This window comes from Tachysurus vachellii, chromosome 5 (genome assembly GCF_030014155.1).
Source record: "Tachysurus vachellii isolate PV-2020 chromosome 5, HZAU_Pvac_v1, whole genome shotgun sequence".
Taxonomy (NCBI): Eukaryota; Metazoa; Chordata; class Actinopteri; order Siluriformes; family Bagridae; genus Tachysurus; species Tachysurus vachellii.
Genome location: NC_083464.1, coordinates 27599503 through 27868092, shown reverse-complemented (window position 1 = coordinate 27868092; position 268590 = coordinate 27599503). Strand labels below are relative to the sequence as shown.

At 38.6% G+C, this 268590-nt stretch overlaps 13 protein-coding genes across 25 annotated transcripts; 6 read left to right on the top strand and 7 right to left on the bottom strand.

The window, feature by feature from the left end:
- Window positions 1-67277: 67277 nt before the first annotated feature.
- tgif1 (TGFB-induced factor homeobox 1) lies at window positions 67278-72482 on the bottom strand. The gene is made up of 3 exons (XM_060870935.1): window positions 72163-72482; window positions 70174-70403; window positions 67278-68916 (listed from the first exon to the last, which is right to left on the bottom strand). Exons 1-3 carry the CDS (start codon window positions 72176-72178, stop codon window positions 68425-68427), a joined length of 738 nt encoding a protein of 245 aa, XP_060726918.1. The 5' UTR covers window positions 72179-72482; the 3' UTR covers window positions 67278-68424.
- Window positions 72483-88402: 15920 nt separating this feature from the next.
- Window positions 88403-90533, bottom strand: LOC132846283 (uncharacterized). The gene has a single exon (XM_060870934.1). The coding sequence runs from the start codon at window positions 90319-90321 to the stop codon at window positions 89041-89043; it is 1281 nt and encodes a 426-aa protein (XP_060726917.1). The 5' UTR covers window positions 90322-90533; the 3' UTR covers window positions 88403-89040.
- A 6509-nt stretch (window positions 90534-97042) lies between these two features.
- LOC132846282 (sickle tail protein homolog) lies at window positions 97043-132223 on the top strand. Of its 3 annotated transcripts, XM_060870933.1 has the most exons (3): window positions 106989-107082; window positions 109921-110216; window positions 132041-132223. In XM_060870933.1, exons 1-3 carry the CDS (start codon window positions 107022-107024, stop codon window positions 132215-132217), a joined length of 534 nt encoding a protein of 177 aa, XP_060726916.1. In that variant the 5' UTR covers window positions 106989-107021; the 3' UTR covers window positions 132218-132223. The 3 variants fall into 3 exon arrangements, 1 of the variants encoding a protein (XP_060726916.1); XR_009648479.1 differs by lacking the exons at window positions 106989-107082; window positions 132041-132223 and adding an exon at window positions 97043-97245 and having other exon boundaries at window positions 109921-110054; XR_009648480.1 differs by lacking the exons at window positions 106989-107082; window positions 132041-132223 and adding an exon at window positions 100724-100756 and having other exon boundaries at window positions 109921-110037.
- On the top strand, window positions 114601-177898 carry si:ch211-285f17.1 (sickle tail protein). Of its 7 annotated transcripts, none has more exons than XR_009648477.1 (20): window positions 114601-114813; window positions 132917-133121; window positions 137594-137792; window positions 139794-139887; window positions 149860-150536; window positions 151863-151970; window positions 152977-153026; window positions 154693-154859; window positions 154971-155146; window positions 156942-157078; window positions 159443-159590; window positions 162384-162783; window positions 163310-163532; window positions 165472-165788; window positions 169272-169415; window positions 170842-170946; window positions 172027-172098; window positions 172330-173886; window positions 174990-175885; window positions 176063-176189. XR_009648477.1 is itself a non-coding variant. In XM_060870928.1 (20 exons), exons 2-20 carry the CDS (start codon window positions 133019-133021, stop codon window positions 176546-176548), a joined length of 5301 nt encoding a protein of 1766 aa, XP_060726911.1. In that variant the 5' UTR covers window positions 114602-114813; window positions 132917-133018; the 3' UTR covers window positions 176549-177898. The 7 variants fall into 7 exon arrangements, 5 of the variants coding, with proteins under 5 accessions (XP_060726911.1, XP_060726913.1, XP_060726912.1 ...); XM_060870928.1 differs by having other exon boundaries at window positions 114602-114813; window positions 174990-175127; window positions 176063-177898; XM_060870932.1 differs by having other exon boundaries at window positions 114603-114813; window positions 172330-172419; window positions 174990-175127; window positions 176063-177898.
- A 2815-nt stretch (window positions 177899-180713) lies between these two features.
- On the top strand, window positions 180714-182455 carry si:dkey-96n2.3 (uracil nucleotide/cysteinyl leukotriene receptor). Its single transcript, XM_060869343.1, has 2 exons — window positions 180714-180817; window positions 181362-182455. The coding sequence occupies exons 1-2, from the start codon at window positions 180791-180793 to the stop codon at window positions 182349-182351; spliced, it is 1017 nt and encodes a 338-aa protein (XP_060725326.1). The 5' UTR covers window positions 180714-180790; the 3' UTR covers window positions 182352-182455.
- Window positions 182456-187040: 4585 nt separating this feature from the next.
- On the top strand, window positions 187041-212130 carry nphp3 (nephronophthisis 3). 3 transcript variants are annotated; one of them, XM_060870923.1, is made up of 28 exons: window positions 187041-187170; window positions 191586-191969; window positions 192198-192323; window positions 192686-192836; window positions 193495-193647; window positions 194344-194477; window positions 194555-194715; window positions 194966-195140; window positions 195863-195937; window positions 196113-196268; window positions 196773-196876; window positions 197142-197256; window positions 197706-197849; window positions 197990-198087; window positions 202745-202847; window positions 202962-203044; window positions 203225-203363; window positions 204319-204483; window positions 205463-205557; window positions 205723-205845; window positions 206218-206407; window positions 206823-207064; window positions 207442-207517; window positions 207645-207772; window positions 209088-209328; window positions 210157-210282; window positions 210442-210557; window positions 210874-212130. In XM_060870923.1, exons 2-28 carry the CDS (start codon window positions 191646-191648, stop codon window positions 211040-211042), a joined length of 3912 nt encoding a protein of 1303 aa, XP_060726906.1. In that variant the 5' UTR covers window positions 187041-187170; window positions 191586-191645; the 3' UTR covers window positions 211043-212130. The 3 variants fall into 3 exon arrangements, with proteins under 3 accessions (XP_060726906.1, XP_060726905.1, XP_060726907.1); XM_060870922.1 differs by having other exon boundaries at window positions 202926-203044; XM_060870924.1 differs by lacking the exons at window positions 187041-187170; window positions 191586-191969; window positions 192198-192323; window positions 192686-192836 and having other exon boundaries at window positions 193500-193637; window positions 202926-203044.
- On the bottom strand, window positions 198827-201804 carry LOC132845352 (transketolase-like). Its single transcript, XM_060869310.1, is given in 2 exon segments — window positions 198827-200182; window positions 201760-201804. Coding segments are annotated over 2 exon segments (1401 nt in total).
- A 5-nt stretch (window positions 212131-212135) lies between the features above and the next one.
- Window positions 212136-219546, bottom strand: uba5 (ubiquitin-like modifier activating enzyme 5). Of its 2 annotated transcripts, none has more exons than XM_060870925.1 (12): window positions 219131-219546; window positions 218961-219006; window positions 218765-218854; window positions 217789-217898; window positions 217537-217623; window positions 217330-217414; window positions 216683-216787; window positions 216330-216457; window positions 214461-214596; window positions 214211-214292; window positions 213871-213977; window positions 212136-212632 (listed from the first exon to the last, which is right to left on the bottom strand). In XM_060870925.1, exons 1-12 carry the CDS (start codon window positions 219286-219288, stop codon window positions 212549-212551), a joined length of 1218 nt encoding a protein of 405 aa, XP_060726908.1. In that variant the 5' UTR covers window positions 219289-219546; the 3' UTR covers window positions 212136-212548. The 2 variants fall into 2 exon arrangements, with proteins under 2 accessions (XP_060726908.1, XP_060726909.1); XM_060870926.1 differs by having other exon boundaries at window positions 218770-218854; window positions 219131-219227.
- Window positions 219547-221383: 1837 nt separating this feature from the next.
- Window positions 221384-239279, top strand: sh3glb1a (SH3-domain GRB2-like endophilin B1a). The gene is made up of 9 exons (XM_060870921.1): window positions 221384-221561; window positions 226053-226194; window positions 227152-227280; window positions 229215-229348; window positions 230170-230262; window positions 236593-236682; window positions 236810-236910; window positions 237041-237263; window positions 238500-239279. Exons 1-9 carry the CDS (start codon window positions 221499-221501, stop codon window positions 238605-238607), a joined length of 1083 nt encoding a protein of 360 aa, XP_060726904.1. The 5' UTR covers window positions 221384-221498; the 3' UTR covers window positions 238608-239279.
- A 3193-nt stretch (window positions 239280-242472) lies between these two features.
- Window positions 242473-246093, bottom strand: nrros (negative regulator of reactive oxygen species). The gene is made up of 3 exons (XM_060870920.1): window positions 245913-246093; window positions 245094-245190; window positions 242473-244859 (listed from the first exon to the last, which is right to left on the bottom strand). Exons 2-3 carry the CDS (start codon window positions 245175-245177, stop codon window positions 242904-242906), a joined length of 2040 nt encoding a protein of 679 aa, XP_060726903.1. The 5' UTR covers window positions 245178-245190; window positions 245913-246093; the 3' UTR covers window positions 242473-242903.
- A 2089-nt stretch (window positions 246094-248182) lies between these two features.
- Window positions 248183-253315, bottom strand: fbxo45 (F-box protein 45). The gene is made up of 3 exons (XM_060870919.1): window positions 252839-253315; window positions 250108-250464; window positions 248183-249072 (listed from the first exon to the last, which is right to left on the bottom strand). Exons 1-3 carry the CDS (start codon window positions 253124-253126, stop codon window positions 248887-248889), a joined length of 831 nt encoding a protein of 276 aa, XP_060726902.1. The 5' UTR covers window positions 253127-253315; the 3' UTR covers window positions 248183-248886.
- A 2317-nt stretch (window positions 253316-255632) lies between these two features.
- rbis (ribosomal biogenesis factor) lies at window positions 255633-257117 on the bottom strand. The gene is made up of 4 exons (XM_060869342.1): window positions 257045-257117; window positions 256748-256864; window positions 256356-256472; window positions 255633-256167 (listed from the first exon to the last, which is right to left on the bottom strand). Exons 2-4 carry the CDS (start codon window positions 256856-256858, stop codon window positions 256099-256101), a joined length of 297 nt encoding a protein of 98 aa, XP_060725325.1. The 5' UTR covers window positions 256859-256864; window positions 257045-257117; the 3' UTR covers window positions 255633-256098.
- Window positions 257118-263222: 6105 nt separating this feature from the next.
- LOC132846274 (carbonic anhydrase-like) lies at window positions 263223-268171 on the top strand. Of its 2 annotated transcripts, none has more exons than XM_060870918.1 (7): window positions 263223-263408; window positions 264008-264205; window positions 265437-265555; window positions 265755-265847; window positions 265983-266049; window positions 266144-266295; window positions 266907-268171. In XM_060870918.1, the coding sequence occupies exons 1-7, from the start codon at window positions 263375-263377 to the stop codon at window positions 267021-267023; spliced, it is 780 nt and encodes a 259-aa protein (XP_060726901.1). In that variant the 5' UTR covers window positions 263223-263374; the 3' UTR covers window positions 267024-268171. The 2 variants fall into 2 exon arrangements, with proteins under 2 accessions (XP_060726901.1, XP_060726900.1); XM_060870917.1 differs by having other exon boundaries at window positions 263225-263408; window positions 265983-266045; window positions 266140-266295.
- The last annotated feature ends 419 nt before the right edge of the window (window positions 268172-268590 follow it).

Here is a 268590-nt window from a genome sequence, read left to right as displayed (position 1 = left end):
TACTAATAATGTTTTAGACTCCCTTCCCCCTCCCTGCAATGGCTACACCACAGCCAGTGACTCACACATACAGTACATCCTCTATAGATTGTGGCCAATGTGGCCTTTCCTTCTATAACCTAAACTTTTTTGCTGTATCTAAAATAGAACATTCTTCACCAGGTGGAAAAGAAGGTAAGAAACGGGTCTAACTATAGTTAAGACTAGAAAAGTTTGAAGGTGGATTCAAAAATCTGATGATAGTTTGCTAGCTAATTACCACTTGACCACATGAAGCCATAGTTAGTAGGTTTAAGTAAACATTAAGTTTATAAATGATTTTTCATGTTATCTTTTTGTGCCAAGTTGTATTGCTACATTTTGCTCCTTTTCGTATAGATGACAACAATTGCATTTTTCGCCACATGCAATAGTATTATAATTGAAGACGAAGAGCATAGTTCAGCTTCGAATCAGTAGCTATGAAATATAAAAGGGTGGGTGGAGGCTTGGCTCAAGTCACCTTACCCTCAGCTAGATTTGCAATGTCTATTCACCTCAGGCTTTAGCTCTGGCTGGGCTCTGTCTGACTGTCTATACTGCCTTGGAGTTCTGTTATTCAGTGGAGTTCTAGTGTCCTGTTAGACTATACCCTTGTGTATCATTCTGTTCCCTGTGATGTTGTTTAGCTCCAAATTAGTGTTTAATCTCTTCAGAATAACTGCATTTCTACCTATAAACCTATCTTTAGCTTTCTGGTTAACATGAAGCACAAATCTGATCCTACATTCGAATTTCTTTGTTTTTACATGTCATAATGAAGGATCTCTATTGTCATTCAATTGGCCAGACATTATCTAGTTGATTATCTAGTTCAATTGGCCAGCCATTTTATTGTGTACTTGCATGTAGATGTAGCATAGCATGAGACGTGGACTATTGTTTCTATTAAAAACTAGGATGTTCCTTTGTTGTTTACTAAGAAGAGCACACAATTTGACCATTTATATCTCTTTTACTTAATATCTCATCTCTCTCACACATTATTTCATTCTTTTCAAATTTGTCATGCTTTTCCATCCATACATATTTCATGGTCAATTTGTGCATATTACTGTATAAGCTGTCTCAACTTCCATCTGATGTAAGATCAAGTCTTCTTGTGCTGCTTTCTGCATAACAACTCTCATGCTTGTCATATCTGCTGTGGGTGAGAATGTCTCATCATAGTCTGTCCCTTGTTCCTGACTGTAGCCTTTTGCGACAAATCTTGCCTTGTACTTTTCAGATCCATTAATGTTTCTTTTAATTGTGTAAACCCATCTGCCTCCAACTGGTTGTTTTCCTGGTGGCAATTGAGTAAGTGTGAAGGTTTTGTTCTCCGCCATTCTTCCATTGCCTTGATTTTGTTGATGTTATGGCGTCCTGGTAGGTTATCAGCATATCACATACAGCTCTATAACAAAAGTCTATGCATGTTTGCAGTTTGTCCTCAATCTCAAAATCCTGTAAATGAGTTGGTCTCCTCGTCCGTGGTGGGCTCCTTTTAATTATAGTCTCTGATGGTTTTGATTTTGATTTTGATCATTTTCATCAACATTTTTCTCCTTTCCAATGATCTTAGGAGTTATGTCCACATATTCTGTGTGCAATTCAGATGTTTGTTTCTCTTTCTTTGGTTGTCCTAGTTGTGAACTTTTTCAGTGTTGGGGTAATACGCTAGGTAAGCTGGGCTGTTTTTGTCATAGCCGATGAAAACGCCCTGTTCACATCTGGAATCCAATTTGCCTTTCTCTTGTTTGTAAGCGAAACATGTTGATCCAAATTTCTGCATTTTGGAAACATCTGGCTTTTTGCCTTTGAATAACTTATATAACATAGTACCTGAGTAGTCATCTGTAAAAAATGTGTCCTTCTTTGCTCTGTATCTGTATTGGTCCGGCCAAGTCAGTGTGGCTCATTTCTAAGTGTTTCACTGTCTTTCTGTCTGGCTCCCTGTTTCTTGTCTGAGTAAATTTTCCTTGTGTACACACTTCACATAACTGATTTGGTCTGTTTATGTTTCCTTTTATATACATGCCTCTAACTACACCTTGTAACTTTTGTATATCTTCATAGTTACAATGTCCCAAAATCTCATACCAGGTTTGTAAATCGTGACACTTTGCATTGGTCAACATTCTTTTCAATAGTTGGCAAATAGTACAAGTTTCCACTTTCATGAAAGTCAATCCTGCTGCCATCTTTGGTAACCATGTGACTGTTCCCTCTTTTGAAGGTGATTGTTGCTCCTCCGTTTATTGCTCTTGCTACTGAGAAGATGTCATTTGGGTACCAAGGCATGTATAGTACGTCCCTCAGTTGTGCTCTGTGGTGTCGTCCAGCGCTGTCAAGGAAATAAACCACTGCTGTTCCTCTTTGTTGTGTCATTCCACTGCATTTTGTCCTGTCAGCTAGTTCCACTGAATGAGTCTCAGATTGAAAAGAGCTGTCAAAACTTTTGAACTTTTTGATGTTGTTTACAATATGAGATGTCGCTCCAGTATCTACCATTATCCTTTCTTCTTTACATTGTCTGGTGGTCTTCCATATTCTGAGTGTTCAGCTTTGAAGACATGGTCTTAGTCACTGTCTTGTTCATCTGCAACCTTTCTAGCACCATCTTTGTCTCCCTTTTTCTTGCACAGGAATTCTGCATGTGTGCTGTTTTTACAATGATTGCACCATATTCTTTTGTAGCATTTTCTTGCTTTGTGTCCTTTTATTCCACATTTATAGAATGTCACATTGATATCTTCATCTTTTCTGTCTTTAGTGTGTGACTTAAAAGGGCCTCGTCCTTGTCTTGTGTGTGCTTTCATCACATTGTCTGTAGATTCTGTGCTTTTCATTTTCTCCGCCTCCTTTCCGGCCATCACAGCAGCAGCTTCATGTCTTGTCAGTGATAGGCTTTTGTCATCTATCAGTCTTATTAACTCAGCATAGCAATCAGCACTTTTCCGTCTGTCTTCGGCTAGCTGTTCTGCATTAGCATCAGTGGGCTCATGCAAAATAGTCTGTTTTAGCTTTAGAGTATGTAAATAGTCTAGGAATCTTGTTTCCCAAAGGTCATATTTATCTTCGCATCCTTCAAACAAAAGCTGTGGTGCCAGACCTTCTGTCGTCCTAATTGTCATTTTGTAAACTCTTCGACTTTCACTATTGTGTTTTCTTCGTTAAGCTTAATAACGTGTAATACATCGGGTAACAGACTTACTCAAGAAATTCGCTTGTTTCCTCTCCTGGGCCCATAACCTGTTGAACTCGAGTACACAGGCGGCGTTTCCTGTCGCATCCTTACGGCCCAGACAAAGGGCTCTGATGCGGTGTTTGTAAACAAATCACCAGCGTTCAAGAACTCAAAGTCCGGTTTACGTTTAGCAACATAGGAACCGATATTTAGAAGCGTGTGTCTGTCGTACAGTAGGCAGGGCTAAGGACATGTAAGTAGTCTTTGCCACATAAAGTGCAACTGTGCATCCTGGTGCAAACAGTGCAGGACAAGACAAACAAGATAGACAAGACAGTGCAGAACAAAAGACAGTGCAGACACAAAGTTACAAGACAATACAAAAAGTACAAAAAAATGCAATACACAAAATACAATAAACAGTAACAGAAACAGCGCCGACCGACCAGTGTATTTACTGTATGTGAATACTGAATGTTCAAACTATTTCATGCAGTAACATTAGAATGAACAAAGTTTCTTAGCAGCAGGTCCTTGGGATAATATATAGAATTGTGCAAAAAACAGCAAATGACTGAAATATTGTATAGTATGTGCAACATGGCTGATATATTGTACAATATGTGCAAAAAAGGCTGAAATGTTGGACAGTTTGTGCAAAAACAGCAGAAAAGTGTGTAAAACAGCACGTAAACAGTTTGATGGATTGTAAGCAGCATGCAAACAGTATGATGTGTCAGTGTGTGTTTTGTGAGGGTCTATGCAGTCCATACAGATGATGTGTGTGTATGTTGTACTCAGTACAGTTCAGTTCAGTTATTGAGAAGTCTGATGGCTTGTGGGAAGAAACTATTACACAGTCTGGTCGTGAGGGCCTGAATGCTTCGGTACCTTTTTCCAGACGGCAGGAGGGTGAAGAGTGTGTATGAGGGGTGTGTGGGGTCATCTACAATGTTGTTGGCTTTGCGGATGCAGCGTGTGGTGTAAGTGTCCATGATAGAGGGAAGAGAGACCCCAATGATCTTCTCAGCTGTCCTCACTATCCGCTGCAGGGTTTTGCGATCCAAGATTGTACAGTTCCCAAACCAAAAACCAAAGCTGCTCAGGATGCTCTCAATGGTCCCTCTGTAGAACATGGTCAGGATGGGGGGAGGGAGATGTGCCTTTCTCAGCCTTTGTAGGAAATAGAGACGCTGCTGTGTTTTCTTGGTGATGGTGCTGGTGTTGAGGGACCACTCATAAACTTGAGTAATTATAAACTTAGTAAAAGTAACCAGACTCAGTGCTATCAGGCCTAGTCAGTCTGAGCTCTCTGATCAACAATGTGTGAGGAATTGAAAGTCAAAAGTTCAGCTGAAACAGGCCTCATGTTGGGAGTAGGACGAGACAGCTGAATCAGGCGTCCAGCTGGACGGACCTGCTGATTCTGAGATTGAGGGTCTAAGGGGAAAGGGGAACCTGACCTTTAGTAGAAATAGAGAAACTAAGGCTTAAAATATGCATGTGCAAGGCCAGTCTGGAAAGTGACAGACTGAGATCATAACAATGTTCAGTTCATACGTAGGTTTAGTAAGCTTAAGGAGTCAACATAGAACTCCACGTATATACAAAGCAACATTATAACAGCAAGGGCTTAGCAAAAACAGCAATACAACATAACCAATATAATCAAGAACTTTTATCATAATTCAAACTCATAAAGATAACATATAATCAATCAATTATATAATCAGTAGAAATCATATACAGTATAGAATAGCAAGAAATGAAATGAGGAAACTTACTCATTGTAGCTGTAAAAGAGGATTAATACACAAGACAACTGTGGTATGGAAGATTGAGTGGCAAATAACTCAAGAATAAGGAGTGACAAGAAGATCTCTGGAGCATATTTTTAACACGAAGCATATTTTTTAATAACAATGCAGAAGTAAGTCTGGAAAAACAACAGGAAAATTAAAAGGACAGACTTGTTTTTCTGAAAAATTAAAAGGGCAGACTTGTTTTTCTGGGAAATAAGGGGAAGTCACTTATTGATTCTGCAAAGTAAGGGGAATTTAGAAAGGAGGAATTACCTGAATCTATAGAAGGCACCTAGAGGTGCCAGGGTATATATTGAGGAGATTTCCTGGGGAGAGGGCTTGCTTGCTTTTTTGTGTTCGATCTTTTTTGGGTTGCAGGGGGATGCTCGCTTGGGTTTTTCATTTGATTACTTTTGACTTAGAATTTTTTCCTTGAGCTCAATGGAATTGTTGGTTGATTGGCTGCAATAAAGAAGTTTGCTCATTCTCATCCAGGTTTGGAGAGTCTTCTCATTGTTTTATTTGTATCAATTATAGTGTTAACAGGTAAAGTTTATTTTAAATAAATAGTTTAATAGTTAATTTAAATAGTTAATTTAATAGTAAATAGTTAATATTCAATATTCGGCTAAAAGTCTAAAAGTGCAGTTCACCCTGCAGTATGTGGACTTGCACCCTGCACTTGGAGGCGGGCTCTGAGTTCCGACCGTCCTATCATGTTTCATCGAAACAAGGTGTAAAAGCCCCTTTCAAGCTTGTCAGATGTGTGCCTATATAAGTTTGCAGGAAAAACCACTTTCCGAAGGAGCTAGAGGGCTGAGAATCACGGAATCGCATTTTTATCTCGTGAGAAGCATGTTTGTACATGCATGCAGGGATTCACTCAAAACACATGCTGATACTTAAGGTTTCATAAAAATGATCATTCCACACACAAATCATCAGTTTTAAGAGGTTTATTAACATTTTTACCAACATATTGGCCTTTAATATGAACTATCATATTTATACGGTGGCCGAGAAGTGCAAAACACATTAACAAATCCGAATACATATTAACAAATCCGAATACACATTAACAAATCCGAAAACAAATTAACAAATCCGAAAACACATTAACAAATCCGAAAACACTAACAAATCCGAAAACACATTAACAAATCTGAAAACAAATTAACAAATCCGAAAACACATTAACAAATCCGAAAACACATTAACAAATCCGAAAACAAATTAACAAATCCGAATACACATTAACAAATCCGAATACACATTAACAAATCCGAATACACATTAACAAATCCGAAAACACATTAACAAATCCGAAAACACATTAACAAATCCGAAAACAAATTAACAAATCCGAATACACATTAACAAATCCGAATACACATTAACAAATCCGAATACACATTAACAAATCCGAAAACACATTAACAAATCCGAAAACATATTAACAAATCCGAAAACAAATGAACAAATCCGAAAACAAATGAACAAATCCGAAAACACATTAACAAATCCAAAAACACAACGACAAGTCAGACAACCCGGAAAAGGTAGGTATCGTTTGTGAATGGAAACTTACCGATCATCGGACGAGACACCTGTCATTCAGCTGTATATCTTGAATGACAGGTGTCTTGTAGAATGATCAGTAAGTTTCCAATCACAAACTATACCTACCTTTTCCGGGTTGTCTGAAACGTTGCACGAAATACATTAACAAATCCGAAAACACAATGACAATTCAGACAACCAACGGAAAAGGTAGGTATAGTTTGTGATTGGAACACTTAACGATCATTGGACAAGACACCTGTCACTGAAGGTATACATGATGTTCAACAGTCTGCCGCAGGGAAAAGTTGGAATATGTGTGTAAAAGTGTACAAAATGTATTGTCCTTACTGTGGATCACTGTGGATTAATTCTGTTATTTTCTTTATAGTTAATCAGAGAACTTTAAATTACACATAAGATTCCATACCTGTATATCTTGAATGACAGGTGTCTTGTCCGATGATGCGTAAGTTTCCATTCACAAACGATACCTACCGTTTCCGGGTTGTCTGACTTGTCGTTGTGTTTTCGGATTTGTTAATGTGTTTTCGGATTTGTTAATTTGTTTTTGGATTTGTTAATGTGTTTTCGGATTTGTTAATGTGTTCTCGGATTTGTTAATGTGTTCTCAGATTTGTTGTTTTGCAGTTCTCTGCCACCATATATTTACCTTAAAATCATGTAGGGATTCAGTCAAAATACATGCTGATACCTAAGGTTTCATGAAAATGATCATTCCACACACAAATCATCAGTTTTAAGAGGTTTATTCACATTTTTATCTACATATTAGCCTTTAATATGAACTATTATATTTTATATTATTTACCTTAAAATAATTTAAAAAAAGCTTTTTTCCGTGATTTCTGACATAAACACAATGTGTCCTATCATGTTTCATCGAAACAAGGTGTAAAAGCCCTTTTCAAGCTTGTCAGATGTGTGCTTATATAAGGTTGCACGCAGAGGTGTCAAGTAATGAAGTACAAATACTTCGTTACTTTACTTAAGTAGAAATTTTGAGTATCTATACTTTAATAGAGTAGTTATTTTTTAGCGTACTTTTTACTTCTACTCCTTACATTTTCACGCAATTACTTGTACTTTCTACTCCTTACATTTTAAAAACAGCCTTGTTACTAATATTTCATTTCGGCTTGTCATCATTAAAAAACCTATCAAGATAAATCACGGCATCCAAAAAAATAAATAAATAAAAAATAAAAAATCGCGCCATCCGGATAGAGAGAATGTGATTGTGGTTGGATGAGAAGCATAAACATTGTACCATTCCTACAGCCTATTGGTTTGTACGCAATTGTTACGATCCCAGAAGGTGTTTAGGGGTATGGATGGGATGCAACAACATGAAATGATGAGGTTCGATTTTCTTTGGTGTGTATGTGGCAATCAACAACCAGGACAACAAAATAGAGGGCAAAACCTGTGTGTATTAATATACAAGTGGTTGTGACAAGTGAAAGAACAGCTAATATTTACAATATTTACAATATTTACAATACTTACAAAAACCAGGTAACAAAAGACACAAAGGGGAAAAGGGACACGAGCTGTGCCAAAACAAAGAAATAAGCAAAACAAAACCACTCTACCTTGAAATTAACCCTCTAACCTAAACTACAAAGGAAAAGTAATGAGACAGATCTTCGGCGTCGAACGACGCCCTAACTAACCTACACTACCTACCCAAACAAAACGTACAGAGGGTGGCACACGCTCCTAACCTAATGTGTCTAATACAGAAATGATTACCTACGTGTTGCACAATGTATGTCACGTGACGTACTTACCTGTCCACTTTCCCCAATATACACAATGTCACACACAGGGCGAATGAACACTAACATACATACGCAGAACGAGTGACTAACGAGTTGGGTTACATGAACAGTATGACATACAACGGAAAAACACAACGCAACGAACAAATCAGCACATGTTATCAAAGCAGGGTCAAGTTCAACCGGAACACGAGCAAACCCACTCCATGAATGAATGGTGAATTGACGAGTGACATCACATAGGGTAATCAGGATTGACAGAAAAGGTGTCCAATGGCAGGGATCTGAGGCGTCAGATAGCGGAGCAAAGAGAGAGAGCGGGAAAGAACAACAAAAAAAAACACAGAACCGACAAACACAGCACGTAACACCCCTCCCCTTAAGAACAAACAACTGTTTGCTTACAGTAACACAGACGTAACTAGTTATTAACACTACATTCTGGAGAGTGCATCGGCCACAATATTCTCTGCACCCAACTTGTGCTTAATTTCCAGGTTGTAGTTTTGAATGACCAGTGACCAGCGCATTAACCTCTGATTCTGATTATACATGCATGACAGAAAGACTAATGGGTTGTGATCCGTGAACACAGTGACAGGTAGAGATGATGAACCAACATAAACTTCAAAATATTGTAAAGCAAGTAGTAATGCCAAAGCTTCCTTTTCTGTGGTGGAGTAGTTAGATTGATGTTTGTTGAACTTACGGGAAAAATAACACACAGGATGATCAATGCCGTGCACATCCTCTTGGAGGAGAACGACACCTACAGTACACCAACAGCACTAACATCAACCTCTAACTGGAAAGGTAATGCAAAATTGGGTGCAGCAAGAACAGATGCATTACACAACAAACACTTAACCGTTTCAAATGCACTTTGACATTCATTTGACCAGACAAAAGGTTGTGACGGACCTAACAAACTAGTCAGTGGATAAGCAATAGTGGAAAAGTTTTTACAGAAGCTAAGGTAGTAACCGGCCATGCCCAGGAACCTACGCAGCTCACGCTGTGTGGTCGGAGCGGGAAACTGGGCAATGGCAATGACCTTCGCTTCGATAGGCCGTACTTAACCATGCCCCACCTCCTTACCAAGGTACGTCACAGTGGCTTGTCCAAACTCACACTTGGCTAAGTTTAGAGTTAATGAGGCTTTTGCAAGACGTTCAAACACAGTTTTTAATAGAGACATGTGTTCCGACCACTCTGATGAGTAAATTACCAAATCGTCCAAGTATGCATTACAATACGGAACATCTGCCAACACTAAATTAACAAGCCTCTGAAAGGTTGCAGGTGCGTTCCGAAGGCCGAAAGCCATTATTTTGTATTGTAGGAAGTTATCAGGGGTTACGAAAGCAGAGATATCGGATGCACGAGGGGTAAGAGGAACCTGCCAGTATCCCTTTAATAAATCTAGTTTACTCACAAAGTGAGCAGACCCTAAATTATCTATACAGTCCTCCATGCAAGGCAGTGGATGACAATCCGGCACTGTAACAGCATTTACATTCCGGTAATCATTGCAAAATGTTCCATCAGGTTAAGGTACTAACAGGCATGGGGAACTCCAAGCACTACAGCTCGGTTTAGCAAGACCATTTTATAGCAAGTATTCCACTTCGTTCTTCATGACGGACCTTTTTGTTACATTAATTCGGTACGGGTGTTGTTTAATGGGAGTTGCGTTTCCAACATTAATGTCATGCTGTAAAACTGTCATTTGTGTTGGAATGTCACCAAAGAGAGATGGAAAAGATCGAATTAATTCTACAATGTCCTGTCTCTGTACTTCGATTAGATTCAAGAAATGTGATGGCAAATCTTTCAATATTACAGAATTGTACAAACGTGCGCATTGCTGAGGGGCGCTGCGCAGCACAATACCATCTTCATCAGTTCCGTACACCAACACGGAGGATTCTGTAGAAGAGACCACAGCTACTGGAGACACAACAAGCTCTGCCACATTTTCTGTAATTGAGTCTGGTGTATTTCTTTCGTGATATTCCTTTAACATGTTAACATGACACAAACGAGATTGGCGTTCTCGGTCAGGAGTATGTATAATATAATTGGTTTCACTGATTTTCTCTACTACTTCATAAGGACCAGCAAATTGTGCCGACAAAGCTGAACCAGGAACAGGTAATAAAACCAGAACTGTGTCACCAGGTTTAAACGAATTTGAGTTTGGTGAAAACCGTTCCAGCGCGCCCTGGCTTTCGGGATGGTACGCGCTAGAAACGTTGTGAGAAATGGCAAGAGATTTCAACACCTGGGAAAACAACCTGGACAGAAAGACCTGGACAGAAAGTTAGTACCCTGATTGGTTTGTACGATTTTTGGTAGGCCAAACGTAGAAAAGAATTTTATTAAAGCTCTAATTACAACAGGCGCAGTAATTTTGCGCAGTGGAACTGCTTCAGGGAAACGGGTAGAAACGCACATCATGGTCAGTAACAATTGATTTCCCGATTTCGTTTTAGGCAACGGGCCCACGCAATCAACAATAACATGTTCAAAGGGCTCTCCAATAGCCGGAATGGGCAAGAGTGGAGCAGGTGGAATCACCTGATTTGGTTGCCCCACATACTGACAAGTATGACAGGAACAACAAAAATACGCCACATCTAATTTAAATCCAGGCCAAAAGAAATGTCTGAGTATCCTGTTATAAGTTTTAGTGATACCTAAATGCCCAGACCACTCGTGATCATGAGCTAAACTCAACACATGCTGTCGATAAGGAGTAGGAACTACAATCTGACATATAACATCCCACTCTTTATCAGAGGCTGTCTTCGGCCACCATTTACATATCAACAGATCATTTTCAACGACATACTCCGCATTTCGTTCTTTAATGGAAGGCTTTCCTAAAGAGTTGACAGCAGCAAAAGACTTAGCGAGCGTTTCATCCTCTTTCTGTAAAGCAATTATTTGTTCTCAGGTCACCGGCAATTTTAAAACATCAGCTGTAACATGTGAGCCAAATGACTTTACTCTCTGCCGCATCTAATCACCAACAACTGTCAAATGCACATCTGGTGCGAAAATCGGGGCAAGGAATGAATCAGCCAGGTTCACCACCTCGCCCGCTTTCCGGCGACGAGCGCGCGTTACCACGCAAGCCGGACACACGTCAGAGTATATGTTAGACAGGAGTTATCCAAAGCCTCTAACACAGGCATTACTTTACCCCCTGCCAGGTCATTATCTAAGATAAAGGTGACCCATTTCTAGTCCCTGCACTAGCACACTGGAACCGCAAAACGTCTCACCAGATAACGGCAGCACGTCTGCAACAACAAATGACTGTGCAGCACCCGTATCTCTAAGCATCTGGATTGGTTTTTGATCCTCAGGTTTGCCCGTTAAGGAAATTAACCCTTTCAGCAAGAACGGTTTATAACTAGGATCAGGAACTTCACACACAGCTTCGGACTTAAATGAATCCGCTACAGTGTTCACAAAACCAACATCTTTTGGCTGCTGTTTGCGTTTCAGCGCAATACAGTCGGCAATTACATGTCACTGTTTATGACAGTGAAAACATTCTCTTACGTCTTTAGGATGCAGGGAATTAGTTTTTGGAGTTAGGGACTGTGACTGGGCAGACGAGGTCTTTTCGGATCGTGCCGAAGAAAACACATTTTTGTGAGTTAACACAAACTCATCCGCCAACACTGCGGCTTGAGAGAGGGAGGTTTCCTTCTGTTCGTTCAGATAAACCACCACTCGCTCCGGCAGGCAATTTTTTAATTCCTCCAACAACATTAATTCCCGCAGTGAATTGAAATCACTAACTTTGCTAGCGACACACCACTTGTCAAAAAGAGTTCCCTTCTCTCTAGCAAACTCCACAAAAGTCAAATTAGACATTTTCCTATAATTTCAAAATTTTTGTCTATATGCTTCAGGCACTAGCTTGTTAGCATGCAGATTTCACTGTGTCATACTGTAAACTGTCTTCTAAGGACAGGGTAGAGCAGACTTCCTGAGCTTTTCCAATCAAACGACTGTACCAACAGAGACCACACATCTTTTGGCCAACGGAGAGAAAACGCAATGCGCTCAAATGCATTGAAATAAGAGTCCACCTCCGTCTCCCTAAAGTGAGGCACTAAAGCAATATGTTTGCTCACGTCAAAGGTAGCCGAGGACGATCCGAACACCGGGGAAACATTTGGATCTGGTGCGGGAGTCTGTTGCGCAGCTGAGCTGGCGGCAATCTTCACCACTTCCAGCTCAAGCTGCCGCAACTTTATTTGCTTCTCAGCCTATATTTCCAGTCTGCGTATTTCTAATCGCATATTAAACTCAGCCTGATGCACTTGGGCTTTTTCTTGGGCTTCTAGTTGTAACCGGGCCAGTGAAAAAGCGTGCGCAACGTCTCTAAGGTTAGAGGCTATAAATTTATTTGATCGCCCTCTCTGTCTCGATCGCTGGTCTCCAATTGTGTTGTGTTGTTTGTATTGTTTTGTTTGTGTGTAATAATATTGGTTGTACCTATAGTTGGACATGGGTAATTCAGGAATAAAATATCCTAAGCCAGACCACAAGGAAACTCCTCGTGACTGGATGAACCGTTGTGGTCTAGGTTGTTATACTACCCCCTGGCTAGATAATTTAGCAGGATGGACCGAATCACAACCTCACTTTTTGACATATCCTCGCGGTGGTATTTTTAAACCTGAATATTTGGCGTCTGCTTACATTAAAAAATATGACGGCTTCGGTGACTCTGATTAGGATTTTCAGTACATGACAGACGGTTATAAGAAATGGTTAGAAATGAAACTAATCTGGGATAAATATCACTCTATTCCAAACTCAAAAAAAATAAATAAATAAATCTCTGCCGAAGTTTGATCTCTGCCGAAGTTTGATCGCTAATCCTTTGTTCCTCACAACCTTCATGCATAATTGTAGATTTGAGGTGCAGAAGGTTCTTAAAGATCAGTTCACAGATCATGGCAATATGAAAGATAAAACTCTAGGGGAGAGAGTGCGCACCATGGAAGGCGATGGTATTTTAGAAAGTAGACAAGTAGTATGCCTCGCTGTGGCTGAAGGAAATGTATATAATGGTGACTCAACCGAGGGAGAGGCCGGGGAAGAGGAGGAAGTAATTCATACTCCCGAAGCCCTGGCGCCTGTTTTTATTGTGGTAGGAATGGGCATTGGATGAATGAATGTAGGAGAAGACTTAGAGAGATGGGAGATGTTCCCGTAGGTCCCCTTCCAGCACTGCCTCCCCAACCACCCCATGCTGCATCCATAGGGATGCCCACAGAGCGCAAACCCCGACCATGCTACATTGTACATATGAATCACATCAGGTAAATGAAATGTATTTTCTTGAGTTATGTGTAAATGGCACTGTATATTATTTCCTTTTTGATACAGGAGCTACAATGTTAGTAATGGGGAAGCAATATGAGGGTCCTCTCTCAGGGGGATTCGTTAGCTCTGTGGGAATAGAAGGAGTCACAAAAGAAACCGATTTCACCGATTTGTTTGTGTCAGAGTGTCCTTTTAATCTTTTGGGGAGGGATCTCATGAGCAGGCTACACGTTTCTATTAGCTTCTCTGGCTCTAAACTTGTCGTTTCTGTTCTTGAGTCTGCGCCGCTGTCACATTTATCTGATATGACGTTTAATGACTGTTTTCTCTCTACCACACAGAAATCACCATCTTCATCTTTTGCTTTACTAGACCCTCTACCGCCCTCATTGTTGGCTGATCATAAGAATGACATTCGTCTCATGCAGTGTACACCCTATGAGGCTAAGTTACAACATTTAGACCCTGTGTTTGTTAATCAATATCCTTTGTCTGAAGCTAAATTGCATGGCGTGGATGGAATTTTACAATCTCTTCTACAACAGGGAGTAGTTAAACCGTGTGTAAGTTCATACAACACTCCTGTTAATCCGGTCCTTAAACCAGATGGTTCCTGGCACTTCACACAAGATTTGAGGAAAATAAATGACATCTTCACCCCTGTGGCACCTGTTGTGCCAGATGTGGCCTCAATTCTCACCTCAATTCCATGTGAACATACTTTCTTTTATGTTATTGACTTATGTTCTGCCTTTTTCAGTGTTCCTGTTGAAGAGCAGACGCAGCCTCTCTTTGCCTTCACACACAGAGGGCGGCAGTATACGTGGACACGCCTACTACAAGGGTATATTGATTCTCAGGCAGTGTTGTATGGGATGCATTATGTGATCTTGTTCTCCCCACTGGTTCTGTTGTCTTACAGTATGCAAATGACCTCTTAGTCTCCGCAGCCTCTGAAAAAGTCTGTGAACATGCCTCCCTCTGCCTCCTGCACCATCTAGCTTCAAAAGGATTCAAGTTTTCAAAACCCAAGTTGCAGTTCTGTCTGCCCATGGTGAAGTATCTGGGGTTTGAACTCTCACAAGGCAGTAAAAAACTCTTTCAAGACCGTATACAGGTAATCCTCAATACACGGCATCCTGACACAAAACGCGCTCTCATGGCTTTCCTGGGACTGATAAACTACTGCCATCAATGGATACCTGACTGTTCTTACTATGACAAATGCCTCCGGTCCGCAATCTCCCATAAGTACCCAATGCAACGTCTGCTGACATGGACTCCTGAAATGCTCGAAGCGTATGAGGCTCTGCGGACGGCTCTATGTTCCGCTCCTGCTCTGGGGCTCCCGAACTATGTGAAAGAATTTCATCTCTATGCCTGTGAGCATGAGGGCACTGCCTCTGCTGTCTTGGCCCAGGAGAATGGGGGGGACGCATGAGACCATGTGCATTCCTGTCTAAAACACTTGACACTGTTGCCCAGGGCTTACCGACGTGTCTCCGGACTGTGGCCGCCTGTGCTGTGATGGTACAAGATGCTGAGAAAATTGCCCTGTCTCATCCCCTGATCTTACATTCACCACATCAGGTAAAACAGGTCCTTCAGAACTTACAAACTCAACATATGACGGCACAGAGGAGGTCAGGTTATGAAACTATCTTATGTTCAACCAGTAATCTAGAAATTAAAGCCACCTCCTCATTAGATACGTTAGGTCACGCTCTTGCACGTCTAATTAGAACTCAGGATGGCACACTGCACGACACTCCTCATGATTGCTGTGCTGAAATCATTCACTCTACTAGCATTCGCCCTGATTTAGAATCCACTCCATTAAATACAGGCGATTTGCTATTTGTTGATGGCTCTTGTTCAAAGCCACATGATGGTCACTTTCTGTGTGGATATTCTGTGTGTGCTCTGCCTGATGTTGTTGTTGAAGCTTACTCTTTACCTTTTATGTCTGCACAGGCAGCTGAACTTTTTGCTCTAACTCGCGCGTGTATTCTCTCTGAGGGTAAGGATGTAACAATTTACACTGATTCACGTTATGCTTTTGGTGTCGCCCATGATTTTGGACGAATTTGGCAAACACGTGGTTTTTGTCCGCGGCGGGGAAACTTATTTCCCACTCTTTACTGGTGCAGGACCTCATCACTGCCTGCCATCTCCCTCGTTCCTTAGCTATTGTCAAAACTAAAGCACACACATGTGATGATACTATTGAGGCCAGAGGCAACTCTCTGGCGGACCGGGTAGCTAAACAAGCGGCACAAGCTCAAGTGCCCTTTCCGTCACTTTCTACTCCTATTAACACCTCCTTTCTCTCCTCCACTCTCATTCCCGATTTAGATCTCCTGTCTGTACAATCTTATGCTACACCTAATGACTCCACCTACTGGCAAACGCAGAATTCGTACGTCGCCTCTGATGGCCTCTGGTACAGCTCTGATGGCCGTCTTTGTCTCCCGTCTCACTGCCTTCCCTTTCTCGTGCGCGAGTTTCACGGTGTTACACATCGCGTCCGAAGAGGGGTATGGGAAGATATGAATAAACTCTTTTGTGTGGCTAATTTAAAAGGTACAATAGACTCAATCTTATCTATATGTCTGACCTGTGCTCAAAATAATCCTACTAAAAGCACAGCTAAACATGAAAATCTTCCAATACCAACTGCACCATTTTCTGAATGGCAAATTGAGTTTACACATATGCCACCACAGGGGCCTTTCAAATATCTCCTGGTGATGGTAGATAAGATCTCAAGGTGGGTAGATGCTTTCCCCTGTCAGCGAGAAAATTCTAAGGTAACAAGTATTCTGGCCAAAGAAATCTTGCCGAGGTATGGTGTCCCACACGCTATTGACTCAGATAAAGGAACGCCATTTACTTCTAAAATAACACAAGATCTGTGTAAGTACCTGTCTCTGTCATGGCGCTTTCATATTCCTTATCATCCCCAATCCTCAGGGATAGTGGAAAGAACTAATCGAACAATTAAGGATAATTTGACTAAAGCTATGCAGGCGATGGGTAGCAAAAATTGGGTTGATTTGTTACCCGCTGTTCTAGCAGAGAAAGACGTCCATTTATCACCACACGAAATTATTTTTGGTCGTCCATTTCCCACACCCTTGAAGAAGGGTAAGCCAGCTATAGGTACAACTAATCTTGGTGTGCATATCGCTGAGTATTCCGCTGCCCTGATTGATACTTTATCAAAACACTATGAACAAATTTCAGCAGCTATACCTGTCATTTCTAAGGTGCCGACACATCCCTTTCAAGTGGGAGATATGATCCTAATTAAATCATTAAAACCTAAACCATTGGGCGAAAGTAAATATGATGGGCCAGCGGAAATAGTCGCAACCACGCACACAGGTGTACTAACTGATCTTTTTCCACAGTGGATCCATGCTACCAGGGTGAAGAGATGTCCTTCAGGGGTTCGACTCCACTGTGAATGTATAAAAGTATTCTCTGTGTAACACCATTTTCTTTATGTTACAGAGATACAGCCTTTTAACCCTTCCATGAGTTTTCTAGAAGGTGCTTTCAATCTCCTGGCTTCTCCCATCATCACTCTACGATGCTCAGCAGTGACCCCACAGACCCTTCTGTGCTGGTTCTTCGGACATCATTAAAGCTGCAGGAGGTGACAGAAAAGGCTGCAGAGAACTGAACGACTACTTCTAGTTGAGTACAGGACACACAACCAGTGACCAGTATGGTTGTCATCTTCCTCATCTTGATCATCTGCCTTGGGACAGGGTTACCCGTCCAAGAGCATCCTCATGACAACGAATTTTGAGAAGTGACTGAGGGTCTGGCCCAGGCCAGGGATGCAGTAATAATGATTACTCGCTTAGCCCAGCTTCCAGAGAAAGATAGATAATCATATATGAGTTGTTTATCCATTATAAGTTTATCATGGATAAAAGAGGGGAATTGTGAGAATAATTGTATAAAGCAATCTTTTCTGATAATGTTGCAGACTGTCTGTAATGAGCACATTGTTCTTTCTCTCTCACACACACACATACATTCTCCCCCCACACACACAAACACACTCTTGTCCCTTAATTCTCTTGTTCCCTAATTAGTCTTAAAACAGATGGCCCTGACATAATCATTCCATGTTACCAACCATGGGAACTAAGGGAAGTATAGGTTCACATCCCTATAAGATCTGACTTTATTGGGGTAACTGAGAGGTCACCTAAACACAGATGCACACACACATACCAACACACACACCCACTACACCCTCCCTCTTCTTGTACGACTATATATTCCTGCTTTTCCTAATAAACTTTGGAACTTCTCTTTGAAAGACTGACGCGTGTGTGTTTCATTGAGACTTCCCCAAGGCCTTGTGGAGAACAGAAATCGAGCAGAGGAACGAGAGGCTGAATTTAAGGTTATCCTGCCCAGGCGGCAGATGAAAGAGGGTTACCCTGTCCAGGCGACAGATGAGAAATTCCTTACATATATATATATATATATATATATATATATATATATATATATATATATATATGTGTGTGTATATATATATACACACACACACACACACACACCTACAGTTTTGATCTTAGGCTTTTCATTAAGTTATTTATTTCCACTATAACACTTGTGTTCCTGATATTATTGCATTTAATGAGGCCTCGTTGTATTTATTCTTACAATAGATTCCAGATGTGGTCAAGCTACAATTTTTTGACTAAAACTAGACTAAAATTAAAAGACTTTTAGTCGACTAAAACTTGACTAAGATACCTTGAGTTTTCTTTTGACTAAAACAACGAGACTTTTAGTCGACTAAAATGACGAGACTTTTAGTCGACTAAAATGACGAGACTTTTAGTCGACTAAAACTAAGACTAACAAAAAAGATATGTGAATGACTAAATATGACTAAAACTAACAAGGACATTTGGCACAAGACTAAGACTAAGACTAAATTAAATATAGGTGACAAAATTAACACTACTCAGTGCAGATAGATATTGCAAATGCAAAGGCCTCCCTCACTACATACTGGGAAACTGGATTCTCTGAGGCCCAGACAAAAGCCAAAAGCATTTGTGAAGAAATGAATATTGAGGCTGTTCTGAAAGAGAAGAGACTGAGAAACAGCAAGAGGCATTTTAGCTACAAGGCTCCTGATGAACCAGTGACTGATGCACTGAAAAACCTTGAAGTCAGCTTCTTCAACATTGTGGTCGACTCTGCTGTGATGAGAGATTTCAAACACTCAACTAGGTGAAAACCAAATATGGAGTGCTGCTGAACTTCAGCGCTGCCTCTCAGATATCCAGTGAATCTTTAAAGGCTCATTGCATGGAAGTTCAAAACACTCTAACCTTCAGAGATGACTGTGACATCAGTGGAATAAATCTGGCACACGAGATTCAGAATTTACCTGATCTGCCATCAGATATAATGACTGCCTTGGAGCTGCTTTCCTTTCTCTGTGAGAAACACCTGGAGGAACTCTATCCTAACCATTGGATAGCCCTAAGAATTGCAGTCACGCTACCAGTAAAAGTAGCATCGTCAGAGAGGAGCTTTTCAAATCTAAAGCTCATCAAAAGCTACCTGAGGTCTTCCATGTCACAGGAACGTTTAAGTGGACTGGCCATCATGAGCATAAATGATGATTTTTGCCTCAAGAAAGTGCAGAATAGGAATATTTTGATGGTAAGATTTTTAAGTCAAACATTCAAATGTTTACACACTTACATACTACACTTACAAGTGCAGTAACATGTAGTAAGATTGTATGACTGAAGTGCATTTGTGTAAATGACTGCATAACTAACTATGTGATATACTTTTTCAGTTTCTTCCAGACAGTCCAAATAGACTGGGGTGTCAAGTGTGGCAAATTTTTGGCGAATGTGTGGCAAATGGTTTACATGTCTCACGGGTCAGGTAGGAGGGCCCCTTAGCAAAATTTGCTTAGGGCCCCAGGGAGGTCAGGATCGGCTCTGATATCAGCACACATCTGACAAGCTTGAAAAGGGTTGTTTCACCTTGTTTCCATGAAACATGATAGGATTTGTGTTTATGTCAGAACTCTCGGGAAAAAGCTTTTTTACATTATTTTATGCTAAATAATATAAAATATAATATTTCATATTAAAGGCCAATATGTTGATAAAAAATATGATTTAAACTCGAAAATCTGATGATTTGTGTGTGGTATGATCATTTTCATGCAATCTTAGGTATCAGCATGTGTTTTGAGTGAATCCCTGCATCATGTACAAAAGTGCTTCTCAGGAGCTGAAAACGCGTTTCCCGCAGTCTCAGCGCTCTAGCGCCTTCCTTTAGTGGTTTTTCGTGCAACCTTATATAAGCACACATCTGACAAGCTTGAAAAGGGCTGTTTCACCTTGTTTCGATGAAACATGATAGGACACAGTGTGATTTTATGCTAAATAATATAAAATATAATAGTTCATATTTGTTACGAACTATGTTTGTGGGTTTGCTGTTTTGTTTGTTCTTGTTCTCTTTCTCTCTCTCTTTGCTCCACTATCTATCTTTTCAGATCCCTACCATTGGACATCTCCTGTCAATCTTCATTATCCTGTGTGACATCACCCGTCGATCCACCAATCAACCAGAATCAGAATCAGGATTAGAATCAGAAACAGAGACAGAAACAGAAGGAGAAAGAAGATGTGTGCTAATTTGTTAGAGGTCTCTATTGTTGTTCATTCGGGTTTTAGTATGTCAGACTGTTCTTGTATCCCAATTTGTTAGTTATTTTGTGTATGTGACTTGCGGGTCACTTTGTGTATGTGACTCGAGGGTCACTTTGTGTATGTGACTTGCGGGTCACTTTGTGTACGTGACTTGAGGGTCACTTTGTGTATGTGACTTGCGGGTCACTTTCTGTACGTGACTTGAGGGTCACTTTGTGTACGTGACTTGAGGGTCACTTTGTGTACGTGACTTGCGGGTCACTTTGTGTACGTGACTTGAGGGTCACTTTGTGTACGTGACTTGAGGGTCACTTTGTGTACGTGACTTGCGGGTCACTTTGTGTACGTGACTTGCGCATCACTATGTATGTGACTTGAGGGTCACTTTGTGTATGTGACTTGCGGGTCACTTTGTGTATGTGACTTGAGGGTCACTTTGTGTATGTGACTTGCAGGTCACTTTGTGTATGTGACTTGCGGGTCACTTTGTGTATGTGACTTGCGGGTCACTTTGTGTATGTGACTTGCGGGTCAATCATTCTGCATCTGGATGCTTGTGTTTCTTCATTCATTCATTCATCTTCTACCGCTTATCCGAACTACCTCGGGTCACGGGGAGCCTGTGCCAATCTCAGGCGTCATCGGGCATCAAGGCAGGATACACCCTGGACGGAGTGCCAACCCATCGCAGGGCACACACACACTCTCATTCACTCACGCAATCACACACTACGGACAATTTTCCAGAGATGCCAATCAACCTACCATGCATGTCTTTGGACCGGGGGAGGAAACCAGAGTACCCGGAGGAAACCCCCGAGGCACGGGGAGAACATGCAAACTCCACACACACAAGGTAGAGGCGGGAATCGAACCCCGACCCTGGAGGTGTGAGGCGAACGTGCTAACCACTAAGCCACCGTGCCCCCGCTTTATGGTTATGACTTTGTTTATTTTGGGGAAAACTGGACTTCACATGACATATATTGTGCAACACGTAGGTAAGCTTTTCTGTATTAGACACACTAGGTTAGGAGCACGTGCCACCCTCTGTACCTTTTGTTTGGATAGGAAGTATAGATTAGTGAGGGCGTCATCGACGCTGAAGATTTGTTTTATTACTTTCCTTTGTAGTTCAGGTTAGGGGGTTATGTTCAAGCTAGCGCAGTTTTGTTTTGTTTATTTCTTTGTCTTTTGTTATCTTGTTTCTGTAGATATTGTAGCGATTTTGGCTCGCAAAGCAAGATAAATATTTATAAGTAATTATAAAGTGTTATAGTGACTCCTAAATATTTTAACCTAAGCTGAAATTGACGGTAATGGAATTAAGGTTACACTTATTTGGTCTGTTCGTCCGGTGAACAGGCCTTATAACCTTTATTAATTCTATGAGGGTGCTATCTTCCCTTTTTCTTTATACCGTAATTTCAATCAAATTAACTTAATAGAGCATGTAGTTCAGACCAGATGTTGCAGGTACCTTACGTTTGTGAGCGATACTCAGAGACAATCACTTGTGGAACAAAAATATGGCGTTTAATGGAAGAGACAAACACAACATAAAACTAACTACACGAACAACAAAAGAAATAGAGAACACAAAGATGAAAATAAAACACACAAAAGGAATTGAAAGTGGGGAAAGGGAGGAAGAGACTGGAAAGGAAGAAATTAGAAAGGAAGGAAAGGAATGGCAAGCTTAGACTACAAAATTAATCACACCCTGACTGGGAAATCATCACAGAAACTTAAATTTACCTTACGATTCGATGTGAGATTCCTACTTGAAATACGCATCTAAATTGATCGGTAAAGGGAACGGTTACTTGCATTGGCTTGCTGCACAAGAGTCCGGATGCAACAGAGAAATCTCTGAAGAGTCAGTTAGGGTGGGGTCAGATGTTCTTCCAAGTTCTCCAAGATCAGAGCAGTTGTTGTTATTGGAAGTGAAGCTTGCTGGAAGTTCCTTGAAGGAAGATGGAGTCGTCTCCAAGCTGTTCCGAAAGTCTGACCACGGATTGGTGGTTTTTGTGACAATTTAAAGGTCCTGAACTCCACCCATCTTTGGGGAGATGGCCAATACTACGACCCGGATTTCGGAGGGAAAACTCTCTTTGTTTCAGGTGTCTGTGGGCGTGGTTTAGCTATCAAATTTTTAGATGACTTTAAAGTTTTTATCCAAGGTGTATTAAGATGGTATAGTGCCTTTCGTGCTCAAATGAAATACACCATTGATTGAAAAATGAGTAACTGATAATTTTGTGGTCATTTGGATACTAAACATGAAGGGGAATGATGGTATAAAGGCATCGGTACATTATATACACAGATCAGTAATCAAAGTGTAACTGATGTTATTGCGATATTGTGTTCTGATAAAGGAGAAAGAAACAAAAATTAAACACAAAAACAAAATGCATTTGCATTAGGGAAGGGAAAACATAATTTTGTATACATCCTGACATCGGACCTTAAAAGGACATACAGCCTTAGAACAGGTATACATTAACATACCAGGATCGGTACTCAAAGTATAACTGATGTTAATCCAGTGTTGTGTTCTGATACCTAAATAAAATACACCCTTTTCAGGAAAGTAAGGAGCAAGTAATTTTAAGTCAGGCAAGCCTTAACAGAAGAAGCACATTACAACAGGGTTATGTGTGTGTGTGCGTGAGTGTGTGTGTGTGTGTGTCTGGTTGTGGTCCCTATGAGTTCAATCAGAGAAACAGCGTGGTCTTATCTGGTCTTTGTGTAGGATCCCAGACCTCCTGGAGCCAGGTGTGTTTGACACTATGGAAAGTGGCCCTCAATAAAACCGTAAAACTGGGTTGCTCATTGGTTGGTTGAGGAGTAGATGCCGAAGTTTAGGGTGCCTAGGATATAAAATCTAAATGACTTGTACCAGACGCTACAATATAGTAAATATTATCACCTATGTCACCACCATTTGTATGATAATAGAGAAAGGTTTTACCCACTATTTGTTGTTTGTGTCGTTGATTGCCACATAAACACCAGAAATCTAACTTTATAATCATTTCATATTGTTACATCCCAACCATACCCCTAAACATCATTTGGGGTCGTAACAATATTAAAGGCCAATATGTTGATAAAAATATGATTTAAACTCGAAAATCTGACGATTTGTGTGTGGTATGATCATTTTCATGCAATCTTAGGTATCAGCATGTGTTTTGAGTGAATCCCTGCATGCATGTACAAAAGTGCTTCTCAGGAGCTGAAAACGTGTTTCCCGCAGTCTCAGCGCTCTAGCGCCTTCCTTTAGTGGTTTTTCGTGCAACCTTATATAAGCACACATCTGACAAGCTTGAAAAGGGCTGTTTCACCTTGTTTCCATGAAACATGATAGGACACAGTGTGTTTATGTCAGAAATCTTGGAAAAAAGCTTTTTTACGTTATTTTATGCTAAATAATATCAAATATAATAGTTCATATTAAAGGCCAGTATGTTGATAAAAATATGATTTAAACTCGAAAAACTCGAAAAAAGCTTTTTTACATTATTTTATGCTAAATAATATTGTTAACGTTTCATTTCTGACTTCCATGTGCAATATGTTGTTGTCATTCATCCATAAAAGAATAATCCCGATAACTTCTCAGTATTATTTATTTATTTGTTTTCATCTCAACGCACTGGCATAACATCAGTACACAAGTTTCTATATTCACTAAACTTATTTCAAAATAAAAGTTCCCATTGTTTACACATGCGCACAATGAACATTTTCGGCATACAACAGTCAGTATTATAATCTAAAATAAAATAATAAGCAACATAACATTGTAGGAGAAAACCGACTCCACCCTACATTGGCCCAGGCTAGCTCCTGCAATCTGACTATAAGTTTAAACAACAGTTCTAAGTAAAATTTCAGAGAAGAAATGATCAGCCAAACTCACGAAGACTGGATTCAGTTGAGGTAGGTTTATTGACAGTCGTATAGACAGCAATTAACCAGCTGGTACCAGGGATACAAGTTTGTCCAGTAGACGAGACTTGCACCGAAGCACTGCTGATTGCAATAAGTTTATATACAGTTCTGACATGCCCCCCTTTTTGCCATACCCCCTTCGTTATCCAATCATAATACCGCTCACGTACACAGTTTCACCCGCTTAGGAAATTACCATTATTTCCATATTGTAATGTTTTGCCCATACATTGGGTCAATATTTTGCCCACGCATTAGGCCCTCTAAATTCCCATTATTTCCCAACCAAGGGGCCCCGTCCCCATAGTCCTTGGACCTACGTCATCAGGCCATGGAGCTTATAAGTTGGTTTTATGTGTTTTTAGACTCATTCTCTTTTTCTATGGTCTTCTTCAACACAACTCAGCACAACACACTTGTTCATGGGTATGTATGGATTTTCTTGTACTCCAGCATTTTCTCTTCTATATGATTCAAAACCTGTTCTTCTACTGTTCAGTCTCTTTGGATGTGGTGTGCAGTAGTCATTGGTTTACTTATTAACCCAGTGGCCAGAGTATTTGTATATGCTTGCTGAGGCTCTATTTGTGGTGTGTTCTAGCTTCAATCTCCGCATGGGTAGCACACCTTTTGGATGAAACTGACCTCTCTACACCTTCACCTACTGCTGATCTTCTCACTGAGGTCATTACTCATTATATCCAGGATATGGAGAGTCGTGGTCGACCCAGCGACACATCTGCTGTTAAGGGGGTCGATGTCTCAACAGTTGCTACAGTTGTCACCAAGTCTACTCAGACTCTTCCAACTCCATCCACACGCACTCAGGCTACTCAAGCTCCATGGCGTGTTAACAAAAAGACTCAATATCCTCCTCGCTATGCTGTCAAACCATTTTATATTAAGAAGTGACTCCTTATGATTTTGCATCTCCCTATTAAACCCTTCTGCTCAGTTTTGGGCCTTAATATTGTGTGCGCGTGTCCTTTCTGCCTCTGTGTGTGTATGTGTGTGTGTTGGTTTCTGTGTATTCTTAGCCTATAGGGGTGGTTAATCGTTTACTACTTTTGATGACCTACGCCTAGGACCTGCTTGTTTCTAATGGCCTTGACTCTTGCTGTGTATTCTTCTCTCCTTCTCACCTTTCCCCTAGTCCGTGGTGTACTTTCCCCTAGTCCGTGGTGTGCTACAAAACCCTTTATGATGGGTGGCAAAGGGAAGCATGTCACATTTTATGCTAGCACAACATACATCATTCATGTTTAAACATTTGGTCCAGAGGTGAGCGAAAAAACCCTCTCATACTTGCCAATCGATAGGGAAAAATTCTCACCTTGTCAGCGTTTTGTGCTCGACAGTGTATTCATCACCTGGACTCTGTACACTAATGTATACATCCCGACATGCTATATGCGTTACATGTTATCATGTTACATTAATTATGCATTACACGTTATGTTGATTATAGATTACTGATAGATTACATTCATTATAGATTACTGATGTGCTCTAAACATTACATATACTATTAGTGGGCTATCTATCACTCTTTGTGTGTAGGTTCGTTCCGTTGTTCTCTGTCGCCCCTTAGAACGGTGTACTTCTGCCCCTGGTGGCTTTGCACCACGTAGAGAGGCTTGGTGGGGAACAGGGGAGAGGTTACTAGCACTTCACCCCGTTCCCTAGGTTGTCTTCCAGTCCTTGTGCTTGGCAAGGCTTCCAAGAGCTGTTCTACTTTTACAGGTAGGTTACCGCACAGTCTATCAGTCCCTGCACAAATCGTGACGGTTTCCATGTTCTTCCACATCGGTGTGTTCAAGGAAAGCCACTCTAGTTTTCCCACCTTGAGTCCATACGACACCTCTCGCATCAGGTGATATTTCGTGTACGTTAGCCAGATCTGGACTCCTTCCTCGTTCATGGGCCCGTACACCTGTTTCTCCCGTGCCTCTACCCACTTTCTGTCCATGGTGATGTAGTCTGCCTGTTGGGGAATCGGGTTGTCCCAGTGGGTCAAACTCCACTCTCCAAGTTCATCCATCAGGATGTCCTTGCTCTGTCCCGTATTCGTCATTTTCTCTCCACCCTTTTTCTGTTAATTACGGGACACAAAGAACACGGGGACAAACAACACATAACACCATTCTTGTTTCTAGATTATAAATAGTTCTACACAATGTGTTCTACTTGGTTTCTAACTTGAGGTGCTTTACATATATTTTATTTTATTGTTTTTCGTTTTTATGTATTTTTTATGTTACTTATTTTTTTGTTTTTTCCAGCTTAACATAACACATCATACTTATATTTTATTTACAGGAATTTTATATTGTCTGGGCAAACCTGTGCCTTTTTAGGGATGTCATATATCCCAAAGGTTTTCATTTCCATGTACTCTGGTTCAATATTTTCTACAATCTGCAGATTCTGTCCAAATATAGATTGTGTGGCATTAGAAATCATTTTACGAATCAAAGGTATCACACAGCAAGTAATCAGCATTAATATTAACAAGAATGTTGCTAGCACCGTCCCCATTCGTGTTAGAATAGCTCTCCAGCTTCCTGAAAACAGCCAGTACCACCAAGTTCCTCCGGTTACATCTGGTTTATGAGTGTTTCGTACATGCTCCATGCGCAGATCCTCCAATGCTTTGAGAGCAATGGTAAGGTTACCTCCTTCCCCTGTATGCATCGGAATTACTGAACAACATTCATCTCCGATCAGACTGCACACTCCGTCATCGGGTGCTCTCATTGTATCGATGGCAAGTCTGTTTTGTAATGCCATTACAGATACTGCATGTAATTGTCGCTCGATTCCTTGAAACGCTAGCATTGTGGCGTTTACAAATCGCTGTTGATTATACCATAATTAGTTGATCCACTCCGCGTTTTCCTTTAATTGTAACCATGGAAAAAACACTAAGAGGTTGTCCACAGCAGATTGTCCCTGTGCTCTGTACTCATCCGGGATGCCTACCGGAATTCCTGCCCAGTCAACATAAACAGATTTTTCCTCGTCATAGCTGAACCTTTTCCGTCTCCTTGGCAATCTAGTCGGCACAGGATTCGTGATTGGTCCTAGGGGAAGAGTCGGTACGGGATTCTCTATCTGTCCTATGGGCAGAACCCTTAGGGTCCCAATCAGGATTACTGGTACACAGATTCCTCCCCACTGCTCTGGAAGTCTTTACCGCAATGACTGTCCTTGTCCGCAATACCAGAATACATCTGCTATTGGCAGCGTTACCTTTTTCACCAGGTCGGAGATTGTCCAAATGTGCTTCGATATTTTTCCGTCCACCCCCACAGTTGCCACTCGTACATTTTTATTGGCCTCCCACACTTCCTCACAGTTCTTTATTTCTCCCAGCTTTTTATGGCCATATCCTTTGTAGCAGTGGGGAAACCGTAGATTGTGTGCTATTTTTATGTTTCCAGGTGGCTTGGAAGCTATCGATCTTGTTATTAGGGAGGCTATGCTCTCACAGCTTTCTTCGTACAGATGTTTATTGCCATATCTTATTGGCTTTTCTCCAGGCTTACATATTGGTCTTTTCACTGATGGAATAGCTGGGTCAAAGAAACGATTCAGACAGAACGGGACACATCCTTGGAATGTGCATGATGACATAAGTTCGCAGCTCCGCATCTGGCACGTCGCTAAATTTCCTGGAATTATAACCACCCTAACAGGTGAGTTCCTCCGAGCACATATTACACAGTCTGTTTTCACAGTTTCTTTGGCAGTAAACATTAGCCATTTTAGGTACAGATTCTCCGTTCCTTGGTTGACTTCTTCTATGTGTTCCAGTATTGTTTGCTTTGTTTCACGCTGTACCCGTGCTTGCTGGACACCTTCTGGGTTCTTCTCTTCCTGGCTCCTGCTGGTCATGTTATGGGCGTACAATTTTACCTTACTGCCTTTCATGCCTTCAGTTTTTATCTTCCATATTTGAGTACAGTCTATCTGGACCTTTGTTCGTTTTATGGTTCTCAGCAGTCCTGCTGCTATTATGAGTATAGCTGCTATTGCCATTGTTATTAATATTGCAGACATCGGGTTTACTCTTCTAGCCTCTCTTGGGGTCATTTTCAGTTGCTCTCTGGTGCCACTTGGGGCCATCTTCAGCTGCTCTTGGGTTCCCGTCTGTAGCTGCGTTCCTGCTGTCGAGTTCTTGCTCTTGTTCTGGATGCTGGTCCACCCCTTATGTCTTCAGGCACTATATTTTCTATCCCTTGATCTATGCTGTTCCTCCCAGCAAGTATCTGTTCCCACTCTGCCCTGTTAATGGTGGACAGTGTCTCAGCCTCAGGTGGTGTTGGGCTGTCAGCCAGTTCTTGCGTTCTCGCAGCCTGGGGTGGTTCAGGAATCTGTTCCACTTCGTGTCTTAGTGCATCTAGTGCCTGTTCTACTCCTACCCTCCAGCGATTCTCCTGTTGCGGGCTGATCGCTGTCTGGGAGGTTCCTTCCTCGGGCTGCCCCAGCCTGTCGTCTCCCGGGGCTCCTGCTGATGTTTCAGGTAGCACCTCTAGTGGTGCAGGACACGGATCAGATTGCTCCTCTGAAGGTGGCGCCCTTCCTTCTTGTGTCTCGTCAGGCTGTCTTTCTCCCGGTGGTGGGTCCTCCGCTGGTGTGTCTTCGTTTTCCTGTGTCTCAGGTGTCTCAGATGTTTCAGGTGTCTCAGGTGTCTCAGGTGCTGGGTCTTGCGGCTGTCTGGTGGATACTTCTGGGGCTGAGGGTGCAGTTGGGTCTCGAGCACGTGTGCAATGATTGAGGTGGTACAATCCAGCCTTACCTTCTACCTTTATGGCTGTTGGTGTGGCTAGTGTTACCTTGTATGGTCCTGTCCTTCTTACGTCGTTCCACTTCCTTTTGAAGGCTCTGATGTACACCCAATCTCCTGGTCCTACTTTTCGTAGTTCGTTGGGTAGTTCTATCGCTCTCGCTTCTGTTGCCCCTTTTACCTGTTGAAACAAAGTTCTGTGTATTTGGGTTAGATGTTTTACATAACTGGCCAGTTCTTCTTCTAATTGTTCGAGTGGGGGCCCTTTGTAGGGGCCTCTCAAGTACGGCACCGGCATGGGTCGACCCATAAGCATTTCGTGTGGTGTCAAGTGTGTGATGCGATTTGTCTGCATGCGCATGCTCATCAATGCCAATGGTAGTGCTTGTACCCATGTCAATTTGGTTTCTGCACAGATTTTAGCCAATTTTGTTTTTAGTGTCCCATTAGCCCTTTCCACCATACCCTGCGACTGCGGATGATATACACATCCAAACCTGTGTTTTATCCGCAAGGCCTGTGTCACTTTGCTGGCGACTTTGTTAAAAAAATGCATACCATTATCCGAACTGATCTTATCAGAAATTCCAAATCGAGGTATCACTTCTCTGCAAAGGAATTTCACTACCGTCTCAGCGTCAGCATGTGCTGTAGGATGGGCTTCCACCCACCTACTGAACCTGTCTACTACCACCAAAACATATCTTTTCCTTTCTTTCCTTTCAACCATGTCAATGAATTCAATCACTAAATGTCGGAATGGACCGTCTGGCTGTGGGATGTGCCCTATTGGAGTGGTGAAGTTTTTTCTGATATTACGTGTGGCGCATGTTTCACAGCTAGTTAATACATGATCGATTGTTGGGCCCACCATGTGACCACCATGTTCTTTTAAGCCTTTTCACTACCTCCCCCCCTTGCGCAATGGTCCAAACCATGCGCAGTATTGATCAGGGTTGTCAAAAGTGATATGGGGGCAACAAAGTGTCCATGTGGCCCTCGCCACAGGCCAGTTTGCCTGTGCTTGCGTGCTCCCATTTCCTCCCAGCGTGTAGTCTCATGGACTGATGCTGCATTCTGTGAGGCAGCTAAGGATGCTAAGTTGGTCTCTGGTGGAGGAGTGTCATGCGGGACAGTAACTGCTAGGATATCTACCCACTGCGATGCCACCTTTTTAGCGGCTTCATCCGCTGCCGCATTACCCTTGGACACGAATGTACCATCCGTTTTGTGTGCAGCACACTTTACAATAGCTAGTTTAGCTGGAAGTGTGATGGCACATAGTAGGTCTGAAATGGCCTGACCATGCGTGACCGGCGAGTCATCTGCCCTATGAAACCCGCGCTGGGCCCAGATTGGTCCGTATAAGTGACATACACCATAGGCATATGCTGAGTCAGTGTAAATTGTGCATGTTTGCCACTGGCCAAGATACATGCTGCTGTCAACGCTTTTAGTTCTGCTAATTGGGCTGAACAGGGCTGGCTCACAGGCAGGGCTTGGATGGTTTCAAAGGATGATAGGTCACGGCTGGGGGCCACGATCGCATAACCAGCTACATTCCCTTCCGTTCCCCTAAAACACGAACCGTCGACAAAATAAGTAAGAATTGAATGTGGCAGTGGCTGATTCTCGAGATCTTGTCGTGCTTTTAAATGCGCACTGGAGACAGCATGACAGTCATGTGGCTCTCCTTCTAAAGGGGTCATCATTCTGTCTGCTGGATTTACCGTACGACATCTCTGGATTGTCAATTCAGGTGCTGACAGAATTACGTCATACCCTGTCTTTCGTGCATGGGTAAGTACGAATGCTGGGCTAGTCAAGAGGGCATGTAGTGCATGGGTCGTATACAGGGTTGTGGGGTGACCCATAGTTATTGTGGATGCCTTTTGATAAGCAAAAGCGGCCGCTGCCAATCCTCTGTAACAAGGGGGCATTCCCTTTTCAACATTATCAAGTGTTGTACTAAAGTAAGCAATAGGCTGCTTCCCCTGGCCCTGTTGTTGAGTTAAAACTGCAGTTGCAAAGCCTTGTTTCTCAGAGACGTATAGGTGGAATGGTTTGCTATAATCTGGTCCAGCCAACGCTGGTGCAGAGCACAGATCACCTTTTAGCAGCACAAATGCTGCGAGGGCCTCTGAGGTCCAAGTAAGGGATGCTTTTTCATTTCTCTGATCGGCTGCATGTATCAGTGCACACAGAGGAGCCGTTTTTAACACAAAGTCACAGATCCATTGTCTACTATAGCCCACCATGCCTAGAAAAGAAAGCATTTGTTTCACTGTTTGGGGTTTTGGGGCGGTGCGTACCGCTTCCACATGAGCTGGTGTAGGAGACCTATCTGTTCCTTGTAACATCCTACCAAGGTATTCAACTTTCTCTTTACAATACTGCAATTTCTCTCGGCTGACTTTATGGCCATTTTCTGCAAGCATGTTAAGCACTGCTAGTGAGTCCGTCCTGCACTGCTCTCTGGTTGGGCTACATATCAACAAATCGTCAACAAACTGAATTAAAATGCTAGAAATGTCAATCGAGGCCAAGTCTTTTGCCAACACACGGTTGAAGATCGATGGGCTTTCACAATACCCTTGTGGGAGCCTCGTATACGTATACTGTTTACCTTCGTATGTGAACGCAAACAGATGTCTTGAATTTGGATGTAAGGGCACGCTGAAAAAGGCTGAACATAAATCTATTACTGTATACCACTTTGAGTCTTCTGGGATATTTGACAGGAGAGTGTGCGGATCGGGCACTACAGGTGTCTCCGCTTGTACTACTCTTTTGACTGCCCGTAGGTCGTGCACAAGCCTCCATTTGTCAGAGTTGGGCTTCTTGACAGGAAATATGGGGGTGTTGCAAGAGCTGTTAGTTGGAATTAGGACGCCTGCTTCAAGTAATCCTTGAATTGTAGGTCTAATTCCCTCTCTTGCTTGTACTGACAATGGGTATTGCCTTTGGTAAGGTAACCTAACATTGGGTTTAACCTGAATTTGGACTTGACCTGCTGATTTAACTAATCCTACATCAGTCTGATGTTTTGTCCACAGGATATCTGGCACACTTTCCAGCAATGATTCGTCTTCATTGGCTTCATCCTCTGTCCTGAGTGCTAGTGTATGCGATGACAACGGCATAACCCTCTCTATCCATGTGTGTGTAGCTACCACGCTATCTACTGCCATCTGTGTACTTGCCAACTGTGTACTTGCCATCTGGTGAGATGTGTATGTAAGAATTATGCGTTGGTTTCCACTCTCTGACCTGCGTTGCATCCCTAATCATTGATCCTAAATCTTTTGATTCAAATCCCTCTGCTACCATGAGAGAGACATGTGGGGCTGAGTTTGGAATGTGATGCCACGCTTCTAGCTCATCCTTCAGAATTATCATGGCGGCCACTCCTATTATCACATCTGTTGTCGTTATCTCGAACTGTTTTGTCTCCATCAATCCATTCCACAGTTGTCCATACTCTTCATTCTCGCTGTCATAGTCATAGTATAAGGTACAATGCAAGGGGCTCTTTGGTTCCTTGCAGTCTGGCCGCATGGCCTGTATCCACATTTTCCATTTCATGTAGGTCTGGTTTAGTCCAGATGTTTCAGGGGTGATGTATTCCAGCCAATACACTGTATCCTGTGTCCTTTTCTTGACCGTTTCTGTTAGTAAGTGTTGACCTGCCAACGTTTCATCTGGGAAAGTTACCCAGACTCCTGTTGGGCTGCCGTGTATTTTTGCTGCTAGTCTGCACAGTAAATCTCTTCCCAGTAAGTTCACTGGGGATTGGGGTGAGTATAAGAGTGGTGCCACTATCGTGGTGTCTTCAACTGTTAAGGTCTGAGGCTCCGTGAATTTCAATATCTGTGTTGTCCCTGAGAAGCCAGTAGTCTTTATCGAATTGCGTGAGAGGGGGAGTCCGGAGCCTTCCTGTCCTATACACGAGAAAGTGGCACCAGTGTCTATCATAAAGGGAACTGATTTCATCCCGTTAATAGACACCATAGTTGTTGGTTCCTGCCTTGGATGCAGTGTGGTGACGTACTGCATGTTCTCCCCCTCCGGCTTCTCTGGGCATCCTCAACTCCAATTCGCTGCAGGCCCTGTCCAGGGTCCTGCTTGTCCTGACCATTGGTTGGGACCAGATGCTGCCCCTTGCTGACCTCTGTGTTCTGGCTGTCCTGGTTGACTTTCCCATGGATTGACCTGACAGTTTCTCCTAGTGTGTCCTAGTTTTCCGCCACACCCCCAACATTCAAGTGCCTGTGTTCGTGGGTTGTTTCCACCAGCCTGGGGATTCCCGAACTGTCTTGGCCCTGGGCCTTGGGGCCATCTTTGCCATCGTCCTGGTCCTTGTCTTTGGCCCGGTCCCCTCATAGGACGGTTTTGCGGTGCCCCCTGTTGAGTGCCGAGGTGGACATGTATTGGGGCATAGCTGCTTGCGATATCATTTGTTGTTGAGCACTTGGGGGTATTTGTGCTGGAGGCAGCATAGGTTGTTGCACATATGTCTGTGTTGTTACTTGGGGTGCTTGGGTCGGTGTCATCTGGGTTACATTTGATGTAGCAGGTACCAGTACTGCTGCTTCAATCGTTGGGGTTTGCAGTGAAGCTTGTATCTTTCCTGATTTTTCTTTTTCTCTTCTTGCTTTGGTGAGCTCTCCCAGTTGAGTTTTGTATAGTTGTGTCATTAGTGCTTCAGTTGCATCTTTAGCTTCTCTCTACTTTTTCCTGTGTTGTTCTATGTGATGTACGAGATGAGCTTGGAATGTTTCCCAGGGTAGGGTATTCAGGCCGACCACATTTTCAAGTGCTTCTTGTACTGCCGCTGGCATGCATCTTTTTAGCATCATTTTGAATAAGCCTTGGTTTGTCTCGTTCAGGTTCCAGGCTGTACCCGTCTCTTCTAGCCATTTGGTCTGGAAGTTCTGGATGAATTTTAATGCATTTTCTTCTTCGCCCATTGTTGTGGCTTCCAGTTTACCTGGGTCCATCTTGGTGGGGTACATGTCACGTATTGCATCCCACACGCGATTTCTGTAGGCTCCAAAGGCTAAGTTGTCATCTCTTTCTGAATCCATCGTATTCTTCAGTCCCGCTTCGGACAATATTTCAGTCGCCCTACTTTTTGGGCCAGTATGGCCTTGATATCTCCGACTGCCAGCAGGAGGCCAGTTGTTTTTTCTTCAAACTTTGTCATCCATTTCTGCCCTCCCTGGCATATGTCTGGGAGTTGGTTTGCTAACCCAGTCATATCCATAAATGACAAGGGCACATAACGCACTTCTCCTCCCTTGGCTATTAAGGGACACTGGCTCACTTCCGGTTCTTCCATCACAGTCGCTGGTAGGTCTTCTTCTGTCCCATATCTTCGTGGCGCCCTTATCGGTCTTCCTGACTTTCTCTGTTGTGCACTCTCCGGCTTCTCTTGTTGACCTTTCCGGCGTCCACTACTGGGCCAGCTACTCTCCCAGCGTCTGCGATTCTCTTTCTTTTCCAGTTCGGTTAGGTTGTCATCTTCTCGTTGAATTGCTTCTTCTATTTGTCGCATTCTTTCTTCCATTTCTGCAGAACTTTTCTCCAGTGTCCTTTTAGCATATGCATCAATTTCCTCGGTGTGTTTCAATTGCTGTTCCAGTCGGTTGAGTGACTTTACCAGTTCTTCCTGCAGTTGTTGATCTTCCTTTCTTCTCAATGCTGTGGCTTCTGGCTCTATGTACAGTGTTCCCTTCACTCTTCTTTCAACAAGTCCATTTGTATTTCTTTCGTCATTGTTATCTGGTGTTGTCCTGATTCTGGTGTTTTCTTCTTCTGATATTTCTCTCGATGGAGAGAAATATCAGAAGAAGAAAACACCAGAATCAGGTGTTTTGGCGATGGTCCTTGTTCTGTGGAGTGTTCTTCATCTTTTGTGTTGTGTTGTTAGCTTGACATTCTTCTTCCATCTCGCTTTCCTCTGGTGCCGAGGGTGTGCTGGTGGAGAGACCTATTTCTTTCAGATAATTGTTGCTTTCTTCTCTTAATCCATCCAGCTGCAGCTTTCTTTTAGCTGTTATGGGTGCATCTTGATCTTCTGTTATACTGTCCAGATGACATGTTGATTCCACTCCGTCTTCGTCTCCGGACAGCTTAACTCTTCCAGTTATTGTTCCTTCAATTTTCGTCCATTTCCCATCGTTTTCTTGCACCACCATTTGTGTTACCCCTGGATATCGCTTTCTGTGTGTTTGCAGTCCACGATGTGTCGTATAGGGTGGGGGCTTTTCCTCACTGCACCCGTCTCCCTCTTGTCGTCTCTTTTCTTCCTCTTCTTCTTTCTGTATCACTTTCTGTATTTCTTCTTCTCTTTTCTCTATTTCTTTGCCTTCTTCTTCAAACCAGCTGAGTATTTCTAGCCTCTTTATCCTCTTTCCTCTCGTCTTATCATCTTCTTTCCCTACTTTCCAATGTCGCAACATTTCTTTCACTTCTTCACACCTTTTTAGCCTAAATGTCCCTTCCTTAGGCCATTGCAACACTCCCTGTGTCCTGTCATGCCATTTCATCATACACTTTTTAATGTACTTTTCATCTGTTTTGTGTTTAGCAATCACCACTTCCACCGGTGTTGGCTGACTTGTTGTTATTACTTTTCCCATGACGCACCCTTGTCGCGCTCCGTGGGCGCTGCTTCTTTCTCCTAAGTTCTGGTTGTGTCTTGACCAAACCAAATGTACGTTTATCTGCTTGACAGTTATCGCTGGTCTGACTGGTTTCTTCCTCCTATATACTTCTGATAATGTGTTTATCTTATCTATCAATGAAGATACTGCCAATCCTCTCTCCCAATTCACACTCCTTAACTCTACAGTAACTATTGCTGTAAGTCCTGAACAGTAGTTGTTTTGGATAGGTCGAGCTCGATCGAAATCTATTGCAGGCTCGTCTTCTTCACTGTCTGGATCCTTTATGAAATCAAACAAAGGGATGGTGGCCTTAGTAGCACTGGGATCCTCCACCAGTCTCCGTAATATTGGGCTCAGGAGTGTGGGTTCCCAAAGTTTTTTGAATGTTTGTGTCCAATCAATCTCAGGAAACTCAACCTGTAAATTCAGCAAGTTATTCCACTTAGTCAGATACCACAATTTAGCAGCAATTAATTCTTTCGACTGCCACCTTTCAACTCCACACTTATCTTTAAATGTGCGCTCGTCCCAAAAGTGTGTTCTTATGCCTTTCGTTTCTATAAGTATATCTTGTGGTGCCATCAACTATTTGACTTGTCCGACACAAGACTCTCAACCACCAGAGGGAGCCAACAGTACCACGTGAGAATTACTTTTACAGGGGCTTTTACTCTGCTCGTCCTTTAGATACTAGTTTTCTTCTGGTGTTTCACATTTCTACACTGCAGACAGTCATAAAACTCAGTAACTACCACTATGTAGCCACCTGGAAAATACTGGAGCTTAAATCTTCTAACACGTCGGCCTTCGACGTAATACTGGGTGATTATTAAGTCACGACCTGGATTGGTAAGGAGTAACAACACTAGTGGGCTGTCGGCCGATACCGTCAATATTCTTGGGGGAACCTGGCTCCTATATTCTTCCTCAAAACTCAAGAAACTTGGGTATAATGCTAGAACGGTGTACCACCATGTAGTCATACGTAAGGGACTTGATTATTCTATGTTCAATGTGGGTCCAGGTTTAACCCTACGTTTTGTTTTGGAATATTACCTTGGGGTTCTTCTTCTGGTTCAATGATGCTTTCAACGTATCTTATCACTAGTCTATATTGATTGTGGGATCTAATTAATCTGTATCTTATGAGGTGTAGCTTATCGCCTTCTAGTCTGTTCTCTGTTAAATCATAAGATGGGTTTTCTAACAACAGCTGCACAATTGGATGATTAGGAGCTACTGTGCGACAGATTTCTGAGGCTATGGTAACGTTATTGCCTTCTTCGATGCCTACACAGCAGGGAACCAACATGTGAAGCGTCATTCGGGGCTGTTTTTACTTTGTCTTAGTCCTATTAAATGTATTTTACAGTATTATATTCAACACGTATTTTTGTTTAATCTTTATATTATTTGCACTTTTTCTGCAATCTATTACTGGGGCTCTTTCAGGAGTCCCTTTACTGAGCACTTAAATGAGTGTTATACAGTGTTATGGGCCACTATATGCAAAATAAGGGCTATTTCTATGGCAACCAACAGAACTGACGATGCTCGGCGGGGGCACTAGTAATACACCAACAGTTATAAAAGCAGATAAGACAGTATTCCTACACTAACACACATTAGGAAATGCACTGGTAATACACCAACACCTACAAAAACAAATAAGACAATATGCCTTACAGTATTCGTCAACATACATTAGGAAACTCAATGCAGAGAAATCAGATTAGTCATACAAAATCACACAGCAGGGAAATCAGCTCTCTGTCATGGGAAATCACACACAGCAGGGAAACCAGCTTTTTGTCATAGAAAATCACAGAGAAACCAGCTTTTTGTCATAGAAAACCACACAGCAAGGAAATCAGCTTTTTGTCACAGAAAATCACACACAGCAAAGAAACCAGCTTTTTGTCATAGAAAATCACACACAGCAATCACACATGGTCATACAAATCCATTCTTATCACATATACATACACACAGTAATGTAGATCTGCTTTTGACACATAAGACCACACATACAGCAATGCAACTCAACTCCAGCTCCTTTTACACATAAAATCATACACAGCAATGGAATTCCACTTCAGCGCTTTTCTCGCGAGCCTTTTAACACAATATCTTCACACTGATCTGACCAAGCAGCCCTGTGCCCTTCACAGCGGTATCTCAGATCCTTCCGACCATGCAGCCCTGGGGCAGCTGTTTATACAGAGAAACAAGCACTCAAATTGCCATCTCGCTTGACAGCCCGCAATGAGCCTTTTTACTCACTCCTTTCTGCTCACCTTTGCTTTTTTCTTTCTCTGTATAAAGACAATGAATCTATTTTCTCCTCTATTCACCTTTGTGCTGCAACGTACCCCAGCGGTATCTCGGGAAACCTTAACTTACACTATCTGCCCGTTCAGACCTGTCCTTACTCATGGACAGCGGTAGCCACAGATTTAAACAATAACCTTTATGTGCACATACATTTATTACTCGCGGTCTCACATATACTTTTCTACCAATCAATGTTTGCAAACTTCACATAATCTCTCCCAAATCCAGTCTTTTATATCTTTCATGAAAATGAGCAGTAATTTTTGGTTTTACGAATCAATTACAACTTTTAGTAAAATCTTTTGGATCTAATTATCAAGGATTTCTTGTTAATAATCCTTTGGATTCTCTATAAGTCAATCAGACTTTAATAAGCCTTTTGGATCTTTATAAAATCAAACTTCTTACTAGGTTCTTTTTAGGAGAGTCACGGAACTGGTCCATCCCAAAAATGGGGCCACTCCGGCCGTACAGACCATAGCAGAAACAAGACTATAGCAGAAACTTTGATCTAACAGGCGTTCTGCTTACCTTTTCCTATGATGGCCAAAGTTGTCTGGTCTGGACAGCGGCGCTATGGCTCCCCACGTCCGGGGTTCGGGGTCCCCGTAGACTCTCCTGGCTGGCTCGCCAAAACAATGTAGGAGAAAACCGACTCCACCCTACATTGGCCCAGGCTAGCTCCTGCAATCTGACTATAAGTTTAAACAACAGTCCTAAGTAAAATTTCAGAGAAGAAATGATCAGCCAAACTCACGAAGACTGGATTCAGTTGAGGTAGGTTTATTGACAGTCGTATAGACAGCAATTAACCAGCTGGTACCAGGGATACAAGTTTGTCCAGTAGACGAGACTTGCACCGAAGCACTGCTGATTGCAATAAGTTTATATACAGTTCTGACATGCCCCCCTTTTTGCCATACCCCCTTCGTTATCCAATCATAATACCGCTCACGTACACAGTTTCACCCGCTTAGGAAATTACCATTATTTCCATATTGTAATGTTTTGCCCATACATTGGGTAAATATTTTGCCCACGCAAAAAGGATTTCTTATGGATTTTCTTGTACTCCAACATTTTCTCTTCTATATGATTCAAAACCTGTTCTTCTACTGTTCAGTCTCTTTGGATGTGGTGTGCAGTAGTCATTGGTTTACTTATTAACCCAGTGGCCAGAGTATTTGTATATGCTTGCTGAGGCTCTATTTGTGGTGTGTTCTAGCTTCAATCTCCGCATGGGTAGCACACCTTTTGGATGAAACTGACCTCTCTACACCTTCACCTACTGCTGATCTTCTCACTGAGGTCATTACTCATTATATCCAGGATATGGAGAGTCGTGGTCGACCCAGCGACACATCTGCTGTTAAGGGGGTCGATGTCTCAACACAGACTGCTACAGTTGTCACCAAGTCTACTCAGACTCTTCCAACTCCATCCACACGCACTCAGGCTACTCAAGCTCCATGGCGTGTTAACAAAAAGACTCAATATCCTCCTCGCTATGCTGTCAAACCATTTTATATTAAGAAGTGACTCCTTATGATTTTGCATCTCCCTATTAAACCCTTCTGCTCAGTTTTGGGCCTTAATATTGTGTGCGCGTGTCCTTTCTGCCTCTGTGTGTGTATGTGTGTGTGTGTTGGTTTCTGTGTATTCTTAGCCTATAGGGGTGGTTAATCGTTTACTACTTTTGATGACCTACGCCTAGGACCTGCTTGTTTCTAATGGCCTTGACTCTTGCTGTGTATTCTTCTCTCCTTCTCACCTTTCCCCTAGTCCGTGGTGTACTTTTGAATTATTTTATTAAAAAAAAATTCCCACAACATAATATAAATGATATGATTAATGAGAACATATAACTCAACACCCCCACTTGTTCTCATCATCTTAAGCCATGCACAATGTCATAACAAATATTTAGTTCCCAAACAGAAAACCTTTGAACTTCAGAATTGTAACTTTTGATACAGATTTTGTCAAAATGTCTGCCACCATGTTTTCTGTTGGACAGTACACAATATTTATTCTTCCCTCACTTACAGCATCACGGATAAAGTGATATTTTACATCAGTGTGCTTGGATCTAGATCTATTCACTGGATTTCTACTCCTCGTGGTGCAAGTGAAAACACTACTGTCCCTGCCATTTAGCAGTTGATTTAGGTACATGCTTTCCTGAGTAGTGTTTGCTAGACCAATGTATTCAGCTTCGCAGGCTGACAGTGCCACTGTCACCTGTTTCTTGGACTTGCATGAAATAGCAGGTCCTTGTTCTGTCAAGCTGAAACAGTATCCTGAAATGCTACGCCTATCTTCTACAGAAGATGCCCGGTCTGAATCACTGAATGCTATAAGACTTAAAGTCTTGTCTGTTTTCTTGAAACACAGCTCATAGTCAACCGTACCGTTTAGGTATCTCAGGACATGTTTAGCAGCTACTAAGTCATGTGAGTCAGGCTTTGCAAGGGTTTGTGACAGTTTACTGACTATCCAGCTAATGTCTGGTCTGGTACAGGTCATTGCATAAATCAAGTTTCCAACAAGTTCACGGTATTCTTTGGGGTTCTCAATCTGGTTGTTGTTTTCTTCCTCATTCCTATTGCACTCCACTTTTAACTCACTTGGGCTAGCTTTTGGTTTACAGTTTGACATTCCAAACCTTTCAAGCATTTTGAGAATGTACCTCTTCTGATTCATTTTAATCTCTCCATCTTTTTGTTCAAACTGAATGCCCAAAAAATAAGATATTTTCCTAGATCTTTCATGTTAAATGCACTAATCCTCACTGCTTGCTGCAATTATTAAATCATCTACCCATATGATCACTATGATTGTCTCATTTTCAATTTGCTTTCTATACACACAGTAATCAGACTGATTTCTCTTAAAGTTGTTTTGTTCCAAATGATCATTTAAAAGTTTGTACCAGTTTCTTCCAGACTGTTTTAGACCATACAGAGATTTCTTCAACTTGCATACTAACTTGTCCCCTGTGTTAGATGTCTCTTCAAAACCCTCTGGTTATTCTAAGTATACAGTATGTCTTCCTCTATTGGAGCATGTAGATAAGCTGTTTTTACGTCCATCTGATGAACAAAGAAGTTGTTCTGAGCAGCTATCTGCATTAATGCCCGTACCGAGGAGAGATTTGCTGTCGGAGCAAATGTATCGTGGTAGTCTATGTCTTCAGTTTGATAGTATCCCTTTGCAACGTACCTAGCCTTGAAGATTTTTCCTATTTTTGCATTTTCTTTAAGGGCATATACCCATCGTCCCCCTATTGTCTTTCTGCCCTCGGGTAGAGTTGTCAATTCAAATGTTTCATTTTCTTTAAGTGAGTCCATCTCTTCCTTCATAGCATGTTCCCATCCAGAAGCCTCAGGGGTCATAAGGGCCTCTCTGTATGTTTGGGGGACTCCACACACTGCCCTGTAGCAATAATCAACACTCACATTGGTTACATCATCTTTGGAGTATGTCAGGTAATCCTGTGGATACTTTGGGGGTCTCTTTTTTCTTTTCGAGTGGTAATGTTTTTGACTAGCAGTGGCTGTTTTCATCTAGGATCCGGTTCTCTGTGCTTTCCTTACTTTGTGGGGCATCACCACTGTTCTCACTATCCGGTATTCTTTCTCTGTAGCCTTGGATTTCGAAGTAATCTTCATCCGTTTGTGTCTGCTGTTCAGCACTATGTTTTGACACTTTTCCTGTCTGTGGATTGTATACCAGATAAGCTGGGCTATTTTTACTATATCCCACGAATATTCCCTTCTAACATCTAGAGTCCAATTTCTTATGATTGTGTTTGTACGCATAGCATTCTGATCCAAAAATCCACATCTTAGAAAGGTCTGGCTTTCTTCCTGTCAACATGAAGTATGGAGTATTCTTAATCCTGTCATTGTAGCATCTGTTTCGGATGTGAGTTGCAGTTTGGACAGCATAAGGCCACAGCACTTTTGGTAATCCCTTCTCTATTAGCAGACACCTTCCCATTTCAAAGATGCTTCGCCATCGTCTCTCAGCTGTACCATTTTGATGAGGAGAGTACGGAGATGATGTTTGATGTCTTATACCCTTTTCTCGTAAAAGTGACCGAAATGCATTGCCTGTGTATTCTGTGCCATTGTCTGAACTTATGCATTTGACTCTACCGTATGGTGCACTGTCTGCAAGGAACTTCTCTGTCGCCAGAGTAGCGTCACTCTTGTTTTTAAGGAAGTAAACAGATGCCGCTCCTGAAAAACCATCTGTGAATTAAATTGCATACTTATATCCATCTTGAGAAGTCGGTTCAAAGGGGCCTGCTAAGTCAGTGTGTACCAACTCTAAGGCCTCACCAGCTTTTGTGTCAGTTTTCCTATTTCTGCTGTTGATGAATTTTACTATAGTACAAGCATTACAGTCTAGTTTGGTATTACCTGTGATTTTCATTCCCTCTACCACTTCAGGTAATTTCAACACATCACTAACATTACAATGTCCCATGATCTCATGCCATGTTTTAACATCACAAGTTAGATTCACTTTGTCCCTGGACATCATATCAGTGACAGATGCATCAACACTTTGTTTGCTGTTATTTACCGTTTTCAGATAGTACAGTCTCTCATGCTCTTCCATGCCGAACACAGCTCCAACCTTGCTTATTAGTTCATTCTGTCGCTCCTGGAAGATCACCTTGGCCCCATCTGTTGTAGCAGCTTGAACAGATATGATGCTCTGTGGGTATGATGGTATGAATAAGGCCTTCTTTAAAGTAATCCTGACGCATTTCCCTTCCACGTCCAGCAGTAACACCTCTGCGTCGCCCCGCTTTAATGCCGCGTTGTTCATCCTGGCTCCATCCGCCAGCTCCATGTAGTGTGACTTTGGGTCGAAACTCTCATCAAATTTCGTGAAATCGTTCCTCTCTGTTAAGATGTGGGATGTTGCTCCACAATCTACCATTAGTCCATTTCTCATAATATTTTCTGGAAGAAATGTTTGACTGACTTTGAACACAAATGTTTGTTCTTTCTCATGTTCCTCTTGTTTTTCTGCAACCTAATGCAACCTCGCCCTTTCTCCGGCGGCATGTCTCATCACTGTGTGTGGAACTTTTATGGTAGCTGCACCACTTAGGTACGCCTTTTTTGGCGGCAATCGCGGACAATATGACCGTGGTTTCCACATTCATCGCAGGTCACGGATGCTATATGCACTTTCCTCACGTTGTCAGATTTGTGTTTTATCCTTAAAATTTTCTGTCTCTTCATAGCTTCTTATTTTGCTTTTGAACTGGGTGAAAGTCAATTCTTCACTACTTTGTGTCCAGTATGGATAGCAAAAGGTTTGTAGGAATCTGGTAAGCCATTTAGGATCATAGCTATTATCAGTCTGTCACTTATTACTTCTTTAGCGTTTCTTAGGGAAGTCACCGTTTTCTCAGCTCGGATAATGTAATCTGTTATCGTCTCGTTGGAGTCCTCCTTTAACGAAGTCAGTTCAGTGTATAGGGCGATAATTCTGGACTTACCCTGACTGGCGTAGTGACTTCGAAGTATTTGCAGGGCTTTCCTGCCGTCATCAGTCGCATCTCGCATCACCAGTGACAAGCTTTGGTCATCGAGAAACTGGTATGATCATTTTCGTGCAATCGTAGGTATCAGCATGTGTTTTTAGTGAATCCCTGCATGCATGTACTCAGCGCTCTAGCGCATTCCTTTAGTGGTTTTTCGTGCAACCTTATATCAGCACACATCTGACAAGCTTGAAAAGGGCTGTTTCACTTTGTTTCCACGAAAAATGATAGGACACAGTGTGTTTATGTCAGAAATCTCGGAAAAAAGTTTTTTTTACATCATTTTATGGTAAAAAATATAAAATACAATAGTTCAAAATAAAGGCCAATATGTTGATAAAAATATGATTTAAACACGAAAATAAGATGATTTATTTTGTGTGCTTTATTTAAAAGTGCTTCTCAGGAGCTGAAAACGCGTTTCCCACAGTCACAGCGGTCTAGCGCCTTATTGTAGTGGTTTTACGTGCAACCTTAACATAAATCTGACACACATCTGACATATCTAACATAAATCTGGCACACATCTGACACGCTTGATTCATTTTCGTGCAATCGTAGGTATCAGCATGTGTTTTGAGTGAATCCCTGCATGCATGTACAAAAGTGCTTCTCAGGAGCTGAAAACGCGTTTGCCGCAGTCTCAGCTCTCTAGCGCCTTCCTTTAGTGGTTTTTCGTGCAACCTTATATAAGCACACATCTGACAAGCTTGAAAAGTTCTGTTTCACCTTGTTTCCATGAAACATGATAGGACACAGTGTGTTTATGTCAGAAATCTCGGAAAAAAGCTTTTTTTACATCATTTTATTGTAAAAAATATAAAATATAATAGTTCATATTAAAGACCAATATGTTGATAAAAATATGACTTAAAATGGAAAATCTGATGATTTGTATGTGGTATGATCATTTTCGTGCAATCGTAGGTATCAGCATGTGTTTTGAGTGAATCCCTGCATGCATGTACAAAAGTGCTTCTCAGGAGCTGAAAACGCGTTTCCCGCAGTCTCAGTTCTCTGGCGCTTCCTTTCGTGGTTTTTCGTTCAACCTTATATCGGCACACATCTGACACGCTTGAAAAGGGCTGTTTCACCTTGTTTCCATGAAACATGATAGGACACAGTGTGTTTATGTCAGAAATCTCGGAAAAAAGTTTTTTTACATCATTTTATGGTAAAAAATATAAAATATAATAGTTCATATTAAAGACCAATATGTTGATAAAAATATGATTTAAAATGGAAAATCTGATGATTTGTGTGTGGTATGATCATTTTCTCGGAATCGTAGGTATCAGCATATGTTTTGTGTGAATCCCTGCATGCATGAACAAAAGTGCTTCTCAGGAGCTGAAAACGCGTTTGCCGCAGTCTCAGCGCTCTAGCGCCTTTCTTTAGTGGTTTTTCGTGCAACCTTATATAAGCACACATCTGACACGCTTGAAAAGGGCTGTTTCACCTTGTTTCCATGAAACATGATAGGACACAGTGTGTTTATGTCAGGAATCTCGGAAAAAAGTTTTTTTTACATCATTTTATGGTAAAAAATATAAAATATAATAGTTCATATTAAAGACCAATATGTTGATAAAAATATGACCTAAAATGGAAAATCTGATGATTTGTGTGTGGTATGATCATTTTCGTGCAATCGTAAGTATCAGCATATGTTTTGAGTGAATCCCTGCATGCATGTACAAAAGTGCTTCTCAGGAGCTGAAAACGCGTTTCCCGCAGTCACAGCGCTCTAGCGCCTTCCTTTAGTGGTTTTTCGTTCAACCTTATATCAGCACACATCTGACACGCTTGAAAAGGGCTGTTTCACCTTGTTTCCATGAAACATGATAGGACACAGTGTGTTTATGTCAGAAATCTCGGAAAAAAGTTTTTTTTACATCATTTTATGGTAAAAAATATAAAATATAATAGTTCATATTAAAGACCAATATGTTGATAAAATATGATTTAAACTGGAAAATCTGATGATTTGTGTGTGGTATGATCATTTTCGTGCAATCTTAGGTTTCAGCATATGTTTTGAGTGAATCCCTGCATGCATGTACAAAAGTGCTTCTCAGGAGCTGAAAACGCGTTTCCCGCATTCACAGCGCTCTAGCGCCTTCCTTTAGTGGTTTTTCGTTCAACCTTATATCAGCACACATCTGACACGCTTAAAAAGGGCTGTGTCACCTTGTTTCCATGAAACATGATAGGACACAGTGTGTTTATGTCAGAAATCTCGGAAAAAAGTTTTTTTTACATCATTTTATGGTAAAAAATATAAAATATAATAGTTCATGTTAAAGACCAATATGTTCATAAAATATGATTTAAACTGGAAAATCTGATGATTTGTGTGTGGTATGATCATGTTCGTGCAATCGTAAGTATCAGCATATCTTTTGAGTGAATCCCTGCATGCATGTACAAAAGTGCTTCTCAGGAGCTGAAAACGCGTTTCCCGCAGTCACAGCGCTCTAGCGCCTTCCTTTAGTGGTTTTTCGTTCAACCTTATATCAGCACACATCTGACACGCTTGAAAAGGGCTGTTTCACCTTTTTTCCATGAAACATGATAGGACACAGTGTGTTTATGTCAGAAACCTCGGAAAAAAGCTTTTTTTACATCATTTTATGGTAAAAAATATAAAATATAATAGTTCATGTTAAAGACCAATATGTTGATAAAATATGATTTAAACTGGAAAATCTGATGATTTGTGTGTGGTATGATCATTTTCGTGCAATCTTAGGTTTCAGCATATGTTTTGAGTGAATCCCTGCATGCATGAACAAAAGTGCTTCTCAGGAGCTGAAAACGCGTTTGCCGCAGTCTCAGCGCTCTAGTGCCTTCCTTTAGTGGTTTATCGTTCAACCTTATATCAGCACACATCTGACACGCTTGAGAAGGGCTGTTTCACCTTTTTTCCATGAAACATGATAAGACACAGTGTGTTTATGTCAGAAACCTCGGAAAAAAGCTTTTTTTACATCATTTTATGGTAAAAAATATAAAATATAATAGTTCATGTTAAAGACCAATATGTTGATAAAATATGATTTAAACTGGAAAATCTGATGATTTGTGTGTGGTATGATCATTTTCGTGCAATCTTAGGTTTCAGCATATGTTTTGAGTGAATCCCTGCATGCATGTACAAAAGTGCTTCTCAGGAGCTGAAAACGCGTTTCCCGCATTCACAGTGCTCTAGTGCCTTCCTTTAGTGGTTTTTCGTTCAACCTTATATCAGCACACATCTGACACGCTTGAAAAGGGCTGTTTCACTTTGTTTCCATGAAACATGATAGGACACAGTGTGTTTATGTCAGAAATCTCGGAAAAAAGTTTTTTTACATCATTTTATGGTAAAAAATATAAAATATAATAGTTCATATTAAAGACCAATATGTTGATAAAAATATGATCTAAAATGGAAAATCTGATGATTTGTGTGTGTTATGATCATTTTCGTGCAATCGTTAGTATCAGCATATCTTTTGAGTGAATCCCTGCATGCATGTACAAAAGTGATTCTCAGGAGATGAAAACGCGTTTCCCGCAGTCACAGCGCTCTAGCGCCTTCCTTTAGTGGTTTTTCGTTCAACCTTATATCAGCACACATCTGACACGCTTGAAAAGGGCTGTTTCACCTTGTTTCCATGAAACATGATAGGACACAGTGTGTTTATGTCAGAAACCTCGGAAAAAAGCTTTTTTTACATCATTTTATGGTAAAAAATATAAAATATAATAGTTCATGTTAAAGACCAATATGTTGATAAAATATGATTTAAACTGGAATATCTGATGATTTGTGTGTGGTATGATCATTTTCGTGCAATCTTAGATTTCAGCATATGTTTTGAGTGAATCCCTGCATGCATGAACAAAAGTGCTTCTCAGGAGCTGAAAACGCGTTTCCCGCAGTCTCAGCGCTCTAGTGCCTTCCTTTAGTGGTTTTTCGTTCAACCTTATATCAGCACACATCTGACACGCTTGAAAAGGGCTGTTTCACCTTTTTTCCATGAAACATGATAGGACACAGTGTGTTTATGTCAGAAACCTCGGAAAAAAGTTTTTTTTACATCATTTCATGGTAAAAAATATAAAATATAATAGTTCATGTTAAAGACCAATATGTTGATAAAATATGATTTAAACTGGAAAATCTGATGATTTGTGTGTGGTATGATCATTTTCGTGCAATCTTAGGTTTCAGCATATGTTTTGAGTGAATCCCTGCATGCATGAACAAAAGTGCTTCTCAGGAGCTGAAAACGCGTTTGCCGCAGTCTCAGCGCTCTAGTGCCTTCCTTTAGTGGTTTTTCGTTCAACCTTATATCAGCACACATCTGACACGCTTGAAAAGGGCTGTTTCACCTTTTTTCCATGAAACATGATAGGACACAGTGTGTTTATGTCAGAAATCTCGGAAAAAAGTTTTTTTACATCATTTTATGGTAAAAAATATAAAATATAATAGTTCATATTAAAGACCAATATGTTGATAAAAATATGATCTAAACTGGAAAATCTGATGATTTGTGTGTAGTATGATCATTTTCGTGCAATCGTAAGTATCAGCATATCTTTTGAGTGAATCCCTGCATGCATGTACAAAAGTGCTTCTCAGGAGCTGAAAACGCGTTTCCCGCAGTCACAGCGCTCTAGCGCCTTCCTTTAGTGGTTTTTCGTTCAACCTTATATCAGCACACATCTGACACGCTTGAAAAGGGCTGTTTCACTTTGTTTCCATGAAACATGATAGGACACAGTGTGTTTATGTCAGAAATCTCGGAAAAAAGTTTTTTTACATCATTTTATGGTAAAAAATATAAAATATAATAGTTCATATTAAAGACCAATATGTTGATAAAAATATGATCTAAAATGGAAAATCTGATGATTTGTGTGTGGTATGATCATTTTCGTGCAATCGTAAGTATCAGCATATCTTTTGAGTGAATCCCTGCATGCATGTACAAAAGTGCTTCTCAGGAGCTGAAAACGCGTTTCCCGTATTCACAGCGCTCTAGCGCCTTCCTTTAGTGGTTTTTCGTTCAACCTTATATCAGCACACATCTGACACGCTTGAAAAGGGCTGTTTCACCTTGTTTCCATGAAACATGATAGGACACAGTGTGTTTATGTCAGAAACCTCGGAAAAAAGCTTTTTTTACATCATTTTATGGTAAAAAATATAAAATATAATAGTTCATGTTAAAGACCAATATGTTGATAAAATATGATTTAAACTGGAAAATCTGATGATTTGTGTGTGGTATGATCATTTTCGTGCAATCTTAGATTTCAGCATATGTTTTGAGTGAATCCCTGCATGCATGAACAAAAGTGCTTCTCAGGAGCTGAAAACGCGTTTGCCGCAGTCTCAGCGCTCTAGTGCCTTCCTTTAGTGGTTTTTCGTTCAACCTTATATCAGCACACATCTGACATGCTTGAAAAGGGCTGTTTCACTTTGTTTCCATGAAACATGATAGGACACAGTGTGTTTATGTCAGAAACCTCGGAAAAAAGCTTTTTTTACATCATTTTATGGTAAAAAATATAAAATATAATAGTTCATATTAAAGACCAATATGTTGATAAAAATATGATCTAAAATGGAAAATCTGATGATTTGTGTGTGGTATGATCATTTTCGTGCAATCGTATGTATCAGCATATCTTTTGAGTGAATCCCTGCATGCATGTACAAAAGTGCTTCTCAGGAGCTGAAAACGCGTTTCCCGCATTCACAGCGCTCTAGCGCCTTCCTTTAGTGGTTTTTCGTTCAACCTTATATCAGCACACATCTGACACGCTTGAAAAGGGCTGTTTCACCTTGTTTCCATGAAACATGATAGGACACAGTGTGTTTATGTCAGAAACCTCGGAAAAAAGCTTTTTTTACATCATTTTATGGTAAAAAATATAAAATATAATAGTTCATATTAAAGACCAATATGTTGATAAAAATATGATCTAAAGTGGAAAATCTGATGATTTGTGTGTGGTATGATCATTTTCGTGCAATCGTAAGTATCAGCATATCTTTTGAGTGAATCCCTGCATGCATGTACAAAAGTGCTTCTCAGGAGCTGAAAACGCGTTTCCCGCAGTCACAGCGCTCTAGCGCCTTCCTTTAGTGGTTTTTCGTTCAACCTTATATCAGCACACATCTGACACGCTTGAAAAGGGCTGTTTCACCTTTTTTCCATGAAACATGATAGGACACAGTGTGTTTATGTCAGAAATCTCGGAAAAAAGTTTTTTTACATCATTTTATGGTAAAAAATATAAAATATAATAGTTCATATTAAAGACCAATATGTTGATAAAAATATGATCTAAAATGGAAAATCTGATGATTTGTGTGTGGTATGATCATTTTCGTGCAATCGTAAGTATCAGCATATCTTTTGAGTGAATCCCTGCATGCATGTACAAAAGTGCTTCTCAGGAGCTGAAAACGCGTTTCCCGCAGTCACAGCGCTCTAGCGCCTTCCTTTAGTGGTTTTTCGTTCAACCTTATATCAGCACACATCTGACACGCTTGAAAAGGGCTGTTTCACCTTGTTTCCATGAAACATGATAGGACACAGTGTGTTTATGTCAGAAACCTCGGAAAAAAGCTTTTTTTACATCATTTTATGGTAAAAAATATAAAATATAATAGTTCATGTTAAAGACCAATATGTTGATAAAATATGATTTAAACTGGAAAATCTGATGATTTGTGTGTGGTATGATCATTTTCGTGCAATCTTAGGTTTCAGCATATGTTTTGAGTGAATCCCTGCATGCATGAACAAAAGTGCTTCTCAGGAGCTGAAAACGCGTTTGCCGCAGTCTCAGCGCTCTAGTGCCTTCCTTTAGTGGTTTTTCGTTCAACCTTATATCAGCACACATCTGACACGCTTGAAAAGGGCTGTTTCACTTTGTTTCCATGAAACATGATAGGACACAGTGTGTTTATGTCAGAAATCTCGGAAAAAAGTTTTTTTTACATCATTTTATGGTAAAAAATATAAAATATAATAGTTCATATTAAAGACCAATATGTTGATAAAAATATGATCTAAAATGGAAAATCTGATGATTTGTGTGTGGTATGATCATTTTCGTGCAATCGTAAGTATCAGCATATCTTTTGAGTGAATCCCTGCATGCATGTACAAAAGTGCTTCTCAGGAGCTGAAAACGCGTTTCCCGCAGTCACAGCGCTCTAGCGCCTTCCTTTAGTGGTTTTTCGTTCAACCTTATATCAGCACACATCTGACACGCTTGAAAAGGGCTGTTTCACCTTGTTTCCATGAAACATGATAGGACACAGTGTGTTTATGTCAGAAACCTCGGAAAAAAGCTTTTTTTACATCATTTTATGGTAAAAAATATAAAATATAATAGTTCATATTAAAGACCAATATGTTGATAAAATATGATTTAAACTGGAAAATCTGATGATTTGTGTGTGGTATGATCATTTTCGTGCAATCTTAGGTTTCAGCATATGTTTTGTCTGAATCCCTGCATGCATGAACAAAAGTGCTTCTCAGGAGCTGAAAACGCGTTTGCCGCAGTCTCAGCGCTCTAGCGCCTTTCTTTAGTGGTTTTTCGTGCAACCTTATATCAGCACACATCTGACACGCTTGAAAAGGGCTGTTTCACCTTGTTTCCATGAAACATGATAGGACACAGTGTGTTTATGTCAGAAATCTCGGAAAAAAGTTTTTTTTACATCATTTTATGGTAAAAAATATAAAATATAATAGTTCATGTTAAAGACCAATATGTTGATAAAATATGATTTAAACTGGAAAATCTGATGATTTGTGTGTGGTATGATCATTTTCGTGCAATCGTAAGTATCAGCATATGTTTTGAGTGAATCCCTGCATGCATGTACAAAAGTGCTTCTCAGGAGCTGAAAACGCGTTTCCCGCAGTCACAGTGCTCTAGCGCCTTCCTTTAGTGGTTTTTCGTTCAACCTTATATCAGCACACATCTGACACGCTTGAAAAGGGCTGTTTCACCTTGTTTCCATGAAACATGATAGGACACAGTGTGTTTATGTCAGAAACCTCGGAAAAAAGCTTTTTTTACATCATTTTATGGTAAAAAATATAAAATATAATAGTTCATGTTAAAGACCAATATGTTGATAAAATATGATTTAAACTGGAAAATCTGATGATTTGTGTGTGGTATGATCATTTTCGTGCAATCTTAGGTTTCAGCATATGTTTTGAGTGAATCCCTGCATGCATGAACAAAAGTGCTTCTCAGGAGCTGAAAACGCGTTTGCCGCAGTCTCAGCGCTCTAGTGCCTTCCTTTAGTGGTTTTTCGTTCAACCTTATATCAGCACACATCTGACACGCTTGAAAAGGGCTGTTTCACCTTGTTTCCATGAAACATGATAGGACACAGTGTGTTTATGTCAGAAATCTCGGAAAAAAGTTTTTTTACATCATTTTATGGTAAAAAATATAAAATATAATAGTTCATATTAAAGACCAATATGTTGATAAAAATATGATCTAAACTGGAAAATCTGATGATTTGTGTGTGGTATGATCATTTTCGTGCAATCGTAAGTATCAGCATATGTTTTGAGTGAATCCCTGCATGCATGTACAAAAGTGCTTCTCAGGAGCTGAAAACGCGTTTCCCGCAGTCACAGCACTCTAGCGCCTTCCTTTAGTGGTTTTTCGTTCAACCTTATATCAGCACACATCTGACACGCTTGAAAAGGGCTGTTTCACCTTTTTTCCATGAAACATGATAGGACACAGTGTGTTTATGTCAGAAACCTCGGAAAAAAGCTTTTTTTACATCATTTTATGGTAAAAAATATAAAATATAATAGTTCATGTTAAAGACCAATATGTTGATAAAATATGATTTAAACTGGAAAATCTGATGATTTGTGTGTGGTATGATCATTTTCGTGCAATCTTAGGTTTCAGCATATGTTTTGAGTGAATCCCTGCATGCATGAACAAAAGTGCTTCTCAGGAGCTGAAAACGCGTTTGCCGCAGTCTCAGCGCTCTAGTGCCTTCCTTTAGTGGTTTTTCGTTCAACCTTATATCAGCACACATCTGACACGCTTGAAAAGGGCTGTTTCACCTTGTTTCCATGAAACATGATAGGACACAGTGTGTTTATGTCAGAAACCTCGGAAAAAAGCTTTTTTTACATCATTTTATGGTAAAAAATATAAAATATAATAGTTCATGTTAAAGACCAATATGTTGATAAAATATGATTTAAACTGGAAAATCTGATGATTTGTGTGTGGTATGATCATTTTCGTGCAATCTTAGGTTTCAGCATATGTTTTGAGTGAATCCCTGCATGCATGTACAAAAGTGCTTCTCAGGAGCTGAAAACGCGTTTGCCGCAGTCACAGCGCTCTAGTGCCTTCCTTTAGTGGTTTTTCGTTCAACCTTATATCAGCACACATCTGACACGCTTGAAAAGGGCTGTTTCACCTTGTTTCCATGAAACATGATAGGACACAGTGTGTTTATGTCAGAAATCTCGGAAAAAAGTTTTTTTTACATCATTTTATGGTAAAAAATATAAAATATAATAGTTCATATTAAAGACCAATATGTTGATAAAAATATGATCTAAAATGGAAAATCTGATGATTTGTGTGTGGTATGATCATTTTCGTGCAATCGTAAGTATCAGCATATGTTTTGAGTGAATCCCTGCATGCATGTACAAAAGTGCTTCTCAGGAGCTGAAAACGCGTTTCCCGCAGTCACAGCGCTCTAGCGCCTTCCTTTAGTGGTTTTTCGTTCAACCTTATATCAGCACACATCTGACACGCTTGAAAAGGGCTGTTTCACCTTGTTTCCATGAAACATGATAGGACACAGTGTGTTTATGTCAGAAACCTCGGAAAAAAGCTTTTTTTACATCATTTTATGGTAAAAAATATAAAATATAATAGTTCATGTTAAAGACCAATATGTTGATAAAATATGATTTAAACTGGAAAATCTGATGATTTGTGTGTGGTATGATCATTTTCGTGCAATCTTAGGTTTCAGCATATGTTTTGAGTGAATCCCTGCATGCATGAACAAAAGTGCTTCTCAGGAGCTGAAAACGCGTTTCCCCGCAGTCTCAGCGCTCTAGTGCCTTCCTTTAGTGGTTTTTCGTTCAACCTTATATCAGCACACATCTGACACGCTTGAAAAGGGCTGTTTCACCTTTTTTCCATGAAACATGATAGGACACAGTGTGTTTATGTCAGAAACCTCGGAAAAAAGCTTTTTTTACATCATTTTATGGTAAAAAATATAAAATATAATAGTTCATGTTAAAGACCAATATGTTGATAAAATATGATTTAAACTGGAAAATCTGATGATTTGTGTGTGGTATGATCATTTTCGTGCAATCTTAGGTTTCAGCATATGTTTTGAGTGAATCCCTGCATGCATGAACAAAAGTGCTTCTCAGGAGCTGAAAACGCGTTTGCCGCAGTCTCAGCGCTCTAGTGCCTTCCTTTAGTGGTTTTTCGTTCAACCTTATATCAGCACACATCTGACACGCTTGAAAAGGGCTGTTTCACCTTGTTTCCATGAAACATGATAGGACACAGTGTGTTTATGTCAGAAATCTCGGAAAAAAGTTTTTTTTACATCATTTTATGGTAAAAAATATAAAATATAATAGTTCATATTAAAGACCAATATGTTGATAAAAATATGATCTAAAATGGAAAATCTGATGATTTGTGTGTGGTATGATCATTTTCGTGCAATCTTAGGTTTCAGCATATGTTTTGAGTGAATCCCTGCATGCATGAACAAAAGTGCTTCTCAGGAGCTGAAAACGCGTTTCCCGCAGTCACAGCGCTCTAGCGCCTTCCTTTAGTGGTTTTTCGTTCAACCTTATATCAGCACACATCTGACACGCTTGAAAAGGGCTGTTTCACCTTTTTTCCATGAAACATGATAGGACACAGTGTGTTTATGTCAGAAACCTCGGAAAAAAGCTTTTTTTACATCATTTTATGGTAAAAAATATAAAATATAATAGTTCATGTTAAAGACCAATATGTTGATAAAATATGATTTAAACTGGAAAATCTGATGATTTGTGTGTGGTATGATCATTTTCGTGCAATCTTAGGTTTCAGCATATGTTTTGAGTGAATCCCTGCATGCATGAACAAAAGTGCTTCTCAGGAGCTGAAAACGCGTTTGCCGCAGTCTCAGCGCTCTAGTGCCTTTCTTTAGTGGTTTTTCGTGCAACCTTATATCAGCACACATCTGACACGCTTGAAAAGGGCTGTTTCACCTTGTTTCCATGAAACATGATAGGACACAGTGTGTTTATGTCAGAAATCTCGGAAAAAAGTTTTTTTTACATCATTTTATGGTAAAAAATATAAAATATAATAGTTCATATTAAAGACCAATATGTTGATAAAAATATGATCTAAAATGGAAAATCTGATGATTTGTGTGTGGTATGATCATTTTCGTGCAATCGTAAGTATCAGCATATGTTTTGAGTGAATCCCTGCATGCATGTACAAAAGTGCTTCTCAGGAGCTGAAAACGCGTTTCCCGCAGTCACAGCACTCTAGCGCCTTCCTTTAGTGGTTTTTCGTTCAACCTTATATCAGTACACATCTGACACGCTTGAAAAGGGCTGTTTCACCTTTTTTCCATGAAACATGATAGGACACAGTGTGTTTATGTCAGAAACCTCGGAAAAAAGCTTTTTTTACATCATTTTATGGTAAAAAATATAAAATATAATAGTTCATGTTAAAGACCAATATGTTGATAAAATATGATTTAAACTGGAAAATCTGATGATTTGTGTGTGGTATGATCATTTTCGTGCAATCTTAGGTTTCAGCATATGTTTTGAGTGAATCCCTGCATGCATGAACAAAAGTGCTTCTCAGGAGCTGAAAACGCGTTTGCCGCAGTCTCAGCGCTCTAGTGCCTTCCTTTAGTGGTTTTTCGTTCAACCTTATATCAGCACACATCTGACACGCTTGAAAAGGGCTGTTTCACCTTGTTTCCATGAAACATGATAGGACACAGTGTGTTTATGTCAGAAATCTCGGAAAAAAGTTTTTTTTACATCATTTTATGGTAAAAAATATAAAATATAATAGTTCATATTAAAGACCAATATGTTGATAAAAATATGATCTAAAATGGAAAATCTGATGATTTGTGTGTGGTATGATCATTTTCGTGCAATCGTAAGTATCAGCATATGTTTTGAGTGAATCCCTGCATGCATGTACAAAAGTGCTTCTCAGGAGCTGAAAACGCGTTTCCCGCAGTCACAGCGCTCTAGCGCCTTCCTTTAGTGGTTTTTCGTTCAACCTTATATCAGCACACATCTGACACGCTTGAAAAGGGCTGTTTCACCTTGTTTCCATGAAACATGATAGGACACAGTGTGTTTATGTCAGAAACCTCGGAAAAAAGCTTTTTTTACATCATTTTATGGTAAAAAATATAAAATATAATAGTTCATATTAAAGACCAATATGTTGATAAAAATATGATCTAAAATGGAAAATCTGATGATTTGTGTGTGGTATGATCATTTTCGTGCAATCTTAGGTTTCAGCATATGTTTTGAGTGAATCCCTGCATGCATGAACAAAAGTGCTTCTCAGGAGCTGAAAACGCGTTTGCCGCAGTCTCAGTGCTCTAGTGCCTTCCTTTAGTGGTTTTTCGTTCAACCTTATATCAGCACACATCTGACACGCTTGAAAAGGGCTGTTTCACCTTGTTTCCATGAAACATGATAGGACACAGTGTGTTTATGTCAGAAATCTCGGAAAAAAGCTTTTTTTACATCATTTTATGGTAAAAAATATAAAATATAATAGTTCATATTAAAGACCAATATGTTGATAAAAATATGATCTAAAATGGAAAATCTGATGATTTGTGTGTGGTATGATCATTTTCGTGCAATCTTAGGTTTCAGCATATGTTTTGTCTGAATCCCTGCATGCATGAACAAAAGTGCTTCTCAGGAGCTGAAAACGCGTTTGCCGCAGTTACAGCGCTCTAGCGCCTTCCTTTAGTGGTTTTTCGTGCAACATTATATCAGCACACATCTGACACGCTTGAAAAGGGCTGTTTCAACTTTTTTCCATGAAACATGATAGGACACAGTGTGTATATGTCAGAAACCTCGGAAAAAAGCTTTTTTACATTATTTTATGGTAAATGACATAAAATATAATAGTTCATATTAAAGGCCAATATGTAGATAAAAATATGATTTAAACACGAAAATCTGATGATTTGTGCGTGGTATGATCATTTTCATGCAATCTTAGGTATCAGCATATGTTTTGTGTGAATCCCTGCATGCATGAACAAAAGTGCTTCTCAGGAGCTGAAAACGCGTTTGCCGCAGTCTCAGCGCTCTAGCGCCTTTCTTTAGTGGTTTTTCGTGCAACCTTATATAAGCACACATCTGACACGCTTGAAAAGGGCTGTTTCACCTTGTTTCCATGAAACATGATAGGACACAGTGTGTTTATGTCAGAAATCTCGGAAAAAAGTTTTTTTTACATCATTTTATGGTAAAAAATATAAAATATAATAGTTCATATTAAAGACCAATATGTTGATAAAAATATGATCTAAAATGGAAAATCTGATGATTTGTGTGTGGTATGATCATTTTCGTGCAATCTTAGGTTTCAGCATATGTTTTGTCTGAATCCCTGCATGCATGTACAAAAGTGCTTCTCAGGAGCTGAAAACGCGTTTCCCGCAGTCACAGTGCTCTAGCGCCTTCCTTTAGTGGTTTTTCGTTCAACCTTATATCAGCACACATCTGACACGCTTGAAAAGGGCTGTTTCACCTTTTTTCCATGAAACATGATAGGACACAGTGTGTATATGTCAGAAACCTCGGAAAAAAGCTTTTTTACATTATTTTATGGTAAATGACATAAAATATAATAGTTCATATTAAAGGCCAATATGTAGATAAAAATATGATTTAAACACGAAAATCTGATGATTTGTGCGTGGTATGATCATTTTCATGCAATCTTAGGTATCAGCATATGTTTTGTGTGAATCCCTGCATGCATGAACAAAAGTGCTTCTCAGGAGCTGAAAACGCGTTTGCCGCAGTCTCAGCGCTCTAGCGCCTTTCTTTAGTGGTTTTTCGTGCAACCTTATATCAGCACACATCTGACACGCTTGAAAAGGGCTGTTTCACCTTTTTTCCATGAAACATGATAGGACACAGTGTGTTTATGTCAGAAACCTCGGAAAAAAGCTTTTTTTACATCATTTTATGGTTAAAAAATATAAAATATAATAGTTCATGTTAAAGACCAATATGTTGATAAAATATGATTTAAACTGGAAAATCTGATGATTTGTGTGTGGTATGATCATTTTCGTGCAATCTTAGGTTTCAGCATATGTTTTGTCTGAATCCCTGCATGCATGAACAAAAGTGCTTCTCAGGAGCTGAAAACGCGTTTGCCGCAGTTACAGCGCTCTAGCGCCTTCCTTTAGTGGTTTTTCGTTCAACCTTATATCAGCACACATCTGACACGCTTGAAAAGGGCTGTTTCACCTTTTTTCCATGAAACATGATAGGACACAGTGTGTTTATGTCAGAAATCTCGGAAAAAAGCTTTTTTACATTATTTTATGGTAAAAAATATAAAATATAATAGTTCAAAGTAAAGGCCAGTATGTTGATAAAAATATGATTTAAACTCGAAAAACTCGAAAGAAGCTTTTTTACATTATTTTATGCTAAATCATATTGTTAACGTTTCATTTCTGGCTTCCATGTATATGTTGTTGTCATTCATCCATAAAAGAATAATTCCGATTTCTTCTCAGTATTATTTATTTATTTGTTTGTTTTCATCTCAACACACTGGCATAACATCATACACGAGGGAGCAGCAATACTTTCTCTCGGTATAAAGTTTCTATATTCACTAAACTTATTTCAAAATAAAAGTTCCACTTGTTTACACATGCACACAATGAACTCTCGCACATTTTCGAAATACAACAGTCAGTATTATAATCTAAAATAAAATAATAAGCAACATAACATAATATAAATGATATGATTAATGAGAACATATAACTCAACACCCCCACTTGTTCTCATCATCTTACCCCATGCATGTCATCACAAATATTTAGTTCCCAAACAGAAAACCTTTGAACTTCAGAATTGTAACTTTTGATACAGATTTTGTCAAAATGTCTGCCACCGTGTTTTCTGTTGGACAGTACACAATATTTATTCTTCCGTCACTTATAGCATCACGGATAAAGTGATATTTTACATCAGTGTGCTTAGATCTAGATCTATTCACTGGATTTCTACTCATCGTGGTGCAAGTGAAAACACTACTGTCCCTGCCATTTAGCAGTTGATTTAGGTACATGATTTCCTGAGTAGTGTTTGCTAGACCAATGTATTCAGCTTCGCAGGCTGACAGTGCCACTGTCGCATGTTTCTTGGACTTCCATGAAATAGCAGGTCCTTGTTCTGTCAAGCTGAAACAGTATCCTGAAATTCTACGCCTATCTTCTACAGAAGATGCCCAGTGTGAATCACTGAATGCTATAAGACTTAAAGTCTTGTCTGTTTTCTTGAAACACAGCTCGTAGTCAACCGTACCTTTTAGGTATCTCAGGACATGTTTAGCAGCTACTAAGTCATGTGAGTCAGGCTTTGCAAGGGTTTGTGACAGTTTACTGACTATCCAGCTAATGTCTGGTCTGGTACAGGTCATTGCATAAATCCAGTTTCCAACAAGTTCACGGTATTCTTTGGGGTTCTCAATCTGGTTGTTGTTTTCTTCCTCATTCCTATTGCACTCCACTTTTAACTCACTTGGGCTAGCTTTTGGTTTACAGTTTGACATTCCAAACCTTTCAAGCATTTTGAGAATGTACCTCTTCTGATTCATTTTAATCTCTCCATCTTTTTGTTCAAACTGAATGCCCAAAAAATAAGATATTTTTCCTAGATCTTTCATGTTAAAGTTGGACTTCATTATTTCTTTAAAACTGTTGAGCTGATCCTCACTGCTTGCTGCAATTATTAAATCATCTACCCATATGATCACTATGATTGTCTCATTTTCAATTTGCTTTCTATACACACAGTAATCAGACTGATTTCTCTTAAAGTTGTTTTGTTCCAAATGATCATTTAAAAGTTTGTACCAGTTTCTTCCAGACTGTTTTAGACCATACAGAGATTTCTTCAACTTGCATACTAACTTGTCCCCTGTGTTAGATGTCTCTTCAAAACCCTCTGGTTGTTCTAAGTATACAGTATGTCTTCCTCTATTGGAGCATGTAGATAAGCTGTTTTTACGTCCATCTGACGAACAAAGAAGTTGTTCTGAGCAGCTATCTGCATTAATGCCCGTACCGAGGAGAGATTTGCTGTCGGAGCAAATGTATCGTGGTAGTCTATGTCTTCAGTTTGATAGTATCCCTTTGCAACGTACCTAGCCTTGAAGATTTTTCCTATTTCTGCATTTTCTTTAAGGGCATATACCCATCGTCCCCCTATTGTCTTTCTGCCCTCGGGTAGAGTTGTCAATTCAAATGTTCATCATGTAAGTGAGTCCATCTCTTCCTTCATAGCATGTTCCCATCCGGAAGCCTCAGGGGTCATAAGGGCCTCTCTGTAGGTTTGGGGGACTCCACACACTGCCCTGTAGCAATAATCAACACTCACATTGGTTACATCATCTTTGGAGTATGTCAGGTAATCCTGTAGATACCTTGGGGGTCTCTTTTTTCTTTTCGAGTGGTAATGTTTTTGACTAGCAGTGGCAGTTTTCATCTAGGATCCGGTTCTCTGTGCTTTCCTTACTTTGTGGGGCATCACCACTGTTCTCACTATCCGATATTCTTTCTCTGTAGCCTTGGATTTCGAAGTAATCTTCATCCGTTTGTGTCTGCTGTTCAGCACTATGTTTTGACATTTTTCCTGTCTGTGGATTGTATACCAGATATGCTGGGCTATTTTTACTATATCCCACGAATATTCCCTTCTCACATCTAGAGTCCAATTTCTTATGATTGTGTTTGTACACATAGCATTCTGATCCAAAAATCCACATCTTAGAAAGGTCTGGCTTTCTTCCTGTCAACATGAAGTATGGAGCATTCTTAATTCTGTCATTGTAGCATCTGTTTCGGATGTGAGTTGCAGTTTGGACAGCATAAGGCCACAGCACTTTTGGTAATCCCTTCTCTATTAGCAGACACCTTCCCATTTCAAAGATGGTTCGCCATCGTCTCTCAGCTGTACCATTTTGATGAGGAGAGTACGGAGATGATGTTTCATGTCTTTATACCCTTTTCTCGTAAAAGTGACCGAAATGCATTGCCTGTGTATTCTGTGCCATTGTCTGAACTTATGCATTTGACTCTACCGTATGGTGCACTGTCTGCAAGGAACTTCTCTGTCGCCAGAGTATGAGAATATCACTCTTGTTTTTAAGGAAGTAAACAGATGCCGCTCCTGAAAAATCATCTGTGAATTAAATTGCATACTTATATCCATCTTGAGAAGTCGGTTCAAAGGGGCCTGCTAAGTCAGTGTGAACCAACTCTAAGGCCTCACCAGCTTTTGTGTCAGTTTTCCTATTTCTGCTGTTGATGAATTTTACTATAGTACAAACATTACAGTCTAGTTTGGTATTACCTGTGATTTTCATTCCCTCTACCACTTCAGGTAATTTCAACACATCACTAACATTACAATGTCCCATGATCTCATGCCATGTTTTAACATCACAAGTTAGATTCACTTTGTCCCTGGACATCATATCAGTGACAGATGCATCAACACTTTGTTTGCTGTTATTTACCGTTTTCAGATAGTACAGTCTCTCATGCTCTTCCATGCCGGTATGAATAAGGCCTTCTTTAAAGTAATCCCGACGCATTTCCCTTCCACGTCCAGCAGTAACACCTCTGCGTCGCCCCGCTTTAATGCCGCGTTGTTCATCCTGGCTCCATCCGCCAGCTCCATGTAGTGTGACTTTGGGTCGAAACTCTCATCAAATTTCGTGAAATCGTTCCTCTCTGTTAAGATGTGGGATGTTGCTCCACAATCTACCATTAGTCCATTTCTCATAATATTTTCTGGAAGAAATGTTTGACTGACTTTGAACACAAATGTTTGTTCTTTCTCATGTTCCTCTTGTTTTTCTGCAACCTAAAGCAACCTCGCAACCTCGTCCTTTCTCCGGCGGCATGTCTCATCACTGTGTGTGGAACTTTTATGGTAGCTGCACCACTTAGGTACGCCTTTTTGGCGGCAATCGCGGACAATATGACCGTGGTTTCCACATCCATCGTAGGTCACGGATGCTATATGCACTTTCCTCACGTTGTCAGATTTGTGTTTTATCCTCAAAATTTTCTGTCTCTTCATAGCTTCTTATTTTGCTTTTGAACTGGGTGAAAGTCAATTCTTCACTACTTTGTGTTCAGTATGGATAGCAAAAGGTTTGTAGGAATCTGGTAAGCCCTTTAGGATCATAGCTATTATCAGTCCGTCACTTATTACTTCTTTAGGGTTTCTTAGGGAAGTCACCGTTTTCTCAGCTAGGATAATGTAATCTGTTATCGTCTCGTTGGAGTCCTCCTTTAACGAAATCAGTTCAGTGTATAGGGCGATAATTCTGGACTTACCCTGACTGGCGTAGTGACTTTGAAGTATTTGCAGGGCTTTCCCTATAATATTCATCAGTCGCATCTCGCATCACCAGTGACAAGTTTTTTTCTTCGAGAAACTGGATTAGTACAGCGTAGCATTCCTCATTCTTTTCCTCGTCTCTATCACCGGTAGACAGTATTGTTTCTTTTAAACTAATTATTTTCAGATGACCAAGAAATTTTACTTCCCATAGTTCGTAGTTATTTTCGTCTCCGTCAAAGACTAGCCTCTGCCATCTTGCTCCTGTAGCATTGTCACGCCTGGGCCCATAACCTGTTAACCATTTCTGACTTCCATGTCTATGTGCAGTACGTTGTTGTCATTCATCCATAAAAGAATAATCCCGATATCATCTCAGTATTATTTATTTATTTGTTTTCATCTCAACGCACTGGCATAACATCAGTACACGAGGGATTAGTCATAGAGGGATATGTCAGAAACCTTGGAAAAAAGCTTTTTTACATTATTTTATGGTGAAAAAATATAAAATATAATAGTTCAAAATAAAGGCCAATATGTTGATAAAAATATGATTTAAACACGAAAATCTGATGATTTATGTGTGGTATGATCATTTTCATGCAATCTTAGGTATCAGCATGTGTTTTGAGTGAATCCCTGCATGCATGTACAAAAGTGCTTCTCAGGAGCTGAAAACGCGTTTGCCGCAGTCTCAGCGCTCTAGCGCCTTCCTTTAGTGTTTTTTCGTGCAACCTTATATCAGCACACATCTGACAAGCTTGAAAAGGGCTGTTTCACCTTGTTTCCATGAAACATGATAGGACACAGTGTGTTTATGTCAGAAACCTCGGAAAAAAGCTTTTTTACATTATTTTATGGTAAATAACATGAAATATAATAGTTCATATTAAATGCCAATATGTTGATAAAAATATGATTTCAACTGGAAAATCTGATGATTTGTGTGTGGTATGATCATTTTCATGCAATCTTAGGTATCAGCATGTGTTATGACTAAATCCCTGCATGCATGTACAAAAGTGCTTCTCAGGAGCTGAAAACGCGTTTGCCGCAGTCTCAGCGCTCTAGCACCTTCCTTTAGTGGTTTTTCGTGCAACCTTATATAAGCACACAGCTGACAAGCTTGAAAAGGGCTGTTTCACCTTGTTTCCATGAAACATGATAGGACACAGGGATTGGGATGCAGGGATTCACTCAAAACACATGCTGATACCTAAGATTGCACGAAAATGATCATACCACACACAAATCATCAGATTTTCCAGTTTAAATCATATTTTATCAACATATTGGCCTTTAATATGAACTATTATATTTAAATATAATAGTTCATATTAAAGGCCAATATGTTGATAAACATATATTGATATATATAAATATGATATTTTTTACCATAAAATAATGTATAAAAGCTTTTTTCCGAGATTTCTGACATAAACACACTGTGTCCTATCAGGTTTCATGGAAACAGCCCTTTTCAAGCTCGTCAGATGTGTGCTTATATAAGGTTGCATGAAAAAACACTAAAGAAAGGCGCTAGAGCGCTTAGACTACGGTAAACGCGTTTTCAGCTCCTGAGAAGCACTTTTGTACATGCATGCAGGGATTCACTCAAAACACATGCTGATACCTAAGATTGCATGAAAATGATCATACCACGCACAAATCATCAGATTTTTGAGTTTAAATCATATTTTTATCAACATATTGGCCTTTAATATTAACTATTATATTTTATATTCATTCATTCATTCATCTTCTACCGCTTATCCGAACTACCTCGGGTCACGGGGAGCCTTTGCCTATCTCAGGTGTCATCGGGCATCAAGGCAGGATTTATATTTTATATTATTTACCATAAAATAATGTAAACTACGTTCCAAAATCCAGGGGAAAGCCTTCACTGAAGAGTGGAGGTTACTGCAATCCAAAGGGTGGGTGTTCTAAATTTATAATGGGATGTTCAACAAGCATATAAAGGTGTGATTGTTCAGGTGTCCACATACATAGAAGAATTGAACAGTTTTAGCAAAATTTCATTTACAAAACAGCACCTACATGATTGGCATTTCTTAGGAAAAACAGACAGAGATATTTCAGATGAATTCGTGAAGATTAATGTCTGCAAAATAGGTGATATTTACACTTATCAGCCCCACAATTAAATCCAGTTACCAGTAAAGTGAATAACTGATTATTTCATAACAATGGCATCACTGTAGGATGTTCCAGGTATGCAAGTCAAAAAGCATTTATTATCATTTCAACTATATATAACTGACGCAGTACATAGTGAAATGAAACAATGTTTCTCCCGGACCATAGAGCTACATAAAACTACACAGAGCTAAGGACTTAAAACAAGTTAGCCCCATAAAATGCATCGTGTGCAACCAAGTGCACACAGTACAAGACAAAAGACAATGAAAACAGATAATACAAAACACTACAGGACAAATTAACAAAATAGTGTTTTGTTAATTAAAGTGTAGACCAGTGTGCATAATATATAACCTTGAACCGCCACCTTATGGTGGTGGAGGGGTTTGCGTGCCTGAATGATCCTAGGAGCTATGTTGTCTGGGGCTTTCCGCCCCTGGTAGGGTCTCCCAAGGCAAACAGGTCCTGGGTGACGGGCCAGACAAATATATATATATATATATACAGATTGTACAAAAATACTGGATTAGGAACGAAGAGGGATTTGTACACATATATATTCAATCAGTATTCAAACAGTTTAATGTGGGTGATGCTGTGGACATGGATGTATACTGAGTGAGTGTTTAAGTGTGTTCTTGATTTAGTACAGTTCAATGCAGTTCACACAGATGAGTGTGTGTGTGTGTGTGTGTGTGTATGTGTGTGTGTGTGTGTGTGTTTGTGTTTGGTAACAATTCAGCTGTGGTTGTTCCGATGGCTTGTGGGAAGAAACTGTTGCACAGTCTGGTTTTAAGGCCCAGATGCTTTGGTAACTTTTTTCAGATTTCAGGAGGGTCAAACAGAGTGTGAGGGGTGCTGTTGGCTTGAGTGTGGTGTAAATGTCTGTGATAGAGGGAAAAGATACTTTGATGATCCTCTCATATGTCCTCACTATCCACTGCAGGCTTTCTTGGTGATGGATCTGGTGTTGTGTGACCAGGTGAAGTTGATGAACACCAAGGAATTTGGAGCTCTTGATGATCTCCATGAACGATCCGTCAACGTTCGGTGGATAACAATCTCTTTAGTTTTTTCAATGTTCAGAAACAGGATGTTGGCTGTTGCACCTCCTGTCATATGCTGACTCATCGTTCTTGCTGATGAGACCCACCACGATCATGTCATCTGCAAACTTGATGATGTGATACGAGCTTAAATCATACAGTTGGATTTTCCAGGTCTGCAGCAGTGTTTAGAACCTATTAAGAGTGGTTCAAGAAAGTGGTGCACATTTGTTAAGTTATTGGTGCCCAAGACTCATTCATGCATGTGGGGATCTAAGGCTTGCCACCTGGCCTGATTACACAGCTTATGTATCAAAATTGTTAGATAGAAAGGTATCAAACACATTGCATCATAGTTTGCTGTATATCCGGCTGAATATACTCAAGACAAGTCAGTGTGTTTAGGCTGACCCCTGTCCACTGGCACAAGCACCTACTACAATGGACCCATGAACATCAGACCTGGACTAAAGAACAATCAAACAAGGCTGTGTTCTTTTCTATCATATGCATGGCTTGGTACTGTGCATCACTTACCTCAGAAAGAGATGGGAACAGGATGCACAACAGTAAGAAAGTGATCTAGCAGAGGTGGCTCTGGCCTATGTTCTGCTGGGAAACCTTAGGTCCTGGCATTTTCTTCTGAGATGCCTTGGGTCCTGGTGGATATGTGCAGAGCAAGTAGTGGCAAGTAATGGCAGTGGCCTTTTTCAGAAGAATAGTGTGCCATGTCATACTGCAAATAGTGTTCAGGAACAGTTTAAGGAACATGAAAAAGAACTCAAGCTGTTAACTAAAAATTCCCTGGGTCTTAATCCGATTGGTGGGATGTGCTGGACAAACAAGTCTGATGCATGCAGGCCACACCTCACAAGTTACGACTTGAAGGATCTGCAGCTTGAAACCACAGCACACCTTCAGAGAACTTGTGAAGTCCAAGTCTCACTGAGTCAGCATTGTTTTCTTGGCACAAGGGGGACCTACACAATATTAGACAGGTGTATTTAATGTTAGGGCTGATCAGTGTGTATATTATTGGACTCTGCCTCTACTGCTCCTATGGATGTCTTTAGATTTGTTCAAGATAAGTATTTCAACTGTAATACAATTTCACTTAAGTGAAACATTTGTCATTATGACAAATAAATTCATGCAAACTGAATATGTGGCTAACATTGTTTTTTTTTTTTTTTTTTTATTTTGTCTTATTTATAATGTATCAAAAAAATTATATTTACAATATCAATGTTGCCTTAAGTAATTCTTGCTCAGGGCCTACTAGGGAGCTTTTACATTTGTGAAATTATTACGGTGCTTTATGTGATTTTATTTATTCTACAGCAAAGGGAAAGGTGTACCACTGTGACAATAGCACTCATGAATTTTATTTCCTGATGTTTAGGAAGGTCACTCACACAATTTCTGAATCAAAGAATAGTGTTATACCAAAAATAGTGTTTTGCATACCCTCGCTATTTGGAGTAATTCAGAGAACATTCTGATTGAAAACCTGTGTTTGTACAATTTTTCAACTCCAGCAAGGTCCAAGAACATTTTGTAGAAAACAAAACTTTATTTAAACATGTGACCCCTATTTGCCACAAACATTGCACAAAATAAGAGGACTCTCAGTTGTTAGACAACTTGTCTAACATGACTATGATGCATACTTTTGGAATTAATTCTATCTTCTTATATTTTGTAAATTACATGATGTAAAAGCATTGTCCTTCTGTGGGTAGTTATATCAACAATGAAATATAAAGGCACATGCAAATGCACGGAAATTATTTAGTGTTCATTCCTCAAGCTTGCTAGGGCACAACATGTGTGGAGAATGTGCAGATTGGGGCTTTTGGAGACGGCATGAAGCTGGTAGGCTTTTAGGTATATATGTGTTTTTATGTTGAGAGGAGGGGCACATTCACTGGCCATTTCTACACTGAGTGTTCTGAGAGAATCCAAGACTAATGTTATACTACATCTGAATATCCCTCAAGAGAAAAAGAAAAAAGGAACAACAAATTAACACATTACTAAAAAAAACAAAGATTTGTTTACACAAAGAAACAAAATAAAAAACTCAAGTAAAATTCTATATATATGACCTGGAACAGTAGTGATAACAGTAAATTAAAGAAACAGGGCAGTAGACAGATGATCTGCCGTATTGTGCAAAAAATATGAGTAGAAAAAACTGCATAACCATTCTCTCTCTACAAATGAGTCAGGGGTGAACGACGGGACCAAACCTCTGCAAAACTCAATGGAACACAACAGAGAAGATAAATGTCGCCCTACTCACAATCTACAGAATCTTTGTATATGTATTTTTGGTCACGTGTGCAAAAAAAAAAAAAAAAAAAAAAAAAATTATATATGTATACACACACACACACACACACACACACACACACACACACACACACACACACACACACACACACTTGTTTACAAAAATGAAAGACAAAAAAAATGTGGACTGCCATGGCCCCTTAAATTGTGTATTGTACTAACAAATTTTAACAGACTGGATTTACATTTAACAAAAATAGAAATGACAAGGACTCTATGACACTTTCTGTCACCATGTTGCATCCCCAATCTCCTTGAAAAAAGTACATGTCAATGGGGTTGGGGGCCAGGAATGAATGTTTGTGGAAAATATCTTTCCTCTAAAGATTTATCCGATTCTGGTATTTAAGCGAGCACTCGTTTAGCCTGAAGCTCCAACTCGGCAGCTCTCTTCAATGCCACATCGACAAGAAGCTGGAAGCCACTGAAGTCCTGTGCTGTCAGGTCAGGGGGGGTAGGTGGTGGGGTGTTGAATTCCGTGCCCAGTCCTGTTCCTGAGGGGTAGCTGAAGACTGCTAAGTCTGTGGTCCCATCAACCTTTGGACCTGTAGCTGTGATGGTAGTATGGCAAATGACAGAGGGACGGGCCAGAGTGGGTGAAAGTGGCATTGTGGGTGATGCAGTTTTTCTGGAAAAACTGGTGGAGATCATGATGTCTGGGCAAGCAGTTGAGCCAGGTTCATAGCTATCATGTTTAGGTGAGTGTAAGCGGTCACTCATGCTTTCAGGTGTCTTGCTGGCACGGCGTGAAATGGTAAACTGGTTTGGGTCTTTACCGTCCTTCCTTAGCATATCTGGCAAGAGTCTTCGACGGGCATTTATGAACCAGTTACACACCTGAAATGGTACACAACATGTTAGATTATATAGTTGAAAGTTTTCAGCCATTTAAGGTTTAAGGTCTAACAGAATATCGTCGCTGTCGGGCGGAAACCTCGTATGTCCAAATTTTGTCAATTTCATATTTTTTCACATATCGATGCTATTGGTCAGTCCCCACGTGGGTCTGCTATTTTTACAAATTATTAACCAATCTAAAGTCTTGAAAATAGCTTGAGCGCAAATCTCATAACTCCATTGGACACTTCAACTGTCCACCTCTTCCTCACTCGAGAGGAGAGCTTCGCGGCATATTTCTCCTCAAGAAGAGTCGCAACGAATCAACACGTCTTGAGGTAAATGTCTTCAAAACACTGGGCTCAAAGAAAAAAAATCTTGACCCCCGCTAGTTCTGGTGCTCGTCTGAGGACAGGAATTTAGCGCAAGACAATCCACTGCAACGCGGACTAAACCCTGTGCACTGCAGATAAGGTACAGAGTTTTTTTAATTTCCTGAAAAATAACGGTTTTGGAGATACGAGGATTCCGCCTGACAACGACGATATACAAAATGTGCTAAGAATTGTGAGATTTGGAAATTCTGTATTCCAAATATTTTTAATTGATTTCCAACTTCTCAGGTTTACCGTGGCACTTTAGTTAATCAAGTCATCTTTTTAATGTAAAGGATTAATTTTGTTTCCTTATAGTTTTAGTTTTTCAAAGTTGTCTATAATCAAGATATTAAACTTGACTTACCCTCTGTGTCTCCAAAAAAAAAAAGCCCAAATGATTATGCAACCATGCAAACTCTGATAACGTGTGTGTAATGTTATTGTCTCTATTGTTTTGCAGACAGCTGTCTGAGTGTGGGGGAATTCCTAATTACTAGTCCCTCTCAATCTCAATGAGGGGGGTGTGGGGAGATGGTAATGCCACAAATCTTTTCAAAACCCCTCCCCCTCAAACATGCATGAGTTAAGTTAAAACAGACTATTGCTAGCCTGTAAAGCATGATTACTGATCAAAACCACTGAAACTGTTGTAATTCCCCTACATACTGAACACACTTTAATCCTGTTTTATTTCAAGTTCTTCTTAAATTAATCTTAGCAGTCAAGTCAAAAGTAGAGAGCATTCATTTAAAAAGGAAATGTGTAGACTAAACTTCACTGATTCTTTTGTGCAAGATTAGTTTGTGCAATACACCAGCTGACAAAGATTTTTATTTTGTGTGAACTGGCTGCTAGACACTGCTTACAACAATTTATTTACCTGAAGTGTGGAAAGATGAGTCTCTTTTGATAGTAGTGCTTTTTCCTGTTCTGAAGGGTAGGCATTATACCGGTGTTCGTAAAGCCAATCTCTGAGAATCTGTACAGATTCTTTAGGCAGGTTGCCTCTTCGTTTTCTTTTGGCTGCAGGTCCATGACTCGATGAAAGATCCAGAGGCACATCAATGTTATCCTCATCTTCTGTCTCACTGCCAGAAGTGGCCAACATACCTAAACAGCACAAAAAGAACAAGTCCCACCAATTAACTTCATGCAAAATTATTAATAGAGATAAATCAAAAATTCTGTTTTCAACATTCAACTTGTGCTGCACAATCAATGTGTAAAAAGAGTGTCTGCTGCTGCTTGAGGAATTTGCACATGTTAATGAAAAACTACATCTTTGTACAATGCAACGAATTAAGCAAATAGTAATAGTAGGGGAAGTCGTGGCCTAATGGTTAGAGAGTTTGACTCCTAACCCTAAGGTTGTGGGTTCGAGTCTCGGGCCGGCAATACTACGACTGAGGTGCCCTTGAGCAAGGAACCGAACCCCCCCAACTGCACCCCGGGCACCGCAACATAAATGGCTGCCCACTGCTCCGGGTGTGTTCACGGTGTGTGTGTGCACTTTGGATGGGTTAAATGCAGAGAATGAATTCTGAGTATGGGTCACCATACTTAGCCATACCATATGTCACGTCACTTTAATGATGATTCAGCGTGTGGTGGTAAAAACAAGTTAGTAAGACAGAAAACTACTAGCTGTCATCCCTTCCTCCCAGAGACACTTCCCCCAATCCTAGTACACACTTCTTACAACTCCAAAATCACTTTAAAACACCCAAACACTACACATCTGCATGTTTATGTGCAAGTTGAGCTGATCTGCCACATGCATGAGTGCAATTAAGCAATGTCAAAACTTGTACAGGCCTTGCACACTGAAGATATGATGAATACACTCTAGCCAAGTTATTAACACATAATACTGATTGATACTAGTGATACTAGAAAATAAAGTAAATACTAGTAAATCAGATTACACACAAAGTGCATTCTGATGTTGGCCTTAAGAAAACAAAATACTAGCTGCATTTTTTTTTTTTATTGGAACAGCAATTCAATATATGCGAAGCAAGAAACATTATACCACATTGCATAAGTAAGTAAAACAGTGTTGCTGGTCTTTGGCTGACGCGTTTATGAGTCGTTTTGATAGTGAGTTGTGTGAGACCTTGGGGGAGAAAGAGGGGGGGACCTGTTGCAAATCTCAGCTGAACAAAAGAATGTCTAAAGCCTTATACACTTTAAACCATACACCCCCACCCCCCAACCACACACACACACACACACGTTTTTGTAGGATGGGGGGATTAAAATGTTCTACTAGTGTTCGGTATGTTTTCGTTAAAACTTGTACAAATATTAGGTTAAAACCTAGAAGCCCGATGTGTCTATTGTGTGTGAGCACGAGGTCGGACACGCGAAAGCGCGCCCGGAGGCAACAAACTACTCAACAAAGGACTTCGGAATTAACAAAAATAATCATTAAATAAATTATAATCGTATTACGCTTTACTGCCTTCTTTAAATAATTTCAAACCGAAGTAGCTTTTCCGCTATAGAAATAATTTATTAACTTTCGCCCAAATCCCTAAGAAAAAATCCAAAGACGGAACTCATTATGAAGCGACTCACAAAATGACGGGCTGCAAAACTTAACAGTTCGACACACAATCATTAGTTTGCAGATGAGCTTGTAAAATATTACATGTGTAACACAAAGGTGGAAGCGGGTGATTGTGACAGAAGCCACAGCACATGGGGAAGGAAAAACGAGCTGTTTGGTCTGAAACAGAAACAATAGCGAACACAAGGCGCCGGGAAGAAAAGCCGAACGGACGCTTTTTACTGTGTCTTATGTTTATGTCCCCACACTTTATACACGTTAACCTACAGCTCAGGTTTTATGGAACATTAAACATACCCTTTTTAGTCTTCATAGCCGTAAAATAAATCCGTGTTCACGTCCTGTTGTGGTCTGCTGTCGAATTTATTCCTTAAGGTTTACGTGTTAAATCCTCAGACGTGTGGATTCATTAATGTCTCAGTCCGGTGGAGTAAAGTGCTGTAATTCAGCTGTGAGAAGGCTGACACCTTGTCAACAACCTGGGACAATGTGTTCCTCGGGTGTGCTTTAGCCTCTGTGTGTGTGTGTGTGTGTGTGTGTGTGATCATGAAGCTGGGTGACAGCTATCTTTGACAGCTGCGTGACTCTCAGCAGCCACCCGAAGGTTCCGCCCTCCGAACGGACATAAACTGTTCATCATCCGCGAGGAAAATGAGGGATGAAAGAAACAAGTGAGGGATGAAAAACTTGTAAAGTTTTTTAAGCAAATTAATGATATATAAATGGATGATTAACGTTCGTTCATGAGGTCTGCTTTTGTGCTGCAGTCTTACTCAATTCACTAATAAAGCATTGCTTATGAGCTCTTAAAGAAATCTTTCCGTTAAACATTAATAATCGAGCGCCGTTTGAGACACATTTGGTCTTGTACCCGACTGAAAGTCTGTTGTTTTACAGCCCACTCTGTGTGTACTCACTTCCTGTTACAACGCAAAATCAAGCCAAAAGCCCGGTCTATTTCCCTTCAGTGTGACTGGCGAATGAGCCAATGGACGTGTGAGTCTGGAATGACTGATTTTACCTAGGATCCTGGAAGCCCCGCCCCTGTAATATTGTTGTGACTTGTGATCTCGCATGAACATCTGTAGAAGTTTGTAATTGAGCTAACCTTCGGCACGAATAAAACGTACAAGATTTATTAGGGATTAGAGATTTTATTCCTGCGATAATGCTAAAAAAAGCTGAAAAAAAAACCCTGCACATTCAGTTTTTGGCTGTAGAAGAAAAAAGGCTTTAAACTGAAAAGTAACAATTTGCAAAAAATACCTAACTAACTAATTAACTAACTAACTAACTATGTAACTAACTAGCTAGCTAAATGAATGAATAAATACAATAATAATAACACCAATAATAATAATAATAATAATAATAATAATACTTAATAAAATGCTGATTGTTTCCTTTGTGCATCAGTCAAAGGTCAACATGTTCAAAACATTATGAGCAGATGGAGCAAAAGTACTCAAAAACCTATAAGTGGGTCTCACTGAGAAAAAGTTTAAATATGTCTAGTGTAGTAAACTTGGATAAACTACACTACATGCTTCTTGATTGTTTTACTTCACCACAAATCAACTGAATATTGCACTGAATGTTCCCAGATAATTAAGCACACCAGTCAATCTTAACTGTGATCATGCACACCAGGGAAATTTAAAGCAGTAACAATAATGATTTTAACTCAGATAATATGATTTCCATGCTGGTCTACTTGTAAATGCTCCTTAAATTAGATGTTGAGTCTTTTGATGAAGGCAGCATCTTCACAGCTGGAAGGCATAGTTTGCATTGTACTGTGTTGTTGTTGTTGTTTTATTTTATTTTTTATTTTATTCGCTCCTTTATAAAATAATTTAAAAATGTAGATAACTGTAAATTTTCAAATAGGCATCATTGTGATAAACAGCCATTTTTATGTGCCTCTAGAGAAGAATGATTAGAGACAGATTTCATTTGTGTCAACCAAAATTTTGCTGTTCAAATTTAAATTTTATTTGTCACATACATAAACATTTGTTTCATATGAAAAAAGTCATCCTGATTGTATTCACATTTGGAACAACATTTGCATTTATTTTTTATAATACTGATGCATAATGTTCCATGTATTCTTTTACTCTCCAAGCCTACAGACCAGACAGGCAAGCCTTGTTGCCAGTTCATTGGATGTCATTTGTAACCCGGTCTTCATCAGTGTTCAATTGAAGACTTTGGCAGGAAGGAATTAGTGCTGGGTCTGTGGTGAACTTGTGCTGAACTATTAGTTCCTCAGAACCTCCTGGTTCCTTAATTACACTCAACTACAAACTGTTGTAGAAATCACATTATTTACATTTATATTATTTACTGTCCAGTGTCACTCAAATGAGGATGAGGTTACCTTCTGAGTCTGTTTCCTCTCAGCACCATCACCCCAGGCTCGTCATTATGGATAGATGTTAGGTTAGAGATAAATAGTAACATAATTTTAAACTTAAAATTTTTATAATTTATAATTATTGTTTCTGGGGCACGGTGGCTTAGTGGTTAGCACGTTCGCCTCACACCTCCAGGGTCGGAGTTCGATTCCAGCCTCCGCCTTGTGTGTGTGGAGTTTGCATGTTCTCCCCTCTCTAAGAAAGGTGTGGAGTGGAATAAGGACCATCACAGATTTTCAAAGGTCCAACAGTGTTGATTGTGGTGTAGATAGGGCCAACAAACTTGATGATGTCCCTACTCATCCCGCAGAACACCTCTGTTTGCCCACAATCATCTTCCACCTCACAGACCCCCTGCCTGCCTACAGACTTCACCGTCTTCACCCCTCTACAACTCTCCCATTCCCTCCCCCCTCTGTCACCTCCACTGTGCCGTTCACAGCTGTTCACACCCAGCTCTGTGGCGTGCTTCACAATAGTTTCAGCATGAGCCTGAGATTGCCGAAGGTCCCTCTGTTATGGAAGAAGTCCTGCCTTATACCTGTTCCAAAGATTACATGCCCAAGTGATCCCAAGGACTGCAGGCCCATAGTGCTTTATTATGAAGATTTTAGAGAGACTAGCTCTGGTGGAGCTCAGGCCCATAGTTAGGATATTTACAGACACCCTTCAGTTCGCCAGACCCACCTTGGAGTTGAGGAAGCTATCTCTGCTGAACCGAGCCTACACTTGCCTGGAGAGTGTGGCAAGCACTGTGTAAGTCATGTTCTTTGATTTCTCCAGTGCCTTTAACACCATTCGTCCACCTCTACTGGGTGAAAAGTTGTCTACTGGTTGCTCTTCTCGTGTCCTGGATTGTTAACTACTTGATTGGCAGACCACAGTATGTACACTGACAGAATTGTGAGCTCCTGAGGAAATAATGGGTCATCGCAAGCTCTGAGTTCACCACAGACCTGATTGTTGATAAAGACCAGACCATACAGCAACAATAACAAATATGATAATACAGTTAATACATGATAATTCAACTTGCGCAGTTAGTGTGTACTGATCAAATAACACAAGCCAAAGTGATGGTTGTGCCTGAACTAAAAAAATAGTAATACAGCGATACAGCATTGTATCTCATGTTGATAACAGCATCTGATCTCTGAACACTGTTACATCCTTGATTGTATTATTGTCTGTACTCTGTGTCATTCATGTTATTTTGGTGATGGGATGGGTGTTTTGTCTCCTTCTCTTTCAGCCCAAAGCAACAGTCAGTGACATGACCTAATTTTTAAGGGATAGGTGTGAATAGCAGAAATATAGAGGCCACACCAAAAGATGCAATCCACTCCTCAGCAGTAAGAAGTGGAAGGCCAGATTGGAATTCACAAAGAAATACAGATACGAGCCAAAAAGGATATGATCATGATCTAAAACATATTAGCTCATATGTGAAACATGGTGGAGGTAGTGTCGTGTATTGGGCTTGCATGACTGCTTCTGAAATGGGCTCACTTATCTTTACTAATGATATAACACATTATCATAGCAACATAAATTCAAGTTAAACTTTTGAATTTAATTATGCAACAAGTCAATGATCCAAAACACACTGAAAACACAACAGTAGACTTTATTAGAGGGAAATCTACGCTTTTCGACTGGCCAGTAGTTTCAGAGGGAACTGTATTTTCCTCATCTCAATGGCTTATTTAATTTTCCTTTCTCACACAAAATATCTTTACTGCCACTAGATGTCTCCTCATCCTTTTACATTATCTAAAGCAAACAAGGCAGAGTAGAACTTCAAGTTGCCATTGAGATGTTGGCTTCATTTGGTGTTCCTTTAATAAATAGATTATATGCAGTATGAAAATAAGTAATATAAAAACATAAAAGTATTTTCTGATTATTTTTGCACCATGCATTTCACATGTGCAAACTTACTTTTAAAACACACAGTCACTGCAAAGTATTGTCCAGTATCTGCCTGACATACCAAAAACCTGTGTTTGACCAGATTTCTTTGTTTTGCAATGTTTGATATTTGTCTTGTTTTAAATAACATATATAGCTGATACAGCTAGAGAGCCTTGCAGAAATTATCAGATGATGCTGGTTGGTTGCATATCCTCAGTGTGCCCAAGACCAAAGAGAAGGTAGTTTACTTCAGAATATTGAAGTTGTTAACACCTACAAATACAAGGTATTTATTATTGTATACAAATACATGTGGCGTCCACCTTGACAACAGGCTGGAGTGTAAGTCCAGCACAGGGCTATATACAGGAAAGAATGTGCCGACATTATTTTCTGAAAAACTCAGGTTTCTCTAATGTTTATAGCTTTATTTGAAGACTTTTGAGGGAAAGAGTTAGTTTTGGGTCTGTGGTTAACTCAGAGTTTGTGCTGAAACATTAGTTCCTCAAAAGCTCTCGGTTGCACTATTATAAACTGAGGTAGAAAGGACATTATATACATTCACATTATTTACTATCCGGTATCACCCAAATGAGGATGGGTTCCCTTCTGAGTCTGGTTCTTCTCAAGGTTTCTTCCTCATATCATCTCAGGGATTTTTTTCCTTACCACCATTGCCTCTGGCTTGCTCATTAGGGATAGATGTAAGAGATATATCGTAACTTAATTCTAAACTTTAAATTTCTGAATTTATTTATTGACCTGTTACTGGCTGGTCAGGTTGTGTCTCTTTGCTGGTGTTTCATAGTCTTAGTGCAGCTTTTGATACCACTGACCATGCTATTTTACTTGATAGGCTAGAACATGTTGGTTCAGGTCTTATTTGACTGATCGCTATCAGTTTGCAGATATAAATGGTGAATACTCTAAACAAACTAAGGTAATGATCGGTGTTCAGGGCCCATTGTTTTTTTCCCTTTATATGCTACCCCTTGGTGCAATTATTTGTGAACATGGTATTAGCTTCCACTGTTATGCTGATGACATGCAGCTATATGTTTCAGCTAAGTCAGATGAGAGTCACCAGCCTAATTCCTAACACCAGACTGATTCCTCTCAATGTTTCTTCCTTATATCATCTCAGGGAGTCTTTACTTGCCACCATCGCTTCTGGCTTGCTCATTAGGGACAGATTTTAGATATATATAGTATTTTAAATTTTAAATTAACATTTTTAAATGAATTTTAAACTTTAAATGTATGCATGTATGTATGTATGTATGTATGTATGTATGTATTTATTTATTTATTTGTATTTTTATTTTTATTTACTTTTATTGATTTTTTTTCTCTTTCTATACTTCTGTAAGGCTGCATTGAGACAATGTGAATTGTTAAAAGTACTTTTACTTTTTTTTTTTTTCTGTTTCTATAATTCTGTAAATCTGCTTTAAGACAATGTGAATTGTAAAATGTGCTATACAATAAATTGAATTGATCTGAATAAATTGAATTGAACTGAATTGAAAATGCTTGAGATCTTTTACAAGTGTGTTGTACTGCTGTTAAACTGATAAAGAAGACTGGCAAAGAAGACAGAAAAATACCGCATCCCTTACATGCCCTATTGGTCAAACAGCTAAGCTACCTTCAGTAAAAGACAAATTCAGCTCTGCTGACTGCTGATTGTTAGAAGTGCCTTGTTAAAAGTTTGTTGAAAGTGCCTAACAAACTTTACTTGTTGTTGGTTATTGTGTTTTTTTAATTTAATGATTTAAAGCTAGTTCACAAATGTCTACATTTTTGAATAGTTCAGGGAACGGAAATCAATACTGTGAATCCTGTCACTTGATGTAACTTGGCCTGATATGTTATATACAATGCTGCAAAAACCGTGAACAGCACCTTCCTGATTTGGATGTACACCACCCCAGCACCTTGCCCACAAAATTACTCAAATAAATGATCTATAAAGCCCACATTTTAGAGCACCACCTGCACATCTAGCAGTTGACCAACCATAACCTGCTACACTATATTGAAAAAAGTACACACCACTTATTTATTGAATTCAGTTCCCATCAGCCCCATTGCCACAGGTTTATAAAAGTCCTGAAGCATTCAATGAATTCAAACGTGTTAGTGTGGTAGTATACTGGGCAAGAGTAAAAACGTTTCACAATTTATTGTGGACCCAATGCTCCTTGTGTAGTCTTATGAACAAAATCTATTGCTATATGTGAATTTGAAGCACATATAGGGAAGACTGACTGCATTTCACAGGGTAATGTCAAAGCGGATGCAGCAGAGGCAGAAAAAAGAACCTTTGTGTATGTTGAAAATATGAACTCCCACAGCAGAACTTGAAGAGCTTCAGGCACATTGCACAGCAGAAGCAAGAGCAGCATGGAGAAAAGCAGGAGGTGTGGTAAGAGATGGGGTTTGGAGCAAAAATGCTGTGATGAAGCAGTTCTATCCTAGGAAAAGTGTTCCTGTACATTAGAACAAGAACTAGGGGGAGAAGGCTTGAGCACTGGTTTAAATCCAACCCATCTAAAGAACATCACTGGATCCTTGATGGCTTCTTGCTGAACATTCAAAATGTGAGCACTGTGACAGCTGTGTAGTCATCCAGGTTTTTGGGCACTACCACCTCACAGGACCTGAAGTAGGAGACACACATAGACTCCATTGTCAAAAAAGTCCTTCCTCCGCCACCTGAGGAAGTTCGATCTACCACATGAGCTGATGATACAATTTTACACAGCTGTGATTGAGTCAGTCCTGTGTACATCCATTACAGTCTGGTTTGGTTCAGCCACCAAATCAACTGTTGAAACAACTGAGAGGATTATTGGTGTGCCCCTGCCAGGCCTTGTACAACTGCAGGGTGAAAAAATGGGCAGGTAACATCATCAAAGGCCCCTCCCACCCTGGAATCAGTCTGTTTGCACTTCTGCCATCAGCTATGCACTAAAACATTTAGGCCCAAGAACAGTTTCTTTTCACAGGACATATATCAATTTTGAACAGCCAGCACATCCACCATTAAACATCCCATCTGTTAAAGTGTAATATTCTACAGTGCAATATCTCTTACTGGAATCTATGTAAATACATATTTATAGTTTCCCCAGTCAGCAAATTTCCTTTGGCCCAGATTTGGGCCAGATAAACAGCTGAGCTGTGGCCCAGATTAGTTTGTGTTTGTCGGCCCAGATATGGCCCACATCTCCTTTGCCAAAACTGAACCAAAGCAGTGCCATAAGTCCATCAAGCATGAGCCAAATGTAATTTATATGGCCCAAATATGGCCCACATCTCCTTTGCCAAAACTGAACCAAAGCAGTGCCATAAGTCCACCAAGCATGAGCCAAATGTAATTTTATGTGGCCCAAATATGGCACACCTCTTCTTTGAAAGAACTGAACCAAAGGAGTGCCATAACTCCACCAAACATGAGACAAATAATACAATTTAATGTGGCCCATATGTGAGCCTTATATGCAATTTTAGTATGGTTGAGTTCTGTTAAAATCTAACGGCCCATACGTGCCCCACATGCAGCTGACAGTATGTAAAAGTCTTATTAGTTTAAAGGTAAATGAAACACTCAACAACAAATGTACTCAAAACAATTTACTTCAAAACAAGTGTTTAAATAATTACAGCTTTAAGAGTAAACATAAGAATACATTTAAGAATGTATTCAACTCAGTGTAATAAAAATCACAGAAAAAAATACAAAAAAATCAGAGTAACTTGTACAGAGAACTTGAATTGAGAAATTGAGTTTTGATGTGCAGGGACATTTTGATGTGGTTTTAATGTGCCTAATGAGGGTCTTAATGTTTTAATGTGCCTAATGAGGGCAGTGTTTTGTTGGGCCTTGTATTTCTTCATTCGCTCCCTCCTACCCCCCTCTCGGTCTCCAGCGCGGTGCAACCATTTATGTTGATTTCAATGTCTTGCACCTGCACCTGCAATAAAGATGAATTTAAATAATGCTAGCAGCAATACAACCTGGAAGTTAGCGCTGGAGGATAATGGGAAAAAAAATCACTTAATATAAATGATTTCCTTTAATATTTTAATTGCAATAATTAACCACCTCTGATTGACTAAAAAACAAATTCCAGTATATTTTCGAAAGGAATTGCAAATTGTATTTTTCAATATGTGGGCCATAATAATACCATAATTTCTTATGACAAATTATTTAGATTTTGTTTTTAGAATATATTTTTAGACTACTTTTTCACCAACCGGTTAAAATTTACAACACTTGATGTATTCTGCTTTAAAAAAGACATGCATGACTTTCAGTGCATGAGACAGATTCCAAGGGACCTTCTGCAAAGTGCAAAACCCCGAAAAGCGAAAACTAAAAAACAGTCAATAGCGTCACTGTAATACACTGTACTGTCACCAGCTCACACACTGTAATACACTGTACTGTCACCAGCTCACACACTGTAATACACTGTACTGTCACCAGCTCACACACTGTAATACACTGTACTGTCACCAGCTCACACACTGTAATACACTGTACTGTCACCAGCTCACACATCACTGTAATACACTGTACTGTCACCAGCTCACACACTGTAATACACTGTACTGTCACCAGCTCACACACATCACTGTAATACACTGTACTGTCACCAGGTCACACATCACTGTAATACACTGTACTGTCACCAGCTCACACATCACTGTAATACACTGTACTGTCACCAGCTCACACACTGTAATACACTGTACTGTCACCAGCTCACACATCACTGTAATACACTGTACTGTCACCAGCTCACACACTGTAATACACTGTACTGTCACCAGCTCACACACTGTAATACACTGTACTGTCACCAGCTCACACATCACTGTAATACACTGTACTGTCACCAGCTCACACACTGTAATACACTGTACTGTCACCAGCTCACACATCACTGTAATACACTGTACTGTCACCAGCTCACACACTGTAATACACTGTACTGTCACCAGCTCACACACTGTAATACACTGTACTGTCACCAGCTCACACATCACTGTAATACACTGTACTGTCACCAGCTCACACACTGTAATACACTGTACTGTCACCAGCTCACACATCACTGTAATACACTGTACTGTCACCAGCTCACACATCACTGTAATACACTGTACTGTCACCAGCTCACACACTGTAATACACTGTACTGTCACCAGCTCACACACTGTAATACACTGTACTGTCACCAGCTCACACATCACTGTAATACACTGTACTGTCACCAGCTCACACATCACTGTAATACACTGTACTGTCACCAGCTCACACATCACTGTAATACACTGTACTGTCACCAGGTCACACACATCACTGTAATACACTGTACTGTCACCAGCTCACACACATCACTGTAATACACTGTACTGTCACCAGCTCACACATCACTGTAATACACTGTACTGTCACCAGCTCACACATCACTGTAATACACTGTACTGTCACCAGCTCACACATCACTGTAATACACTGTACTGTCACCAGCTCACACACTGTAATACACTGTACTGTCACCAGCTCACACACATCACTGTAATACACTGTACTGTCACCAGCTCACACACATCACTGTAATACACTGTACTGTCACCAGCTCACACATCACTGTAATTCACTGTAATGTCACCAGCTCACACATCACTGTAATACACTGTACTGTCACCAGCTCACACACATCACTGTAATACACTGTACTGTCACCAGCTCACACATCACTGTAATACACTGTACTGTCACCAGCTCACACATCACTGTAATACACTGTACTGTCACCAGCTCACACACTGTAATACACTGTACTGTCTCCAGCTCACACACATCACTGTAATACACTGTACTGTCACCAGCTCACACACATCACTGTAATACACTGTACTGTCACCAGCTCACACATCACTGTAATACACTGTACTGTCACCAGCTCACACACATCACTGTAATACACTGTACTGTCACCAGCTCACACACATCACTGTAATACACTGTACTGTCACCAGCTCACACACTGTAATACACTGTACTGTCACCAGCTCACACACATCACTGTAATACACTGTACTGTCACCAGCTCACACACATCACTGTAATACACTGTACTGTCACCAGCTCACACATCACTGTAATACACTGTACTGTCACCAGCTCACACACATCACTGTAATACACTGTACTGTCACCAGCTCACACACATCACTGTAATACACTGTACTGTCACCAGCTCACACATCACTGTAATACACTGTACTGTCACCAGCTCACACATCACTGTAATACACTGTACTGTCACCAGCTCACACACATCACTGTAATACACTGTACTGTCACCAGCTCACACATCACTGTAATACACTGTACTGTCACCAGCTCACACATCACTGTAATACACTGTACTGTCACCAGCTCACACATCACTGTAATACACTGTACTGTCACCAGCTCACACACATCACTGTAATACACTGTACTGTCACCAGCTCACACACATCACTGTAATACACTGTACTGTCACCAGCTCACACACATCACTGTAATACACTGTACTGTCACCAGCTCACACACATCACTGTAATACACTGTACTGTCACCAGCTCACACATCACTGTAATACACTGTACTGTCACCAGCTCACACACATCACTGTAATACACTGTACTGTCACCAGCTCACACACATCACTGTAATACACTGTACTGTCACCAGCTCACACACATCACTGTAATACACTGTACTGTCACCAGCTCACACACATCACTGTAATACACTGTACTGTCACCAGCTCACACACATCACTGTAATACACTGTACTGTCACCAGCTCACACATCACTGTAATACACTGTACTGTCACCAGCTCACACACATCACTGTAATACACTGTACTGTCACCAGCTCACACACATCACTGTAATACACTGTACTGTCACCAGCTCACACACATCACTGTAATACACTGTACTGTCACCAGCTCACACACATCACTGTAATACACTGTACTGTCACCAGCTCACACACATCACTGTAATACACTGTACTGTCACCAGCTCACACACATCACTGTAATACACTGTACTGTCACCAAATTCAGCTCACACATCACTGATGTCCTGATAGTTATACTACAACACTTATTTGGGGGAAATGTGTTTTACTTTTGGGGGAAATATTTTCATATAAAAAAACAATTATACAAAAAGACATTTCTTCCAAGTTGACTGTTTTTAGTATTCGCTTTTCGGGTTTTGCACTTTGCAGACGGTCCCTTGGTTCGCACATAGAAACTTGTGGAGGAAAGCTGATTTTGAGGAAAATTCATGGGTTGTAGCTGCGTTTCTACATTACTATGATAGAAAAGAGGTGTTATTTGTGTAGTAACAGTGTTTAGCTCAGGAGTTATTGACTCTGGAAACTCCAATCTGTAAATATGCGGCCAACTTTACTTAAGTCCTGTTGATTTATAGCCAAAAACATCGGAATTTAAAACGGCAAACCAGCGGACTCCTAGCGAACTGTATTGTTAAACTGAGGAAAATATTGGCTAATTTGACCCCTTCCTCAATTAAACTAATAACTAAACACTTATAACATGTAATATTGACACATAATGCTGCATATTTCAATTATATGACTTTAAAGTGCCAATCACTTACCTGAACGTAGCCTACACAGTCGTGAGGAAAGCAGAAATGCCGCCCGCTGCCCGAGTCTCAGTCACATTCGCGCCGTAGTCTCACTCCACCAATAGGAGGGAAGATGCATAGCAACCTGAGGTGTGGAACAGCGGATGTCTGCCGCTCTTGATTTCAGGAATCCTGTGTTTTTCCACGTAAAAGCCAAATGTTTACCACAATTCGTGTTTCTCACTGTGTGCCATAGCTCAACCACATATGGTTCTCAGGTGTTCGTTGTTATCTGGGCCACATACCTCAAAATGAATTGTGAACCAAGTGAGCATTTCCCTCCGATTTTAAAGTTATGGCAAACCAAATATGGCCACAATTTGGCCCATATCTGTATAGCCACGCCACATTTCGGCCATATGTGCCAGATAATACCCACATGTGGCCTAAACGTAATTGCTATCTGGGTCTATGGTTATTAAAATGTTTAGTATACACAATTGTAATATACAGTACTTACTATGCATATCTGTATAGAACTCAGCTGCACCTTTGTATATTATTTAGATTTTTATCTTTTTACCCCTTTAGTCTAAATTTTTTCTCTCGATTTGTTTTGTTTATGTATACACTATGTTTAGTGGAGCTCTTCGTGTATATGTTTGCACACTTGACGAATTAAAACTTATTCTGATTCTGGTACGATAGTTGTGGCTATCAGTGGCCTGGGTTAGTGACAGGTTGAAAATGTCAGTGAAGACTTGGCCAATTGGCCAAGCACATGCCCTGAGTATACAATACCAGCTCAGTACCAGCTGCCAAATACACCTCTGTTGTTGTGAGTGATATTTGGATGATCAACTGTCATGGAGTAAACATCTGCATGCTTAGATTCCTAATGTAGATTCCCAGGTTGGCCCTGGCTCTGGTATAGTCCTCTGCATCACCAAATTGAACAACATCTCTTGCTTTCAGCAGGAGGCAGACCTCAGAGTTCATCCACAGCTTCTGATTGGGAAAGTATTTTACGTGTTTGACAGTAATGATGTTATCGATACATGTCTTGGCATGGTCCTGTACAGTGAATGGGGGATGTGGTTAAGGTGTTGGGCTACTGAACGGAAGGTCATGTGTCGAACCCCAGGTCCACCAAGCTGCCACTGCTGGGCCCCTGAGCAAGGCCCTTAACCCTCAGTTGCTCAGTTGTAAGTCACTCTGGATAAGGGTGTCTGCTAAATGCCATAAATGTAAATGTTGATGCCAGGTGTGGGCCTGAGGTGACCTGTATGGCAAACAGTGTCTTGTCAGTGTCTTGTCTCCAGTCAGTGTCTTGACTCTGTTTTTGCTGTAGTGAGGGAATGCCCCTCTCTGGCCATACACTTACAGTCTTCACTGATGGTTTCACACTTTTGATGAGTGGTGTGTATTTGGAAACCATCGGACAGGTGCGGGGCGATGTCACAGGACACCAAAAAAAAAAACTCGGGCTGGTGACATCAGCCGAGACATGACAACGACGTGACAAATACAACAACAAGGATTCCTCGCTGCCATAGGCAATGCGGCATGGCTAAATAGACAAGTCATTCAACACATCAGGAACAGGTGTGCAGAGGCAGGAGGAATAAACAAGGGCGGGGCAGACACGTGACACAGAACATAAACAAACTCACATGGCCAAAGTCCGGGCTGGATCCTGACAAATATAGGAATTCACTAGAGTAAATACAATGTCTGTACCACAAAATGTAGTTATATACATCAGGGGAGGTGGTGTTGCAGTTATTCATGAGGATAAGCTGGATGCCACACAAATATGTCTTTAACAAGCATACCTTATCTCTCTCTCTCTCTCTCTCTCTCTCTCTCTCTCTCTCTCTCTTTCTAGTGTTCTGAGACATGCCTGGTCTATCCTAATGCACACTGCTGTTGGGGATGGCTCTGAGTGGACAGCCCAGAGACCCACAGGGCTGTTCTGGATAGAACCACTTGGAGACTATTGTGTCAATGCTGTTGCGGTAGTCAGTTTTGTGCTTTGGTCTTCATCAGTGAACATTTGAAGAATTTAATGAGCTAAAAAATTACGCTGACCTATAAGTTTGACATGCTCAGGTTACACAATTACACTTGGCTATATATAGATTTAGACAGGACATTATTTACAGTGGGATCAAAATTAGTCCACATCCATGAAAGACAAATGCAAGAGAGGACAGGATAATGTGAAGAATCTCAACAGGCAATCGGTTCAACACTGCAGCTGGGATTGATCCTTGAGTAAGGATCTGTCTCGTCATTCAGTGTCTCAGTTTAAGAGAATTTAGACTGAAAGTCCACTCTGCAGTGACCAGTTCTTTGATTTTGATCATTGCATTTTCTACAAAATGAAGATTTATTGTTAAAGTGTCTTGGTTATTTTGTAAAACACTGTTCTATTCGCATGAAATAGCCACAACAAAAATGCCTTCAAATGTTGAGCCATGAAGATCTTTAATTTTGATCTACACTGTATAATCACACTCTCCGGTATCAGCTAAATCAGGATGGGTTCCCCTTTAAGTCTGGTTCCTCTCAAGGTTTCTTCCTCATAGCATCTCAAGGAGTATTTCCTGGCCACTATTGCCTGAGGCTTACTCAATAGTCATAAATATTAATTTATTTTTAAACTTAATAATAATTTTTATTCCATATTTTTTATATTACTGAAATGAAGCTTTGAGACAATGTTTATTGTTAAACATGCTATACAATTTTTGTATTGAATTAAAAGTGTAAACCAGAGATTACATGTTTACATATTATGGACAGATGAGACAAAGCCTAACTTCCAGAATGACAGAATGTGAAGAGCATGAAGAAGGGAAAGTTCTTTTGGTCTCTAAGCTAAAATGTGCTGTAATGTCTACACCATTTAACCAGTTTTTATGTATAAAAACTTAGATTAATGCCCAAAAACTGTTAAATGAATGACCTATTTATTTGAGCTCCTATATATTTCCTGTTCCTGAATCAATTGGTGTGAATTTCCTGTGATACTGCCAAGATAAAAAATATAATGGACACTACATGATGCAAAGTTGTTATTGTTACCTCTAGGTTTGATTATTGTAATGCCCGCTCCTACTGGAAAAGGCATTACAATAATCAAACCTAGAGGTAACAATAACACTGTGTTATAACACTGTGTACTGTGGTGCCAAACAGCAAACTTATTTTTTATGAGCTTCCCACGAAAGGTGGAGGCTAAATGTTGGTACCTCAAATAATCAAGCAGGGGACAGAGCTTTTTCTTACAAAGACCCAAAGTATGGAACAGTCTTTTAATAAGTGTTTGCAGAGTTAAATGGCATACAAAGTTTTGTTGAAATGAGATGTTTACTGACGGTGGAGTAGCTGGCTGCTTTATGTCCCAGGGTGCCCTCATATCTGTGTCATCTTCTGCCTTGCCCTTTATTTATGCTGTCATAACTAGTCTTGCCAGAGTCTCTGCTTGCAATCTGCAGTCAATGTACATTGTTTTCAACCCATATGTGATCACAATATGTCTAATCCAATATTAGGTGTTATTTCTCTAAAGGTTTATTCATAATATTAACCTAGGGAGTTTTCTCTTGCCTCCCTCACCTTTGGATTGCTCATTAGCGATAAATTTCAATGTCACAGCTATATCCTGAATTTGAATATTTCTGTAAAGTGCTGTGTGAGTGTGGGCATTGTTAAGTATACTATACTTAATATAGACATATGATTTTATTGAATTGAGTATACTGTAGTAGACAGCTGAAATAATTTATTAATGTCCAAATATTTATAAATCTGCTAACTTAATACCAAATCACCTCTCAAAAAAGGTCCTGTTTTATTTCAGATTTTTTTGTACATGGAATCTGAAGGCACTCTGAGAAAAAACATTAAAGAGTTTATTACATTTTATTATTACTGTTTATTATCATAATCTAATCAGTATGATCAAATATGAAGGAGAACACACTACCTTGTTTAAGATCATTTTCATGGAAGAGGGAAAAAGACAGGACAGTGGAGTTGGCACTAATGTATATATATTTTTTAATAAATCTGCAGAAACCCAGGCCTTATTACATAAAACACAACAGCAAAACATATATAAAAAGATCTAATAAAATTATAGTTAAAACCAAGCACCCTTTTATAGTCAAGAGAATAGTTTAAAAGATACATATGATAAAACAAAAATTACATATGGGGTCATCAAAGATCACCTGAACCAGGTGAAGGGATGGTCACCACTAATTGCAATTGATCGAATCAAAATCCTAACCCTAACTCTCAAACTAGAATATCCATAAGAAATGATTGCCATCTGGGCCTAATATTGATTATAAAATATATAATTTATTTCTACGGACAAAAGTGCCATTTTAATCTAATTAAACAGTAAATAATATTAACAGTTACAGACATTATAGGTTGCAGACAAATCAATATGTAATACATACAGTTCATTACCCCATTTTTACTAAAGAAATAAAAGTAAAAACATAGTATGCAAAATTGTATTTATTTTAGGTATGTACACAATGACAATATTCATGCACTTGCTCTGCATATTACACTCCTAATGTGCACTGCACGTAAATGGAATATACAATATAAAAATACACCAAACTACAATAAATAAGGGAATAAAAACGCTTGAGAAATCAGAAGTGCAACCCACTAAAATATATAAAAATACAGCATGAGGATAAGATTCCACAGTAAAGGGTGCCTGATGAAATTACAATTTAGATCGTCTCATGACGATCAAGACAATGCAATGATCAAGAGTCTCTGATCATGCAGAAATGATTTTTTTTAAATCAAATTTTATTAATATTGATCAAATCATAAAATAATTCATAAATCAAATCAACCAATTTATCAAGTCAGATTATATATTGTTTGAAATGTGACTAACATTTCTGGCAACAAAATCATAAAATAACTTTTGGCTTTCAAAAAAATGTGCCATGGCACATCTGGAAATATACACCGTGCAGAACTTTATTCAAAAGGAACAAAATAGATCGATAGATATTTTCTAAAGATTTGGGTCATTTAAGCCATCAGTTTTGAAGAATCAAAACACCATGGATCCAGAAATGTATTTTACAGATTACAAAATCCTGCGACTAAAAAGTTTACTGAAGGTTAAACTTCTCAATGTACATTTTGGACAGAGTAGCCGCCATAGACTTGGCTAGTTCCTCGTCACGTTGTCGTTGAGCCTGTGTGCACAGACACCAGTCATCATACTCTGGGTTGGGTAGGCTACAGTCCAGCAGCACGTCATAATGGCCATTACTCAGCCAACTCAACCAAATGGCTGGTTTTGTCAGGTCTTCCTCACCCAGATAGTGTATCATGGTGGAGACAGTGGGACTTGTTAGACTGCCTCCTGTGGTTAGGTAGATATTTACATTCAGCATTTGACTCATGGCCAGTAACTCAGGGTAGCCAGCCCAGGCACAATCCTGTGCTGCACTGATTAGAAATTCACCCACATCACCTTCAATAATAGGAACAAACTCATCCAGGTGGTCAGCAATGTGATGCACTGTGTGCTCTCTTAGCTCACTGTGCATTGACTGCTCACCATATACTGCTTTTGACACTGCTCGATACAGGCAATTTCCATCTGGGATGATGTAAAAACGATACTTCTTGTGCTCTTGAAGGTATTTGTTCTGTTTCTCCACCTCAGCCAGGTACTGGCTAACCTTCTCATTGAGGTCAGACCTGCTTGCATGCTCTTGGAGTACATGTAGCTTCAACACTTGGTCATCTAACATTTCATCATCATCCTTCTGCTGACATTTCAGCTTACTTTGGTTTTGGAATACTTCAGATGAGTTTTCCCATTTGCAAGTTAATGGAATGCTTTGTGAAATCTTTTTTGTAGTTTCAACCTCGTCAGGGACATAAACCAATTCATTTTGCACTCTGCCACAATTTCTCCTTAACAAGCTATGAAAATTGAGTGAGTTGGTATCAGTTATCTCATTGTTATCCTCAAAAATGTTCAGGTTGCTCCTTCTGTGCTCATCATCACTACTCAAATCCCCACGTGACTGATCAATGTTGTCTTTAAACGGACTTCTGTATACATCTGCAGTATCGCAGGTTTTGTGGAGATCCTTCATGATCTGAACAGGGACACAGTTCTCCACACCATTCGGCCTTGTGATGACAATCTCCGCTTTGGACGTGTAATAAACGGGCCTCAGTGAGGCCTCGTAGCACGAAAACGCGGTCATGTTCGTGTCTGTACAAATGTCCCCGGCCGAACCTTCTGCGTTAGTTTCCTTAACGGTGTTAGAACTTGACAGGAACTGTGTGTTTCCGCCCCTCGCAGTAACAGTCACTGTAAATGTCCGCGATGATCCTGGGTAGTGTGTTAGCGCGCTGCTGTACAACTGCATTTTACATCTGCGTCTTCCCTTTATACTACACCAGATGATCACATCTGCTAAAAATACTTTGGGTTATTCACAGCAGCAGAATTGTGAGCGCATTTCCGGGTCCTTGCGCTCCGTCATCGTTGAGCGATTTCTCGCGTCAGTCGGCGCTAAATTTAGGAGCTAAAGAAACCGTGTTGTTCTTCTGTGGAGAGCGACGCAGCACTCGACCTAAAGCTGGCCAGCGGCTGTGGAGCGCCAATGAGTCGGGAACGTCTCTAAATACAGCCAGCGCCGTTATGTGGGGGCACTTAATGCACACACAGATGGGACACAAAAACCCTGAAATTTAATTGTCATGCAACTAACCACTCACAGCCAGCAGAAATGCCAACACTGGTTATGTTGGGACTGGCACTGGCCACGGTTTCAGTATTTCAGTTCTACTGTAACATCTATTTTAATAAAATATGGTACATTGCACAAAGCTGCTATCATTACACTTTCTTTCCCTTTTTGTTTTCTTTTAGCAGCTCCACTAATCCTCTTTTTCCTCTGTTTGTTTAGTCATCACACAAATGTACCCTTAGTGCAGCTTTTGAAAATCTATTTCAAAAGCTATAGTTTTATATGAAAATAAGGTACACAGGTGTGTAAAAATTTTATTGTTTACTAGTTAAAAATCATGAATGATTAATTTAATAAAAACAACCTCATTTAATTTAAAACTTATAAATAAGTTCTCTTTAAGGCCTTTTGGGAAAAAAAACAGATTCACATTTGATATGTTACAGTTGTGTCAAGATTCAGCTGCATTTCCTTAAGAGTTATTGACAGCAGAATCAGGAACAGTTTTAGTCTGTTCACAAATTCAGCATGAATTTACATTTCTGTCTGTTTTGGTCTTTAACTGTTTGTGAGATTAAGACAATGTTTAAATGAAATGTCAATTTAAAGCTTATTGCTTTCATATATATCATATTGAATCTATAAGCTTTCATATACATTTTATTAAAGATAAATTTACAATATATTTTGTAAGGAACAAGTGATTTAAAAGCTTTATGTTACAGAGTGGTGTATGTAGACTATAGTGTAGAAATGTAGACATTTGCAATTAGCAACAAAAGTGTTTCTAATGTCTCACTGTTGGTGCATCATTCATTATTATTGGGAGATGTTACATTTCTGCCATCACCCTTGTCACCAAGGACTGAAACAAAATCTTGGCCAGCGATGTATCATGTTTAATTTTAGAGGACTGATGTAACACAACTGCTATGTGTTCAGTTCAGAACACTGTTGCTATTTACAACCATTCATTCATCTGTCCCTGATGTCACAAGTCTTCTGGCCTATGCAAACATTAATGGGCATGTAAACATGATATATAAACATATTCATATTACAGAGACAGCAGATTTAAGTATATTATATGAGTAATAATGTAGTTACAAAAAGATATGACTGCATTTCCTATCATGCTGGGGATTGTGTGAGGAAATCTTGTCTGGCAAAAATATTAAAGTCAAAACAGTTTTATGTGTCAGATTTACTGTTCCAACAGTAAAGTGTTTTTATGCTTAAACGATTTTTAGAAATACAAATAATTTAATATCAAGTTATATCAAGTTGGCTTAAAGAAAGCCAAAAGGCCACAGAAAAAAGCATAAAAATCACTTTTTTCATTTGAAGAAGAATAGAAGCGTTTTTCTTTTCATTAAATGTCAGGTCTAAACAGAGACAGGGCAAACACGCGCACCCACGTGGAACCTCAAAAGGGTCACACACGGCTCAAAAAACACCCGTATCGTATATTTTATACGATATTCAAACTCCACTAGTCCAAGGCCACCAAGATCTTGTTTTAAAGCAAACAACCCGAATTAAGTAAAAAACTTCTGCAAATATTGACATGTAGAGATTTAAATGAATCTACAATCTATTTTGTAATGTGGTGTCCTCACTACAAGCTGTAAATCATGAAATTGGTCAGTGCTATGAAACTACAGATGTATAGAAATGTTTTTTACCACCTCCACAAGTGCCACAGTGTTCCATACTGGTGCCGCAATGTCAGTGCTTGTGTGCTCAGTATGGTTAGTCTGACTGTAAAAAAGCAGTAAAAAGGAGCATAGATGAAATACTTGTGACACTGTCATCCGTTCGCTTCGCAAGGTCTTTTAAAGTGCTCAAATATGCTCAAGATAGGCAGCATGCCCCAAAAAGCTGCATAACTCTAAATGTTGGTGTCATCAACAATGGTAACATTAAAACAGGCCTCTAATTTCTAAAAGCACAGACAATTTAAATGACACAGGTCAACAATCTCAAGTACAGTATTATTCATTACAGATACTCTCCAGGTTACTATATTTCAACTTAAGAATTTTTGCTTCTACAATGGACAATATTGATATTACAAAATTGTAAAAATATTTGGAGTGATCAAAGATGACGGCATTTCGACTTAGTATATCATAATAATGAGAAAGTTTCTGGGGCACGGTGGCTTAGTGGTTAGCACGTTCGCCTCACACCTCCAGGGTCGGGGTTCAATTCCCGCCTCCACCTTGTGTGTGTGGAGTTTGCATGTTCTCCCCGTGCCTCGGGGGTTTCCTCCGGGTACTCCGGTTTCCTCCCCCGGTCCAAAGACATACATTGTAGGTTGATTGGCATCTCTGGAAAATTGTCCCTAGTGTGTGATTGCGTGAGTGAATGATTGCGTGAGTGAATGATGGGTTGGCACTCCGTCCAGGGTGAATCCTGCCTTGATGCCCGATGACGCCTGAGATAGGCACAGGCTCCCCGTGACCCGAGGTAGTTCGGATAAGCGGTAGAAGATGAATGAATGAATGAGAAAGTTTCTCATAATAATGACTTAGTATCTCATAATTATGTGGATAAAATGAAAGTAATAATGTTATAATAATCAGAACATTTCCCATTATTATGAGATACTAAGTCATAATAACTTAATGACTAAGTCATAATAATGACAGTACCTCATAATTATGATAAACTAAGTACAAATTTTGTACACAATCTTCAATCTCACATCTGACTTAGCTGAAACAATTAACTGCGTGTGATCAGCATAACAGTGGAAGCCAATACCATATTTACAAATAATTGCACCAAGGGGTAGCATATATAGGGAGAAAAGCAATGGGCCTAAAACAGAACCTTATATCAATCCGTCAAATAAGACCTGAGCCAGGAGAGGGCTGTCCCTTTAACACCAACAGCATGTTTTATTCGAGTTTAGTTTTGGTCGAGGTCAGATTTTTTAATCAAAGCTTTGATAACCGCTAGCTTAAAGGATTTCGGCACATAGCCAGTGCTTATGGAAGAATTTATTATCTCTAGAATGGGTTGGATTGCTACTGGTAGTATCTGTGTAAAGAAACGTGGGTAGGGGATCCAGTATGCAGGTTGATATTTTTGAAGTCAGTGAAAAACAGTAATATTATCTACTGATCAAAAACAGAAATAGTATCTACAGCATTATTTATTTGTTTGGTATTAAATTAATGGTCTGAATTTTCTGCCTGATATCAATTTTTCCATTGAAATAATTAATGAAGTCAAAAATTTAGGATTAATTTTGTTATCTTCAATAAGGCTGGAGAAATACACCGATCTAGCAGCACTAAGAGAATTTTTGTAGCTATGAAGGCTTTCCTTTCATGCCACTCGAAATACTGATAATTTAGTTTGACGGCATTTACGTTCTAATGACTATTTTAAAGTTTGCGTGTTGTCATTGTACCAGGATGCAAGCTTTTTCTCTCTAATTACTTTCCTTTTAAGTAGAGCTACAATATCTTGGGTGTAGTGAAACACTGACTCTAAATAGTCAGTCACCTGATCAAGTTCTGTGGGGTCAGAAGGTGATCCAGTCATGGATGATAATTCTGGGATACTGTTGGTAAATCTCTCTGCAGTAGCAGATGTAAATGTACGTTTAACATGGTGACGTGGCAAATTGCAAATATTGTGTCCGAAGCGCAATTTAAATGACATGAGATAGTGGTCAGAGATAGCTTCTGATTGTGACACTGTGACTTTATTTTCTATATTTATTACGAGGGTTAGAACAAGATCAAGAGTGTGACCTCCATTATGAGTGGGTCCTATTGCATTCTGGTTAATTCTTACTGAATCTAAGATGAAAACATCTGCTGTTCTCAGAGGATTTTCTAACCTATCAGTTAAACTTATAAGTCTCCAACAATTACTGCTTTGTATAAAGAAACAACTAGGTTTGAAATGAAATCTGCAAATTCACAGAGGAATTCAGAACATGGTCCAGGAGGTCTGTAAATAACAATTAGAGGAACTGATTCTAGATTCTTCTGATATGTCTAGATTCTTGCTTGACGTCTAGCTTATCATCATGAATAACTGCGACACCTCCTCCACTGCCTGTTAGGTGTGGCTGTGTGACTATGATCTAATTTTATGCTAATAAGGTTCTAAAACAAATTTTCTGAGTGTTTATAATTAATATAGTTTATAGCTTGAGAAACAGACACAGTCTCTATATTGTGAACCCTGGGTGACGACTCAATGCAGCTAGCAGACTTTCAGATTAGCCTGCTTGCCTGCTCCCTGGCCATGGCTCCGGATTGTCACTGATTAACTAGGCCTGTTCTTAAACTATGTGCTATGCTGCAAGAAATGAGAGCAGCACCTTCCCGAGTGGGATTGACACCATTCCGTCCTAACAGGCCAGCCTTGCCCTCAAAAGTCTCCAGTTATCTATAAAGCCCACATCATTTTCGGAGTACCACCTGGACATCTAACAGTTCAGTGATCATAACCTGCTCTAAGCTACATCGCCACAGTGCATTGTGATGGGGCCAGAGCATACTATAGCATCGGAGATCGCCTTCGATAATTTACACACCTCTCCAATATTACTCTTAGTAATCTCTGACTGACAAAGGCGTATATATCATTAGCTCCTAGGTGGAAAACTACCTTTGAGAACCTATGTTTGCTTAAGACCCTAAGATTACCTGCTATGTCCTGTGCCCTGTTTCCCAGAATACACCTAACTAGTGCTGCTGGAGCCCCTAAAGGCCTAGCTAATTTCACATGCCTTAAGATGGAGTCTCCTATAACCAGACCTTAAGATGGAGTCTCCTATAACCAGTTTCTCAGTAGGTGCTTTACTGAGGAGAGCAAACCTGTTTGACATGTGAAGCAGAGAGGAGTGGTGTTCCAGTGGGTAAGCCTTAGCATTAGCTTTGCGACTTTGCAGCTGAGTCGTCACCAATTTACCCCGGTCTGAGGGCTCTAATGTAAAGTTGAAGGGTTACTAACTCAACCTAAGGCATCCAGATTTTCCCCTACAGAAAGTACACTACTATCGCTATCCCTCTCTAGTGTCTGGATCTTCTGTGAGCTAACTATAATACAATTATCACAAGTAAAACTAACACTAATGATGGAGCAAGAATTACTAAACATGCAGCTCACACACTGGACAAGCTGAAGGTTTGCCATACTTAGATTACGTACCTTTCACTTGAATCAGATAGGAATATTTAAAAGTTTTAAAGAGTGTTTTCTTGGCTAGCTGTTTGAAAACAGAAAACAAACAAGCATTTCCCAAAAAAGAGGAATAAAATTAACTGCGATAGAAAAGTAAAGACTTTAAAAAAACTAAAGCGACAACATAAAATATTACCCAAAAGAGAAAATACGAAACAGTATAATTTAAACGCAGAGACAGGCACGAAAACTTGCAGCAAATGATTCAAGCACAGGAAGATGAATGAATGCTGCTTTCACCTGACATCCAATTTCTGATACAAGTCCCTGAGGCAAATAGTGCAATGGTGAACAGATCTGAAATTAACATGCTCTTTGGTAGTTACATTGTCCAGAAATGGCATTTGTGTTGAAACTGTATCAACTTTTTTGTACTGTACAACATTGGAAGCAGTGCTCAAAGAAGCAGAAGTGCGACAAGCAGGCGGGTGTTCATGCAAGGCTTAAAACAAACCCTAGCCACCTGCCTCTCCCATCCATTGATCTTTTCAGTGATCTTCTCAGCAGATGCTGCATGTTCTAATAACAAAGGGCTAGAAACACTAGGAGACTGGAAACACAAAACACAGGAACGGGAACAGGAACAGAGGAACAGGAACACAGGAACACAAACACAAGGACTCAGCAAAAAAGGACAGGCACAAGAAAACCAGTATAAATACGGATGACAATCAGTGAAACACAAGGAAAAGGTTTGCAGAGGGGACAGATAAGGAATGTGTGGGGCTTATACATGTGATACAAATAACAAAAACAAAGGCACATGGCACATATAATTAAAGCCTGCCAGAATGTCCCCCTGGTGTTTAGGCAGGGAATAGTCACAGCCATACCTTGTTGAGACAAGACACTCATGGATGTTGAGTGCTGAGATTTCAGAGAACTTTTTCTCATACACTTTGGATCATGGAAGCTTCCACATGATTTCCTTCACCACTCTCTCTTTCCTTCGATTTTTGCTCCATCCTAATCTCTTGGCTGCAGTGTGCCTCTTGTGTTTCTCTCTTTTTCCTACTATTATTCTCTATTCTCTATGGGAGATGAGGCATACACCAAGAGAGGTAGAAAACATTCAGCATAAACACACACACACACACACACACACACACACACACACACACACACACACACACACACACACACACACACACTGCATGAATAGTATGGCTAGGTTGAACTGGGGGAGAGGGCTGATTTGAGCTTGTGCAAAGGGAATTTCCAGGAAGTGTATGTGTGAGAGAGCGAGTGAGAGAGAGAAGCATCAGACCTTTCTCTTACTCAGTTTTCTGGCAGAAAGAAAAGTTATTTGGCTACAAAGAAAGGGAGTGGAAAAGGATTTTTCCTCTTTTCATTTACCCATGGATTGCTGACACAAGGCAAGGCAGGGTAAGTTACATACTCTACGCACCGTTCAGCTCTGTCCTTGTAGAACGTTTCAGAAAAATTATATTTACACTACACACAACCCATCTTTTATTCTTAAGACTGTTATTAGATAGATACATTTTTTGATCAGTTTCTAAACCAGAAGAATGCTTTTGGCAGACCAGAGTTATTCTCAGACCTCAGTTATACAAAGATGGTCCTTGACTAGGCAGGCATAGACATAGACATTGGATTGTGGTATTTTATATATATAAATTATATTTATATATAAATATATACATTTATATATATAAATTATATAAATATTATCTATAATAATAATAATAATAATAATAATAATAATAATAATAATAATAATAATAATATAATAATAATAATATAGTTATTGACACAGTGTTGTGTCAATCAGACCACACCAAACCTGACAGTGGCTCTTCTCTTACCTGGTCTGATAATAAACTTTAGTAATATGATCTTCACTGATTTTCACTTTATATTAAAAGTTAATTAAATGCTCCATCATTACACTCATGCTTTGTGAAATGGGAATGAAGTGTGTCTGTGATTTTGGACCTCTGACAATTTTCCAGTCAAGCAGGCAGAGGCTGCTGCTAGGTTTCCTCCAATTTTCCAAGTACATTTGCATCTGGACATCTTGGGACATTTCCCATGCACTGTATACACCACAGAATAAAAAATACAGATATGTTTGCTACAGTTGCTTGAACTGACTGAAATATTTTACTCCTACAAGAAGAATATGAGCCTTATTCTTGAAAAATCATGTGTGTATAAAATAGTTGTTGAATTTGTTTGGACCTTCGGGACCAATTGTGTTTGTTTGGACATTCTGCATGGACAGTAGTACACTATTTGTTCACAGTAACTTGTTCTTGGACACCTTGTTGAGGGTTTTTCAGTGCTACTGTCCAGCATATAAAGAGGAATGAGTCTTTTGAGTTTTTTTAGTGCAACATCTGACTGACCTAATTACTTCATAAATAACAGAAGAGTGGTGATTTGGTTACACCACTGCCAGCACAACACATAACTTACTTTTGAATTGTTTTAGACACAATTGTGATTTACGGACTTACATCTGCACGGTAAAGAGGTGTTTAAACGGCACAGTACACTGAATTTCAGACTTTGATCCAGCAAGCTTCTATAGTAAAAGTAGTGCACATACAAAATACAGTGGTTTATGGTAACTATTCATCCGATATTTTAATACGTTTGTAAAAAGCTACCTTTTGTTGGTTAAATCTTGTACTTAAGGTCAAACTGCAAATTGTAATTCCCTGCTGACAATCAGTAGTTTTCACCAAAAATGGTGCAATCATATGGCTGATGAGGTAACAAAGACAGGGCCAGTCCGTAATGAAAACCTCTCCCAGATTCTCAACTTAAGAGGTCGGTTAGGACCCAGTCACTACTGTAGCAGGCAAGAAGAGTGACAGCAGTAACTCCATCTAGTCATTTTTCATTTTAGAAAAAGAATGAGCAAAACAGCAAATTAGTTCCAAATCAAAGTGTTATGAGCATTGCCTGGCAGTGATGTTTACCTGTGACTTCCCATAGCATGCTCAAACCTGAACTTTAAATACGAGACCTATGTAACACCAGCACTGAATCATGGCCAATGGGCTACAAGGTAATGTCAAAGCCTAATACAAGACATTGTACTTGTATAAAAAAACCTTTTTTTTTTTTAGATATTTTGAAGACACTAAATATTCTACAATTACTATTTTGTTATTTGACAGTGACAGGTGAACTGCTACTGTGTGCTTAAAATCTACATGTTACTTTTAGAATAGGTGATCTTGTTGTATTAATGGGGTTGCAGGTAGGCTTACTGCATACCTGTGTTTGGTGACTGCTCACGCCATAGGATGATTCTGTAGATAGAGGCCCTGTGTGTGTTTAAACACTGCCTGAGACATTCCAATGTCTTAGTGTGGTTCAGTTACTAATAAAACATTAATAGGAGGTTATTTAAAATATATAGAGGATATAAAAAAATCTACACATTCACAGGTTTTGTGATGTAAAAATGAAAGCAAGCTATATCAGACAGATCTTTTAAACCTTTAATGTAACATAGCTGTCATACACGTGAAACCGGTTCGATCCAAATGCTGGTTTATTAGTAATATCCAAAAACAGGCAAGGGTCAAAACACCAGGCAAACAGCAACAACAAAGGAAATCCAAAAGCAGTAGTCAATAATCCAGGCATAGGCCAGGGCAGGTAGCAAACAATCACAAACACTAAAGACAGGCAGGGTCAAAACAAGGCAATAGACAGAACAGAGAAATACGCTCAGTATGCAGACAGGCTAAGAATACTTCAGAGTTCTGAGTAAGCTTAAATAGACCAGGTTATTACAAACAGGAAACAGGTGTGCTGAGTTGGTGGTGCAATGGATTGTGGGAATTAGAGTCCTGATGGTAAAGTGCAGCAAATCCTCTGCAGGCCAACAGAGGGAGCCCTCATGGCTCTCAAAACAATAGCAAACATACAAATTTAAGTGAAAACTAATAGAGATGTTTTGCTGAAGAAAGAGAATAAATGGGTTGCATAAATGTACACAATCTTTAACTAGTATTTTGTTCATGCACATCTTGAACTGGTAATTTTATCGCAGTCTTACTTGCAAAAATGCTCCAGATCCAGAAATTGTGAGGGGACATTTATGTGCACAGTCCTCCTCAGTTTATTACTTAATTCATGGTCAAGCTTAATTCAAAATCACTTAATTCATGGTGTCTGAAGACCTAATAGAAGTACTTTATGATCTTTGGATTAAGCAAGCAGACACTACTAAGCAGCAATTGTCTAATTAAACAATATCACACATGCAAGAGTGCAGTTATACTGGGTATTGTCACAGCTATGACCTGCCAAGTAATCACAGCCATGCTGATATTCACTATAATTTCATGACCGTGAGAGTGGTATAGCTTTTACACAGTTATATGAATAAGTTAAGTAAATGACTTTATGGTGAAGAGAATGTTGTTAATACTACTGTACTAATGGTTTTGTATTAGGACGTGGAATTTAATGTGGCAAACACAAGTGAGCTGAGTGATACAAACATTGAAACATGCCGTTATATGAAATATTGTCACTCTAGGAATTACGTCTTTAGAAATTAAATTAGTGGATGCTTTCTGCTTGGCAAATTAGACAGGGATGATATATAATTCTGTGTTTGGGAGTCCATTCTTAATTTAAAGCTACATATTCATTCAATCTAATTTCTGTCAAGCAAGTAGCTAATCTGTTATATTTTCATGTTCACTAAGTGCTAGAGTTGAGGAATCTAATGTTTGGCAGTCCTAATTACCAAATTACCAAAATTGTCATATATTGATTTAATATAATTTAATTTTATATCTAGGTCTTTGGGCTATGCAATTACTATGAGCTATGCTACAAGAAATGAGGACAGCATCTTCCTGAATGTGATGGATATGGTCTCTTCCTAACAGGCCTAACTTATGTAAGATTTATTCCTAATATTTTTAAAACCTGCATTGTTTCAAGCTCCATTTGGACATCAAGCAGTTCAGTGACCTGCTATAAGATACATCATCGCAACACATTGTGAAGAATTAAATACCTCTAAAATGTTGCCCTTAGTTATCTTTAACAGTCAAAATAATATTTTATTGGCTTCAACTTCATTAAGATGTTTTGTTAAACTAAGACCCTGACTACAGCTACTTGTGCCTCATAGGCCAATTTAAGGCTGTGTGATACAATAGATCTTCTATAACCATGTTACAGCAGGCTTCTCGATGGATGTCTCGCTAAGGTTGGAAAACCTCTTTGACCCATAAAGCAGAGTAATACATACTGTATATTACTAGAAACTTTCAAGGCCACTTCAGTCTGGCTTTTCTGCATTCAGCCCTCAATAGAAGGAAGCAGGAAAAGCTTGAGGAAACACAAACAATGGCAACACCTCTTGCCAGATATCATGTTCTTGATCTGTTCCTCATACACCGCACTGCACTCTTGCATGCTAGTTTCCCTTCTATGTATCTTTTTCCTGACAGGAAAGCAGTGGTCTGTTAGGACTTTGCTCTAAACACTCTTAGAAACTTATTTTCATATAACAGATATTTAATTAAATAATTAATTAATTCTAGCTTATTAACAATAATATTAATGCATACTCATTTGGCTGATATTTTGAATATCTGTTTATATTTCTAATTTATTTGTATTTAATATAATTGTTAAATTAGTATCAAACTACTTGTCATCCTAGCTTAATCTGGTATTCTGGTATTTATTTTTGAGTATTTCGTTCCAATAATTACTAGGAATAATTCAGGACCTACACTAAACATGTGAAATACCTACAGTAAATCCATCAGAAAGGCTTTTGAGAAAGTAACAAACTACTGAATGATACACTACACTTTTTTAGAAAGTTCTTGAACAACATTAATTATCAACACTTGACTTGTGTTATGTTGAAAAACTGAAAGTGATTCTGAATCAGACAACATAGTAACAGCAAACAGAAAGGGATATTAAGTATTATTCAGACACATTATTTTTCTCTGATGTGAATTGACATTGGATTCAGACAAAGTGTGTGTTAAATCAGACTGTAAATAGTGATTTGGTTATAAAGAGGAGTATTTTGGACTAAAAATATACATGGCAGTAGTCTATATTACATCACTAGCATGCTTTAGTGCTGATGACATTGGCACTTTGTGATGTGGCAGGAGATGAAGTCATACTTAAATTTCCCCTTTAGAGTATCAGCTTTAAGGCCCTATCCCTCTCACTATCTGCCTCTCTCTCTCTCTCTCTCTCTCTCTCTCTCTCTCTCTCTCTCTCTCTCTCTCTCTCTTACACACACACACACACACACACACACACACACCCCACACACACACATGCGATCTGTACTAAAACATTTAATGCTGCTTTTCTAACATCAGATGGACCCACTGAGATAATGTAAAGCAATAAAAACTTTGCAGGATGTTCCACTGTCTTTAATTACCTTACTACCCACTCTCACTATAAGAAAGAGACATTTCTGTTCAAGGGCAAGTTTATAAGGTGGTATGATAGAATTATTCCAGTAATTACTAAATAGTTAACTCCACTTCAATGGCTAATGTTGCTAGTGATCAAATTTTCTAACAGTGAGAAAAAGTCAAATTTTCTGTTTATATCACATTTTCCCACTACCTAAGTGACTTGTTCCAGTGATAGAAAACAGCATGTTCTGATTTGCCAGTTATTTAAAAGTGCCATAATATTAATACATTTTTAGCCAACATTAGATAATGTTTTATTCTGTGTATACTGTGTATTAACTGTGTATACAGTTCAGTAAGAAAGCATCACAAAAGCACAAATCCAATTCTTTGTTTTGCTATATATTGAATATATTGGTTATTAGAGAGTAAAAGATAATCTAGACACAAGCTTTGCATGCCGGTGTCGTCTTTGCCTTTCCCAAGCACGGATAAATAGAGAGGGTCGCTTCAGGAAGCGCATCCGGCATAGAATGTGCCAAATATTCCATACAGGATCAATCAAGACCTGGGTTAACAATGACCGCCACCGGCACGGTCTACCTACAGGGTGCGAGCTGAAATTGGGCTACTGTTGGTCGAAGAAGGAGAGGAGGGAGAAGGGTTCATAGGCAGAGAGAGAAGTGGAAAGGCAGGAGTGGTACAATTATGCAGAAGGGTAGAGAGCTGGCGGACATGATGGAGAGAAGTAAGGTAGATATACAGTTTGTGCAGGATACCAGGTAGAAGGAAAGCAAGGTGCGTAGTAGTGGAGGGTGATACAAACTGTTTTATTATGGTTTGGATAGGAAGAGAAATGGGGTAGGAGTGATTCTGAAAGTCTGTGAGGAATGTTTTAGAGGTAATAAGAGTGTCAGGCAGGATCATCAGTTTAAAGTTAGAAATTAATGGGGTGATGATGAATGTCTTTGATAAAGATGATAAATAGCTTTCATTTCCTGATATCTAGATATGTAAAATAAAGTAATATGAACATTTATTTAGATAATGAATTTAAAAATAATTTATATAGAAATATAGATGATCAGTATACACTGAACTAAATTAGAAATGCAACACTTTTGTTTTTGCCCCATTTTTGATGAGCTGAACTCAAAGCCTGCCCATACCATAACCGTACCACCACCATGGGCCACTCGATCCACAACGTTGACATCGTTGATGCCATACACACTGTCTGCCATCTGCCCTGTACAGTGAGAAAAGGGATTTATCCATGAAGAGAACACCTCTCTAAAGTGCCAGACAACCATCGAATGTGAAAATTTGCCCACTCAAGTCTGTTACGACAACGAACTGCAGTCAGGTCGAGACCCCGATGAGGATGATGAGCATGCAGATGAGCTTCCCCGAGACAGTTTCTGACAGTTTGTGCAGAAATTCTTTGGTTATGCAAACCAATTGTTGCAGCAGCTGTCCTGGTGGCTGGACTCAGACAATCTTGGAGGTGAAGATGCTGGATGTGGAGGTCATGGGCTGGTGTGGTTACACATGGTCTGCGGTTCTGAGGCCGGGTGTATGTATTGCCAAATTCTCTGAAATGATTTTGGAGACGGATTATGGTGGAGAAATGCACATTCAATTTACGGGCAACAGCACATTTTAGAGTGGCCTTTTATTGTGGCCAGTCTGACACACCTATGCAATAATCATGCTGTCTAATCAGCATCTTTATATGCCACACCTGTGAGGTGGATGGATTATCTCGGCAAAGGAGAAATGATCACTAACACAGATTTAGACAGATTTGTGAACAATATTTTAGAGAAAAAGGCCTTTTGTGTACATAGAAAAAGTCTTAGAACTTTGAGTTCAGCTTGGAGGGGACTGCAATTTGTGAGTGTGTGTTTGTTTGTATGTGTATTAGCAGTTACATAGACTAGTATGAAGGATCGGCAGACTAACAGCTGGGGTATAGTCAAAAAGATGGTGTTATTGTGCATGAAGAGAGCCTTGGCATTCCACAGTCGAAAAAGTTGAAGTCAGCCTCGAAACCTTAATGACTTGGAAACAAGTTGAAAACAATCAACTTTTGTACTGAAGTGTACTTGCAATACAGAAAAACCTGAATAAGTAAATAAATGTATATCAGATAATCATAGAAACAAACAAATAAATTACACAGTACACAAGTATGCAACTTTTAACAACTAACACTAGTATGGAAAGTAGAGCTTGATGGAAAGGGAAATAATTCCATATAAACTTCCCAGTTATGCTAGTTTACTTTGTTATAATAGTGAAAGGCTTAAAATATATAAAAACATAAAACTGTATTGAAGTAAATTTGGTGTATGGGCTGTAAATGTGAGTCCTAGTACCCTTTCACACTCACAATTTTTTTTTACAACAACCTTTTTTTTAAACCAAACAACCACATAATGGGTTGTGACACCTAGCTCACTTTTCCAAGGTTCTTTCCACCCACTGTTTACAAACCAGCACTTATTTTTTAGTAAAGGCTGGTTACATCCAAATAATTAGACAAAACCCATAGTAATATTCAATTTTAGCTACTGTCTATCTCAGGACAAACCTCAGATGCTGCATGTATTGCTGCCAATCATTACTATAAATAATAATGCCAGTAGGTTAGGCACCCTATGGGCAGAGGATTCTGTCCCATTGTTAATGGAATATTACTGAGCTTTAAGCAACCTGAAAGGAAGAGTCATGAATTAGTGTAAACCAAAAAGAGTGGGAAAAAGGAATTTTTTCCTGGGAGTCAAGGGGCTCTGCCAATATCCCTTTGTCAAATCTAATGTGAAACAAGAGAATCAAAAAGAACTTTTTTGCCATTGTGCAAGCACAACAAAATTGCAAATGTGTCAGTCTCCATCTGTGCATTATATCAAAGTCATAGGTGGCACCAGAAAGGGGCTAGCAGGTGCTTCAGCATCCCCAAGAAAGAACAAAGCTCCCCCATAGCACCCCCAAACATTATTTTTCTATAAGCAATAATATAAAGACTGTGTTCTAATTAAGAATTTTCTAGTTATTAATTTAAAAGAACAAATGAAAGTTAAAACATTGACTTATTACGCATGTGTAACATAACGTGACATAGGCGTAATATCATTACATTTTATTTTAAAAATGGAGCAGTTTCTTGTGCCAAATAAGTGACCTCATAATTCTTATTCAGATTTCGCTTCTAATGATTCTAATTTCTCAAATGAGAATATAAACATACTTCAGCCCGAGGTACAGAATGGTTCAGATGTTGATTGCTGGATTTTTGTGCAAAACTTAGCACACTTGTCCATGAATACTCGAAGAGCGAAGGCCCTGAATGCTGAACGCATCATTGATAAATTTATTGTCAACCACAACAACTGCAACATTGTCATGATTTGAAGACTTCCAATAGTATGTGGTGTTATTTGGTTACTACGCGATGATATGGGTGATTTTATGTATATATGCAAAATCGTTGGACAAGGAGGCTGTTTAATTTTGTTATTTGAGTGCTTCTTTAATTTCATAAAATGATGAAAAAAGTTGCACTGTCCTGGTGGTTTGAGACTCAAAATAGTAACTGGTAACTATTATTGAGTACTATCTGGTAAATATAACCCGAGTGTAGGTGTTTGTTGTATTGCTATTTACTGAAATTGTGAAGTGTTCAATTAATGTATATGCGAAATGATTTCATTTTGTAATCTGAGTGCTTCTTTAATTTCATGAAATAAAAAGAAAAAAGATTAAAATCCTAAGCCCAAGACCTATTTTGCAAATATTATTTGTAATTGCTCAGCTGCCCCTGTGAATAATCTGTGAATAACCTCAACACCTGCATTCAAAATTCTCTGGTGCCGCCCCGATCAATGTCAATTCTCACATATTTACAAGAAAATTAAACATTTATAAAAAATATCAATTACAATTTCAAAACATACTCATCATATGTTCAATCTTTAAGTTAAAACTCAAGTTCAAATGCCTGATGTGTGATGGCTCTGCCAGCTTCATCCATCTCTAATTCACAGACCATCACTGAAAAGACATCACTTTTCATTGATATAAGCGTGGGTCAGGGACAGAATGGTAACTCAAGTTTAAATATATGAAGTTTAAATATAGAACAGTAACTGTCAAGTTTAAGTTCATATTCACATTATCTCCGTGTTCAGGCATGTGTTAGTATGTGTGTATGATCTGTCTGTCATGATCTTCACACATAACCCGTCATCTCTATCCACAGCTGATAGCTGACCGTGTCCCCACTACACATAGTGTCATGTGTGCTGAGATATTTTAGTATCAATTTAGTATCAATTTAGCAATTGATATAAATTATGATACCAACTCAAATAATGCAAATGATACATTCCAGGACACTGATATGGCAGTTGTCTTTTTCACAGTGCAAGAATTACACAATCTGCCAGACCTCATAGACACACACTGTGTGTGCTTATAAATGAACATACATAGGGGGCCAAAGTAGGGGAAAAATCAGAGGGGAGTGTAATAGAGAGAGCTTCTCTGACACCTGTTGGTGAGGGCTGTTTTTAATCTTGGCATCACAATCACTTTCTTTTAGCAGACCTTGGGAACACACACATATGCCGAATGAATTTGTTTTGAAATGAAGAGGTTTCTTTAATTCATCTTACCAGTTGTCGCCTCAAATGTTTCATAAACCAGATCTAACAGCTAACAGCTAATTCAGCTCAAATCCTTGGTCTTGCTGAAATGGAAATAGCTGCTGAAAGTGGAGAAGTTGTGAAGTGTACAAGTAACTCATCTAATGAAGGTAATGATTGTTAGAATATAAAGTAACTAACATTGTAACCCCAAGGCTCTGTTGTTTCCATGGCATGTATTTTCTCTGATTCATTTAGTCAGCTCGCTAGAATTGGTCTCTCTCTCTCTCTCTCTCTCTCTCTCTCTCTCTCTCTCTCGCTCTCTCTCGCTCTCTCTCGCTCTCTCTCTCTCGCTCTCTCTCTCGCTCTCTCTCTCGCTCTCTCTGTGTGTGTTTAGAAATAGCACTAGGAAACTAGCATGACACTCACAATGAATGTTAAGCAAACACATAATGCTGTAATTACTAATTATAGCTTTACAGCTTTTGTCAAAACTCAAGAACTGTAACAAATAAACTTTATTTTTCCATGCTGGGCTAATTACAGTACCAATGTGCTATATCTGATAATATTGGTATCAGGACACATGGCTTGAAAGCTAGGACTGGTAGCAGGGTGGATACAACATAAATCTTGCATAGCTTTTCAGCATTTATCCTCAGGTTTTTCAAATGATTTTTCACTAATAAATTTGACAAGCTGTAGCTTCTGCTTGGTTGGAATAAAAACCTGCGCCCATCTTGCCTCTTTCTGCATAAGATTAGACAGCCCTTGAATATAGTCTGAACCTAAGAACATGGATAAATAAAGTACATAAGTTATTAAACATACACTCTTATTAAGTGTCATATAAGTCACAATGTCCTTAAGTAGCATGGTATTGATTGTGTAACTGATTCCAAGACTGTGCAATTAAAATAACAGTGATTGAGTTTGTGATGGTTGTCTCATGTATGCTGTGAGGGGTGCTGAGGGATTGAAGAATGATATTCCTTTAGAAAGCGCACCAGGTGTGATGGGTTTTGTTTTTTTTAAATATAGAAATTTTGGGCTAGGCAACATAAATTAGTTGATTCTCTGTATGATTTTGAAGGTGCTAATTTATCAGTGTGCATGCTTTCTGCATTCTTTGGCAAAGCGGATGCCGGTAGAGGATGCCGTACCAAATTGCCTGGTTCTTACTGGAAGTCACCCTCTGGCAAGTAGTTTTTGAATTCTTTGGTCACTTGGGTTGTATGTTTAAGGTGCTGATGTGTCATTTCCCACACCTGTTTGCTATCTCTGAACCAGGTGTCAGCTGCTTATAAGCCAAGTTTGGTTGGCATTCCATGTGATCAAAGGGGGCTAGGAGCCAAGGTTGCTGAGTTGTATATTCAAAGCACTTGTGCCCATTCCTACTGATTAACAGGATTGTTGGCTAAACACTTCCGCAAGATGTTCTGGTGTGGTTCAACAGAAGCATTTAAAAAACAAATGATATACAACTGATATACAATTAAGGGTCTTGCTCAGGGGCCCAGCAGTGGCAGCCTGGTGGACATTGGAATCAAACTCACACCCTTCCAATTGTTAATCCAGCACCTTAACCACTATGCTACCACATCCCTAACCAATGAAACTAATGAAACTAATGAAACTGGCCTGGACAAAAATGATGATTCCCTTAACTTAATGTTTTTTAAACCTTTTGAAGCAATCATGGCAATCAAGCAATTTCTGTAACTCTCAATGAGATTTCTGCACCTGTCGACAGGTATTTTGGCCCAATTCTCATGAGCAAATTGCTCCAGCAAGGTTTGAAGTGTGCCTTCTCCAGACTGCATGTTTCAGCTCTTTCCAGAGATGTTAGATAGGATTTAGATCAGGGCTCATAAAAGGTGTCCAGAATAGCCCAATGTATTGTTCTTAGCCATTCTTGGGTGTTTTTAGCTGTGTTTTTTGGGTTATTACTGACATTCACTGCCAGTGATGCACGCTATAATTAGGCTGAAAAATCTAAACAAACCCATCAAAGTGATAGCAAAAACATTAGGACATGCCTACTTCTCTTCTTTTGGAAAAAAAAAACAGTTGAAGAACTGAGTCAAAAACAACAGTGTATGTAGGGTTTAGCACAAGATGTAAACCATTAGTAGGACTTAACAGGAAGACCAGATAAAAACATTTAAATTCAAATTTAACTCTATTAATTGTTCCAGAAATATTTAACATTTAACAATATATTTAATATTTAAGAAATATATGGGTGTGTATGGCTGCTTTTTAATGGAACTGGATCCCTTGTATTAATTAATGTGTTTGTTATCAAAAATGTCTGCTTAATTCTGTTGATTATAGGGCTATATTATTTCCCTGTATTCTGACATATTCTTCAATGTCCAGAGGGAAAGTTACAGGAGCTGAATGTGCTGCAATGGCAGAGTCGATCATCTGTGAATCAGGCAACACACCTCAAGAACAGCTGCAGTAAAGATATGGTGAAGCATCACCAGGAATAACCAGCACAAAACTAAAACTTGGTGTACTTGGATTTGGATAGATGCACCTAAAATAACACTGCATTATATAAAAATTATTTATTATTTCATTTCATTTCCAGTATACTGTGGTACACAGCTTAAATAAGAATAACTTTGTCAATATCCAAATATTTATGCACCTGAATGTATGTAGCTATCAATAATATATGCAATATGGGGCAATAGTGTCTCAAATGGTTAAAGCTCTATGTTGTTCTTAAAAAAGACCCTTAACCCTCTCTGCTCCAGAGGCACTGTACCATAGCCAACCCTGAGAATTTCACCCTGCTGCAATGTAATATCTGGCAATAATAAAGGCGTCTTCTTCTTCTTCTTCTTCTTATATAACTCTATTACACTCAGAGAAAATGAAATAAAATAAGGATTATGGAGCAATAAGGAGTTTTATTTGGATCCCAGCATTGTTTCTTTCACTAAATAAACAAATCCCCTAACAATCCACTTCATTATAATTGTATTTCCTTTCAGAGCATCTAAAGGACAATTTGAAGTTGACATCACATAAGGGCACTGAGAACCTCCAAAACAAACAACCCTCAGGTGACACCGTTTTGTGTGAAAAAGAGCCCAGCCACTGCAAGTCAGGACTCATGGATGTGCCTTGTAGCCCCAATGTGGGAGGGGCAAGGACCTCACAAGAAATTCTGTCCATGGAGCCCTCAGACATGGACAAGAAGAGAGAGGCCTTCTTGGAGCACTTGAAGCAAAAGTACCCCCACCATGCTTCAGTCATCATGAGCCACCAGGAGAGACTTCGTGAGCAGGTCAGAGCCTAGAACATACATACAGACCACCTTATACAAAAATTCTCTTCTAGTATCTCCCAATTATCTCTAAGTAAGTTCCTCTAGAGATTAACCCTGCTGGTATTCATGCTTAATTATGATGTGTATTTCTGGTTAATACCAAACAGTAATAGAAGTGGTGGTGTTCAGAATTTGTCATTCAATTATTTATATTTTTAAATGAAAAATCTTTAATTTCACAAAAAGCACACAAATAAAATATATTTAGGACATGTCTATTATTTATAACAAAAAAAAAACAAGAAAAAAAACAAGAAATAGGGTGAAAATTCACTGGACATAACTGTGAACCTATCAAACTTACAGCAGAGTTTGTCCACCTTTTTACCGGCTCCACATTTCTGGGAATGCCTTCTACTAAATTTAGTGAATTTTAAATTGTTTATTCAGCCACATGGTGAATGTCATTCACTGATGTCAAATGAGAAGGCCTAGGGCACAGTTAGCTTTTTAATTCAACATAGAGGTGCTCAGTGGTGTTGAGGTACGTTTTTTGTGCAGGACACTTGAGTTCTTCCACACCAACCTTGGATGACTTCATGGTCCTAGTTTTGGGCACAGGGTCACTGTCATGCTGGAAGATGTTTGGACTGGGTTCTTTAGTTACAGTGAAGGAGATTTTTATGATACAGCATTACAAGGACATTCTAGTCAATTGTGTTAACATCAGTTTAAGGAAGGCTCACCTATAGGTGTGATTATAAGGTGTCCACATACTTTTGGCCATATATTGTACTACTCATCCATTAAAACAGCATCTAAACTACTTTTTCACCTCCTGCTGTAGATTTCCTGTACTACCCCTGAGTTTGTAGCTAGCTGAATTCAAACAGAAACAGTAAAAATGCAGGCTCTTGATTGGTTAGAATGTTAATTACCATACATAGTTGAATATGAAGAAATTGTAGCACCAAATTTGTTGATTTTTCACAAATATCACTGTAGAAAAATAACTGCAGTTAGAATAGACAAAACACGATAAATCAAAAAACAATAACTAGATTTTTATTTTCTAATTTTCTGGGATTTTGGATGTAATATTTTATTACTGTGAACTTATATTACTACACTATGAGCCAAGAGAAACTGGAAGAGAGTTGAAACTTATTATTCCAAAAATTTGCCCTATATGCTATAACATGCAGTGAATATTGAACCGTTAAATAAGATTTAGCATTAAGCCCTGGTGACTAGCTTGGTAGTTATGCTGTTTGTTAGTTCAAATACCAGCACCACAAAGCTGGCACTGTTGGGCTCATGAGCATGACACTTAACCACTGACAACTCCAATAAATGGATTAATGTAAGTGACTCTGGATAAAGATGTCTGCCAAATGCCATAATGTAAATGGTGAACATCAGGAAATTTAGACATAAAGAAATACAGATTATGTTTTTATAATTCTCTATGTAGTTATTTATCATATACTTTGTAGCATAGAGAAATCTTAAAAATCTTTTTTCGTATTGTATTGTCAATACTGGTGGTTTATTTATCCACATATAAAATTTTAAATTTTAAAATTAGGCTTTAAAATCTATATACAGTATTCATTAACTAAATCAGTGAATTCAGGGTAACTATCCAAACACTAATTGTAGTCAGAGTCCAGGAAAAAATCAAAAACCAACAGCAAAAACAATTCAAAGATTCAAAATCCAAAACCATAATCAAGAAAACAGAAACGGTCAAGGTTTAAATGTCCTATAAACAGGAAGTGAGCTGGTGACTTAGGAAGTGAAATCAGAATTTTGGTGAGGGCTCTCTATATGATCCAACAGATGAATGATCCATGGACTGGGACATTACATCTATAATATGCTGTAGATTTTTAAATGCACCCTACAGTATTTTGACCTTGAATGTCTTATTCTTAAATTAACATTAACATAAGCTGAACTCCACCAGATAAAGCAATGTACAAAAATATGGATATTAGGCTTTTTTTTAAAAAAAATCTCCACCCAATGTCTATGCAGGATGAAAGGAATGAGGTTTATGTCCAAATAATGTACAATTCATTTTATCTTCTTGAGTCAAACGTGACAAAAAAACAAAGTCGTCCTCACTTACTAGGGATCGATATACTTGGCCTGTTGGTTATAGGCCTTATTCTTTTGATCGGTCCAGACCACAAATGGAGGCTAAGCCCTTTCCAGCCTATGCCTCCATTCTTTAAGAGTCAGCTTAACAGTGAGGAGCTCTCAGTTCCCAATATCATAATTTCACTCTGCATTGTTAAACTTGTGTGAAAAGGATGCACAGAAGTGAAGCATGCAAGAGGGGGGCAATTGCTGTGAGAGCAATTGGAGGACTGGGGAGCTTGTAAACCTGCTATTTAGCACATCCATTGCCTCCTGAGCACATCCTAGATCTTATAACCAATCCTTATTATAACCTATGGCCACCCCATGACTTTGAATAGCGTGAGAGGATTAATCTTTGCTGGGTCCAATTCAGGTTGCAACATTTCTGTAACAGGATGGTTAATTGTGAACACAATCGAAGCCCTGTGCAGCAATGAGTGAATGAGCATGAAGTGCTTTAGATGTAAATAATAAGGTTGGTGCATTTTGACGAGGCAGCCCCAAGCAGGGATCAAAGCAGGGATCTCTGTTCTTTACAAACTGATGGTGATCTACCACCATGCTACTGAGTAGCTAGGAAGCACACCTACAGAGAAAGATGTGAAAAAATGAAATGAAAGTGGCAGAAATGCACCTGGATCCTCATGATGGTTGCTATTCAGCATTTTAACTGTTGGATATTTGGGATGTTTACTGGAGAAAATATGTAAGAAGGAGATTTGTTTATACAGAACAAAATGCACATACATTTCTTATGCATGATACAGGGAATGCATCATACTCCAATTTTAGCCCACAGCAGAATTTTTGCACAAAACTACAAGAGAAGAAGTGAAGAAAAGGGACTGTCTTCCCTTAACTGACTTTTGATGGTCCCCAGGTCATCATAAAAATACTCAAATTAGTTGTCAAATTAGATTCATTTGTGAATTAATCAATGGTTTTAAATGAATCTTTTAAGTGAACTAATCATTCTTGTTCACATCCTTACATATTTTTCTTCAGTTAAGTCCCACTTGCGTAAATCACATTGTTCCTGCTTTTCACTAAATACTGCATTAGTGTGCAGGCTGTGAAGGAGCATGTGGGACATATTGAAAGAATATGAGTGGTAGATTTATTGATTCTGAGCAAACTTCATTATTTGTAGTTCTTGAACAAAATGAAGAAACTCGTAATTGTCATTTGTGAATTACATTAATAAACTTGGTGACCGAACGAGAAAATTCACAAATATTGACTAAATTCACGTAGTTCATTCAGTTTGCCATCCTAAGATTAACTAATGCAAAACAGTGCATTTTTAAAAGCGCAAAGACGAGCCTTATTTGTTGTTCATCGAATAATTTGCTTTTTCAAAGGATACACTTTTCATGTCTCTTGAAAACTTTGTTTTTTTTAAATTAATGTTTTGAGTAAATGAAACAATGACTTACTAATAATAATACTGCCCCACAGTGCAGGTGTAAAAATATAACAAAAGGGTCACTAAACAAAGAAGCTTATTTGTCACATAGTATAAATTATAGCAAAGTGATATTCTTCTCTTCACTTACCTCAGTTTAGGAAGTTGGAGTCCAAGCACAGGGTCAGATATCATACAGAACCCCTGCAGCAGAGAGTCCTTGCTCAAGTGCTCAAGGGCCAAACAGTGGCAGTTTGGTGGTGTTGGGTCTTGAACTGGCGACATTATGATAGAGTCATGACAGTTTAAGCCACCACTGTCCTGTGAATGAATCAGAATTAAAAAGTGATGTCACTGGGCTGAATCGAAATGATCACCACTATTACACGATCAGCTCTTAGCCCCGCCCCTGTGTACTTGGCCACGCCCAAATCTTTGTTCTCGTCCTCAAAAACTTTGGATCGAATTCATGCAGCTATTCGTGATTTTGTTTATAATGCTCGAGATAATTAACCCAAGATTTGAATAACACGTAGTTACCAGATTTTTTACAAAGCTCAACGTGGATTTTTTTATAATTATTAAGGACAAAATTCTACTGAGTATTTTGACAAAAATTTGTGAAAATATGTTTGAATTTTTAGGAATGGGCCGAAAAATAGGCTTTATATTATAAAAATGAACAGAGCTAAACAGTGACTTAAGGCTTTTTTTTAAGGAGAACACATGAAATTAGTGGACACAATAATTGTAAGTGTAGCACTTGTGTATTTAGCTCCATAGCCTCCCTGAGGTGAACCAGACTCCCCTCTGCTGCCTGAACAGAGAAGGAAGTGAGACTTTGTTGTGCTCCTCAGATTTAGGGCTAGTTTCAGCTTGTGCTAACTCTGTACACGTGCACGCGCGCGCGCTGTCCTCGCGCATTTTCCGGGAAGAGAAATGGGAGAGACGGCATGGCGCGTTACACAACACACGGGTCTGTAGGGGAGAAGAAAAGTTTACACTGTTACGGAGGAAGCGATTTCTGACGGATTACTTTCAAGATCGCGAGAAAAACTAAAGGTACGGTGTAAATATTTGCCCGTGTTTAATGTGGTGTTGTGACTGGATGGTATGCGGATATTTAGAGCTTTTGTTGTCGCTGTTGTTTATAAAGTAGCCCAAAGTGTTTGTGCTGTAAAGTGCCGAGGGATTTACAGCTCATACAACAACATAATGTCACGCATATAAGCACAAACGTATAGACATGCAGCTTGTGGCTAAAGTTTTAGACGGAAAAGTTCCGTTTGTCTCAAAGTAAACCGCAGACACCCGGATTTGTGAGAATAAAACATCATCTGTGGCGCTTTATGGTCTTGCACTGATTTAACATACAACATTAACAGCTTGTAGACTGGGACGTGTTTATATACCGGTTTTGTGTCCAGAACCGTTTCAGTTCCGTGTCACAGCACGATGTCCGGGAGGATCTTCAGTTTCTACTGTAAATCTGTACACAGGCTCAGAAATGTCACAGAAATACACCGAGTTTCTGTATGCAGATGTGCAGTGATTTCACATGCTTTATCTCTATCATAATCTCTATCATAATCTCTATCATAATCTATATAAATGTGTTTAGTGTGTTACAGTCACCACATACAGTCTCCTGTACTTTACACACAAAATACACAAGTCTCTACAGTCATCAGTGGTAAATGTTTAATGCAAATCACGGAAGAAGCTTAAAAAATCAAAGCAAATGAAATAATAATTACATCTGATGCTCTTTAATGTTACTTAAGATTTTATAGTAAGATTACTGTATATTGTGTTCTATATTGTACCACAAACATCCTAAATACTGTTGTTCTCAACATGGGTTTAATCTTCATTTTTAAGCTATTGGGACTTTGAAAATATGTGCAATCGTTTTCCACATTTTCTTTATGTAAACTGAACATGTTTTTAGTAGTAGTACAAAATGCACTTAACACAAGCTTGAAATTCCTAATCTTTATTTGTAATAAGCATCATAAATAAACAATAAGAACATAACAGTAATAAAATGATGCGTCTACATGTGCATGTAATTAAACAGTAAAAAACTGCTGTCAGCAATCATCAATAACTGAACCCATCACTGTAAACTGTTAAACATATAAAACCACTGGCCACTAGAATTTAGTGCAATTAAAACAAAATATATGAACACCACATTTAACAAGTTAGCATCCAAAGGCAGAAAGAAAAGAGATCAGAGTTCAGCTTAAATTCTTTCTTTAAATTCTAAGTGTTTGGATTTTGGGTTTATGGTTCTTGCCTCCCAGAGAATTCTTGCCTCCCACTCTGAATAAAATCAAATGGGTCGTCCACATTTAGAGAACTGATCAAAGCAAAAAGAAGACGTACTGCTTGTGGCAAATTTGGCATATCATCCTCTCCAGAATGATTGCCCTTGAGGAGTTAACACTGTGGGCATGTGGATTTTTGGCAGGCATTTCTTCATTTAAAACTGTAAGAAGCAAACTTTATTTAAATTGATGTTTGCCATCTACATCTGTATCCTAGGAAGAGAAAAAATAAGGAAAATGTTTTTTTTCCATCATTGAAACCGTATAATGCTCTAAAGAATTCTATACTATAAAAATACACATACATAATATTCTTGAGCTAAATGAAATAAATGTCACAGACACTTTCTTGTGAATCAAGTGAAATGAGCTTCAGATCATTATCACCAGAGAGAGATGTCAAGAATTAAAGTCAAGTTTCCAAAACAGATCATTTCCAAAGACAATGATTAAAACACAAGTTTGAATTATTTGGGGGTAAATAATTCTTTCCCACAACTGCATGCCTTTAGAAGACTTTTAATATTATACCCAAGTTTCCTAGATTACATTATTGTACTTTTGCATTCTTCTGAATTATTAGCATCACAGATTTAAAGTATGTTTTACAAAATATTCACAATAAAAACTACTCAGATCCCAAACTTTTAATGCTCTTTCATATCCTCATGTATACCCTCATATTTCCTCCAGTATTTTTCTCTGACTTCCTCCCTTTTTTTTGAAAGATTTCAGTGAAATGTGCAGAGTGTGTGTCCAGTGCAGAGTGTGTGTCCAGTGCAGAGTGTGTGTCCAGTGCAGAGTGTGTGTCCAGTGCAGAGTGTGTGTCCAGTGCAGAGTGTGTGTCCAGTGCAGAGTGTGTGTCCAGTGCAGAGTGTGTGTCCAATGCTGTGTAGAACTCAGATCTCAGATTTGTGACATATAAAATTTAATTTCTGCTCTTGGATGTTCTTGACTTTCTTTGTTCCTTCCATTGGGAAAGCTTCTTTTCTTTATAATAGCAACATCAATACAGACACATTTCTGCAGTTTTGTTCTGTAGTTGACCATTTTAAATTTCAGGCTGTTTTTTCAGCCAGCTGAACCTGTTGATTAGCCCGGCTCAGTCAAACAGGGGTGTGTTTCGATTAGAGCCGCAGCAACTTGGGCAAAGTCTTTATCTCTGGGATAATGTGTACATGGCCCTCGCCAAAGCTTCTAGTATGCAATGTCTCTTCCATCATTAAAACTTGTACCATCTTTCATAAAAGCAAGGTTTCCATGATGTTGACATTATTCATCATTGACAGACAATTTGGGGATTTCAAAATCCTCAGGCCATTCACAGATGACTATCTCTTGAAGGACAATGTCAATGGCCTGAGGATTTTGAAATCCCCAAATTTTCTGTCAATGCTTCAATGTTACAAAAAATTATAGGCTACCAAAGGATAGGGGTCATTGGATTCAGGAGGCAGAGCAAATTGCAGCGAGGGCAAACTGCACAGTTCATAAGAATAGAAGTGCCCAATATACCGTGCCTGGGATTTACAGAGGAACATTATGGCAGTATTGACAGCCAAGATTTTCTCAATCTGCATGAATTCTGGCAAACCTGAACAATATCTTACCGAAACCATGTCAGGGCAGTACTTAATGCCATCAATGTAAACACTAGTTAAAACAAGTACAGTACTACAATTAGGTCAACACAGCCACAGATATTACTGAATATAAACAGGAAAGGTGGTGTCAACTGCAGACCTTGTTCATTTGTACTCCTGACTTAAAAAAAAAAGAACGATAGGCGACTACCATTTGAAAGTTTTGGCCAGCATTAGGGGACTTTTTTAAATTTTGTGCATCATGGACCACTTTCTTAAAGAACTCATGTTTTCCTTCAAATCTGATTATCCATAAATTCCTCAATTGCCCATACATTCTGATCAAGTGAGAATGGTGCTCCATGTAGTGGTGCAGCTCAAAGTTTGGTAACATTTCTAATAGCAAAGCTCTGTGTTCCGAGATCTTACAATTCACAAATCTTTCAATATCTCTCAATATCTTTTAACAACATTCGAATTTCCTAGGTATGGTCATTCTCTCCTACTATGGCCAATAAAGCATGGAAAAAGTCTCAAGAGGGTCCAATTCTTATGTTTATTTCCCCCTGTTTGCTTAGTTGTGTGAGATTGTGGAATAGGCTGTGGGTGATCAGTCCTTTCTGAAAATTTATATGGGAATTGTATGATGCCACCATTAAAGGACTCCATGGAAAAGTAATGTTTAGCAATTAAATTGTATAAGCACAAAGCCAAATATTCTACAATCATCATCTTCTGCAAAAAAATTAATAATTATATCTATAATATGTGTGTAACTGCTATAATTGAATAAAGTCACACTTGACTCAGGCACCTCGTCAAAGACTATCTTTTTACAACTTCTGCAACATTTCTATAATTGGTATGTACACAAAATATTGATTACCTCTACTGATGCTGTATTCAGCATTCTTGACAACTGGAAATTCTTTCATGAAGTATGAGGCTCTCCTTCTGGTTGTGGAAAGATGACCTCCTTCATTTGTACAGTGTAACAGCACATTGCCGTGAATATCCACCCTGACAAGCTCTTTTACAACTGAGCTGTCTCCCTCAAAATAGTGCTTCACAAGAGCCTGCCGTATAAACCTGCCGTATTGTGCTATTTATTAGAGGCTTGAGTAATAAATGTGTTGCGCCACTGTAAATATGCAAGATTGTCTGTCTGCATTTTCATAAAAAGGGATGCCAAATTGTGTTCCAACTTTTGTTTTGTGTCATCTAAATGAAAGTGTTCCTCAGTCATATTAGATTCATCTACACCACTGTCAATGAGTGGAAGTGTTGGACCTTCATCTGTGTAAATAAATGGAGTAGTTACCACAAACCCCAGTTAAAATGCTCATGGCAGTGGTGGTGAGGTGCCTTACTTTTATTGTCATTAAATGTAGAGTACACATTTGTCTTTGAAAGGACACTGAACTTTTTTGTTATTCCTCAAATAAGTACACAAAAGGGTAAAATAATCTGGATCACTGCATGTATCAATTAAGTCACTAACATGGCACTTGTACCATACTAGAGGAACGCCAGACAGACATGATGCCCAAATTGTTTGTTGAAAATGGATTTTTGTACTTCTAAATCATTGAAAGACTTAAAAGTGCATGGACATTCTGAATTTAGGCACGGAATAGGAACAAGTCAATAATATGTTCCATGGCTTATGTCATAGTGCTTAAGAAGTTGTGCCCTCTTTTCAGATGTGTAAGTGGAGAGCTTACATTTCCACTGCATGACAGATGATCAACAGACAAACCTGTATATAAAAAAAAAAGTTAGTTACTCTTTCATTTGAGATTTAACAAACAAGAAAATCAGGCCATCCTTAAAAATATTTTGGTTTGCAGTAACAGTAAAGGGTCGGTAGGTAGGTCTATTTTTTTTTTTTTCAAGTTTCAATGTAAAAAAAAAAAGTACAATTTTGGTAACGGTGATTATGTAGGTATGAATTTAAACAAATTAGCACATCGTGACGTCACTGACTGGGTCTTCAACCCGTGCCTTCGGGCGCAACATTGCAAACCTCATTTTGATGCAGGCTATATAGACCACAAACAAATTTGTTTGAACGGTGACCGTGAACATTTTGTTTACTGCAGCCGCAGCCATCATTACCAAGCGCGAACACGTTGACTCTGACAGTGAATGAGAGGATGAGACGAAGCGAACGCACAGGCCATAGTGTGACATCCGTTAACCAATAGTGTAAACATAGATGACGTCACGGGTTTTTATTTAAAAGAAAGAACGTAGCCTTTGTTTGTATGTAGGCCTAGGCAATTTATATATTTACAATACTTACTAAAATATAATTAATTTTATTTTATTGCTTTTGTATTAGTTGTTTAAAGAGTTAAAAAAAATTGGTCAGTCTTGACGCAAATTTACAACCGGCAGGTCGGTTGGACTTAAAGCAAAAAAAAAAATTGAGTCGGCCCTAAATTGACAGGGTCGGTCGGGTTACAGCAAACAAGAACATTTTTAAGGATGGCCTCAGATAAATAGTTTATTCAGAGTGAAAATTATCTATAGTTGGGCAATGCATAATTATTTTAACACTCAGACCATTAAAGTTTACAGGTGAACATATTATTAAATAATCTTTAATGCTATTTATACCATTGTCTATCAAAATACTACCTAATGTTGCAGCCATTAAAAACATTCTAATGAAGTAACGAGTCTATGCTCTTTGTCGCCTTTTTATGCAGCATGTCAAGTTAAAAATGGTTATTTTTAAAAGAACGTGTCTGAAGACAAAGCGGTCTACATTAGAGTAAATGCAGCCTGTCTCTGTCTGTCTGTCTGTCTGTCTGTCTTGCCTCACTCAAACGTAAAAGTAGCCAGAGAGTGTCCCAAATGCTGCAGAATATTATTCACACACAATAATACTAATTCCCACTCATAAAGCAATTTATTTGACAGTTTTTAGCAAGTTGTTACTAAATATTGAATGTCACATCACGGATAGTCATGGGTGAACAAAGTGCTCGGGTACTCGTGCCGATACTTAGTTGTGAAAATGGGCAATTGTGGGCTAATAAATACACACAATAACATGTATTTAACAACGTCTGGAAAATGTCATGCTAACTAAGACTAGTAAATAATAAGTTTCTAAAAAGATTTTAAGATATTACCTTGAATTTGACCAAATTCCAAGATGATGATTTCAGGTTTCTTTGGGCTCAAATTGTAAAAGACTGGTTTTCAGGGAGACATCATTTTCAGGGACTCAGGGAGACATCATTTTCACACATGGCTTGGCCATTACAGAAACCAGAGCTTAATCCCCATTTAGAATCTTTGGGATGTTTTGGAGAAGACTTTACGTGGCAATATGATATCTTGGTGAGAAAGCAGTGCATCTCAGGACAGAAATCTTGTGACATTGCATAAGCTTATTGAAATGATACACAATTAATGTATGCTGTAATTAAAGCAAAATGCAGTCACACTAAATATTGGATGGTGTGACCTTTTTTGGCTAGACATATACAGTGTGTATGTGTGTTATGTTCCTGGTAGGGCTAAAACAGTTCCTAAAATTAACTGTGTAAACTGATTTCAATTAGATTTCCAAATCCTCTGTGAAATTGTTTATAGCATACGTACTGTACTGTATGTGATTGTTCAATACACAGTGCACAGATTATAATAATTGGTGCATGGTGGGCTTTCAACTAGACCCTGTGTGTAAAATAAATAAATAAATAAATAAAGCTTTGATGTTTTTTTTAATAAATTATTTGATTAATTGACCAGATAATGAACACTTAATTGTATAAGCAATCAATAGTTGCACCTCTATTTCACAGAGCATGAAAACATATAGCCAGCAACCAATAAATAAATAGCCATTAAATACATTAGCAGCCTTGCATTCTTTAGATTTGTTCATTTAGAGCTCTAACGTTTGTCAGTTTGGGACATACAGTCTAACTCCATTGTAAGTATACTGTCAGTGACTGGAATTGGTGATGATGGTGTTTTGTTTCAACTTGCATTTATGACTCATGAGAGGAACAAATGATGAACAACATGTTATGCATTTTCTGCCTTCTACTATATTGTAAGGAACACTGTGATAATTCACTACCAGAACATCAGCTATACTGATTTATACTTAACTCGAAGTTAACCGAACATCAATAATGAAATATTATCATTTTAGTATTTCTAAATACTGCTGCTTAATGAGCTGACACATCACATAAATCCATACATTAGCATCAACACGTGACTTCATGGCTTTCAGTGACTTTAAATGTGTAGAATTGACTCCAGAGCTTTAGGGTTGATTATTTGTTTTCAATGCCTAGAATCAGTGAACCGAGTCTGTTTGGGTTCGACTTTGATGTGAACATAAAGCAGGATGATGATTTGATGACACTCAAAATTCACTCACCATCCACCTTAATATAAGAATTTGCTCATTTATACAGTTAAGCACTCAGTCATGTGGCAGCATGAAAATGCATAAAATCATTCGATAACAGCTTCAGTTAATTTTCACATTAAACATCAAAATGGGTGGAAAAGTGTGATCTCTGGTATGGTTGCTGGTGACAGATGGTTTAAGTATTTCAGAAACTTATGATCTGGGAAATTCACAAATAATTTCACACTTCAACATAGTCTATGACTGTGCATGTTGCTAAAAATGGGAGAGACATTCTCTATTTGTGGCTTATGTACACAATTATAACCACAAATCCCACCCTAGTACCTATAATGCAGTGCACCTAAATATTAGCCCTTTATTGTGCATCACTAGCTTGTGCCTGGTTATACAGTTGGGAATAAACATAACTAGATATTGTGGCAATATAATGTAGACTAGGGATTATATCACTATATTGCACATTTAGTCTTACACATTTTAATTTGTAGGAATATTTGCTGCTTGGACCACAAACTCAGAGTTGTATTTACATGATTATTTTTATTATGAGCTGCAGAATCTCAGAGCTATTCACAAAATGATTGACTAGTTTCTAACTAATGTGGTTATGACCAGTTACTAGTGACATGACAGTTAGTAAGTAATGACTAGTTCCTAACTAATACATTTAGTATGTGGGGATTTGACCCACAGCTTGTCCACACACAGTGCATTTTAATAAGTGGTCTGCATTAAAATACTGTAACATGATGCACATAGTTCAAGCACACAGGACTAGACTAGATGTTTCGGTCACAAGGGTCCTCAGGTGGGCACTCATTAGATGTTTGGGTCCAGTCAATGTCCTTTATTTTTACCCATAAATATTAGCTGCTTCATTCAGCCGAATCTGAGAATTCTTTTATCTAATGTTGGTGTCTCTGACCTTGCTTTTTATGGCCTTGGTAGTCTTTAGTAGTCTGTAGATGTAGCCTCAAATACTTTACAGCCATCCTCTTTTGGGGGAATGTGAGCATTCCATCCTTTCTGTGTTTGTGTTTGTTTGTGTTTTGATGTTTGATGTGTTTGTTTGCTGATCTTCCACAGAATAGGCAGGCTAGGTCTTCATCAATCTACTGATTGAGAATTTGGACAGTTGTGAGGACATCATAAATTGTTCTCACCTGGAAACTAATCTTACCCCCAACACACACACAACTTTTCAGCATCTCTTCAGAGTTTAAATAACTTGTACAAGGTCACTGATTTTCCTTAACCACTGCTTTTAAGTAACACATTAACACCTTTTGTGGCTACGCTTCGTCCACCACCTTTGCCAAGATGTTGTTCCAGCCTGCAACAGACCACATCAAACTAACAATGTTTACAAACCTGGAGCCCGATTCACGGCTTCTGCTGGATTCCTGTTCCTCTCTACTGAAATCATGGTTCAGTCAGATGGATAATACTGTCATGAGATTCAGAGAAACTCGTTTCACCTTAGTGAACTGAAACTGTAAAATCTAATTATAAAGCACCATAAATACATTGTGTTCTGTCACGCCATCATGAAGAATTCTGTGTCTATCTTCGGATGATTTCTGACATACTTTTTTGTTATCCGGGCTAAATATTTCTGTAAAATAGCGGAATGACAAAACCAGGAGTCAGTCTGTCACTAACGATGGAGTGCTTAAGAACATGCGTAACTAGTAATGTAATTGCCACGTTTTCTTCTACTGTCACATATTCATATGATTATCCAAGGTTACTAGGAGGAATTTAAATATATGCAGAATAAAACTCCTGTCAGTCAAGACTAGGGTTGCAAAGGGGCGGAAAGTTTCCGGTAAATTTCCGGAAACTTTCCACGGGAACTTAATCTGGGAAATTTTGGAAATATTCAAAATTGGAAACTTTACAGGAATTTATGGGAATTTATGGGAATTTATGGGAATTTACAGGAATTTATGGGAATTAATTGGAAATTTATATAAACTATATTATATACAAACATAAACAAACATTTTGTTTGGTCATAAGAAGACAGGCATGCAAGGTAATACAAATTTTAAAAATGACGTCTTGACTGATTTAATTGTAAGTAGAACTTTAATTGATTATTTCATTGAGTAACACAAAAGCATAATAAACATTATTATGCTTGAAATAAACATTATTTTATAGAGGATTTTTTTATTTCGGGGAGAGTGAGTGTGTGGGGGAGGGTCATCAAATTATCTGTGTATGTGTAACACTCCTAATTTACTGCTTATTAAGAGTCAGTAAGGTAGTTATTAAGTTTAGGTATTGGGTACAATTAAGAATGTAGAATAAGGTAATGCAGAATAAGGCATTAATATGTGCTTAATAAGTACTAATAAATAGGCAATATTCTATTAATATTCATGCTAATAAGCAACTAGTTAAATGACCCTAAAATAAAGTGTTACTGTGCATGTTATGGAAGAATGCAAGTACCTGCAGGGGGTTTGGCCTCAATGGCCCTCCAGTAAGCAGTGTGCTGTGTGCAAGTGACTGAGGACTGCAGGGTACAAATTCAACTTAAATTGCATAAAATCTTGTTGTTTTAAACAAAATTATGCTGTTAAGATTTTTTTTAACTACATTTAAGTTCCTTGTTATAGGCAACTCTGCATTTTTTTTAAATTCCCAGTTTATTTCCATATATTCCCGTTAATTCCCATGGAAAGTTTCCAGCCTTGAAAATTCCCGGAATTTTGCAACTCTAGTCAAGACACACTAATGATTTACTAATCATTCAATTTTAAACTAACTTGGAGACAAGCCTCATAGGTCTGTATTAAGACTTTCGTTTGATTGATGTAGGGGCTAGTTAACACAATCTTCTGGTTTTGTGTGGTTTTTCTTTGTAAACGTTAAAAAGACGTCTTTGATCGCATATCACTGCTTTTCACCTGAATGCACGTGATTTTTTGCAGTTTTAAAATGCCCTTCATGTTAATTTATACTCCTTTGTATCAACATTGTTGTTCTCATGATAATGATTGTAATAATATGAAATATGAACACATGTTGGTTTGGTCATGACAACATGCTTACTTAGTCAAGTATTTTGGTGGGAGGACACCAATAAAAGAAAGTTTGACAGATGAGCAAAACATTTTAATAATTATTAAATAGTTTTAATAACCTAAATCCTCTGATTTTGACATGTATCTGAGCTCCTTTTCAGCTTCTGTACAGTAGTGTGTGTATATATATATGTGTGTGTGTGTGTGTGTGTGTGTATGTGTGTAATATATATATATATATATATATATATATATATATATATATATATATATATATATATACATACACGTGTATATACTGTATATGTATGTATATGTTTTTAATGGTTCTTAAACAGCCTTTGCGTTATATAGCTTAATATTATATTTTTGTCTGTACATTATACATTTATATTTTCTTTTTTTTAAAAGATCTATTTATAAAAAAAATAACTTCTTCCTCCAAAAACATATGTTGTCACTAGTATCAGAATAATAGTTTCTGTAATTTTAGTTCTGAATGAAATATATTTAAAAAAATAAAATAAAATCACTGCATATTTTCGCAGGTAAACCTCCATAATAGATAACAATAACCTCCATAACAAGCACATTTTCACCTGAAGTTGGAGTGTGGCTATGGTGATTTGCCCATTTAGCTACAACAGCGTTAGTGCAGTCAGGCATTGATGTCATGTGAGGAGGCCTGGGGTGCAGTCAGCATCACAATTCATGGCAGAGTTGCTCAGTGGGATTAAGGTCAGGGATCTGTGCAGGCCAATCAATTTGGTTAACTCCAACTGTGGCAAATCCTGTCTACAGAGACCTCAGTATTTGCACAGGGGCATTCTCATGCTCAAACTATTTTGAGCCCCTTACTTCTAGTGAAGGAAAATTTGTATGCTACAGTATGCAATAATATTTATGTTTTTGAGGCAATGTTTGGGGAAGGCCCAAATTTTGGTCAGTGCCAGGTATTAAAAAAAGAATATGTAGTGTTGTTCCATGTCAATTCAACCAAACTGAAAAATGTTGATTGCATACACACACACACACACACACACACACACACACACACACACACACACACACACACACACACACACACACAGGCACGTGCAAGCACCATTTTTCAATTTGGTTGAATTGGCATGGAATAACACTATATATACACAAACTGTTGTACAAGTGACATTATTTACATTTACATTATTTCCTGTCAGGTGTCACCTAAATGAGGATTAGGTTCACTTCTGAGTCATTTCTGAGTCTGGTTCCTCTCAAGGTTTCTTCCTCATATAATTTTAGAGAGTTTTTCCCTTTCTATCATCACCTCAGGCTTGATGACTAGGGATAGATATTAGAGATAAATAATAACTTAAACTTCAAAATTTTTGTTCTGTTTCTATACTTTTGTAAAGCTGCTTTGAGACTATGTCAATTGTTGAAAGTGCTATACAATTAAATGTGATTAAAACTTTGAAATTCACGCGTTCTCTGGTAAAATGTGTGTAGACACCTGATAATCACATTGTGCTAGTTCGAAATCCCATTTTTATACTGTTTATAAAAAGTCCTTTACTGCTTCAACAGCCTCCACTGTTCTAGAAGGGTTTCCATTAGATTTTAGAACGTCTGTGGGGATTTTTGACAAATCAGGCACAAGAGTATTACTGATATGTGGGAAGTGTTTTGATTTATCCCACAATTGTTCAGTGGGGTTGAGGTGAGGACTCTGTACAGGCCACTTGAAATTCACAGCTTTTTCAAGTCATGTTTTTATGGAGCTCATCATTTACAAACAGGGATATTGACATGCTGAAATGGGGCCATCAGTTCAGTTTTTCTATTTTTCAGTCAAGAATAATAATAATACTACTGCATACAAAGACATTCTAGAAAATTGTGTACCTCCAAACAGTTCCATATTTGTCCTTATATATGGGAGACCAGCGACAGTTGTAACAGGGGACGGTTGTAACACCTTGAATTCCTCCAATCAGAAACAACCTAGAGTGATGACACTCACTGTGCACATGCTCAGTTAGTTTCCCTCCATTTTTGCCATAAAGGGAGCCACATTTGAATGTTCCTGACAGAGTTATCTACAAAAGCTTGTTTTTGAGGTAAAAAAAATTACTTTTCTTTCTGATGTACTTTTTTGGATGCTGTTATAGGATCAAATGTCTATGAATTCAAACAAGTATTATTAGAATCACTATTTTGTAAGCTAAAAATATAAATGGCTAACAAGTGTCAAACTCTCAGTCAAGCTAGCTCACATGAGATGAAATCATGGTTGGTGATACTTGGACGGTTGTAACACCCTGTTACAACCGTCCCAGTATCACCAAACAAGTTTCATTTATATTTTAAAAACTAATTAAGCTAAAATAAAACGGCATAGTTTCCCTTTAATGTGCAAATTAAAAGTAAAATGTGCAATGTGCATTGCAAATTAAATGTAAAATGTCATCAAATCACATGCATCCCACTTTTCTGTGGAGGGGATTGATTTTTGCAAGATCCATGGCATCGTCCTCCTCTCATTCCCCCACACTGTTCCCATAAGCTGCAGCCCTTGGAACGCAGTGTATATGGGCCACTGAAGAGGCTGGTATACAACTGCTGTGACGGCTGGATGAAAGCTCATGTCATGTCCATTTATGATCTGCCAGGCATTGTGAAGAGTTCACAATGCTGCATTGTTCTTCCCCGTGCTGCATCACCGGCAAATATTCAGGCAGGGTTTGCATGCACTGGAATTTGGCCTTTTAATAGGAATATTTTCACTGACAGTGACTTTGCACCATCCCTAGTCACAGACCGCCCAATACCAGCAATGACACCAGAGGTTCCATCTTCCTCTACAACTCCATCACCCAATGTGGCAACGGTGGCATCCTCCATGCCACTTAGAGCATCATCCCCTGTCACACCATGTGTGGTGTCCAAGCCTGAGCCTGAGCCATCATCCTCTGCTATGGACACAACTTTTTCACCTGTGTCCATCCGTCCACACCCAAAAGCTGGCCCAAGAAAGCAGACGACAAAGGGCAGGAAAAGAAGGGAAATCTGGGCACACAAGAACTGCACAGACGGAAGGGATTTTTACACTTGCCACAACTGTGACTCAGACTAGGCCTACCAAGCCCCCCACCCACTCTCTCTCTGTTTTTGAGAATGTTTGAGTTCATGTTTAACCTTTTTTGAGGTGTTCTACCCAATAAATAATTTTCTTGCATTATAATTTGACAGCTTCATCCTCTTTTTTGTCATTTTTATGAAAAAAAAGGTAATCATTACTTAAAAACATGAAATGAATAGTCACAATAACACGGCTGATAAACAATATTTTCTATTTTGAGTATATCGTTGCTGTCGGGCGGAAACCTCGTATGTCCAAATTTGACAATTTCATATTTTTTCACATATCGATGCTATTGGTCAGTCCCCACGTGCGTCTGATATTTTTACTATTTTTAAGTTATTAACCAATCTAAAGTCTTGAAAATAGCTTGAGCGCAAATCTCATAACTCCATTGGACATACGAGGTTTCCGCCTGACATCGACGATATGTAGAATACTAAAGAGCATAAATGAAAACGCTTGCTTTCCTAATTTCCCAAACTATGGCATGCCATTAAAGTATACACAGGGGCAAAAGCTGTGTTTTTGGGGTAATTGGACTAACTTGCTGTAGCTTGTCAGGTTATGGACTCTGCTACTGATCTGTGTTCCTTCAGTATGTCAGACTGCTTCCATGTCTAGTTATAATCAGACGCTGACAAGCTCATTACTGGAGTTTGGGGAATCAGAAGCAATCACTGAGCACATCAAGATCTGTCTCTGTATGTGAAGCAAACTAAGACTTAAAAGAAGTGTTCCAACTCCACAGTAAGACGAGACTGGGATAAAAAATATGAATATGGTCTAGCTGTGATCTCTGACGTTTTATAAATTTTTGGTCAAAGACAAAACATGATTACTTTGCTGTTTGCATTCAGCAACAAAATTAGCACACACAAAGATATGAGTCATCCTCTGTAAGAAAATAAGTATAGCATAAAATGCCTGGTATTATATAGTCTAAAGGTCTGGTTTTACTTTATTCTCTACATAGCATGCAAAAAAATGATTATATTAAAAAAATGCTATATATTTACCTCATAAATATAAGCAAGATGTATTTCATTTATAGTGCATATGCCCAAGATTAGTTGTGTGTATATATAAACATAAAATGTATATACATTTTAAATATACTTGCCACAGTAGACTATAGGCTACGGTAAGTAGGATAAGACCAAGGGTCATCTGAACTAAATCCTCAAACAGTGATACTGACACTTCTTTATCATGGAGGCATGAGCACTGTATTTTTTATTTTTTATTTTTTTTTTTTTTTGGTGTTCACGTGAGGAACGTTAGATCCGTAAGTACATGTTTGTTATTGGGTACAAAGCAATTTGTCAATTTATGTGCTAGAGCAACAGAAAATCTATTCAAACTCTGTTCCACCTCTTCAGGTTTTCCCAAAGGTGATAAATAGTCCAGACATCTGAAGAATTTGGGAGTGACATGTAGTGAGCAAACAGTACTTGCCAGAAATCACTGCAATTCGTGCTGCCACTGACCAGTCTTGTCCTGGGTTTCTCTTCAGTTTTAGAGAAACTTTAGGAGGTTATTGGGATGTTCTAAGTATCTTCACTGTTATGCCATATTTTCCTCCAATTGTTGATTTTTGTCTCTATAGTGTTCTGTTGTGCTGTGGAGATCAAAATTTATGAACACTTGATTTTTTCAGGAATAATGTAATCTTCATGGCTCAACATTTGAAGGCATTTTGTTATGGCTATTCCATGCTAGAACAGTGTTTTACAAAATAACCAAGACACTTTAACAAAAAAAGAGAACAGCAATGACTGTTGTAACCTTCAGAAACTACAGTCAGCAATTAGTAGGAAGTGTACAGGCCCTTGCTTTGAATGACTTCAGCACATCTGCGGCCACAAGAGATCACTAGTCTCTCACACTGCTCTGGTATGATTTTGGTCCACTCTTCTTCCAGTCTCTTCCACAGTTTGGTGACTATAGCGGGGTTCCTTGGCTTTTCCAGAGGTTTTCTACTGGGTTTAGATCAGGACTCTAGGCTGGCCATTTCATTATTTCAGCTTTAAGGAACTGCTCTAGGTGTTTTGCTGTGTGACAGGGATCATTGTTGTGCATGAAAATAGCCATGTAGCTGTATAAGTGGCGTAGTTCTGCTGCAGAAAACATCCCCAAACCATAATACCTCCCCTTCCACCTTTCACTGACTCCTTTACACACGTTGGGTTCGGTCTTTCCACAGTTTGATGTCGAACATAATGTTTTCCATCAGACCTAAATAAATTAAACTTGCTTTCATCACTAAAGTGAACTTTGGATCAGTTCCCCTCTGTCCACAAAACATGTTCCTCAGCAACGTTTAGCCCAGATTTTTGATTGATTCTTTCTGCTAATGAGAGGTTTGGTCACTGCAGAGTGGGCTTTCAGTCTAAATTCTCTTAAACATTGAGACACTGTATGATGAGACAGATCCATCCTTACTCTGTTCAGCACTGAACTGGCGATCAATCCCAGCTGCAGTGTTGAACCGATTGCCTGTTGAGATCTCCACATTATCCTGTCCTCTCTTGCATTCGTCTTTCGTGGATGACCGTGGATGCTACATGAATCCAATTTCATCAAAACATTTTTTAATTTTTATTTTTTAGTAATTTTTACTCCTCTGTGTAAGTTGCCTGAAAGTCTTGAAAACAGCATCGGTTTTGTAATTGGGTGGTTAATTGAGATTGAGATTTTTTTTTTAAACAATCAATTATCATCAGCTTTGATATGTTGTCTTGATCCTTTCTTTAATGCATTAGAGTGATATTGAGCTCAGCACCAACTCAGGGATATACAGTATATTATTGGAGTCTAACAACATAACCTCAAACAAATTTAACAATACAGCAGCTATGACAAAGAGGAAACATAATAATGTCATGCACAACAATGCACAACACAATTGCACAATTTCATGCACAACAATGTCCCCTGTCACACAGCAAAACACCTAGAGCAGTTCCTTAAAGCTGAAATAATGAAATGGCCAGCCTAGAGTCCTGATCTAAACCCAGTAGAAAACCTCTGGAAAAGCCAAGGAACCCCGCTATAGTCACCAAACTGTGGAAGAGACTGGAAGAAGAGTGGACCAAAATCATACCAGAGCAGTGTGAGAGACTAGTGATCTCTTGTGGCCGCAGATGTGCTGAAGTCATTCAAAGCAAGGGCCTGTACACTTCCTACTAATTGCTGACTGTAGTTTCTGAAGGTTACAACAGTCATTGCTGTTCTCTTTTTTTGTTAAAGTGTCTTGGTTATTTTGTAAAACACTGTTCTAGCATGGAATAGCCATAACAAAATGCCTTCAAATGGCAGGTTATAAAAGGCAGGTTATAAAAGTCCTTAAACTAGCCAAAATATTTGGCCATTGGAAAAGGAGACACATTTTTTTCTAGCCTTTGCGTGGGAAACAAGGTCACTGTGGTGAACCTGCATGTCTAATGTGCCAATGTGTAATTCCCTTTTGGCTCTTAATGTTCTTGCAGTATATCTTACATTAATTTGAGAAAAATTGTTAATTTGAGTTATTTAAGAGAAATAGCTATAAAATTAGCTCATGGAGGTCTTTAAAATCTGTTACTAGTATAAGTCATAACTCTGTAATTAGAAACCTCTTTGTGAAGTGTTTAAGAGAGTTATAGCTGAATGACTGGACTCATAAGTGCATTTTCTATGAATGAAGCTTTTGCTTGTTTTTCTCCAGAATTAGAATTCTGTCTTATGTTTATGGCTTTTTCAATAAATCATTCCCCCCCACTTCTTTTTTTTTTTCACTTTCTCTCTCTCTCTGTGTCTAGTGTTTGCAGGGGATGTTGTCTTCGCTGCAGTGTGAACTTAACATTCAGAGATATCTGCTAAAAATTGAGTCACTCCATCAACCAAGAGTCAGTAACTGCCAGAGCAGTAAAGCAAGTGTTTGTGTATGGAGGCATGTGTGGGTGTGTGTACAGTATCTGCCCCAACCCATGATATGAAAGAAACCAATGCCTGTGTATTGCCTAATTCATGGTATGATTACCTGAGTTCATGACCAAAAACAGTTTTTTCCATTTAGTTACAAAATTGTTTTTTTAATTTGGTAAAAACATCTAACTTTGGGTGAGTTTGCAGACATTGTTTTATTTCACACATACCAATGTATAAAACAGAAAAATACCAAATGAGCAATACATCTGTCAAATAACCTGATCTATTGGGCTTAAATCAAGGTGTCTAAGTATTATAAATATATGATCAGCTTAAATCTAAAGATGATCTTGTAGGCCATTTACAGGCCACATGATTAATCTTGTAAATGCATAAATAGGTTAAAGATGAACTGATTTGTAAGTAAGGACTGTTTTTGGTTGTGTTTAACCTTTTCTATGCTGTGTGTTTGGATGCTGCAGTGATTATGAGGACTGCTGTTTGGATGCTTGTGTTTTGCCTCTATGTTGATGACTGTTATTTTATGCAACTGTAAGTGGTATCTATGCAACAGTACGTATTCATGCGTATTTGTTATGAAACCTGTGCATTTTTACACCAAGTGATGTTGGAAATAATTTAGTGTATATAATTTGGGTTGATAAACCTGTTGGTGATTTGGACTACTGAAGTGATATGGCACTGGCTCTATTTGAACATTTATTAATGTTAAACTGCATTATTTCTTTCTCCATTGTTGCTTCCAGAACCGGTGTACCAGGACAGGTGTGGTGTGCTCCACTCTAACTCCAGCATTCAGTGATCAGCCAGATCTTGGCTTGCCGCTGTCACTGGACACTTTAGAGGCCATGTCAGAGTGTGACTTGCCTGTTGCCTTCACTCGTGGCTCCCGTTCACGGGCCAGCCTCCCTGTGGTGCGTTCTGCTAACAAGACCAGGGACCGCTCACTAGGTACACACACACACACACACACACACACACACACACACACACACACACACACTATTATTATACAAATATTAAGTTTTTTATTAGAAATGTCATGTCAATTTCTGATCTTGTTTTAGATGAAAGTGATGTAATTGCTTGTAAATAACAACAACAAAACATGCCTCTGTTATGGTGTCTAAATAAATTCAGTTTTAGACTCATCTGTCCAAAGCACATTATTCCAGAAGTCTTGGCCTTTGTCTCTGTTTTCTTTCACAAACTTCAGTCTTGTCTTCATGTTTTTCTTAGTTTTCCTCCTTGCACACCATGATAATTAAGTTAATATGTTGTTCAGTCTCTTTCTGATTGTAGATTAATGCACTTTGTCATCAGCTGTAGCATGAGATTGTTGTAGGTCCTGTGATGATATTTTAGGGCTTTTGAGGCTTTTGAGACTTTTTTAAGCATCTTGCTCTTGGGGTGAATTTGCTTCGATGTACCGACCTGGCCATATTGGCAGTTGTTTTAAATGTTCTCCACTTGTAAATGATTCTTGGACTGTGCAAATTCTTTTGAGATCATTTTATATACCTTACCAGACTCATAAGAATCAACAATCTTCTTTCTGAAGGCCTCAGAGAGCTCTTTGGATCTCACCATGGTGATAACTCTCACTTCATCAATTAAGAGCAACCAAACTAAATGTCTGAGGTTTAAATAAGACCTGATGTGATACACATGTAGGTAATGTTGTCCATTTTAAATACAAATTAACATGAGGGTGTCCTTACTTTTTCCTCACAAGAAAATAGATTTTTTTAAAATTACATTTTACAGATTATTTAAAAAAAGAGCTTTCTTTGGTTTCATTTTTTATTCACTTATATTACTTATTTTATTATATTACTATATTAACAAATATTGTTTAAATGAAGATCAAATACATACACACATACAAAGTCAAACAAATTGTGACATGTTTCAACAAGAGAGACTATTTTATAATGTGACTGTGACAATGTCTATTATTAAAAATACAAAAAAAAAAGTCACTGCATTTATTTATTGAAAGGCATATAGAGGCATATCTATTCATTCATTCACAATGAAATTGCAGCTTAAATGCAGACTTTGAATTAGTGTTTAATGACTGTTTAAACTATACAGTAGATTATTTTGGCCACAAATGCTCTCTGTTGCTGATAAAATGATTTTGTGTGTCCACAAGAGTATAAGCAAGTCATATGGGTAAATGCAGATTTGTTATTTTCCATCCAGACAGTAGGATCTAAGCTGCTACTTATGCACATATTACAGGATAGCGCTAGCTTGTGGGTAGGCACTTACACAAACACACACACATTTCCTCACTAATGTCTTGATGTGCACAAAAACATCACCTTCTTTCAGACCTGCTTTTAGGTCTTTTAATCAACAGTGTTCAAAACACTCCTACATATGTCCACACACACACACATGCACGCAATACACTCTTTGAAATAGAAGACTCCATTTGGCCTAAAGCACTGATTGGTTGGTTTAAATGAAAAACAGCTGGAAAGAGTCAGTGAGAGAGAGAAAGGGAGGGACGTGGGGATAGAGATCTCTTCTCTAAATAAAGCTTGTGAAGGAACATTGTGGGGAAATAGAGTGAGATCACAGAGCTTTAAACAGAGAGACAGAAAGTGTTTTTTTCTGCGACAGTAAGTGTCCTTTTTTACTCTATTCTTTGAAGATGAAATATTTATCCACTACAGAAATGCTGCCATTGTTTAGTTGCGTGGCTTTAACACGCTTTAGATTAGTAAAAAATTTCTCTCTTCTTTCTGCTCTAATTCTGGACTGTTTGGCAGCTTGGCCTGTTCTCTGAATGATCTGACTCTGAATGATCTTTACTGCTATCTTCTGAATGATTTAACTTTTTAAACTACATTAAATAAATGTTTACTTTCTGAGGAAAAAACTTGGTCAGAAACTATAGACACATGGATTTTTCCATATTTGTAATAATATTGTTATAAAGTTTTATTTAGTTGCTCTGTAGAAAAGGTTTGTTCGGTTTCTGGGCTGTAGGCCATTTTTACAGCATCTTTCTGTTCTAATTCTTTACAGCTGTGTTTTTGATCTGTCTGTGATGGGATCCAGGGCTGAACATTTGTTTCTCATTTATCGAGACACACTGAAGCTGCAGCCTACAGTCTAAAGCTGAATAGATCCTTCTCTGTCCATCTGTGTCCTTTAATTCAATTCAGAATGTTTTTTGAGAGAAATATTCTAAGCTTTCTACGTTTAGATTTATGGCATTTGGTAGACACCCTTATCAAGAGCCAAATACAAATGTGCTTTGAAGTCTCAGATGAATACATCAATGCTAGTTTACTAGGTCAGACTAAACCTTTCTAATTTAGAAGAGCACAATCTTTTTTTTTTTTTTTTTTTTTTATTAATGCTAGTTTAAGTCAAAACTTTTAGATTATTCATTGAGAAGGCTGTTCAGTGAAAGCATTTTTATGCTTCACATTAGCTTGTGTAAAGTACAAGAAGGTGCATCCGTGGCAGGAGGAATGCAGCATCAGTTGTGGGACTAGTGGAAAAAAATCAAATATATTAGTGTTCTTTCCTTGAAGAAGCAAGACCTTTTAATACTGGAAGTCGTGGCCTAATGGTTAGACTCCTGTCTGACTCCTAACCCTAAGGTTGTGGGTTTGAGTCTCGGGCCGGCCACGACTGAGCAAGGCTTTGGAAGAAAGGTTCCTGTGATGCGATGGGCGGTTTTCAGTGCCTCTCGGTTGTGCAGTTCCTATACCAGACTGACAAAGTTGGTCAGGATGCTCTCAATCGCACAGCGATAAAGGTTCACCAGGATGGCTGAAACAAGTGATGTCTCTTTAGTGCCCTCAAAAAGAACAGGTGCTGGTGGGCTTTCTTGTCCAGGCTATAGTTGTTGGTGGTCCATGACAGGTCCTCGGAGAAGTGGATCCCCAGGAACTTGAAGCTGGAGACACGTTCAAGTTGAGGGGGTGTGTGTAGTTCCTCCTCTCCCTCCTGAAGTCCATGATGAGCAACTTTTTTTGTTTTTCTGGTGTTAAGGAGCAGGTTGTTGTGGCACACTATGCGGCCAGATGTTGTACGTCTTCCCTGTAGGTGGTCTCATCATTGTTGGTGATGAGGCTAATCACTATGGTGTCATCAGCAAACTTGATTATGGAATTAGGTCCAGGCACAGGCCTGCAGGTTTGAGTGAAGAGGGATTATAGGAATGGGCTCAGCACACAGCCCTGTGGTACACCTGTGTTAAGGATGAGGTTGACAGAGTGGATGTGTCCTGACCTGACATTTTCGGCTCTGTTGGTCAGAAAGTCCATGATCCAGTGACAGAGGGAGGTGTTGATGCCTAGATCCCCAAGTTTGATGATTAACTTGGACAGGAAGACGGTATTAAATGCTGAGCTAAAGTCCACAAACAGCATTCGTGCATATGTGTTATTATTGTCCAGATTTGTGAGCACAGAGTGCAGTGCTAAGGAGACTGCATTCTCTGTGCTCTTACTGCTTGGGCAGGCAAACTGATGTGGGTGCATTGTTGGTGGAAGGCAGCTCTTTAGGTGTGCCGGGACCAGTCACTCAAAGCACTTTATGATAAAGTGCTTTGTGTGTGTGTGTGTATATGTACGTACGTATGTATGTATGTATGTATGTATGTATGTATGTATGTATGTATGTATGTATGTATGTATGTATGTATCGCCAAACCGGTCATGCAGGATGGTGTTACAGGCAGTATAACATTTCCCATGGCATCTCCAGACTTTTTCAAGTCTGTCACGTCCTCAGTGTGAAACTGCTCTCGTCCGTGAAGAGAACGGGGCACCAATTCTGGTCATCTCTTGCAAATGGCAATCAATCTACATGGTGCTGGGCTGTGAGCACAGGTCCCACTAGAGGATATCATCGGGCCCATTATGCCATCTTTATGGAGTATGTTTCTGACAGTTTGTTCAGAAACATGCACACCAGGCCTTCTGTAAGGCTCTAGCAGTACTTCACCTGGTCCTACACACACAAATTAGCAGATACCGGTCCTGCTGCTGGGTATTTACCATTTTACAGCCCTGTCCAGATCTCCTCGTGTAATGGTCCATCTTCCTATATTTTCTCCATGTGCTCTTGAAACGCCAAAGCGACACACCAAACCTCCTTGCGAAGGCACATATGGATGTGGCATTGAGGAGGAGCTAGACTTCCTGTGCAACCTACTGCCTCATTCTACAAGTAGTTACAAAACCCTACAAACCTAGAGATGAATCAAGAAGGATAAGGGGAGAGAGTAATTGTCTGTGGCCACAAACTGCTGAACCATTCACTTTTTGGGAATTTGTTATTGCATCTGTAGTGTACCATCAACTGTAATTGACTTGCTGTTAAACTGAATATGGCCTCTCTCTCTATCTCTCTCTCTCTCTCTCTCTCTCTAATCACTCTTCCTCTTTCAGGTGTTCTGTACCTGCAGCATGGTGATGAGACAAAGCAAATCCGGATGCCCAATGAGATCACAACTGTAGGCACGGTGCAAGCTTTGTTTGTCAGCGCTTTCCCACAGCAGCTCAGCATGAAAATGCTTGAGTCTCCCAGCACAGCCATCTACGTTAAAGATGACATGAGAAACATGTACTATGAGCTGAGTGATGTCAGGTATGCAGTGTTTGTGTTACGCTTGTTATCATTTAATCATTAATTCTATAACATCATGATAACATTAGAGATGCCAATCAGCCTACTACACATGCCTTACATGACTAGTGGAGGAAACCCCTGAAGCTCCGTGAGAACATGCAAACTCTCCTCACACTAAACGGAGGAAGGAATCAAATCTTGGAAGTTCAATTCAAACATGTTTACCACTAATCCGCCATGTCCCCTTTTGGCTCATAATTGTAAACTAGAATTTGCCCATGAACATTACAATGGGGTAAAACTATTTTAAACAGCTTTTTAATCCATTAGTATCATTCTGCTGTTGGTGAAACACATCCCTGGAAGTATGTTTAGGGTGAGTTAAACATATAGGTATTGTGTTCTAGTAAGTAATGGCCTCTACATTTTGGACTAACTGGGGCTTGTTTGTCATTTTTATGAGATGATTCACTCCAATGTTTGTCAGTGCCACACATAATGAAACTAAACATCCATCCAAAGTTACTACATAATCAGAAAGCTTACTTTCACATGCCTTTGGTCCTCATAGACTACTTTTGTCTTGTCAAAATTAAGTAGGAGGAAGTAACTCAAGTCTTAAACACCAGCTTAATAATAATGAGGAATGTACAAGTCATGTGGTTTTGCTGAAACATATTGCATGCGTATGGAAGTCACGTTACTTTTTACATATATACAGTGGTGTGAAAGTGTTTGCCCCTTCCTGATTTTTTATTTTTTTGAACGTTTGTCACACTTTAATGTTTCAGATCATCAAACAAATATAAATATTATTCAAAAATAGCAAAAGTAAACCCAACATGCAGTTTTTATTATTAAGGGAAAACAAAATCCAAACATACATGGCCCTGTATGAAAGTGTTTGCCCCCACTGTTAAAACATAACTGTGGTTTATCACACCTGAGTTCAATTTCTCTAGCCACACACAGGCCAGATTACTGTCACATCTGTTCACAATCAAGTAATCACTTAAATAAGACCTGACTGACAAAGTGAAGTAGACCAAACCATCCTCAAAAGCTACACATCATACTGATAGAAAGAAATCCAGGAACAAATAAGAGAGAAATTTAAAAAATTTGAAAGTAATTTAAAAACTGCATGTTGTGTTTACTTGTTATCTTTGACTAATATTTAAATTTGTTTGATGATCTGAAACATTAAAGTGTGACAAACGTGAAAAAGAAAAAAAAAAAAATTCGGACACTTTTTCACACCACTGTATATGCGTCATTCAGATAAATCCTGAGCAAGGAAATAGGTGATCCATTAACTCCAACAAGACTTTCTAGTCTGTCTACCTTTCTAAACAATGTCTTTTCTAAGGTATAGAGTAGCATGGTGTCAAGACACTATTACATAATGTAATATTTGCAGTGTTGTGTTGTTATTTCATGTCATCTTCTTTGATAACAGTATAGACTGATATCAAACACAGAATCATCAAATCATGATGTCAGTGATTAATTTTGGGTTCACACTTTGAAAGGGTTGCTGGTGCTGCACTTAAATATCTCAACAGACAGGAAATAAGAACATGAATTTTCTTTTTTGATAAAGGTACATATGTATTTTTACATTTTAATGAGCTAGCTAAAACCTCAAGCTTTATCGAGGAAACCCACAGTGATGTGAGCTGAATTTTGCAATGCTCCTGCATGTCTTTTTTTATCAGCACAGTTTACACTGTATTATGGTCACATAACTAGAACCTACCATATCAACACAAATACACACACACACTGGAAGACCACCCTTGATTAAGAGTTTACTATTTCTTCTCTGTGATTGATGGATCTTCATCTCTCCTCTTGTCGTATCTCTCTCTCCTCTTTCTTGCACTGATCTGCTCTCATGCCTTATCCACCATGCAATAGCTGAATCAGGATCCCATGTTATTATCAGCACACTAGGCCATGGTCAGATGGTGATGTTTGGGGGGCATTAATGAACCGTTTGGATCTCTCCTTCTACAGGAGCATCACAGATCAGTCGTGCCTGAAGGTTTACCACAAGGACCCAGCACATGCCTTCAGCCATGCAGCTCGACCCATCAACGGAGATGCTAGGGTGAGTGCTAGCGTCGATCATATTAACTTCATCAGAAAACAAAGGGTGGCTCAGAGGTGGTTCACGTCCATCTGCTGTGGGGTTCAAAAGTCCAATTAATTCTGCTTTTATTAACTAAAATCTGTCATGATAATAATGCACAATTGGTAAAGTTCTGTCCTAATTGAGGCAGTTCCATGCTAATCGTTCAGAGGTTTATCATGAACATGACATTTTTACATGAACAGGTTATTGAGGTTTATTTTAATTTCATCACAATGCATGCTCAAACCGCTAAATAATTGTTGAATTTGTTGTGGTTTAACTAATGTTTAGTTGAATAACTGTCAACAGCTTTGTAAAATGTTCAATTTGACTTTTAATTAGAAATAATTAGCATTTAACACATACAGAGAACTCATTATGGTTTTAACGGATTCTGGAACAAACATTTAATTGTGTGTGATTAGTTTAGGGCTTTCTGGCCAACACTGGCCCTTTTTCTAGCAATTCAACTTTAGGATATTAGTGCAGGTTTAATGATGATGGTGAATTCTTGTATGTTTGAACTTGGATTCTCTTTAAAGTGATCATAAACATATTACAAATAGCATGATACAGTATTGTTAAGAGTTAGAGAAACAGCAGAATACACTTGGACAACTGTCCATTAGCTTGATTCAAAACTGTGGGATCTCCTTTATCATTAGACATTAGAATCAAATGAAAAGATGAACTTCATAGGAAATGAAGTTAGAATTTTTTTATTTAGGTATTTATTTTGTACTCTTACTTGACTTGTAGTCAAGTCAAGTCACTTTTATTGTCACATCACCACAGCACATGTGCCTTGGTGAGTGAAATTCTTTGCAGAATCAATTTACATACAAGTGAAATTAAGAACAATTTACATACAGGTGATACATAGTGGCTTGTCTAAGAGGTATATGAGAAGTAAATTAAGTCTGATGTATACTAGATACATCTTCTGTATCTTCTGTATGTATTCCACATTTGCTGAGCTACCTACTTATAAACTGACCCCTTTGTTTAATCCTTGATGACTTGCACACCCTTTCTGAATACCCAGGATACCAAACCAAAGGGAAAGCTAATAGCTAGCGGTAATAATCTGAATACTGTATTTATGATATGAGTATGTGGATCTATGGCCTCCACAGTTTTTGCACTGCTTGCATTACACTTGATATTGATACTTGCCATTGGATAGAATGACAGATATATAAGGTTTAAATCCTCTTGGATCCAGAATAGGAGGCTCTCTACATGCATCAGAATATTTTATTGAAAATAATGCAGTCAAATGTACTGTCTATGCCATATACTGTCTGCATTGCCTGTTCCTGTATTAGTGATTGCACTTGAGTCAGTAAAGCCAGTTGCTGTGGGTCTCATGCCTCACTTCAACGAAAACTTTCAGATACAATGGAGAGATGCCGCTGTAGTTTCAGTGTATTATGCCCTGGTGGCCACACCCTAATCTAATACACCATTTATATGTTCTGGGCTTGTCCTATGGGACTATATCCTGTGTAACTCCAAACAACCGCTGTTGTCATTTCTCCAACCCAAAAGTGAACTAAAGACTAAGGTGAACAAATATTTATGAGTCACTGTTGTGCAGTGCTTTCAGTAGGTCCTTTTCTGACTCATTCTGCTTAAGCTGATGATTTTTAGACACAACTGCAAGTGTGGTATTGGGCTACACGAGCAGGTTGCGCATTTGGCATGTTCCAACAATTTAACTTTAAACTCAGTTGATTGTAGTACTGACAGACAATAGCCAGTGTCTGTAGTGAATCAACTGTACTTAGCTCTTCCAAATTCTGCACCTCATTGTGCTGTTAAGTCAATGACGATTCTTTTCTCACAGCTGCTTCCATCTCAGATTCACTTAACATACCCAAAGTGCTCACTCTTCATATTCCAGGTGACTTAAGCCCTCCTTTGGAATCAGGTGTGATGCCCAGCTTCATGCAGTGAAAGAAATGATTGTTTTTTTAATATAAAATTTGTGTTGTCTTTGACATCACATGATACACGCTTCACACGACCCTGAAAAAGGAAACTTCATGAGCACATTGTCTGAGGGATCAGTTCACAGTAATGAATATAAATATGAAAAAGAATAGATTTGCATTATCCCACTATTTTGCAGACATTTATTATTAATGCGTTTATAATTTATTTCCCAATATGTAAACTTTATAATCCAACTCACACAAAGACTTAATATGACAGTCGTTTTAAAAACATTATTATAAATTACTAAATGCAATAAATTACATTTAACACATTTAGCCAATACCCTTATTTTACAATAGGCTTTAGTTATATTGTTGGTAACTCAATTACAATATATTGTATGCCTGAATTACAATATATCCTGCATTTATGATCTGGATCACTTTTTAAAATTATTTAAAAGGTTACAAAGCAAATGATGAAATTTGCCATAGAAGCCTTTATCATCACCACGTATACATTACAGCACAGTGGAATTCATACAAAGTTTAGTTCCATACTTCTAGCAAATCTCATGTTAGCAAAACAGTTTGGGAAAGACCATCACAATCATGTGTCCACATAATTCTGGCCATATAATGTATGTACTAAAGTTTATTTGTTTGATACATTTATTCATTAAGATGAATATAATAAATTAGTTGGTGATATTCTTGTATAGTTTTTCTGTAAGCTTATTATTCTCTATAAAAGTGTGTAAAATGTGATTGAGCCACATTGTGCTAGGATAAACTGTTGACCCAGCATTAACATGGACACGCTGACTGCACACTCTATAGACTGTAAAAGTGTACACTTGTGGTCTGTGTATGCTTGCTGGAAAACACCCCCCCCCCCCCCCACACACACACACACACACACACACACCTCACCCCCAGTCAAATCAGATATGTTAACACAGGTTTAATAAGCACAAGCAAAATAAACATCAGATTCAGCCAGACACTTGTACAGACATGCTGTATTTGTCTGTGTATTATGAGAATATAATTGCAGTAGCATCATAGTAATATAGCAGATCTACAGAGAAGGAAAACAAATATAGAAAGAGTTTTTAAGATTATTAAAATTAAGATGAAATCCAAATTTATTGTCTCATGTATTTGTAATAAGTATGTATGTGTATGTGTGTGTGAGAGAGAGAGAGAGAGGGAGAGAGAGAGAGAGAAAATATGGTTGATTTTAGTTGATTTTAACAATTTTTTTTTTCCCCATGTTTATGCAGTATATGGCAGATTCTACATGGTTTATTGTCTGGTGTGTGTGTGTGTGTATGCATGTATGTGTGTGTTTGTGCCTTATTGTATTACCTTATTTGACAGATTAGGAGCACACACCCATTTTTTTCTCAGGCGATATTGTTACCCTTATTCCCGGAGACATATTTATGTGACTAGTTACTTCAATCCTGGCCAACTTTACTTTTTACTTATTCAAGACATTGCCACAAAGAAATGTCACAGAGATCCAGATCCCTACTGAGCCTTCGACCTTTAAGGTTATTATAATAACACACTAAAGTAGGTGTGTAATATAGTTTAGCCTCTTCAATACTCTGTATTGAATATCTCAGTGATCCATTACATTTCCATTAAAAAAAGATTAGTTATATATCATAATCTATTTCAAAATAAACATGTCATTAGTAGATATAATAATAGTAATAATAATAATAATAATAATAATAATAATAATAATATAACTATTATTATTAACAGACTAAAAGTAACTTTCCATTCTATTCCATTTTGAGGTAAAAATCCTATAGATTTGGCGAAAAAAGTCTTCAGAGCAACACATCAAAACATCAAATCAATTTGGATATTTACTTAAGTCACGTTAACTTTGCTCTGAACATTTCTGAACTAAAGTGACCGGAGCCACCTGTGTTGGGTGTGGTTCTGGTTTCACATCTGACTCAACTCTGAAATAAAACCTTGATTGTTAGAAAAGAAAGCATCACAAAGAAAGATTGACTCTCTGACCTTTCAAAGAATGCCATAAATAAGCTACAGGTCAAAAGGAATTTTGGTTTGTTTATGCTTTTGTCTTTGTTTGGTGCTTAACAACGTTCAACAGATGTGAAATATAAAGATGTGAAATATACATTCAAACCAGTGCATGACTTTGTGTGTGTGTGTGTGTATATGTGTATATATATATATATATATATATATATAATGTCATAGTAAATGGGCCATCATTTACCAGAAAAAAGTCATGTACTAATTAGTATCAATTACTAATAATTAGTATTAATTAGTATTAATTACTAATGTACTAATACAGTGAATACAATAGAGTAAATACAGTAATCATATTGTTCCAGTCCAATGAAGATTGTGTGACCAAACCCATTATTTTATAGACTGCTATTTATATTTCTTGTATGGAATTCTTAAAGGTGTTAATCAAAGTGACTTGAATTCAGTGTGTATGCGTCTTATTATAGTATTAAACTAAATATGGTACAAACACCAATACATCTTATTTAATGCCAGAAAAGATTTTTGCCAGATTTTCCTTAAAAATATTCTTGTTTGCTGTAACCCGACCGACCCTGTCAATTTAGGGCCGACTCAATTATTATTATTTTTTTTTTTTTGCTTTAAGTCCGACCGACTTGCCGGTTGTAAATTTGCACGAAGACCGACCATTTTTTTTAACTCTTCAAACAACCAATACAAATTAATTATAAAATTAATTATATTTTAGTAAGTATTGTAAATATATAAATTGCCTAGGCCTACATACAAACGAAGGCTACGTCCTTTCTTTTAAATAAAAACCCGTGACGTCATCTATGTTTACACTATTGGTTAACGGCTGTCACACTATGGCCTGTGCGTTCGCTTTGTCTCATCCTCTCATTCACTGTCAGTCAACGTGTGTTCACGCTTGGTAATGATGGCTAACAAAATGTTCACGGTCACCATTCAAACAAATTTGTTTGTGGTCTATATAGCCTGCATCAAAATGAGGTTAGCAATGATGCGCCCGAAGGCACGGGTTGAAGACCCAGTCAGTGACGTCACAATATGCTATTTTGTTTAAATTCATACCTACATAATCACCGTCACCAAAATTGTACTTTTTTTTTTTACATTGAAACTTGAAAAAAAAAATATAGACCTACCTACCTTTTTTTTTACTATTACTGCAAACCAAAATATTTTTAAGGATGGCCCCATGTGAAACACTAAATATATGCATAGAGAAGACACCATTTTTAGCTACAAGTTTATAATGTTCAGTCAAAAACGACCTGAGCCAAATGATGTATCCTTAATGCCAGGATTACCAAATCTATCAAGAAAAATAATAAGAGGACAGTACTCTGAGAACTGGTCATTTACCATTTTAACCAGAGCTGTTTCTGGTTTATAATGAAGCCAAATCCTGACTGAAACTTTCATGAATTTTATTCCCATGTAGATCTGAGCATAACTTCTGGGCTACAACCTATTCTAGGATCTTGGCAATAAAGAGCCTATGGTTGGACAGCTGATGGGTCGAGGTCAGGTTTTTTCATTAGGGTGTTGATAACTTGTTTAAATGATTTAGGTACATAACCAGTGCCTAGGGGAACATGTATTATTTTCAGAAGAGGTTTGGTTTGGTTGATTGACTTCTGGTGTTATCTGTTTGATTAAAAATGGAGGTAAGGTTTCTAGTAAGTTTATTTTTTTTAATGGGGAAATTGGTGAAATTTGTTTGGTCTCTTGAAGTGAAGTAGAACATTCTAATTGCTGATCTGATTGTGAAATAAATGTATATTTATGTATTTTCAGTTATGCCATTGAAATAATCCTTCAATGCATCAAGTCATTGCTGCTACATAATGTGCATGTTCTGGTGTTGGTCTTATACCTGGTTAAATTACATTGACAGCATTTGTGTGTTGCCCTTATCCAGAGTGACTTACATGTGTCTATATTGATTAATGCATTGATACTTGTTCACTAGGTCAAATAGCACCAGACTAAAACTCTGTTGAGAGGTAATGCAGTAAGATTTTTTTATACAAGTGCTAGTTTAGGTATTACAGGAAGAGGTCTGTCTTTACATGTTGTTTGCAGACTTGTAGTGACACAGCTGTTTGGACATGTAGCGGAAGTTCATTCCACCACATCATTGCCAGAGTCTTTTTGCATACTTTCCTTACCCTGAGAGATGATGAGACCTGTCTGACGGTGCTAGAGGATCTGAGGGAGCATAGTGCAGAGCACAGTGCGTAGAGCACAGCAAGCAGGGATGGTACAGGAGAACTTCAGAAGGTTTAAAAGTTACACAGCTTCGTTTTGGATCATTTGCAGAGTTCAAATGGCATTTGGCACAGACGTCCTTACCAGAGTGACGTACAACAGTGCTATGAAGTTTCTATCGATAAATACATTGAAACTGGTTTACTGGGTTATAGACTTAGGATACCATCAACTTAAAACTATGTTCAGGTTTTTTTTAAATATACACTAGCACTTTTTTTCCCTGATTGTTTTAAGTGTTTCAGGAAGAGGTAGTTATGATTGGTTGTAAACAGTGCGTTCAAAGATTTTAGAAAGAAAAGTGAGTGAAACCGGTCTGAATTATACTATTATAGATTTTGTTTTCACAGATATAAGCTTCAACTAGTTCTAGAGCTTTACAGGTTGATTTTCATAGACTTATTACATTAGATTAGTATATTATTAAAATTTGTAGTCAAAATGTGCACATAACAATAATTGAGGATTCACGGTTTCCCATGCTTGCTCGGTGTACATTTTCAGTAGAGGAGATGCGGTATACAGAACAAAGACAGGATTGCAACACTGATAAGTTTAAAAAATATTCTGCAGCCTTCAAAATGTTTTATATCAAATAATCTAATACATTTCTACCAAGATAGAAAAGTGTAAGTCTAGACAGAGTGTCTATGATGAACAGTAAATTTTGGGGTTAGGTTCCACTTATACATAGGTTTGTGTGCACTGTAAATAAAATAAATTTTTAAATATATCTAGTTTAAAAAAAAAAAAAGGTAACAATATTACACACATTATTTTTGAGTAGTTTTTAAGACTTGATTTTTTTTAAGCAGAATCTACTTGAATAAATCATGTAAAAATTCCAAAATTATTTAGCCTGACTCCGGATGATTTTAATATTATTAGTGGAATGTGCTTTTCAACCACAATTTACTCATTTTTATTTACAAAAATTACAAAAAAAAATACATAATGCATACTTGTTCTGTTACAACCTCAACAGTCTCGGGTTGAGCTGCTCATAGTATAGCTCGGGATTCAGTGACATGATACCTTTATAATTTGGCAGGGACCAAAAAAGACACACAAGCAATTTCTAGAAAAAAGGTGTTGGTATATTTTCAGAAAGGGAATAAATAATATATATACAAACACCTGTACAACAGCATCTCTTCAGGAGGGCAGAAAGCCATAACAATAAATAGTTATAGTTAAAGGTAGGGTCTCCATTGTTTGAGAAATGCTTCAGAAAACTGAGTCGGGATGACAAACAAAACAAAGATCAAAACAAACGTGTAGCCAATGAGCAGAAAGGGGCGTGTCTTGTTAATATGGGCAGAGAGAGTGTTCAGTGCGCATGTGTGACATTAGCAGAAAGCGGTTTTAACATTGACATGGAGGACAAAAACAAAGAAAGCGAATAAAAGCTTACGACAAGGCAAGAAGTAGGACGTGTTAATATAGGATCAGCTTTCCAGCGCTGGAGAGAACTGAAGGACCGGGAAGTTGGCGCATATTCACAGATTGGAGTTTCCTGAGTCAATAACTGCTGAGCTAAACACTGTTACTACACAAATAACACCTCTTTTCTATCGTAGTAATGTAGAGACGCAGCTACAACCGTGTTTTGTGTAGTAACAGTGTTTAGCTCAGGAGTTATTGACTCAGGAAACTCCAATCTGTGAATATGTGACCAACTTTACTTAAGACGCCGAGGCGCTTTTTTCCTTCTCGATAGGTGAGTAACGTTGGTTTTGTTTTGTTACACAGAACTAATATATGCCTTTGTCCTTTACATGATTATGCTTGTGTGTCATTTTTGCTTGTTTGTTTATCTGCAATCGTATTGTTCTTCACTTCAGCTATGATAAAGACACATTTCTTTCCATTAGTTGCCTGGGTTGCGTATGTATGTGTGGGCGGAGCTATCAATACAGGGGTGGGACCCATTTGGGTTAGGGGCGTGTTTGTTTTGGTGATTTCAAATGTCAACATTGGCTTTCAAACAAGGGAGACCCCACCATTAAGTTAGTAGTTACTAATAGTTAAGTAACTCTTCTTACCTGAAAGCAAAGAAAAGAAAAATACAAATACTAACTACCAAAACACACAGGGGAAAAAGGAACCCACTCCCAAAGAAAAAAGGGCAGCCACGACCCTACTGCCAGTGAACCAGTGAGCAATATTTACAGTGATAAATATATATGTATATACAAAGTGTGAAACACACCAACAATTCGAAGGGAAAACCAAGCTCAGAATCAGAAACACAGCAATCATTATCTTATATCAACAACACTGCTATAAAAACACCACTTCTAACACCCTCGACCTTCTTTTGCTTCCTCTTTATATAGCTGATCAGTGATGAGGTCATGGAGGTGGGGGCAGGATCGGGACAGGCTAGGGCAGGTCGGAAACTCTGGCCTGGGATCAAACCTGCACTCAGACATGTACAGACTGAATAGACAGTCCACAAAATCACGGCTTGTAACAGTTAAACATTAAACATGATTTTATACCATGTTCCACTGATAACAAAATGGTAAACACCATTTGTAAAACAATCTATCTAAAATTTACAGCAGTTTTAAACCTTTTCCCCCTGACATGGATAAGTTTTAACAGTGTTTTACATCTTCAGATCTTGTGCATAAACACACTTTTTCTTTTGTGGGAATAGACACATTATGGACTAAAACCTGACAAAACTTGTGTATTGCATCACATAAAAAACCAGTTAATTGCTAATAGCTGTAGAACAATTTTAAAACCACAATCAATGAATGTAATGCATTTTCACCAAAACATTGCAAGAATGGATTTGTCTACCAAAATCTAACACAAGTTTGTTTTTTAATGATTGTAGTTTGGGTGAAAACTTGCATACCTCCAGTTCCAAGAAGCAGCCTCTGAAAGGCCTCGAACATGTGCCTCAGTTGTTTGGGGTAGGTGAGGATTAGTGCTAGTCCAAGATGAACTGCACATGCTCTAGCCAGATTTCCAGCCAAGACTCACCCTGAAGAAAATGCTGATGTTCTCCTGGTCATCTCTCTTGTAGAATGCTGTACATTCTCACACTGTAAAATAAAACTGAAAGATATAATTATGATGGTCTGTCATCATAAAGTTCATTTGTGTAAGGCTGAAAATGTTCAAATATTTTTTCTTACAAGAGAATAAAATGCAGAGACATCAGGAAGTAAACCATTTCTAGGTTTATTTCTCTAACTACAGAGTAGTTACTAACAAGTAGTAGCAAATAAACACTAACTACCCAAAAATATGATGTTTTAGTGGACTGTGCAGCCCGGTGCTATAACATGTACTCAAGTACAGTTTGACTAATAACAGACAGGATGTTTTCAGAAATGTTCAAAATGTTGTATCTATTTTATTTACATTGCTGGCACTAGTTCACACTAATACAGCTAAAACAGAATTACAGGTTAAACACTGCTTTGTTTTAAACGCAATGCAAATGCAATCGTTTTTTTAATTTAAAAATTTAAAAAAAAAACGTCGCCTTCAGACTAAAAGCAATACAATTATTTACATTTGATTTCTAATTTCAGATTGACTTTATGCAGGCCAAACAGGGACATCCAAATGGCCGGATGTGGCCCTGGGGAACCTCCCACTACTGCAAAGTTCATTGAATCATTTAATTATTGAACAATTATCTTCTTTCTCCCCTCAGATGCACAGAGAGGTGATGTACACAGGTCGAGATGCTCCTCCTTTGATACGGCAGACATCAAACAGCCCATCTCTTCCTCCAACTCCTCAACCGGTGACTGCTTTGCCTTCACGTATTCCCTTTGGCCCCCGCACATCAGGGGGAGGAGCTACTATGCCTCGTGAAAGAGCAGGCCACCCAATGGCCACGACTTCCCACTCACCTTCACCATGCCCCAGTGCCATCCTTGAACGGCGTGATGTCAAGCCAGATGAAGATGTCTCTGTCAAAGGCACTGGGAGGGGGGGAGAGGGAATCTACAGTGATACGTTTCTGTTACATCATCATACTCCACCCTTAGAAACAATGGACCAAGGGTACCATCGTACTTCTGTCCGTTCTTATGGCATTTCTGGAATGACTATGGAGTCAACAGAGCATCACTCCCTGTTTCGACAGAAAAGCTGGAAGACGCCTCCCTCGTCGCCGCACAGAGTGGGTGAGATGAGGGTAATTGACATCCAGGCCAGCCAATGTCAAGGCACTTTGGGACTTGAAAGATCATCACCTGTCAGACAATCATTTAGAAAGGAAGGGCCTATTGCTGTAGATAAAGGCAGGAATACAGTGGGATCTCCCGTGACCCCTGATCTTCAGGTTCATGGTCCTCTTGTGCCGCCTGGTGAACCTAAGACACGGTAAGTGCCCTTGGGGTAGAAAACAAGGGCAGGGACCTGCCCAGATATCTAAACATGCATTTCCTTAACTGTATGCAGTTTGAATACTAACCCTGATTTAATCCTATAACTCACTATATTCTTCCACAACAAACTTTAATCAATGGCCCAGTTTCTGTTGGCTTAGTTCTGAATAATTTGCAATACCAAAGTAATGACCAATAAACAAAATGTTCAGTAAATTGTGTTAGTAAGAACAGAGTGAAAAACAGTTGAGACTCTAGACAACAATAGTAAGCAATACTACCGCCCATGTTTACAATAGATTTTGTGGGTGCATAACCGTCACACTTGTATGCACTTTTTCAACATCACATTTGAGGGATTTCGTCCTCCAATGTTGTTCAAATAATCTACTATTTGGAGCGTGGTTAAGGGGATTTGTGCTCATTCAGCCACAAGAGCAATATTGAAGTCAGGCATGCAGTTCCAATTCATTCCAAATGTGTTCAGTGGGATGGGATCAGGGCTCTGTGCCAAGTGATGCCTTCCACGCCATCCTTTGCAGACATTGCCTTCATGGACCTTGCTTTGTGCGCAGAGGCATTGTCACACTGGAACAAGTTTGGGCATTTTTGTTCCACTGAAAGGAAATTGTGATGCTGCGGCATACAAAGTCATTCAAGACATTTGTGTACGTCCGACTTTGTGACAGCAGCCTCGGAAATGCCCATGCCTTCATGCATGCGCTCAGTTATCAGTTTCCCCAAGCCTACTGCTAATAGGACTGAACTGCAAATAAAAAGTATTAGCTGTCATGTTAGATGATTTGAATATCTGTGTATAAGTGGTATCTTATACCACCAAAAACAAATTTAGCTTTTTATTGTCTATGCTGCTGAACAGATAACACAGTGAATACCCTCAAATGAATGGATTTATGCTAAATTGAGAATAAGTCTAAGACAAACAAACATGTGATGGTGCTGGAGAGCATTCATTGATATTATACCGATGCGATGAGAGCTGTTGTTTTTTTGGTCTCAACACCAGAGAGAAATGTGAGCTTTTGCTTTCTTACTGCATTGTGTGGTTGAGGGAATGAAGAAAGGCTGGTGGATTCTTGTTGATTGTAGTTTGAGTGACTTATTGGGATGCAGGCTTCTGGTAACTGATAGGGGTGATCTAAACCTGCCCCCTTTCTGTTGTTGCACTGGGTCTAACGAAGATGCAGGAATTAGCCACAACATTAAAAGTTATACTGTATATGACTGTGGATTTCACCATTCTGCATGCACACACAGTCAGTAGTGAGCTTGTGCGTCTGTGTTTGCTGTCTCTCTGCAGAGAGAGAATGAGGGCTATGGAGGAGCAGATAGCCAGTTTGACTGGGCTTGTTCAGCATGCACTACTAAAAGGCCCCAGCATTAACAGAGGTGATGGGGAGAATGCCAGGTAAGCAGGGCAATCTTGATAGTGTAGTCTAGCATAAGAACCTTAAAGGTGGGGTCTCTGTTGTTTGAAAGCCAATGTTGACATTTGAAATCAGCAAAACAAACACACCCCTAACCCAAATGGGTTCCACCCCTGTATTTATAGCTCCGCCCACACACACATACGCAACCCAGGCAACTAATGGAAAGAAATGTGTCTATCATAGCTGAAGGGAAGAACAATATGATTGCAGTTAAACAAACAAGCAAAAATGACACACAAGCATAATCATGTAAAGGACGGCATATATTAGTTCTGTGTAACAAAACAAAACCAACGTTACTCAACTATCGAGAAGGAAAAAAGCGCCTCGGCGTCTTAAGTAAAGTTGGTCACATATTCACAGATTGGAGTTTCCAGAGTCAATAACTCCTGAGCTAAACGCTGTTACTACACAAAACACGGTTGTAGCTGCGTCTCTACATTACTACGATAGAAAAGAGGTGTTATTTGTGTAGTAACAGCGTTTAGCTCAGGAGTTATTGACTCAGGAAACTCCAATCTGTGAATATGCGCCAACTTCCTGCTCCTTCAGTTCTCTCCAGCGCTGGAAAGCTGATCCTATATTAACACGTCCTACTTCTTGCCTTGTCGTAACATTTTCTTCACTTTCTTTCTTTGTTTTTATCCTCCATGTCAATGTTAAAACCGCTTTCTGCTAATGTCACACATGCGCACTGAACACTCTCTCCGCCCATATTGACAAGACACGCCCCTTTCTGCTCATTGGCTACACGTTTGTTTTGATCTTTGTTTTGTTTGTCGTCCCGACTCAGTTTTCTGAAGCATTTCTCAAACAACAGAGACCCTACCTTTAACCTTAACCTACTAACTGTCAGAATGCACTCGCTGCTCACACTAATTCAGTGAACTGTGTGAATATCTGTGCTTGTTCTTGTTCAGTGTTATGTTATACGTTTGTGGTGTTGTTTTTGTTTGTTACATGTTGTGTTTCCTGTTATTTCAGTGACAGATCCGTGAAGTCAGGATCACCTGTACACAGCACATCTAGCACAGGTCAGAGATCTTGTTCTCTTGTTTTCATTTACTCTTTGTCTTTGACTCTGTTTTCTTCCTCATTCTTTTTTTCTTTATCGAGTCTTCCTTTCTATGTCTAACTTCCTTTCTATGTCTAAAACACAGAGCCCACCAACAGAAAGCATAAATGCATGCCATTAAATTTTAACTCATACAAAAATGACATGTATCATGTTCTCCCACTTGCTACACACAACACACCCAGTGTAAGTTACCAAATAAACATGAACACACAGTTACACTTTCTCATGCAAATATGTGCTGCTACAAGCATTTTACCAAGTCATGACTCATGACCCATGCTGGGTTTATGCAGGTATGGTGGTTTGCAATAGTATTCATCCAATTAAACTTTTCCATGTGTTGCAAGAACTGAATTGGATTTGATTGAGATTATATGTCCTGAATATAAATACATCTGCTTCTTGTTTGCAGATAAACAGGTTTCCACACCTTATTGCATAAGCCAGCATGTTATTTGTATTCTAATTATCTTACGGTAAGATATGTCACCCAGCAGGCTGGACTGGACTGGTCAACAAACTCTTGTCAATTTTCCCCTTTACACTTGCTCGTTTATGCAGCTATCCAATCACCCAGTCATGTGGTAGCATGAAAGTGTATGATTTTATGCATTGTGCAGCAGAATGGATTCAGAGGTCTGCAGAATCATTCTGTCTGCCAATATACAGAGAAATGCATCCACTGTAGTTAAGAGAAACTTCATTATGAAGAAAGACAATTACCCTAAACACACTACCGACACAACATTGATCAGTGAAAAAGATCACAACCCAGTTGTGCAAGCATTTTAACACCTAATGAGGAGACTGAACGAAGGAACACCAGAAAAAGCTGTGATACAAGCCTGCAAGTATCACATTAGAAGAATACAACATTTTGTTGATGCCAGCGGGCCACTGGCTTGATACAGTTATTGCAAGCATGGACATGCAACCAAACATGATGTATTCATTTACTGTTCCTAAGATTTTGCTCACCGAAAAGTTGGGCAGTCTGTCACAGAAGGTGCCAGGTTCTCAAGTTACATCTAGATGGAATTATAAGTAAATGAAAGCTGAAATTGTATCTCTTTTAACATTCATCTTTTGACCTCAAACCAAAATGTCTTGAGTTGCAGCAAAAACAAAATAATTGGCCATTAAATTCAAATTCTTTCAGAAGGGTCTGTGTGTTTAATTTAGTGTGTGTGTGTGTTCGTGTGTTCGTGCATATATGGACAAATGACCATCGCACCCATATGTGGGCCTTACCCAAACTGTTGCTCCAGACTTGTTCTGGCATGATGATGCCACTGTGCACAATGTATAAGACATGCATTTCCAAGATTATACTGGAAGAATTTAAATTGAGATGAATTTAAACACTGACTGTGCACCAGGCCTCCTCAACTTCAGTTTCCAACTTCTCTAAAGCTCTTGTGACTGAATGAGCTCAACAAATTCTCACAACCAGTTTCTAAAATCTAGTATGAAGCCTTCTCAAAAGAAAGGAGGCTGTTCTACCAGCAAAAGGCCTGTATCTTTGGTACACATACATGTTTGATGGTCAGATGTTCAGACATTTGGCCAATTAGTTTAAATGCTTATTGTGAGAGCTAGGTCTCTGCTCTGTATTTGAACAGAAGGTTCTTCTCCGGTGCTTGGAACCAAAATTGCAGATGTTACACCTGAGAGCAACTCGATCACAACACATCCCATTAGTGCCATCCCACTACAGGTGAACCTCCTACATTTCAGGAAGAACATCTCTGGCCTGCGCCTCCAGTTGCAAGAGATTAGGCAACTCCAGGTACAGTAAATAAAGGGCCACTCATTTTATACATACTAAGTGTGTTACATGCACTACACCTGATCTGTGTTGTATTCAGCGTGTCTATCTGTGTGGGTGTGCATTTTGCAGTTGCAGAATCAGGAGTGTGTGCGTGCACAGATTAAACAGGTGGAACAAGAGATCAGCGAAAGGCTGGCTGAAGAGTTGAGACGACAAGAAGATCCTGTACAGAGACAACGAGCTCTAGTCGAGGAAGAGAGACACAAATATCTCAGCATGGAAGAAACAGTTCTTTCACAGTTAGGGTGAGGAAGAGAGCTCTGTTCAGTGGTATTCTGCTTACTAAGGACAGAAACGGTATCAAAATCACTAAACAAAAGGTTATAATATACAGAAGAAATTATGACTTTGTTTTGTCATTTACAGCTAACAAAATTCACAGCTGGGATTATGGTAATATTATGAATGAATGGGCCAAACCAGACCTCAGAATATAGAATTGGGGAGCTCAGTGGAGCTAAAAGCTGAAATACGGGAGGTTCCCTGTTAAAATGATGTATAAGGTGGGTTTCAGTCAGGTGTAATGTTAGCAATTTTGACTGCAGAACTAAGGAGAAGCCAAAAACCTCTGTGATCAAACTTGCACAATAAAAATATAATGAATATCCATTGTCAGGATTCAAACTTATAATCTGATGCTCCACCAAGTGTTTCTCTGCCAGAAACACTTATTTTTAACTCTGGTGGTTTACATATCTGCTATCCTAAAAACACCACAGATCAGAAATGCTTGAAACACTGACTTTGGATTTAGGGCTTTAAAAAGCATGTTATAAAGTGCTCAGGCCAGTGCGGAATTTAGCATGAAATCTCCACTTGCTACATGAACAAGTTGGCTAAGCCATTTGGGCTTTAAATACACTGCCACGTGTGCACTGGGTCGTGTTCAGATGTTCTGTGAGTGTTTACACAGTGTTTAGAGGCTACCAGACTCTGGTTAACCTGTATGTGAGGACCCGACCTTTCATTTTAATAAAAGGACATGACAGTGAGTTTGTAGTAAAATTAATGTTTGTATGCCATCTAGAGTGGACAAAAATGTCATTGCAATTCAAAACTCAAGGCCTGCATGTGTAAAACATTCACAAGCCAATTTTCAGCATCTGTGACAGAACATTATCTGGTTTCCTGTGTTTGCTTTAATGAATATGTAATACAACAAGATGCTGACGCATATACAGTTAAAAACAAGTTTATATACACACTAAGGTTCAAGTTTTTAAAAAGTCGTTTTTAACCTCTTCACAGATTTCATTTTAGCTAGATTTGGCATTCGTTTTTCACTTTGTGTATGACACGTATTTTTCCATATTTTTAAAAAGACAACCTGAAAGGCTCCTCAACACGGAAGAAGCCACAGTTCTAATACTGCCTTTAAAAAGCCACTTAGTTTCCACATCGGGACAAAGATCTTTGTGTTTAAAGGAAAATACTATCTTACATACTGCATAACATACACATTATTATTATTATTTTTATGTATAATATTTTTAGAAGTGTGTGATCCCACGCCAGCTCTTTGAGCAATTTCAGGCAATGAGTCAACCTCCACCCATGGGCCAGTGTTGATTCTTTATGTATGTTTTGTAGTAGAGCATTTCACATGTCTATGTCTACTTGAGTGTATTTTTATCTTGTGATCTGATGGCAGTTTTCTTAGCATGAGTTTTCTTTTTTCTTATTTTTTGTGAACTGGAAACAGCATCGGTATGATTTTGCTTTGCATACTGTATACCCTTCTTATTGTGCACTTCATTTTGTTATACTATGCAAATGGGGAATGGCTTATCAATTTACAGCAATGAAACTGTTTTCACACATAAGATGTAGTCTATTACTCTATATACTCATTTCCTGTGACAACACGATTTTACTCAGTTTTTAAGTACTTTATTTATTTATTTTATTATTTTAGACTTTTAAGTATAATTCTTAGAAACTGTTTGTATACCTGACGTTATAAATATATAGAAAGTTGTGTCAATAAATGTAATGTTTTTCTTTAAAAAACATTAAACTAATCATTAAACATTTGTGCAGGGATCTGGAGCGATACATAGAGTCTGTGAGAAAGGACTCAAGCTCATCCACATCTGTGAGACCAATCACCCTGAAGGAAGTAGAGGAAGGAGCAGTGGGCCTGAGGAAAGTTGGAGAAAGTCTGGCATCACTTAAAGGTAAAAGTATTTGTTAAATATTATAAAGGTATTTGTTGGAAAAGTATGATTTACTACCAATATAAAGAAATCCCAGTTGTGTGTGGTGTAAAATATGCTTCAGGTTATTCTAAATGAAAGACGGATGTAACGAGTGAAAATCAGACTGCTAATGGTAAAATATGGTAGTTATATCACCAACAGTGTGTTAAAGTAGTATAACAACACAAACACCAGACAATGATAACTCAGTTTTAGACAGAATACATCAACCTGCCGTATGTGCATGAAACTCAAATCTTGGCAAGTTACCACAATGTTAAAACTGCGAAAAATACACTGTTTACTAACCAAATATATGTTCAAAAAACATGATATAAATACAAATGATGCAAAAACAAATGGCAGGTGTGTGTGAACTTAAATCTTGCCTGCATTCATCATTACTGCATTGCAGCTGTTAACTTTCCAAGGGTGACACCTCAGTCTTACGTTCTACATTATATTCATAAATAGAAGAGGTAAAAAAAAAAGGGGGGGGGGGGCAAAGAGACAACTTTGGAGGACAGAACACCTCTATCTCTGACGGTGGTCAAATGCTGATACATGGATATCAGCCTATTGGGTTCAACATGTGCATGAGTAAAAATAAGTATTTATTTAGAACTGCCGTATATATTGTAAATAGTCATTTTAAATAAAATTATTTTCACTACATGAGACTGGGCATATGTTAACATTTCCTCATGCGTCTCATTTCTCAAAGCAGGCATAGAACTGGTTGTAAATATGTGCCAGTATGCACAAGGACATTGTCTTTTATCACACTTGAATTATTACATTTATATTTATGTCATTAAGTAGATGCCTTTATCTAGTGTTTGAGTGCTTTGTAGTCTCTAACAAAAGTACGTTCGTATGTCAGGGACTAGACCATCTGTTTTCAACAGCTTGTTGAGGAAGGTAATACAGTATGAAAAGAAATGACAAGGATATTTAATGGATAAGCAAAGTGCCACTTCAAGTGCTGAGTGAAGGAGTTGATCTATAATGTTCATTTAAGGCAGCCAACGATTTGGCTCAGCTGTTCAAAAGCCAGGGCAATTTATCTTACCACCTGGGTGCTAGGACCAAGAACAATGTCTTCCTTGTGCCCCAAGAGATGGTGGGTCCAAAAGAGCTGTAAAGTTCAAAACAAGTCATGCAGCTGCACTCTGGATACGATACTGGAGCACTGCACGACTGGTTCCACCATCTCTCAGAGTAAGAGGCAAGTATACTACAAGACTCTTTTCTATTCTGGCACCAAGGTGGTGTAACTTTTGAACAATGTTAAACTCATGGTATCTTAAGTGTGTAACTAGTAAACCAGCATTAATGTATCCAATGAGAGAGATTTAAGCACTTATGTACGTCGCTCTGGATAAGGGCGTCTGCCAAATGCTGTAAATGTAAATGATACAGAGCTTAAATGGTGTACAGAGGCAGATCTGACTGGAGCAAGGAGCAGTAGCACAGTCTTTTAAGGATTGTTTAAAAAAACAATCAATTGTTTTATTGATTTTAAATTATTCTTCTCTATTTTTGTTCTCCTCAGAATATAATACAGGCGCAATTATGATGCCACTCAAAGTATCCCATATTGTTGTCTTTCCAACATCTGAGAGAGTTACAGCATGGAGAAGCACCAAAAAAAGTTTACCATCCAGACTGTTTGGGGTGTTTTTGAAGGAGTGAGTTAGATAACTTTTTCCTCCCCAGCATCAAGTAGTGTCCTGGCCACTGTTCGGCAAGAGGAACGGCTCAATATACCTCTGGCCACCCTGCAGGACTTGTATCTGTATCTTGTATCTGAGTGCAAAAGGAGATTCTATATGCAGACACCTAAGTGACAGGAAAGCACAGTCAGGACTTTATCAAACAACCCATACAAATAGCAAATGTACCATTTGTTTATTCTACTTTATTGGTATGAAGTTCCTCTCAGACATTTTGTCCTGCTCCACATTACCCTTGAACCCCTGGTCGTACCACATAGAGGTCTCTTACCAAATATTGTCATTGTGATGAGTGGTAGTGGTAAAAACTACCAGTTACCATAATGATTTCATAGCCTCATTAGATGTACCACAATATTGTGGTTTCCCAAATCCTGCGCTTAAATGACGTGTTGTTTACAATTTGGCTGCAAAAACTAAACACTCTCTCTCTTTCTCTCTCTCTCTCTCTCTCTCTCTGCCCCCTCCCCCCAACCCACTCATTCTTTCCACTCTCTCTCCCCCTCCCCCTTCTCTTTCCCCTCCTTATCTCTCTCTCCCTCCCCCACCCCACCCCCTTCTCGCCCCCCTCTCTTACCCCTCTCCCTCTTTCTGGGATATTAAACAGGAGAGTTCCCAGCACTGCAGGGGCGAATGAGGGCTGTGCTCCGAGTTGAGGTGGAGGCTGTGAAGTTTCTCAAAGAGGAGCCACACAAACTGGACAGTATGCTGAAGCGAGTCAAATCACTTACTGAAACTCTCAGCACTTTGCGAAGGTATAGCGTGTGAGTGTGTGTGTGTGTTGTTTCAAACTGTGAACTGATAGTGTGTCCATCACACCCATGTGGCAGATATAACACACCCCTGTTAAAATGGCAGGCTTTTGTTATATAAAATAAATGAACCAAGATAAATTATGTAAAACTTTTCTACCGTTATTGTGAAGTTGCAGCTGATAAATTATAATAAAAGCCAACAAGAGTCAACAACTTTAAATGTAATCACAGCATTCAATCTTTTTGGTGTAAAGGTTTCCACATTTTGACTTAGCACTATTTTGTCATTCATCCTTGGGAAAGCATTTTTACTCTATCAGATTGGCTGAGCATCAGATGTTTTTTGTTTTTCTTTTTTCCCTTAAACCTAATTCCAATTCTTCCCATAGCCTCCACTCGCCTTAGAAGGCTTTCTTATAGATGTTGGAAAGTGACTATGGGGATTTCTGATTATTCAGCAACAAAAGCCTTAGTGAGATCAGGCACTGATGTTGGTTGAGAAGGCCTGGGGCATGGTCTGCATTCAGGTTCATTCCAGAGGTGCTCAGTAGGCTTGACCTCAGGGTTCCAACCCAAAGTTTGATAAGTAACTTCTGTGAATTCTGTCATCTGATTTAATATTAATTCAGTATATTTAGATTAGAAATAACTTCCTAACTGGATGACTCAGATTTCAGTTTTATTCACTGTATTGTGCTGTTAACACGAACATTAACAAAACAACTTTAAACAACTACATCAATTCCGGAAATACATTTTCAGCCAGAGGCAACAGTGTGAAGGGGAAACTCACTAAGAGAATATGAGGAATATGAGTTTGAGCATTTAAGCAGTTATTTCTGAATTTCTCATTTTAATGTACTCTATTTTGTGGAAGCTATTAACTGTTCAGTGACGGAGACAATGTACCAGTTGCAGTCATTGAAGGTCATTTTAACGTTATGACTGATCAGTGTGTGGATGGTGTGTGTGTTTCCATGGTGGTTTTATTCCTATTTGATTTTATTGTTACAGTATCTATTAGGAGATATACTTTGATCTAGCACAGTGAGATTTTCTAAAAGAGGCTATTTTTTATCATTTTTTTTAAATACTACCAATTTATTTTGATATAATTTACATAAATATTTTTGAGTGGTCTCTTAAGGTGTGTGATTATTCTGTTAAAGTGCTAGTTTTATCTCTCTGATTATTTTTTTGGAGCTATAAGTGGAGCTACATTGTCTACAGCAGGGGTCACCAACCTTTTTAAGACTGAGGGCTACTTCAAGGGAACTGAGTAGTACGAAGGGCTACCGGTTTGATACAAACTTCCTCAAGAGCAAAATTGCACAGATCACTTTTTAATAATAATAATAATAATAATAATATGGTGAAGAGACTGCTCACATGTCAATGTTAATTATTCTCCACAATTATTAACAATGATTTATACAACAATGATGGAAGGAATATTCACAAGTAATTTAGTCTTTTTCAAAAATGTTCACATTTCTGTGCACCATTTTTAGTTTAATGTTATGGTGTTTTCAATGAACACATGTTATCTCTTCTTTGTCTGTAAATGTCTGTTAGTGGGAAGCCTGGCACTGCATTCTGCACACCAGTGTACTGTAATCTGGTGAATAATTTGACACTGCAAGTCAGAGTGAGTCTTGTAAATGTGCATCAGTAAGGCGTGTTCTGTGTTTGTTCTTGATAAAGTTCATTTTAGAAAAGGCTGATTCACAGAGATAGGTTGAACCAAAAAGGCATGCACATTTCATAGCTGCTGTTCATACACCACTGTACTTTTCTGTGTCCACAAGGCACCAAAAGTTTGATGCAGACTGATGGGATTTGAGGTGGAGGTCATTTTGCAACGTTAGGATTTCTATCTCTACCTGTCCAGCATCCAATTTGAACAGAGCACTTAGTTGCTCAGCAGTGCATGTCATGTCCACTTGCATGAAAGGATTTGTAACGGCTTTTTCTGTCCTTAATGCCCCGCCGGGTGGGTAGTTAGCATTGAAACTTTCGTGACGCAGACTGAAGTGTCTTGCCACATTGTGCCGCTTTGCCGTCGCAACTGTCGTCCCGCAAATGAGACACACACACTTTTCTTTGACTGACGTAAAAAGAACTCTTCCTCCCAAACACTGTGAAAATGGTATGTTTTCTGTCGCTTTTCTGCCATGTTTTTGGGGGTAAATCACAACTAACTCATCGTTGCTGCACCACTTCCTTGTGTCAGGAGTCGGACGTGACGTGCGCGCAATATTGACATTTGACTTCAGAAAAGGCCAGAGTTCGTTATGTACATAAAACATTTTTGTTTAAATTTTTTTTTAATTAAATAAAATGAAATTAAATATCGTCATTTTAAAATCTACGTTAATGCAAGCGTTTTTTATTCAAAAACTACAGCAAGAAAATTATTTTAGGCGGAGCTATATTTTGACCAGTGCTATTTTAGAACGTGCCTCGCGGGCGCCTTAAGTGTTCCTTGCGGGCGACCAGGTGCCCGTGGTAATTAACACTGAAATGTGAGCAGTCTCTTCACCATATTATTATTATTATTATTATTATTATTATTAAAAAGTGATCTGTGCAATTTTGCTCTTGAGGAAGTTTGTATCAAACCGGTAGCCCTTCGTACTACTCAGTTCCCTTGAAGTAGCCCTCAGTCTTAAAAAGGTTGGTGACCCCTGCTGTACAACAAACACACCAGTGAATGAGTGTTTATTACTTACAAGGTTTTTTGTAAATATGGCTCTTTACTGTTTTAAACCTGTATGTGTGTGTATTCTGTAGGCGTGCCACAGTTGGTTTAATGAAATCTTCAGATTCTGCCATTACCACAGTGGTGGATGGGGCAGAACCTCCTGCTGATCTTCAGAACACAGTCAATTTGCTTGAGCCTCAGAGATCATCTGTGGGTTCAGAGGTTTTCATCTCCCAGTCTCTGGTACCCCATTGTGCTCAGAGCTCTATCCCACCCACTCCTGAGATACCTACAAAGCAGACCAGCAACAAGAGCCATGCTGATGTATGCAGCTCAGCTCACACAGAACTCACACCACCACAGAGCAGTAGTGGAACAGCTCTTAGCATTGCCCATTTAAATGGATCTTCCGGCAACGGAGCTTCAAGCCTATTTATTGAGGAGATCATAAGTCACAGCAAGGGCAAAAATAGAGTCCCATCCATTGAGGTGAGCTCAGGAGGAAATGTACATTAAATATCAGATGCCATAGATTTTCCTCATTGTAAATAATCAGGTGAATATAGACAAAAGAAAAAATGCAGGGCTTAGTGCTCCTCAGTTATTTATTTTGTTTTTCAAGTTTTCTATTCTATTCTGATTTGGAAAAAATGTAATATGTTTTTATTCAAAGACTTTTAGATTTACCTGTTTTTTTCCTTTAATACACTCCGTACTCAGTCCAAACTCCTGAACCTATAAGAGAATGCTGCACAAAGCTGTACATAAAGAAACAGCTGGTGAACAGCAGTTGTAGTTTGTAGTTTAAAGTTTACATAAAACGGAGGTGGAAAAAAAAATTAATAACTTTATTTCAGACATAAAGTGCATTTTCTTTGGTTTTTAGATTGTCTTTACCATATTTAAGTTCATCTTGAATTTCATATACATTTGAACTCTTACTCACTTTCTGTCTATTTTATTGTTTTAGTGATTTATGTAGTTTTCTCTGTCTGTCTTGACTCCCTCTGTCTAGGCGGCTGAGAAAGAGTGGGAAGAAAAGCGACAGAGCATGTCTCATTACGATGGCGGGGAGTTTGAGAAGATGCTGCAGGAAGCAGAAGCCAACATGATGAGGGGAATACCAAGCATGGAAGTTCCAGGTGAGGGTGGCATTATTTCAAGCCCTGCTGCAGTGCCTGGTTCTGTCAGAGAAGAGCGAGTGGAAAAACCCAAGCCTTCTGCAGTTCCAACACAAGGTCGGTCAGATGTCATTCTCCACTTACTTCTCACTTGCACTTTCAATCTTGTAATATGTTTTACTTTCACTCAATTTGCAATCCCTTTTAGGAGAGTTCAAGAGAGACCTTTTTTATTTTATAATTTATTGATTTTAATTTTTTTGCTATACACTGAAGACGTTTGGTTTGAGATCAAAAGGTGAAGATAGGATAATAGATCAGAATCTTTGTTTTATTTTCTAATATTTACAATTTAGACCATGGTACCTTTTGTTTGATGTATCCAATGTAAGGAGAAACTTCAACGCGCAGATAAACTGTGACTCAAAACACATTCCCGACACAACCAAGGACTAAATCAGGGGAAAAAGTTTTAAACTGGTCAACACATCACTACTACACCTTTAGATTAATCAATGCATTTCACCTCTTGAAGAGGAGACTGAAGGGTGAAAAGCTGCAAAACAAATAGCTGCCAGAGCCTGTGTAGCACAAGCCTGGGAAAGCATTCCAAAAGAAGAATGCAGTAGTTGATGTTAGTGTTTGCCCCTTCCTGATTTTTTTATTCTTTTGCACATTTGTCACACTTTATTGTTTCAGATCATTAAACAAATTTAACTATTAGTCAAAAATAACACAAGTAAACACAACATGCAGTTTTTAAATGAACCAAAATCCAAACCCACATGGGCCTGTGTGAAAAGGTGTCTCCACATAGCTCTGTGTGAAAATGGCCTGCTTAGCAGCGTTCCAAGACAAAAACCGCTGCACATCTTGATGATCCCCAAGACTTTTGGGAAAATACTCTGTGGACTGACAAGACAAAAGTTCAACATTTTGGAAGGTGTGTGTCCCATTACATCGGGCGTAAAAGTAACACTGCAGTTCAGGAAATTTACATCATCCCAACAGTAAAATTTGGTGGTGGTAGTGTGGTTGTTTGTTGCTTTTCCTCTGCTTTAGGACCTGGAAGACTTGTGATAAATGGAACCATGAATTCTGCTGTCTACCAAAAAATCCTGAAGGACAATGTGCGGCCATCTGTTTGTGACCTCAAGCTGAAGCGAACTTGGGTTCTGCAGCAGGACAATGATCCAAAACACACCAGCAAGTCCACCTCTGAATTGCTGAGTAAAAACAAAATGAAGACTTTGGAGGGGACTAGTCATAACCTAAATCCTATTGAGATGCTGTGGCATGACCTTAAAAAGGCAGTTCATGCTCAAAAACCCTCCATTATGGCAGAATTACAACAATTCTGCAAAGAGGAGTGGACCAAAATTCCTCCATTGTAATAGAATAATTGCAAATTATCGCAAACGCTCGATTGCAGTTCTTGCTGCTAAGGGCGGACCAACCAGTTATTAGGTTTGGGGGCAAGCACTTTTTCACACAGGGCCATGTAGGTTTGGATTTTGTTTTCCCTTAATAATAAAAACCTTAAACATTTAAAAACTGCATGTTGTGTTTAGTTGTGTTATCTTTGACTAATATTAAAATTTGTTTGATGATCTGAAACATTAAAGTGTGACGAACGTGCAAAAGAATAAAAAATTAGGAAGGGCAAACACTTTTTCACACCACTCTGTATATATATGTGTGTGTGTGTGTGTGTGTGTGTGTGTGTGTGTGTGTGTGTGTGTATATATATATATATATAATTATTTTATTTAAATACATATCTTTTAAACAATATAGTTAAGTGCATTTTTTTCAAGAGTTAAAAAATGAATGACATTGATCCAGTACTCTGTTGTGCACAAAGACGCATTCTACTCAGACCAACTAACACAGGTTTGTAGTCCAACTTAGTTAAATGTTAGCCAAGAGTGTTTTATTTTGTTCAGCCAGTGTTTGAATTGTTATGGGGCAAAATGTAGCTGTAAAAGTGAGTTGTCCATAGTCATTAAGTACCTTTGTGCCGTACGACCTTTTGTTTGTATTGTCTGTGTTGCAGAAGACAAGCTGCCTGATGTGCCCGGATCTGAGAAGTCCACTAAAACAGGACCTGATAAAGCTTCAAAACCCCAATTTGAAAAGGCTGCTAAAGCAGCAGCAGTGTTGGGTAAACCTGTAAAACCAAACTTGTCAATCAAAACAAGCTTGGAGAGACCTCCAAAGTCTCAGGATAAAGTCAGTAAAACAAGCCAGAGTTCAGAGAAGACCAACAAATCTCCTCCTCCACCTCCTCCACGCAGGAACTACATCAACAGCACTGGGACCCGCACAGGAGAGGTCATATACTCCTGCAGGAAGGAGCCTGGATCTGCACAGGTGTGTGTGTGTGTGTATTCCCTCCTCATGCATGGGGTTCTTAGGATAGACTACAGATCCATTGCATCTCAGGATAAAGTGGTTACTGCAGATGAATAAATAAGTAACTCTTAGCTGGCATCTTTTTGTGTGTGTGTGTTTTCTGGCTTTTATTTGGGTGACAGAGTTTTTGTGTCCACCAGGTATTAGAATTAAAATGCCTAAAGCAGATCAATATGTCCATGTTCTAAATAACCTTTGGATTATTATTAGGTCTTAGGAGACAGGAAGCAGTTTGGGATATTTCTGATTTTTTTCTGACAAAAAATGAGTCTGCGATGGCTTTGGATATTGCATATTAAGTGAGAATATATAACAAGCCCTCTTGTGTTCCATTGGAACAACTTGAATAAGTTTGAGGAATGCAAATTAAAGGGTTTACACAACAGAAATAAATGATTCAGTTTCATACTCACTCTCACTCTCACACATCTTCTACCACTTATCCGAACTACCTCGGGTCACGGGGAGCCTGTGGCGTCATCTCAGGCATCATCGGGCATCAAGGCAGGATACACCCTGGACGGAGTGCCAACCCATCGCAGGGCACACACACACACTCTCATTCACTCACACACTCACACACTACAGACAATTTTCCAGAGATGCCAATCAACCTACCATGCATGTCTTTGGACCGGGGGAGGAAACCGGAGTACCCGGAGGAAACCCCCGAGGCACGGGGAGAACATGCAAACTCCACACACACAAGGCGGAGGCGGGAATCGAACCCCCAACCCTGGAGGTGTGAGGCGAACGTGCTAACAACTATGCCACCGTGCCCCCCTGGTTTTATACTGTCAAATTAAACCAAATTACAATTAGGATTATTCATTCAGCAATACACTGAGCATCCACTGACAGGTGAAGTGAATAACATTTGATTAGCTTGTTACAGTGGCACCTTTTAAGGGGTGGGATATATTAGGCAGCAAATAAACAGTCAATTCTCAAAGTCGATGCATTTCAAGCAGGACAAATAGATAAGTGTAAATATCTTAGTGACTGGCTAGATGACTGGGTCAGAGCATCTCTAAAACAGCAGGTATTTTGTGGTGTTCCATTGAGATGACAACCAGTGAGCTACCAGGAACCTTATGTTTATGACCATTACTGATAAATCAAACCGAAATATCAGTGCCATTAAGACTAGAAGATTGTTTGGAGCTGAAGGAGAGTCATTTAAGTATCCTAATCTCTAAGTTTTCTAGTATTGTTTAATTCTTGGGTGTTAAATAGCTTGCTAAATTAGTTAAATTACTAACTTCTTCAGTGAGGCTTATTGGTGCAAAATGGAAGACAGCTAATTCTTTCCACCCGATTTTGGAAAAGTCCTCTGATGCTCTTGTAAGAATTAAACACGAGGACAAGAACACGTTTTTTCAGCTCTCTTGGTACGTTGATAGGCTGAATGTTCTGTGACCAAGTGCACAGTGTTGCACACTGCTGGCCCTTTACTTTTTTCAGAAAGCTCTATTTCCCCTATTTAAAATAAAAACCACACTAGCTGCAAAATGCTTGTGAGCTTTTTGCACACTGCTAGCAGGGCATCCTGTGCTGTTTCATGCTAGCACTTTATTTTTTAGTGATGAGTCCATAGTTTCTTTATCAGATGAGCACAGGAAAGCTATTACACTGTGATGTGGCCCCACACTTCACCACAACACTTTCAGTTCAGTTCCCTCTAATAGCAAGCTGTAAATAAACCGTACGTTTCGCAGGCAACCATTAGACATGTTATATGTTGATGTACATATATATATAATGTATAATGTCGTTTGGAATCCTATAAGCTATGAAGCACACTGCATATATATTATACAGTGTATATACAGTGTCGCTTGAAGGAACCCTTTAGAAATTCATACATTTTTGCATAAATTTGACCCAAAACATCAGATTTTCAAAAAGTCCTGAAGGTAAACAAAGTGATTACAATCAAACAAATGTGCCAAAAATATTATACTACTTTTTTTCAGAAAAAAGATCCAGCATTACATATCTGACTTGCAAAAGTATGTGAACCTTTGTTTTCAGTATCTGTTGTGAGCCCTTGTGCAGCAATAACTGTACGTAAAAAGCAATAACTGTATGTAAAATTTCCAGTAAATTTCCGTGATCAGTCTTGCACAACAGCTTAGAAGTATTTCATCTGATTCTTCAGTATAGAACAACTTTGACTCTGGGATTTTGGTGGGTGTCCTCACATTTCAATTGAGGTTAGGACATTGACTTGGCCATTTCAAAACATTATCTTTGTTCCTCTGTTTTTTTGGTACATAGACTTGGGTGTTTGTGATCGTTGTCTTGGTGTCCGACCCATTTTCTCTTGAGATGCAGTTCATGGACAGATGTCATGACATTTTCCTTTAGAGATCACTGGCATGAATCTGAATTAATTGTTCCATCAATTATGGCAAGCTGTCCTGGCCCAGATGTAGCAATATAGGCCCAAAACATGATACTCCCACCACCATGTTTCACAGATGCTATAATGTTCTTATGCTGGAATTCAGAAATTTTCCTTTCTCCAAATATAACGCTTCTCATTTTAAAGCAAAAGGTTTTATTTTGGTCTCATTCATCAACAAATTATTTTTTCAGTGGTCCTCTGGCTTGTCCACATGACCTTTAATGAACTTTATGGGCAGCAATGTTCTTTTAGTAGAGAGAGTAGTGACTTTCTCCTTGTGACTCTGCCTTGAGTCATGAACATTAACATTATCCACAGTAAATGATGCCTTTAGTTGCTTAGAAGTTTTCCTGGGTTCCTTACTGACCCAACAGATTATTACATGTCTTGCATCTGGAGTGATCTTTGTTGGTTGACCACATGTGGTAATGTACCAATGGTCTTAAATTTCCTACATTCTTACAGAATCTATATAACTGAGTACAGACTCCTAAGAGAGCATTTTGTAACCATTTTAATTAAAGGATAAAGCACACACAAGAAAACTGACCATGATCACCCACAGGTGAGATTTACCAGTACTTGCCAATTTAACAAGCCTCCTCTGTATCTGCAGCTGATGTTCGACCTTGACTCCTCTACAACAGAGTATTTAAAAAATGTTTAGAACATTATGACTTAAATATGAGGAACTTGTGGTCCTAACATCTGACTTGGGTGTCAGTAGCTGGTGCATGCACATGTTTACATGACTGGTATATTTACTAATAAGTTACTGCCATATACCTGTAATACACTAACAGACAGTAGTCCCTGGTTTGTGTGCTTGTTTTGGCAATGGTTAAAGTTTGCTACATGGTTTACAAGTTTCAATATTTTTAAAACCATCTTGTTATGCCTGAATAGGACTAACTGTGTGTTATGGGGGACCGTTATGTGTTTTAGGATTGTTTTTGGCTAGGTATTGCAGTGTAACATTTATAATTCTGACAAAATTATTGCTTAAAGAATAAAATTTTTTTATTCCACAGGAAGGTGAAGTTGAGGCTCCAAATCCAGCACCTCAGCACAGACCAAGAAGTTCCCCAGACGTGAAGAACAAGCTGTGCACTCCTGTACCTGCCACAACTTCTGCCATTCTGGAAGAGGGGGACAAGATTGTGACAGAACTGCAGGTGTGTGTGAGTGTGTCTGTGTGTGTGTGTGTGTGTGTGTGTGTGTCTGTGTGTGTCTGTCTGTCTGTCTGTGCGTGTCTCTGTGTGTCTGTGCATGTGTCTGTGCATGTGTCTGTGTGTGTCCCTGTGTGTCTGTGCGTGTCTCTGTGTGTCTGTGCATGTGTCTGTGTGTGTCCCTGTGTGTCTGTGCGTGTCTCTGTGCGTGTCTCTGTGTGTCTGTGCATGTGTCTGTGCGTGTCTCTGTGTGCCTGTGCATGTCTCTGTGTGTCTGTGCATGTGTCTGTGTGTCTGTGCATGTGTCTGTGCGTGTCTCTGTGTGTCTGTGCATGTGTTTGTGCGTGTCTGTGCATGTGTTTGTGCGTGTCTGTGCGTGTGTCTGTGCGTGTGTCTGTGCGTGTGTCTGTGCGTGTGTCTGTGCGTGTGTCTGTGCGTGTGTCTGTGCGTGTGTCTGTGCGTGTGTCTGTGCGTGTGTCTGTGCGTGTGTCTGTGTCTGTGTCTGTGTGTCTGTGTCTGTGTGTCTGTGTGTCTGTGCATGTGTCTGTGCGTGTCTCTGTGTCTGTGCATGTGTTTGTGCGTGTCTGTGTGTCTGTGCATGTGTTTGTGCGTGTCTGTGTGTCTGTGCATGTGTTTGTGCGTGTCTGTGTGTCTGTGCATGTGTCTGTGCGTGTCTCTGTGTCTGTGCATGTGTCTGTGCGTGTGTCTGTGCATGTGTCTGTGCGTGTCTCTGTGTCTGTGCATGTGTTTGTGTGTGTCTGTGTGTCTGTGCATGTCTCTGTGCATGTCTCTGTGCGTGTCTCTGTGTGTCTGTGCATGTGTTTGTGTCTGTCTCTGTGTGTCTGTGCTTGCGTCTGTGCTTGCGTCTGCGTGTGTCTGGGCGTGTCTGTGCATGTCTCTGTGTGTCTGTGCATGTGTTTGTGTGTGTCTGAGCATGTGTCTGTGCATGTCTCTGTGTGTCTGTGCATGTGTTTGTGTGTGTCTCTGTGTCTGTGCGTGTGTCTGTGCGAGTCTGTGCATGTGTTTTTGTGTGTCTCTGTGTGTCTGTGCATGTGTTTGTGTGTGTCTCTGTGTGTCTGTGCATGTATCTGTGTGTCTGTGCACGTGTCTGTGCACGTGTCTGTGCACGTGTCTGTGCACGTGTCTGTGCACGTGTCTGTGCACGTGTCTGTGCACGTGTCTGTGCACGTGTCTGTGCACGTGTCTGTGCGGGAATTTTTCCATCTGTCCATTTGTTCCATGGCTTTTACTCATGTTTTTTGTACATGAGGTCTAGGCCTTAATTGTCGAGTCATTTCTGAATAGCAGTTTTTACAGGAAGTTTCTTTGTGCACAGTAATGTGTTAGTGTCATGGTGGCAGACCATGTAATACATGATACCACAGTACAGAAACAGGGCCCTAACACCCTGCATATATTCTCTCCCTCACAGGCTTTCCAGAAGTGTCTGGTTAAGGACATAGAGCACAAAGGTTTGATAGAGCCACAGATCAAAGAGCTAAGATCTGGGGCCTTACTGTCCCTCAAAGATAAGAAGGTAATGTCCATCTCCTACTAGCTGATTCTTCCTACCTGCTCGTCCCTGGTGGCTGCAGTTTCTAATTAAAATTGCTTTTTGTCATTTTCAGACTCTTCTGTATTGTGTAATTTTTTACCAAAAATTCTCACAGTCTTGCTGTTTATAGTCTGATTTTCTCTCATCTATTTAAAATGTGAATTATAATCAAATTAGACTGATCTCATGCTGAGATCATGCTGGTAATCAAATTAGATCTCTTGCAGCTCTTTTACTTGCAACTCTTTCTTACTTTTTTGAACATAGATTGGCTTAGTGTCCATTCTGTCCATTTAATAATCCAAAAAATCCTTTTCTCTTTATTATAGACCTTTAAATATGCATCTCTTAATCTATAAATACATATTTATATACTAAAAACTGCAACACTAGCTCTTTTTCCATCAAGATGTAATTTCTCCAATAAAATATTAATTCATTATAATTTTTGTAGACAATTTGACTGCATTTTCTGCATCTAAATTTCATATTCGTGGAACATCAGCACTGTGTAGGTAAAAAAAAAAATTCAGTTTAGGACAAATTGCAATTGCTATAGAGTCCCTTTAGCTGAAAGGACCCAGTCTTTGCTCTGCTCTGTTACTCTCACCTGGAGCATGCCCTACTGTAAGCCTTGTGATTTAATCTTCTAGGTTTAGATCCTTTTCTTTCCTTTGCATTTCTGCTGCTTTCACTAAATGTATATTACTGCAACGTCAGATGATGAGGTTTAAAAAGTTGTAATATTATTCACAGATTTCACGCTTATTTTACAGTAACTATCAAAATAAATATGAAATGTACATGGTTATGAAATGGAGAACTATAAGTCTGGAAATGTTGATGTCTTGTTTTAGAAGTTAATATCATTTCTCTTACCACAAGCTTTTAGAAAAGATCAGAAAATAAACATTTGAAAGTAATTTAATAAAAAATAATTTATGCCTAGAATGATGAAGATGAGCAGATTTTATGGGAAACAAATAGCTAGATATCACCAGGTAGATAATGTAGTGGAATGGGTTGTGTGGCATAATGTTATTTATCATAAACCTCAAACAGAATACAGAAATCCAGGACAACAAAGATCTGGTCATGGACGATAATGGCAACACAGTACGTCAAAATACAGGGGTGAGCATCAACTTACAAGTGTACACGTTTTCTTCTATCCTTCATTCGGTGTCAAAAGGCAAAACATTCTAATCACAGATAATGTGCACGTCACTATAATAGATTTGTCTGCTACTCATTTTACTCTTTATTTTTACTAAAGTATTAGTATTATTAAATAATGATTACATGAGTATGAAGCTCACTGTTAATACTTTCATTATTTCCTTCTGTGACCTTTAAACCTTCAAGGTCATCTATTACGTCACAGCACAGATCACCAAGGAACCTCCTGAGGAGTCAACTGACCACAGAGCTGCATCTCAGTCATCCCCATCACAGGTGTCACATGTCAATACTTATCAGAAAAACAAGCAACTGGTATCCTCAGATGGCCTATCTGGTATCCCAGGCCATGGCCTAGACAACATTTGGAGTTTTCCTAGCGATCTACCATATAAACAACTGACTTGTTCAAGCTCAATGAAGACAAAGGAACAAGGCCCAGGTAGCCCTACACAGGGAAAAGTCCATGTAGTCAAGGTTCCACAGGTGCAACTTAGCATAGAGGAGACAGTGGCATCTCCAACAGCAATTTGTACAGCAGTCTCCCCTGGTGGCTCTGACCTTATTCACTCTAAGATACCTGCAAATCACGGTGAGGTGAATTCAGCAAATCAGCAGGAGGTGTTTAGTTTGCCCAAGAATAGGGAGCGCAAATATGAAGAAGAAAGTGAAACTTTCCTCAATCCTGACTTGTCAGAAGAAGAACCTCCCCCCCCTCCTCCACCTGATAATATTGCCTTCATGATCACCAACACCAAAGTGCAGGCTTTGTCCACTGGAGAGTACCAGGAGCTTGTAAATGCTAAAAGAGGGAATGTGCAAACTGTGACTGTAGGCAGCAAACCACAGAATAACCAAGGCACTGACAATGCTGAAAATAGAGAATCCAATAAAAAGCCAGTCATCATCATTTTTGATGAACCAATGGATATACGCTCAGCCTACAAACGCCTTTCCACCATTTTTGAGTGTGAAGAGGAACTAGAAAGAATGTTGGCTAAAGAAAGGATAGAGGAAGAAAGTGATGAAACTGATGATGAGGATAAAAGAAATGGGGGAGTTCAAGTAGCACAAGATGGGGATAAGATGAATTCTGGAAACGAACAAAATGGGGTTTCATCTTCATCAATGTTATCTGATGGGGAGACTGTAACACTGACTACTAGTAATACCAAACAGGATGTTAAGAAGAAGTTCAAGTTTAAGTTCCCTAAAAAGCAGTTGGCAGCTCTAACACAGGCCATTCGCACTGGTACTAAGTCAGGCAAGAAGACTTTACAGGTGGTGGTGTATGAAGACGAGGAGGAATCAGATGGTATGATTAAACAACACAAAGAGACCAAGAGATTTGAAATTCCTTGCTCTAAGCAAGATCAGACAAAATCAGACACAAAATCAGAGTCTGTTCCCCAAGAAACACATGGAAGGACAGAAGAGATCCGAAAGAGCACTTACAAGACACTTGATAGCCTTGAACAGACTATCAAACAGCTTGAGACCACAATCAATGAAATGGGTCCAAAGTCTTCTAATGATTTGCTGTCCACTGAATGCTCTAAACCTCCTAGCAGCCAGGGAGCAGAAGCTTTAGACAAAGTAGTTCCTCAGAAACGTTTGGTCACCAAAGCTTACAACTCCAGCAAGCGCCCTAGCCTTCGGAAGAAGCCCAAACCACATGTTCTTCCTCGGCCTGCTGTGATCACCACAACAGGGGTGTCTGTCACCAGAGCTCCTCATCAGCAGGTCTCTCTCTAGCTCTGACCGCCTTGGTAGTGAAGACTATGGGTTTCTTCATCTCCTATTCCTCACAGTAATCCCATTCTAACCATTGGCTTTCACAGATTCCTAACTTCCTCTTCTTTTTCAGAGTAATGAATACGGGATCTATACTTTTTAACCCTATTTCTAATCATAATGTCTGTATATGTCTAGTCTGGTGTTTTGTGGGTGATTTTATAAGCGCCTACACCATTGACTTCATTTATTCACTGATGAGTTTCTAACTTTGGGTTCAAGCAGCCGAAGAGATTACTCACAGACTAAGAAGAACACTCTCACTTTGTCTTTGTTTCTGATTCTTTTAAATGGGTCCAAAGGTTACACAAACAACATTTTTTTCTGTTGGTGTAGAGGTTTGCATGCGTCATTTCCTCTCATGGGGCCATATTCATAAATCTTAGCAGTAGCTACTGTCAGTTAGCACTTTCCTTCAAGTGTGTTTAGCTTCCCTGGGTTGTAGCATGAGAAGTAATTTAAAAAGGATGATAAGGTTCATGTAAAATTTGGAGAAAGCAGAACTAGCCAGCCTTCCTCGTTGGTAGCTGCTATGTCAGAGCTGGATATTGAGTGGAAATTGAGAAATGGTCAAATTGAGAAAATGAGGTAAGAAAAAAAAGGGTGTGTTAATCCTAAAAGTCATTCAACTTCAGTAACCACTTTTACTGGGTCTACTTAGCTACAAGAGAACTGTGGTTATAAAGTGAATATTAAATGTGAATAACATCGTGTGTGTGTGTGTGTGTGTGTGTGTGTGTGTGTGTGTGTATTCCCTCCTCATGCATGGGGTTCTTAGGATAGACTACAGATCCATTGCATCTCAGGATAAAGTGGTTACTGCAGATGAATAAATAAGTAACTCTTAGTTGGCATATTTTAGGGTCACTTAGAAGACTTCTTGGTGATTTAATTCTTTGTGAACATGGCCCCTGATGGCTCTATTTAAATGTTACGTAATATCAGAGATTTTGTGCAGATATTGTTTCTCTTTTACAAACCCTTACACCATATTTTGATTTTCTTTATTTTTATTCCTTTTTTCTCCTGTTTGGTTTGAATCCCTCTTGCAGAATAACAACGTGGCCTCTCCTACTAGTCGGATGCCAGTGCCCATGTCTGCCAAAACCAGGCAGCAGCCAGGCACCTCAGACAGAGAGAGGGCAACAAAACAGCTAAAGCTGCAAGACACACAGAGGCAGTTTCGCCAGGTAGCCTTATCATAGGACCACTGGTCCACTTAGCCAGGGATCAAAATAAATATCTAGCTGAGTAATAAAGAAAGACTTAAAAAGAGAACTTGGAACAACTGTACATTGTGTGAACAACTCAGTGCAGTCATGTTGGATGAGATGTTGATGACTGTTTCCTTGGCTGTGACTGAAGGCATGACGCATCTGTTACCTCATAACATTAATGGAATGCTTCTGCTTATTCTGCTTGTGGTTTTGATGCTATATCAGTTACAAGGGGAAAAAAACCCTTATTATTAACAGCATTTTTTTACTTTATTAACACTCACTCTATACTGTGCTTTGTGTAGGTGCTGTTTGAACTATTAACTAAAACTATTTCCCATTTTAATACTTCACTTTTGCACCCAAACCTACATTAAGTAATATCTAACGCTACAAATATAATTGTTTTGCATAACACAAACCTCCATGCTAGCCAAGGTGATATTTCACTAAACCCAATATCAGACACTTTCCCCTGTTCACCTCTCAGGGGATGAGTCCAGGATGAGTCCCCCTACTAAATCTCCACCCTTTCTGGAAATGTTCTCGCTCTCCTTGGAGTCTCCTCTGGTCTTGTATAACTGGTTGGTTTCCTTTACACTTTGGATCCCTCACTTTAAAATATGAATGATCCTAAAACAGGAATGTTCTTCCTTTCCCCTAATTTTCACTCTTCTTTTTCACTTTCAGCCATGAACAAAAGGATGATATTGTACTTACCTTTCGGTGCGGTGTGTGTGACTTTCAGTTAATCGTTTGTATATTTTCTGTGACTGTTAATATGTGATTGTTAATATAAGATTGTTAACTCCTGTGAGTGTAATTTAAATGTTTTTGAACATCTTCACATCTTTATCATGATAAAACTTAGGGATGAAAATCCATGTTTTTGACATCTTTGTTTACAGGCTAATGGAATTGCTAAAAGATCTGGAGGAGATCCAAAATCCACTTCCCCTACTATTTCTGCCTCTAAAATCCCTGCTTTTTCCTCTAGTGCAGGAAAATGTGCTTCTCAGCCTGATGCTACTAACCCTGTTAACCACTCTGCTGTTCTCTCTTCCTCCTCCTCCTCATCTAAGTCTTCCATCCCCAACACTCGCTCTATCCCTAACTCTTCCTCACAGATTTCCTCCCTTTCTAATGGTTCTCTTAAGCTTGCACAGTCCACTCACAACACTAAAAGCTTGTCCTTGTCCACACAGACTCAAAATGGAAGATATTCCTCCTCTTCCTCTTCCCACTCTGCTCTGTCCCCTACCATGTTGTCACAGGTTTCAAAGAGTATCCGAACCATTCACACGCCCAGCTTCATCAGCTACAGTCGGCCACACAACAGGAGTGCTGGGAAATCAGCTATTCCCACAGCAACAAGCACCAAGGACGCATCATAGAATGCTCGACTGCTTTGCCATCATTTGCTTCTGTTGTAATGAGGTAGTGCTGCTCTGAATTTGCTCAAATTCAGTATACCTTTATACTCTGATACTTCTGTAGCCACATTACATCCAGTTCTGTATACATTTACAGCATTTGGCAGACGCCCTTATCCAGAGCGACATACACAATTGCTTAATTTCTCTCATTGAATGCATAAACTCTGGTTCACTAGGCTAAAGACTTAAATACCATGAATCACTGTTCAGAGTTTTTTTTTTTTTTTTAAATACACACATACAACAAACAGGAAAGAAAGTGCTAGTTGAAGTGTTTCCTGAACAAGTAGGTCTTCAACTGTCGTTTGAAAATAGCCAGTGACTCAGCTGTCTGGTCTGGACCCCTAAGGGAAGTTCATTCCACCACCTTAGTGCCAGAACAGAAAAGAGTCTTGTAGTATACTTGCCTCTTACCCTGAGAGATGGTGGGATGAGTGGAGCAGTGCTGGTAGATCGGAGAGTGCGACTCTCAGTGAGGGTATACTTTAAGTGTTGATTTTTTATTTTATTATTATTATTATTATTTTGCCTTTTTTCATTCAGACCTGTGGCTGTTGCATATTCATACATTAATTATTTTTTGATCCTCACTTCATTTTGTGGAGTGTTCGAAGCTTGAATTATCTGAAAGACATGGTACCAGAATACTGATCTACTTAAAAGTGAGTAGGTATTCCTAAATAAATGCAAGATAAAACTGGATGCTCATACAATATATTTATCTGTTGGTCTTTTTAGTTTGACAGATGGTTGTAGCAATTATTATAATTTGTTTGCTTTAAAGTACCGATAATGTACCTGTATTAGTTTTCTGATTAGCATTTTGAGTTTTTTGGTGTTTTCAGATTACTGCCAATGTATTTAAGATTTTTGTCAGTGGTGATTATTCCTGTTTGCCAAAGTTATTTCATTTTCTATCCTCGTTATACAAAATGAATGAATATACTCCAACAGATCCTACCTATATGAAATTCTCTAGCTTTACCATAGGGCTATGGCTTTTAAGTTAATAAATGTGCTCTTATAAATAGTGTACTACCCCTGTATATACTTTGAGTTGAGTTTTGGTTACATGCTGCAGAAAGGTTTATTTCTGTGTCTGTCTGAATCTGTAGAGAAATAATGCCATAGCATGTGAAACAATACACGTGCCTGCACAGATGTTGTAAATAGATTCTTTTTAGATTGTGTAAAGCTTTAAAAACTTAACACTTAATACCTAAACTGCTTAAAATGTCTTTGGGCAAGACTCTGAAAACATTAAACATCTGCATGTTTGTCATCTGCATTGCATCTTATTGTTATTTTGTTATAAATTATCTCCATGTGTTTAGATACAAGCCTAGTAGACTGATGTAAAAACAGTCACTACTGTAATTATTTCCACCCTTTAGAAATGACAGAAAATAATCATTAAACATAAAACCACAAAATAGTTTGTCTTGTAATCATTTCTACACTGATGCTTGTGGTCAGAATGTGCAGAAATATCCTTAATATCCTTACGGAAATATCCGTAAGTCTTCATTGGAGGCAACCAGATATTCAGCTTTACTGAGAAAGAAGAACCGAGTAAAACAACTTAAAGAAACCTTTAGTGGAACCAGATGCTAAAAGGAAGCCACCCTCTTCTGGCTTACAGAAATTTTCTTTCACAGCTGTATACTATAAAATCAGTACTGAGTAATAAAAGAGTACTGCATCTGCTGAAAGAATGATACTTGAGTGTGTGAGTGAAATTACTCACTGAAGAATGGCTGGGATTTAAACTGAACTTGGGAAGTGTAATCTTTCAACAAAAAAAAGGGATTCTTCAATCCTTAGCAGCAGCAAGTGATTCTCAAGTGTCAGGAGCCCAAAGAAGTGACTGTAGGGATGGAGCAGACATGTCTGTAGAGAGAGAGTCGGGATCCGTCACCCCATCAGGCATCAGGACTAATGTTTAGTCACTTCTGTAGTCTGAAGACTTCCATAAAACAACAGCAAATTGTATTGTAACTTCTGTCCAGGGTTTACGATGCTGACAGACATTTGTGCTCATACTGTGGTCAAGATTGATTTGTCAGTGGGACTTTCATGAATAAATCCAGAACTACTTAAGTGTGTTAATAAAATAACACAGTGGTGTGAGATTGTGTGTGTGCTTTTTAAGCTTTTTTGTCTTTCTCTAAGCCTTAGTTTGTCAGTGACACAGGTTTAATGGCCAAATGTTTGTGTCTGTGACAAGGATAAATGTACTTTGGAGCATGAGAAGACTTAAACTTTGCAATTTGTCTAATAATTGTTCGTCTAAGTTTATAACTTTTCACATGTTTTTGTTTCAAGGAATATGCCGAACAATGAAGTTTTCTCATATTTAACTACTTGTTGTTCTTAAACTTACTAAGTTAAAACTCTCCAGCCTGTAACCATGATATTACATGTCAACAGTTACAGTTTATCCTGCATATATTTGTTTCAGGCTCTTTCATTTTCTAGGTCATTTTAAAATATATTTCTGAAAAACTTGAGCATTATCAGTTTAGTTGTTATACTATTCACATTTGTTGTTCAGAATAAACATTTGTTGTTCAGGCAGAGTGTTAAGATTATACCGTTGTTGGTTATTGGCTGTTAATTACAAATTAACTGTTTTAAATTTAAAAACAAATCTGAAAGGCACTTTTTTGCTCTTTTCTTTAAAGAGTTTTAAACCTCATTAACTATTACAACTACAATCTATTTTTAATTATTTAATGACCTGTAATTCAGTCCATATATACAGTATAAAAACAGTAATTACAGTATTCCTCCACACAAAATAAGGGTGGCTGACCTGACATTGCAGTAGGACACAGTTTTTGGTAGTAACTGTGCTATACTGTAAATGCTGATTACAGTAGTAGTCCAGTGAAAATACAGTAACTGGCAACCCGGCTGTCAGTAAATTTACAACAGAATTTTTTTAAAAACACCTCCTACTTCATTTTACCATTTAATCATAATTGCCACTTTATTAGAAACATGTACACATTAACTGCTATACCAGTTGGTTTTTATTTTATAGAAAAATAGAGGTAATGGTTGTTGGTTCCAAGTGGGCTGATATGTGTAGTGTCTGTTACTATGTGGTTTGTTATGATGAATGGAAATACAATGTACAGCATCTGTGGTCCATCCCAGCCAAAACTAGGTGGTACAGTTGGGCAATGAGTCGAAATATTGTGCTGTCCAGTAGTGGAACACACAAACACTTACTTTCCATATGGTCATATTACCTCTGTCTGACACAAACACACTTTCAGACAATTTTAAAGCTACATATTTAAACATCACCCTTTGAGCTGCATCAGGACAAGACACCAACAATTAAACTGAACTTATAGGCATAGTTTTCTACAGGTGTCTTAGAGATTTTACATTGAAGAATTCTTGACCTCATCTTTCACCCAGTAGAAACGGACAACTCTGAAAATAATAAGTAGTAGGGCTCAGCTAATGAGAAAGAGGAACTTCAGCTGGAAGAAGGTTTCCACTCAATAAATAGAAATGCAAGGTATGCACTGTTCTGTGTTTACAGTCCACTTCTCAGAGCCAAGTGACAATATATGGTTGGGTATAACAAACAACAAAGGGAGATCATGACTGACATTGTGTAGCAATGCACAGCTCAAATCTGAAAACTGAGTGCACTAATTATGAGACCATGATGGGTCTCATCACTAAGAACTACAAGTACTGCTAACTGCCTGCTGTAGAGCCAACAATCTGAACATTGACCAAATTAAATCTCTAGTATCCAGGTGAAGTTACTCACTGAAGAGAAAGTGAGACTTGGGCATAAACTAGTTTTGGGAAGTGCAATCTTTAGGGGAATATCCTCAGCAACAGCAAGTGACTCTCAAGTGACAGAAGCTCAAAGATGATGTCAGCATCAGGATGGCCAGACATGTCTGGAGGGCAGAGAGAGTCAGGATCAGAGTAGGTAAGGAGCTAATAAAGTGTAAGGAGCTAATAAAGTGCAACAGACTTAGAACAAAATTGTGATGCATGGGGAACTACTCTTCACACTTAAAACAAACATTTACGGATGTCATTAGGTTTTACTGAGAAAGAGTGGGAGGGTTTACCCACAACAGGAAGAAGGTAAACATTGCTTAAAAAAAGAGTCATACAAAAAGCCCTGCTGAAGCAAAGCACATTAGACAATCAGAAATCACCATGAAAGAATTATTCAACTTATCAGTTGTAAGTACTTAATCTCTCACTGTACTGTCTTTTTCAACAAAATATGCTTTAAATGATAGAATTGTGGTCTCCAAATATTTTGATGAAAAAATGAATAGTAAAATACATTATAATTGTAAAATGTTATATATTCTGTGGAAAAGCCATGTTTTGAAATAGCAGACTTTATCATCAACAAAAAAAAATCTTTTTTGGCCCTCACACAGTACCAGGGCACAAAGTGCTGTCTTAATTTTTATGATTAACATTAACATGGTATATAGAATGTTGCATGTGACTGAAACATTCTATAGACATTTATATGGTTATAGTCCTAACAATGGGCCATTTACTCGACTTGGAACATTTATCAGTCATAAGACACCTCTGATGTAAATCAAATTTAGAATAAAAGAAATGAAGGTTGACAATTACAAAGGCATTACAGATTTTTTGCCTACTTTTTCTCCATAACTGAGTGATATGTTCTGTCTCTCTCTCTCTCTCTCTCTCTCTCTCTCTCTCTCTCTCTCTCTCTCTCTCTCTCTCTCTCTCTCTCTCTCAGAGAGAATTGAATTTCTCCATGGATGAGAAATTTATGAATTTCTCCATGGATGAACAGAGTGACATCTACTCAGCTTGGTCCAATAAGGAGAACATGTTTTTTGCCACTTTATACATCATTGTCTTCATCATTTCTGTTCCGTGCAATTTGCTGGCTCTGTGGGTTTTCTTTCACAGCAAGAGCTCTTATTCTTCCAAGGTGTTCCTTCTGAACCTGGCAATAGCTGATATGTGTTATGTTTTGGTGCTGCCCATGCGTGTGATTTATCATATTTCGAACAGTGACTGGCTCCTTGGGGAAGTATCTTGTCGCCTGGTGGGATTCCTGTTTTTTATAAACCTCTACTGCAGCATGTACCTCATAACTTGCATTGGACTGGACCGCCTGTTGGCCATCATCCTGCCCCTGAAATATCAACACCTGAGGAGAAGTAAAAATGGTAAAGCGGTGTGTATCGTATTGTGGGCATTGGTGACTTGTTCAATGTTGCCGGTGCTGTTCTCTCCTCAAACTGTGATCTTAATGTCATCAGGGAGGAATATGACTATTTGTAAACAGCTGTACTTGGAAAAAGTATCTTTCAAAGCCTTTGTGTCAACGGCAGTTGCAGTTGCTGTTCCTCTGGTCTCTCTGACGGTGTCTTACATCCTCATTTTTCTCAAGCTCAGAGTGATGACTTTTCACCATCAGACAGCTGCCAAAAGTAAAGCAGTCAGAATGATCCTGCTGACTGTGGTCACCTTCATAGTGGCCTTTGTGCCCTATCACGTGCACCGTTTACTTTACATTGAGCGCCACAGACACAGCAAGTTATCTGATTCTGAAATTAGATATTTGGCCATTGGTAACCGCTTAACATCTGCTCTCACGTGTCTTAGTGGTATAATGGATCCAATTATGTACTTCTTCCTGGCTAGTAATTACAAGAAAATTCTGCTTCAGCTGTGTGGACGAGCAACAAACAAAGACAGGCAGCAGTCTACTTCCTGAACTTTTCACTGTATTTAAAAGCTTATAAAGCTTAAATTTTATATATAATTTAATGTAAATTAGTTTATCGGATTCTATTGTCACAATAAACAACATAACAATGAGTTTATTTGTCTATTCTTTCATATTCTTTAATTAATGTCATCAATAATATAAGATGATTGTTTTTCACAAAATGTTCTTGTTGGTATTTTTAGAGCCTGACCTAGTGAAGTAGCACAAGGATATGTTTTTGCTAGAGACTCAAAACACTCAAGTTTGCTCTGGTTTTGGTCATCTGCGAAATGTTGTAAATGTAAATAAATAAGCTATTTAATCATGACAGTATATTCCACATTTAAAAGTAAAGTAATTATGCAAAGTACAGGACAGGAATTAAATCCATCAAGGTTTACTTTAATTAGACTTGTGTGTAAAATTTCACACCATCATGGGCACAAGAAGCATACAAAGATTTTTCTAAAATTACATTGTCATAAAACTGTGTTAAACTCTCAGTGCTGGTCACAAATCTGGATAAAATGGGAGAATTTGATGCATACCACAGTTCTAGTGTAAATTCCCTTTCTATCCCATTATTGGCTAGATGACTTATACTTATTTCCTAGTCTCTCTAGTTTATTCAAAATGGTGCAGAAAAAAATCAAACATCCTGTGTGTAGGGGGTCTGCAGAAGGCACAACACATCAAACCTTAAGGCTACAGCAGAAGACCACAGGTTTCACTCTTGCCAGCCAAAAACAGGAGCCTGAGGATATGATGCCCACAAAAAAAGGTGATTTGTTGTGATGATCTTCAGCTGAGTTCAGCTTTAGTTTTGAGTCTCCTTGGCTGATAGGTTGTGAAACTCGCTGTGGTCTTCTAGCCTCAACCACCTCAAAGTTTGATGCTTTTCTTCTCACTGTGGTTGTAAAGAGTGATTATATCAGTTACCATATATTAGTTACTCATATATACCCATCATGGCAGCTCAAACCAAACTGGCCTACTTAACTTGTATGGCATTTCCACCAACAGAACAGTCACTCACTCATTTTTGTTTGTTTTTGTGTTTGTTTTGCACTAATATGTGTAAATCAACAGTTTATGAAATATCCAAATCACCTCATCTGGTACCAACAACCCTGCCATTGTCACAGAGATCTTTTTCTTCATTCTAGTGTTTGATGTGAACAGAAACTGATGCTCCTGATACATGCTTTTATACAGTACATTGTCCTGCTGCCACTTTATTGGCTAATTAAATAACAGGTCTGCAGGGGTTCCTATGGGCAGTGACAAATACTTTTATTTAATACAGTAACAACGTTAACTAGGAATATGTGCACCACAAGCACAAATACCAAATGTATGGTGACTTTCTGTCATTGCCTCTGTAGCCTCTGTTTTGTTAATTAGGGATCTATATCTAAATCCTGATTTTTGTGAAGCTGCTCCTTGCATTTCAAAAATGTATTTTTCAGTTTCATCGGTGATTGTTTCTTGAAATAAATGTCAATCATTCATGTACACTATACAGGAAGGAATTTAACAGGAAGAAGAATACAGTAAATGCTTAGCCTGTAGTGGTGAACATCACACTACATGTATGATGCTGTAGTCATTACTCCAAAGCACAAACACACATGTACACACAATTTGCTTGCTGCTGTGTATTTCTGACTTCTCTTCTTGCTTCTCTGCACTTTTAGGACCCTAATCGACCAGATATCTTATTACAACACATCACAATGTCTACCACAGACCCTAGCCGTGTGTGTTCTCTTCTCCCTCTCCATCACTCTTTTCTGACTGTAATGTCTGCTTCCATCATCACTGTCACTGTTTCTGTCCTTAACCTCATCTTTTTTCTCCAAAATGAAACCATGAGAAGGCTCTGGCCCTGGACAAGGCAATGTATTTTAATATATAATAAAATAATCTTAGTTCAATTAAGTTAACCTGACCATAGTAATTACACTAGACACTCACGAATCCTGTCTGTACACAACACACACGTGCTGTTACACCTACAACCAAATTTAATTTACAACAATAAAATTCAATAATTTTTTTTACAGACGACACATGAGTGACTTCCTGACATGGCAGATGCCTCTGACAAAGTGTTCAAATAGTTTTTTATAAAATGAACACAGGTTTTAATAAAATGAACAATGTACCTGATGATCAAACTGATCTAAACGAACCGACTCAAACAAACGATTCACAGACATCATTACAACACTTCTCTCATGAACTCACCAGAGATCATTCTTCTTCTTCTTCTTCTTTCGGCTTTTCCCTTCAGGGGTCGCCACAGCGAATCATCTCTCTCCACTTAACCCTATCTTCTGCATCCTCAACACTTGCACCCACTAGCTTCAAATCCTCATTAATTACATCCATATACCTCCTCTTTGGCCTTCCTCTTTGCCTCCTGCCTGGCAGCTCCATGTCCAACATTCTCCTACCAATATACTCACTCTCCCTCCTCTGAACATGTCCAAACCATCTTAATCTCGCCTCCCTAACTTTGTCCCCCAAACGTCCAACATGGGCTGTCCCTCTGATGTACTCGTTCCTAATCCTGTCCAATCTTGTCACACCCAAAGAGAACCTCAACATCTTCAGTTCGGCTACCTCAAGCTCTGACTCCTGTCTCTTCTTCAGTGACACTGTCTCTAAACCATACAGCACGGCCGGTCTCACCACTGTCCTGTACACCTTCCCCTTGATTCTTGCTGATATTTTCCTATCACACAGAACTCCTGACACCTTTCTCCACCCACTCCAACCTGCCTGCACTCGCTTCTTTACTTCTTTCCCACTCTCTCCATTACTCTGGACTGTTGACCCCAAGTACTTAAACTCCTGTACCTTCTTCACCTCTTCACCCTGTAACCTTACTGTTCCACTTCCCTCCCTTTCATTCACACACATGTACTCAGTCTTACTACGACTGACTTTCATTCCTCTTCTCTCCAGCGCAAACCTCCACCTCTCCAGGTTTTCCTCCACCTGCTCCCTGCTCTCACTGCAGATCACAATGTCATCTGCAAACATCATCGTCCAAGGAGACTCCTGTCTGACCTCCACTGACAACTGGTCCATCACTATAGCAAACAGGAAGGGGCTCAGAGCCGATCCCTGATGCAGTCCCACCTCCACTGTGAACTCCTCTGTCTGACCTACAGCACACCTCACCACTGTCCTGCTCCTCTCATACATGTCCTGCACCACTCTGACATACTTCTCTGCTACTCCTGACTTCCTCATACAGTACCACAGCTCTTCTCTTGGCACCCTGTCATATGCTGCAACTCTGTACGTCACCCTTATTCTTAAAGATCGGCACTAACACACTCCTTCTCCATTCCTCAGGCATCCTCTCGCTTTCTAATACCCTGTTGAACAAACTAGTTAAAAATTCCACTGCTGCCTCTCCTAGACACTTCCAGACCTCTACCGGGATGTCGTCAGGACCAACTGCCTTTCCACTTTTCATCCTCTTCAAAGCCTTCCTGACTTCATCCTTTCTAATCTTATCTACTTCCTGTTCCACAGAGTTCACCCCTTCTACTCTTTTTTCCCTCTGATTTTCCTCATTCATCAGCTCCTCAAAGTATTCCTTCCATCTCCTCTGTACACTCTCCTCACTTGTGAGCACCCTTCCATCTCTATCCTTAATAATTCTAACTTGCTGCACATCCTTCCCATCTCGATCCCTCTGTCTAGCTAACCTGTACAAGTCCTTCTCTCGTTCTCTAGTGTCTAACCTAGTGTACAACTCGTCATATGCCTTCTGCTTGGCCTTAGACACCTCCCTCTTCACTCTGCGCTGTAACTCCTTGTATTCCTGTCTATTCTCTTCAGTCCTGTCCATATCCCACTTCTTCTTGGCTAATCTCTTCCTCTGGATACTATCCTGAACGTCCTCATTCCACCACCAAGTCTCCTTATCTTCTTTCCTCCTTCCAGATGACATACCCAGCACCTTTCTCCCTGTCTCCCTGATCACTTCTGCTGTAGTTTCCCAGTCATCCGGCAGCACTACCTGACCACCCAGAGCCTGTCTCAACTTCTGTCTAAATTCCTCACAACATTCCTCCTTTTTCAGCTTCCACCACTTAGTTTTCTTCTCTATCTTTGACCTCTTCCTCTTACAGACCATCAGAGATGATGATGAGAATAATTATATATAATATAAATATATATAATAACCAACAGACCATCAAACTCACCAGAGATCATTAAAGCGATTAAATGATTATTCCAAGGGGTCATAAAGGACAGAATTGTATTTTATATTCATTATAACAAACAAAGACTTCAAATTCATGTTGACATTCAGGGTAGCTGCAGAATCATAACATGAAATAGGGACCACATAAAGCCTTATTTATTATTTATGTTTTATTTATTTATGTTTTTTTATTTATTTGTTTGTTTGTTTATTTATTTAATCGAATGTTGGGTTATTATGTCTTCTATTCTGGCTGCAGTGTATTAAGAGGACACACAAACAGTCTAGAATAAATATTCTAACGTGCTTCACAATAGCATACATGAGAGAAAAGGCCATTTGAATGCGACAGTATGGGGATCTGTTTGAGCTCTGTTTCTGATCACAGCCCTAAGAATTGTCCCAAACTCCCTTTGGCAAGTAGAGTCATGTGCGTTACTCGGACGATACCAGTTTGTCCTCAGTGGAGATCCGTACAGTGAGGCGTGTCCTGTTGCCCGGTTTAAGAGGAAGAAGCGCATGAAAGTTTACTTTTAAGTAAATATAAATATAGTACACGCTGTTTGTATGACATCTAAGTGCTAAAATATTAACGTGAGTTTTTTTTTTTTTTTTTAGAATCATCTGTACTATATGTCCATTGTCATATCTTATATGTTCACTATCAGTTTGTGGAGTATGTTTAGATAACGGTCCTTATTTACACTTATTTACTCTTATTTACACTTATTTACTCTTATTTACACTTATTTACACTTATCTACACTTATTTACTCTTATTTACACGTATTTACTCTTATTTATACTTATTTACACCTTATTTATACTTATTTACTCTTATTTACACTTATTTACACTTATTTACTCTTATTTACACTTATTTACTCTTATTTACACTTATTTACACTTATCTACACTTATTTACTCTTATTTACACGTATTTACTCTTATTTATACTTATTTACACCTTATTTATACTTATTTACTCTTATTTACACTTATTTACACTTATTTACTCTTATTTACACTTATTTACTCTTATTTACACTTATTTACACTTATCTACACTTATTTACTCTTATTTACACTTATTTACACTTATTTACTCTTATTTACACTTATTTACACTTATCTACACTTATTTACTCTTATTTACTCTTATTTATACTTATTTACACCTTATTTATACTTATTTACTCTTATTTACACGTATTTACTCTTATTTACTACCTATTTACACTTATTATACATTATATACACTTATTTACACTTATTTACACTTATTTACACTTATCTACACTTATTTTACTCTTATTTACACTTATTTACACTTATTTACTCTTATTTACACTTATTTACTCTTATTTACACTTATTACACTTATTTAACTCTTATTTACACTTATTTACTCTTATTTATACTTATTTACACCTTATTTACACTTATTTACCTCTATTTACACTTATTTACACTTATTTACACTTATCTACTCTTATTTACACTTATTTACACTTATTTACTCTTATTACTCTTATTTAACACTTATTTACTCTTATTTACACTTATTTACACTTATTTAAGTTATCTACATTATTTACTCTTATTTACTCTTATTTACACTTATTTACACTTATTTATACTTATTTACACTTATTTAACTTCTACACCTTATTTACACTTATCTACACTTATTTACCTTATTTAACTTTATTTACACTTATTACACTTATTTACTCATATATACCTTATTTACACTTATTTACTCTTATTTACTCTTATTTACACTTATTTACACTTATTTACTCTTATTTACACTTATTTACACTTATTTACACTTATTTACACTTATTTACTCTTATTTACACTTATTTACACTTATTTACTCTTATTTACACTTATTTACACTTATTTACTCTTATTTACACTTATTTACTCTTATTTACACTTATCTACACTTATTTACTCTTATTTACACTTATTTACTCTTATTTATACTTATTTACACCTTATTTATACTTATTTACTCTTATTTACACTTATTTACACTTATTTACTCTTATTTACACTTATCTACACTTATTTACTCTTATTTACACTTATTTACACTTATTTACTCTTATTTACACTTATTTACTCTTATTTACACTTATTTACTCTTATTTACACTTATTTACACTTATCTACACTTATTTACACTTATTTACTCTTATTTATACTTATTTACACTTATTTACACTTATTTACACTTATTTACTCTTATTTACACCTTATTTACACTTATTTACACCTTATTTACACTTATTTACTCTTATTTACACTTATTTACTCTTCTTATTTACCCTTATTTTCTCTTATTTACACGTATTATTTGTATTTGCTCTTATTTACACTTAATTACTCTTATTTACACCTTATTTACACTTATTTATAGTTATCTACACTTATTTACTCTTATTTACACTTATTTACTCTTATTTACACTTATTTACTCTTATTTACACTTATCTACACTTATTTACTCTTATTTACACTTATTTACACTTATTTACTCTTATTTACACTTATTTACTCTTATTTACACTTATTTACACTTATCTACACTTATTTACTCTTATTTACACTTATTTACACTTATTTACTCTTATTTACACTTATTTACTCTTATTTATACTTATTTACACTTATTTACACTTATTTACACTTATTTACTCTTATTTACACCTTATTTACACTTTACACCTTATTTACACTATTTACACCTTATTTACACTTATTTACTCTTATTTACACTTATTTACTCTTCTTATTTACCCTTATTTTCTCTTATTTACACGTATTATTTGTATTTGCTCTTATTTACACTTAATTACTCTTATTTACACCTTATTTACACTTATTTATAGTTATCTACACTTATCTACACTTATTTACTCTTATTTACACTTATTTACACTTATTTACTCTTATTTACACCTTATTTACACTTTACACCTTATTTACACTTATTTACACCTTATTTACACTTATTTATAGTTATCTACACTTATCTACACTTATTTACTCTTATTTACACGTATTTACTCTTATTTACACGTATTTACTCTTAGTTATACTTATTTACACCTTATTTATACTTATTTACTCTTATTTACACTTATTTACACTTATTTACTCTTATTTACACTTATTTACTCTTATTTACACTTATTTACACTTATTTACTCTTATTTACACTTATTTACACTTATTTACTCTTATTTACACGTATTTACTCTTATTTATACTTATTTACACCTTATTTACACTTATTTACTCTTATTTACACTTATTTACACTTATTTACACTTATCTACACTTATTTACTCTTATTTACACTTATTTACACTTATTTACTCTTATTTACACTTATTTACTTTTATTTACACTTATCTACACTTATTTACTCTTATTTACACTTATTTACTCTTATTTATACTTATTTACACCTTATTTATACTTATTTACACTTATTTACACTTATTTACTCTTATTTACACTTATCTACACTTATTTACTCTTATTTACACTTATTTACACTTATTTACTCTTATTTACACTTATTTACTCTTATTTACACTTATTTACTCTTATTTACACTTATTTACACTTATTTACACTTATTTACTCTTATTTACTCTTATTTACACTTATTTACACTTATTTACTCTTATTTACACTTATTTATACTTATTTACACCTTATTTATACTTATTTACTCTTATTTACACTTATTTACACTTATTTACTCTTATTTACACTTATTTACTCTTATTTATACTTATTTACACCTTATTTATACTTATTTACTCTTATTTACACTTATTTACACTTATTTACTCTTATTTACACTTATTTACTCTTATTTACACTTATTTACACTTATTTACTCTTATTTACACTTATTTACACTTATCTACACTTATCTACACTTATTTACTCTTATTTACACTTATTTACACTTATTTACTCTTATTTACACTTATTTACTCTTATTTACACTTATCTACACTTATTTACTCTTATTTACACTTATTTACTCTTATTTATACTTATTTACACCTTATTTATACTTATTTACTCTTATTTACACTTATTTACACTTATTTACTCTTATTTACACTTATCTACACTTATTTACTCTTATTTACACTTATTTACACTTATTTACTCTTATTTACACTTATTTACTCTTATTTACTCTTATTTACACTTATTTACACTTATCTACACTTATTTACTCTTATTTACTCTTATTTACACTTATTTACTCTTATTTATACTTATTTATACTTATTTACACTTATTTACACTTATTTACTCTTATTTACACCTTATTTACACTTATTTACACCTTATTTACACTTATTTACTCTTATTTACACTTATTTACTCTTCTTATTTACCCTTATTTTCTCTTATTTACACGTATTATTTGTATTTGCTCTTATTTACACTTAATTACTCTTATTTACACCTTATTTACACTTATTTATAGTTATCTACACTTATCTACACTTATTTACTCTTATTTACACTTATTTACTCTTATTTACACCTTATTTACACTTTACACCTTATTTACACCTTATTTACACTTATTTACACCTTATTTACACTTATTTACACCTTATTTACACTTATTTATAGTTATCTACACTTATTTACTCTTATTTACACTTATCATTAGTCATTTTCCTGTATGTTACTTATTCCACAATGAAAAAACAAAACTCTTAAGTTAATATAAATTTATATTCCAGTTAAATAAATCAATGTTACAGTAATCAAATGTCATATTTTGTTGCAACACTGCAGAGAATCATTCAATGCTTTAATATTTTAAGTAAAATGTTTAAAAATAAATATGCCATATATAATTAATTGAGCTGTTTTTCTCATTGTCAATAAATACGCTGTATACTGTCAGTCATTCTGTTTTCATCTTCTTGTTTCTCCTCTGTCTCTATCAGGAGGACCAGTGATGCCACTGGTTGTCCCCAGGGTGCTAAATAGTGTTGCACAAGAACATCATGGGTACAGCTTCATCTTTAGTAAGCCCTGGGGATGTGATTGAGGATGGGTACGGGGCCGAGGGTGGGGAAGCATGTGAGATTCCTGTGGAAGTTAAGCCAAAAGCACGATTGGTACGCAGCTCATTCCGGCGTGGTCCACGGGTCATCGGTGCCAGTTTCAAATCTACAGGCTCTGTGGAGCTGGAGTATGCTGCTGAATATGAGCGTCTCCGGAAGGACTATGAGATCTTCCGTGTAAGCAAGAACAATGAGATAGCAGCCATGCAGAAGAAAGAGGCAAAGCTGGATGAGGAAAACAAGAGGCTACGTGCCGAGTTGCAGGTATCAGAACAGAACCAGAGCTTAACCAGTGGGTCTTAACTAATCAATTGATAGAGACTTCAAAGCACTTTTGAAGGTCGCTCTTGATAAGGGCATCTGCCAATGCTGTAAATGTAAATGAATAAGTTTTTGAACTGATGACTATAAGAAGTAAGGAAGCCGTTGAATTGAAGAAACAGAAATATTATAACAGTCACTTTTATGTCCTGTATGTGCTATGGTGGTCAGGCCTTGCAAAAGACCTACCAGAAGATTCTCAGGGAGAAGGAAACTGCTGTGGAGGCAAAATACCAGGCAATGGAGAGAGCAGCCACCTTTGAACATGACAGAGACAAAGTGAAACGGCAATTTAAGGTGTGAACCTTACTTAAACGGATTTGTGGTTTGCACTTTCACAAATTTCCTTAGCTCATATCTACTATATCATGTTATTTATTTTTCTGTCTCAGTTACTCTAACTGTCTATACATATACATACAGTATATATATGCCCCAAAGTAAAACTAAAAAGTAAAACAAAGTAAACCATCTATAAATTTACGGTCCTCATAAAATGTCTTTAGCGCTGTCAAGTCTATTAATGCTAGTTTAGTACAAAAGAATATGTTCACTCTGAGTTTGAACCATTTGTGTTCAGACTGCATTACAATCCCTTTCCCTATGTACACCCTCATCTGTCCTTACACCATGTGTCTCTCTTCAAACTTGATGAACAGATCTTCCGTGAGACAAAAGAAAAAGAAATTCAGGATCTGTTAAGGGCAAAGCGTGATCTGGAGTCCAAACTGCAGCAACTCCAAGCTCAGGGAATCCAACTGTATGAACCTATTGACTCTGACTCTGATGACATCCACACAGGTGTTACAAGTAAGGTGTACTTATCTATACATGATTTTCTAATATTGGGAACAATGAGTGGTTCAGAGACACTAATTATTGTGTCAGAGTAATAAATTACTTCAACAGTTTAAAACGTCGGTATTGTTTTCTAATGACACTTTTCACATGTTGAAACTGAACTGAAGAATTCTGGATGCTGACAATTTAGAATAAAATTACAGAAACAGAATGAAGTCCCCCAGAGGGGCAGAACTGAAAAACATCTGTACTATTGTTGTGTTTGAACTCGCATATTATCTACATGTGATGGGGCATATTATGCATTTTATGTTGAAGTCTGAGTCATCTGTGAGCAGGAGCCAAGGGATCAAAATTGTTCATGCTCTCAGGGTGGAAGGAATGACATACTCTTTTATATATATATATATATATATAAAATGATTACAAAATAATCAAACAAAGTATATCACTGATCACTGAGCCAACAGGCATCATTAAAGACACCACTTAGACTTCTTTCACGTTTCCTTAGAAGAGTTGACAAAACCCCATGCATTATGTCAATTATGTGACTTCTTATTTCCAAATTTGGGTTCTCTGTTCCTGATAGTCAAAACAAGCAGGTGTAATTGAGTCTGTTTTTTTTTTTCTTCTTCTTCCTCAATTCCCATCTCTTTGATTCTAGCTGCAGGGACTCAGTGTGAGTACTGGAGTGGAGGCATTCTGGGTAGTGAGCCTTCCATGGGGAGTATGATGCAGCTGCAGCAGGGCCACAGAGGGCCTGAGTTTGCCCACAGTCTCATTGATGTGGAGGGGCCGTTTGCCAATGTCAGCAGAGGTTAAAGTTCCTCATAGCACACACAGGCTGTGATTTAGTATAATATAGAAGATTTGCATGTGTACAAGTGGACAGGGTCTGTGGGCTCGGGTTCTTGTGTTTTTGTCTTAATAAATATGATCCTTTTGACTAGCTCTGCCAACACCTTTCAAAGAGAACCTGGGAAAAGATTTTCATTTCCATATAAAGCATATTCATCTTGTGTTTTGAAAAGGATTTAGTTTCACTGCTTCTGGTCAACATTATAATTGTCATTCTTACATGTTTACATGTTACAGAAAGTTTTAGCAACAACTAGAGCATGCAAACTCATTTTTGTATCGTTTTCTTTCCTGACATTGCATGCAATATAATTTCTATAATTCATCTTTGAAAATAACCTGCAACATGTCCCACAGCTACATGCATGTTGTATCTAATCTCACACCCAAATTAATGCTCTTATTTTCAGCTCTTTATATTAGAGCCTTTAGGTCTTGTTGAAAGTCTGAGTTCTGTAATTATAAATACTGCCCGGATCTTTATATTACAGTTATGGCATTGTTCATGAAAAATGAAAGTGCATTTTACAAAACCTCTTTATATTGTTATTTTAATGTCTCCTTAGTCATAATTTAACCATTAATTAAACTCAATCATAGTGAGCAGCTGTATTTACCTTAGGGCCAATACATTAAAACTGAGTGTGTGTTTCAGATGATTGGGATGCAGCAGTGGCCAGTCTGATGCAGGTTTCTCCTCATGTGTCTCAAGCTTTATGGAGTAACACAGTCCGCTGTTACCTCATCTACACCCAAGAGACTAGGGCCGAACTCCATGCCTTTATACAGGTACACACATATATATTAAAACACACTGTCAGGCCAACTGAACATACTATGACCTTTGTTCTCTCTTTGTCTCTCAGATTCATTCCCCAGGTTTGAAGAGATTTTGTGAGAATTTGGGCCATTTCTACTTAACTGTGTGTTTCCCTGAGGAAAAAGCTGCTCTTTACATGACTGAACGGCAGCTGGAGCTTGAGAGGAGCTCAGTGTGTGTGCTGCTGCTCAAGTCCTCAGTGTCCCGGCAAGGCGCACACCACACACACACACACACACACACACAGACACACACACACAAGCACATGACCAGAAATATATATATATATATATATATAATAATCATTGTGATTACAGTCCCAAATGTGGTGGAAAATTAATAAACACTAGAGACCCGAGGGCTGTTGGTTTTGGGTCATTTCTTATTTCACATGCTTAGTGGAAATGTCTTTGTTGTTAATTGTGAATGTTGATGTTGTCTTTTTCTAACTGTATAGCTGTGTAATGGAAGATGTGGAGGAGGCATTCGTGCGCACTCCAGACAATCATCCTTTGCTAGTGTATCTAAATACAGGAGAAAACAAAGCAGACGAAGAAGCTTCCTGTCTGAGCTCGGCCACTAGAGACCTGTTGGAGAAAGTTAACAATGCAGACAAGGCCGCTAAGGTTAAGGTAAGGCTCACTTCTGCTCAGCTTGTATTCCCCTAAAAACTAAAGGCCAGTTCATTTTGTTAATATACACTAAAGACATTTTGGGGTTAAAATCAAAAGTTGGATATGAGACAAAGGTTTGGGATTCCTTTGTTATCTTGGCAGTGTGCTTTGGATCATTGTCTTGCTGCTATTAAGGTATTAATTTGGATGCATTTCTCTGTAATTTGGCAAACAAAATGTTGTTGTAGACTTCTGACATTGTTCTGCTACCATCATGAGTTAGTAAATTACACAATTAGTAAAGATTAATGAGTGTTCTGGAAGCAGCAATGCAAGCCCAAGCCATGACACTACCAACACCATGCTTCACTACTTCACTACTATGTCCTGGATTATAAGCAGATCCTTTCTTTCTCTACATTTTGACCTTTCCATCACTTTGTTAGAGGTTAAATTTGGTTTCAGATGTTTTGTGGCTCATCTCTCCACTTTTTGCTCTAAATTTCAATCTACCTCAATGTTTTATTCGAGCACTGGATTCACCGCTGTCCTCTGGAGGTTGCTTAAATGTTTAAATCTACATAAATATCATTCATTTTATTCAAAGATGGCCTTAGTCCTGGTTAGTACTACAGATAATTAAAAAAAATGTAAATTGTTGTTCCATTGCATTCTGTTCAACTGATTCATTCTGGTAACCGTGTGTGTACATTCACAGAGATGTGTGTATTGATGTGCAGGTGGTGGACCACTCAGGTTCTGCAGAAGAGGGAGCAGCACTTATTTATGCTCAGCTAGAGAAGATTATAAAGCAGGTACACACACACTTTGACTCACATTGACAAACTAATACAGAAAAAATGAAAAATAATGTGATCTACGCCTCCATCGAGTTATTGTTCAATATTGGAGATTCTCAAAAATAAGTACCTGAAAACAGATACTGAAGCTTTTTTTGATGTCTGAAATAGTAATATGCTTTTCCTTTAGGAACTGTTGGGGTTAGAGCTGGATGACAGCACAGGACTGGAGGAGAGAGAAGAATCAGACTCTGGTGATGTGCTGTGGGATTTACATGATGAACAGGAGCAGACTGAAGCCTACCAGCACATCTGCAATGCTTCAGCTAGTCTCAGCTTCCAGAAGGTTCTTATTTCCTTCTTCCTCTGCATTAAAGTTACTAGTTAATAATAAACACATATTCTGTCCAGTTTTTAGATTTCAGTATAGATGGCTAATATTTGTTGATGAATTAGTCATTATATATTTAATTAACATTTTTAGCTTTAAGTCTGTGTATGAAGTTTATTATTAGTCCTACAAAGGAGGTTAACATTAACGTATGTCAAGAATCAGAGCGGATGCTATAGAACATACATCAACTCCAATCAGATTCTAATTATTATTAAAATTACAGGACGAAAATGTTCCAATCACATTAGTTATCAACAGTGTCTATAGTGTATATTATGTCCTATTTGTACCGATTTGTACCGAATTTAAGGCAGAATATAAACTAGACAAGATTTTTACTGTACCTGATATTGTAGCTGGGTCTTGGTGTAAAGTACAGAGAGCTGTAATATAATGTAATCTCTCTCTCTCTCTTTCTCTCTTTCTCTCTCTCTCTTTCTCTCTCTCTCTCTCTAGTACATTGATGTACTGAATGATATGGTTGCTGCTCCTCCCCCGACTCCTCCTGTACTAGTGTCAGGAGCACCAGGCTCGGGCAAATCGCTCCTTCTTGCTAAATGGTATTTACTACTTCATATGAAGCCATCAGTATCTAAAGTTTATATGTATACAGTTCTAACATGATGAGAGCAGCAGGTCTTTGTTCATGCTTGATAATTCATTTTATTGCATTCACTGTTATTTTGGGTTGTTTTGAAGGTTTGTACGGTTGTAGTTGTAGAAAACATTACTTACATAATGTTGGTAGGTTTAACAATGTTGTCTAGATTTAAAAGTGAGTATTTATTGCATTATCAGTTATAAAGTGCTGTAAATATGTTTCAGGATAGAGCTCCAGCACAAACACTCCCCCAACACACTGATCCTTTATCACTTTGTGGGTCCTGCTTTATCCACCAGCGCAGAGCCTGTCCTCATCATCAAACGCCTCACTGTGAAGGTTGTTCATATGCATGTGAATACACATATGCCACTCAATGTGATATGACTCTCTATAATGCCGTTGTTTCATAGCAGTTCATCAGTAATTAAGTAATAGGAAAGACATTATTCAGTTACTGTCATGTTAATTCATTGTGAATTATCAAATATAACAAATATAAAGCAAAATAAATGGATATTATAATGAATTTAGAATAACTAAATCCAAGATGATGTTTTTATGATCTAACTCCAGTTAACTATGAGGAAAAAGAAGAGGTCAAAGCCAGTTCCAATATGATAAGCTTCAAAAAAAAATTTTTTGTCTTACTAGGCACTTTACATGCTTATGAGACTTACAAAATGATTATGCAGCACCTTAAGTGTCTTCAGTTAAGTTCTTGTTATAAAGATGTAAATCAGTTAAAAGGTTTCTTTACTGGCCGATCTTTATTGCTTTCATTTTAGCTTTTGCAGCATTTCTGGTCACTCTCAGGCTTGTCCATGGACCCCTGTAAGATCCTGGAGGAATTTCCTCGGTGGTTGGAGAGATTGTCCTCACGCCATCATGGCAACATCATTATTGTCATTGACTCCATTGACCAAATCCAAGTAGGTGTAAAGATCAAGTTACTGTATTTGTTATTACTCTCTCTCTCTCTTTGATATATATATGTGTGTGTGTGTGTGTTTGTGTTTGTGTGTGTGTGTGTGTATATCTCATGGTCTTGCTCTTGCCTTTTTTTTCCCAGAATGCAGAGCGACATATGAAGTGGCTGATTGATCCACTTCCTGCTAACGTCAGGGTTCTGGTGTCTGTCAACGTTGAGTCGTGCCCACAAGCCTGGAGGTACACACACAAGGCCTTATGTGTGTATTCCTAATGTGTGTCCTGAGCCTTATGAGTACAGCTTGTCCCTGAGTTACAAAGGAGATGCATTTCGATGACCCAATCATAAAATATCGCAAGCCGAACCATGACCTAGCCTACTCAGGGGCTAAAAGACTGGTGATCAGTATGAGGTATTATACTGTACTTTGTTAAAAATGTAACAAATTACAGTACATTTGTTTAATGTAATCTTTTTTTGGGGGGTGAACAGTTACTTTTATTACTGCTTGTAAAGGCAGACCGAGCCAAACAATTCAAACAATCAGCAACAATCTGGGCAGTTCAGTAACATGATAAACAGATGACACTCTGAGACACAAGATTAGTGGCAAATGAAGCAAATACACGGTATCTTATACAGATGTGATGCACTGAGACCCTACAAGTGCCTTGTTACATTTCGCTCATGCACTCAGTTAGGATTTTCAACTGAAAACATAATTTACCTAATTAGTAAATATTTTATACTGAAGGTAATATTTATACTAGGGAGGGATATAGGAATGTAGGAACTGGAATGAAAAGAAGTTAAATAAGCACATAAGCGTCATAAGCACAACACCATAATTGACTAACCATTATGAGGGTCATCTCATCGGTCAGGATGAATTTGTAACAGGTCAGCAGGAAGAAAAGACTGGGTGGGATTAGAGGGATTCAGTTGGCAAAAGTGCCTCTGACTGCCGTGGCGGTAGACTTAGCACTTATGTGCTAAGTCTACATGACTTAACATGTCCAGCAGCTCCTGGGGTTTGCCACTTTGGGGCACTCGGCTCACAATGCCTGGTTCCTCTCCCACTGCAGCCAAGACGGCCTCGCCCAGACCACCCTCTTTGTAATGATCCTCTACTGTGCTTATTCTGCCTTGAGTGGCACGAGCACTGGCCACAATTGTATCAGCATCCAGGGGTTTAATAGTGAATGGATCAATTACACGGATGTTCACACCTTCCTTAGACAGAATGTCATATGCAGCAAGGGCCTCATTTAGTGTGACTCCAGCCCCAATCACAGTTACTTGATCACTATTAGACTGACGCACCGCCTTAGCTTTGCCAATTTCAAATTTCTCATCGGCATCATGTATGATTGCTGTGTCTGGCCGGCTGGTCCTAATGAAACAGATACCCTTTGTATTTGCTGCTAACTCTACTGTCCTCTCAGTAGACACTCCATCACTAGGGTAAAACACAGTGCATGTTGGGATAGCACGGAACATTGCAAGATCCTCCAAGGCCATCTGAGAGGGGCCATCCTCACCAATAGAGACGCCACAGTGGGAGCCCACCAGGTTCACATTAGACTGAGAAATTGCTGCCATGCGGATCTGATCATAGGCACGCGATTAGAAAGCAGCAAATATGCTGGCAAATGGGACTGTGCGATCTCGAGTGGCACAACCAATTGCCACACTTACCATATTCTGCTCTGCAATGAAACACTCTATTTAGCGATCAGGATGTGCTTTCTTAAATGTCTCAGAGAAAGTCGAATTTTTGGTATCTCCATCCAGAGCCACAATACGCTGGCTGGCATCTCCCATCTTCTTTAGGGCAACACCATAGGCTTTCCTGGTAGAGATCTTGTCTCCAGACTTGTATTCTGGAGGAGACTGCAGGTAGATGGGACTTGGATCTACAGGAGCTGCATCCTCATTAGGCAGTGCAGCCTGGAGGGGTTTACTGGAAGCCTGGATCTGGTTTTCAAGATGAACAATCAGTTCTTCAACACGGTCCTTAGGGATGGGCTTACCATGCCAATTATCAGGGTCCTCTATGCCTTTGAGCCCTTTGCCCTTGAAGGTTTTGGCTACAATAGCAGTGGGCTTCCCTTTAAAGCGTTCTGCATGCCACAGTTCCTTACACAGCTCTTCCACATCATGGCCATCAACCACAAATGTGTTCCAGCCGAAAGCCTTGCAGCGCTCAAGATAGGCATTCATGACATGATCGCCCTGATGGAGTGAATTCTTAGCTTGTTCGCCATGCTCTTCAGGCCCTGAAGAGTTTTCTCGTCGGGTTTGTGGTAACTCTCCATGTTTGAGTATGTTTAACTGGAAGGAGAAACTAAAAATAACGTATATGGAGGTTTTAGTTAGTTATTGATAAAGTGGAACGACGCTATAAAAACTTTAACAATGATGCTAACCCTGAAATGAAATCACTAAAGCTATGTATCATACATGCATTGAAGTATCGTATCGTATTGTACTCACCAACATTCTGTTCAACATCTGCATACTTGAACTTTAGGATGCTGATGGCTACATTAACATAGTTGTTGGTAGATGAGGATGGCGATGATATAGACAACTAACTTTCTCGATCGCTAGCAAGACTACTGCGAGGCATCTAGCAAGGCAGCACAACGTATCATACCACATACGCTGCTACGATTGCCTTCCATGCGATATTTGAAATATTTTTACAATTTTGTCATATTGTTAGGGGGGCACGGTGGCTTAGTGGTTAGCACGTTCGCCTCACACCTCCAGGGTTGGGGGTTCGATTCCCGCCTCCGCCTTGTGTGTGTGGAGTTTGCATTTTCTCCCCGTGCCTCGGGGGTTTCCTCCTGGTACTCCGGTTTCCTCCCCCGGTCCAAAGACATGCATGGTAGGTTGATTGGCATCTCTGGAAAATTGTCCATAGTGTGTGATTGCGTGAGTGAATGAGAGTGTGTGTGTGTGTGCCCTGCGATGGGTTGGCACTCCTTCCAGGGTGTATCCTGTCTTGATGCCCGATGACGCCTGAGATAGGCACAGGCTCCCCGTGACCCGAGGTAGTTCGGATAAGCGGTAGAAGATGAATGAATGAATGAATGTCATATTGTTATCATCCATCGGAAAGTCGAATATTCATAACTGTTGTAACTTGGAGAATATCTGTACATTAAACCCAATGAACCTACTGTACAAGGAACTTCAAGGAATTAAACAAAGTATTGTAGTTTATTCACTATCAATAGTAGTCCCTGGTACACCATAGTCCAGTGAAAGTTTAAGGGTGGTGGTAGCTCATTGGTTAAGATGTTGGACTACTGATCAGAAGGGTGTAAGTTCAAATCCCAGGGCCACCAATCTGCCTGTCTGTGTCTGTGAGCAAGGATTGTGAACCAAAATTGTTAAATTATGATACATTTAAGACAGCATCTGTTACTAAAATTAAACATTTTAATCCATTTTTTCCATTTTTTTATTTATTTATTTGAAATTGATATCAATCAAATGACACTAATGTTATATTAAGATTTTTAGTGGCCTTCTCTGTGGGACATGTCCTGGTAGCCCACTTTAAAAGTAATATTATTCCCAAAATAATATTTTTTGCGGAATACAGAACAGTAATTGGGAAGGTTAAAGAAGAGTTTTTGAAATATATTTTTTAGTCACTGATAATAAAGCACTTAAGCAGATAATAGATGTGAGCCCATTTGCCTTTGTCAAGGGTCCATAAATATTTTGACAAAGTTTTTATTTTAACCGTAAGAATCAGAACAGCACTTCATCTGTTCATTAATCTATTCGGAGTACATCATGGTCATTTGGCTTAATGCTTGTTGCCACCTGTACTTTGTCCTCTGTATAGTGCCGTATTGTAGACAACACTCCTGCTTGTTCTTGGGGCATTTTACCTTCACTTGGTTCTTCTCTTTTGCCTTCAGCAAGTGCAACTGCATGCTCAAATGGTTTCAGGTCAGGTGATTGAAATAATCATTACAGTACATTCCACATCTTTGCCTTTGTCTTTGGATGCTTTCAAAGTATTTTTCACGTCATTGTCCATCTGCACTGTGAAGTGCTCACCAATGAGCTTGCGCAGTTTGGTTGAATCTTCATTGTTTTGCTTTTGTTAGCATTAACATCATCAATAAATACCAGGAAACTTGTCTTATTAGAAGTCATACATGCTCATGCCTTCCTTATACTCTACTCTTCATTCTCATACAAGTTGATCTGTTTTTAGGATGTTGGTCCAGAGGTCCACAAGCTTCTTGTACACTTTTACAAGTGTTTATGGACCTGATAGCATGTATCCTAAATAAAGGGGGAGTCTGTTTTCTCGTCAGCATAAATATAAACATGGCAGCTCTATCAGAGCATGTACAGTGTTTATAGTTCATAGTAAATGAGCTATCGATTGAAAGAAGCAACATTAGATGTCAGACAGATTTTTGCAATTACAATTAGCATTTCTTAAGCCAAAACAGCAAGGTTTCTGTGTTAACTGCACATATTCCTAAACCAATAGCAGATGCCTCAGATTCATTTACTATTTCATCCTGTAATATAAGCGTGCATCCATTCTCACACTGCGTGCATGTGAATGTGAACAGAATCTGAGCAGAAGCAGAGCTTCTGGAATACAGGAATAAAACAGGAATTAAAAAAATAAACCTGAAATAAAACTGTATTTTAGAGAAATAATCCATGTTTATCATTCACACTTCAAGTCTTTATTTAAGAAATCCTCAAATTGATTTTCCATGATTTGTGTGCTTGTTATGTTTGCTTTATTATCTTTATTGCTTGTTCATGCCATACAGAAGCCTAGTTCAAAAAGAGGATAGGAAAATGACAGGGGAAAGCTTTATATAGCAGTTTTCTTACACTTTTCAGGCTGTGGCCAACTTTACACCTGGATCCTCTCAGTCCACGAGAAGTAAAAAGTGTCCTCAACACAGAGTGTGTGAACACCAACACCAAACCAACAAAAGAGCAGGTGTGTGTCTGCTGCGATAGATATACAGTATACTTATGAATACGTTGCTCTGTATTTCAGTGCTTTTCCATGTCTCAGGAAGGGTCATTGATGCCGTACACTGTTCTGTCACAGGAGAAGAAATTAGAAAGACACTGTCGTTCTGCCTCCACCTGCAATGCACTGTATGTCTCGCTGCTGGCCAGACTCCTCACCTAGTGAGTCACAAACCAATTCAATATATAAAGGGTGTAAGAAAGGAGCTCTATATAAAAGCATACAGCTTAATGCTCAGAATTATTATGTGTGTTTCTGATGTGTGTTCAAGCCTTGAGCAGCTTGTAACTTAAAATAACACTTCAAGAAAAGCACATTTTACGTCAAGTCCTGTTTCTCAGCACTAGATCATCGTGGACACTGGATAGAATGCTACAACAGAGTGTGTTATGTCAGGACACAGTGGCTTTGTACAGACTCTGCCTAAAGGTGGTAGTGGATTCACTGAACACAGACAGAGAAAGGCACATCACAAGAGAAGTGAGTTCATATCTTAACCTTTATGAGAGCATACCATGATTGTGAATAATTTAAAAAAAACCGGATGTACCAAAAGTAGAATAGAATATATATAAAAAAATCTGTTTATGAAAGACTTGCTCATTTGGGATAAACCATTTTAATCCCATGCTTCTGTAAAGCTGCTTTGAGACAATTTCCATTGTTAAAGTGCTATACAAATAAATAAATCTATTTGTCAGTGCAAGTTAGTTCTCTCTTGTAATATTCTACATTTATGAAGATGACACATTTTTAATTGAAGAAATTCTGACAAAAACAATATTCAAGTTCTTAAGAAAGAAATATTATAATATTGAAATATTAATCAAGGCTTTTGTCCTGAGCACAGGCTGAGTAGATGTTAGCTGCAGTTCTGTACGTCCTGTTTTTATCGCATAAACAATAGATGTTAAGAATTGTGTCTAAACACACTGGAACATGGAAACAGGATTTCAAGAAGCTTTTTATTGTCATTTCAATCATACATAGCTGACGCAGTACACAGTGAAATCACACCACAATTCTCCATGACCATGGTGCTACATAGAACAACACAGAGCCAAGGACTTAAGTAAGTTAGTCCTGGCTACATAAAGTGCATCTGTGCAACCTGGTGCAAACAGTGTGAGACAAAAGACAATACACAAAAGTACATACTGTAAATTCTACAATACATCCGCAAAAATACTGGAATGGAAACGTGATATAATAGCAGCAGTTATATGAGGTATTGTAATGATTCAGTTGACTGAAATGTGAAAGACAGCATGTGTAAAGAGCAAAGACAGTGTACAGAACAGCATGTAAACAGTTTGATATGGTGGTCTGTAGACATGGATGTGTATTAAAAGAGTGTGTATTCTCAAAACTCTACAGTTTATTTAGGTTTGCCACATTGTTGGCCTTATAATGTGTGTGTTCTTTTCTTCTGTAGTTATTGTGCCTGCTCTGTGCCAGTCATAATGGTGTTAGTGAATCTGAAGTCCTGGATATTTTTCCTGAGCTACATTTCCCAGCGCTCTCCTGTCTGCTCTACAACCTGCAAAGGCTCCTCATGATCAACTTCAGCTGTGGCCTTGTTCGCTTTCAGCACCCACAGGTCCTCTGTGTGTGTGTGCATGTGTGTGTGCGTGTGTATGTGTGTTTGTGTGTGTGTGTGTGTATGTTTGTTTGTGTGTATATGTTTAGTAATAATAATAATAATAATAATAATAATAACTGATTAAAAGAATTGTACCCTGAACATATTAGAGCATATAATTGTACAGAGAGTCTCACTGTGATTAACGTCATGGTTATTTTTTATCTACTTGCACTTCCTGTCCTATTCCACACAATCGGTTTCACATCTTATTTCTACATCAAAAATAAACCTAATAGAATAGTCAGAGTTTTGTGTGTATTCAGTATTGTGCAAAGGTCTTAGGCCACCACCATCTATATTTATTTGTTGGTCTCTTAATTAAGATACATTAAGAAAATACAGGAAATATGTATACAAGAAAGCCCAAATGTCTTCTTCAGGCTGAAGATCTTGATCTGCTAGATGATCTTCTGGTCTCTTAAAGTAAAAACTTCTCATCAGTTATTGAAATTTTTTCTTTTTTACCTTTGACCACTCCTAATTTTTCAGAATGCTGAAGTATGTCTTGCACAAACCTGCTGTATTAGACTTTTTTACCAGAAGACAATTGACATGACATAGTAGGACATATTCAGGTGTTAGCAATGACATTACTTAGGGTTCAGTTCTATTTACTGTAGGTGTGTAAGCGGAGGGTTCACAGGAAATACTTGCCACTGTATTCTTTCGGTGTATCTGTGTATTGAATACTATTGTAGTCAAGAGACTGAGAAATAATTATATATGCTCACTATATCATTCCTAAAACAACTCATCTAATGGTGGCCTAATACTTACATTACTGCAGTGGCTGAGTCAAATCATGCTTTTCTGTTTGAGTATCATGCTTATGTGTGTGTGTGTGTGTGTGTGTGTGTGTGTGTGTGTGTGTGTGGGTGAGTGGTGTGTGTGTCTGCGTACATGTGTGTTTTCCTGTTATGTGTACCATCTCCAGGCAAGTGAGGCTGTAATGCAGGAGTTCTTCAACGGAGGAAGATGTTGCTCTTTGTACAGAGAGAAACTTATTCAGTATTTTAACCAGAAGCTTAGGTCTGTATCTTGTACGTGCACACACACACACACACACACACACACACAAACACAGAGACACACACACACACAAACAAACACGTATATATTTTGCCTCGTAGACTCCTACATCCTTTAATGACAATAAGAAGACAATAAGAATTTTGTGTGTGTGTGTGTACACAGTGACAACACAGTGACTTGGCGTGTTGCTGATGAGTTGCCATGGTTGCTGCAGCAACAGGGAGAAAAGTGTAAACTACAGCTCAGTCTGCTCAACCTGTTTGTCTCCCAGAATCTCTACAAGAGGTGACGCATTCCTTTCTCCAGCTCACATTCATCCATCCAAACCTCCATTATTCTGTCTATCCTTACCTCAATCTATCCTAATGTTTGTCCATCAGCATACCCAGCAGTCTGTTGTGTCTGTTTACAATAACAATCAGACAATCTGTGAATCAGACAATAAATAAATTAATGAAGGACAGACAGAAAGACGGATGTTTGATATACAACGTCTGTGTACCTCACAACATCCAGATTTCCAGGGCTTCTTAACACCCTTTATTTTTTTTTTAATGATTATGGCACAACCACAAAAATATTTTCATTACCCTGCTGTTGAGTGGTGCAAAACATAATAGATATAGTTTTAACATTTCACTGTATGTTATTTGTCAGGGGTCATTTCTCAGAGCTGCTGGCATATTGGCAGTTTGTTGGGAAAGATAAAGTGTCCATGGCAGCTGAATATTGTGATGCTCTGAAGGAGTTTGAGCGGAACTGTGAGAGTGAAGAAAGCATGAGCAGACTGGCCAACCTGTATGAGACCCTTGGTCGGTTCCTTAAAGACCTGGGGCTCCTAAGCCAGGTAAACACAAACACACACACAAATACAAACACACACAACACATGCATACACACACATACACACACACACACACTTTTACGTATTCTATGTTTTCTATCTATATAGAGTTTGTGCACAGGTTGACACAGAAGCTGCTCAGCAGTATGGTGTTCTTTAGTGGGATTTCTGTATTTCTGAAAACACTACACATCTGCAGAATATTACAATATTATTTATATTACAATTATATGCTTGGCAGTACACAGATAAAAGGGAAATAAAAAATTCAGACCTTCAGTGAAATGTCTGGTTGTTTATAGTGTCATTCTGTGCTTTGTGTTCTTGTGGCACCTTTTTGTTGAATATTCTCTTAAAAACTCACCACAATGACCATCATTTTCTTATGAGAACGTGAATGCTTGTTGTATTTTTCCAGGCAGTTGCACCCTTGCAGCGCTCTCTAGAGATTCGTGAGACAGCTCTGGATCCAGATCACCCAAGTGTGGCCCAGTCACTGCACCAGCTGGCTGGAGTTTACGTCCACTGGAGAAAGTTTGGTAATGCAGAGCAACTGTACAAGCAGGCACTGGAGATCAGCGAGAATGCGTATGGAGCTGAGCACTCGAGTGTGGCGAGAGAACTCGACTCGCTCTCACTTCTCTACCAGAAACTAAACAAGTACATTCTTTACCAAAAGTTATGCTACATGAAGTACTGAATAACACACAACACTCTCCTTCACAAGACTCCTTCGAAAAATGATCGATTCTTCACCAAATCAATGATTACACATTTTAATGTATTAAATAACGTTTAATAAATCTGTTTAATTTCAGTCTTAGACACCAAGAGTGCACCATACAGGACCCTGTAAATGAGCTGTTATTGTATAAAAAAAGAACACATAAGAACAAGCACTTTAATATAAACCTGTGAGTGTTCTTACAGCCAGCATGGTCGGAGCTGTTGTCATAGAACAGAGCATCGCTATGGCAGCCCTTGTGTTTGACCTTTGCTAATTTTTATTTTTATTCCATTTTGCTTATAATTGTCAGGTATGAGCAGGCTGAGAAGCTGCATAAGCGATCAGTCAAGATCAGGCAGAAAATGGCTCGGCAAAAAGGCCACATGGTGAGAAATGATCACTCTTATTCCTGTAAGATTTTTTCTTGTCTGAATGTAAGGGTTGTCCCTTATTCATTACATCTTTTTGTCTTTGTTTGCGTGCGTGCATGCGCATGTGTGTGTGTTTTCACAGTACGGGTTCACTCTCCTGCGTCGTCGAGCTCTGCAGTTGGAAGAGTTGACTCTCAGTAAAGACTCAGCTGACTGTGCCAAGACTCTCAATGAACTCGGTGTCCTTTACTACCTCCAGAACAATATTGAGTCAGTAACACCCTTTTTTGTTTACCTTCAAAATAAACAAAGTCCAGTCGTGGGATTTTCTTAATTAATCATATCCTGTGCTGGTCGAAATTTGTGAGCTGAATGATTACGTAAATGAATAAAATATTCTGTTTCTATTGCTATATTCAAAACCACAAACTGCTGTATTATATAATATACCATAATATACATATGGACTATACAATAATATACATATGGACTGTAGCATAATATACAAATAGACTGTAACATAATATACATAAGGACTGTACCATAATATGCATATGGACTGTATCATAGTATACATTAGGACTGTAGAAGCAGCATTTTCCATAGATTTAGATTATGATGCTGCTTTATATAATCCAAAAACAATTGTGTAGACTGCAGGAAGTGGAAGTGGATTTTTTTGTATGATATAAAGCAGCATCATAATCTAAACCTGCCTTATATAATGCCAAAATTAAATTTCAGTCAACTAACCATGCTTGCGCTATAGGTGCCGCTCTCTCTTTCCTTTTACTGAAGATGTTTTAGGTCTGTAGTATAGTGAAGGAAATGTTGAGCATGGTTTGGTTTAAGTGAGTAGAACTATAATAGAAATATTGGTCATTGGATATATAAGTTCAATACATTTATACAATACAATATGGGCCCTTTATCATGTAGAAATGAGATTAATCTGGTTCAGAGAATTTTTTTTATAATTATTTCAAAAATAAAAATAGAACTTCTATGAAAAGTGCAATATTTATGAAGTAAATGTTAACTTTCCAATTCTGATTGGTTAGGAGGTGTTGACTCATTTTTTACCGGAGGTTCTGACAGTAGTGCTGACTTTAATTTAGATATTATTGTGCTCTTTTTAATACTTCATTGTTTCTATGGTAACTTGTATAGACACACCCACATATGTGGAATTTAAAAACCATGAGTCATTTTTATCATGGAGAAGGCTTCAGTGAGAATAAAATCATTTTTGGAAGCCTCCATTTTGGAAGGTGTCTGTGTTTTGTCAGAGGGAAGTCTGTTTTATTAACTTTCAGCATCTTCTGCATATTTTCCAAGATTTTGAACAGAATGATTGTGTTATTTTGTGTTCTGGGAATTGTATAAATATCTTATGTAGCTTCGAAAAATATCATTTGACAAAAATAATTCAAGTTCATAAAAAAACAAAAACGCCTATAACCTCTGTGTTTAGTTTAAAAGTGAGCAGAATTATTAAACACTAACAGTAGTCAGTTCAAATTTTATACCCAAAACTTTAATCCCATGCTGGTTTATAACATAGATTTCTTTCATTGTGTTAAAGTGCAGCGAAAGTGTTCTTGCTGCGTTCGTTGGAGATGCGGCAGCGTGTTTTGGGGGTTGATCACCCGGACTGTGCGCAGTCTCTGAATAATCTGGCTGCCCTGCACTGTGAGAAGAGGGATTACGAGAGCGCTGAGCAGCTGTATGAGAAAGCACTGGATATCCGCAAGCGAGCCCTCGCTCCAGACCACCCATCTCTCGCCTATACCCTTAAACACCTTGCCATGCTCTACAAGCGCAGGGTGAGAGAGATACACTTACTGCAGCACTCTGCTTTACCTCACACTGTTACATGAGAAATACAAGAACAAATGAAGCATAAATACATTATATGTAGACACAGCTTATGACTGTAAATATGCTGTGAACATACTTTCTTTATTTGCTATTACACCACGGTATTTTGCCGAATATTACATTTTAAACTGGTTACAACTTTTATGTATTAATTTTTTATTTTTTTTTACTAGTTTGTAGTTATCTAATGTTGTGGGCATGAATCCACCTTTAGTAGCTATAAACACTCGTGTCCTGTAACAGACACTTTTTTCACTCTTTAAATGAGTGAACCTTTCAAGTTACAGAGAGACCAAAACATAATAAACATCTCCTCACAGAAAACTTCATTTAAAAGTCCCTGTGAAAGTGGGAGGCTAGATAGGGAGCTCAAAAGCACCAGATTGCACAGACTCATTGTAGAAAGGACATTATTTCTGATCATCAACCAGATAAGGATGATTTTCTATTCAAGGTTTCTTCATCATATCTTCTCATAGAATTTTTCCTTGCCATCGATGCCTCTGGCTTGGTCATGAGGGATAAATAGAAAATGTACTTTTAAATTTGGTCATTTTTATTCAGAATTTTTATATTTTTAAAATGCTGCTTTTTAACTGTTAAAATAAAATGGAATTGAATTAAATGAATTAAAAAAAATGCACTTTGCAAAACAGAATCCTTCACCCAACTGCTTTGGGGTTCATATAAAAGGCAGAGGCAGATCCAACAATCAATCGTTGTTAGTGCCTAAAAGAATAACTCAGGCCAAAATTTAATTGTGCACATTATAGGGGAAGCTGGAGAAGGCTGTGCCTCTCTATGAGTTGGCTCTTGACATCCGAGAGAAGAGCTTTGGGCCCAAACACCCGAGTGTGGCTACAGCTCTGGTTAACCTTGGTGTCCTCTACTGCCAACTGGTGAGACTGCAAGCCACCATTAACACGTATTTCATACCAAAGAAATAACTGAACTGTGGCATTAACGCTTGTGCTGCTGCTATAGATGATGTGTTTTAGAACGGATTCATTTATTCCACTGTGTGTGTGTGCGTGTGTGTGTGTGTGTGTGTGATGCAGAAGAAACACAATGAGGCATTGCCACTGTATGAGCATGCACTCCAAGTGTATGAAGACAGCCTCGGAAGACAGCACCCTCGAGTAGGAGAGACTCTGAAAAATCTGGCAGTGCTCAGGTTTGTTTTCTCGTATTTTACAAACAGAATGACTAAAGTCCTTATTCTCCTCATCTTACAATAAAGCTGACATCTTTGAATTGCCATTGTGTTAGGAATTAGCGTTACATGTATAATAAACTCAGAAATGATGCTGACCTGTTAGTTCCTCAGGAGCTCTTGGTTACACAATTCTACTGGACTACAAACTGTTGTAGAAAGGACAATATTTGCATTTATATTATTTACTGTCCAGTGTCACTCAAATGAGGATGAGGTTCCCTATAAGGCTATTTCTGAATAATGACTGACCGGATCTCTGCATCTGTTTTTAAAGTTACGAGGAAGGAGATTTTGAGAAAGCTGCTGAGCTCTACAAACGAGCCATGGAGATCAAGGAAGCTGAAACATCGTTGGTGTGTGAGAAAGCGCCATCTCCTCACTCATCCAACGGCGACACGTTCAGCTTGCGAAGCCCCAGCCTTCTACCTCACAATGGCAGGTGACCTCTAGTGAGGTCCAACACCTCCATCCACCGTCAACAGGCAAAACTGACTTGTGTCATAAACCAAAGCAAAGTTCTGGTGGAAGCAAGAACACTTTTGCCTTTTGAGAAATAAAATGTGAACTAAATGGTAATTTCTGTTACTTGTCATGTACCGGTACATTGTAAATAATACCATATAAAATGTTTTGTATGAAGAGATGTTTTTTTTGGCTTCAGTCAACTTTATTGTAAAAAACAATGTGTTGTTCTTCTGTACTGTACTTCAGTGTTCCATGTGAAAACATCTTTAAATACTTACTTTAAAAGCTAATGTGGGAACATGTGCATAGATCTGTAACATTAAACAGGTGACGCCTGAAGTGTAAACAACTTGTACATTTGACAGAGCCATAAAACACAAAGCTGCTGATGAGAAGTGTGTGATGTATGAGTTTGAGCAATCAGCGACTGTAAATGTTAACCATTTAAAAGTGTGGTGTTTTTTTAACCGAGGGGTGTCACATTTCTCATACACGAATCCTTTGGTATACATGATGGTACATATATTCATCTAAATTCTTATAAGGCAAATGTGTGTTCATGTTATGTTACAGCTAACATTTTATAAGAAAGATCATAAAATGTTATTTTATTTGTTTTCTGTTTTATATTTGTGCTTTGTTAATAGTTAATAAAAATTCCTGAACATTAAAGAATAGTTTTTTTAAATCAAAAATCCATCATGAGTTATTGAATGAACTTTCTCTGTATATTGAGTCCATCCTCAAAGTGCATACAGGACCAGCTTGTGCCTTTGGATAAACCCCTTACAGATTATTATTATTATTATTATTATTATTATTATTAGAATGAACATGGTGTATGTGGAATAGTTTAATGTTTTTTAATCATTTACAGTCATTTCAGAATGGAAGTTAGTCTACCGCAATAAAGTGATAAAAATACTGGATTAAAGTTCTTATCTGGAGGCAAACACTAAATAACCATAAGGAGTTCATGTGCAACTGTTAATAAGGTGCATTATTTAATGTCAGAATGCCATTTAGTGTTTAATGACCAATGTTTAATAAACAACATGAATGTGGATGATGTTTCTCTGAATGTCAATAAATACTTTATTGAGCAAGGACCTCTGGAGCTCAAGGCTCTTTGAGCAATTGAAATAACAGAAATGAATGTTTAAAAGGTCAGAAAGATTTAACATTGATCCTCACAACTATCTGTATTTCATTTTCACTTGAGCTAAACAAACTTTGATGAAATATCTAATTAATATATATTTTTTACTAACATCAACATCCCCATTTATCTTTCTTGACAAGCTCTTAATAAGCTGAATAAATGGAGAAATCATGGTCAGTCAGTGTGTACTATTTGCTGCAGCTGTAATGTCTTTATAAAAGCAAAGAGAAGTTTGTTAACCTGACAACAAGAAGACTATAATGGTAGTGGATTGTAGCTCCTCAGAGCACAGTGTGTTTATGCAAAATTAGACCATCTGCCTTTACAATTTCTTCATCTGTGCCATCAACTCCTCCAGACTCTGGTCTGTCTCTTCCACAGTCTCGTCTGAATTTATTTCCCCATCCTGAGGACGACACAAAAGGCAGACAACAATGTTAACATGTTTCGAGTAAGGCCGGTAGGCAGGGTTGGGAAGAGGTGATCGGTTAAACGGAGAGCATCATATAAGTAGTAACTACAACAACAAAAGTTACAGTCTGCTCTAAAAGTAATGAAACACGTCCATTCTTTTGTTATGCTGAACTTTCTTTGAGTGAGTTTCGACTGTAAAGCCAACTTTAAGAATAAATCAGCATTAAGACCAGGGAGAAGTTATTACTAAGTAAGTAAGTAAGTAAGTACTAAGAAGTAATTGCGATAAAGTTTATCATGTATATTTATCTGTATATACACATACAGTCACATATAAAATAAATTAGGACACCTAGCCTAGAAAGTCTGTTTTTTTTACACATAGTTAAACATATGGGCATTTGAGCTTTAACAAAATTTTAAGATTCAAGTAAAACAACTAAACAAATAAAACAAAAAAGTATTTTTTAATGATCTATAAAGTGTCATTTAAAAAGGACACCCCCACATTTATTTGTGCTTAAAATGAATAATAAATAAATAGAATGATCTAATATTAACTAATAGAGTGGTCTGTGTTTTAGTGTGTTGCTTCTGTGCCCTACTTAAGCAAAGGTTCAGCAAATTTACAATATTTTGTGCAGAAAGAAGTTTTAATGTTGTGTTTAAGTTGTTGGATGAATCTTGTTTGTGTATAGGATTGGTTTGGGTTAATAAAGCTCTTTAGTGTACTGGTGTTCATTCACTGTTCAGCTTCAGCTCATGCTGACATTAGTGGCTATTACTGAATTAGGTGAAACTACCTTTCTAGAGCTGGGACAGAAGCAGCAAGAATGAATAAAAGGTTGGTGGCATGAATTCTTATGTAACAAACAGGCATGAAATCTTTTCTAATACTTTTGCTCACCTTGAGGGAAAAAACATTTTATTTGTTGGTCTGTCAGTAAACATCACACGTTGTTTAACACATCTAGATATAAATATCATGAAATGAAGGGAGAAATTCTGATCTATAATCTGATAGTTTTGGGTTTGAGTTCAAAAGTTGAATAAGAGAATCAGCCATGATTTCTATAACTTTCATTGAAAATTGTATGATAATAATAATAATAATAATAATAATAATAATAATAATAATAATAATAATAATAATAATAATAAAAATAATAATAAATATTTGGTTAGGTAATGGATAGTACAGGATAACAGTCATGTTCGTGTTGCATGTACCTTATTGGGGATGGTGTAGGCCACAGTTATGCCCTCTGGTAAATCTGGTTTTGGACCTGATGCATCCTGAAGCTCCACCGCTGTGATTTCAGACACCAGCTCAATCCCTAATCACAGCAGGGGTAGAACAGCATACAGGACGTTATCATCTGTTGTGTGTTGTATATTGTGGTAATTTTTTTTGTACACATGTCGAAAAAAAACTCGTTTGCACAATGGTCAATACTGACTGTACACTGGTTGGTGTTATTTGATGTATTTGTCCTGTAGACTTTTCTCTGTGTTGTATTATGTAGCTCTGTGTAATATACAACTCAGTATATGTGTATGCTTCACTCACCCCACTCATTTTCTTCATGCACCACTTCCTCCTCCTCCTCCTCCTCCACTACGTCCGGTTTGGGACGCTCAGCTTCTTTTTTCTATTTAAAAAACATAACTGGAATTAAAGAACTTCACTCAAAGCAGTAATGGTTAGTGTTTTTGTGTGAGGGATTAAAACGGGCCCTGATGAGCTACTGTGTACTGAGTTTATACTGTAACTGACACAGTCATATCATTGATCCAGTGAAAGAAGAAGAGATGCTCACTTTGTAGTCGTCCTGTTGCCTCCTGCACTGTATGTCATCACACTGTGGGTTGGCTTTCATGGCCATAGTAGGGAAAAAGTCCTGCATGGCGTTATAGCCCAGGTAAAAGCTCACTGTTCCAAACCTGAGCAGATACCTGCAGCACAATGTAAATACATTTTACTTAAACAATAATTGTAATGAAATAACTCAGCCATGTTATTCAATACTCATCATATTGGACAAAATCTATCATGTTATTTCAGTACTTGTGTTCAAAGGGACGAGATGCTGTCAGGTAAGAGAGACCGGTTCACATCTACAGAGATGATACGATATACGAGAAGGTCAGACAAAGGCTTACTCACCTCTGACAACACAGGAAAATGAATTTGACAGACTACCTACGCTTAAAAAGAATGATTTTGTTTTACTTCTTACAAAAATCTCCTGTTCATATTTACTGCTTTGAGATCAGATAAGTACAGCAATTATGGTCACAGATAATCGTTTATTGTAAATATACAATATATAAATGACACTATAATGAAAGCCTACCATATGTGTTTAAGATGCAGTATGTTTATATTCAGTACATTAGGTACACATCTTAATATCTAATGTGTATTAAAAATTTTAAATTGGGACCAAACATCAAAGCTGGAAGCACACAAATATCTAGAAGGATAAAAGTCTAAAGTGAGATATTTCCCTTGAATTGATTGGCCCTGCATGACAATGCCCCTGTGCACAAAGCACGCTTCATGAAGACATGGTATGTGAAGATTGGAGTGGAAGATGTTGCCCTGACTACACTGAACACCTTAAACTGGATAAACTGAAATGCAGCCTGAACCCCAGACCTCCTCACCCACATCAGTGCCAAATCTCGCTAGTACTCTTCTGGGTAAATGAACACAAACCCCCACAGCGCCACACACACCCAGGGCTGAACATTTAACCACCAGTTGGCTTGTTGTTAATTCTGCTTCTCCTCAACCTACACAAAAGCAGTCCATTCAAAAAGCCCTCACCCTTAATCCCATTCACCTTTTTACTGTTATCCATTTCTACCAAACAAACATGATTTCCCCATAAAACTGTGCAGTAAGCATTCTCAATTACTATGACAACCACAATAGTGAGCAAGCTCAGGGCATTTCTTTTATTACCTACACATCTATCCATTCCGGGATAGCGGGCATTTTACTTTTTCTCCAAGTTATCTAGTTCTTTCTTTTTCGACAGCCAAAGCACCGGCTCTGAACCAGGTAAAGTTGTTCTTAAGTAGCACCAAAACTTTGCTGATCTAGACTTAAGAACCGCTTGTGTCAGGGGCTGTGGGCGGGGCTACTGTTAGAGCATTTGATAATGTACCTTAAGTATACTAATGTTTAATACACTTTTACTTTACCGCGATATGATACATTATCAGCACACATGATAGTAGGTAGCTACATGCTAAGGCTACCTTTTTTCTGTGTTAATGATAAAATAACGTTATGTACTTTCTCGATTACAACCTCCATTTATACAGATTACACGGAGCTGCACGTACACGTTGGATTCGCCGCGTTTGGGTGTTAATGTAGGTTCACAAAGCCATGAGCATTAACAGTAAAGCAACATCCACCATTGTTGTTGTGTTTGCTGCTGCTGCGCTAAAGTTGCTGGGACACGTGACACATATACAGTGACGTCAGACTCGGCTCTGTGATGGCTCTCTAGCCGGTGGAAAGGCAAACCGGTTCTTAGAAGGTTCGCCAGTGGAACCAACTTTGAACCAGCACCAGCACTCGCTCTGAACCAGCACCCAGGTCTTTTTGGTGGAAAAGGGGTATAGGACACATGGGAACCATGTAAGATGTACACAATGCCGTGAGCTCTTACTTCAGGACATTCTGCACCAGGATCCCTGCAATAACACCCATGGTGGTGGGCAGACTGGCAGCACACACCCCGTCCCGCTTTAGAGTCTTCTCATCAATGTTTGCTGCCACGACCAGTGGAGGCGCACACTGCCAAGCAAAAACAAGTACATATAAAATAAACACGCCAATCTGTCCACATCATAGCAGGCACTTACAATTTCAACATTAAATGACAAATCCATCACAAGTAAAACCACACAGCAGTTCTGCTGAATACGAGATAAACCTGCTGTCATTTTCTCCCATATGTTTGCCTTAAAATAACACATTAGAATACTGATCAGTAATTAAATGGGTAAATCGGGTACCTACAGCAAAGCATGCGGTTTCCCCTGGAATGATGAGTTGTATGTGTCCAGACACAGCATTCTCACTCACTCCAGACTCCATCCATGTCTGTCCCAATTCATTACAAGCCTAGACAGGCAGTAACCACACAGATTTTTGAAAAAGGCACACCCAGATTCTGTAAGGTTACAGAATTCAACAACAAAAAAGATTTTAATATGAATGGATCAGTAAAAAAGACATATGTTGTCTGAGATATTTCCTCCTTACATTTTGCCTGTAACTCTTATTCTAATGCAGCTAAGTTCAGATGCCACACAGACTCTACTGCAATCTATAAACAAAAAATTTCACCATGTCACCGATTGCTGTAACATTATGAGGGCAGCCATCTTTAACAACCTGAACTAAATGAAGTTTTGTATCGTCCCACCACAAGGTTTAAAAGCAGTTTTGCTTTAACAAATGTTTATGCTATTAAAACTACTCCTACTAATACTGTGGTTCTGATTTTAATTCTACAACACAGTAAACGAAAGAGCCATGTTTAGAACCCATAACTCTTTGGGCTCAAGACTTAGATACCGCAGCATTACATATATACATATAAACACAACATAATTTGAATAGATCTTGAATGAGTAAATGTATAGAATAGATAAAATACCCACAGAGTTAATGGCCATCCGAGCCTCAAAATTATCCACACAACTCAACACCAAATCCACACTCTTTCCCTCTTGAAGTCCTCCATTACTGAAACACACACACATGCACAAACACAACAATAGAATGTGAGAAATACAAAAAATGAGGAATTATTACATTTCAATTAAAATAAAACCCATAAATATAATGATGGAACATGACACACTCACCTGATGCGCTCCATGAAATGTGTGAAGTTGTCCACAGTGGTGATGTTGTAATTGTGCGTCTCAAATACAACATCTGGATTGATACTCCTGCAATGACAATTGAGTTATTTAACAGGCAGCCGATATGATTAATTATGGCATGTCAGGTTAACAAGTTGTTCAGCTCTTATAACTTCCAGAAAACGTGCAGGAAAAAGCCGTAAACCACCTGAACGTGTAGATTAAAATAAGTGTTGTGTGTGTGTCCTTCACCTCAATGTGTGCTCTGCCGCCTCCACTTTGCTGAGCCCTGCTTGATGTGGCTGGAAGAAGAGGCGGTTCATGTTGGCCAGCTCCACTTTGTCATAGTCAAACAACAACAACTACAGCAGGAAGAAAAACACCAGCAAACACACAAAAAAAAATAAAGGACATCTGCCAATTAGTGCAAAGTAAAAATTATGGTTTGCTTTCAATATGTCCAACTTCTCCTATATACAATCATTCACTTTATTCAATTGATACCTGAATTACTGTCTTTAATTTATTATGGAAACCACCCATACAGGTGCACTGTGTAGTGACTAGAGTCTATTTTTTCTGTGCAGGGCTTATGAACGCAAAATAGAGTAGTACCAATAGAGTAGTAGTAGTTCTTTGTGCAGAAACACCTTGTTAATGAGAGAGTTACAACAGACTGGTTCACGCCAACACAATGGCTTCATTAACTCATATAACTTCTTACCACTGTGGTGCACAGAAAGGTAAGAAATAACAGGACTACAACAGAAAAGACAACTATGGGCTCCACTAGTGTGAGGCAAGAACAGGAAACTGTGGACACTAAAAATAACAGACAAATATTGAGTGATGTAATAAATCTTGGTTATTGCTGTAACATATAGATGGTAGGGTCTAAATCTGGTATCAACAGAATCAATGAACTCAACCTTCCTTGTGTCAACATTTGGTGGTGCAACAGTGGGGAATGTTTGCTTGGTAGACACTTGGCCCTTTAATACTAATCGAGCATCATTTAAATATGACAGCTTATCTAAGTATTGTTGCTGACACCATGTGCTTTAACCAACCAACAATGATTCATTTTTAGCATAACAATGACATGACAAAGTTGTCTCACACTGCTTCTACATCTGAGATTAGCCAGTGTGGTGTTCCTAAACACCTTAAACTCTAAAAAAAGTCTGATAAAAGCATGTAGACTGATACAATGAGAAGATTGCATTACCTTACCAATGCCACATCTGGTGAGCATCTCTGCAGTGACGCTGCCCACCCCTCCCACCCCCACCACAGCCACAGCAAACGAGCGGATTTTCTACACGAACACAAACATTCGGTCATCAGCACAAACATAGTGTTAAATGTGTATATGTGTTAATCACATACACTGATTTTTATACATCAATATACAACTGCGTTACCTCATAGTCTTCAACTATTCCCATGCGTTTCAAAGCCATCAGCCGGCTGCAGGAAGTAAACAGTGTTAGCATTAGCTAATAAGTGCCATACGGTACAGTATTAATACAGAAATGACAGTTTATTCTGATTATCTGTATTAAAATCACTCTTCTTGTTAAAGTCCACCTACCTATAAGGGTTTGAATCCAAAACTTCGGCGCTCATTTTTTCAATCTTTGGTCTAAACACTGGGTTTTGAAAATCCTCTTGGCTTCGATGCTGTTTGCACTTTATTAGTTCATTTTCTAGTTCGCGGATTCGAAACTTCAGCTCTTCGACTGTGGCCATCGCTCCTACAGCTGAACACCACTCAGTTCAACACTCTTTAATTTTACCGGGAAGCAAAACTTATAAAAAATATAAACCACTCTGTATGTACACGTCTACAGTCCTGCCAGCTGGTACAGAGTGTTCCGCAATAACCGGTCCGTGTGGAAATCATGTGGAAACACGGATTAGTTCCGTCACCAATCATGTTTAGTCCAAAGTCTCAGTCCATCTGTTTAAAAGCCTCTGACTAAAAGAAAGGTGGGATTTGGACAAAACAGCTTGGATAAATGACCCAACAACCACATTAGTCCCACTGGTCTAAAAGAGACACGAATCCTCAAAAAAATGAAGTCATAATTATTTTTTTCACTGACATTGTGAAATCATCCCAAACATATAAATAAGGTCCTCTGCAAGTAAACTTTACAAACACAAAGCACATATTTAAAAGGTATATAACTGCTATGTAGTTCATGTAGATTTAAAGCACTGTAGTCTATATCACAATCTGTATAGTTATATAGAGCACTAAAGTCAGTACAGTAGTATATTACAGGCACACACAGTAATGTCATTATATTAGTTATGCATTTAAAATGAAGACCGTTTACCATTTAAAGGTATAATTTTAGTGTTGAATAGTGTGATTTTGGTGGATACATCTTGTGTGTTGTGCCAGTGGGTCTGCTGACTAAATTACACTTCTGTTTATATTGTTATAGTGAATTCTAATGAGCTCATTACATGTGTGTTTGATATTTGTCAAGTGATCTTGGGTTACTTTATCAGGGCCCTCAAGTTTCTCAAGAAGACAGGCAATAGTGACATTTCCAACCCCCAGCAACCCCCCCCCCCCCCCCCCGTCCCGACACTGTGTGTGTGTGTGTAACACAGTGTATGTGTGTGTAACAGTGTTACAGTGTTATGTTTTCTTAATATATTTTATATATAATCTATATTTTTATATTTATACACACACACACACACACACACACACACACACACACACATATATATATATATATATATACACACACATATTGCATATAATGTATAGTGCTACTGTAAGTATGTCTATTAGTTCACTGTGTGTACTGACTATGTATGAGCATATTGCTTGCACATTGCACGTTTGCACATTTTCACCTGTTCATTTCAACTGTCTGTCAATTGTTTCTGCAATTTCTGGAGTTCGCTCCCAAGAATTTCACTCACCAAGGAATATGTGCTGTGGTGATGTGACAATAAAAGTGACTTGACTTGACTTGTACGTGTGTGTGTGTGCGTGTGTGTAACACAGTGTACGTGTGTGTGTGTGTGTGTAAAACACAGTGAACGTGTGTGTGTGTGTAACACAGTGTCCATGTGTGTGTAACACGGTGTACGTCAGTGTGTGTGTAACACAGTGTACGTGTGTGTGTGTGTGTGTAACACAGTGTATGTGAGTGTGAGTGTGTGTGTGTGTGTGTGTGTGTGTGTAACAGTGTATGTGTATGTGTAACACAGTGTACGTGAGTGTGTTAAAACACAGTGTAGGTGTGTGTAACACGGTGTACATGTTTGTGTAACACAGTGTATGTGTGTGTGCGTGTGTGTAACTGTATGTGTGTGTAACACAGTGAATGTGTGAGTGTAACACAGTGTACGTGAGTGTGTGTGTGTAACACAGTGTACGTGAGTGTGTAAAACACAGTGTAGGTGTGTTTGTGTAACACAGTGTATGTGTGTGTGCGTGTGTGTAACAGTGTATGTGTGTGTAACACAATGAACATGTGAGTGTAACACAGTGTACGTGTGTGTGTGTGTAACACAGTGTACGTGAGTGTGTAAAACACAGTGTAGGTGTGTGTAACACAGTGTACATGGTTGTGTAACACAGTGTATGTGTGTGTGCGTGTGTGTGTAACACAGTATATGTGTGTGCGTGTGTAACAGTGTGTCTGTGTAACAGTGTACGTGTCTGTGCGTGTGTAACACAGTGTATGTGTGTAACAGTGTGTGTGTGTGTGTGTGTGTAACAGTGTGTGTGTGCGTGTGTGTAACACAGTGTGTCTGTGCGTGTGTAACACAGTGTGTGTGTAACAGTGTGTGTGTGTGTGTGTAAGTAAGTAAGAGGAGGAGCTTCTCCATAGCCAGCAGTGGTATGTTGTGCGACAGCTGATGCTGATGTGTGTCTGCTTTGTCAGTGTCTGATTCTCAGTCTGTAGTTTTATGAACCAGTAATAAAAATGGACTTGACTGTTAAAAGACTGGCAGCGGACGCTGGGACCTTCCTGAGTCGGGCGGTACAGGTACAGTTTAATGTTGTTTTGTCACAGTAATGTTTCCGTGTTTCTGGCTGTCTGGGAGGGGTTCGGTTTTAGCCCGTTAGCCAGCTAGCGGCTACAGAACATGACACAATAACACCACAGACTGTTATTATTGTGCTCAGGCTCTTTAACGCTAATGCTATTTACACTAGAACGTTTAGCTGGAAGTATTTTATTAACTGATAAACTGTTTACTTTCACACAATTACTCGGATTTCATGGAAAATTCGAAGATTTATGGATTTAAATTCATTCGAGCATCATAAATAACCGTCAGTGTTGTTAGTCTTATAGTTTCATTCGTTATCTGCACTATTTTTGACACGAAGAAGCTCAAACTTGCTACTTAGGGAAAGTTTGGGGCAGCAAACTTAACACATCCGCTGCAGTGTGTTGTTCGTGAACGAGTCGGCTCTTTGAGCTGACACGTCTGGGTGATTTTTGTATTCAATCTCTGGTCAAAAACTTTAAGCAGCAATGACATTGAGTCGTTTGAGAGTCGAAAGAATCGGCTCTTCTATCTGAGATGATTCAAATGATCTGATTCATCGACAAAACCGGAAATGTCACCACTAACGTGAGCTCCTCTTTGTCCAGGCTCGAGCCGGCAGTATGAAGTGTTTTTCTTCTCACAAAAAGCAAGTGACAATAAATACTGCAATTAATAAGAACAAAAAAAATCCAAATGAATGATTTTTAATAAATATACAATAGGTACAAATAAAACTTATAAAAGTCTATTAATGTGCTCTATAATCTGGTGTAATATTGTGGCAATGAACCATTATAACGGTGTGTAATGATTGTCTATGAGATTGGATCTGTTATCAGTGAGAAAATACACTAATAAAGCCACAAAAATGAAGCTTCAAGAGTGTCTCATTTGGTAAATGTTTGTTCTCAGTAAATCTCTTGCAGAAACACTTTCTTGAGAGTAAGAAGCTAAGATGAGAGAAAGGAAAAGAAACAAGGGGACACAAAGGAGTGAAAAAGTACCAGTGATTACATTTAGCAGATGCCCTTATCCAGAGCGACTTTTATCTCTTTTTATACAACTGAGCAATTGAGGGTTAAGGGCCTTGCTCAGGGGCCCAGCAGTGGCAGCTTGGTGGACGTAGGAATCGAACTCACAACCTTCCGATTGGTCGTCCATCACCTTAACCACTAGGCTACCACATCCCCAATGATTACATGTTAGACCATCCATGTGTCTTTGATTTCAGCTCTGTGAGAGTTACTTGTGCACATGATGATGACCCTCAGCTCCCTGCACCATCACTTGTGCACAGTGCATGTAATACTTGCCTTGTAAGAGACAAGCTTGTCTCCAAACACACCCACAAATGAACAGTTTCATCATTACAATTTAGATTTCAAATTCTATAGAATAAAATATAATAATAAATATATAATGATTTTTTCCCCCCATTTGTTACAAAAGCTAACCAGCAAACAGCAAAAGTTATATACATTTTTAACTTTTTGAGAAAAGCGGTTGTATTTGTAGCAGAACTAATCAATGAAACAGGGAATTAAGCTCAAAACAGGTAGGTTACAGAATCTAGGTGGAGTTGCAGAGACACACCTCAGAATCACATGGAAACATGAAATGATCAAGCACCAGCGACTTCACACAGTCTTTAAGCATGTTATTGAAGCACAAACGCAGAGATCATATGCATTTACATTATTTAAATTATTTAAAAAATGGTATATAAGATGACCCATTAGTTCCTCAGGAGCTCTCGGTTGCACTATTATAAACTGAAAGGACATTATTTACATTTACACTATTTACTGTAGATTGTCACCCAAATGAGGATGAGTTTCCCTTCTGAGCCTGATTCCTCTCAAGGTTTCTTCCTCATATCATCTCAGGGAGTTTTTCCTTGTCGCTGTTGCCTTCGGCTTGCTCATTAGGGATAGGGATAGATATATTATTATTATTAATTTCAAGTTAATCTTTTTTAAATTAATTTTAAAACTTTAATTGTATATATTCACTTATTTAATTTATTCTTTTTTTTTCTTCGTATTATTATATATTTATTTCTTTTTCTCTCTCTTCTGTTTCCATACTTCTGTAAAGCTGCTTTGAGACAATGGGAAATTGTTAAAAGCGCTATACAAATAAATTGAATTGAATTGAATTGCCCTAATCCAGAGTGAGATGGGGCAGTGGAAATCGATCATAGGCAGTGGAAATTTCAACAGACACAGACATAGAGACTGAAGTCATTCATTACAGTTCATATATTAAATAACCTCTTCTATCCTTTGTTTCCTGTATATCAGCATCATCTGGAAGTGACAACTCAAGAGATCTAATACTGAATCTGTTGAAAACACTCATTTGTCAAGATACGTAAACTGTAAAAGTCTAGAAAGAAGGGAAATGAACTGAAACTTTGAAAGAAGCAGAAAAAAGAAAACAAGTAAAATATCAAGTGAGCAACAAACTGATTTGCACTAAATCTCTATGTGTGAATTGGCTGGGAAAATGCTAACACAGTAGCTGATTTGTGTTTTGTATAGCATATGATTTTATATCACCTCCTCAAACTAGCTTCAGGAAGAGGAACAATGGAGTTGGAGCTGTTTGGAGTCTGAGATAAGGAAAGCTGAAGTGAGCAAGGAGCTGAATTAGTGGCAGTGACTGTTAGTGTCCATGTTAAAGAACGAATGATGTGGACTGATTAACGTCAGTGAATGGTAGAGTGTCAGTGCCCTGCATTCTGGACAATGGTGACATATTCACTAATGATTTATGATATTTGATATAGGCAGGTGTTTATTTGCAGATGGTGGTACTTTAGGAAGAAACCTATCTAGATTTTCTTTTAAAAATATGTGTATTAATGTGTATTAAATATAAAGTATTAAATTGAATGAGATAATGGGATGTGGTAGCCCACCGGTTAAGGTGTTGGACTACCAATTGGACAGTTGTGAGCCTCAGGTCTACAAATCAGTCACTGTTGGGCCCCTAAGCAAGGCCCTTAACCCTCAATTGCTCTGTTATATAAAATCAGGTACATAAAAAAAAGTAAGTTGCTCTGGATAATTGTGTATGCTAATGCTGTAAATGTTAAAAAAGATAATGAGATGATAATGAAGAATGTAACATTTTTTATGCAGTTGAATTAAAAATTTAAGCAGTTCCAAAGTAAACCACTGGGTGCTAGGAATTTTTGAAGCTTAGAGCTTTTGGCTGAACAAGACAAAAATTGGTATAAAACAAATAGAACTGATTCAGTGGCAACCTTCAAGCCTTCATGGCTGGGAATTTCACCAGACAGTCAATCCTCCACAGAATCACAGATCCTAAAAAGAAGACAAAATACGTATCCAGCTAGAATACTGAAGCAAAGTTAAGGTGCATGCAGATACACACAGAGGAATCAGACAAACATTTAGGCCTTGCATTAGAAATGTAAGCGTTAGTTTTAGCTCTGCTGTGGGTGGAAGGCAAGGAATCTGGAAAAGAAATCATAAGTTCCGATTTGAGGTCTTAAAATACTGTCATGTGTCACACAACAGACAGAAAATGTGAAACAAAGCTTTGCACATTTATATGCACATATTGTCCAATCTGTGTATGAAGTGAAGTTTAGTTGTGTTTCAGAGCGTCAGGGAGGAGTGCAGGGAAATGAAAGTGCAGATGAAGCCAAAATGCTATAAAATGAAAACAACGAAGAAAATGAAATGTGATCACTGCAGTGTACCCTGAACTATATTGTATATAAATCTCAAAAAAAAAAAACGCTATAGTGCATGTAGATGTACTGATTATCTACTGCAAGAGGAAATAGTTCATAGCAAAGGGACACTTTTAACTGTAAGGATGTAAACTCTTCATCTACGGAAACTTTAGATTGGGACTTTGACGTCTCTACCAACACTGTTCAGTAGATGGCAGTAAAATATCTTTCAGTTACATGTCAGCTGTGTGGAGGTGATGATGATGATGAAGCGTTGCTTGAGCTCAGTCACTGATCTGTCTATTTATTTATGTTAAGCTGAGAATGAAGAGGTCTATTTTTTTTTTTAGCAACTTTTAATACTTGTAATGTTCTACTATCATGCAAATTAGCTAAATAACATCTTAGCAATGTGATGCATCAAGTGATCACAGTATGGTTGTGCTGTTTGGTCAAAGGAGGTTACAGTTCAAATCAAATCAGTTTTATTTGTATAGCGCTTTTAACGATAGACGTGACAACTGAATGAAGTTTACAATGAAATTTAGATTTATCTCTAAATACAAATGAATGCAGCTTTGGCAATCAGACATCTAGATAAACACTGACTCCTGTGTAGTTCTTTTGCATTCATGAGTGGATTATACTAAACTGCTAATATTGTTAGAGATGATCATAAAGTGTGCTGTGCTGATGGTTTTCTGATGATCTATACATATTGGCGTAAGATATTATTGGTATGTGTTTTATTTACCTGTTTTTTCTGTATTAGTTCACAGAGGAAAAGTTTGGCCAGGCCGAGAAAACTGAGCTGGACGCACATTTGGAAAATCTTCTCACCAGAGCTGAATGCACCAAACACTGGACAGAGAAGATTTTGAAGCAGACAGAAGTGCTATTACAGCCAAACCCAAGTAAGACCTAATAGCACGTGTGTAATATGAGGCCTCTGGGAGATTTCGAGAGAAAAAAAGAAGAATTTGAGGATGCTGCTAGTTATATAAGCAATACACATGCACCACAATCACCAGAACACCTTGTGCAGTCTAGTTTATAACTAAAACCAGTACTTCTGTATGTAGTGGTGGACAGATATGGCTTAATTATGGGCTATTGATGCAATTTAAGGAGCAGAGTAAAACGTGGGATCAACTGATAACCAAAACAATTTAAGAAAAGCATAGGATTAAAACGCCTGCCCTTTAATCACTTTATCCATGTTGCGTTAGTGTCACTTTACAGTATTTTCTTACAAAATCATATTTTTTACAAAAAACTTTACCATAAATGAGACAGATAGGCAATCGCTGCTGAGTGATGTGAATAAATCGAATGGAAGAAACTGTAATTGGAAGAAAATTGAACTAAAATGGTGGGAAAGATATTGTGCTGCTGTTTATCTAAATAAAAGAGTGTAGACTTTAACACTGATGTCAGGCAAGCGGCAAGGGGTGCAGTGTTAAAGTTCATCCCAAAGGTGTTCAGTGGGGTTCAGGTCAGGACTCTCAAATTCTTCTACTCTAACTTTGGCAAATCATGTCTTCATGGAGCTCAGTCGGTGCACAGTGGTGTGTGTCATGCTGTAGAACAGGATTGAGTCTCAGCTCCAGTGAAGGGAAGTGGTAATGCTATGTAGTGTATATTACTGATGGCCTTCACCAGAAACATTCATTAGAGCTGCATGATTATAATGATGCACCTTTACAGTTTCTCTCAATACATTGTATTATGATCATAAACAATTAATTACAGTAACCTTCATTTACATGATTAATATCTAAACACTGTATATGTGAATTATTTTCATCTTTGTACTTAATTTGCCTGTTTTGTCTTTCTTTATGGAGTTTCTACCTCAATTTGTTTTGCAGATGTGCGGATAGAAGAGTTTTTCTATGAGAAATTGGACAAAAAAGTTCCCACAAGGATGAACAATCACGAGATGCTGGGTCAAGCCATGATCGATTCTGGGAATGAGTTTGGACCTGGAACAGCCTATGGTTAGCAAATGCACATTATTGTTTTATTCTAAATGTCGTAGCCTAGTGGTTAAGGTGTTGGGCTACTAATCGGAAGGCTGTGAGTTCGATTCCAACGTCCACCAAGCTGCCACTCCTGGGCTCCTGAGCAAGGTCCTTAACCCTCAATTGCTCAGTTGTATAAAAATGTAAGTCGCTCTGGATAAGGGCGTCTGCTAAATGCTGTAAATGTAATGTAAAATGTAAATCTAATCTACATTTCTCCCAGATAAACATATCATTTGGAGCATTTATTTGCAGAAATTACAACTAATCAAAATAACAAAACAGATGCAGTATTTTTAGACCTTAGATAATGCTCATATTCATTTTTAAACACAATATGAACCTTTGGTTTAAAATGTCTTTGAATCACAGCTCTCATTCTTGCTCTCCACACATCCATCTGTCACACTGCTGTTGGGTGACTTTATGCTACTCCTGGTTCAAACAGTTTAGCTTTACTGTCTTGTGATCATCCATCTTCCACTTGATCACATTCCAGGGGTTTTCACTGGGGTTCAGGTCTGGAGATTGGACTGGCAATGACAGAGTCTTCATGTGGTGACCCTTGCTGGAAAAAAGAGATGTGGATGGGAATCATTGTCAGAGCAGAAGGAAGCAGTCCTCTATGGTCCAATCCCTAAGGGCTTTTTAGAGTTTTGCATGATTTCAGACCTTCCTCTAAGGAGCCTGTTTCGAACATTCCTCACTGTGCACTTCACCACAGCTGCTCTTTCTCATTCTTATTGTAGGACAATTCATGTAATCCTACAGTTGTTGAGTGACATTCAAATGAGTCTGTGGTCATTCCAGTCAGTGGAGAGCCAATTTCACTCCCTGCAGGTCCGCAGCTTGACCTTATTCTTAAGAAGGGCTCTGTATGAAGTTTTAAAGATGGAAGCAACCTGATGCTCACTGTATCCCTCAGCTAGTAAAGCCAGAGCTGAACCCTTCTTTTCCTCACTCAAAACTTGACTGTACCACATTAAGCAGAATGATGTGTGAATGTGTTGGAATTCAACAGACACTGAAATGCAAGAGGTGCCCTAAATGTGAAAATGCTGATTTACAAAAAAAAATGGTGACTTGATTTTCCCCAAAGCTGTGGATATATATATATGTGTATATATACAGTAATATGGAGTTGATATAATTGAGTAAAAATCCAGACCTGCTAGAGTTATCTCTAGTTTTACAATTTAGTAGACAAACCTTTGTAAACATCATATATGTTATTTGCAGTGATTTCATTGGATATAGATTTAGTACTATCTAGAACTCCTTGGGGGGGGCACGGTGGCTTAGTGGTTAGCACGTTCGCCTCACACCTCCAGGGTCGGGGTTCGATTCCCGCCTCCACCTTGTGTGTGTGGAGTTTGCATGTCCTCCCCGTGCCTCGGGGGTTTCCTCCGGGTACTCCGGTTTCCTCCCCCGGTCCAAATACATGCATGGTAGGTTGATTGGCATCTCTGGAAAAATTGTCCCTGGTGTGTGATTGCGTGAGTGAATGAGTGTGTGTGTGTGTGTGTGTGTGCCCTGTGATGGGTTGGCACTCCGTCCAGGGTGTATCCTGCCTTGATGCCCAATGACGCCTGAGATAGGCACAGGCTCCCCGTGACCCGTGGTAGTTCGGATAAGCGGTAGAAGATGAATGAATGAATGAATAGAACTCCTTGGGCATTAAATATGACTTAAAAGCCCAAAATGGGTGCTGATGATGCTGATGGTGATCCAGCAGAACTCCACTGCCCTGGTATTAATCTCCATCCCATCCAGATACATGTGCACACTGTGATGACATGACATGTCTCAGGGAACACGATGCAACATAGACAGAACTCCATAAAGTGCAAGCTTCCAGTTCAGTTCTGTGTCTGATGTGAATAGTAAGAAAACTGTCTGTGTGTCGGTAGGAAATGCTCTAACAAAGTGTGGAGAGACGGAGAAGCAGATCGGAGGAGCTGAAAGAGAGCTTATCCAGAGCTCAGCTATTAATTTCCTCACGCCTTTCAGAAATTTTCTGGAGGGTGATTTCAAAACTATACTGGTAAGTTCAGGCTAAATTGAATATTTATGTGTAGTCAGCTCTTTTTGTTTGGTGTCTTTCCCAAAAGCCTTTGTTAACGAGATTTAACAAACGCATTAAAATTTGTATTTATTTATTTTTTGCTCCGCTCGAACTGGAGTCTGGAGAAAATCAGCCGAGAAAACGGTAACTTCTTTAGCTGGCTCTCCGCATTACACTGAGGGGAGCACTCTGATGTGATGACTAGCTTTTTCCATGTACACACTAACTCTTTACTGGAATTGTCAGAAATGCTTCTCAGCAGTATACATGGAGAGGATATCCACAGATTTTAAAGAACGAGACGCTGCTTCAAGTTCTTCGCTCTTAGGCAGACTGCAGTTTTAAATGATGTCCTCACCTCAGGAGAATTCCATGGCCACTGAGTCACAATGTCTTAGCTGCTCGCTTCAAGGGTGTGTAATAATTAATAGGGAGGAGTGAATTATTTTACAGTGAAAAATCACTTCACCAACAAGTGAAGTTGTATCATATTCCACAGATAACTAATGAATGATATAATAAATAATAATAAATCTGAAACAAGCAAAGTCTGTAAGATTGATGTATGAGGGATGTGGAAGCCTAGTGGTTAAGGTGTTGGGCTACCAAGAGACTTCGATTCCTATGTCCACCAACCTGCCACTGCTGGGCCCCTGAGCAAGGCCCTTAACCCTCAATTGCTCAGTTGTAAAAAAATAAATGAGATAAAATGTAAGTTGCTCTGGAAAAGGGCGTCTTCTAAATGCTGTAAATTTAATGTGTTTTTCTTGATGATGTGGTACTGTTTTTCTTCACAACAGAAAGAACGCAAGTTGCTGCAGATCAAACGACTGGATCTCGATGCTGCCAAGACGAAGTTAAAGAAAGCCAAAATGGCCGAGGCGAGAGCTGCCGTGAGTTACTGTTTCAGTCCAGTGATTTAGTGTCCGAGGCTTGACTTAGACATTAGGATGTGATGTTTAGATCAGAACATGTTTTTCTTTTACTGAATTATTCATATAGCTATTAATGGGGTTATTCACATATTTTATGAGCTTTACTGGAAGCTTGGGTTAGATTGATACTGTGAGGATAATTGTGGGTTTGCTGTTATAAAAAAAAATCAATAACACATTGGCACAATGCAAAGTGGAGACACATGAACCTGGATTATTTTACCAAAACACCATGACCCGTATTCATGAAAACATTAGTGTAAAGAGTTTCTCCTAATGACAACATTGTAAGAAAATTCCTATTAATGTTGGTGTTTCTTCTTAAGATGAAAGAGAAGATCCTAGTAAGATAAGTTATTTTACCCTTAAAAGATCTCCTAGGGTCAAAAAGTCTTAGGAGTAGTGAGGAGGAATTTTTATATTATTAATAATAATAATAATAATAATAATAATATGGGGGCACGGTGGCTTAGTGGTTAGCACGTTTGCCTCACACCTCCAGGGTCGGGGTTCAATTCCTGCCTCCCCCTTGTGTGTGTGGAGTTTGCATGTTCTCCCCGTGCCTCAGGGGTTTCCTCCGGGTACTCTGGTTTCCTTCCCCGGTCCAAAGACATGCATGGTAGGTTGATTGGCATCTCTGGAAAATTGTCCGTAGTGTGTGATTGCGTGAGTGAATGAGAGTGTGTGTGTGTGCCCTGTGATGGGTTGGCACTCCGTCCAGGGTGTATCCTGCCTTGATGCCCGATGACGCCTGAGATAGGCACAGGCTCCCCGTGACCTGAGGTAGTTAGGATAAGCGGCAGAAGATGAATGAATGAATGAATGAATGAATGAATGAATGAATAATAATAATAATAATAATAATAATACATTTTATTTAAAGTGCCTTTCAGGGCACTCAATGACACCATACAGTTGAGTGGTGATGATAAAATCAATACAACAAACAACAATTATTGACATTAAATAGTTTAAAATTGATCAGAGGAAGCTAATTTAAACAAGTGGGTTTTAAGAGATGATTTAAAAGTAGTCAGACAGTCACTTTCTCGGATAGATTGTGGAAGGGAATTCCAGAGATTAGGAGCAGCACAACTAAATTCCCCCATGGTGGCTAAACGAACAGAAGGTACAACAAGGGAACCAGATGAAGAAGATCTGAGACTGTAAATATGAAGCAAGTCAGAGAGATATTGTGGAGGAGGTTCTAGTAATTATACTTGCAGCTGAATTCTGGACTAATTGAAGTTTGTGCAGGAGTTTGTTAGGTAGCCCAAAGAGAAGAGAGTTACAGTAATCAATGCACAAGGTAACTAGAGCATGTACAAGAACAGCTGCAGAGTTTGGGGTGAGAAATGGAACCGTATTCCATTATTCCATTATTCCGTATTAATGTTCCGTAAATGAAAATACGCAGACCGAGTAATATTGTTCACATGCGTTTAAAAAGATAAAGTACTATTGAGGACCACTCCCAGACTTTTAACCTGAGAGTTATCAACAGAAACTGAGAAACTGCTGGATTTTGACAAATTAGATTTGGTACCAACAAGGAGAACTTCTGTTTTGTCAATATTCAATTATGAGGCTTAAGAGTTTCTTTATCAAAGGAGAAAATTTAGTCTGTTAATAAATTGATACAGATTAGTTTGTGTAGGGATTATTTTTATGATCAGTCATACTGGAGATAACACAAACGTAATCCATACACGATATAGCCTCAAATATCTCAATATAGACACAAAGTGACGGTGTATAATAGACCACATTTAAAAAATATATATTTATTAGACAACCAGTCACAGTCTTCAAAAGGATGTGTCACCTAGCAACAGGTTTAGCTCCGCCTCCTTTATAAAATAAAAGTTTTTTCTGAGGTCCTGAATCTCTCTTATGCTAAGATTCCTAGTTAGAAGCTAAATTATTTATTAAATAATTATTAAATTTGGAAGCTAAATTATGAGCTGACTGGGATCATTATTAAAGCCTTTATGAATACGGGCACTGGGTTTTATTCCTCTGAATGGATTTTACTCATAGTTACATTTAACCCACAAAAAGGACCAAGTTCCTTATACGGAAAAATAAAAGGAAGATTTAAAGCGCTGACACTGAGACTTTCCGACATGTTAAAGGAACCTTGAATTAAAGATAAAGAATTCAGTGGGTTTTTTTTTTTTAGTCCAACATAACATTTTATTTTTAAATCTATTTATTATTTGTCTGGAAGTCTCAGGGACTCTAGAACACACACTCGACATAACCTGTCGTCCCTTGAGGAGCACCGATGTGTTCAAGATAACCAGTGAGAACCGTGAACACAACAGTGCTGTGGGGGAATAAAACACAGCACCTGGAAGGAATATCTGTGTTCAGGAACATTTCATGAAATGATTAAAATCCATCAGTTCTCATTTCTTTTTAAAAGGGTTTCAGTGTGATGCAGAATAAATACACTGCTGACTGCACGGGCTGTTGGGAAGCAGCTTGTTATTTTATTAGTAATCTACAGGTATGACAGCAGGTTAGAGCTGAAGCACTCATGAAGCTGTAATCTAAATATCCAGTTCTCTTTATCTGCTCTGCTTGTTTTTGTCAGTTTATTCTAGACAATTCTCTAATTCACATCTCTTTATCTGTGTTGGAGGAAATTGCTTGCTTTTTGGGTGTTCAGTTCCTCTTACATGCTGCTGACTGCTCACTTTACAGCATGTTAGTGAGCTTCACCCCAGCTTCCTTTTACAGACTGAACTTACACACACACACACACGCGCACACACACACACACACACACACATTCACACATCTCTCTTTCTCTCTCTCTCTCTCTCTCTCTCTCTCTCTCTCTCTAACTCTCTCTTTCTCTCACACACATGCACACATCTCTCTTTCTCTCACACACACAGACACACACACACACATTCACACATCTCTCTCTCTCACACGCACGCACGCATGCACACACGCACGCACACACACACACACACCTGTCTCTCTCTCTCACACACACACATCTGTCTCTGTGTCTCTCTCTCACACACACACACATCTGTCTATCTCTCTCTCTCTCACACACACACATCTGTCTCTCTCTCTCACACACACACACCTGTCTCTCTCTCTCTCTCTCTCTCTCTCTCACACACACACACACACACATCTGTCTCTCTCTCTCACACACACACATCTGTCTCTCTCTGTCAGACAAATGTCTCTGTGAGACAAATGGGTGAGACATGGGCCTAAGATGTTTTTAGGGAAGTGAAATTTTAGATTATCCAAGTAGGACCACCAACAGCAGCACTGAAAGTGATTCAAGCACAGACGCTCCAAGCAGAAGTAGAGATGAATCAGTATGAATCAGGCTCAGGTAGGGCTGGGTGTGTGTGCGTGTTTGTGTGTGCATGTTTGTGTGTTTATGTGTGCGTGTGTGTGTGGCAGAATGTAAAGCATGCATGAGGACATGCTGGACCAAAATGTGTCCCACCTTCAATAAACCTGAAGACTGAGCAAATCTCCATCTCCCTTTCCCTCATCCTTTACATTACATTTACAGCATTTGGCAGACGCCCTTATCCAGAGCGACGTACATAAGTGCTTAAATCTCTAACATTGACTCATTAATGCTGGCTCACTAGGTTACATACTTAAGGTACCATGAGTCTAAAACATTGTTCAAAGTTACAATGAAAAAGTGTCAAAGGGTTTTTTTTTTTTTTTTTAAAAAATGCAAAAGATAAGGAAAGAAGTGCTAGTTGAAGTGTTTCCTGAATAAGTAGGTCTTCAACCGCCGCCTGAAAATAGCCAGTGACTCAGCTGTCCGGACCTCTAGGGGAAGTTCATTCTACCACCTTGGTGCCAGTACAGAGAAGAGTCTTGTAGTGTACTTGCCTCTTACCCTGAGAGATGGTGGAACCAGTCGAGCAGTGCTGGTAGATCGGAGGGTGCGGGGTGCAGTGTGAGGAGTGATGAGGGCTTTGAGGTAAGAGGGAGCTGGTCCATTTTTGGCTTTGTAGGCCAGCATCAGTGTTTTGAATCTGATGCGTGCAGCTACCGGAAGCCAGTGGAGGGATCGCAGCAGTGGGGTGGTATGCGAGAACTTTGGCAGGTTGAAAACAAGCCAGGCAGCTGCATTTTGGATCATTTGCAGAGGATGAATTGCGTTCATATGTAGACCTGCCAGCAGTGCTTTGCAGTAATCCAGTCTAGAAATGACAAGAGACTGAACAAGGACCTGAGCAGCCTGTGTGGACAAAAATGGCTGAATCCTTCTAATGTTGTAGAGAAGAAACCGACATGAGCGAGTCACATTAGCAACATGATAGGAAAAGTACAGTTGATTGTCCATGGTTACCCCAAGGTTGTGAGCTGTGGCTGAAGGGGAGATCAGATCGTTGTGCAAGGATGTAGCAAGGTCATGACCTGGGGATGAATCACCTGGGATGAACAGCAGTTCAGTTTTGCTAGGATTGAGCTTTAATTGATGAGCAGTCATCCATGATGATATTTCTGCCAGACATGCTGAGATACGATCAGAAGCTGTGGTTTCTGAGGGTGGGAAAGAGAAGATAAGTTGTGTATCATCAGCATAGCAGTGGTAAGAGAACCCATGTGAGGAAATAACTTCACCAAGAGAGTGAGTATACAGGGAGAAAAGAAGAGGACAAAGTACTGAGCTCTGTGGGACACCAATGGAGAGTCTGTGTGAAGCAGATGTCACTCCCCTCCATATTACCTGATATGAGCAACCTTCCAGGTAGGAAGCGAACCATTCCCAAGCTGATCCGCAAATCCCAAGACTCCTGAGGGTGGACAAGAGAGTCTTGGGGTTGACCGTATCAAACGCTGCTGAAAGGTCAAGGAGGATAAGGACGGATGACAGTTTGGCTGATCTAGCAGCATGTAGTTTCTCAGAGACATCCAAAAGGGCTGTCTCTGTGGAATGAGCTGATTTAAAGCCAGACTGGTTGGGATCTTGGAGGTTGTTCTGTGAGAGATAGACAGACAGTAGATTATAGACAATGGGTTCAAGAATTTTTGAAAGAAACGAGAGAAGTGATACCGGTCTGTAGTTACTGATGTCTGATGGATCCAGAGCAGGTTTCTTTAGGATGGGAATAACCCTTGCCCTCTTGAAAGTAGTTGGTACCTGACCAGATGCTATGGATCTATTGATGGTAGTGGTAATGAAGGGCAGAAGGTCTTGCGAGATGGTCTGGAGCATAGTCTACCTCTCCATCTCCCTTTCCCTCTTCCTCTACCTCTCCCTCTCCATCTCTATCTCCACCACCCTCTCTTTCCCTCTTCCTCTTCCTCTACCTCTTCCTCTCCATCTCCCTTTCCCTCTTCCTCTTCATCTCCATCTCCATTTCTCCTTTCCCTTTTTGTTTTACTTTTTTAGGTACAGATTTTACCAAATGTTTTTATCTTACAAATGTTCTTGGTATCTTTTTGCTACATTTCATGTCCTAGTGTAAATTTTAGGTAAAGCGTATAGTGTAAATAGTGTACATAAATGTTTATAGGGTATTATGTATAGTGTAAATAGTGTACATAGATGTTTATAGGGTATTATGTATAGTGTAAATAGTGTACATAGATGTTTATAGGGTATTATGTATAGTGTTCATAGATGTTTGTAGGGTATTATGTATAGTGTAAATAGTGTTCATAGATGTTTATAGGGTATTATGTATAGTGTAAATAGTGTACATAGATGTTTATAGGGTATTATGTATAGTGTAAATAGTGTACATAGATGTTTATAGGGTATAATGTAAATAGTGTACATAGATGTTTATAGGGTATTATGTATAGTGTTCATAGATGTTTGTAGGGTATTATGTATAGTGTAAATAGTGTTCATAGATGTTTATAGGGTATTATGTATAGTGTAAATAGTGTACATAGATGTTTATAGGGTATTATGTATAGTGTAAATAGTTTACATAGATGTTTATAGGGTATTATGAATAGTGTAAATTCAAGGGACAGCATGTGTACACTGTATGCATTATCTAATATCTCTCTCTTTCTCTCTCTCTTACTCTCTCTCTTACTCTCTCTTTCTCTCACTCACTCTCTCTCTCTGTCTCTGTCTCTCTCTCTCTTACTCTCTCTCTCACTCACTCACTCACTCACTCACTCACTCTCATGCTCTCTGTCTCTCTCTCTCTCTCTCTCTCTCTCTCTTACTCTCTCTTTCTCTCACTCTCTCTTTCTCTCACTCACTAACTCACTCCCCCCCCCCTCCCTCTCTCTCTGTCTCTCACTCCCCCCCTCTCTCAGGCTGAGCAGGAGCTGAAGGTGACACAGAGTGAGTTTGACAGGCAGGCTGAGATAACCAGACTGCTCCTGGAGGGAGTCAGCAGTACACACGTAAGCACTGCACCTGACACCAATTTCTCATCCAAGCACAAAAAAACGCATGTTCTGTATTTTATGTACGTTAAGCGTTAGGATTTATTTTGTATGTCAGTGCTCTGTGTGTCTATCTGTCATGCAGGCTCACCACCTTCGCTGTCTGAATGACTTTGTTGAGGCTCAGACCACATATTACGCACAGAGTTATCAGTACATGGTGGATCTCCAAAAACAGCTTGGAAGGTACAAGTCACAGAAATCATCTTTAACGTTTTTGTATCGTGTGATAGTGAATAATCACATGAACAAACCACAAAGTCAGTTTTTAACTTCCTGTGAGTCATTCCTGCAATGCTCTTCTTTCCTGTTACAGCTTCCCTTCCTCATTCTCTTCCAATAATAACCAGTGTTCAGCGGGGGCAGGAGCTGGTGTCTCCGTACCCACTCTGCCACTTTCCACTGTTCCCTCTACCAGTGCCAGACGGAGTCACTCAGGGTTCAGCGAGCTTTTGAGCTCAGGTGTGAGCCGCATGGCACGGGTACTGTATGATTACGATGCTGCCAGCAGCAACGAGCTCTCCTTACTGGCTGATGAAGTGAGTGCTCACCATTTTGTCTGGATCAAGACTATAATTAATCTGATAATACTGACTCAGTTCGACCTTGTGAGAATCGTTGTAAAGCTTCTATTCAATTTTATTTTATTTTGCACAACACTTGAATATTGCCAAGTGAAATAAGACATTGGTCAGAAAGTAGAGTAGATGTAGGTTTGTGCACGCTTTTGTTAAAACAGACTAAAGGTTCAGTTAGTTTGCATGAACATTTATCAAAGAGGAATAAAAAAACAGCAGCCAGATTCTCCCCATGCACTTTAATATGAACACCTGCTTATTTCTGCACTTGCAGTAGTGGCTCAAGCGGTTAAGGCTCATGGTTTACACCCCAGCGCTGCCAAGCTGCACTATTGGGCCCTTGAGCAAGGCCCTTAACCCTCACTGCTCCATGGCTGACCCCCAACCTCCAAAGTTAAAAAATTTTATGCAAATTGTGCTGCTGTCACTTGATTGATTACTGTCAAGAGAGCAGGCTTGACAGTGCGGTATGTTCTTGTGCACGGCGACATTGCTCACTTTAAATCTCCCAGCAGTTTCATGTTTGGTGAGCTCTGCATCCACTCCAGTGTAGATTTTAAGGTTTTTATTAGAATTTTTAGTACTTTAACACACTGGTTATTTATGCGAAACAGGAAGTATTCATTCATTCATTCATCTTCTACCGCTTATCCGAACTACCTCGGATCACGGGGAGCCTGTGCCTGTCTCAGGCGTCATTGGGCATCAAGGCAGGATACACCCTGGACGGAGTGCCAACCCATCACAGGGCACACACACACTCTCATTCACTCACGCAATCACACACTAGGGACAATTTTCCAGAGATGCCAATCAACCTACCATGCATGTCTTTGGACCGGGGGAGGAAACCGGAGTACCCAGAGGAAACCCCCGAGGCACGGGGAGAACATGCAAACTCCACACACACAAGGCGGAGGCGGGAATCGAACCCCCAACCCTGGAGGTGTGAGGCGAATGTGCTAACCTCTAAGCCACCGTGTCCCCCCAAAACAGGAAGTAGTTGTACAAACTTGTGTATCAGTATGTTTGTTGTAGAAACTAAATAATGTTGTAAAAGACATTTTGGAGCAGGAGCTGTGTGAACAAAATGCATTCCACTGTCTTTAAAACTCACTAAATATTGTCTCAGTAAAGCCAGAAGGTCTAAGAGCGTTACGTCTTTTTAAAGTGGTAATTCTGTGCTTTCTTCTTCAGGTGATTACTGTGAGCAGCGTCCCAGATATGGATTCTGATTGGCTGATGGGAGAGCGCGGGAATCAGAGGGGCAAAGTGCCAATTACATACCTAGAGCTCCTAAACTGAGAGGCAACAAAGGGGGAAACAAACTACACACGATTCAAAGGGGATGACACCATATTCGTTGTGCTTATGCTGTGGATTTCAAAAGACTTTAATTAGGAACAGAAATACTCTAATTGTTGTTATTCCTAAAATAATTTGAACATTTGTTTAGATAAAGAGAGAAAAACAAACAGTATTCAGCACTTGACCCTGTTTAGAGAAAGCGGGTCAGGTTCGGTAAAGTTTACAGGTTTTTGTAAGATTTTGTACTCTTACATCCAGTGTTGTGTGCCTTAAATAACTCCGTGCCTTTTTTATCAAGCCATTTTTGCTTTTTAGATTTTTATAGCTGGTCTGATTACAAGAGCGTAAATACAATTTGCCAGCTGCAGGTGTGAATAAATGTGTCTTCTTTTCTCTTGGCCTTCAGAATATAGAGTTTGTGTGTCATCCTTGTCCCAGTCCACCATCTCAACAAGGCTCCTAAAGGCTTCGTTCTGCAGTCGTGCCTTAAGATAGAAATACATTTAAAATCCTATACCATATACAGTACAGTACAAGCATGAACTGTAATAACTGTGTGTTAGGCCACAAGCCGCTCATTTGTCTTTTCTTATAATTTGTCCTATTATTTCTTCTGACAAATGATAAAAAGAAAAACAAAAATGTGTAATTAAAAGATTTTGCCTTTTCCTGTGTGGTATTTGTCTGAACTTCATCATTTCAGCTGTACCTGTATTGATCAGCAGAGGTCAGGCTTTTCATTTGGATTAGATTATAGAGCTGTGCTAAAAATACATTAATCAGTTAAACAGTTAAATCTTGGTTGCAGTGTTTTAGTCACGTCTCAGTATTATGAGGCATTTCTCAATTTACTGACATATTAAGTTGAGTTGAGTCATTCCAGCTTATTAAAATTCATTTAGTGTTTGTGATTTGACTGATTGATGTACAGTGTTTTATTTCTTCACCACACTGTCAGTTCACAGAGGGTTAAGTGGAAGTGGAGATGTGTATGTTGTGTTGTTCACTTCCTGTGCTGTGGTTCTGTTCCTGGTGTCCGTTACTCACTCTCACATGTTAAAGAATAGCCATGTGTTAAGTTCATGTTCAGTTCCTTTCTGAAAATATGAATGTGAGTTCATCTCTGGTCAGTTTCTACTCCAGCTGGCCACTGGCTTCTGTGTCTGGGGATTAAACTAATGCTATCTTTTCCTGCTTGAATGCTGGATACGTGTATTTTCTTTGTGATGAATTATTTTTGCATTGTTGTATTGAGGTCAAGCAAAGTTTTGTTTTTACTTCGATCTCAACAGACTGAAGACTAAAAACGAACTCCTTGTTTGCGCAAACTGATTCTTACTTTATTTATTTTGTTAAAAAAAACAAAAAACCAAGTGAAGAGTTTGCAATCTTATGCATCAGTTTCTGTGTTAAATACAGCTTCCAAACAGCTCTTTCAAATCATGTCTCTTTTTCAGTACAGAAAATTCAAATCAGATCAGTGCCGGTTTCAGTTTCACTAAAAGAATGTTTCATTGTGTTTGCTTTTCAGTTTGTTTGCTTTTTTATGTAATAAACATGTGAATTTCTGTTATCCTCATGACTCAATGTGACACCATGTGAGAATCACAAACACAAATTAAAATCCAGTGCCTAAACTATATCACCATGAGCAATATGTTCTGACACACGCTCTTCCCCATGACATAAATATCTTCAAACTATTTTAGAATCTCAAACTGGGTTTAGTTTGTAGAAAAACCCCTATGCCGGTGCCACAGGACCTAGTTTTCTTTTTCCTTTTTTTTTTTAAACAACAGCCAGATTATTAAGGGTTTGAACCCTCAGGGTGGCAGCTGTGGCCTTCCTCTGAGATCTCCAGTTTCTCTTTCTCACCGTGCTCAAACCGCCATGACCCAGAGCATCACCACAATGGTATTCTGGTTACGCTTTGGTTTAGACTTCACACTCTGTTTTCAGTTTGCCTCAAACATATAAGCAACGGTTCCAATGTCGCAGGCCTTCAGCTTTCATTTAAACTCCATTTTAATGAAACTGTTTGCTTTTTCATGCAAGATTAGAAAGCAGTTAGTATTGAATAATCCCAGAGAGAAGTGGGAGAAAAGTAATATATGTTATGTTTCCTGCTCTGAGGCCTTTATGGCTGATTCTGTCACCACGGCATCAGTTTGGTCTCTGTGGATGCTAGTCGTGGCCACACAGGTCCCACCACTGATACTAATGTGTAAAATTTACTGATACAAATATGTGAAAGGACTTTTTATCAAGATAATCCTAAAAATATACATTTTGCTGAATTTAACCAATATGTTATCTATAGTAGCCAAGCATTTTGTCTCATCTATTTCTCATACACTTGTTGCTAAATTGCTAAATTTCCTGACCATGGTTATTGTGTGTCAGAGACATTTGTTATTCGCTAAATGAAGGAACTGATAGTTACTGTATGACAGAAAGATTAAGTGATATTTTTGGGTCCTTAGAGAAAGAAGAACTCCTCATAAATCTGTTATTTACTTTGACTAGTTTTGCAAGTTTGTTTTTTTCATTCTTGAAGTATAAAGTGCAAACTGCAAAGTTTTTTGTCTTGTGTAAAAAGGAAGCTTGAAAATTGCAATCTTGGGGAAGCAAATCTTAATCCCACCTCCCTACCCCCTTCTCTGAGACCTCAAACTGGGCAGTTGCTACATATTGCATGACAGGAAATGTCAGTTTCCTCTGCTGTTTTTGGTACTTTTGCAACCTACAATGCCTGGACATCCAATACGAGTGTTCACAAGTGTGTATACTGTATGTTAAAGCCACAGTGTTTCTCATGATAAGTAAAGCACGTTACAAAAATTGATGGAAGACCAAACCACAGTGTATGGTTTCATAATCTGAGTGACTCCCAGCTGACATTTTGGTTATTTGGGTTAATACATATATTTTTACATAATTAGTTGAGTGAGGAAAATACAGACTAATACATAATTATTTCTGTATTATTGTTCAGATATACATCACTGCTATACATAATCATCTACTAATTGAATATATCTATTGTTAGGATTCATTTAAGGTGCTTTTACTGTATTATGCCAAAGGGTCTACACAAATGTAATTGCCCAAATTTAATGACTTAAAACAAGTGTTTTCCTTTAACTGTAGTTCAATGTAATGTTTCATCATGACCTAGAACTGCTTTTTCATTAAATAAGAGATTCAACTGGAGTTTCCTGTGCAGTGCTTATGCTTATCTTTTGTTCTTCACGCAGGTCAGAGTATATTAGTGTGCTCTGAACTTTTTGCTTAATAAACATTCAGCAGTTCTAGTCAGGTTTTTGGTTTTATGGAGAAAAAAGAAAGAAAACTAAACAGTAGAACTCAACATAATCGGTGCACAACAACAATTCGGCACCAAATCGCTACAGGAAATCAATAGAAAAATGCCATTCTTTAAAATTCCAGCAGCCAAAGAAACATTTGTTAAGTATTGTGCTGTGCTTTCTATAGTTATCATTAAAATTCTACTACCTCAAGAAATAATTCAGTCTTAAACAGGCATGAGTGTGTTCAAATTTAATATATACATTATTTCAGGTCATGTACATACATTAAATGAAATAATATCTCAATATCATTTCATTTGTAAATTATGCTGTGAAAGTTATAATCTGAGCTGCTTTTAATCTGCTTTCATTCATTTCAAACTAAACTTGTTTGTAAATAAAACTTAATGTTGGTATGATGTCAAATATACATAGAAATGCTGGATTAACCTCTCGAACATTCTGTGCATAGCAGAATCTAAACAACGAAACACGGAAAGACAAACTGATAGGAAAAATGCACTTCCTGGAATTATTTTTAAGTGTAGTAAAAGAAAACACCAGTTTGTGCCAGTACAATAATAATAATAATAATAATAATAATAATAATAATAATAATAATAATAATAATAATAATAATCACAATACAGCTTGTCTTTCTTGTTACTATTATTAAATTATTATAAATTATTCTGCTAAATCACTCCTTTCTTTTAATTCTTTGTAGCATCATTACATTTCTGTTTGTAACTGAAATTGAAAATGACCTTTATAAACTTTTCCAGTGACAGGTTTCTACAGGAAAACAAACTCTGTTTAATGTCTTGAACAAAAGCTACCCATCTTGTACATCTGTATCCTATTTGCCAAAACATGACACTTGAAGACCGCACACCTCCTCACCCCCCCACATGAGACCGTTTTGTTTGTTAGTGTAACATCACACTATTTGTTTTATCTGAGCGGTGTTACTGTGTGTTTTCTAATAAGTTGTGGGCTTCCAACATTTCTTTTTTATCACACGTGGCAGTAATCTTGGTCTGAAAGTCAGGAAATAAATGACAGAGACACCCACCATGGACACACCAACAGATAAAAATAGCAAAATGTACCAGAACATAGATTCATCTGTGCTTCTGCCCCCACAAAGGACAGACTCAAAAAGACCAGCTTTTAGTTTCTGCTGGTGTGAGTCTACACATGTGAACTCCAAAAGATCAGCAACACAGAGGTTTTCGGACTTCTCAAATATCCTGTACCACTCTAACTGGCAGCAGTTGAAATTATTTCCATTAATATAAACAATCTGCAGTTGCTCAGCTAGCACAGTGGCATGTTCTAGTTCAATAGTGGACAACATGTTGTCCCTCAAGTCCAGGAGCTTTAAGTTCAGTGTCATCAGAGACTTTGGAAGCTCTGACATTGAGTTTTTGGAAATGTTTAAAAATGTTAACTGTTTAAATGGAGAAAAGTTGAAGTCCTGCAAACCTGTGTTGCTCAGGCTTAGGTGCTGGAGAGTCCCACTGAGACCTGATAAACAGTCTTGGCAAATATGCAGGTCTGGGTTGTTGGACAAGTCAAGATATGTTAGTGGTGTGCCATAGAATGTTAACGGAGGAATATTGTTTAAATTGCATCCAGCAATGTGGAGCTGTTTTAATGTGGGAATGTTTGTCCAAACAGCGCAAGCTGAAGAGTCTGAGTTGTATATCTCTGTAGGATGGCACACACGGACTGTGTTATAACTGAGGTCCACAATGCTGAGACTAGGAAAAGTAGTGAACACTCCAGAGGGAAGCTTCTGTATGTTGTTTAAGCTCAGGTTTAAATGTGTAAGGTTATTTAGTTCACTGACTGAGCTGGAGTGTGAATGCAGTTCAGCCAGTCTGTTGTTGCTCACATCCAGCTCATACAAAGTTACAGGGAGCTCCTCTTCTGATAGATTGAGCGATTCTAAGCAGTTGCTCCTCATCCTCAGCCAGTAGAGATGAGGCATTTTCTGAAGAAACCCCTGAGGAAGGTATCTCACCTGGTTAACACTGAGATCTATTATTTCCACAGAAGATAGATCTCCATGAAGGTCATCACGCCAAAGTTCTGCTGTAACATTACTGGCATTTGCACCCAAATTGTAGAACTCAACACTATTGGTCCAATTTAAAGAGGTGTTCTGTGACAGATGACCGTAAAATCCAATATGGTTATTGGATAGTAACAGTGTTTTAATGCGATTGTAGGTCGGAAGGAATGGAAAATACAGGAGGCGGTTATCAGACAAGTCCAGTGTCTCCAGCTCAAAGGTTTTTGTGATGTCCTGATTAGTTATAAACCATTCAATGAGGTTGTGACTGGCATTAAGTACCACCAACTGGGTCATCTCAAATTTGACGAGGCACGGCAGAGAATTGAATGCCAAGTTAAGCCGTCTGAGCTTTTTTAAGTGATCAAAAGCGTCATCAATCTCAAACAAAACATTCCTCTCTAGATTCAGTTCTTTGAGGTGATGAAGATCTCTAAATGTATACTCGTCCAGTCTTAGTAGAACATTCCTGGACAAATCCAGGATCTCAAGGGATGTGAGGTTTTGTACGATCTCAGAAACCATGTCCTCTGTGAGCCCATTGCCAGAAAGATCCAGAATTCTTAGCCTGGTTAAAGAGCCCAGAGACTGGGCAAAATGATTGTGCTCCTTGTGAAGTTCATTGTCTGCAAAATTGAGGTTCTCTATCAGAGGTGAATTGGAGAAGACTTGTGCATCTACTGCATTCAAAAAGCAGTTTGCACAGCTGAACATCTGAAGGTAAGGATACCTTGAGAGGCAGCCATTCTTTAATTTTAAAATGAAGTTCTTATTCAAAAAAAGCTCTTCTATTTGCTGTGGCAAGTTGCTGGGAATGGTTGAGAGTCTCAGACTGTTACATATAGCTGTCCTTTGAGTCTGGAGAGAGCGAGAGAGAGAGAGAGAGAGAGAGAGAGAGAGAGAGAGAGAGAGAGAGAGAGAGAGAGAGGGTGTATTTCTATTTATAATTTACAAATTCCATAAAAGAAAGCTGCAGTTGACAAAGAAATGATTAAACTGCTCATAGCACAGAAAGTGACGAAAGTTTCTTTTGCATATAAAAAAGATTTGTTGAAAAAAATGCAATTAATGTTTTCTTTACATTTTACTTACCAGTGTGCAGATGGTGTGAGGGAAGCAAAGAGCTGGCAGTACAGCCACAAAGCCAAAGCAGAGAAGGACTCTGATGCCCAGCATCTTTTCATGCTCACTAAGGTGAAGATAAACGTGTCTGTTAGATTCATATATAAAAATAAAACTCTTTAAAAGGTCATGTTATAATGTATTATCATAATGTGTTGTATGGTATTGTCACATGTTTTATAGACATAAACATTTATGAAAATGGTATTGAACCTATCTATCTATCTATCTATCTATCTATCTATCTATCTATCTATCTAACCATGGTGGAAATTCTAATTATTAAATTTATTATGGTTAATATCAAGTTTTCTAACACCTCATGTGTTAATGCAAACTTAACAAATATATTACAATAAAACACATTTAAATAACAATTATTGCTAAAAATATAAAGAAAAAGAAATTAATAAGGACTGAAGGCGTCTGTGGAGTTTAGTTCATGGTTAAAGAGGTTAGTGATTGCACACATTATTAAGAACATCTGCAATAAATAAGGACTCTGATTATTTCTTTATTTACTTGTTTGCTTACTCACTTATCTATTTCATTTATTTCATTTTTACATGGCATAAAGCCAGCAGTATCCGTTGAACATTTAGTCAGATTGGTAGAACATAACTAACTTTTTTTAACATTTGAATTTATTTTTACACGGATGGCGTTTAGGAGCAATTCACACAGAAAGTGTAATAGGAAGCAAACTTAATGCATCAGCTGCAGCAAACTCATCATGTATAAGGAGCTGAGCTGAATGGACAAAGTGCACAGAGCAAAGCTGCTTCTTACCAAGGCGGGTTGGTTGGTGCGCTCCTGCTTCTCTGCACACCATCACTACATCAGGTGTTGATGGAGAAAACTGTGCCGTTTCCTCGCCTCGGACAGTCGAATGTGTTCTGCTAGTGTGTAGAGAAGTCTATATGTATTTGCGGAAGCAAGAGAGCAACGGAAGCCAAAGTCACATGTAGACCTGTCAAGATCTCGCAGTGAGATTCAAAGCGCATGCACGCAACTACATCTCCATTTACACCGTGCAACACACTTCTGCTTCACTGACTGCACTTTCCTGGCACAACTCCACAAAAACACTTTAATAAGAGTTTGTTTGTGTAAAGGTTTGTGGCTTGATGTCCTGGACTCTGTACAATTCTCCATTGCGTAAAGTCGCAAATGCGCAAATATCACACTCGGTTCTGGAAAAGTTTACATGCAAGCGCAAAGACAATGAGTGAAGAACAAATATAAAGTGCCCAGTATTTTACAAAGTATTTATACAAATTAACTGATATCATTGTTTTTAACTCAACATACACTCTTTAAGCTGTGATGTGAGCTTAAATGTATTTATTTCTTTTGGAACTTTTGTTGAACAGACCACATGAATCTTTGTAAGGAAACACGCCCATGTTTTACTCGTCACTACTGGTTTCACTCATCAGATACTAGTCAAGAGGAAACCACTGAGAGCTCACACCCTTCCTGTCGAAAGCAAAAAAGCCATTTCTTTAAGCTACAAGATAAAAACAGTTTTCTGACACCTTCATGCACCAGCAGTCACACTTCACACCCGTGTGAAAACTTAAATGTGTTTGCCTCTGCAAGCTCCTACTACTGAACACTGAACCTACATCTGTTTATGGACTGGAAAAGATATTTATTTCTGCAGCAATTTGAAGTCCATTATTACAGCTTTTATTTTGTTCTTAAAATTACTTTGTTCAAATTTACTAAGAAAATGACAAATCATTGTCTTGAAGAGCAAAAGTTCTTGATTAAATTCATTCTTCTAAGCCAGAATCAATGTATAGTGATTATTAACTTTCTATAACAGTATCTTTGACATGAGATTTTCACTAGATTTTTTTTTTCACGAGATTTGCTCGTTAATCCACAAGAGCTTTAGAGGCAAATGAGCACTAATATTGGGTGAAGAGACCTGGTGCGCAGTCAGTGTTCCAAATCATCACAGAAACATTTCTGCCCCTGTGGGACACTTGCGTTCTTATAAGCCAGACTTATCTAACCGTGTCTTGATTGAGCTCGCTTTGTGCACAGAGGCATCGTTATGCTGGAACATGTTTGGGCCTCTTAATTCCAGTGAAGGGAATCTGTAATGCTAGAGAATAAAGTCTTTCTGTATAATTGTGTTCTTCCAAGTTTGTGACGACAGGCTAGGAAAAAAGCACATGATGGTCAGGTGTCATATACTATTATATATAATGTACACCAAATCAGCCTAATGATTAAAACCACTGACAGGTAATAAGAATAACATTGATTATCTTGTTGTCAGTAAGTAAACAGTCAGTTCTCAGAATCTCGAGCTTAAAGCAGTAAAAATTGGCAAGCATAAGGATCTGAGAGACTTTCACAAGAACCAAAACAGGATTACTAGATGACTGAGTTAGAGAATCTGTAAGGTCTTGTAAGGTCTTGAACCAAGTTTGTAGGAACCATTCATTGCAGTAGTTAGAAACTACAAACGTGGTTCAACTAAGGACAACCACTGACCCCGGTAACAGAGCCAAGAGGTCCAAAAGGTTATGATGAAAGGGTGTAAGAGCACAGTGCATGGCAGCTTTCTGCGTAGGTCAGAATATCCACCGCTGAAAGCTCCTACAATGGCCGCACACGCATCAGATCTGGACCAGGGAGCAATGGAAGAAGAAATTGTCTTTATCTGATGAATCCTGTTTTTTGTTTTAACATCACACATTTGGCCTGGTCCATGTTCGCACATGCTTACCTGAAGAAATGGAACCAGATTGTGCTACAGGAAGAAGAGTAAGCAGCAATCCTGCTCCAGTTTCATCACATTAACACAATTTTTCATTTAAGTTATTTAACTAAACCAAGTTGTAAAAGACAATTCCACACCTTCGTAGCCTCCTGTTGCTGTATGTGGACTGCATTTTTGTGCATACACACAAATACAAGCACAAAGGGTACAGTTCGATTATTTGATAAATGTGCATTAGATACCCCCTTGTGGTGGTAAAAATACTGTCACCTCATATATTCATTATTATATTATACAAAATATGAACATTTCAACCACATTGTACATTTGATCAGACTGGCACAATATAGTTTATTTACTGGCCCCATAACCTCAATGGTAACAAGGATAAAACCTAATAAATTAATATCATATACTAGTACATCACAATTAAGTATTCCATAAACATGACAATTTCTTTTGGATTTCCTGCACAAAACCCAATGGCAACAGACAGCTTCAACTACACTGCATGCAAAGCACTAACTCTAGTGAAGTCTTGTATTTAAGTTAAAAATGGTCGAGCTGCGTAGAGGTAATTGGAACATTGTTTTTGGCATGTCGTTTGCCTACGGATTGCATTTGTGGTGCAGAGTATACTTCTAAAACTGTCCAGTTACTGTATAAATGCAATAGTTACAGTCAGTCATCGCTGTAACGTGTTTAGAAATTCATTCTTTCACTTGTTATTAACGGTTCACACCTGCCACTGAATCAGGCTGGATTAATAAGCTATAAATGAGACATTGTCCAGTGTCTTGTCATAAATTACATTAAAATCAGCTTTAAAAATAATTGTCCCCAGCCATCCTGAGACCACTGAGTCATGCTTTGGAGAGTCTCACCCCATAATCCCGGTTTATAATCTGCACATTTCTGCCCATATGAATCGGCCCTCACACTGTGGACTGCTCAGAGTCATTATTTTGCCATCTGGATGTCTCCTTGGCTTTTGATTTTGTGAGTATGGCACTGAGATGCTCCTCAGCCATCTAAAGGTTTTCCAAGGTACACCATTGTGACTTCAGTGTTGCCATAAACAGCAGAAACGGCCGGAAACAGGCAGGTCTTGGGCAAACCCCTGAACGCCACGCCGAGAAACTCGAACCCTCGTTCGAACGCCAGCGTCTTGTCGTCCATGTCTAGAATCACACGTATTCGCTCTCCTATCTGAAACAAAAAAGCACAGCAAGGAAGCTATTCAAAGCACATCCAGTATAATATTCCCTTTTTTGCATGCATTCTGAAGGGACAGTTCTAAAGCGGTGGTCATGTGACCCAATGACTCGAGCTAAAGGGCATGAAGCTTTTCCATGCTGTATACTCTACCTTCACGTAGGAATTGTGTTATCACTTCATCACAATGAGTAATTATTGTGAGAAGGAGAGACACTTCATCATAGGTATGTACAGCAATGTATAGTGTTCAATACTATCTGTGGTGTCCTGCATCTGCTGTCTGCTGATCTCAGAACCAGTCTCTTCTCTAGATTAAGGGGTCCTTTCTTTAACTCTGCCTAATCCATTCATTTGATTTTAAATAAAATAAATACAAATATTTCTTTAAAACCTTTCTTTACAGCAACACTACTTCAGCCTACTACAAGCCTACAGCAGAACTCTCAGCTAGGCTTAATGAAATAACACGTCACTTTCTTCAGTACAATATTTATGACGTTCATCATCAGATAATCTGTTACAGGATGCCAAACATTCAACTGCCCAACACTAGCTGTGATTTAAAATGAAAAATATGAGACGATGAATAAAACCATTTTTATTTTCTCCCTAATGAGTTGTCACTCAGAGTATCTTTTGGTTCAAAGTAGCACAAAATGTTTCTGTTCCTCACATACAAGGTTTATCCTTTATGTCTGTGACAGCAAATTCTGTCTGAACACCGTACACTGTGTAGCTGGCTTTAACCAGTTAAATATAAGGAACTGACTAAAAAGAAATATATAATTATCAGATTGTAATAATTATTTTTAGATATCATTGTAGATGTTTTACATAATTCTTACATAATCACTCTCCATCGTTATTAAAAGAAAATCTTCTGAAACATTTCACATGCTAAACTACAATGTTTTTAAACGCTAGTTCCTAAATTTGACTCAGCCACATCAGACAGACATGCAGAGAGCGATTGCTGATATAAATAACATCAATAACTGGCACATGGGAGGAATTTTGCCAGCTCACCTGGTACTTGGGTGCGTTATTGCACTGTGGGAAGTTTCCATTGACCTCTCCATTGTGAAGCAGGTTATTATCAACAAGATTCCAGCCCCAGCTCTGATCATCACTACCCAGCAGTGCAACATAGCCCTGGCACTGCATGGGTGCCCTTTTGGTCGCGATGCCAATCACTGCCACTGTGCCCAGCGGCCCCTCCCACCAGATTTCCCAGGCATGCCTGCCCTCCGAGAAGCCGATTTTTGCACGAGCACCATCGGTACTCTGAGCAATCGGGTTACGGTGGAGTGTGAATCCATTTTTCTTTATATACACATTCCTGGAGCAGTCGTGGGAGCTCAGGGCATGCTGAAATGACTTCAACTGGGGAGACAACAGAAAGGAGAAAGAAAGTGTTTTTCATCAGCCACTACATTAATAATAATGGACACTAATAAGGGTTGGATGATGTTGTGGTCTCGTTACCTGAGGTTTTCAATATTTTAAACAAAACATATTTGTTGTATATACTTTCTGAAATCTAATTTTTGACTGGAATGAAATTTGGTCCTTTACAGTAAAGTCAAGATGACACGCTCTAGCACACGTGACTTGTTTTATAAGTCACGTGTGCTAGAGCGTGTCATCTTGACTTTACTGTAAAGGACCAAATTAACTGATAATAATTAACTGTTGATTGATAATTAACTGGGTCAGAATATATGACTATATAACATCAATACTGCACAGCTACCGAATGCATCATTAGTGTTTTGATGACACTGATGGAGTGTAATGTTACTCCTTAACACTGCTAGTTAATTAAACATTAATGTATATTTGTAACACAATTTCAATTCTTCCTCATTCAATATGTTAATATTTAAAAATAAATACTGTTAAAGAACATGACTGTAGCCAAACTACATGCTGTGATTCAGAGTAAGTCCTCATGTGTTCTTGCCCTCAATAGTGAGCAACTCTACTTAGTTTTTATTGAAAAACAAAAAAGAACAAATAGAAACGGTTCAAAGCTGTTATTGGAATTGAACACTTTGTCTTGTGTACCTATAGAAACTGGTGTAAATCAGCTGTAAGTGAGAGAGATGTTCATGTTAGAAATGTGTTACTTCTGAGTTTTACAAAAAAAAAATACATCTAATCTAATTAATCAGAACATTCATTCATTCATCTTCTACCGCTTATCCGAACTACCTCGGGTCACGGGGAGCCTGTGCCTATCTCAGGCGTCATCGGGCATCAAGGCAGGATACACCCTGGACGGAGTGCCAACCCATCGCAGGGCACACACACACACACACTACGGACAATTTACCAGAGATGCCAATCAACCTACCATGCATGTCTTTGGACCGGGGGAGGAAACCGGAGTACCAGGAGGAAACCCCCGAGGCACGGGGAGAACATGCAAACTCCACACACACAAGGTGGAGGCGGGAATCGAACCCCCAACCCTGGAGGTGTGAGGCGAACGTGCTAACCACTAAGCCACCGTGACCCCCCTTAATCAGAACACACGTAATAAATTCTGGCTTTCTTGATCTTATTCCAGTGTAAATAATTCCAGCATCAACCCCAACACACACACACGCACACACACACATGCACACACACGCACACACAGTGTTACACACAGTGTTACACACAGTGTTACACACAGTGTTACACACAGTGTTACACACAGTGTTACACACACACAGTTACACACACACACACTGTGTTACACACACACACACACACACACACACTGTGTTACACACACATACACGCACACACACTGTTACACACACACGCACACACGCTGTGTTACACACACACACGCTGTGTTACACACACGCACACACACACACACACTGTGTGTAACCATCTCACTGTGTTACACACACTGTTTTACACACACACACACACACACACACACACTGTGTGTAACCATCTCACTGTGTTACACACACTGTGTTTTACACAAACACACACACACACACACACTGTTACACACACACACACTGTTACACACACACACTGTGTTACACACAGTTACATGCACACACACTGTGTTACACACACACACACACTGTTACACACACACACTGTTACACACACACACTGTTACACACACACACACACACACACTGTGTCTCACACACACACACTGTGTTACACACACAAACACTGTGTTACACACGCACACACACACACACACTGTGTTACACACACACACACACTGTGTTATACACACACACACACACACACACACACACACACACTGTGTTATACACACACACTTATGCTATACTGCAGTGATTGAATTACATTGTGATTAGAGAGGTTATTACATTACTCTGATGTTAAACTCAGTCACAGGAATTTCGTACTGCGAACTGAAAACGTGTCAATCACCGGACGTGATCGTGTCTAATGCAGTGACGTCGTGTATAAAACAGTCTGATTGACTTTGTACTATTTACACGTGACGTCATTAATAAAACTCGAACAGCCGGCGCTTCTGTGTACAGTGTGTGAGCTGTAACACTGTAATGTGTCTAACGCAGAGATTTATGTCGGAATGGCGCTGTTTTGTGCCTCTGATCGACACGTAAACACGTAAACACGTAAACACGAGCTAAAATCCGTGTAGCCGGAAAGCTAATGTTTATTAAGCGACTCGTCACGTTCACGTATCCAGATTAAGCCGAATTACAGCTACAGATGTAACACTATTAGTGTGTTTATATCTTACTTTTCCTTTGTACGAGGTGAGATTACAGAGGATGTCTGAGCGCAGCGCCTCTTCGCTGAGTAACCGCGAGCACTGACTCCTCCACACCTCACTGTTCTCATCCGACAGACAGCTGTTCCAGTGCCAGCAGACCAGCGAGCAGCGCATCACGTCCGAAAGCTCCAGATAAGAGAAAATGTGCTCCAAAACGCGGCTCGGCAGCCGGCCGGCGACCCCCGCAGCGCCACATGCCGCGCCCGAGCCCGAGCCGCCAGCGCAGGCGGCAGCAGCCGCGGCCACGCCGGACATGTCGAGCTGCAGCTCCGCTCACACAACTCGCTAATGCTAAGCGCTAATGCGCCGAACAGCAGCCGGTCTCGAGCTACCGGAGCCGTTCAGGACCAAACCTCGGTACCCGTAAACACATGTGTGCTACAAGAAGCGAACCGAAACCATCTAACGTGTTTGTACGGAACTCAGCAAATCTTGGTACCATTGTAAGGTCCTAGTAGGGTGTATACTAAAACACAATAAACTCGAAAATAGTATGTAAATATTTTATATAAAATACAGTTATTTATGTAAACAAAATGACAAGTCTTTTATTGAACATTTTCCCCCATGTGTGCTGTTCGGAACTAATAAAACACCATCGTTTCATAAAATATTACATTCCTTCAAGGACCTGGTTAACGATGACGTCTATATTATTCACGTGGCTCTTCAGCGACAGAGGGCGCACGTGAGGCTTAATAACTAATAATAACCACGAATGATGTAAACGTCTAGTGCAGAAGGTATTCAACTAAAATTTAAAGAGGTCCAATAAGAGAAAATTTCTTGAAGCAAAGGTCCGGAAGATCATAATGTCTAACTATTTAGTGTGATATATATTTAAGTAGACTAGTAGTTGTGTCAACATCTGATTGTCAAATCAAATAAATTCAGTACAATTCAAAAACCTTTTGACAATATTTATTGTCACGTAACATAGAACTGAACATATATATGATTGTAGATATGTATAACGTTCTCTCATTAAATACATAAAAGTAGGGCTACATTTCAAAATAAGAGAAAATAAATAAAATGTGAACATTGTGTGTTTAAATAAAGTGCTTAACTTTCCCTTTTATATCTCAGTGAGAGAACTGAGCTCTAGCTTGGCTTGGGTTAGGGTTAAACCTGGGCTTGGGTTAGGGTTAAACCTGGGCTTGGGTTAGGGTTAAACCTGGGCTTGGGTTAGGGTTAAACCTGGGCTTGGGTTAGGGTTAAACCTGGGCTTGGGTTAGGGTTAAACCTGGGCTTGGGTTAGGGTTAAACCTGGGCTTGGGTTAGGGTTAAACCTGGGCTTGGGTTAGGGTTAAACCTGGGCTTTAATGGAGACAGGGCCGCTCTCATACACATGTGGAGGTGCTCATTAGTGACCCTGGAACCATATTTAGATTTGATTATGTTCATTGTAGAGAAATCTGCCTCGCAGTTGTATGTAGAGCCAAACATGGTCAGGATGTATAGGGCTACTTCACTCAGACCTGGGAAAGCTGTCTCAGGGACGCTGTCTTCAGATTTGAGTGGATATGTTTGTTCAAATCCTTTATATTTGGTCTCATAATGGTGTTTCACATTGTCACTTTTAATATGAGACACTGATGAAGTGTGAAGTGTGAACAGAAATCAGTCTCCGTCTCACTCGTCTGTTTCTCTCCCTTTCTCCGTCTCACTCGTCTGTTTCTCTCCCTTTCTCCGTCTCACTCGTCTGTTTCTCTCCCTTTGTTTTCTACATGTATCGCTATCTTTCTTTCACGTGTAACTTTACTTTAATTCTCTCTCATCTGTCTTGCACTGTTGAGTCGCAGTGTTTACTTCAGGAATACACAGACTTGATTGGTCTGTACGTTTCCATCACCTTTACCGTAAAGACTGCAAAAGCTGCGCCGTTAAAATAGAAGCGCTTCGTCAAGTTTTAAATCATAACCTTTTGTTTTGGCTGTAGGTCCGCGGTCCGCCTGTTAGTGACCTATGGTTTAGTGCATAAGACACAAGAACATAGTTAAAAGTCCCAATAAACAAACTAATACATGTGCAACGCATCTGTTACCTTCAGCACCGAGGACAAACCCCATGATAAATGATAGTAAACTGATTCACTGCATAATTTAACTGTATTTATCAGGATCCTGATGACCAGGACCACAGACCACAGACCCAACATCCACATCCAGTCTTCTCAGGGATCAGAAGTGTACCAGTTTCAGGCTGCACAAAAATTACTCTTTTGAACCAAGAAGTCATTTTTTTTTCCAAAGAGCGAATATCCAAAGTGTAGAGCTTACTGTTTAGTTTAGAACAATTGCTTTTACTGCATTTATTTCCTTGTTTAGAAATAAAAAGACTGCTCACATCTTATGCTGTATCAGGGGATACAAGTGGTTCCTGGAAATGCTTTGATTTTTGCTTGTTCAATGGAAACACATTCTTATCACAGCAAAAGTTTAACGGACCCTGACCACTGCAGCTGCAATGGCTTTCTCACAAACAGTACACCTAGGAGCAGTTTTCCTCCTGTACTAGATATGAGGGGATGTGGTAGCCTAGTGGTTAAGGTGTTGGGCTACCAATCGGAAGGTTGTGAGTTTGATTCCTATGTCCCCTGCCACTGCTGGGCCCCTTAGCAAAGGCCCTTAACGCTCAATTGCATAAAAATGAGATAAAAAGTAAGTTGCTCTGGATAAGGGCGTCTGCTAAATTCTGTAAATGTAAATGAAGCATCGATTCACTGACCATTGTCTAAATAGAGACTGGTTCACACAGATCCATCTCAACATTTTATTATTCTGAAGTATTCTAAATTTCCAGTTTTATGGTTTGAGTGTTATAAACAAATGATAACAATTGATAACTATACAAATGTTTATTCATACCCATTTAGGACATCTTTATCATATTATTCTTGGGACAATGACAAAATGAAACCCACATGATTAGGTTATATAGACAGACCACAAACTATCAGTCATTTAAAAACATGACACAAAATGCTAATTCAACTTATACAACATGCTCATTTTGAGAGCCTGCCATTTCGGCTAGAATGTCAGTTGTTCTTGAATATACAGACATACACATTTATTATATGATCTGACTCTGGACATCATTTTCCTATTCATGCTGTATTAATTCGATCCAGGGCTCGTTTTAGATTAACTGGTTTCAAGTAACATCTAGAATGTGTTCAGAACTTGCTCATACGACAGACCGCATACGACTTGGTTTTGTCTCTACAGTTGAGAGAGAAGTTGGGTAGCTCCGTCCACATTCACCGACTCCTGTAATTTGTCTTTTGACATCTGTAAAACAAATTTTTTGACAAAATCTCAGTCAGCTGTGATGACGTTACATAACTATAATCGACCTTTACTGTCTCTGAGTCCATTTAGTTCTAGATGGCTGTGAAACCCAGAGGTTTTTTCTCCCCCTGCCAGCCCACAAGTAGCACAATTGGCAATAGTGTTGTATAAAAGAGACGTTTATTTACCGATGCTTTTCCTGTAGATTCTTTGGCTGTAGATTTTGAAATACTTTTCATGTCCCTCTGAACCTCAGAGAAAATCTGATTTAAGTTCTCCACTTTCTCTTTTTTCAGGGTGTTTATCTGGACAAAAATACAGCGATGAGTCAACTTATAGTTCAGAAACCATTAATAATCACTTGTACAGAAATCCACAAAAAATAAAAAAATAGAGTTAATACTGAAAATCCACTTTATTTATTTATTTATTAATTTTTTGAACACATTGAATATCCTTGGAAATAATTCCATGCAGTCAAATAGTTTTGTTCATACACAATTTACTTCTTCATTCTTAGTTAAAGTCAAATAATATTTTGTAACTGAAAACTGATGGAAGTTGTTATTGTAAGTGTTACATGTTTTAATGAAGTCTTCACTGGCTTGGTTTTAGACTTGGGCTTGGACTGTTTGGTAGCCACTTGAAAAACATTCTGATGTTTTTTACCCTTCTGTTTATTCTTCGCCATGTTTTCCTGAAAAGTTAGCAAACAGAAATGAGTCAGATTGTAAACAGTCAGTTACAGACGCACAGATAAAAACAGACTGCATTAAAGCCGTCTAGCTGAAGTACAAATGATCTGTTTACATGTGGAGACAAACAAAAACAATGCCCTTTAAATAGAAAGTGAGGTTTGAGACACTTCAGCACTTACACTTGATATTCTTCTGAACACCGTCTCAGCACATGTACTTAAAGCGACATCTTCTTCTACTGCTTAGTGTGAGCTAGTAAACAAGAGTAAAGAGCATTACTGCCATCTGCTGTGCTGTCAAAGGAACTTACTGTTTCCACTCTAACTTCATTATCTTTCTATAACATCATGTCATGATATGTTTTATTCTTCTTTTACTGCACTAATTACAACTGTGTTATTAATACAATAAAACAATAACACATCATTTATATGTTGTTGAACCTCTACAAAACAATTTAGTTATCAGTTACAATAGCTATTAGCTGTCCTTCCATAACCAAACTCTTTTTTTTATTTTTTATCACTCTTGAAGTGAAAACAAAAAAAAACAAACAATCTATATATATATATATATATATATATATATATATATATATATATATATATATATATATATATATATATATAAAAGTTATATTTTTTAGCCTATTAGACGGAAGATGAAATAATAACCCTCAATACAACCAGCTTAAAGTGTAAAGATTCCCCTTCATGGGAACTAAGGGCTCCAAACATTAAAGTAGTAGATTGGAGTGGAAGAACAGACCCAGAAAATGTGTTGTTATAAGAGCAAGAGTTGGCGATTAAATCTGAAATGGGATGCTGAAAAGCACATACATTCTATTCTATTCTATTCTATTCTATTCTATTCTATTCTATTCTATCATCTATAGCACAACTGTACATACAATTTATTTATTATTCTATTTTTTTTTTTCAATTTATTATTTTATCTTTTATTTGTATTCGTATAGTCTATTTGTATTTATATAAGCGTTTTTTAATTTTATTGTCTGAATGTTGTTGTTGTCGCTGTGTATGTTACATAACTATAATCAGGGCCAGAGCCGATCCTGACCTCCCTGGGGCCCTAAGCAAAATTCTGCTAAGGGGCCCTTCTACCTGCCCCGTGAGCCATGTAAACCTTTTGCCACACATTCACACTTGACACCCCACTGCTCCCACTACAAACCTCCCTCCTTTTAAAAAAAGTTTTCTCCATCTCTCGGTCAAAGAGTAAAACAATACAGAATAAAATGACGTATAAACAAATCTTTATTGAATGGAATATTTTAAATAGAATTTTGAGTTGAATATTAGCAATTGAATTTAAAGTGAATATTAACATTATCTTAAATAAGCAGTTAATAATAAAATATAACAAATTAATATATATATATATATATATATATATATATATATATATATATATATATATATATATATATATATATATATATAGAGAGAGAGAGAGAGAGAGAGAGAGAGAGAGAGAGAGAGAGAGAGAGAAATAACTTTTAACTTTGGTTCCCTCTACAGTCTGGGCATTTTCAGCATTGTTGACACCAGTGTATTTGGACTGTCTGGAAGAAACTGACACCTGATTGAGAGACTATAAACATTGTAATTTAGGAGCGCTATCACACTACTTTTTGTACTGGTCCCCACACAGATGTTGCTGCTGGAAAGCGCGCGTGTCATTTCGTGCACGATTGCACGTGCATATAAACGCTTGTTCACGCGCGGCGCGGTTATCGAGCTGCCGTTTGTAAACACCGGTGCCCTTGGGCGTTTATTCACGCGAATGTTCACGCAATAAATTGTTGTGTGACAGACAGACAGGCCAAGAGATGCACTGGCAGCACTGCACAGCTAATTTAACTAGTCCGATAGAGACTAGAGACAGAATCACAACTTAACTTTACTGTTATTTGCTCTTGCTGACATCAAACCTGAAGAGAACAAGTTTACCTGATTGCTGTTCTCACATTTCACTCTCATTTTGTTTCTTTTTTTCTTTTCATGGCCAGATGTATAGCTCTGCTTCATATTGTCATCTACACAGTAAACATTAACACGCGCTGTAAAATGAGGCAGGAGGAGGCGGGGCCTTGCGTAATTTGCGTAGTGAGCGTATAGGACCGATCGGCTCTGATCAGGGCTGTCAATTGTCACGTATTGAGAGTGACAGTCACGCATTTGGGTCTTTTGTGACGCTCTCCCGCCACACATTGTATTTGTCACGCAGAACAACATTTTGACTCTTTATCATATATTTAATGTATCTGTCCGCACCGCTGTCTCTATGGAACCGGGCAGGAATCAAGCGCGTGTCCCCTGGAGGGCAGGCACTAAATTCCAGGGGTTTCGTTACCACGACGTAAAGTGGGCGTGTTTCCGGAGGTCTTGGAAAAACGCCTTCTTTCAAAAACAACAGCATGCTATGAAGGACAAAACAATCATACAGGTTGATTTATTTTAGAAAACAAATAAACAACCAAAAACTACGGTTATGGTTAGGGTTAGGTTTAGGTTTAGGGTTAGATTATCAAATAGGCCACGCCCACCTGATGACGCAATATCTGTTACGCTGTACTGAAATCCCTGGAAAAAAAGTGCCTGCCCCCTGGAGTTCTTAGTCGAGACTGACAATTATCAGCCAATCAAAAAAAGAGTCTACACAATAGCCAATCAGAAAATAGCACTATCTGGGTAAGATTTAACGCAACAACCAATGAAAAAAACCATTCATTAGAGAGGGTATTTTCGATGGTCGGGTTGAACAAAGCCTCAACACGAAACAGCTTGTCTGTGGACGGGACATTGTCCTCAATCAGGACACTAAAAATGTCTGGGCTTGAGCAGAACTGTTTTATATGGGAGCAACATTACAAATAATAAAGGAGTCCAAAAAGGCAACAAACACCAGTCATAATCTCTCTCTCTCTCTCTCTCTCTCTCTCTCTCTCTCTCTCTCTCTCTCTCTCTCTCTCTCTCTCTGTCTCGCTCTGTCTCACACACAAACACACACACACACACACACACACACACACACACACACACACACACACACACACACACACACACAAATGGAAAGTGGGGTGGGGGGTTGCTGGGGGGTTGGAAATGTCACTCTTGCCTGTCTTCAAAACTTGAGAGCCCTGTATAACTATAACTATACATCACTATAACTGACCATATCATTTGTGCTTCTGATTCTGATTCTGATTTAGTGGTCAGGTTTCCACAAACATTTGGCTCTTTGTTTTGATTTGAAGTTAAGATCATGTATTATTGCTTATGCTCCTTTGGAAACATTTTGATCTCTCAGTAAAGGATATGCAAGCATTTATCTGTAAGTATTTAGCAATATTATTCATTTTACAATGTTAATATATTGCAATATTTACTCTATAATGTTTGATTGTTTCTCTTGGTAAATGGTTTTAGTTAAGTCAAGTCAAGAACCTTTTATTGTAATTTCAACTATATATAACTGACAAAGTAGATAGTAAAATGAAACAACGCTCCTCCAGGACCACGGTGATACATAGAACAACATACGGCTACATAAAACAGCACAGAGCTAATGACTGAACGTAGGCTGTCCTAGTACAATAAAGTGCAGCGTGTGCAACCTGGTGCAAACAGTGCAAGGCATGAGACAGTGCAGACAGACAAAACAAAACACTACAGGAAAAAACACAAGATAGCGCCAACCATACTATGTGCAAAAGTACTATGCAACAGTACAAAAAATACTGTGCATACTGTACGTTGTACAAAACATTGTTCAAAAGAAGGTTGTAAACACAGGGTTCTTGCAAACATATACTTCTGATAAAGCAGCAGTTGAGGTATTGAATGTGGTATGCAGGAGAACAATTTTAATAAATGTGCAAAACAGCAAATTGATGAGTGTGCAAAACAACGATTGCGTGTATATATTTGTGTGTGTGTGTCTGTGTGTGTGTGTTTGTATTCATTTGGCAGCAGTTCAGTCTGGTCGTGAGGAATGCTTCGGTACCTTTTCCCAGATGGCAGGAGGGTAAATTGTGTGTGTGAAGGGTGTGTGGGGTCATCCACAATTCTGATGATCAATTCACTATCGCTGCAGGATCTTTCAATCAGAGACAGTACAGATCCCAAACCAGACAGTGATGCAGCTCAGGATGGTCTTAATGCATTAATGCACTCTGTAGAACATGGTCAGGATGGGGGGAAGGAGATGGGCTTTCCTCAGCCTTCACAGGGGCTCCAGTGTTTAGTGTGGTGGTGCTGGAGATGCTGTTCCCGATCCGGACTGACTGAAGTCTCACAATCGGAAGTCCAGTATCCAGTTGCAGACGGAGGTGTTCAGGCCCAGCAGGCTCAGCTAATAGCATAATATATCTTTAGACCATCTCAGCTGATTTATATGTGGATGAATGCAAACTTGTTTATAGAACAAAAATTTAAGCATTATACAAATGCCGATTGAGTATGTGCATGGACATTTTATATTTATTGTATTTATACTGTACATATGACCAAACGTATGTGGAGACCTGACCTGACCATGACACCCATGTGTGTTTGTTAAGGAATGTGGTAGCCTAGTGGTTAAGGTGTTGGGCTACCAATCGGTAGGTTGTTCAATTCCTACGTCCACCAATCTGCCACTGCTGGGCCCCTGAGCAAGGCCTCAATTGCTCAGTTGTATTAAAATGAGATAAAATGTAAGTTGCTCTGGATAAGGGTGTCTGCTAAATGCTGTAAATGTTAAACATCCATAGGCATTAATATGGATTTGGTCCCATCTCTGCTGCTATATTAACGTGATTTTTTCTTGGAAGCCGTTTTTGCTACAAGAGTATTTTTAGGTCAAATGGTGATGTCGGGTGAAGAGTGCTGGTGTGCAGCGAAGGTCTTTTATATTAGCCATAATTTTATAGACCTCACATTTGGCACAGTGGCAGTGCCACAGTGGCAATCATGCTGGAGCAGATTTTGGCTAGTGAAGAGAAATGCAATTAATCTGAAATTGACTTAGGGGAGAGTTGGACACAAACCAACACTTTCTCTAGTTTGTGGTTAATGTTTTCATGTCCCACTGGACCTCAGAGAAAATCTGTGTTAAGTAGTTAGGGTTCAAAGCATTTTTCTTCTTTCACACTATTTTTATATGCCTGGTATAAACATGTGGTCCTGTTTTATAAAGAAAATATTTCATATATCCTATTTATTTATTTATTTATTTATTTATTTATTTATTTATTTATTTATTTATTTATTTATTTATTTATTATTTTTTTATTTTCCTTGAAATAAGAAAAGGAGTCACCAACAGAGTGCTTCTTCATCACTCCATCACTCCTGCCTCCTCATTTTCTGTGATAAATCTATGAAGTGACCTATAACAGTTATGGATAGCTCCTAGCTGCTCCTCTTATTGACTTGTCCCTCATTTCTTCATGTCCTGAGCTTACACCCGTGTCTGTTTCTCATGCTGCAGTGAGCACAATCATAAGAGGGATCGATGTGAATTGTCTAACTGCACGGATTAACACAGTTTAACAAACGTCCCCTGTACACAACTGAGATTCAGAGATGACTACTCAACTCGCATTTAGAGACAGTGTAGGATTAGATATGAGAGATTAGAGATTAAAATGATACTACTAAATGATACTACAATACAGGAGTCTGTCTACTTTACATCTATCATCATTTACAGCCTGTCTAATTGTTAGAGTAAATCCAATTAATATTTCAAATGATCTTTTTAATTCATATCCACATACACACTCTCTATATTTAAAAAGATAATGAACAACAGAAAAATGAAAGTATTTAGACTTAAAAAAAATAGTGTTTCATTGTAGAAGTTACTGTCTACACACTCCAGCCCTCACAGACACGATGCTGATGGTTAGTCAGTTGACTTTATAGCACATTACACATTGCTATAAAGTAGAGACATTACATCTTGATCCACCACCAGATGGCATTAATGATTGCTTTAATTTTTGTCAAGAGGGTCACTGATTAGTCTGTTCATTCACTGTACAGCAATTTGACTATTAATTTCACATTCAGTTTTGCTGTGACGACTGTTTTTAGGGCAGCCATGGAACAGTAGAACAGTAGGCTGTAAGTAAAGGCTTAGTAAAGGCTTATAAAGCAGATGCGTTAAAGGTCACATCCATTACAATCTGTACAGACACAGGACGAAGCTCAGTGTGCACAGAGAGAGAGAGAGAGAGAGAGAGAGAGAGAGATGTGTGTCATCATCGATTGCGCTAGTACCTCCTCCTCCTACTGATTTTGCCTGTGTGTGTGTGTGTGTGTGTGTGTGTGTGTGTGTGTGTGTGTGTGTGTGTGTATGTGTGTATGTGTGTGTGTGTGATCATAGAGAGGAACAGTGTTTGGTGATCGCTATATAAACCGCGCCGCGTCTCTTCTGGGTCACTTTGCGCACTCGAGCCATCGCAAGCGGAGCCACTTCAAGCCGATTATACTGTGACAATGGCTCACGAATGGGGATACGGAGCGAATAACGGTAAGTCTCTATCAGCTCTTCATATCACCGACTAGTGTGTACCCGAATGAACAGATGAATGAAAGATTCCCATGCACTTACGGCGCATCATGCTTCTGTGACCTTGTTCACGCACCACACGATACAGCAAAATCTCTCCATTCAGACCCGCAGTACTGAATACAGAGCAGTGCTGAATACAGACCTGCAGTACTGAATACAGAGCAGTGCTGAACACAGACCTGCAGTACTGAATACAGATCAGTGCTGAATACAGACCTGCAGTACTGAATACAGAGCAGTGCTGAACACAGACCTGCAGTACTGAATACAGAGCAGTGCTGAACACAGACCTGCAGTACTGAATACAGATCAGTGCTGAACACAGACCTGCAGTACTGAATACAGAGCAGTGCTGAACACAGACCTGCAGTACTGAATACAGATCAGTGCTGAATACAGACCTGCAGTACTGAATACAGACCCTCAGTGCTGAAATAGCTTCACAAATCCCATTTGGTTCAGATGGCTGTTAGTTTATAAATACCACATTTAACATTAGGAATTGTGCTGTGAGTGCAGATGTTATGCAAAGGTTAATGCCTCATTTTTCCCTGCAGGTCCAGACACATGGCATGAGAAGTTTCCGATAGCTAACGGACCCCGCCAGTCTCCTATTGACATTGTGTCTAGTGAGGCTCAGTATGACCCTGAGCTCAAGCCACTCACACTGCGTTATGATCCATCAGTCTCACTGGACATCATCAACAATGGCCACTCCGTGCAGGTCACTTTCGAAGATGATGAGGACAAATCAAGTAAGTTCATCATGTTTTATATCACTAACATTAGAAATGGCACCAAACTGCATTATTGTGTTAATAATGTTCATTTTACACTTACTGTTTAAATACAACATATAGTGTTAATTTGTCAGCTATTGTTAAATGAAGGTCTTTATATTGATTGATTTAGACTTGTATTTGTTGTAGTGTTTGCACTTATTAACACTATACGTAAAGTGATTCAGCAAAGTGAGAGATAACTCAGTAATGTACTGCTGTGTGCCTTGTTGTGATAGTGCGCCTAAAGGGAGCTATTTCTGCTTCCAGAGTAGATTTTTTTTAAAAATATGGGTTATGAATGCATAATTTTACACATCAGCTTCAAGGCTGGCCTGAATTAATTATGAATGAATTAATTTGGGCCAAACTGTATACCGTGATTCATCAGCATCACTCAACTGGAGAGTATAAGGTCAGAATCCTCATTATACAAAATAAAACATTTAGTGGGTTCACTTGTATATCATGGGCTATTGAGATGTCTGTACTGCAAAGGTCAATACCTGTAAATTAAGACATGCTTGTAATTTAAGACACCTGAAAAAAACAGGATCCTGCAGATGATGAGAAGTTATTCCTGTGTGTCTACGAGCTTTGTGTAGTCATATTTTCCCAACACTCAAATGCTTAATGAGGAAGCGTGAGCGGCACATGAGGTGAGACAAAAAAGTCCTAGTGAACTTTTGACTCATACTCTGTTAAACATTAAACAGTGCACCACATAAAAATGTGTCATGGGAGGAAGTTTCTGAGCACAAGTGAGAACTGTTTTAAACAAATGTGTTGGAATAACACACGGTGTCATTTGGGTAAACAAATTATAACAACATATTCACATGAATGTGTTTGTGTGTTAGGGGATGGTAGTGCTGGTTGTATCATTCCTCCATACTCCTGAATTTGTGGTTTTCTCTAACTATAGATGTTTGTAATTATGATAGACATACTTTTATAACAATTACGTGTAAATCTTTTAGAGATTCTTCTTTTCAAATGTTAAATCAAACCCTGGTTGTTTTTATGTATTAAAAAACTCCCAACAGAGTTTTAGGTTGATGTTTGAAGTCTGTAACCTCGTCAACCACTGTTGATGTAATCATCATTAATAGAGACTTCAAAGCACTCTTGTAGATCACTAGATAAGATCATGTAAATTATGGTCTGAAATTGTTTTTTTTTGTGTGTTTTGTGCTTGCATCTTCAGCTCTGACAGGGGGCCCCATAACCGGAACCTACAGACTTAAACAGTTCCATTTTCACTGGGGATCTAGTGATGATAAAGGCTCAGAGCATACAGTTAATGGAAAATTGTACCCTGCTGAGGTTTGTACCTTTTTATAGCCTACTCCATATCCTAACCCCTACACAACGTTACATAATTCAGTAGATTTTGGTGTTCTTATATATTCTCCCGTAGCATATATACACAGTTTTAGAAATGATAATGATGAAATGATTTTTTAAAGACCTAGACTACAGTGTGGGTTTTGGTGCAAATAAAGATAATTTTTATGTTCTCCAGCTTCATCTAGTTCACTGGAACACTAAATATTCCAACTTTGGGAACGCTGCTAGCAAGTCTGATGGCCTTGCTGTGGTTGGAGTCTTCTTGGAGGTCAACACATGAAAAGTTTTTTTTTTACATTGTTCTAACTTAAAACTGATATCTGAACTTGTGATAACGCTGTGGCATAAAGGACATCTCTAGTGTATTTCAAAAGTGTTCATTTCTGTATTTTACTTTCAACAGATTGGTAATGAAAACCCTCAACTTTCTAAGCTTCTTGATGCAATGGAGACCATTAAAGCAAAGGCAAGTTCTTTTAAATTTCTGCCTTTTATGTCTGATTTTGTAGATTCATTCTGAAATTAGTTGGCTAATCATAATTTTCTGGCTTTCCTCCCAGGGAGCACAGACTTCATTTGCAAACTTTGACCCCACTTTGCTGTTGCCTAGCACACTGGACTATTGGACATACGATGGCTCTTTGACCACACCTCCACTGCTCGAGAGTGTTACATGGATTGTATGCAAGAAGTCAATCAGTGTTAGCTCTGCACAGGTCCTGTCCATTAACACATTACTCAAAGGATATACTATATACTAGTAGGAAGTTTAGTTCCTGAATAAACCTTTTTAGAGTATAATTATACTCAGTGGATTTTAACCAGACTGACCACTGGCTTCATCTTAGCACTCAAGTTGTTTAAACGGTTTAAACAGTGACACAGTATGTCAAATATTTTTATTCAACTGAGCAATTGAGAGATAAGGGGCCTTCCTCAAGGGCCCAACAGTGGCAGCTTGTTTAACTTGGGATTCAGATCAGCCGTATATCGCCACTAACACTTCCCCATGTGATCTGCTGGTCTCTTGTGATCTTCTAGTCTCTCAGGCGTGTTGCACCCTTGTGAAAGTTCACACTTCACAGAGAAATGTCTTGATGGCATGAACTGATTTTTGCATCCTCATACTTTGAATATAACTTTTCATTTGCTACTTTTTATAAACCGCGTTTATTAGATACTACACAAAGATTTAAATGAGATTCATAAACTGCAGTTTGAGTCAAAATTAAGATTCAATACATGAACACTCTAATATCAGAAACTAATCTGTTAGTGTATTAAGTGAATAATTATATTGTGTTTGTTTCTTTTTTATGGAGAACAGATGGAGAAATTCCGTGGGCTGCTCTTCTCCTTGGAGGGGGAGCCGAAGTGCAATATGGTGGATAACTATCGCCCACCTCAGCCTCTGAAAGATCGGAAAGTCCGCACATCTTTGTAGTAATCTGTTCCTCTTAACACTGCCCCTGTTTTTCCATTGGAATGTTTCCCTGTCATCTGGCAAGAGCACTATTGAGTCTTTGCTTTTTTGCGCTACACTTTTTACATATAGTCAAAAGAAGATTAATTTACTTCTGTACTTTGTGGGTATAGTGCCTGGCCCATCATAATCAAGATTCACCAAAACATACATACAAGCAAACCAAAAGTCCAACTCTATTCTGCAGGAATATATTAGAAAAGCCCTTTTTTACATGAAGTTGGCTATCGGTCATAAATACCACCAGTAATCTATTTCAGCCTGCATCAAGATCATGGCAGCTCAGCAAAACCCACCACAAGATCCCTAAAACGTTCTTTTTCACAGATATAACACTATGCAAGGCTTTAGATCATGAATTGTTCTAAGGAAATGACCGTTCCAGGTTTCTTGGAGAACTTCATATAGTTCTTCTTCCTCTTGGTCGATAAGGATGAATCCTAATTTCTGTTTCTACTACAACTAATAGAGCAGAAAAAAAGAGATAAAATATATGCAGAGTACTGTATGTGTGTAATGGCATCATACCTACACTAACACACACACACACACACACACACACACACACACACACACACTTAACAGCTCCCTCAGAGGAGCAGTGTGCTGGTTAATGCTTGAGTATCCTTTCGAATGTGATGTCTGGAACAGCTTAGAACTGTGAGCTGTTCTGTAAGAGTGCACATGTAGTGCATGTTGATATCTAATAAACACATAGTTGCTGCTGAATTGTCCTTAAAATAAGGGCTTATGCAATATATACAGTACACACTATTTTCCTACAGATCAGTCAGCTCACTAAAACATGCTAATTCAGCAAAATCTTAGGTTTTTCAGGTTTCCTTCCTTTTCTCACTTTGACATGAAATCACGGGACCAGACAATTTGTGTTGATTAGTTAAAAGTGTCAGATGTGTTGATTGTATTAGATTTGAAATGTATGTAATATACTGCTATAAGAAATTTTAGGACTACATTATGCTAATGCTAAATTAGTAGAAGAGTTTAATTAAATACGCTATGCATAACATAATTATATGTTTTAATGTCAACTTTTGTGCAATAAATAAGACAGCTAATAAAAAAACCAAATAACTTGTCATATTAAACTGTTTGATCTATATGTATATTTATAGTAATTGAATATTTAAAAAGGGGCACGGTGGCTTAGTGGTTAGCACGTTCGCCTCACACCTCCAGGGTTGGGGGTTCGATTCCCGCCTCCACCTTGTGTGTGTGGAGTTTGCATGTTCTCCCCGTGCCTCGGGGGTTTCCTCCGGGTACTCCGGTTTCCTCCCCCGGTCCAAAGACATGCATGGTAGGTTGATTGGCATCTCTGGAAAATTGTCCGTAGTGTGTGATTGCGTGAGTGAATGAGAGTGTGTGTGTGCCCTGCGATGGGTTGGCACTCCGTCCAGGGTGTATCCTGCCTTGTTGCCCGATGACACCTGAGATAGGCACAGGCTCCCCGTGACCCGAGGTAGTTCGGATAAGCGGTAGAAAATGAGTGAATGAATGAATGAATGAA

Bases quoted from the DNA above. Each gene is read 5' to 3' on its own strand.
- rbis (XM_060869342.1), bottom strand. From the start codon at position 256,858: ATGGCGAAGAATAAACAGAAGGGTAAAAAACATCAGAATGTTTTTCAA. The intron at 256,473-256,747 runs GTAACACTTACA...ATTTTTGTCCAG, and splicing joins TGAAGACTTCATTAAAACAT to ATAAACACCCTGAAAAAAGA. The intron at 256,168-256,355 runs GTAAATAAACGT...TTTGTTTTACAG, and splicing joins AATCTACAGGAAAAGCATCG to ATGTCAAAAGACAAATTACA.
- LOC132846283 (XM_060870934.1), bottom strand. From the start codon at position 90,321: ATGCAGTTGTACAGCAGCGCGCTAACACACTACCCAGGATCATCGCGG.
- LOC132846282 (XM_060870933.1), top strand. From the start codon at position 107,022: ATGGAAATAGCTGCTGAAAGTGGAGAAGTTGTGAAGTGTACAAGTAAC. The intron at 107,083-109,920 runs GTAATGATTGTT...ATTTCCTTTCAG, and splicing joins AAGTAACTCATCTAATGAAG to AGCATCTAAAGGACAATTTG. The intron at 110,217-132,040 runs GTCAGAGCCTAG...CTCTGTGTCTAG, and splicing joins AGGAGAGACTTCGTGAGCAG to TGTTTGCAGGGGATGTTGTC.
- si:dkey-96n2.3 (XM_060869343.1), top strand. From the start codon at position 180,791: ATGAAAGAATTATTCAACTTATCAGTT. The intron at 180,818-181,361 runs GTAAGTACTTAA...TCTCTCTCTCAG, and splicing joins AATTATTCAACTTATCAGTT to AGAGAATTGAATTTCTCCAT.
- uba5 (XM_060870925.1), bottom strand. From the start codon at position 219,288: ATGGCCACAGTCGAAGAGCTGAAGTTTCGAATCCGCGAACTAGAAAAT. The intron at 217,624-217,788 runs GTGAAGGACACA...TTGTCATTGCAG, and splicing joins GCGGCAGAGCACACATTGAG to GAGTATCAATCCAGATGTTG. The intron at 213,978-214,210 runs GTGAGTGAAGCA...TGCTGTGATTAG, and splicing joins GCATGAAGAAAATGAGTGGG to GGATTGAGCTGGTGTCTGAA.
- nrros (XM_060870920.1), bottom strand. From the start codon at position 245,177: ATGCTGGGCATCAGAGTCCTTCTCTGCTTTGGCTTTGTGGCTGTACTG. The intron at 244,860-245,093 runs GTAAGTAAAATG...CGCTCTCTCCAG, and splicing joins CTCACACCATCTGCACACTG to ACTCAAAGGACAGCTATATG.
- LOC132846274 (XM_060870918.1), top strand. From the start codon at position 263,375: ATGGCTCACGAATGGGGATACGGAGCGAATAACG. The intron at 264,206-265,436 runs GTAAGTTCATCA...TTGCATCTTCAG, and splicing joins AGATGATGAGGACAAATCAA to CTCTGACAGGGGGCCCCATA. The intron at 265,556-265,754 runs GTTTGTACCTTT...TATGTTCTCCAG, and splicing joins GAAAATTGTACCCTGCTGAG to CTTCATCTAGTTCACTGGAA.
- nphp3 (XM_060870922.1), top strand. From the start codon at position 191,646: ATGGGTACAGCTTCATCTTTAGTAAGCCCTGGGGATGTGATTGAGGAT. The intron at 206,408-206,822 runs GTAAACACAAAC...GTATTTTTCCAG, and splicing joins ACCTGGGGCTCCTAAGCCAG to GCAGTTGCACCCTTGCAGCG. The intron at 207,518-207,644 runs GTGAGAAATGAT...GTGTTTTCACAG, and splicing joins CTCGGCAAAAAGGCCACATG to TACGGGTTCACTCTCCTGCG.
- si:ch211-285f17.1 (XM_060870928.1), top strand. From the start codon at position 133,019: ATGTCAGAGTGTGACTTGCCTGTTGCCTTCACTCGTGGCTCCCGTTCA. The intron at 155,147-156,941 runs GTGAGGAAGAGA...ACATTTGTGCAG, and splicing joins ACAGTTCTTTCACAGTTAGG to GGATCTGGAGCGATACATAG. The intron at 165,789-169,271 runs GTGTGTGTGTGT...TTTATTCCACAG, and splicing joins AGGAGCCTGGATCTGCACAG to GAAGGTGAAGTTGAGGCTCC.
- tgif1 (XM_060870935.1), bottom strand. The intron at 68,917-70,173 runs GTAAATAAATTG...GTACCATTTCAG, and splicing joins CTCATCTTTCCACACTTCAG to GTGTGTAACTGGTTCATAAA.
- sh3glb1a (XM_060870921.1), top strand. From the start codon at position 221,499: ATGGACTTGACTGTTAAAAGACTGGCAGCGGACGCTGGGACCTTCCTG. The intron at 236,683-236,809 runs GTAAGCACTGCA...TCTGTCATGCAG, and splicing joins AGGGAGTCAGCAGTACACAC to GCTCACCACCTTCGCTGTCT. The intron at 237,264-238,499 runs GTGAGTGCTCAC...TTTCTTCTTCAG, and splicing joins TCTCCTTACTGGCTGATGAA to GTGATTACTGTGAGCAGCGT.
- fbxo45 (XM_060870919.1), bottom strand. From the start codon at position 253,126: ATGTCCGGCGTGGCCGCGGCTGCTGCCGCCTGCGCTGGCGGCTCGGGC. The intron at 250,465-252,838 runs GTAAGATATAAA...TTGTCTCCCCAG, and splicing joins TCACCTCGTACAAAGGAAAA to TTGAAGTCATTTCAGCATGC. The intron at 249,073-250,107 runs GTGAGCTGGCAA...TTTTTGTTTCAG, and splicing joins ATAACGCACCCAAGTACCAG to ATAGGAGAGCGAATACGTGT.